The sequence below is a fragment of the Sander vitreus genome, chromosome 14 (assembly GCF_031162955.1).
Source record: "Sander vitreus isolate 19-12246 chromosome 14, sanVit1, whole genome shotgun sequence".
Classification (NCBI taxonomy): domain Eukaryota; kingdom Metazoa; phylum Chordata; class Actinopteri; order Perciformes; family Percidae; genus Sander; species Sander vitreus.
Genome location: NC_135868.1, coordinates 8,831,713 through 9,118,108, shown reverse-complemented (window position 1 = coordinate 9,118,108; position 286,396 = coordinate 8,831,713). Strand labels below are relative to the sequence as shown.

The window sequence follows — 286,396 nt, the reverse complement described above, 5'->3', positions numbered from 1 at the left end:
TGTCAAGTAAAATTGACTGTGCATCAAAAAATAGATACACATAGCAATATTCTAATGTTCCAACTAAAGGTCAATAAACCACAAGAGTCACCATGTACATGGAAGTGATGCTGTCTATGACATTTCAAGAAAATGTTGGTCCCACCCCTTTCACCAGGATTAGCAGACCATATCAACAACAATGGCCCAAACCTTAACTTTAAACCTGCAATGACTGATTCTTTTGTTCACTTGGAGAACACAGCATTGACATTTCACCTTTTAAGTTGATATGCTTAACTAATTAACTCTCTTTTTGGTCTCTACCAACTTGTGAGGGAAATATCTGGCTTCATCACGGGGACAGAAACACAACTTTAAATAAACACTAATGTTGCTCTGTATCTGTCGTGTAAATAAGCAACTGTTTGCCAGCAAGTTTGCCATAAGTTAAAAGGTGATAATATGACGGTGTTGTGCTTACAGCTTGTTTTTCGCTACCCCCAAGTGGCCAAAATAATTCAGTGGAGGATGTCATGTGAGCATGACACTACAGACTGGAGTTTACATCTAGTCTCTTACTAGTAGTCAATGTTTTGTCACCATGAACACTGTCTCTCCCTGACCTTGAACAAGTAGTTTAACTTGCCTAAACCTAACCATACCTTAACCACTCAAAAATGTTCATATCAGCAATTTGGGAAGGCACTTAACTACTACTACGTCATTTAGGTATGAGGGCAAACTGTTGATCATAAAAGCAGTGTATAACAGTTAAGATATAGAAATAGAGACCAAGAAAAGATAGAAATTGTTCATGTTTGAGAGATGGACTGATAAAGTCAAGAAAAGCATGAAATATCTTGACAGGCAGATAAGCAGATACACATGTCCTCAGGTGGGTTCCAAGAAAGACAGACAGAAAGACAAGCAGACAGACAGGCTGACAAGTTGCCTCCTTATTTATCAACAGTGCAGATTCCAATGCAGCTGCCCTCTACCCTCTTTACTGTGATAGAAGGATGAAGAATAAACAAGCAGAAAGCTGTCACCTCCACCACCTGTGTGTCCGTCCATCCACTGACAGGCCAAGGAAGTAAGTGTGTAGGCAGCTCAGTGAAAGAGGACAGGGGTCAGGCAGGCAAGTGTTACTCAGGTGCAGAGGAATGTAATGTATGTGTTTCAGTGGTAAGTCAATGCACAGGTGAGGAGTTTGTCTAGTAGCCAGACAGAGCTTAGAAAGAAAAGACAAGCACTGCTGAGGTGGGGTAAGTTCTTGTAACGATGCAGATCAAAAGACCGAGGTCAGACAAGCAGGCAAGACTCAGGTGGTAAGAAGTGGATTAGCTATTGTGATTCTTTTTTTTTTTACAGTAACAGACAGACAGTCGGCTGTCAGAGGGTATTTCACAGGAAATAAAGTCTTTGTTCAGGTGAAGACAGAGAGAAAGTAGAGTGAGACGGCCTGTGCGGGCTCAGGGACTGCAGTTCGACCGATGAGCACTATGCTGTGAATAGTTCAGAAGACAGACAGGCAGCAAAGCGGAAGGAATGATAAAACACTACAGTCAGACAGACAGACATATAGGTAGTTGTTTAGTCAATACATTGAACAGAACGTTATCTTTTCTTTCTTTCTATCCTCTAAGGCATTGCCTTGCCTTGTTGTTGTTGTTGTTGTTATTGTTGTTGTATGTAGTTGTTTTTGGGCCAATTAAAGAGAATTCCAACTTTTAGTGCTTATGTTTTCCTGTTGTGGTCATAAAGGAGGCAAAATTAGAGATGAGACAGTTTATTCTTCTGTATCTGTAAACAGTGGAAACCCCTTGAGAACGTTTTTTCCAACAAATCACATCTGTTGTTTACAGAGCTCCATTAGTACAATGAAGTAAAAGTTATATTGTAAAAAGTAAAAACAAAAAAAACTAACTGTAGCTATGAATCTTCAAACTTAAGCTGCAAATTTTCACACAACTCCCACAATCTGTCATGGCTTCTGAAAGAATTTCAGCAACTCATCCCCCATGCACTGTATGCTTGTACATTGTGTTTCTAACTGACTGTTACTTTTGTTTCTGATTCATATTTTAAACATATAATATCATGTTCTTCTTTAGGCTAAAGATTTTAGGCCACGTCAGTGCACACTGACTTTGTTTGTGTATATTGATTAAGCCTGTTATGCCAAGCAGTGAAACTATTAGCAGTGGCGTGGCTCAGTGAACTGGTCCATATCCATGCCATAAAATGTCTCATTGTCCTTGTTGCTGACAGTCCTCTTTTTAATTTTTTCTTCTTGCTAGCTAGTTAGCTATTTAGTATAACAGAACTAACGTTACTTTAGCTGTTAGCATTAACGCTAGTAACAGTGGAAAACTAGCTAGCTAACGTTAACTCACGCAACTCTCTTATTGTTTAAAATAAATGATGTTGAAATAACTCTTTTTTTGTTTGTTTAAGATAGTCACACAATTCACTTAACGTTACACATTGTTATTCCACAGTTATGCCCACTTACTGTGTCGCAATGTAATGGCGGTGACCATATCTGTTTAGATTGAAGTACATTGACGTACTGTGCTTTTTAATCAACTTCACCTGGCTTCCCATCCTTTACTCAAAAATGATTACCTCCAGTGAAGAAGCGCAAAATCGCCATACATCTACCAGTCGAGACTAACGTTATGAAAACTGTGTCTGGTAATTTGTTATATCTACTATTTTTAAAGTTATGCAGTGCTGGCTTTCTTTGGACCAACATCACCCTATGGGCCAAAATACACTCAGTTGCCAGTTTATTAGGTAGGCCTACACCTAGCTAAAACTAATGCAGTCAATAATCATCCCTTCATGAAGGTTATGTTCCGTTTTTTTGTGGTGGAATAAGTACTCAGGTCACAAGTAAAATTCCTACGTTTCTACAGTACATAAGCATTAGCATCAAAATATAGCCTACTTAAAGTACCAAAAAGTAAAAGTAGCCTAGTCGTTTTGCAGAAAGGCCCATTTCAGAATAATGTATATTATATTACTGGATAATAATTATTGATCACTTGAATGTTGCAGACGATGGAGCTAATTGTATGTACTGCTGGGTAAGTAACTAATGTTATCAAATAAATGTTGTACAATATTGGCTTCCAAATTCTAGTGAAGTAGAAGTATAAAGTAGCATATAATGGAAATACTCAAGTAAAGTACAAGTACCTCAAAATTGTACTTAAGTACAGTACTTGAATAAATGTACTTAGTTACATTCCACCACTGTTTGCAGAGATGTTTATTCAGCTGTATGATCATCTTTAAGGCTGCAGTTTGTGGTGTTGTTGAATTGTATTGTGCATTTATTTTATTACTGTTTTATTAACCACCAAATGTATTGCGTTATAGAGCAGAAAGCTTTTCAGGTTTATCACAAGAGCCTAATGTGTGTTTTGATTAACTTCAGGTCCCACAGGAACTCTGAATGTATAAATTGACAAAGATAAAGTAAAAAAAAAAAAAAAAAAGATCTGGCATAACTTATTCTTGTTTAGGTGAAACATCTTTTTAATCTTCTCCAGTAAACTATGGACAGAGTAACTTCCAGCATCTGGAGGAAGTTGCTGATATAGCTGGACAGTAATGAGACGACAGGAACGCAGACATTCTGCTGACGCCTGTACAATTCGCAAATCTAATTATTAATAAATTCCCCCACATCCCTCCATATATATCCCCTCTCCTTCTTATTATGGAACTGTATTTAATTCATAATCAGAGGGCATTGAGTCCCCCATGAGGACACCCTTACAACAACTTCCCCAATAAAGGTCAAAGAAAGTTGAAAGGCCATCAGTCACCAAAACTTATTTACTCACAGATGATTTACTTCCTGTGATTGTGATGCAGGCACTACTCCAGGGATATTTGTGAGGTGAAATGGGACAGGGGAAAGGATCGTGACAGCAGGGTCAGGTTGGTTGTTTATTAATAAATAATAAATGGCCTGGTGTCTGAAAGGGACCCTCATATTGGGGTTAATGATATGAGGCATTGTTGGAAAATCTATGTAGTAAGTGCATGCATGAATGTAAGCTTTCTGTGTGGGTTGATTGATTTTTAATTTTTAGGAAATTAGGTGTCACGTATTTGTTATATTGCTGGTCATATTACATGACTTCATATAAACAGGGAGCATTTGGAGATAACAGATGTACACATAGATGCCTGCAGAGTACAACAAAAACTAGTAGAGCTTCCATCTGTCTTTATTAATGTAAGCCAACACAGCCAGTACAGTATATTTACAACGCTATAGATTTGTGATGTAGCTTTCTAGTTATGAATACTTTTTAGGATTAATAGGATTTATAGGATTAATGTTGTCACCAATGGCTGTATAAATGGTTGGTACATGATAAACTAAAGAAAAGTAAGCACAACTTGATAAGTAAGAACAGCTTTTGAGTTGCCAGGTTGTTAAACATCCATTTGGCTGGTGTATATACTCCTCCACCAAAGAAAAATGACAGGAGCCATATGATATAGACAAATTGAGTATATTTTAACGTTGTATTAGGGCATTTTATGCTTTATTTGGGTACTCACAGAGAGGAAAGGGGAGAGAGAGGAGAAGACATGCAACAAAGGGCCCTGGGCTGGAATCAAACCCGCTGCGGTAAGAACTCAACCTTATTAAGCTCTACCCGGCGAGCTACGGGGCCACCCTGTCTGTATTTCTTTAATTCATCAAGAAGCCTCCAATGGACAGTTACAGTTACAACACTTAGCTTGTGGAAAAGAGCCATAGGGCATTCAGACCAAAATCCATTCTTAAGAGATAACATTTTACAATTTATAAAGATTTTTTTTTTGCCACTTTAAACTATAGTAGAAAGTGGTACCCAAAGCAATTTCTTATTATCTTATACATAAAAGGTGCACAATAAAGACTTACTTTGCAATTAGATGGCAGCTTAAAAATACAAGTATGCATCTTCCTCTTTATTTAATCCTCTTACTTTGCCGTTAAGTTCTACTATTTACATACATTTTGTAATTAGTTATGCTACACGTCTGTGTGTGTGTGTGTGTGTGTGTGTGTGTGTGTGTGTGTGTGTGTGTGTGTGTGTGTGTGTGTGTGTGTGTGTGTGTGTGTGTGTGTGAGAGAGAGTATGTGAGTGTGTACATCATATGTATGTGTGCTAGTGGTTTAGTGTACAGGAAAAATAGAAATTGCTGAGAGGGATTGTAACATCACTGGTGACGAGAGGTTATATAGCCTAGTGAGCAGTAGTTTTGAGTAATGGACAGTGAACTGGGTTAGGTCAAAGGTTGCTAGCTGTAGGGAGAGTAACCTCTAACCTGTTCTCTGGTAGATTTGTGGGTTTGCAGAGCAGTAAAAAGCCCACCTCGACAAACCTTTAACATCTACTGCCTTATAGAATTAGAAGTATGATGGATGACTGAGACAGCGCTGAGGTGGTGACTGCCATCTGGGAGTGTGTGATACAGAGGCGAGTGATTGACTGGGATTTAGTGGAAACTGGACTGACTGTGTGGCCTGACAGGGACTGATAGCCTCGCCATCATTATTCTGGGTCACAGCAGGGGCGGTCTGCACTCTGTCTAGTAGGTCAAGAGCAGTATACATGCAAGGGTATAAACCGCTGTTCTGAGTGCATGAGGGACTTTTTATGAACAGTATTTTATCAATTTGTTCATATTTAAAGCAGGAAAACAAATGTACTCTCAGTTTTACGTGAAATCAGAACTCAGGAGCCTCTAGTTAATGATTAATAGAATAAATAAAATGCTTTCTCTTCATCAAATGACAAAATTTGTTAATATTAACTCTTTACGTGAAACTGTCATCTAAAGCTATCAAATTGTAAATAATTTTCCTTCACTTAACTCATAAAATGTAAAAATGAAGAAAGGAGGGGAGATTTTAAAAAAGCCTTGCAATGACTGAGGTATCAAGCGAACAAAATTAACACTTTTTCAACACTGAGTGTACTTTTAAACTCATCTGTCATGTTTTTTTGTTCCCAATAACATAAATGCAGTGGGGTAAGGGACACACTCACTTGGAGGGGCATACTGCAACATTATGATTACAGAAATATTTATAGATGTCTCAGAAATACCATAGATGTTTGATTAAACATATTACCCTAACTTTTGACAATAAATTGCAAAACTACACAATCAAACATTATTTATCCGGGATGCCGGGATGGCTCACCCCATTGAAAGGAAAATGTTTTTTGATGAAGAAATCTGATACACTGTTGTGCAATCAGTTCTTTCTTGCAACAGCATTCCACAAACTCTGAGATATCCTGTTAAAACCCCACCCCTCGAAAAACACAAAGCTGAAATGCAAAAGGTATCATTAACAACTTATCACTGACTGTGCACATCACATCTAAATGAACAAATGACAGATAATGTTATCATTATCACCCTATTAGTGCATTTAAACCAATTCGCAATTAAAACTGCAACTGTTGTACTAAAACTAATTAACCCACCATCAACAATTACATTTTGTGAAAATAATGTACATATGGCTTTTCACCCACAGCAACATTAATTTATAGGTTTTTTTTTTAACAGTCTAAGATGTTAATCCATTTGTAGTAAAGCTCATCATCAACAACATCATAATGTGTGAGTGTGTACTGTACTGTGGCCTCTGCCAGTGTGGGGATAAAGACATTTAATTATTACTTTGTCTCTGTGTTTCATTTTACTCTCTCCCTTTTTGTCCCCCTCTCTCTTTCTTTCAGTCTTTCCTTACTTGTTCTACCTCCATTCCTACTTACAATTTTTCACTTTTTCTCTTTGTCCATCTTTTTTACGCCCCCAATCCGTATAGCCTATAAATCACATGGTGATAGATTGGCCCCACTGGGAATGTCTCAACCCGAGGCTCGGAGCAAGGGTAGCTCACCAGATATGGCTCCTCTTTGTTCTGAAACCACGTCACGGGGGGATATTTACATGAAGAGCGCAGATCCAAGTCATCGTGGCTTAAAAGCAGGGAGGAAAAGGCTATATTTACGGAAACAGTCCAAGGACAATAAAAGGCTACAATAACAGATATTTTCAAGGGACCAAATTGCAGGTTATATTCAGACCTCTGGTGGGACTGAATACTACGATCGTCTCTATTTATATTGCAGTTTTGTGACTTCACAGAGAATGGGCCATCAAGGTAGAGTATGTGTTTGAGTTCAAGAGGCGTAACCTAGAAAGTGAAGCATGTTGCTGATGTGAGGAAGACACACTGGATGAACATCAGCCTGGGGTGTTATTAGCTTTCTGCAGCCTGAATCCTTAATAAGAGGTTTTATACCACAGGCCAGTCTAAGCATTTTGACATCATCCCTATGTTGACAGACCTTTGAGAGTTGACCTTATGAGAGTTCAGTTTAACTCATGTTTCACACAGTAAATTAGACACTTCAATTTCGAATGACCTTCATCCCAACATGCAGCCTCGCCGCATCTCTTCGCCAGCGAGCCACCATGGAAAGCTCGCGAAAAGACACACTGCGAGGGGCTCACACAATCCATCACACCTCGCAAGAAACGCAGAGGTGGCTGTCGCACAAATCTCGTGTTTTTTTCACTGTTAATGTATTTATCTCTGTACAGGAATGCCAAAAGCAACAAGGTCACCCTGCATCATCACAATTTGCCAAAAGCTCCTTCTGTCGTAAATCACTCATCCCAGGATTTTAACCCCAGGCTTCTCTCACGGTAGGATTAAATATTTATGCAACACGGCGAGGGTTCACAGTTATAACAGCAGGAGTGGCATAGTTTAACACAATGCCAGGTGGAGTTATCACTTTATTGTTAATGACTATAGACATTATATTCTCCAGGCTATAGACAGGTGCTACAGACAGGCCACCCCACAGGCATGTAGGGTACAGCCCACTTTTTTGTCTTTGTTAAAGATGTACTCCCTGCTCTTGCTTTAGTGCCCATGTAGCATCCTCACAGCCCACTGATGATATTTGGAAACTCAACTGTGAACTGTGTTGACTTTGAAAACATCCCCAGTTGGAGGCACTATTGAGCACTATACCCAAATCAGTGAGTAATTTTTAATTCATTTTAATTAATTTAACCTACTATGTGTAGAATTTAAAGAGTTGAGTCCCTCCAGTGGTAGTATCAGAAATGCAACACACTGCAACAATTTTAACCAGGTTTATAGGCTATACTGTATGTAGGGGCAATGTTGGTCGGTCAGTAGGTCCACCACTTTGATCATCTATTTGATGGATTGCCATGAAATGCCTACAGAGCGAACCGATCCACAGAGGACGCCATAGCCATAGCACTCCATACTGCACTATCACACCTGGAGCAGCAGGGGAGCTATGTGCGGATGCTCTTTGTGGATTATAGCTCTGCATTCAACACCATCCTCCCTCATAAGCTAGTGGTCAAACTGGGGGACCTGGGGCCTCCACACACCACCTGCATGGGGATAAACAGCTTCCTCTCTGACTGCAGACAGAGGGTTAGAGTGGGCCACCACACATCCACTGCCCTAAGCCTCCGTACCGGCTCTCACCAGGGCTGTGTGCTGAGTCCCTTGCTCTACTCCCTCTACACACACGACTGCTCTCCTGTCCACCACAGCAACACAATGGTGGACACAGTAGTGGGGCTCATCTCCAGGGGGCAGGGCGAGTCTGCCTACAGAGATGAGGTGGAGCGGCTGTCAACAAGGTGCAGGGCCAACAACCTGCTCCTCAACACCTCAACACCTCAAAGACCAAAGAACTCATCATAGACTACAGGAGAAAGAAAACAGAGATCCCATCATTAATCGTCAATGGGGACTGTGTGGAGAGGGTGGCAGACTTCCGCTTCCTGGGAGTCCACATCGAGGAGAGCCTATCCTGGAGCGTGAACACCTCTGAGCTGCTGAAAAAGACCCAGCAGAGACTGTACTTCCTGAGAATACTCAGGAGGAATAACATCACACAAAGACTGCTGGTGTCCTTTTACCGTGCCTCCTTTGAGAGCATACTAACATACTGTATGTGCGTATGGTACACCAGCTGCACAGCAGCACAGAGAAAAGCGCTCCAGAGGGTCATCAACACCACCCAAATGATCGTCGGCTGCCCTCTCCCCACACTGGAAGAACTACACAGTTCCCGTTGTCTCAAAAAAGCCTGGAACATCATAAAGGACACCCACCATCCTGGTCACTCCCAATTTGAACCGTTGCCTTCAGGCAGACGGTACAGATCAATTAGTGCAAGTACAAATAGACTCAAACACAGTTTTTATCCTACTGCAATAACCACCCTTAATGCTGCAAAAAATGTGCAATATGGAAGCTGATGTGGAATAGATCAATGCAATGACAGAAAGCATGTAGATGTACAGTATGTTCATACTGTTTTTATGCAATGACTGTGTGTTAATATTGTTTTTATGCAATGACTGGGTGTGTATGACCATGTGTGTTCATGTATGCTGCTATATGTTTCTATTTATTTATTTTTTTTCAAGTAACATTAGGACTTACATTATATTTTTATAAACTCAATGAATGATGCACTGACTGGAGAGCACTTTAAATTCCGTTGTACCTGTGACAATGACAATAAAGACATATTCTATTCTATTCTAAATCTTGTACAGACATTGGTGGTCCCCAGAGGATGAAACCTACTGACTTCGAAGATTCCATGACTTTGTCTTAAACACCACCAAGAGGTTGACCTTTGTTGCCTTGAGTGACCTGTCTCATAATGAATTCAATTTTGTGATGCCCTGACTTTTCATCTAGCATCATAATATCTAATTATGAAATGCTTTGGTTTATTACTACACACTCATTCTGTGCTAATTAATCACACTAGTAACATAATACATGCTTACAATGACAATACTAACGCTGCTGACGTTGCTGACGTTAGCATTTAGCTAAAGGTCCAGCCTTAGAGAGCTGCTAGCATGGCTGAAAACTCTTAGTCTTGTTTACAAACAACAACATAATAATTCTTTCAGTAAAATGATGATGCTATAATGAGTCTATACGCACATCCAAAATATGCTCTAGTAGCTTTGATGTCAACATTAGAAACATACTGTTTTGTCATCTGAAATCAGAGATGTTATTATTCTGTTTCTGTGTAAAGTGACAAATCAACAAGCAGACCTCTGGCTTACAACAGAAGAAACATCATCATTGCACAAGATGTTTTAAAGAAAAACTGACAGTAAAGTTGGTGGAACTACTGAACAAAAAGCAATGCTCAAAACTATTCTTGACAACATGCATTGGCATTCAGGGCAACTGGGGTTCTTTGATAAATGAAAAGAAAAAAGAAACAAACTCCCTTGCTATGCCTGTAATTGCTTTTCATTATTGAGTGGTCAAAGGCAAGACCTGATTTAGCAACCTGAAGTTTCATTCTCTTTTTCCTTTTTGCCTTCGAAGCCTCCATTAGCTTCGCCAGCTCATGGGAGATGATTCCCTCCAAGAAATCTCTGCACAATAATGTACAATGCACAATGATAAGGAATATGACTTTTTAATAAAATAAAATAAGAAGAAAAGCCTGCCAGGAGACAGGACCAGGAACCTTTTGTGGGCTGCCTGTTGAAGTGTCTTGGTCTGTATTATCCTGTGCAGTTTTTTGGGGTCTGCTCCAGATGGGTAAATAAAGCCTTTTATTGCCTTGATTCCTTCAAAGATAGACTCAGCTGTGTAATATAGAAACCAAGATATTAGGGGATTGGAGACAAATAAGGATAGGAGCAAGGTAAGGAATACAGCTTATGAAAGATCTTTTATTCATCATTATATGCAAAGAATAGCTTATATTTTTTATATATTCTGTTTAATTAAGACATTCATAAGTCTTCCTGTGAAACAATTATGTATTATCAAAACATTAAAAAAATGCATTTCATCTTATGATAAAGGTATATTTTAGTAGTAATAGTGTGTATCCCCTGCAGGCTGTGCTACCACATTAACTCATAACCTGCGGACATGTTGACCTATCTAAACTTGGCCTGGTAATAAGGTTATATCTGACAGCAAACAATTTCCTTTCATTACCTCCATCTGACACTAAATGTTGCCCGTTCACATACAGTAGCCCTGACACGTATCGATTGAGTATTAAAACTGCCATCGGGCTCAGCCTGAAATCAATACACAAATACTTTACCAGCTCTCGGAAAATTCCTTTTCTGTAACATCAAGTCCTCAAGTGGTTTAAATAATTTCTGTCGGCACACACGAATGCTCCCCGAAATTACTTTTGTATTTGTGTCTTATTAGCAGTTATGTGATAATATGGTGATTTATTTCTCAACTTGGCCTTTATACTTTTTCTTCACATTTTCTGACACAGTGCTTTCGTGCAGCAAGTGGAACGACCTGTCATTCACGAGCAAAGTCACTAAAAAGTCAAACTCGTCAGAGATTTTACTACTTTTTTTCCCCCAACCACCTCCACATCTTAGGGTGGGAGTCACTTTCACTACAGTAAATTCACACAGACATGCCAGTCTCTCTACGTTTAATCTATCTATCTATCTATCTATCTATCTATCTATCTATCTATCCATCTACCTATCCATCTATCTATCTATCTATCTATCTATCTATCTATCTATCTATCTATCTATCTGCATCTATCGATCCATCTATCCATCTACCTATCCATCTATCTATCTATCTATCTATCTATCTGATCTGATCTAATCTGATCTGATCTCTCTGTGTCATTGTTTCAGTAGTACTGAAGTAATACTGTTTCCTGAGACAGTGTGAGACAGTGGGGGCAGCAGGTGTAAAGTCAAGGCAATTTTACTTATATAGCCCAAAGTACTGCTGTACGGCATAGGATACCCTGTATCCTTGGACCCTCGGTTTGTATCAGGAAACCCCCCCCCCAAAAAAATGCTTTAGGTAACAGGAAACAAAAAGGAACACAGGAGGGATGCCTCTTCCAGATCATACAGAAAAGTAATAAACACAGTAAAATTACAATATGGAGAAATCAAATGGCAATATTAAGTAGAAAGACTGCAAACATATATGAGGAATATGGATCCGGAAGATTTCAAGCAACTTCGATTTTGCCCCAAAACTGTCGGGACCCTGACTACGCAAGCATTACATGTGATCCTGGGCAGCCTTTGCTTTTCCAGGTTGAAGCTGAAAAGATTTCACTTCACATCTTGTATGAGCATGTGACAAATAAGACTTCTCTTCTTGAACTCATCTGAGAAAAAAGCAAGCACAACTATCAGTTAAGGCAGTAACTTGCAGCTTTAATTACCGCAAAAAGCAGCTGCCCAATAAAAAAAAAAACATGTTTCAGAGGACAGACAGACAGAGAGGAGGGACGTTGCACTGAGACTTATTTATTAGATGACATATTTGTGGACGGCCATATGACACTGCATATGGCTGCATCCCTCTCCTTTATTATAATAGTAGTAGAAACAAGAAACTGTGAGGGTGCTTTATTATTAAGCTTTTAACCTAAAAGCATGTATTCTATGAGATTTGAGCATGTTACAATAAAAATAGACAGAGATGCACAATATGCTCGAAAATTAAATTGAAATTGAAATTGAAAAATAAATTCAGCTGTAGTATTAATTTAAAGAGTTGAAGCAGAAAGATGAGCAATCTCAGAGCAGGAGACACCTGAGACTCCACACCATCCTCAGTCAATTTAGATCACATCAGTGTTCTACCCAGCGAAATTGAAATTATTATTATTTCTTTTTTTTTTTTACTTTTTCCTCAATGTTTTTATCCTTTTGGGTTCTGTTGCAAGAATATATAAAACTTGTTTTACATGTAGCAGACCATGTCATCTGTCGATTCTTGTAAATGCAGAACAAGTCAAATAGAGAGGGTCTTTCAGCAGGATACCAGCAATAATCTGTGTTAAACCTGCTGAGCTGCTGTATTACTGAAGCTCTTGGCAGGTGCAACCACACTGTAGCCTCGCTCAGTCAGTTTAAATAAGCCCTGCGCAGCTATGATCACCGCGAAACTTCAGATAAACACGAATCACACTCAGACATGCCAGAGGAACGCTGAATCTGCTGTCTTGCCGCTGTAATGTCAAAAGAAAACCAATCATGATGCAGATTATTGCAGCACTAGAATCTGTAGCTGTATTGTTTGTAAAAGAACAGCAGGCACATGTGGGAGAAGGAAAGCCATTTGGAGACACAAACACGAGCTAAGCATGACTACAAATGTCATGTAACTGTTAAAATATTGAGGCAGGTTTTAAATGCTTTGTTTAATTCACTCCACCTGGGATTCCTGTAATCTGTTCCATCAGCAGTGGCTGTCCTTTTTAGAGGCCACATAGAAGAGAATACTCAAATTAAAGCAATTCTGCAAATCTGCAATTCAGCAACTTACTGTAACAGGCATGATGTGCTTCTCAGGGTCTTTACTGTTGTGTTTTTTTTCTTCAGGAAAACAGGCAAGGAAAATGGGCACCTGCTACTAGGGACTTGAGGGTTGAGCACTTAAAAACACTTTGCACGTTTATGCGACTGAGTGGACAGACACAGAGGTCTGAAGGTCGACGGCTCTGTGATGCATGACAGAGGAACAGGGTTTTCTGCTAACAGCATCCCGGCGTTGCTTACAGCGAGGTCAGCATTTTACTCACTTCACTGTACACGCTCTCCTCCGCTCTGGATTTCTGCTCCAAGACACATCAAGGTAGTGATGGGCCAGCAGCCTATCTTTACTCACTCACTCACGTGTGTGTGTGTGTGTGTGTGTGTGTGTGTGTGTGTGTGTGTGTGTGTGTGTGTGTGTGTGTGTGTGTGTGTGTGTGTGTGTGTGTGTGCGTGTGTATTGTGTATTAAGTGACAGACCCACATAAAGTACAATTACAATGTAATGTAATACTACAAATGTTTTAACTTTGGGCTCATTATTTGGGGTTTCCAGCCTGCAACTCCACTCCCTTTGATAGCTTTGATAAACCCACCGTGCGCTACTTGCCCAGCACTGAATAGCAGACAGACAAAGGTAGCTACAAGCTGGTAACGTAGCAGAGCATTCAGCTCTCTCTCTCTCCCTTCATTTCCCAACATTTCTCTACTGTCCACATTCTAGAGCCCCATTCCCACTGGACAAAAAAACCCCACTAACACCCACTAATATATGTCTTTTGTCTTTACTGGTAGAGGTTACAATCAGCATTCATTCCCGGGACAAATTACTCTGTAGTAGTCACGGTTATCGGTTATAGGCTGCAGCTCCGATCGGCAATGAAGAAACATGACACGGATGGACATGCTAATTTTCGCCTCTTTTCAGGCACGATGCTATGACTCTCTGTCATCTCATTCTCAGCCACAAATAGACGCCACTGAGTTTGAAAGAGAGAATGAATACGTAACAGATATAACAAATAAGTAACCACCATAACATTTTCACTGGCCTCCATGCGGCTTTCTAGTGTTTACTTAGCCTGTTTTCCGGCACTTTCGTGACATTGAACATGACACAACAGAAAAAAAAACTACAGTACTACTAGCAATGTAAAAGGAGTCTACTGCCTATTTTTAGCTGGTTTTCCAGCGTTTAAAAACCCTGCATATATGCGCTAATTTTGGTGGAAAAAACATATGATAAAGGCAGGGTCGTAGCACAAAATTCTGGGCCCTGTAGAATGGCATTTTCAATGGGCCCCTCCCCGCATCCACAGCTATTCATTCTAGCATCTTTTTGGGCCCTCCTCACATGAGGGCCCTGGATACTCAGTCCCCTTTTTTCCTCCAGTCCGACGCCCCTGTTTAAAGGCATAAAATACCCTCAAAATACTTCAGCTTGCTCTAGTGGCGAAAAAGAATCAAATGGTCAATATGCTCAAATTACAAAAACCTGTAGATAGTTTAATTTTTATTCAGCCAGTTTTTGAGATATCTGCCTCTTGTAATATAATTCAAACCTTTAAAGGGTGCAGAGGGTTGTTGTGTATTAAAATGCTGTCTCCTCTCTCTCTCTCGCTCTCTCAGTAAAGCATCAACCGTTACAGAGGAAGAGACTGAATCAATAAGTGCACTGTTCAGCTGAAAACTCCCAAAGTTAAAAAGTCAAACATCTCCTTCTCCCTTGGGGAGATTTATTTATTGACAGATGACTTGTACCACAAAACTACTTTCAAAAGGATGTTAATGGAGTTTTCAAAGTTGCCTGATCCAGTCCTTCAGCAGCACAACTATTGTCAGCCACTCCTTCATCTTTGGCTTCCTTTTGATCTTTCTCTGCATTGCGACTGTTTAATGAAAAGACTCTGATGTTCCCCGTCTACTATTACAAATACCATGTACTCTCAATTACATGGAATTAGATGCTGGCTTATGTGGTACTTGACATTTGTTCCATACATCTAACTGGTGATAGAAACCAGCCCATCCATCAGCAGACTATTCCCTGCACATTTAAATGATAGAAAGGAATATTAATTACCAACATTATATCATGTTCTATTGTTTCATGTGCCAAATTCTGTTGTGTGTGAAGTAGAGAAGAGGAGGGTGCATTGTGCAGCAGCTCTTGAAGCAGACACCACTGCATCTAATAAAAAGAGAGGCTGGAAATGAAGACAAATTGATCCCCAAACCTTTTTTATCATGTTGGTCTGCTGTCGTGAATCCAAGAGAGACAGGTGTTTCTCAAATGATCCAAGTTACTGTGTGTGTGTGTGTGTGTGTGTGTGTGTGTGTGTGTGTGTGTGTGTGTGTGTGTGTGTGTGTGTGTGTGTGTGTGTGTGTGTGTAATATAATAATATAATCACCACTAACTTCATATCTGCATTGTTTTGTGCCCAGAATCACAAGTACACACCTGGACAGGAGCTGCCACCGCAGCACGTCTGCATTTGGCGAGCAAACTAGACGTTTAGGGAGGACGTGTTTTTTTGAAGCTGACCAAATTGACACCCAGTAGTTTAAAAAGCAGGTGACTTTGGAGAGTGATAAAGAAAAACATACACAATACATGGGTTTATATAGCGAGGTATATAGGTTGTAAGCACATCTCATAAAATCACACGTAAGGGATCGATGAAAGGAATAACACAGAGCAAAAGTTACGGCCAGGTCTAAGTGACAGCAACACTTATATAAATATATAACAGAAATAAACTGTCTGCATCAAAGTTGAAACAGCTCAGTTCCTTTTGCTGGTCTGTCACTGAAAATACCACGAGTGCCCCACAAATACTCAATGAGAAACTGTCAGCTTAGCTTTTCGCTTCTTTTCGCACTCAAACACAGCACAAACTGTTTCTCTCAAACTCAAAAAGTGACCTAAGGTGTAGATAGGTGGGACAACAGCTTGACTATTCACTAAAGAGCCTGTCCATTTACTTTCTAATGTGCCTAAAACAAAACAAGGCGCGAGTTTATACCCATTCGAGCAGCACAGCAGTGCCTTGAGGTAAATGGTTACATCAGCATGCTCACAATGGCAACAATTGCATGTTGATGTTTAGCAAGTATAATGTTTACCATGTTCACCATCTTATTTAGAGTGTTAACATGCTGACATTCGCAAATGAGCACTAAACACAAAGTACAGCTAAGGCTGATGTCATTACTACAATTTATCCTTTTGGGACCATGATGTCTGTACCGAATTTCATGGCACTCCATCCCATAGTTGTCAAGACATTTCACTCTGAAACAAACATTTCAACTTGCTGGTGGCACTAGAGGAAAAGTCAGAGGATCATCAAAGTCATTACGCTGTATCCTCTAGGCACATTGAATATGTGTAGCACATTTCATGGAAATCCATCCAGTGGTTGTCATGAAATGTCACTCTGACCACAAATGTAAACCTCATGGTGGTGCTACAGGAAATGTCAGGGGATCTCCAAAGTTATTAGGATTCATATTCCTGGGACCATGAATATCTGTACAACATTTCACAACAATCCAGGCGACATTACCGACTAAAAAACAAACTTTTGTTGTGCACAAGTAACTTTGACTTTTGAATAACTTTTTCTTTAGTCTTAACCTCTTAGCTGCTTATGAATACTTTATATTGTACTAATGTGGTAATTACTAAGCATTTAGGTTGTCTTCTCAGCAGGGCAATAAAAGGATACTTTAGCAAAGCACAGACTCGCCACAGTGGTGAACTTAACCCAGGTCATCCAGCTGAAGGACATCCAGTCTGCTACGTTACCAGCCACCCATAGCTGTCAGCAACATGAGCAGCACATTGCTCACCAGCACTGTCCTGTGATGTGTTTTAGTTTTTTACAGAATCACATATTATCATATCATATTTAATTGGGGGATGTTATCCTCTTCTACCATTATTGGAAAATATAAAGCTTTAACAAGTGAAATTCCATTGGCTTTCACACATCACACATTAGTACAACCTGTAATTCCACACACTATTTATTACATATGAGTCATACTAAGTGATCAAATCAGCCTCCAAACACAGCCTGTGGCAAGGTGAACAGTAAGGCATCTGAACTTAAAATGGGATTTTCTGTTAGGAGCACAAAAATGGACCCTTTGTCCTCTTCCTGGTCTCCTAATGAATTGGTTTTAGCCTGTTTTGGAGAAAATTATCCTTCCCTCTCCTCCTAATTTTCCAATTTACTGTGTCATTTATTCCTAATTGAGGACCGCACTGGGCTGTATTACTCTCACAAATAGGGTGATATAGTTTATTGAAGGTCTGCTTTATACAGAGAGGCTAGTAAACCAAACATCAATTGTAGACCACACAGAAGATGGGGATTTTTCCCAGAGGCTGGGGAGCATTGCAAAGAGGCTTTAATTATTTTTCAAAGGCAATCCCAGCCATTGCTCCACCGCTCATTTTATGGTCACTTTTCTTTTCTGCCTTTGATGGAGGTAATGAATGGGGTGAGAATTCACGTTATTTTATCCATGCTCTGTCACCCTTCTGGATATTTGCATCTCATATTCATCTAACCAAATAAGAAAAGCTTGTTTTCAACCTGGCCAGGTCTAGCATAGGAATGAATGCACAAAGCTCAGGTTAGTGGCTCCACTATTATATTAATACTTTAGTTTATTAGTACTTCTGCATGCAGGATTTGGTTCGCCCTGTTAGGAAAGTGTAAGTTTGTGCCCTTAAAGGAACACGCCGACTTATTGGGACTTTAGCTTATTCACCGTAACCCCCAGACAGACGCGTAAGCAGGGTAAGCGGTGCTTACGGGCCCGGACCAATCAGGGGCCCGCGTGACTGGAAGATATTGATTGACAGACGGGGCCCCCTATCGCATTTGGCCACTGACCAAGCGAGAGTGAGAACGGGTCAAATTAATTTCCTTGTTTCAGAGACCGTTCTCTTCACGTGTGTGACTCGAACATCTCACATTTACCAACAAAACGTACAACGAAAGACCGTGCAGAACATTTCAGACCGTCCTGCCAACCTGTAAACATTTTAACATCAATGTACGCTGTAACGTTTTTTCACTCTAAAGTCACTGAAAGCTGCTGCTGTTTACATCCTGTCTGATCTCTGCAGCGGGCAGGGCAGCTGATTTCCCCCCGCGACTGACACACACACACACAAACACACAAAATCACACACGGTGGATGCAGGAAAAACCGGAGATGAGACGTACAGGATGACCTAAATTGAGGACAGCTACACTCGTTATTGTAAGTGCAATGCTAAGTTAAAGTCCAATAAGTATTTTATTAAACCGTATGAATGTGTGTCCCAGCCCAGGATAGGAAATTAACTAACAATGTCAAGATCAACAAGCCACTGACACATATGTTCAAATTTGATTCATTCAATAAATTATTACTTTTTGTCTTAAATCCACCAGCCATTTTCATATTATACCAACATTTGCAGTATCCTGAGCCTTTTTGGTAAGGTTACCAGGAAATCTCAGCCCAGAGTAATTAATTAATAGTAATAATTATTATTCTCCCCAAAACAAGTTTCCTTTTTTTTTTTTTTTTTTTTTAAAGAACTATACAAAAGTGTTTTTTTTGAAACTTTCACTGTCTTCTGCAACTTCATTGTAACAAACATACAAAGGACATCGCAACTTTTATCGCAACATCAGGAAAATTGTGCTAAACTCCTTACAACTGACAGTTGAACTGCTTTCAGCCCTTACTGTTAATTCTACTACTCTCAGTACTTACAAATCATCAATAATTAATAAATGAATAGCTCCTCAGCGCCACACCTCAGCTCCTTTTAATGCTTACACTTTAACTTATTTAATTTGCCACAACACCTTTGGGTACAACTTAAATGGTCGCTCCCATACAGTAATTTACATGCAAAGAATTCCTATTTTAATACATTTGAACCCTTTTCTAGTGTTTGCATCTGCAATGTTCAGCATAAACGAGAGCCTTTTCTTTTGGTTGGTTTAACCATGAATACACTCCTATCTGCACCACACTATCTGCACAAACCTGACAATCGCACAAATCAATACCCATAAAGTACTTTCTTGGATCACAGAATAGGTTTAATGTCTCTAACTTCTTTTGGTGCCCACTAGAAACAAATGCTACCACGTCTCTCCTAGACAAATGTCAGAATTTCAGAACCACCAAGGGGCCTCTCAAGCAAAAGTTTGTCTCTGTGCAATCAGCAAATGGCATTAACCTCCTGCCTCTCCTCAGAGTAGCCCGGTATTTTCAGGGCTTAATTTCCGCAGGATTTTTTTTGGCAGCAGATGTTCTTCTCCACCCTGCCCATCATCAGGGGTGCCTAAGCGACAGAGGGGCCGCCCATCAAAATGCCATCAGGACCCTGCTGGCCACCAGACGAACACATGCCCAGAATGCATCATGTGGGGGCCGTTTAGTCCCACTTAACTCTTCCTCCCGTCTGTCACTTCACTTTACCGTCAGCTTGTGTCCCCCCAACTCTCCATCATCATAGACAGAACAGAGCGTTCAGTGACATTTTGTTTGTGGTTTGCACTGACAAACCAACTTAGCAGAAGATGAGTCTTAACCCCTGGCTGGCTCAGTATGAATTGAGTGAGAGACAGTGGCAGACGGAGGTGTGGGCAGGTGAGTAAATCGATTAGTGGGGCACTTGACGGATGGGATTTATAGGAGGCCTCGACGCACCAGAGAATTAATTTTGCTAGGAGAACATGCCTCTGCCAGGTTCATTCGTCTTGGCAGCAAATTTGGCAGTTTACCCAGGTCTGGGGGCTCAATTAACCAACGGCTCTAGCAGTTTGGGGAGGGAACAGCTTTGTCGAGAAATACGCCACATTCATGTGTCAGACACGTGTTTTAATGATAACAGATTTTGGGAATACTAAATGAGATAGAGGGAGGATGAGGTTATGTGGTGAAAGGGTGGGGTTAGGGGCTGAGAGATGGGATTGGTTGGGCTTATTGGTGAATAAGGGGACAAAAGGAGAGGTAGCCTATATAAATAGGTTCATAGAAGATTATTGATGTTTTGGCCACATGAAACAACCTGTCAACAAAAGTGACATTTTTGCCATACAAAGTTTACACTGTCAGCACAATGGGAAGAACAGGAAAACCTCCCGATTTTAGACTGTTCATCCATTATTTCAAAATGGTTACTTTGACTGCTAGATCCTATAAATAACCTAAATTTGCTACTTTTTTTGTGTTGCACATTAATTCGTTACCAAGTGACTCAAGAAAAAAAACTAACAGCGTCTAGCTCCGTTTAAAGGGGTGATAGAATGCAAAACCGATTTTACCTTGTCATAGTTGAATAACGACAGTTTGGTGGGTAAGTAGGACATACATAGAACCTCAAAATCCCATTGACACCGCTTTCCTCTGCAAATCTCACAATTTGAAACTGCCTCTGAAAACGGGCATATCTCAACAAAGCTCATAGTTGACGTCAATGTGGCTGTACCTTATTTGGCTCTGGTCTCTACCTTTGTCACACCCCAACATTTACATAGGCTACACCACTGATCTGAGATCAGGTAGTCTTCTGAATAGGTTGAGCAGATCTCAGAAATTGTATACATTGTTCATCTGCTATTTTATCACTAAATTCACTTCTGAGACTTTTTAATGCGAAAAATCAACTATGTAGAGGTCAAATATGGGCAGTTCTACAAAAATGTATGGCTAAATGCAAATTTTGTCCGACTGTGTGTCGGAATTCAGCGGCCGGTGCTGCCTGGTTTGCTGCCTCGCCGCCCGGCCTGTCCTCCTTCACAGACCCCGGCCCGCTGTAAGCTAGATGGAGCTCCGTCACGGCCGACAGCCCATACCGCCCAAAGCCACCGTTTCTGGGTTACTGGACTACCAAACGCCGCTGCCCTGACAGAGCTCCAGGGCCTGCAGCTCCCTGTCCTCCTTCCCTTCTTCCTGCTAAATGGCCGGTGTGTGTGTGAGTGAGAGCACGGTCAGCGAGCTTGTTACGCCCACAATCTCTTACCACAGGTTCCAGTTAATCTTGCGTTGAGTTATTTAAATAAACGCCTCTTGTCCGCGAGTGAGCTGGATGGAGCTCTACCAATGAGAGCTAGCTTGCCTCCTCCTAACGAGAACTCTGAAATTCACAAAAATGAAATTGAAATTGGACAAAAGTGTTAGCTCAGCTTTGTAAGACCTTAGGGTAGCTGTGATATACATGCCGTGACGAAATTCAAAGTGTAAATATACGATAGTTATGCCATCAGCTGGCAGTCGGCCAGCTCCGCGGAGCCCCGGTAGTCCAGTAACCCAGAAACGGTGTCTTTGTCCTGGGTATTACGGCAGGATGCCGCTTTCACGTCAGACTGTGTGGAGCTCCTGAAGTCCGACAAGTCTTACCAAATTTGCGATTAGCCATACATTTTCATAAAACAGCCCATATTTGAGCTTTATATAATTGATTTCTCTATAATTGATAAAAAAAAGTCTCAGAAGTGAATTTAATAACGAAATAGCAGACAATGTATAACATTGCAGTGTCTGAAATATGAGACCTGCTGTCCTGTCTCCAATGTATGTGTATGTTGTTCGCTCAACCAATCAGCGCACAGCTCATCTAAAGATTCATGAGCATACCATATTTGAAAGAAAAGCTCTTGTTCCAAATAGGGCCATATTCACAGGGTAGTTAAGGGCCCATAGAATAGCACTTAGGCCATTTTCAGCCCAACCAATGTTACATACCCTATTAGGAGACCTTAAGGAACAGTGTGAAATACCCTATATAATCAATCATTCTATCACCCCTTTAAATTAGCTAAATCAATTGCTTTTGCTATTAGATTTTATTTAAATTCAACTGCCAATGATGGTGCCAGCTTCAGTCATTTTGGTCTGTTGACACTTGTGTAGTTGATTAACCAAGTGGGAGATATGTAGATGTCATAAATACAATAATATTGATTAGTGCAGCTTTAAAGACTACTTAACTGAACCATTTCTGCACAAATGTGTTGCTTTAAATCTCTCATTTTCTTTGGACTGATTTAAACCACTGCACAGAATGGACGCTAAAAAGTTGCTTGTGCAAGTGTTGAAGCATTTCTGTACCGTGTCTCCCTTCCGCTATCTCAGGTTCCAGTCGCTCATTCTGAACATCTCAGTGGATGATTTATGTAGAAGTGTTGCTCTGTGACCTCAAAATCCGCCCCATCCATACCACACCTGTCACTGCCTGCGTGCTTACTGAAAACCAAGCCATCCGTGCAAAATGGCAATTTTCCACCCACCTAGAGTATTAAAAAAAAAAAAAAAAAGGGATTCAATCCATTCTGAGGCAAAAGTCTACGATATGTACAGCAGGTGCGCGAGGGCTCAGTGCTCCGCTAACGAGGGAGCTGAACTGCACGCACCGCTGACCACATCTGTCGTTTGTAGGGATGCAGTTTGGTTTTTTACCTCTGCGACACAGTTTGCGCATCGAGAGACAGCAGATGATGAAGCGCTTAAGATGGATACAGATGGAAGGGACCAGGCCCGGTTTCAACTGGGGGCACAGAGTTCCACGCTGTGGCTTGATAGCATATGATGCATGAGAATCCAGCGGGAATAGCAAAGAGTTATGCATGTCTGTGTGGGCCCAAGGTGAGGCCGGTCTGACCCAGTTCACCATCCCAGGTGGAAACCCTAATGAGCTCATCAGGGCTAACGAAGCTTAACAAGCTTCTAATTGGCAGCGTTATGATGGCCCCGCAGGTCAGAGTGCAAGTTTCTGTGCAGCAGCGGTACAGCCTGCCACTTCCTGCCAACAGCACGTCACATGGCCCACTAATGTCCCTCTGTGTAAACAACGGTGTGTACTTTCACAAGAGGAACTTCTTACGTAAGCAATAGCATCAGTTTGTTTAGCTGTAGAGGAAAATTCCACACAAAAGCAGTGGACCAACACTGTAGAGCCACTTTATTTATTAACCCCCTCTGCTACCATAAACTAAAAGCTCAGCAGTGTGGTGCACAACAAGAAAACTGTGATATAGATTTTTTTCGCCCCTGATGTACATCAAAGTATTCAAAACTACAATACAGTAGGCCTACTGTGTTTAAGGTTCTTAAAGTGAATATCAAAGATTGCGAGTGTTAGTTTTCTTGAGCAGCAGCAGAAGAAATAAGCTCTGAAAAAGGGTTTTACTGACATTTCTGGTCTAATGACCACAGATTTTAATACTGAGGACAGGTTACAACTGGAGAAAAAGCAGAATTGTCAGAAGAGGCTGCTCTGACTAAGCCAGACAAGCAAGCTTCTTTTATGAAATGCTGCCACCTACTGGTCACCATGTAAAGGTACAGCTTGAAGATATTTTCCCAAAAGACAAAACCGGTCCTGTATGTTTTACTAACACATAATTATAGCATCATATTAAATAATGACATGGTTGGCTTTCTTGTGATAAAGCTTCTCATCCACACCCTTATCAACCAACACATCCCCATCCCAAATAAACCATATCACACAATTGAAAGCTGTGGTCAGAATCCTTAGTTTTGCAGCTAAAGAGTGATCTATGTACATAGATAAATTGTTGATTCAACAATGACAAAATAAAAAACACAATAAATGTAAGATTAGAGTGTACTTACAAATCAAAGAATGAACAGTAAATCATATTTGCAGAGTACAGACCCATCAATTAACTGGCTTGTAGGACAACGAAAATCCAAACTTTACAAGTCTGACTGGCCGACAGGAATAAAAGACTGGAAAAGCACTAAAATGAAACTGACATTAGGCAGAATTCCCCCAAGGATTGACCCTAATGCTCGAAAAGCATTAGGAAAGAAATTAGTAAGGACTATATTACAAAAGTAAATGAATAAAACAAAAAAAAAAAAAAAGGTAAAATAACCCCCATTTATCTCACCTATAAGTAAAACCACAGAAGAGCACGCAAAGCTTTAAAATATAGATAAAATGTCTTTAAAATAATGTACAAGTCGACAGAAGAGGGTTAGGTCACTCTGATGTTCCACACAGGGTTGTAAGGCGATTCTGTCAAGAAGAAGAAAAGAAAAAAACAATGATGAGAATTAAAGCATATGCAAGAATCTCACACCTACTGCTATATTAATCTAGGAGCAAAACAGCACTTCCAATTCCTCCCCCCGTATACATTCTATTGTATGCATGTTAGCGTATTCATACCACTGCTAATACTGCATATATGCATTCATATCCCTTACTGTGTATTCCACATTCTACTTATTCTATATTTTAGTCTGTCAATTCTGTTCGTTACCCTGACCTTTACTGCTTTTCTGCACTTCTGTTAGATGCTAAACTGCACTTCGTTGTCTTAGTACCTGTACAATGACAATAAAGTTGAATCTAATGTACCTGCAGCAGCCGAATGCTCGTCAGAGCGGTCTCATCCAGTAGAGACAGGTCCACTGAGTCCAACTGACTGGCCAATAACTGAATGCTCTGGATCAACACGTTACAAGACATTGGTTAATTAGCCTGATTTTCCAAAGTCATACAATAAAAAAAAAAAAAACAATGGTCACATCTAAAATAAATACAGGCCTAGCACACAGACGACGGATAAATACTCAAAGTTCCTCAGCAATATTAGTGTAGTGTGGTCATATTTTGCAATATGGACTCAAAAATCAAATGCAAATTAACCGTTCTGTTCGAATAATAATCCGATAATAAAGTGTTCGTAATTTTATCCATGGTTAAAACAATTCTTTACTTAAAATGAATTGCCCTGTAGGATCCAGCTAACTGCGCACTCACCTCTCCGTTGCCAATGGGAACGTTGATGACAATGTCCTCATTTCCTGCTGAAATGGGAGAGCCGTTGACTGAAATGCTATACACCCTCTCTTTGTGGCGGGGAATCCTCACAGCAGGGGTCTTAGGAAGCCTGAGGGAATAAAGCTTTGAATGGTGAGTATTATGAACCCCTCACTCACTGTGTAATGTTTTCGATTTAAAAAGAAGATTAAAGAGAGTAAAAATTGCACTAGTACAGAAACATTTCAAATTAGTGAGATAGCTATGAGAACACGTCCCTGGTGCCTATTTAATGTATAAAATATAAAAGATGCTAAATCTTGCAGATCAAATCAAAAAAAAAAAAAGCAGTGCTTTAAAGATCAACCTGAGATTTTATGCGATTTGGGCATTTTCATCACAATCAGTATAACAATAAAAACCAATAACTGTACAGGAATTACACACACCCTGCTTACCTTGGGTCGAAGCGTGGAGTAATGAGGGGAGTGGGACCCATCATAAAAGAAGAATCCAGCATACTCCTGGCAGGAGTGACCAATGGCTTCCTGGTCGATCTGAATCCAGATAGAGACAGTTTAGTATGACATTATTATGCTACTGAACTTAAGAAAAGGGGTTAAAAAAAAAAAAAAAAAGAGAGAGAGAGAGAAGGTTTACCGTCTGATGGAGTTGTTCTGCTTGCTGATTGTCAGCGCCTTTGCTCTTTTTGATGTAGTTGGCGGTTTCCTTGTTGCTTTGCCCTGAATTAGGAACAAGCAGTTAAACAGACATCCGGTCCATGCATTTATGATTGATTATGCTCTCAAACACTCAGTTGCATTTTCTGACTCTTAAGCATGTTTGAATAAAAATCAGCCATTACCTTCCTTGTTGTGGCCGGGGTCTTTTCATCCTCCGAACTGCAATTGGCTGCACCCTTTTTCTTTGATGCTGTGGGAGACAAAAAAAAATACGGGATAAAATCCACTTAAATTCGTGACTGGGTTGAAATAATTTGTACATACTTATTCCATCCCATCCAAAGCAGACTTGTTGAATTTAAGACTACTTAAAAAAGTAGTTTTAACATACTTTTCTTGACTGATTTCAGAAGGACTGCGTGGTCCTCTGCCACAACACTGTCAACAATAGCAGCTTCCTCTTCTCTCTGTTAACAGATAGACGAGAATAAAGAACTGAATCAATGTTTAATAGCGTACAGAGTGTGCCTGGCCTGCACAAACCAAAGCTATTTCGAAATCTGTGACACTGTGAATTATGATACAAAATAATTGAGAAAGATAAATCACCTCACCTTTGTATTATCCACTTCTGGTGACTTTGGTTTCTCAGCCCCTTGAGTGAGTGAGTGAGTGAGTGATATTTCATTTAAGGATATTTAAAAAGAATAAAACAGTATACATAGCGGTTTCTCATTTTACACAATATATGCAACACCAGTTTTACAAGTAAGTATGTATAACATGTTTATGAGTCAAATTCTAGATCTGCAGTTATTTTTTATGAAACTGGCACAAAACGCTAAAGTGACACAATTGCATCATTTCTTAAAAAAAAACATTCACAGAATTGTGGATTAGACTAATCTGAGAGCGTTTGTCAACTCACTGAAATGTTCCAACCAGACCATTTGACGGACAGCCTTGGGGAGCTTAATTTGTGCCATGTTGTAGCTGTTGTCAACATTTTTCAGCAGCTGGTTGAGCTTCTCTTTCAGTTGACCAACTCTGGTCTTCACTGTGAAAACACAACAAGAGCTTTAGATTACACACTACCCTGCAGTTTATAAAGTAGTTAAATTGACACATTGACAAACTACAACAATAAATGCCCCCTTAGTTAGTTACAAGAAATTGCAGTACAGAAAGGTCCAAGGAAACACTATAGCCATTACAGTTTGTTGACCAGAGAGTATTGCTTTGTTTATTTTTCAACTGTACAATGTTAGGCTCGGTACACATCTTAGTCACAGTTATTTAATAACTAAATGATATTGGTAAATGCATGCATGTATAACGATATCTCATTTAATATTCATCCAATGTCAATATATCAGTGATGCCCTCTAAAATCTTTCAGGCTCTGTAATAGTAGTAGTAGTAGTAGTAATAATAATAATAATAATAATAATAATAATAATAATGGCGATGCGATTAAGGGCCGAGCATAACGCGGTAATTATTATTATTTTTTTGAAAATCGCATTAATCACATACCAGCATTTATTAATTTATTTTACACTTCACTCGGCTTCACGTCGTGCCTAACAGGCTACTATTTTGACCCTTTGCCGCACCGTTACTTATCATCAAGCTGTGATACATCCTGCTGCTGCAGGCTGCAGGCATGATGGAGAAAGACAGCAGCAACACAGTTCTGGATGGCGCTTTTTATTTTCCAAAACTCCCGGACGGCTCGTACACAAGTCGAAAGCCATATGCACATTGTGTAAAGCCGAATTAAAATAGCACCGAAGCACGTCAAGCTTGAGCTACCACCTACGGAGCTAATTAACGTGACTCAGGTCGATGCTACACACTAGCATGCTACCCACTCAGGCAAAGCAGTATTTTGGAGAGTGCTACTTGCCGACCTGTGGATGAAACCAAATCCCAAAAAAATTACTACAGCTATTGCGAAACGGGTGGCAACTAACTGCAGACCTGTCAGCATCGTAGAGGACTCGGGTCTTAAAGACGTACTACGGTTGGCATGTTCTGACCCGTCTCATTACCGTCGAGGGGGACAGTAGTTTTCACAGATACACAGCCTGTACGGCACGGAGAAAGCAGCCCAACTGGAACTGCTGCAAAGTCTCATTCATCTCATCATTAACCGGTGATCACTGGACGTCAGTGAGTAATCAACATTATTTAGGAGTTACTAAACACTATAGTGACTCTAGTAAGGATAGGGATTTTTAGTTTTTTAGTTAAGTACTTGGAGGAATTGTGCAATAATGACAGATTCACACATTTTTCTTTTGTTTACAGTAAATAAATAATAACAAATACAAATCTTAAAGTAAAGTTCATAAAGTAACTTTCCTTGCATTCATTTGATTCCCAATCAAGATACATTGGTAAGAATGGCTTTCCATTGTTAATATGTACTTAAAGACAGTTCTGAAATGCAAAATAATAGAATGTTAATCATGTGATAAAATATGCGATTAATCGCTATTAACTATATAAATTCGGCGATTAATCGCGATTAAAAAATTAATCGTTTGACAGCCCTAATAATAATTCAATATTAAGGGGGCCATTCTGCATAGCAATACCACTGGTATGATCCTAAAGGTGTAACGTTACCCAGCAACATGAAGCAAGCCTGCCTGGGAGTGTTGGTCAAAGTGAATTTCTAAGTCAAACTAAAACAAGCTAACGTTAATCATAACGTTAGCACATTGCACAGGGCACTGCTTTACAAAAGTACCGTGTATACCGACTACAGTTGAAAAATAAGGGACATATATTCACCCTCGCTGTCAAAATCCTCCAGAAAAGCTTCCAGCTTGGCCGTCTTGGGGTTGTTTTTCCGTTGTTTGGTGGTCCTTTTCCTGGGAGCCATGTCTGCATGGATAGGTAGCGGAAACGAAGTAAATTAACCCACGCTTGACAACACGACACAGTAATACCATCAGGTTACATTGTGTAGCTTTAGAATATAATAAAGAATAGAATATAACTTCATCCAGCGTTTTAAAAAGAAACTGGCGACATGCGGCTGGTTGGTAATCGAGCTAACGTTACGGTTACTTGTTCTAGCTAACGTTAGTTAGCAAGACCAGTAACGTTAGCTTGCCTCGCAAGCTCGCTGACTTGCTTACTTACTGACAGTTTCTATCACACGCACAAACACTTAATAAAACACTCTAAATCCTTATTATTTTGTTTACAATAGTGATCCATATTTCGTAAGCAATTAACGTTACTTACCTGATTATGTTTTTCTTCTTCGTCGGACGGACTCTTTACTTTCTCTCTCTCTCTGTGTTCTTCACAAAGCCGTTTTCAAATGTCGGCGCGGGGAGGGGCTAGGCGCAACGTCAGCCAATTAGGACGCGTGTGTGCTTCGCGTCACGAAAAATGTTTCTCGGCCAATCGTAGCCCCAAACGTCAGTGTTTACATCAGAAGGACGGAAATGGGTTCAGGCAACATGGTAGAAATGTGATTTTATTAGCAGTTAACATTACCTCACTTTTAAAGGGTTACAGGAACTGTATTAAAAGAGTCAGTTGCTCCAAAACGGATTAAAATCATTTAAATACAAGGATCCGATTACTGCACACATGCGGTTTTGCTTTTGTGGTCAACTGATGTCTAAAATCAACAACTGAAATGTCCAAACCTGCACTTATTTCACTTCATCAAGCACTGAAGAAAAGCTTCCAGAGTCTTGAAAACAATCAGAAAGTATGGTCGAGTGTGTTAGCCGATTGCAGCCCTCTGATGGTGTCTCTAGGTAACTTGGCGGAGCAGTCGCGAGCGCTTTCCAACGTCCAGATCTCCAACACACCGCTCAGAGACTTTCCTGAGCTGGAGGAACGGCTGCGTTTCAAGCTCCTACAAGCCACGGATACAGTGCTGGGCAAACTCAATGAGAAGGTGTAAGTAGCTGGGTAAACACCGCAACACAAATGAAGACTGTGATGATGATGTACAGAGATCTACACTTTTTGACATATATAGCTGATGTTGTTGCTTAATAATCAGTCGTTTAACAGCAGCCAATCAGGGCCAGCTCTAGAGGGGCCCTGGGCAGATATGACCTATGGGCCTCTACTGACCCCCTGTTTCAAGTGAGCGAAAACGTGTCTGATGCCACTCTTTTTCAGTGATACATGTCTTTTCTGACTGATGTCACTGTTAATTATTGGTATGCTAATGCCATTTTACCGTACTTCACTCATGTTTTACTGACAGGTATCACTTTGTGCCGGCATATACAGATTTTTGCTGTCATGTGCTACCACTGATTATGATATGCCGCTGTTATTTGTGTCTTATAAACGGGTTGTTACTCCTGTTTCACTGGCAGATACAACTTTTCACCGTCATACTGTCATATCACCCTTCACTTTCCATTAAAAAGAGACCATCGCCATGTGCCAGTGATAAGTGGTATCTAACCGTGGAACGAGAACTAAAAGCAGCGACATATAATGATCAGCAGTGGCTTATGCCAGTGGAAAGTTGTATCTGTTAGTAAAACGTGAGTGACATTCCGTTTAGAAGTGCCACAAGCCAGTAGAACGACAGCACATACCACTCTGAATCAGCACCAGCCACTTTTAAATATCTGCACTGCTGCCCGTTCCTCTCCACACTCTCTCTGACCGCTATGTGCAGGTACAGTGCCCATGCATTATTCATAGCAACTTCATTATATTCTGTCCAGAGACCCCAAAAAAAAAAAACAGTACTCTTATGTGTCAAATTTTTGGGTAAATGATTAGACGCATTTATTAAGGAATGATTCACCTTAGCACAATATCAGCTAAAATAATAAAGGGTTTAAAACTAGATTTTGGATTTTGACAAATCTATACTATCTTTTCATCTCTTTTTTCTCTCTCTGTCAGGTCTTCTCTACAGTCGGTCAGAGATTCCATCAGTAACCAGGTTTTTGCAGTCTTCCAGCATTACGAGCAGAACACAGACAGTCTGGATCTGCTCACCGTAACCGAGCGCTCCGCCACCGCCCCGTCTGTCTCTGACATGCTGGAGTGGCTGCAGGATGCCGAGCGTCACTACCGACAACAGTATCCATTCTGTTAAGGTTTGCATTGGGTTTGTGTTATGTTTGGGGGCTTTTTTTTTTCCTCAACTCATGTGTTCAGATTTCTGAGGAGGAAGACTCTGCTGCAGACTCTGAGGGCAGATGATCTTTCCCTTTTAGAATTGGCTCCCAAAAGATGGAAATCCTGGGAGTCTCCCAGTGCAGAAGACCACATCAAAGGTAAAGTGTCTTACATAATGTTGATAACTTCATTGTAACGCTCTGTTCAAATAATAACTTTTATTTTATATATATATATATGATTCTCAATAAACAGTTTAAAACAGTGGTATGTTCTAGTCCACACTCAGTGTTGCCACTATCACATATTGACAAGGTATCTTGTGTTTGTTAGGCTATTTTGTTTTTGGTAAAATGTTTTATGACAATAGATAATTGGCTATGTTTTTATACAAGCAGACCAGAGACCAACTCTCAGCCAAATCTATAATGGCTGTTGTTTCATTAGCTGTCAGTGTTAGTAGTAGGGGCGCTAAAGATTTGTAGGTAAACTAATTACTTCTCTGTCTTCTTTCAGATACACTTTGCAAAGTGTCCTTCTTTATTGAGTCCCAATAAAAAGAGAGAAAAAGCAACATGTATGGAACTTTGACCAGCATTTAAATCTGACTGCATTCATATGAAGAGGCTAGAAGAGATGAGCAAACATACGTAGACGGACACATTTCCTGTGGATTTTAGAGAAAGGACTGGATTTTTATTGTGTCATAGAATAGTCCCTAGACATGTTCTTGGATGGAAAGTGTGTGCATGTACAATACTTTATATGGTAATTGAAGATGAAGAGGCAATTACAACATAGATTTTTTTTGTTTTCACAAAAAAGGACCCTGTGGCGTTATTTCATACTTGATTGACGACATTGTTGTCTGTGATGGTTAAAAATGGCCCAAACCAGACAGTTGTAAGACATAGTGAAGCACGCTTTAACAAACTCTTTTTATTTCACACTTTCGATGTAGGCACACTCAGTCAAGGCTTCGTGTGACAAATCGAGAGGCAATGTCACAGAAAAACTGCTATAGAAATCACTGCAATCTGCACAACACAAGCCACAATTAAAGCCATCATAACAGTCATACTTTTCGCTTTGACAACATAGGCAATGGGCTTCCTTCAGACTACTATAAATCACAATGCAGTAAAAGTCAAACTTCAAACAAACGTGAAAGTACTGAAGACACATTTCACATTACAAAGAGATATACAAAATATAGGTTGAATGTATTACTAAATAAATATATAAACTATGCTGATATACTTCTACTACAATTTATTGTTTACAATTAAAGAATTAAAACTTGAGACAGCAAATTTAGGAAAGAACCCAGAGTTTTCAACAGCATTCCCTTTTAAACTTCCTCCCTCTCCACCTACTGCTGTTCCTTCCTCCTCTTCCTATACATACTCCTTTAATGGTACACTATTACATGTGATAGGTTTTGGAGGATCTGGTGCTAAAGCGGGTGAATTAGCAAAGCTCCGGCCTATATAGCCCCTGCGGTACCTGCCGCTCCTCTCCATGAGGGGACAGGTGCTGCTCAACACAGCTCCACTGATCATGAGAATAACCGCAGACGCCCAGCCCAGATAAATAGCCTGACCCAGCTCTCGTTTGTGCATCACTGGCACGTTGGGGTTATAGAAATCCTGGATGACCGTGTTAGCAGTCCAGGAAATGGGAATCAGCACGCACAGGCCGGTCAGAATGAAGAGAACCCCGCCTGAGAGTGCGATGCCCGCCTTGGCCCGGCGGTCGTCCCCGGCACAGGTGGTGCACTTCATGCCGCAGCAGGACACTGTGCAGGAGAGCCAGCCCATGAAGATGGCCAGACACATGAGGGCGCGGGCCGCCTGGATGTCTGGAGGTAATGCCAGCAGGGAGTCATATGTCTTACACTGCATGTGACCAGTGGTCTGGTAGATGCAGTTCATCCAGATGCCTTCCCACTTGATCTCTGAGGTCAGGATGTTGCTGCCGATGAAGGCCGAGACCTTCCACTGAGGCAAGGCCGTGACAGCGATCGCCATGATCCAGCCAGTCACTGCGCAGGTGAAGCTGATCAGCTGCATGCCAGTGTTCGCCATGATGACAACACTTTTTAGTCCAGTTTATAGGGGATTATAGGGTCCTCTCTTTCTACTACAGTTGCCTCTTATTTTGTTTATCCTTCTTTGTGGTCTTCAAAGTCGACTCCTTTGTTTTACTTGTCCCCTTCCTGTCTGGCTTGGACAAGCTTCCTACGGTCTCTGTCCCAATGCCACTTTGTCAGCAGCCATTTTCTTCTCTTTTTCTTTTCCTCTTCAACATCTGCTCACTGTTCCACTTGTCCTCAATTCCCCGTTACCCAGAAGTAATCACTCTCTTTCTCTCCACAGTCATTCACCTTTTTCCAAAGGATCAGAGGTACTTTCTCCTCCTTTTCATTTCTCAGTTTGATTCAATGCATTATTGAGCAGCTAATAGCTGTGCAGCCACCTGTGGCAGCCCGCAATAGCAGGATCGATCGGACTTTACGGTCCAGGCCTTGTGGATGAAATGGATCCAAGCCAGGTTTTTTTTTTTTTTTTTCTTTGTGGAAATGTTTCTTTGCCTTCAGCTCTGGTTCAAATCCAGGAGGCCAATTGTTGAACTGCAGTGTATTTGAGCATCACACTCCTGGTATGGTGTAGCCTTACCTAGATGGATCAGACTGATGTAACCCAATACTTGAACTCAAGGCCACTGATGCTGCTGTGCATGTATCCTGTCACAGCAAGGTTGAAAAGGGAGATGCTTGATTACACAGAATAAAACTCTGCGTAGCTTTTTACCTCTTAGTCAACAGAAATCCAATATTTGGTCCTCAAGGAATAAATGAAACAAACATCCTGCTGAGATGAAAAATCAGCTGTTTCAGAGTCAATCAAAAGAGGTTATTCCAGCCACTTATTTGAGCAGGTTTTTCCAAGAATCCACATCAAACTTAGGAGACTGGCTTCTAAATCGGTCTCTTATTCAAAAAAAGTACAGGCTTCCAGAGGAAAACAGACAGCAGAGCTCGTCATCAGACACTGCTGCCGGTGCCAGCTGAAGTATCTCCTTGTTGATAATAAACGGCACTGGGGTCCAAGCCCTGAGAAGGCCACTTCAGCTGCTGTTCGGCTTCACCCTTCCCCCAACTGCTTCCTTTGGTAGCAATGTATCCCGAATGGGTCAGTCTGGTCCCAAACAAGGGTATAAATAACAAATCAGGGCCGTATAGTCAGACTTCTGGATAAGTAGAGCATCTGTTCACTCCCTTTCATCTTCAGTACCGCCGTTGACAGTCAAACCTGTGAGTGTAACACTGAACCCCAGGGGTGAAAAAAACAGCGATGCAGGAGGGAGGGAGGGAGAGGGCAAGACAACAAAAGGAAGGAGGGAGGGATGGATGGATGGCCGAGGATGGAGCGCTGTCTGTAGGTGGATCAGTTAACACAAAGACAACATGGCAAACGTGTGGTATTGCTTTGTAGCACACAAACATGTATTTTAAAAGGAGCACAAAATGACCTTTCACTTATCCTTTGTCTGCAATGAAAGAGAGAAAGTGCTTCACAAAAGGGGCCATAGGTTGTTTTTTTTCCTCTCTCTAACGACTGTGGTTGAAATATTTTGAATATTTTTGTGTCATCTGGACAAAGGAAATAACAAAACCCTAAATTCTGACATTTGTCCCAACATTGATTTGTTTAATCTTAATAGTTTTGTGTCATTTCAATTAGATTTAATAACAGACTGAATATAGCAAGTCTATACAGGTGATTTATTAGGGTTATTATTAATATATTAAATAAACCGCTAGAGGTGGGAAAAAAATAGACCCTGGTTTTAACAGCATGATCTGACAGCACCTCTATTCAGAAATGTCCCTTCTACCCAAGACTGCTCTCGTTCCACGTGCATTACACTGAACCTTGGTGTGCCATTGTGCCGATGAATTAAATATCATGGCATTAAGATCTGTGGTTCGGGTTTCCTTTCTTCTGTAGCCCCCGCTCTCCTTGGTAACGGTGGTCATGACAACCATCCGTGACACAGAAAACGGGAGAGTAGAGGGGATGATACACAAAGGGAAGCAGAGGAAGGTGACACATACCAATGATGGCTATCCAGGCTGAATGAATAAACAGACAGATGTAGGTGTGTGCCTATAGCAGGGACATTACACTACAGCTAATGCAGCCTGATATTGAGCATAATAAAGAGAAATACCACCACATGGGGGGGGTAAATGAGGTTTGTTCTTGTTCATTTTACATACAAAAATATTGAAATTATTGGAAATTCCTTGCATTCCCTTGTTCCAGAGAGGTCAGACCAGCTGACTGCATGAGCTCTTTTACCTGAGGCACCAGGAGGGGAGGGGGGGTGCTGCCAACACAACAACCACAGCTTTCTATCCAAAGTCACGGGGAAAAGTGGTACATTTAGTGAGAAATCAGCTCTTAAATGTTTTTCTAAAGGATAACCACGTCAAGACGTGAATTTTAAATCTATTTTTAATATTAAACATTAAGTTACAACCATTTATGGACTAATGCAAGATAAAAATACTATCATTTATTTTATTTATTTTTATCCATTCTGCTTTTTGAATAAGTTTTGCCACCAGCAAGTTTGTTTTGATAAACATCAGTATAAATAGATCAGTAATTAAATTGTTCAAACATGACAGAGCTCTCAATCAAATGCTCATTTTTAGTTGATTGCTCTTTTGTTTTACTGTTTTATGAAAAATTGTTATGCTGTGACGATTTCTTTGTGTTCTTTTAAAAACGTATTTGAACCGCTGCCTACCTTACATTCACTTCGGATATTACAGGGAAAGCAAAATTTCTTCTCACACATTTTCAGCTCGAAACATTGGTGTCTAAGTGGACTGCTGGTAATGATCTAATAAAAAGAAAAATGTATGAGGATAATTTGTGAATACTTGTCCTACTTTTATGTGAATTCAGTGGACTTTGGTTACGGACTGAAAACATTATTTTGCCTGTGTACCTGCTAGGATGTTAAACGGGGCCAAACAAATATAAATTATTTACAGTTCAAGCTGCTACACAAGTTACTAGCTACAGAAATACATATTTTAGCATTTTACATGTCTAGGTAAGGCCCTGAGCTACAGAATATAACATAAGCCCATAGATCCTCAGGCCCATACACTGTTTGAGTGTAAAGAGTAAGAACGAGTTCTTAGCAGTTGTTGAGATGGGCTCACTTAAAAAGGAAGTTCAGCATGACTGCATCTACACTGGTAAACATGGAAAGAAAACACAGGTGTGTAAGAAAACAAGATATCTTCATGCCTCATTCAGCTGTTCTAAGATGGCCATCGAGGTGAGAAAATGGAAAGATCATGTTACCGTTTTAAGTAATTGTGTGATCCCATTTACCATGGTAAAGAATGCCATCTAGTGACAAAATACATGTACATGCACATAGAGACGGTGTTAATTGGTCAACTAGCTCTATAAAAAGGACACATTGCAAGAGCCCCCTTTCATTAGCATGACATGCCATCTGTCATCAATGACGAGAACACACCAGCTATGTTATAGGCATAAAATACCAATTTATTACTTTGCACATTAACACAATAATTCCCTGCAGGCTAAAAAAAAAAAAAAAGTTATTTGAACATGTCACAAAATAGCAATAACAGCGAGTGAATGGCCTTTGCTGTTGGGGCGGAGCTAAAACATGCCCCGCCCTCTCACAACTGGTCACAAAGGGTTCCGTTCATTCACAGAATCGGAGCGTTCCATTCACGGAATTGGAATGTTCCAATTCTATTGCTATTAGACAATCACACACAGACCACTAGCAGAAAAAAAAAAAAAAAAAAAAAAAACAGAGCAGAGCTATAACAAACCCCAAAAAAGGAACCAAAAAAGGGAAAACAAAATAAAATGAAAATACACAATACACAATGTCAAATTACAAATCCTTTAAGATATAACAATATATCAAAGTGAGAGGAATTTCAAAATAATTCATGCTCTCTATCGGGGCACAGAAAGAATTATGATCTTTTTTAAAAAGGTTAAAAAGAGGTAATCCTGCTCCCTTGATGCCATTGGGGACCCCTTCACAAAGAGGAAGTGCATTTGTGAGAGGTCAGCAGAGTTGCCATGGAGACAGGAGAGCCCCTACCAAGAGGCGTGGCCACAGGTACAAACCAGGAACGAGGAGACAAAATGGTAACCTGGCAAAGAGGAGAGGGGTCCGGACTTTAACGGGTCCACGTTTGAAGAAAGTACCTCGTTTGAATTTGAACACGACGCAAAGAGCTGGGCCCCCTCACCTCAGAAAACAGCTTGTACCTCCCAAATTACTGACATTTGTGTAGGAATCTTTAAAATGCATCTTAGAGAGACTGGACAAATATTGCTAGCCTAAAACAGTCCCACTAAATTGATAAACATTTACCCAAAAAGCTTTATATATTTTTTTTTCCTTTCTCATAATAAATATGATTTAAAAAAAGTTTTTTAATTTATTTTTTTTTTTTAAAAAGGACAATACTCTGGCATGCAGGCGAGCAAAGTCTACATTTTGTTACTTTAAAAAGAAAGTTGTCTAAAACCTACATAACTATTCCACCAAATGCACATTCCCACTGATTGATACAAGCAAATAAAAGATAAAAAAAATAAAAGTACAGATACACAATAGCGAGAGACCAACAACCACAATGAGTAGAATTATAGCTTTGTTTTTTTCCCACATTTGAAAACTAGAACTGGGTTAATATTGCTTTGCAATGTCATGTTACCAACAGGACGTGATCATACTTCTGACTGGAGGTTTAATGAGCAAATATAATTAAGGATATTAAAAACATTATATCATTCCCCATTAGAGATGCCAGATGAATATTTAATCCCAGCCCACTTGGCTTGGTAAAACTAGTGCACGTTTTAAAAACAGATCTGCCCCCTTTAAACAAAGAGTAAAACTTATTGCATGCAATGCCTGGACAACACCATCCCAATCCCCCGAACTGGCCCTCCTCGTTTCCTGCTTCTGTTTCTGGCCGATGCCCACGCCCACGCCTTCAACAGGCAGGTGCTCAAACTCATTCATAGTAAACCTGCTGCTTTACGGGTGGTTTATTACAAAAGGGTTTTCACTGAGCTGTCCCCTCCTGATGAGGCGTGCACGTCGACCGTTTCTCCAAATTCTCCTGTCCTACATCTTTATCCGATCGCAAAAAACACAAGGGGGCACCACACTTGTGCAACTGTCAACCACAGCACGTCACGGATGGCACTAGGATTTCCATGGTAACAGTTTGACAAGTGTTTGTACAGGGGGCACAAGGGCAGTGCTTATGCTTATTGTCAATTAATTTAATCCAGTGTTAAAAATGCATAAAAAAAATATGAAACAAACACAGTCAAATAGCAGAGACTTTAAGTTGGGTATACTTCAAATACACAGAGTAATAGAAACCATTTTTTTTTAAGTCTAAAAATTCAACTCATTGCTTATCGCAAACCGTTTTTTTAAACAAATCCCTTAATCTAGGCTCACTCTGATTACAATCCCTGATTGTCTCCATCTATCTGACCAAAACCAACCGATACCAGCTGAGCGATATACACAGCGGCAGATCTGTTTTAACAGCCGGAGTGCTACAAAATACCTCAAACCTGCAGCTAAAATTTCACTCACATCAGAACCTACAGAGGAAGCATGAATTCATCCAACATGGGGCCTACTTCTTCTCACCATTAGCCAGAATACTACAAAACAAATGTCCAACCCAAAGCTCTGCCCCACTAACCTGCAGCTCAACAACTGAAGTCTATTCCTGAAGTCGCACTAGTAACTACAAACCGCTTTGCTGCCGACCATAAAATTTCATCACAATAGTAACAACATTGACAACAACGATAACATCAATGGTAAACTTCTAATTCTAAACAACAGTTTTTTAAGATAACCACAAAACATCTTATATTAAACTTTTACAAATCTGCTTTTTTGATTCGTATGTATAAATGCATAAAGGTAAGAGAGTGCCCTCTGTTGCTTGCCTAGCGTCCCGGGTCAGTGCAATGAATTGGCCAATATTAACAAAGGAGACCTAAAAAATAAAATAAAAAACTATGTTGGTTTCCTGCCCTTAAAACTAATTAAAAAAAAATAAAATAAAATAAAATGTCCAGCAGTGTCATCATATAATCTTTCAGATAATCAGGTCCAAAGAAAAATAAGATCCTGCTTTTCACACAGACAGCAAGCTGATAAAGACCATACCCTGTGTGGAATGCCTTCAGCCATTCAACAGGTCCCAATGCTGAGCCAGTCACAGGCCAGACCACGGTTACCACTGCTACACAGTCAGCCCTAACTTCATTTACTACTTGAAATGGATTAAGTTGCTTTTTTCTGGAATTCAATGATGTTTTGAGTCACAAAGGAGCAGCTGGCTCCTATAGGTGCAAATCTCACCCGTCATGCACTAGCAGGAAGCTAACACACATTCAAAATGTAACTCAAAGCATTTCAATTCATAAGTGACCCAGGACTGCTACACATACCCACACCAGCCTCTATGAGGCCTGTTTAAGTCATATGTCTCAAAGTTGCTCTATAGATGTAAATATATGCTTATATGTACTGTATGTGTGAATATAAAAACACATCTGAGGCATTTACAGCAGTTATCTCCTTGATTTCCCTTTACAATTCAGTGGCCTGCCATGAAACACACATGCACACAAAAACACACACTCATACAGCAGTACATGTATATACAGAGATGCACACACAAACACACTCACACACATACAGACTTGCGTAATCTTCGCTATAAGATGGGAGGAAAATAGTAATGGGCATGGACACCCAAGTCACCTCGCTTGTTAAAGACCATAAAAAGGAGAAAAAGTTAAAACGCACGCTCATAAAAAGGAAAAAAAAAAAAATTATATATATATCTCTATCTCATTCTCCAAAAAGGTCGACTCCCCTCCATCTCTTTTCATATAGAGTTCCCTCCCAACCACCCAATAAACCCAAGACCTTGTGACAGATTTTGCCCGAAGGGGCTTTGAGGTAAAAGTAGATAAGAGTCCTGCTTAGCTGGGAGAGCTAAAGAGCTGTGCTGACACACATTGTGCCAGTCCACTCCCTTGCTCAGTGTATTTTACAAAACACAAGAGTGCAGACATTCAAATAGAAAAAACAAAAACAAACTCAAAAATAATGGCTCAACTTGTAGTATGTGTGTGTGTATGGTTTGTTTTTGTTTTTTCGTTTTTTTCCTTTTGTGCACTGCAAACCCTCAATTCATACCCTCAGGGTTTGCAGTGCTGGATTGCTGGTTTGAGAGGCGGCTCGATTGGAACGCTGGTTGGAGATTGTTCCTTGAAATAAAAACCTGCTGGACATTGAGACGCAGCAGATTCCCCCATCCAAGAGCCGCCTGGGTACAGATTCAGAAATTGTAGAGTGATTGTGAAGAGAAAGAGACAGATTACAAAGAGAGAGAAAGAGATGTGGGAGAGGAAAAGAGAGATCGGCAAATGAAAGATAAAAAGACAGTAGAAGAAGAAAAAGGAATCCGCGGGTGGACCGGCTGACGTGCTCTTTAGCTCAGGCGAAGTACATGGTGTGCTGGGTATCATAGTGGATCTGAACTGCCTTGGCCAACGCCTGGGGGTCCCGCCCGTTACTCTGGCCCGACACATGGCTTCCTTCAGCACTGCAAGATGGAGAAAGACAAGAGTTTACTTTGACTGTCAGGAATGATATATCACTGAAATGCAGGAGATAGAGGGTACAGGGATGAAAACAAGAATCAGGAGCTGTGTATGTTAAGTGGTTCAGTCTGTCTCTGGAAACACATGTGCCTCTACTGGCCTAGCGTTGATTCCGAGTGCTTTCTCTCCCATCTCTCCTACATTGATTATGCAGACATTTTTTTAAACAAATGTGTAAAGGGTTTGCAGAGACAACACAATTTGACAAGATGCTCTGTGCAACATACACATCCAAACTAGAAAACAATTAAAAGAACACTATCCCAAGGTCCATGAGGCTCGGATCGAAAAACATGAGCCATATGGAACCATGTGTGTTTAGGGTGGCCTCACCTGTCATGATCTTTGTCCACCAGGTGATAGCGGGCTCGGAAAGCCACTAGCCTGGCGTAGTAGGCCGGTGCTGGGATGGAGACGGAGCGTGTGCAGCGGACATAGGTGTGGCACAGCTGGTAGGTGAGGAGCTGCAGTTCATCGGCAGTGAAACAGTTGTCATCCCACAGGACGTGGTAGTGGGAGGGACGACTGGTGCCCTGATGGAAGATGGGACATAACGCGTTACATGTCATTAGGTTACTGATAATTGCATCTGATGTCATAAAGTGCACTATATTTATTTGGTGACAAAAAAAACGATCTTTTCATTTTTTTAGTATGAAACCCCCACTGCGGCTCTTCTCAGATACAGTGCGAGAAATGTTTTTATTCACCCTTTTCAGAATAAAACACCAGCTAAATACACAGGAATTCCTTTACGTGTATAAAAGTGAGTGTAGCATCATGCTTGCCAGTAAGTGAGCTAAGACAGAGCAGTTCTCGTGATCAATTGAAGAGCAAGAAGCAAATGCTGAAATACTCACAAACCACTGCAGGTGTCTGTTTGCAGCCACATTTTACATTTGTCTTTTAAATGTACAGGAGATAAGTGTTTTATACTGAAAAGAGTTTGTGTGTAGTGTATCACTTTAAATAAGAGCCAAACCATCTAATGGGCCAAAAAAGCATCCAAATCATACTTTTATTGCCATTAAGCATCATTAACTTGGCAACCACAGAGAAACATTGCTGTACCCTTGAAGACAACTTCCACTGAAATATGGGTTGTAACCATAATTTAGATTTGTGTGTGTAAATGTGCCAAATCCCACACTTTTAAAACTGAAAAAGAGAATTGGAGAACTAGAGGGAGCTGGACGCAATGCACAATTGCATTCTCTTTCTTATAAAATGTAAACATTTAAAATTTACCACACAGCTTTTGAGAAAACCTAGGAAAAGTGTGTGAGCGTGTGTAACCAGGGCTCTAGAGTGCGACCAAAATTTGTAAGGGTGCGACTAAGATTTTTCCTAGGTCGCACCGGTGCGCCTAACGTCCTCGCATCCGCTGCCTCTCCACAAACGAAGCGATGTCGTTTATATCGATATGGTTTAATGTTGCGTTACATGACCCATTCCTTCTGTAAAGCTGTGCCTGCGTTTGGATCTCTCCTCCTTCACTCACACATGGCTCACCTGCAACATGGAGAGACACAGCGCCGCAAGTCCACATGCTGACATTTGTCTACAGTTTTAATTGTTATTAACACAGCTATATATTGTTAAGTATGAGAGGGAAACCTGTATTGGTACCAGTGTTTCCGCTGGTAACTCTGTTATTGCGGCCACCACGGTGAAAAAAAACAGAAGTTACTGAATGCAACTAACTTCAGTTCGTTGAGTAGCCTAATAGCGTGTGAGACGGAGCCTGCTGGACCTGGGCGAGAGATGTGACCCATGGCCAGAATATCATAGGTCATAAAAATGCAGCGCAGTGACGATACAGACATTTCATAGCGTACACAAGACGTGTGTAACGCCGCTGACCCGCCAAAGCGCAGTCGACCCGTGCTGGACCCATTCATAATGAGTCAGCCGTCACTCTGTGAGTAGCATACGCTTCAGTCCATCGCACTCCCCCTCTCTCCCTATGTCTGTCTCTGTTTTTTAAGATTTCAGCCTTTATTTTGATAGGACAGCTGAAGACATGAAAGGGGAGAGAAAGGGGGGAATGACATGCAGCAAAGGGACGTAGGTCGGAGTAGAACCCGGGCGTCATCTCTCTTTTAATCAGTGTGAGAGCTTTCACACACACACACACACACACACACACACACACAGAGAGAGATTTTTTTTTATATATCCTAGGCTATTTATTTCAGATAACTTTCATTTACATGTGTTGCAGCTGTATATTTTCAAACTGGTAAAGGAAACCATGTCTTTGCATTTTATTTGAATCACAATCTGTTTTAATAAAAGAGCTTGTGAAAAGTGGCTTTGACTTAAAACTGAACATTTAGCCCACTTTGCAAAAAAATACAGAGCTATATATTGTGTATCGCCATTCAGCGTTAACGGTGACGCGAGGAAAAATTTGGGTGCACCTAAATTTTGTGTTGGTGCACCTAAATAAAAAGTTAGGCGCGCCAATGCAACCAAGGCAAAAAGTTAGTCTGGAGCCCTGGTAACTCACCTGAATCCCAGCATGGCTGCACAGGTAGAAGTCAAACTCAGATGGGTGTGTGATGGTGCTGTCCACAGTGGTTCCTGCTGGGACATTACCGCTCTTCCCAACCTGCAGGAGGTGAACAATTAGATTATAGTTAAGACTTGCACAATACAGTGTCGTACAATAGAAAAAACAATTAAATACCACACATCATAGTACAGTGAACTCCTACTGACCCTCTCAGCTTTGTCAGAGCAGAAGAGACGAGTGTGGTGACGTTTCTGAACCACAATGTAGGTAATGCCCGGCCTGTAATCCTCCTCCAGACTGATACAGGCCTTCCTGATGGCTATCAGCTCCGGCCACGCCACCTGAAAATACAAACAAAAGACACACACACGGTATCCTATGAGACATGTTGTCTTGATGTAGTACTATTGCATATCATTTTTCTGTGGCATTTGGTCTGTGGCCTAGTCACCATTTTTGGACTGAAGCAGCATATCATCCTTCAGATAAGACTATTTATCCTGAGGGAAATTGCTGTGCAGTGGCAATGCAAAGTGGGAAGAGTGCAAATATAAAGAGTGCAAAATAAAAAGTCTAAGATAACAATAAGGTGCAAATAAAACAAATACATATATTTTTACGGGTTTGTTGTTGAGCCTTGTCAAAGAATTTCAGTCAGTTTTTATTCTCGCTCTCTTATCCATCTATCCATAAGACTCTCTCCTCTCATTCTGAACCACAGCTGCCATTACTGCCAGAAATATGGCACAAATAAAGTTGAGACAAATTTGAAAATAACTGCCAAGCTCTCACCTGTTTCATTTGTCCCTCAGACACACCGCCACGATAATAGATGATTCGTGTGGGCTTGAAGCGTGTGGACTTGTAGAACTGGATAAGCAGCTCTCGCACCATGTTGGTCAAGTCTTGGATTACCTCTTGGCTGAAGAGCTGCTCCTGATGAGACGGAGGAGGGGGAGTAGGGCACTGATTTCCAGAATCAGAATCAGAAATGGTTTTATTTCCAAGTCATTTTGCACATACAAGGAATTTGACTTGATGATGATTTGGTGCATAACAATAAACACAGTGAAAAAGTATAAAGACAAAATATAAAATAAAGTATTGTAAGATAGGATAATAAGGATGTGCGTTAATGTAAGGCATAATGTGGAGTAGATCTGGATAGAGACAGTGGGGGTCCCGGGCGTTGCTGATGAAACCAGCTGCAGTCGAAAAGAGACGTGAGGTTTTGGTCCTGATGGGCTGAAGCCTGCTGCCAGAGGCGAGTGACACAAAGAGTTTGTGTCTGGGGTGGGAGGGGTCAGCCACAATCTTTCCTGCCCACCTCAGGGTCCTGGAGGCTTACAGGTCCTGGAGGGATGGCAGATTGCAGCCAATCACCTTCTCCGCAGAGCGGATGATACGTTGCAGTCTGTCCTTGGCAGTGGCAGCAGCGTACCAGATGGAGATGGAGGAGGTGAAGATGGTGGTGTAGAAGTGCACCATCATTGTCTTTGGTGATGGTATACAGCAGTCCTCCCAGAAGCAGATGTATGACGTCACAGCCTCTGTATACTCATTCAGACAATAGTCCTGAAAACATCCCAGTCTGTACAGTCGAAGCACGCGCTAAAGATTCTACATAGCTTCACTTAGATGTCCTCACAATAGGTTTAGAAAGTTTTATTTCTGCCTGTATGCAGGAACCAGGTGGACCATGACTTGGTCAGATTGACCCAGTGCAGCACAGAGTCCGTATTGATCCACACAGCCATGTCTCCGTAAAGCTCAAAATGGAAAATGAAGAAAAGGGTCAGTTTTTCCCCACCAGTAGGGGAAGTTTGTCCAGTTTGTTGCACAGTGAACACATTTTGAAAAGAAATATCCAAGGTAGCGTGTGCGAAGAAAACAGAATTAACAATAAAAACAAGACAAAACAACACGCCGAGGACACCTTCGACAGTGCCATCTTGGATCTAGTTCAGTCCGTAGGTACTTGGCTTGGGAACCGGAGGGTCGCCGGTTCAAGTCCCTATACAGACCAGGTTTGGAGTGTGGACTGGTAGCTGGAAAATTGCCAGTTAACCACCTGGGCACTGCTGAGGTGCCCTTGAGTAAGGCACTGAACCCCCAACTGCTCAGGGCACCATCCTTGCTCCATACAAAAGGCCTGTGTGAAGCTTCCGTTTGTGCATGTGTGTATTTGGGCCAGTGTGTGTGTGTAAGTAAGTAAGTAAGTAAATAAATAACTAATAAATATAAAAAAGACAAAAAAAAATGGAAACTGAACAATTGAAACTAAGTTTTATATTAATAATTATTAGTAATTTAACACCATTTTAAATTCAGACTGGATCATGCCAAAATGATGCATTCAAACTTGGATACAACAGACTGATTTAAAGGAATTATTCAATTAATGCGAGTAGTTTATAAATAACAATATAATATAAATAATCCAAATGTCATTTTCACTAATAAGTACGCGAAGAATGCTTTTACCTGGGAAATGTCTTGTCTAGACGTCTGGACTCGCACCGTGGCGCAGTATCGGCTGGGGTGGCCGTCCATGCTGCCCACAACCGCCGCGATGGACGGCTTTTTCCCATCACCTGCTGGAGGATGTGTGACATCCGCACCCAGGAAGATGACTGGCTGCTGGAACACAGAGGGCCTGAACCAAGAACAGGACACAAGAGTAACACGTTATTGTTATCTTGGCCTTTTATATTTGTACTTTTCCCACTTTGTTTTACAACTGCTGCACAGCAATTTCTCTCAGGATAAATTCAGTTTTATCTTATCTAACAAAAGAAAAGAAGAGAGACTTTGCGTCACAGGCCAGTACATCATATTTCTTAGTGGTGCGGTTCTCAGTTTAGAAATCAAATGAGGACAGTTAAGTAAGAAAAAAGATCCAAATATCATTAAACAAAGAAAAAACACTGACAAAATATCCCTCAAGATTCTCAGAATGTGAGCACCAGATGAAAATGATTCAGATTACTTCAAATTGAATTGCTCTTTATCACATGATTACCAGGGGACCTGTATTCCAAAAGCATCTGAACAATCTACAACATTCAAAGCCAAAAAGCATTACAGACTCCCATCTGAACTGCAACGAAATAATTACTAAAATCCATGCTGACCTCTGATGAGGCACCAGGACGTTGTTGATGCCTCCCAGCTTGGCGTTGATCTTGAGGCACAGGTTGGAGAGGGTCTGAGGGGACGTCTTCACTACGTTCTTCACCTGCACACACTGAGTTGCCATGCCAAGGAGAGTGTCACCCACCCGCTTTACTTCAGCTGTAGATGAAAATGGAGAGGACCATGATCAATATCACAAAAGGTTTGTTTAAAAACAGACTAAATACCTGTAGAATCAAAACATGTAAAGTTGGATTCCTACATATGAGATCCTCCTTATATCTAAAAAGACTAATTCACTAAAATGCCAAATTATGAATTTCAACTGCTTACCATAGACTGGTGTTTTGCCAGGCAGGATGACCACAATCAGCTGCAGACCTACGTAAGACATCTTGAGGTGTTTGAACATGGGCTCCACACTGTCAGCGCCTTGGGCATATTTACAGAAACATGGCTGGCCTTGAATGGGCATCCCAGCATCCTTAGAGATCTTTCGCAGCTGGTCAGTGAAGCTCCTTTTTGAAAGCATTAAACGCTCATCAGAAATCAGCATTAAAAAGAAGACTACATTGAATAAAATGTAGTGTAGCAGGGAGAAATAGACTATAGACTACTAAATAGACTGGGAATACTAGATCACTAAATGTATGCACGTCCATTGTCACTGCAGGTTGTAACTTAAAACAAAAAGTCTACAGTTTATTTCACACGTCATCAATGTATCATTAAACACAATCTCATAAGGTAACACTAGCAACTTTTTGAGCAACATTTTTAACCATATGACTTTATTTTTTTTTCATGTTATAGACCGAAAATAAACTAGTCGATTAATTGAGAAAATAATCAACAGATTAAAACAGACTATGACAGTAATGGTTAGTTGAAGCCCTAAATCTATCCAATAGTTGTTATCCAATAATTTCCTGGACCAAAGTGGTGGACCGACTGGCCAACAGACATATCCATCGATAGAGCCATGCTATTAGCATGACCTAAAAGAAAACAATGTGTGAAGGCTTTTGCCTTGTTCGGTCACTTTCCCCGGTCCCTTCTCAAGTACATTTCTGGGACATGCCTCACTATAAAGTAGGGATAGACGGATTAACGGCCCTGGCCGATTGTTGGGCCGTTTTTTTGGCAGTTTGCAGATTATCTGTATATGTCTTTTATTTGCCCGATAACAGGTAATTAATTAAAAAGTGAGCTACTTTGGCTCCGCCACAGCTCTGTGTCTGCCCCTCTGCTTCGGTGTCACTCACCACTAAGTCTGACTTAATGCTCCGCCCACAACACTATCTGACTACCTTTTACTGTATATTATGTTGAAAGTTTCAAATTTTTAAATAGTTGCTTAAAGCATTTAAACAACATTCCAAAATCCTAATTTTGACTTAAAGATTTATTTTCACTGTAAAGACATATTGGTTTCAAATATCGGTTTCAATAACTACTAATAATCGCTATCAGTATTAGTATCGGTCGATCCCTACCAAACACACAATAATTGATACCATCACTCACTTGAGCAGGTCCTCTCGACACTGTTTCTGCGGAGCGAAGCAGGCCACAGCCCAGACCTTGATCTCGATGCCCGCGTAGAACTGCTTACCCCTCATGTCCCACACGCCCTGGTTGGGCGTGGCCACGGTTTTATTCTGCGGAGATAGTCCCTACTCTCTTAGTCAACCCCCCGGTTGGATGAGCCAATACAAAATGTACAACAGCCCAACCCACATTTTGAGTTACCTACCATATACAGACATTTACGACATAATGACATATGACAGACAACATACATTGACAGACAAGATAATGCATTAAAAGCCCAACCAGCTGGCATACAGACACTGTACATTGTTAGCTTGACTTGACACAAATCAAAAATAATCTACACACATTGAATGGCTTTAAAATTGTTTTACTGTATAATGATGTTCTGTGTGACATAGTGTATGTACTGTGCAGATTAATACTTAATGCACAGTATACCGACACATATTTAGCAGAGAGAAATGCCCTTTTCTTATTGCACATAAATTTGCTGGTTTTATAGCTTCCCATATCAGGAGTCCTGACATGAACAGCAAACAAGAGTAACGTATCTATTGGAAGACTATTAGGTGAGTGCTCCTACTTCTGAGTGTGGTTGTGAATATAAATTCAAAGGACAGTGGCTTTTAATTAAGTTAACAAGATTTTCCAAAGGCCATTAAAAGCTTTTATTCTCCAAAACAAGTAACTACAGTGAAATACTTTTGAGTGTTTGCCAGGAAAGGTTAAGAGCTTCTCCATCTCATTACAAGATTGTCTCAAAGAAATCTTTAACATGATCAAAGTCACAGGATTTTAAAAATACCTAATAAATGATTACAGCACAGTGCACGTTACACATGACAGACTGCTGCTTCTCAATGAGAAAAGCTTTCAGTCTACATTTAAGGGCATTTCATTGGAAGCCGATTAGACTCAATGTCCCAGCAGGCAAGTGGCCAAGCCTTTCAAAAAGAGTGGTATTACTCGGATAGGATGTTGGGTAAATTAACTAACATATAGTTCAGACAGCCAACAGTGGGATTTAAGCTTGGCAGTGAAACATGAGTTTTTGTTCACTCTCCAAGCAACAATCTGCTGTAATTCTGTGAAGAGCAATTGTAAATTTAGCAGAGAGTAAAAGCTGGCCCATACACTGAATCAATTTTCCCACAGGGATCATTAAAGTTTCATCTTATCTTAGCAGAATCATTGAACACTGCCTCTGAATGGGGTGTTCTATTCCAGCAGCTTTAGTATTTATATTAACCCTTTTCACTTTTTTTAGATAGGAGAAAAAGACAAACATTATTTAAAAGATCATCTTTTAGACATGTTTTACTTTAATGTTGGGTGGCTTTGAGTCGTATCGTCGTCCTGTGGCAGCAGCACATACATTCTTCCCCTTACACACAATCCTTGAATCCCAATTCAGCCTCTCACGCCCAACAACCAGTAAATGTCAGAGTCAAAGGTCTGTATTTCTCATCCAGGTAAAATGCTCCCAGTTATGTCTTCTGTTGACAAGTTGGATGCAAATGCTGATTTGAAATTCAATGGGTAAATCTCAGCGGTCTGCAGTGATTTCCTTAAGTCCTTACTTCCATTCCTTCACTTACAGCACTACAGAATGCAGGTAAAAACCTAAGCCCTCATTTGCATACTTATAAGCTGTGTCAGTATAGGGAAGAGTATTTAAAGAGATGCACTGTTCAGACTGCAGAGATGCACCACAGGATTGTAACATGGGGCAAGTTCCAGGTCTGCATATATTTAAGTTGAATACCGTATTTAGTCACTACCTAAATTAATATACTGTATACAGAGTTGCAAAATCGGAGGAGGCGCTGGTTATGCAGGTGTCTAACTATTCTATATTTCCCCATTTGATATTTCTTTTTTTTTTTCTTTTTTTTTTAAATGACATCCTCAATTTTAAAAATCAACATAGGAACCACAGGACTCTCCTGGATAATGTAACAATCCTATAGTTTTAATGTTATGCCCACAAGCTTTAATGATTACAACTTTCTTTGTAAGAAATCATGTTCTGCCCCTTAGTTTAGAATGGGTAAATACTAATAGACCCATGAGCCTCAGCCGCTGTTGCAATGGAGAAGAAGCCAATCAGAGCCGCAGAAAAAGAAATTATCTAAAATGGAGCGATTGAGTTCATTTAAGGTGCAGAATGTATCATCAGTACAACACAGTAAGCTTAAGCTTTTACTTGCCTTTTGCAGCATACATAAACAGATGTTGCGCACTGTGATTAGAGGTTTACAGAAATGCAAATTGGGAGTCGTAGTTAACTTCTCACCATACGTTCTTATGTGCACAGGCTTGTACCTGCAATTTTTTCTTTTTTAAAGAAACAAGATATTTTCTCCAACACAGTTGTTTATCTTTTGTACGAATGATTCAACTGGGGAAATTTGTCCATCCAAGCTATAGAAGTGATCCAAATGTCAGTCACATCATATTGTCTACAGAGATAATAAAAAGGACTTTTCCTCCTCTCTTTCTCCCACTTTGCAACTCTGCTGTTTGAGCTAATGTTTTCACTTAAAAACGGTATAGCCATTTTTATTTTTTTTTAGAAATATTTCAATATTTATCCATCTCAAATTTGCTTAGAAATCCCATTCATTTAATTATTAAAAATCAGACCGTATCATAAATTCGCTCACCCTTTTGGTGAGTGACTTCTGCAAACCTGGATCTCTCCCCATTGTCCCAGCATTCATTCTGATGCCCCCCGCACCCTTTGTGTTCCCAGTCAGGCGTGCGCCCCCAGAGTGCAGCCCCTGCCCAGTACTCACCCTGCCACAGTCCCGCCCTGTGTCTGTACTCACTCGGCCCCCATACTGCAGCATGGGCGCTGGGAGAACACGCCCTGTCACTTCTGTCATGTCATTGTGTACCACAATGCCAAATTCCTTCAGGTAAGGGTCCGGGCCCCCGACCATGCTGTTACTTTTGACCTGGGAAACGAAGAGAAATTAAATAAAAAATTTAAAAAAAAAGAGAAAAATCAACGAAATGCCAGCTGCCACAGTTGCTTGTCGTCACTGTAAAAAAGGGCTACCTCAGTGTCTCATGAGTTGAAATAAAAAGGTCATCGATTGATTTTCTTACTCCCACCCCGAGAGTGAAACAGCACTCACCAGTCTGCTGATCTCTTCCTGTCTGTCAGGGGCTGAGCGAGCTGTAGCTTTGATCATGGTGGATGTCTGGTTGTCCGTCAGTTTCTTGATACAGCGCTGGCCTGCTACTATGTTACAGACCTACAGAGCAGGAAGAAACATTTGATTAATTAAACAAACTCAATCAAATAAGACGAACAACAGCGGGGAATTAAAAAGGAAGAATGTTACCCCAATGGTATGATTGTCAAACCCTTAACTAAAATAATATTTAAGAATCATAACAGCCTCTTTCTCACCTCCAGGGGAAGGTAGGTGTGCTTCTGTTCCTGCCCTACTTGCAGGCAAGGTAAATGTGGATATTTGAGCTGCAGATTGTACTTCTGCTTGAAATACTGAGCTACTGTGCACTCCATGGCTTGGCCGTTCTCAAGTTGTAAGGGGAACCTGTGAATAAATGGAAAATGTGAGCTAAGTACACATGAGTATGTACACCAAAAACACAAAAGGAAAATATCACAAAAGTTACATTAATTGTATATTTACAAGGCCTTGGTATATTGCACTATACATACAATGTTGCCTTTGCAGACACATGACGGTGAACAAACTGATGAGTGTAGAAAAGGCACTTACGTTTGGTGGCTAGCAGGTCGTCGTGTCACATTGCACACACGGTACTTCCTCTTCATTTGACCACAGTGTGTGACCTCAACCTTCAAGCCTGTTTAAAAACATACAAGAAAGAACGCTTTGAACCATGAAAAGGCATTAACACTTTCCAACCAACTGCAATTTGAAATATTTCGTTATCTCCAAGTTTAGCAGGTTGCAATCACACTTCTGTTCCTCTAATGTCCTTTTCAGGCCATGATGAAGACAGATGCTGACAAGGCAGCCAATGGTGTACATGGTGTTACAGCTCTCTGCAGTTTCCATTAACACATTTGTTACAACTCGGCTTAAAACTAAAGCCAAAAAGGAGAATTTAGATGAGCTTATAAGTATCTGCCGTAGAAAATATGCAATTGAAATTCCACAGTCTAAAGAATCCAAGGTTATTTGGTGGTTCTTTGTCTTCACTGCTGTTATTGTAAAAACACAGACTAGAGCTGCTTGGAATAGCAGTATTTTCTGGCATTCAAAAAGATCTGCGAGTTATGAATAAAAGCTTTATTCAGAAGATCCGTTATGAGTACTTGTGTGAGTCACATGAACATATTTTCTGATTTGAGGAACACAATCCTTTGTCACCCTGAGGTTAAGAACAAGTGTTCAGCATTGGTGTAGGCTACGCTGTGTGTATGTGTGGTGGGTATACAGCATGATTATGTGCCAGGAGCGGGTGTCTTTAGTTTCTTTAGTTCTGACACACTGCATAAAACAATATGCATGTGCCTTGCAGGCCCACACCTATCTGTAATTTCGGTGGGGAATTTGTTACACAGTGAGTCACAGAAGTTGTGTACATAAGAGGTGCACGTCTGTTAACGTTGGCCTTTGTTTTTTTTGAGTGCGTACCTCTTATTTCCTTGGTGAATTTGACACGCTGCGAGTCAGTCAGTGGCTTGGTCTGTTCGTTGATGTTCTGTATATCTAGCACCTCGCACATGAACTCAATCACAGGCTGAGCACGGTAGAAAGCTGTGGCTGACACTGAGGGGTAGAACAGATATACAAATTTAGCAAATCAGTTCCACACATCAATAACTACAAGCATGCTAATTGAATCCATGACGACAGGCAGTATGGTCAAACTGTAAAACTGGGGAGTGGAGAAGACGCAGTAACAAATGGAGCTTTGAAGCACCTTCTTGCAGCCATAATGAATGTCCTGATCTCATCAGCAACAGCTACACATCTTTCTTTAGAATGACTTTGTCTCCTTAATGTAACTGAGCACATACATACTATCTAGTAAGCAAACCATCTCAGTTCAGTTAACACAACAGCACCTGTGTTTATAAAGTATTTTATTTGACAATAAGTCATTCTTAATTTCATAGAGTAGACCGTTAGTGTTTTTGGTCATGGTGTCAAGCGGACATCTCAACTACCCTTTCACTCTTAAGAGATTTAGGAACTGACTTTAGTGCCAAAATTCCTTGTGAAATACTGAGTTTTACAATTTCAACTGACTTAATGGGTGTTCAGACTGATAACAGCCCTGTGTTTAAAAAAAACCCAAGGGGAATGCATTTTTGGGGAAGAGCCAATGGAATACAATCCCTGAAGTTCAATTTGAGTAATATATATGAGTTTAAAAGCTTATCAGATGCCATAACACTGCATGGTTTATAATATTATAGTATGAGGGTGACAACTCCAGAAAGTTATAACCATGTCAATCATGTTTTCTTTCATTGCAAAGTAAGTTCTAAGTTGAAATTATGTGAATTAAAAATCAGGTATATATTCATTATCTCTCCTTTTTGCTTATACCATTACTTGAGTGGAGATCAAGTTTTCTACCCGATTGCCATAATGGCACTAAATGTATCCTTACTATTTGTAAAGCCTACTATGTAGGCATAGAAGGACAAGGTACCTGAAGGTACAAATAAAAGCGCAATGTATTGCTGATTATCAGTGATTCTGTGCACACAAATATATCCAATCTTGCTGGATAGAGCATTAAGACATGAGAACATTATTTATATTATAAATTGTTGGTCAGCTAACACCCACATAAAATATCAGCCTGATACAGAATGCTTTTAAATGAATGTACTAAGTCAACTTTAAATCATAGCTGAAGTCGATCAGCTCAACTCAGGTCTCACCGTCGATGTTGAGCATCATGTTCCACATGGCAGGACGGACAGACTGATGGAAACCAAACCACACCTCCCTTCCTCCACCCAGAGGATGATAGTAGCCCTCCGGAGGGGAGAAAAACGAACGCCCCACAGGAGTATACCTGTGTGCACAAACACAGAGGTCGCATAATGGACCAAATTAATTGACATACTCAAACCACTTCGATAAATGAAATGTCAACAAGATTTTGATTTCTGAATCAGATTAGACAGTGAAAGCACTGGAGGACCATTTCATATTTGCTAGGTTTGCAAATGAACCTACAATGGTATTAAATCTGACAAGTGTTCCTGAAAATGTGCACTTAATGATCTGTGTGCAGTGAATTGATTTCTCCTCATGATGCAGAAGTGTCACAATTTTAGGGTGATGTGATATAGAAATCAAAGTTAATAGAAATACAGTGCCCTGTGGTTCAGTTGTTAGTGATGTGCAACGGAAGCTACTACAATATAATTTGATCAGGAAGACACACAACAGCAGGAAATTAAAGTAATACAGGCAAATAAAAAGATGAAAAGCAATAACTGTGTCAACAGATGTGAAAAAGATGTGGGTGGTGCGTTTGTGAAAAGGCAGAGGTGATGAGCGTCAGTACCTCATGGAAGGCAGATGCCGTGTGATGACATCCAGAGCCTGAACCGAATCTTCGGGGACCTCGTTAAGGTGACCCGACAGGGCTTCCAGCAGCATCTGAAGACTGACCACAGACACCCACTGCAAAGACACCTTGAACGTCTGATCTTTCCCCTCACCAGGCAGGGTCACCTCCAGATCCACCTAATGATGGAGAGAGAGGGGAAGATGAGGGGGAGATGAGCGAAGGGAAATGGATTGAAGAACAGATGACGGGGAGAGATAAAATGCAATAAATACCCAAGTGCAGAGCAACACAGAAAGAATCCTGGGACCGGTTCGTCTTTGACACAACAAAAGACATTAAAACTTTACATTAGCACAGCCGCGCAGAGTCAACAAGAAGTAAAGTACTGGGGGGGAAACGTACTTAGGCCTGATGTAAATTTACTGTACGAGTAGTACTTTAAACAAAAAAGGAGGTTGTATTTTCCTTTTTTACTATGCTGAATTTACCCTAAAACAGCTTAACACTGGGAAAACAGATATTAGTATTGATCTCAGTATTCATGATTAAATGCTATTGTTTGAAGGTAAATTTCTCTTATTCCTAGGGCTAACAGACCAAACGCTGACAACGTGATTTTACATTTAGGAGCAAAAATCACATAATTCTTTTGTCGAACATCAAAAGTTAGTAGTTAGTGTCAGGTTTTCTCTATAAAGCAATGTATTTGAAAATAACTTCAATGGAGGATCAAAACTATTTTAAAAGCCTAACTAGGCTTCAATAAACAAGTAACGTAAGAGCATGAGCATTCAAGAGACTGGTGTTCTATCTTCCATTAGAGGTCCTGGTACATTAGTAATGGGCTCACATTTCTGGTACAGACTTTCCAGATCCAGCTGGCAGCCTTCCACTTACAAACCCACAAACACTCAACCTAATCCACTAAGCCATTTAAATGCCTGCCAACCTCGCGCCTAAAATATGAACAAATCGCTGGGTTGAGGTTATTAAGTGTAAACAATTTCTCCTTTATGAATCCTTTAGAGTAATTGATTGACACACATTTATAGAAGGCACAAATTAACTTGTGCACATGCTCATGACATGAGCGTCAGGTGTTTGAAATACCAACCCTATCTCTCCCAATTGGCAGTGGATGTGCTGTGTACATGTTCCTCTTCCCGTCGTAGCCAGGCTGTCGGTCTCCAAAGATCTGCATCTTGAAGTGCCGCACCATGGTGTCAACCACCTCCCTAGAAGACAGGGACAACAGGATGGTGAGCCAAAAAACCCAGGCATAACAGTAATTTAACATTTCTTATGACAACATAAACATAAAAATGGCCATGCAGATTTTTAATGCAGTAAAACAAAATGCTTCTTTTTCCTTCTTTCCCCATTTGCTAGTATCTAAACTCCTTGACCCCAAGAGACAAGGTTCTCCTTGGGCAGTCTGTGTGTCGTTATAATAGCTAGAGATGCAATTGGCATCTCAAAATTGGCAATATCTAAGACAAAAGCTCTACTAAAATGTGCATTTTCTGCTTAACATTGTTAGCTGGATTTACCTGTTGACCCTCCGAGGCCGTTTCTCAGGCTTGATGTCGATATCATAGTGATAGACATCAATCTTGGGAATCTGCACCTGGAAATGGTTGGCCAGGAGCCGGATGGGTTTCCCCACTGTGCCGAGGCCGGGACGCCGCGGAGGCTGAAACAGAGAGGGAGGGGCGGGCGGGCCTGGATAGAGCAGAGAAAAGAGTTTCTAAGGCTTGACCTATTAGACTTTTGAAGAAAATGCATGGATTCTAAGCTTAAAATAAAGCATGTTTGGCATTTATTTTGAATGTGCAATGGACAAGGTGGCGACAGTGAGAGCGTTTATCTTTGCAATAAATGTCAGATTTTAAAGATGAATGTGTGCAGTGTAACACCAAGCTTGTTGCAAACTCTCATCAGTGACACCTGCTTGAATGCACTGAAATGGCTTCACAGACCCAGAGGCGCACATAAACGGTTTGATTGATCCGTAACTCTGGCCCCTGACCTACATGGGTCAACAAGGGGCTGGCAAAACAATGACCTCCAATTATCCTTCAGCCCGCCCCCAGCTCCACCCAGACACACAGGGCGCCCACCCCGCTTGCCGAAACAAAGACCTAGCTCCTCTCAGACAGACAGCAGCAGGGCCATATGGAGGGGTGCCACGCAGAGTCTGGGATTACCGTTACACACAGTACACACATGCATCTCACTCACGTACACATTACATACAGTATATGCTCATACACAGGTGCATAACACAGGTGTTGTGCCTTTGAGTCTTGTAGCATAAAAAGCTGCAGGCAATGGAGGAAAAATGTCTTGAACGCTTTACTTGTCAGTTAAAAACCGCACATTTATATACTCAAGATCTCAGGCTTCATCTAGCTTCAAGTAAAACTGATAATGAATTACAATCTCTCTCACACATCAACACTTATTTACATTAACATGGACGGAAGGAGGCACTGTGATGCCTGCTGTCAAAATCATACTTGATCTCTTGTCTTGGCCTGCTATGCATCTGTACAAGAATGTCTGCAAAATGCTCAAAGAGGATCTTTGCTCTAAATTAAGTTGGAACAAACGAAAAAGATGGAATACATACTCAATATGCAGAAAAAATAAAAATATATAAACTATTAAAATAACATTGTGTTGGTGGTATTGAAAGAGGTTGGAGAAGGCTGCTTCAAGCTTTTGTTAACCGACAGCTAAGGGACTGCGGGGGTCCTCCTGAACTCCATGCACCCACACGCTCCAGTTAGCAAGTGAAGCGCAAGAGCACGGACAATTGGGACCCTCCCCATCGCTTCCTGAAAACATGCCCTCATCTAGCCTGGGCCCGAAATCAACTCCCCTGCTCCCTACTACCCACTCCTCCTCTTCCTCCTTCACCTCCATCATACAAGCCAAACCATTAGCTTGATCATATTATCATTCAGCTTTTCAACATCATTATTTTGCTTTTGATACAGTCTTGAATAAGAAGCTCTTTGTTGCAGGTCTGTTTTTCTTTGTCACGACGGATTAAAACCATCTGATGATTCACTCTCCTTTGTCCTACTGGCCAGGTTACTGATGGCAACAATAGGCATACCAAGAGCTCTGAGTGTATAATTCGACATTATGTATCACAAGCGCACAAAATCATTTCAAGTGCATTCCTTTGCCTCCATTTTGGTGCGTACTGTTGGTGTCTATGTAAAGCTTTACAAGCAGGAAAATGTGTTTATAACATCCTGTCTTCGGTTGTATGTACATGTGGGGGTGGATAAAAAAATAGAATAAAACGCAGTTCACACAACATTCTCACAATCGCAAACTATGACATCTTTCATGCAAATTTGACCTTTCACAAAGTGAATGCATACTGCTGTACTCAGGGTTTCTGCAGAGACTTTTTAAGACCTTTATAATACCACATACAATGCAATTTAATTATTTTCATTAGATTAATCTGACATGTTTGATTAATCGTTAAGTCTATAAAATGTCAGAAAATATTGAAATTTTTTTTACCAATAGGCCAAATGCCCAAAACATTCCGTTTAAGATATAAAAGTCAAACAGACGCAGCAAATCCTTACACTGGAGAAGCAGAAATCAGAATGTTGTTTGGCATTTTGGCTTAAAAGACTAATTGATTATGAAAGTTTTCTAGAGATGGAGCCAGTATGGACATTATAGCCTGGATTTATTTATTTATTAAGCAGCCCGCAATCAGTAACAAAAACCCACTAACATTACTGCCTACATCAGACAAGAGAAATGACTTGTAAACTACATTTAAGACTTTATCATCATCTAATGCCTTTTGAGGCAGACTTTAAGACCTGCAGATACCCTGTGTGTTGAATTGTATGATATTGTACATGGGTTTCAATTTTTCTCTGCTCACTGGGTGCACGTAAAAAGTACTACAGAAGGGGTTTTACTCTGTGTGAGCAGCGCAGTGAGTTCGAGGTCTTCCTCTTCTACTTTCACCAAAACCAGAGATGTACCTATATATAGCCTCCTCAGCTGCCACACTACTACGTTTAGATATGCGCGCGTCTCACTCTCAACATGAAATGCCCAAACTCATCCTTCCTCACAACCGCAAACCAACAGTTCATGGCTGCATCTACCCACACTGTCATTAGGGCTTTGACTTTTGCCCCAAAATCATATTCGAAGTTCGAAAAGTCAGACCCTGGATTAAACACAAACAGTAGCCTATGCTTTCGACAGGAATTTCGGAGCTTTCACCGTAACCTACGTAAGTGGTCTGATGTTCATACTTGTGCGCTGGTGTGTGCATCGAGCCGGTGTGTGTGTGTGTGTGTGTGTGTGTGTGTGTGTGTTGTGAGATTCGAATATTAAGGGCTGCCTAATATTCGCTCGATTATATCATTATTTATTTATTTTTTTTAAATATTTTAATTATATTCGAATAACGAAGTTCGGAGTCAAAGCCCTAACTGGGGGGGGGAGATGTGCACAGGCAAGCAGACATAACATTTACCAACAGCTTCCAATACAAAAACAATCAGGAGGAACATAACATGTTCACAGAGTGCCACTTAATCAGAAATTCAATTGTAGCTACACATGGTAGAACATTATGTCCATCTAGAAGACAACCTCTGTTAAGTAATTTTTTTCCTTAATACAGTTTGTTCTTTTTCACAAGCATATTTTGATAAAAATGTACATTAATGCAAATTTTGTTTTTTTATTCTTCCTTTTAGCAGACTTGCCATGCATTAAGGCAATCTGAATTGATTTAAATAGGTTTATGATTCATTTTTGTTTAATATAACTTAAATAGAGCTAGATTTCACATAGAGACTCTACAGACTTGTCAAAGTTGGCATTTAGCCTAGTCCTTGATTTAAACAACTCGTCAAGCAAGCTTCCTGCATAATTTTATGCTTCAAGTGAGACAGAGCTGCAGCTATGTCACAGAGGAAGTGAAACGAGCTTTCCCTGGCACAGAAAATGACACATGACTGGAGCCAAACAAGTCGTTCTGCTCCTTATGTAGTTTGAGTGCGTCTTTTAGCTTGGATCCAAAAATTGACCACCAACATCTTCAAGGAGCAACACAACACGGTACAAAGATTATCGCCTCCCTGTCCAACTATTCCAATTTTTCTCTCTAAGCTGATCTAATGTTTAAAAACCATAATATTGTGTGTGGTGGTGTACTCACATTTGATGAGAGGTTTACTACTAGTGCACTGTACAGCCTAATAATGCTATGCGTGTCCTTCCCCGTTAACCACAGTGTGATCAAGCCGAGACACAGCTGGGCTTAAAGGACAATTCCGGCGCAAAACGAACCTAGGGGTTATTAACAGATGTGTACCCACTCTGTACTTCATGCTAATCGAATGTGTTTGTAGCTTGAAAGACACTAGCGCGGACCGCTAATTAGCTTACAACGCTAGTATTCGGGGCACCGGGAAAGTGAAAACAAATCGCTATTTATCCCACTAAAAAGGCTCAAAATATCACCAAACTTCAAGGATAGCATAATGAGGGTCCCTAAATGTTAACCGAAGCATTGAGAACTTTGTAAGTGCACAGACAGTTTATTGAACGAAGAGCTGCGGGAGCTCCGTGAAAGGGCTACGAGAGAGAGAGAGAGCTACCGGTAGTCAATGCCGCAACACAGCCTCGTACTTCAGGAAACTGGTGGTGTACCTGCGGACATTGTGAAGCTATGGCCACCGAACCGGAGTGTCTGTTGCACGGAGTGGGACCTGTTGCGTCGCAACACCTAAGAGACGCAGTGTTTTGTACAGTCTGAAGATTTCCCCTCTCTGATAAACAGGGCTGTACTGTACTTTTTTCCATGTTCCGAAAATAAATTGGAGATGGCGACCCAGACCGGAGGGACCAGATGGACAGTTATCCACTGAGTAAGTACACTAGACAAGTTATGCAGAGTGCGATTATTTCAGATATATTGAGCAAATTGCTTTTGATTTTAGTTTGCATCGCCAGCTGTAAGTCATGACTGGTTTTCAAGACGAGAGTGTCTTTATAATCTCTCTTTTCAATAAACTGTCTGTACGCTTACAAAGTTGTCAATGCTTCGGTTAACATTTAGGGACCCTCATTATGCTACCGTTGAAGTGTGGTGATATTTTGAGCTTTTTTAGTGGTATAAATAGCGATTTGTTTTTACTTTCTCTGTGCTCCGAATACTAGCCTTGTAAGCTAATCAGCGGTCCACGCTAGCGTCTTTCAAGCTACAAACACATTCGATTAGCATGAAAACATGTCCCAGAGAGCGACAGAGTGGGTACACATCTGTTAATAACCCCTAGGTTCGTTTTACGCCGGAATTGTCCTTTAAGCTAAGCATGAGGATGATGGCTTGGCCTGGTGGCGAGTCAGAGACTAACAGCACTAAGCAGGGGGCACGCTGACGCCAACACCTGCAAATCACCTGGATTAAGCTACCAGGCTGGACTGGGGAAGAGGCAGAGGTACTGAGAAAGACCATTCACAAGAAGGACTATCCACCCATCAGTGCAGAGAAGTTTAACTATTCGCTGTTGCTTCAGGAGCAACAGATTTTGACTTTAACTGATGAGTACAGATCAGACCAGAAAGGCAATATTATATTAATATTTACATAAATTTCACCTCTGCAGTCCATGTTCATCTGCCACAACATTTCTTGACTGGCAGTACAGCTGCTGAAATAACATCTATGAGTAATAGCGGATGTTGAGATTATCATCAAACATTCCCACAATTTACTGGGAACTGTCAACTTACTTTACTCCAGACTTCTGCCTTTTTGCACCTGTCTCTATATATTTATGATGTGAAGTCATATTTCAGGACAATCATGAATTCCTCGCTCAAGTTATAACATTTTCAACCTGAGTGGGCTTAGCTTTGCCTTAATTCACACCACCTACAGTGAATTAATGCCCGTCTGCCTCTTTTTACATCTTTCCTGTGACAACTTGTGTCGGCTGCTTTAGTAGTATCTGAACACCACTCTAACAGTTGCACCTAAACAATAAGAACAGATTAAACGAGCTGCTTTATGAAGACACTGCATCACATTATTACACACAACATTTGGGGCGCCCTGCTGAAAGAATTCCAGCCACACTGGCCAGAAAGTGCACGTTTCTGAAGACATCTCCTACAACTGGACCAGAGGTGGTCGACTTTTCAAATTAAAATCTGCAATGTGAACAAAAATGTCTTACGTGGCACATTCTATAAAGGGTTGGGTATAATTGGTAGTTTGTCTATCAACTTTAAAAAGCAATACAGCATCATTATTGTATCACTTTGCTGATTGCAGAATTAAATCTGTGATCTTATTGTGATTTTGTCAAAGTGTATATCACTTAATACAACTGTTGAAAAAGTTAGATGTTCTAAAAAGCCTAACTTGTTTTGCACATAAGACTCTTGTAAAGATGCATTCAGTGTAGGCCAATATGAGTTTAAAAAGGTCCGACACTGGGCACCACAACCGTACTGCTGTATTCAAATTAATTATTATTAATGTAAATAATGGCTGCAATATCACACCTACATCCACACTCTACTTTAATAAAGGTAAACATGTATTAAATAATAGACCTCCTTGATTGGCTGGTGTAAATCCTGGAAGTACCAGTTGAATGTTGTAATGTAGCAGCTGCTGTTATCATAGATAAGACCTTGATGGCTTTCACTGATTATGTGTGGCTCACACACCTGTGGACTCAAACCTTTTTGGACTCGGTTTTGACTCGGTCAAAAGTACAATATTATCCTATCCAAACATCCCCATGCTCACACAGTACCATGCTGTTCAACAAATGTCCTTAACTTATGCATCCAAGTCTGTGTCCTATTGCCACCACCTTTCTTGAGAGCATGTGGTCAATGTGTGTGGACGTGCAGCGATGCAACAAAAATAAACAATTTCTTCACCGTGACAAAATAATGTGATGTGTTTGCTCTGCAAGCTGCACTCAATTACTCATGTATGTAAGGGCGCATTTCACAAACAAAATGAGGAACAGTTTGTCTATTTAGAAATAAATGGAGGTAAACATATTTTGTTAAGAAAATGCTTTGTATCGCTGTGTGTACACGTATGGTCGATTCATCACCGCATGCATCATCTTTAGATCAATGCATCGCTGCAAAATAGGTGCCTTTGTTATCATATAGGAGAATTATATAGAGATGGCCTGCAGATCTGATCGATAAAAGCGCCATCCATCCCTGCTGTGCTCTCAGACGCATGGCGCGTTAACCAATGACAGCCTCATATAAAACCAGTAAATTACGGTACAAAACACAAACGTATGCTCATTTAACGCATTTAACATGCGTTTTATTGGCGTTTTTTTTGTTTTTCACCCTTGGCTGTCATCTTGGTCGGAGAGCAGCCCGAAGAGACGTACAGTTCCTGATGGCGATGGTACAAATGTAGATGGTTTAGCAGGAAAAGATTTGATACAGGTGGGATATTTTGACATATTTCGACGGTATTGTGTGGTCTCCTTGTATGAATTAGGTCATATTATGTGACCAAAGAGAAACACGTCGTGAACAAACAACGTAAACACACGACGCGGAAAGAAGCAAGGAAGGAAGGTCCTGGTTAAATCCCCACTCACACAATGCCAGCCCCGACACGACGAGCAGTGCGTGCTTCAGATAAATAAAACAGCACAGACATTACTGGATAACCGATTTTAAACACAAACCCACCTCGTACAAACACACAACGTGGCTCCCACTCGTTGTAAATAAAGTCACACACATATATACACACACACGGACTGGGCCTCGGTTTGTTTTCCCGTCAGAGCGTCAAGGCCTCGCTGCAGCCCCGGCCCCCAGTGATGCGACGCATAAGCGCACACGCGCCCAACACCCGGATCGCTCTCTCCGCTGCTCGCTTTCTATTTTCTTAAATTTCTTACCGGGTCCGAGCGCTTCCATGGCCGAGGCCTCTCTCTCCGTCTCTGTCCCGGCCTGGCGGCTCCGTACCGACGCTGAAATTGGGGGCGGTATCGCGAAGCTTAAAGTGGCTAATTTAAGAAAAGGGAATATAGATAGATGCGTGGATGACTGCTGCTGACTGAACTGACCCGAGCTACCGCTGCTGGTTCTGAGGATTTGTAAGTGCGCATGCGCCAGTTAGAAGCCTTGGACCCAGCTGTACGCATGCGTAACTTGCTGCATCGCACTGGTAGATCAAACCGATCAAACTTTAATGATCCCAGTCAAAGGTGGGGAGGGTGGTGGGAACTAAGCCGTTGCATTATATAGTATAATGGTAACAGAATACAGTAAAACTAATCTTAATAATAATATAACAATAAAATATAAAATGGTGGGATGTAAATACACACAAGTTACCTAACCAACAAAGCTGAAAGTAAAAAGTATTCAAATTAGGGTTGTAAAGTACATTCACTCAAAAAACACTCAAATACTGTACTTTGGCCCTGTACACAGGTACTTGAACTTGAAGACAGTATCTCCTAACTGTACTGCACTCAAGTAGAGTTGGTAGTTGATTACAATTCATTGTTGGAAAAGTATTCAATGAATTGATTAATTACTGAATTAGGCTACTAATTTAATTAAGTAATTGCTTAATTAAGCAGTAATTCCATTTTATGCTACTTACAAATGAATTATGATGCAATATTATAGATTTGGTTACCTAGCAGTACAACTACCCTACCTTAACTAGCATTAAAGTAATGCTTACACATTCATGGATCGACATCATCCAGTAATACATTATTCTAAATTGGACCATAACGATTCCTTTTACTTTTGGTATCTTCAGTATATTTTGGCGCTAATACTAAAAATTTTGAAACCAGGACTTTTACTTGGAAAAAACTATTTTTATGCATTGACATTGCTGCTCTTACTCAAGTAAAAGATCAGAGTATTTGTTTTTACCATTGAATCAAGTGCTTTACTTTAGTAGTAACACAACAGTGTAAAATACTCCATTACAAGTAAAAGTCCATTTAAAATATTTGTTACAGTACACACTAAGCAAAATGTGCTCAAAGTATAAAAAATAAATAAAAGTACTTATGAGGAAAATTACCCCAGTGTGTGTTGTATTATTGTTTTATTATATAGTTGGTCGAGATTAATTAATTTATTTAACTTTATTCCTGGGTAGATTAATCTATAACAAATACATGTATTACATGCATTAAATGTTCTGTATGTAAAATCTTTAACCACATAGTAAATCTTTAGTGGCCCTGTGCAGATGTAGGCCTACTTTTCATCCTCTACACACTGAACATTAAAAATTCATAACTGTCCTCACCAATAAGTAAGTTCATTAATGGGGCATGCCTGGAACCCCACATAACCATATCCATCAACACAAATTCATATGGGATAATGCACAGGGATAATATGTTATACAACCAGGGAGAGAAATGCACTATTCCTGTGAACTAAACATGTTATTTCATTAGATTTTGCATCATAAAGTGGGGCAAATGCTTAACGTCTTTCTTTCTTTCTTTTCTTTTTGTTTTGTTTTCTACCTTGCTCTATAAAGCGACTTTGAGTCCTTGAAAAGCGCTATACAAATTATATTTATTATTATTATTATTTTATTTTATTTTATTTTTTTTTTTTTCTTCAACAAAGCACCGAATCACCCTTACAATCTTACTGTTTACTTTTGGGCACGTTCAGGTTACCTTACTCTTAACCATTTACATTTATAACACTTAACGTGTTTGCCTGCACGTGCATTGTGTACATTTTCCACCTTGTATTACAACTGCTGCTGCTCGGGGTAAAGTTTTATCCTCACCCTCACTTTTGCAAAAGCCCTCAGCCCACGGATATATTGCCTCAGCCCCGCCCGTCGTCAAATAGGGGCGGATACAAACGTCCCCAATAGACCAATAGGATTGCGAGAACGAGGCGATTGACACCTCAGTGACGAAAAACTGCGGGCCAGCTGTCACAGCGCGCGAAAGATCAAAATTTATATTCAGTGTGTAAGGTTAGGGAACAGGCGGGAGGAAGAGAAACAGCCCGGCTAAACGCTTTCTAAATGTGCTTTAAAAGTCTAAAATAGACTTTGTCACGCAGACATTTGCTTTTCTACGTCTGTTGTTGCTGCTGAGATTCGACAAAGCGTTGTCTCCGCTGGTTTATTTTACAAAAGAGCGGACAAAGATGAGCCTGGTCGTCTCTCAACAAGAGGTGAGGGAATTATTTCCTATATCAGTCCTTATTTTGGATGTCTAGCTAGCTATGTAACGTGAACGTAGGAGCCTGACATGTTTGTCCCTGTTAGTTATGAGTTAAAAGACTGGCAAGATCGAAAAAGAAATTTGCTAATTGCAACTGTAGTTAGCGTTAGCCAGTTAGCTGGCTCGCTAGGTTAGGTTTAGCCAGCTGGGATGGTGGCTGTCGTCTTGGCCTGGTCACATCGATTAAATGCACGTTAGTTAGGCATTTTACTTTGTTAACCACTGTTAAAATCGTATAACGTTATCTTAGCAGCTTGTGTACTAGGGGATTACTCACGGAACTTGTGTTGGAAGTCACTTGTGCCTGTAACGTTATTTCATGTATGGTGCATGTAACATTAGCTAGCTAAGTTAACTAATAAGCGTTAAAGGGAAGCATTGTAGCTAGCTAACGTTACGTGCTCATTGTTTGGCTTATTGCAGGGCGCCACTAAAGAATTTTAACATCCGTTTTGCTGAATTAAGTCACCCCAACGACCTCTGTTTTTTGGTAACGTTGTAAAGAAATTATCTTTCCTAAGTGATGTATTTTGACAAATACAGACCTATGCTCTAACTTTGGCATCCTAGAAAAGTCATGCATGGAGTTGGACAGCTATCAACGATTGTAGTCTTGACACTTTAACCATGCAATTAATACCTAGTACCATTTTGGATTGTATTAAAGTATGGTAACAGTGCACAGAACAGGAATCAGCCCTGAACACTGACATTTGGCAGTGATGTTAGATTAATAAGAATAAGATTATAAGGCTATGTTGCATAGAATCTGGAGCCTCGTCTTTTTTCTCTCTCCAGTAAACAGACATCAGCTCAAACAGACTACGATCCCCCATACTATAGAAAATGCACTTCATGATGGATAAATTCTATTTTGTGTTATTGTACCCAGGAAGAGGGGCTCCTGGCTGTGGCCCAAACAGCAACGGAGAGTGATTCAGACAGCGGGATGGGCTCTCCAGCAGAGGAGATGGTCATAGAGACAGCAAACAAAAGAGAAGAGCTTCCAGGTGAAGTAACACAACAATGTATGATAATCCAGCCTGAGAGAGACGGGGCAGCAGGAACCACTTTGGCTGTTTTAAATGAGGGAAAGGTTTATGTTAATGTCTGTCTAAAATTACATAAACTTGTTACATTTACATTATACAGTTTAGGTATTTAGTGGATACTTAACCACACAGTTTACAGTAAGTGCAGCAGTTAAATATCTTTTTAAGTAGTATCCCATGATCCACAATAACAACCCAAAGACAAATCTGCATGTGCAAATTATCTAAAGGTGTAAAATACAAAAACTAATGCAACTTCAAAAAACAAAGTGCCTCAAGGACTTGACGCACCTACAGATTAAAGATAATAATCCTTGCATGCATTTAAAAAACAAACAAGACTGAGGTTATATCATTTATTGAGTAATACTAGAGCAAATAAAATGACATAAAAGCACAGTACATCAGACAAACAACGGCAACAACATAACCAGTTTTAGATAAGAAACAATTATTTTGGTTTTAGTATCGTTGCATGTGTGCACTGATTGACTCTAAATTGTTATCTGTTTTCAGATTCTGATGACGATGACGACATCACAGTTCACAAAAAGCCACATCGTAATGCCATTAGAGACAGTGAGGAAGAAGAGGCATCTGCGGAGAACAGTGTACACATGGCCGAAGCACTGGTCTTATCTGCTTCCAGCGGAGAGGAGATGGAGACTAGAGAGGCAAAGGAGAAGGATGAGAGGAAAGCAAGAGGGGCGAAGAAGAGCAAGAGAATAAGCCGTGCTCCCATTGACAGCGAAGACAGTGAGCCTGAGCAACAGGGATGTAGAGAAATGGAGGAGCAACGGGAGGAGGTGAGAAAGGACGCGAAATCGATGAAAGAAGGGAAGAAGAGAGAGAAGAGCCAGAGGCATCGGGAGAAAAAGGAGAAGCGTAGCAAAGTGGTGGAAAAACTGAAGAAGAGAGAGAGGTTCTCTGAAATTAATGAGGTTAGTGAAGCTTGGCCTTTTCACTGTGGTGGTTTTTTCTTGTTATGCTGAGACTCTGCTGAGTTTTTGACTCTTCTGTGTCATAAGTTCACTGCACACAAACCTTGTGTTGTATATGAAAACATTTTGCTGTGTGTGTACTCAAATTACAATTAACATGTACACAAAGTACCACATTTTGGAAATAAAATAAAATGTTAAGCTAAGCAGAATTAAGTGATTGTTAAACAATAAGAATCCTTGATGTGGATTATATTGCACGCATATTCCCAGAACACACCTCTCCCTCGGGCTCTGAATGACAGTGGATGCCTGCTGGGTGACACAGACCTGTTCGACACTGGTCTGGACGATGAGGAGGAAGAGGAGTCTCTTGATGCCATCCGAGCTGCTGTCAAGCAAAAGATGAAAAAACAGAAGGTACAAAAAAGATGACTGTTGCAATTGGAATTGTTCATAACGCAGTGTTTATATGTAGAAGGTGTAATCAGGAATTTAAGCCCTTGCTTTTTGTTATCACTATTGAGCTGATTGGTACACATAATACTGATGACACAATTCATGACGTTTTGGTGAAAAGAGTGGCATAACACTATTTTGCAGATTTTGTCTGCACAGGCCTTTGTGTAATTAGTGAAATATTATTGCAGGATCCTCTCCTGGATGACGAAGAGGAAGATGCAGCAGAGAAACCCCAGCGTGTGGTATGCAGTGCCAAAATGCTTGGAATTTATTCTAAATGCTACAAAATTTATACCAAAAAGCGGTTTCATTCTCAACATGTGTGACGTTTTCAGGAGAGGAAAGCCGCACGCGCCAGCAAAGAAGCAATGAAGCAGCTCCACAGCGAGTCTCAGAGGCTGGTCAGAGGTCAGTTTACAAGAAACACTTTAATTGTCTTTTATCCATTGTGGCAATGTGTTAACTGTTTTCTGATAATTACTCGTAATCATAATTTGAAATGTGTGGTTTAGATATAAAAATAGGTGTCTTGTGTCCTCCATGCTACTGAGACTTCATCTTTGACACCTTTTCTTCTGTCTTTGTAGAGTCTACACTAGGCCTGCCCTACCACATCCCTGAGCCGAAGACCATCGACCAGTTCTTTAGGAAGAGAGCCAGGCCAGAGGGGCCTGCCATGGCTTTGTTGAAGTAAAGACAAACATAACATGCATACATCCAGGCAGCTAGCTAAAAGTTTAATTTCACACACCAAGTTCATTTTTAAGTTTTGCATTTATTTTTGTGCGACACACACAAATACAAATCAAACACCAATATCAACATTCAATCAAAAGTTTCAAGCCTTCGGTAATAAACCTACAAATTAATGATAATCTTGTTCTCTTCAGATCCACAAAGTATTCAGCCATGATGTTGGAGACACCGTCAGCGCCTCCTCCACCACCCACCAACCCACCCAACGAGCCTCTGCAGCCGTCCACAGAGCCGGACTCTTCTCCCTCTGAAGATCTGTCATCCACTCAGGTCCAGCCAATACGCCATCCTGCCGCCACCTCGTCCCCGCAGCAGGAGAGCCTCAACCAGGCCAGAGAGGCAACTGCGAGCCTAGATCCCGACCAGGAATCTGGACCGATGCTTTACCTCTCTGAGAGTCTGCAGGAGTCAGTCACAACAGATGAAGCGGTGAGACCTGATTCTGGAGAAGAAAAGTCTCCTGCACATTTAGAACAAAGTCACACTGCAGTAATGTCTGACTCTGACACCCTGCAAAAAGAATCTGTGTCCGGGGCTTTAGTGCAGCCTTTAGCCACTCAGTGTGACTGCGCTGATCCAGTTGCAGCAGAGCCTTCAGCTCAGCAACCCACCAAACCCAAGAAGGACAGATTGGCCAGACTGAAGAAGCTTGGACTGGACCCCCCACCCATCGCTAAACTGTGTCCAGATGACGGGGCTTTTGTTCAGCTCGAGCTCCCGCAGCCCAACCCTGGTTAGTGATGATTCTCTTAGGATTTCAGCCAAGTTGGAAGAATGTGTCGTAAATCAGAATAAACATTTCTACTATTAAATTTAGATCTTATATTCACCCCTGATCTTCAACTAGGTGTGGAGGCCCTGAAGGAACGTTACCTTCGTCACGTCAAGGCACCTGTACGCCCTCAGGGAGAGCGAACAATGCAGCTCGACATCATCCGCAAAGACAGCACCCTGTCCGGCCAGGAAGAGTTGCACACAGAGTCAGTCACTGTCACTGTTAAAGAGGGAGCAGAGAAGCCCGCGGCAACCAAACCAGGTATGGATACACAGTATCTCACAAAAGTGAGTACACCCCTCACATTTTAGTAAATATTTCATTATATCTTTTAATGGGACAACACTGAAGAAATTACACTTTGCTACAATGTAAAGTATTAAGTGTACAGCTTGTATAACAGTGTAAATGTGCTGTCCCCTCAAAATAACTCAACACACAGCCATTAATGTCTAAACCGCTGGCAACAAAAGAAAGTACACCCCTATGTTAAATTCCCATAGAGGCAGGCAGATTTTTATTTTTAAAGGCCAGTTATTTCATGGATCCAGGATACTATGCATCCTGATAAAGTTTCCTTGGCCTTTGGAAATAAAATAGCCCCACATCATCACATACCCTTCACCATACCTAGAGATTGGCATGGGGTACTTTCCATAAAATCATCTTTCAATGCAAATCAAACCAGCTATTAGGCTAACTGAAATAAAACCATGCCAATCTCTAGGTATGGTGAAGGGTATGTGATGATGTGGGGCTATTTTAATCCCAAAGACCAAGGGAACTTTATCAGGATGCATAGTATCCTGGATCCATGAAATAACTGGCCTTTAAAAATAAAAATCTGCCTGCCTCTATGGGAATTTAACATAGGGGTGTACTTACTTATGTTGCCAGCGGTTTAGATATTAATGGCTGTGTTGAGTTATTTTGAGGGGACAGCACATTAACACGGTTATACAAGCTGTACACTTAATACTTAGATATAATGAAATATTTACTAAAATGTGAGGGGTGTACTCACTTTTGTGAGATACTGTACATGTGAAGTGCACATGGAGACCAGGGTTTCTGGAAAATGAGTTAATTTTGACGTGTATTTCAGATTGGGAGACCAAATCGTTGACCTTTTTTTATTTAGCAACATTAACAAACAAAGGAGAAATCAACTTGGCCGTGGTCCAAAGGTGCACACACATATTGACTGACTTGGAGATTTGGTTTGCTTCATGACATGCTTAGCCTCTTCTGTCTCAACTTTTCATAGGAGAGAAGCTGCTGACTCTGAAGCAGCGCCTGCAGCTCGCCATGGCCCAAAGGAGACAGGAAGAGAGGGCACGCAGGGCTGAGCTAAATCGCCTTGACAATGAAGACTGTGGAGAGGAGGAAGAGGAGGAGGAAGATATGACCGATGAGTCGGAGGAAGAAGAGGTAAGAGGATGTTTTGTTTCTTGCTGCTTTGGAACAATCTAATTGATTTATACACATTTGTGCATTTATCCTTTTTGTACTTGCGTCAAGCCTGATCTTCTCTTTTACCAGAATGTAGATGACTTACTGGGAGGTGATTATGGTGAGGAAGAAGAGAAGGAGCATGAAGATGAGGAACTCAGCGTGGCCCAGAGTATCAGGAGTCCTTCTCCTGTGGCACTAAACGGGCCTTCACCGACTCCTGACCTGATAAACGCCGATGGCACGCTCATGCTGTTCCCTGGGAACTCGTGCTCTCGCACCGGGTAAGTGTGTTTCTGGTTGTGTGTCTCTTTATGTTAACTTTTTAACATTGTAAGTGACACTTGAGAATGCTTCTTAAATGAATGTAATGATAAAACTGCCTTTCATCGTTTATATTTCTTGTAGTTTTTATATTTGTATGCACTGTATGTTTACTCTGCGTATACATGCACTGTTCTCATTTTTAGTGATGGTATAAGAAGGTCTGGTCCTTCTGGACAGGACAGCAGCAGCAATAAGATGGGTGAGTAGAGTGAAAGGCCTGTGTTCAGTTGGTCCATAGTTTTTACATCCGAAACAAACTGATGTATAGTTATCATTAGCCATTATTGAGATCAAATGCTTTAAATATAGTGATACAAATGTTGTTGTTTTTTTACACTCCTTGAACGTTTGGCAATAATTTGTACATTTTATCTTTTTCGCTCTTTCTCATCCTTCTCGTCTCCAGAAGAGGACGACTCTCTGTCCCTGATGAAGGACAACAGCCACAACAGCAGCTTTGAGTTAGCAGGATCTATGATAACCTCCTACCAGCCTGTGAATCATCAGCGCTCCGCCGGAAGAAGTATCTCCAACTATTCCATTTTCCGCTCCCCTTCTCCCTGCCACTTCAGGCCCAGCTTCCTCGGCTCTGCCTCCAAGGTAAGAGAAATGGGTTTTCGGTGTGTTTTAATAGTTTGAGCACCAAAATATCATCAGGGGTTTGAATTGTCCCATACCTGCACAGGGTTAAAAAAAAATGTTTTAATTCAGTCAAAAATGATGAGGCACATTGAAAAATCTACAATTTTAGTGTCATTTTACTTTTTTCATAAAAAAACACAGTAAAAATACAATATGTACTCAGACATTTGTGTACAAATGTACAGACTCACTTACACCTGCATATACTGACATTTACATGAATTAAAAGTAAACAAGCTGAAATAATGGGACACTATAAGTTTATACAAAGCCCTCCCCCAAGACCTCAAGGCAAGAAACTTGATTACATTAAATAAAAATGAGGAAAGGCAACTTCAAAAGAGACAAAATATTTTTTCAGCATTTATATATTGTTTCCTTCAAAATTAAATAGTAAATAGTTTTTTGTTTTTTTTTCTTCTTCTCTTCTATCAGAGTTCAGGCAAACTCTCCGAGCGCTCTCTTTGCCTCCCTGTTGAGGATTCCCAAGACTTGTATGCACCTCCATCCCCAGGAGCAGATTCGGGTCCCCTGGGCGAAGCAGCTTCTGGGCCTGGTCTGGGAGGTGACTCCCAGGGTCGCTTCTCCTTGGAGGACGACACCCACTCCCAGTTACTAGATGCAGACGGCTTCCTTAACGTGGGCCCACGGCCCGGTGCACCTCGCTCCCACAAGAGACAGTTGATCCTGGACAGCCTGGATGAAAATGCGATGGATGCCAACATGGGGGAGCTGTTAGGCCTGTGCTCAGGTGGTTTTGGGACAGCGCAGGGCGGCTCAAGCAGGGCTGGAGGCCTCGGAGCAACACAGGAGGATGAGATGCTCGGGTTGTGCTCTGGAGCGTTTCCACCAACACAGGCCGGAGAGGAGCACATGGAAACAGAAGAGAGTAAGGGGAGAGGACAGGATGAAGAATCTGATAATACCATGGATCAGCTGCTGGGGCTCTGTTCAGGGAAATTTCCTAGTCCAGGTAAAGGAGTGTTTTCTGTCACCCTTCTGTACAGTTTTATTTTGTTTTAAATACCGTGAACAAAATCTGTTTTGCAGACAGGTTAAAAACTGGAGACATGTCTGTCACTTATAAACTATTCATTTCTTAATGGTTTAACCAAACAGTAGCTCTTATTGGGAAGGGAAATTAAAACTGATAACTTGTCAATAAGAGCCTGATAAACTATACAGAACCTCAAGGATCTGTAGTTGAGGGAACTGTGAAAATTCCTACTTCCTTCTGTTGGAGTTTTTATCGTTTTGATTTCACATTATTTTCACAAAAATGCAAAACTTTACCAAACCACAAAACCATACTACAGACGATACAGATGTATCACATCAGACATTACGAAAAGTGGAGGCAGTTTTCTGTATGTCCTTCGATTTGGTTTCCCCTCTCTCGAAAAAGTTTGATTTTGAGGTTTGACACTGTTTTGAAATGTTTTCCCTCCAGTTACGCAATATTTAGATTTGTCTCCTCTGCTGCCAATTTTAGGTTCTGCTCGCACGGCTTCGCCAGCACAAGACGGGTACAGTTCAAAGACCTGAAATAATCATAATATTAATAATAATATTGTTGAGGAAAAGTTAATTTTTACAATTCTTTACAAAAGTGTTCTCCTTGTGTCTGTATGAAGTAAAAAGAAGCCAGAGGAGGAAGAGCAGGAGGAAGAGGACTGTGAGTTCCGACTTCTGTCAGATGTGGAAAGTCCCAGTGAACAGGTGAGATTGTCTGTTACTTTTTTAGCTACAGAAGTTTCACTTAGATAACTTGAATGTATGTATTTACCATGCAAATTAATTGTGGCTTTATAGGAGGACAATGATGAAGATGGTGGAGAGGAGGATGCAGATGGAGAGGAGGATGAGGCAGATGCTGATGAAGACAATGACGTAGAAGAGGAGGAGATGCAGGGCGTCTTTGCATCACATAGGGTGAAGAAAAAGAAGAAGAAAATGTAGGTCTAACATAAGAAAAAATACATATGCATACCTAACTAATGTTATATACTTTTCTCTTTTGAGTTTGACATTATAGGAAGATTAATTCTAGCCATTTTCATCAGATAATCCACGCTGTAGTGCATGTGTTAATAGCTTCTTGCATCCTGTTCACAGGCGTTTGGCCGACTATCTGGAGTCGGAGGCTGAGCTGTCCGGCAGTGACTTGGACAGTGACGATGAGGACGGCGACAGAGGGAGTGAATATGAAGAAGAGGAACTTCTTGAGGAGCTTCCCTCTGATGAAGAGCTGCAGGACCAGGTCAACAAGATCCACATGTGAGTACTGTACCAAGTTTAAGCTGCCTAGTACAGAGAGTTTCCTCCACCGACGCTCCAATCATGATGGGAATATTTTGTAGTAATAATGCAAGGTGCATATCTTTTTATCAGAAATGTCGGGGTTTAAACTGAGAGAAGGAAATGTAAAATGTCATTGTTCCTACAGGAAGCAGATAATGGATGATGATAAGCGTCGTCTGAGGCTCTACCAGGAGCGTTACCTCGCTGATGGCGACCTGCATTCTGATGGACCGGGACGAGCGCGCCGCTTCCGTTGGAAGAATATGGGTGAGTTACCGGATGAGGGAATAAACACCCTTAATACCATAAACTGGTGTTTAATTAAGAATTTGATGGGATTTTAGACCGTAGTTGTTAAAAGAAGACAACCCAAGGAGTATGTGTCTGAACACCTGGATTTCTAGCTATTTATTTAAAGGTTTACATATATTTTGCTACATTTTATATCAAATCAGTACAACTTTATTTCATTTCATTTTCATTCCTGCAAGGACAATTGTACTCATCAGCTTGCCTCCCAGATCAACAGAAACACACACAGACACACACCAAGGGGAAAAGAGAAAACACAGTTAATCCAAAATAAAAACAATTAGGTTATAAGCTTACAATTATGTGGAATTGGTTAAAATGGTAAAAACCAGTATGGTTCATACATTATTGAACTTTGAGTTCATTAAATCTTCTGTTTAGATTCTAAAAACTTAACTTAACTGCTCCAGCAAGCCATTTAGAGTTTCTCATTGAATTTTTCCTCCAGATGATGGTTTCAACATGGACAGGACGGGAGCGGAGGGCGAGGAAGAGGAGGAAGATGAGGTGGTGGACCTATCTGAGGTCCAAAGGCGGAAAGAGAGGCTAGAAAGAGAACAGTGGCTCAGAGAACAGGTAGGGTTTGAACATTTGTGTTTGCAAGTATTTGGAGTCCTACGCACATAATTGAGGAGCCATTAATTAAAATACATTTGTAGTATTGACCGATGGCTGTAAACTCAATGCAGTCTTGGAGAGTTTACCCTGCAAACATGCAAAGAAAGGATAAATGTGTGCCTTCAAGAAATATTTGGTTGAGTCATCCCCTTCCTCTGCAACAGGGTGTTATTTTGTCTCCATTCCTCTCTCTGTGTCTCTTCTCACAGTCTGAACAGAAAGCCAAGAAAGGAGAAGATTTGGACGCAGATGATGAGAAGATTGGAGGGGAAGACAGTCAGTTTATGAAGCTGGCCAAGAAACTGACTGCCAAGACTTTGCAGAGAAAAGGTTGGTTTGATACTAGGCCTTACAAGAAGTATCCCATGAGCTTAAAAACACCCTGACATGCCTTTGTCCAATAATAATTGCAGTAATGGTCTGAGCAAACAAATAGATCGAAAAATCACCAGACAGAACATTTCAAAGTTTAGGAGCATTTTCTTTCTGTTGAAAATGGTGTGATTAACAGTTTCCGAAGAGAAATCTTAGTCTCAGTTCCTAACATAGTATATGCTTTTTGACCTACTTAGTGCTGTCAGTTAAAAAGACTGTCAATAACGTCACCTGATGTTGCAACAGAGCTTTAAAGATAAAGCTCTGCCCCACAAACACACACACACACACACACACGCTCTCTGATTGCACCAAAACACTGGCATGTGTCTAGCAATACTCTCATTGCTAAATGGCAAGTTGCGTCAGGTCGTTCATTTCCAGACAGTTGTGGCTCTACAATGGGACATTAGTCAGATGTAAAGGGCATTTTGACTATTTGTACTGCTGTACCAGTCAACTGAAGACAATAAATGTGCTTCTTTTTAAACGCTCTGCTTTGAAATGATAGCACCTTTACATCAGTGTATCCCGACAAACATTTCAGGACTACAAATGAAAGAATGACACCAATAAGACCTGGTAATTTAAATTTGTATGTATATTTGGCAGGTTATATTTAGAATCTTTCACTATCTAACTTTCAAAATTTTCAAACCAGAGTCCTCTGCGGCACCACAAGCAGAAAAGACAACATCAGCTCTCAACCCCTTCCAGAGACCCTCGCAGGTACAGGTACGTCCCTAATTGTTTAAAATGGTTAATCTGGGTTTCATTTGCTTTAATGACTCTTTATTGTTCAGCTTGTTTTATATCATATCTGGTTAACTACTTGTTGGGGATTTGTAGGTGTAAGCATCATTACGATTGCGATTAACGTAAACATTTTGCCAACAAAGTTCGTTATGTATTCCCTGTGATCTGTACGAGGACTGTAAAACTGTAAGACGTGTTTTATTGACTCTTCCAGGTGAGGAGAGGGTCACTACTGAGTCAGCCTCAGTCCGTCCTCCAGAAGCTGGCCTCGATCTCGGAGGGGAATCCTCTGGCTCCCAGAAACAGTAGAGGATTCCTGTTTCAAACTCTGTCTCCTGAGAAGGACAACTCAACCTCAAATGCTCCCAAGGAACAGGTGAGTGAAGAAATGCTGCTAAACAAATGTGTTGAATCCCCATTTGCTCTAAATGGCAATCAACGATTCTACGAAACTATTCAGTCCTGCGGTCACACCTATGATGAGGTTTTGAGCTGAATATACAAAATATCTTTGATACACTAAGGGCAAGGACAAAGTAATATTTCACCCTAAAATGTTGGCATTAGTTTATCAAAGAAAGATTAAGGTAGAACGTAGGGCTGTCAAACGATTCAATTTTCTTAATCGCGATTAATCGTTGAATTTCTATAGTTAATCGCATGTTTTATCACATGATTAAAATTCTATTATTTTGCATTTCAGAACTGTTTTTAAGTACATATTAACAATGGAAAGCAATTCTTACCGGTGTATCTTGATTGGGAATCAAATGAATGCAAAGAAAGTGACTTTATGAACTTGATTTTAAGATTTGTATTTGTTTATTATATATTTAATCTAGTCACACATTTGAATCTAGAGTCAATATTAGGGTTGGGTATTGTTTGGTTTGGATACCGGTGCTAAAGCGGTACTTTTAAAACAGTACCGGTGCCTGAACCGATACTTTTTAAGAAAGTTAAAAAAAGAAGGGTACTAAACAGTTTTTATTTCATTAAAGAATGGCTTGTTTATTGCTAAGGCCATATCGTCAAAATTAAATGTATAATAATAATAATGTAATCACTATAACAATAACTTCTTTCACTAGTAAATAGCTGTTGAATGACAAACAAACAACCACCAGATGGGAAAAGGGCATTTAACAACAACTTTGAATGCACCACCAGGTTGTAAATTACCAGTTTCATTGTCTGTGTTTTTCCGACAACAGCAGCTGCAGATTGTTACATCCCGGTGTTGAATCCTCTACAGTGAAACACAGTCACACTTTACACCATTTAGCGTTAGCTGTCAGCATTGTAACCGTGTTTAATCCAGCTACTAGCTAGCGGGAGGCTAACGTTAGCTGCTGTCGAGTATAGTGTTAACTAGCGTCACGTGCTGCAATGTTTCTGTTTCAGAGCATCAGAGAGAAGTGCAGGCATATCAGTGGCACCGAAATCCGCGTTGCTATTCCTGCAGCAGCAGGATGTGTTACGAGGAAGTATGGCAAAATAGTAGCCTGTTAGGCACGACGCAAAGCCGAGTGAAGTGAAAATAAATGAATAAATGGCGGCATACGATTAAAAAAATATTATGCATTATGCTCGGCCCTTAATCGCATCGCGATTAACGCGTTAATGCTGACAGCCCTAGTAGAATGTATTTATATTCTCTCTATATACAGTACTCAGTGCACAGATTGTGTTCCTTCTGTGTACACAATAGAGAAACAGAAACGGGTACAAAAGATGAATAAGGTAGTATAAGAGAAAACAGATGGCAAGATTCTAGTTGGTCTTATATAACTTGAAATGAGTGGTAGAAAAATGCGTCTTTCTATATAAGAATGTAAATCCTCAATATTCTGCGTCAAATAAGTTGGTAATCTTTATGAAAGATTTAGATTTATAAGCAGAGGGAATTACATATAGGCTATTTGTCGGCTTCTTCAGCCGTGTGTTGCCAATACGCACATATGTTAGAATTATGTTTTGATATTTTTTTATTTTCTCTCACGATCGCTTACCACTGCCAGGGTTTCAACTGAAATAAAAGGCTAAAGCAACGACAGTTCATGGAAAGCAAAAGTGTAATAATGGTCAGATCTTGTGCCTGACTGATGGGGAAGTGACCAGTGTAGTCTAATGTATACTATTGTAGTGGGTGCACTTCAGCCTACTGTATATTGGCCAGAATCTGCCTTTGGGGGAGGAAGGGGCCATATCATAGTGGGGGGGCCTGGGTGTCCTCCCCCAGGAAAGCATCAACGACTTCATTTCCTGCATTCCGATACACTTTAATGCACCAATTTACGGTAAAAATACCTTTATTCAGCCTATAGATGTTAAGAAAAAAGCACGGATGACAATTCAAAATGTATCAAAAATATAATGGAAAGTAGCCTATGTTATGTGTCATTGGACATTTTTAAGTGGGTAGCCTATATAGAAATCCTGGAGCTTACTATCACGTAGACTACACCACTGGAAGTGATATTGATAGGATAAGCGTTGTGATTTACGTAAAACGTCAGTTTTTTTTGCCAGCTTTCCTTCCTGCATTTTGCCTGTAAAACGTGTTTGTGTTCTTCATATTTATATAGAATTATAGTTTGCTCTTCTTGTTTAAAATATGCGGCTCTGGTAGATGTTTGCGATTGGTCGTGGTGCGCAAACACCGCCTCTTTTATGTGAACGACCGCGCTGCTGGATTGGGAAACCCTGAGTTGACTGAACTAGTTGTTAACCAGCGTCGTGACACAGGTTATGCGGGACCGCGGTTGTTAGGGTTAGTGAAGCCGGATAACTGAAAGAAATCCAGGGCATGTTGATCTTGATTCGTAGTACAGGCCTCAGACCGTCCAAAAGTCTGCAACTTCACTTCAGTGACCAATCTAATAACTCAGGGATCTGTTTATGTGCACAGTCCTTCCCAAACATCGTGTTTTCGTGACAATTTTGCTTTAGAAAAACACATTACAAAATCTCCTCTTGTCTCTGTCATTGAGTCATAGTTCACACTGGCAGCTATGCATGGATCCCTAGATTGATGAATGTTTGTTTTTATTAGATAAAAGGGGAAGTAAGCTCATGTAGAGCATGGTCATATATAGAAAAATGGTCGGTCATATTTTCCAGCTGTTTTGAATGAAAAGGATAATTCACTGCACTGGCCTTCACCCAGTTTGATTTACCCAATCCTGTCTGGTTGTGTATCTTTAGCAAGATCTCAGTTTTAAAAATAAGCACAAAAACAAAATACTTCCCAAAGAGCTTGGAGGGAGATTGCTCAGTGTGATATTCATGTGGGTGAATGTATTAATGTCTATTAGATTTATAACACTAGGTGGAGCCAAAGCCCACTGCTCATATTAAATTCTATTAAGTGCAAACACAAAAATCTTTGTGTTTGGCAGGTTTTTCCAAACGTCTTTTATCCCAAGACTCACCATTAACAATATTTTATTTAGTGATATTTTTTTATTAATTTTATTTTTTTTTTAATATTAGTTACAAAATAATTGTATTCATGTGTTCTTTATCTGTGGATGCGTTTGATCCTCAGATGATGAAGAAGAGGGGGCCGGTGGGAACGGTGAAGCCAGCAGCAAAGAGGGTCTGCAGGGAGAACAGACCTGCAGAACAGACTAAAGGCCCCCAGAGGAGCATCTTCAACTTCCTGGACCACTGATGTTGCGATACACTTACTGAATGATAATCATCAGCAGGCTGGGAAGCAAACCAATGAAGGCCAGAATTTACCATCCATAACCAGTATTTTACCAACCTCTTAAGACTTAAATAATGAATGAAGTGGTAAAGTGATGGTTATGTGCTATAGTGGCTGGTGGATGTCCTCTGTATTGCTCATTAAACACAAATACAGACGCTTGTATGTGTTAAGCATGTTTACATTGCCTTAAAGTGGCAAACCAAAGCACACCACTGAGGCATCTTTTGATGTTTCACTTTTTCGTACTCACACTTGCTGTTCATTCATTTGGCTTCTTTGTCAAAATTTTTAATCCGTTCCGCCATCAGAAGCATTCATCTGTCACACCTTACTTGACTTAATTTAGCCTCTCTGAGGGAGGTCCATTTAAAATGTTTTATCATGTAAATAGGATTGATTTGTTTTTTAATGGTTAGGGAGCTTTTGTATGATGATTTAAATGTATTTGTTTTACATTGTAAATAAAAGCGTATTTTAAGACATTGCTGTTAATGCTTATGTCTTCTCTTGTCAGACCCAGCTGTCGGTGTCAATACACTCTGTGGATTGCCTTGAAAATATGGTAAAGATATCCATGGTCTCCATTTCATGAATCCTACAGACTTTGGTGTTCCTCTTGACTTTTCCTCTAGCACCACCATCACATTTGTGGTTTTGAGTGAAATATATATATATATATATATATATATATATATATATATATATATATATATATATATATATATATATATATATATATATATATATATATATATATATGCAACTTTTTGGGTGGATTACAATGAAATGTGGTACAAACATTCATGTTCTCCTCAGGATGAGTTGTAATAACTTTGGCAATCTCAAATTTCCATCAAACACCACCATCAGGTCAAAATTGTAATTTGGTTTATGACTAAATACCTGCAAAATGAATGACTTTTCTATTCGCCTCAGCTGTACTTTGTGTTTAGTGCAAATGTTAGCATAATAACATGCTAGTTCAGCCTCCTAGAGCCAGTAGCATGGTTGTAGACTCTAGGCTGTATTCGAAACCGCCTACTGCAAACTACCTACAAATACAGTATGTACACTGCTTTCGTCGGTAGTATGCAGTATGAAACAGATTTATTTTTCAGTATGTTAGACCAGGCTTAGCCATTTTTTTGGGGGGGGTTTTGAAAAGCAGAAGTAATGACGTTATTGTGGCACTTTGCATTGTTGTCCGATGAATACTGGAGATTTTTGTGAAACGGTACGACATCTGGGTATTTTTGGCATACTGCAGATTTGTTTTATTTTTTGCATACTATATTTTGGCCAAATTAGTGCATACTGCTAATATAGGCAGTTTCCAATACAGAGTTTGTCTTGTTTTTCATTCTCCTTTAATCAAATCCACTGTACATAGTTATTATATACTGTATATAGTTATAGCATAGGCCTCTTGTGGATAAGACCGTGTACTCATCTAATCTTCATTACCTGTACAGACTTAATGTAACATTGAGGTTTGGACAGGCAGGAGAGCGTGTTAAAAAAAAAAAAAAGGGATTCCACATCCAGAAGTCCACACTTCTCTATCTGTCCTTTGCTGTTGAGACTCCTTTGACTCTTTATTTCACTTTCTGCTTTAAATCATAATCGCAGTTTAGAGACTAATGATTTGGTAAGTGGCTAATAATAGGCCGACATTAAAGGGAGGGTCTTCTAACGAGCCCTTTCATGTCTCTCCGTCTCATTAGTAGCCACGGTGATTAGGAGGAGGTCCCGAGGTTAGGAATAGGCGCAGGAGGCCCCATTATACATCATTAGGGGCCAACGCCAGGAGGGTCTGAAATGAACCCCATGTTGGGTCCCGCCTATAGCGAGCTGCTTTACCTGCAGGCAGGCCAGCTTAATCCTGGTGTTGTTGAAGCAGTGATTACATTTTTACCTTTGTCAAAGCAGTGATTACATTTTTACCTTTGTCAAAGTGTTTCTGTCTCCGTTTGAGAGTCCAAAGTCTCAAAACATCACTGGATTTCTGTGAGATTTTAGAGCCAAGAGGCTTTAGGCAAAGCCATAATATGATTTTAGTGTGGAGCTGCCTCGGTCATTATTTCTGAGCCATTACAACGCAATTAATCGAGATAAAGACTTGATTCCAAATCCTCGGGGTCTGTTTGCAGGGTCAAGAAATCGATTGTAATTAGACTGTGCAAGTTGGAGAGTAATTCAGCTTTTTTTATTCCTTTTTCTCTTTCTCTGCATCAACACCATAGTCGCCTTCCAAACTGAATTTCACAACTTTGTTTAACCCCGAGGTCAACGCTGTAAAGCCAAACCCCCCCCCCCCCGAACTCCCAATTCACTCCACACTTGAAAGAGGAGGAAGGTTACATGTTTTGGCACAGAGGCCCGGCTTCTAAATATCTAGAGGACACGGATCTGGCCTTATTCAGATTATGAGGAGGAGAGAGGGCAGAGGGTGGAATAATTGAAGAGAAACATGAGCTGTAGCACCTAAGGGGTGTGTGTGCAGCTTGTGTCATGACGTATGCACTGTATGCTTAAAATAAAAGTATATAATTAGTGTGCAAAGCAAACCCCGCGCTGAATTAGTGGTTCAATTTAGCACGTCTTGGGTGATTTGGATGATATTTAAGAGCGCTGGCTGTGAGCTGAAGGTCCAGCAGGCCTATTCTTACAGTCTCTGTGCATCTCAGCACTGGGGATGTGACAGTGTAGCCTGTGGGTGCTGCTGGCCGCCCTCGGCCACTGTCACAGCCGAGACTGGTGCTGGAGCAGATGTGGAGCTGAGCTGAGGGAAGTGGGTCAGGGTGCTGCAGGCTGTGTACAATTCAAACAAGGTCTTATTATTCACAAGGTAAGTCATGCTCCTTAACTCTTTCCCATGTATATACATATATATACTGTGTGTGTGTGTGTGTGTGTGTGTGTGTGTGTGTGTGTGCACACTAATCTGTCTTCCCCCAAGAGGCCTCACAAATGACCCTCAGTCCTCCAAGTTCAGTCTATCTCGCCTTCTACCAGTGTCCTCTGTAGTTGTCTTTTGTAACTTGGGTTTTTCTTTTTTAGAGAGAGATGGAGTGAGAGATGATTTTGCATGTGACGGGGCCTTGGGCGGACGGGTGTGTTTGATGTATTTTTTATGTGCTTAGGCTACTAGTGAACGATGGGAAGGGAGAGGAAGGGGAGGGAGGGAGGGAGGACGCCTGAAGCTGATGCACTTGAATGGGGATGTTGTTGAAGGAGAATAGGGGGTAGATAGAAGTGTGCGTGCGTGTGTGTGTGTATGTATGTGTGTGTGTGTGTGTGTGTGTGTATGTATGTGTGTGTGTGTGTGTGTGTGTAAAAGAAGGAGGAGGACACAAGGTTTTTTCTGCCGCCAGCGACGACATGTCAGGGGGATTAGAGCAGGGTGGAGGGAGACAGTGAGCACTTGTTAAATCTGTCTGATGTAGCCTCTCTATACCACGCACACACCTCTATAAAACACACTTGCATGTACACAAATACACACAATCAACTGCCATGCCCTTATATCTGAGATTGACAATCACAAAAGCACTCAGTCACCAGTTTGGAGAAATATCACACTACAACAAATCCTGCAGTTCTGCGAGGACTGGAGATATGATGTTGCTTGTCAGTGTTGCATTGTGGGTATCAGTTTTGATGCCTTAAACACACCTGTAATTGTAGATATGTTGTGATAAGATTTTTAAAAATCCATCCCCCGAACACATGTTCAATATATACCAGAAACTGTTGGCATTTGTTTTTGTAATTTGCGTGCGAGTCATTTTCCTCCATTTCCCAGAATGCTGTTCGACGAACACCAGAGGACAGGCATGACCTTGCTTGTTGAGTTCAATAAGAAGGTGGAGAGACATGGCAATAGCCCTGTAAAACCAACAGATGATGATCCTCTACTAAAGCCTTTTACTGTTTCTCCTGTGAGGAAATTTCCCTTGTATGATTTTTAAAAACCCTTTTTACAGACTGACTGTAGACACACGTCCTTCTGTAGGTCTGAACAAACCAATATCTGTGTATTTCTGATGTTACAGAAAGCAAAGAAAGAAAATAGTTTGCAATTGAACTCTGTCTTTAGATGAGCTGGAAATAATCTAAATATCAAAAATGCAGTAGCTGTCTATAACTGTACTCAGAAGTGTGCGTTTAATATTGTTACTTCACTTGGATGTCTGAGCTTCACTGAGCAGCAGAATTATGGACTAAATTTGGCTGAGAATCGGTTGGTTATAAAATGCATACCTATAGTTTTAACAGCGTTTAACTTGGACCTGCTTCACATTCACATATAGTCATTTAGAGACCATTTAAACAAAGACTATGTGTAACCTACTGTATAAATACACACTATAAATTTAGCATTTATTAGCAGTATACAACACACTACTTTAACGCACTATAATGTAGGTATAAGCAGATATAAGTGTTTATTCATATATTTGTCAACTCCATGTGAGCATTTATAAGGATAACACTGTTGTACTTATATACAATATGTATACGAGATATGCATAGGAGAAGTTAATAAGTGTTTGTACATTAAAAAATACTTAAACATGACCTTATATCTGCATACAACTGCTTTATAGTGTGTTTTTAGCCATTGATTAAATGTGTATACTGCTTCTGATTGCTAAATGGGTCAAAGGAAAGTGTTACCCACAAAAAAAAAACCATACTTTTCCACCTAATTTTGTCTCATTTTAATTGCTTTTGGTGTTCTTTGTTGTAACACACAGGCTATTAACACTCTAGGACTCAATGCGTAAGTATTATAAAACTATATAAAGGGCTGAAGTAACTGGAAGAACAGTCACTGTAACCTTGTTATTAGGTTAACAACACCATGCCATCAAGTGGTTGTTGTGATATAGAGGCATGTTGCTGTACAGTCAAACCTACATTAGGCCTACAGTAAAAATAACTTAAGACATCACCATAACATGACGGCCATCTCTGTCCTCACATTGTTTCTATTCATTCTTCATGGTTTCCCTTTTCCTGCAGTCCCAGCCCAGTTTAGGAAGTGCTCACTCAGTCCTGTTTTTCCCAGAACCACAGTGGCAGTGAGAGGATGGGAGGAGGAGGAGGAGGAGAAGGAGGAGGGAGGAAGAGGGAGGAAGAGGAAAACAAACATCACATAGGAGGGTCGGAGGAGGGGGGAACAAATTGGGAGGGCGCAGTGTCCAGCTTCTCCACCGAACAGCAAACCAGCAAAAAGGTAAGAATAAACCACAACCTGGTGCTGATATGTTCACACGGGTCTGTGTCATTTGACTTATGCAAGCGGCAAATAGGAGAGGAGAGCAAGGGTCTGAGGTTATTTTTACCGAGAGGACACAGCACTGATAATGGGGTGAGCGTTACATAACGCCCAATGTAGCCTACATGAAATATTCCTGGGTTTTTCTGCATTTTTATCACGTTGAGAGGAGATACCGAGTCTTTTTTTTTTGTAACCTTACCGGTTCCCTGTAGATGAATTAGGATGTAAAACGGTCGTGTATTTTTAACCTTATACATCACTAAGCCGTAAATATGCAGCCACTGAGCGCCATTGGTCGCCTGTTTTCTGTTTTCCGTCGTCGTCCGTGCAAAAACGGGCATCTTTTTGCACAGATAAGAAACCTCCACCCGGCAGCCGGACCGTTTTGGTATTATTTTTCTCTTTTTTCATCGCATGCTTGTGTTTTCGCATGTATGAAATACAGATAGCCTATATTAATATTATGGCCTAATCCTAAACAGACTACGCATTATTCTAACACATTATAGATTTTTTTTAATTTAAAATTCAGCTCTAGAGCGAGAAATATGTCAATTTTACACGGAGAATCAGCTTTTTCTCCTCACGATCATCAAGCATCAGTTTGTACTTGCATGCTGCACGCGCGCTCCCGACAAAGCCACAGTCGGCTCGATGGTGTTTTAAGCCCCCAACGTCGACTTCAAGGCACCTAACCCCAACCTTAACCTTAACCCTAACCCTAACCATTGCCTAATCCTAGTGCCTTCCATGCGGAGACGTTGGGGGCTTAAAACACCAAACACCCACAGTCGCTGTCCTTCAGCACCACGTGAACGCGCATGCAGAGAAGAGGAGAGGGGTATTGATTGACAGCAGCCTGAAGTCAGGATTAGAGAAATTTCCATTCTGAGGAGACATGTAATTATTTGATGCTAATAGAAATAGAGTGTGCAGACCAGCCTGTAGTTCTAGAAATTATAAACAAGGAGTTTTGTGTGTGTGTGTGTGTGTGTGTGTGTGTGTGTGTGTGTGTGTGTGTGTGTGTGTGAGTGATGCGGTGGTGAATTAGATTTACTTTGACTTTTCATCAGTTTAATTGTTGTTTTGGTTCACCCATGTATATCTAATGTGTTGTTTGTAATGCAGCTCTTTTAGCAGATACTTTACCTTTTTGGTGAACATTTCCTAAAGTGTGCTTTAGCTTTGTAGGCTGCTGATGACGTATTTATGTATCCTCTATGCAGCTGCTGGTTTGCAGAGACTAGGACATTGCTTGGCTGATAATGCAGTTAAAAGCTTGGCTTGTTTTGAGAACTCCAAGATTTAAGTCCAAGATTTAAGAGTTGTGTATGGAACAGCATGGGATTAATAAGATGTGTTTTGTCTGGCAATCAAACTCGTGAGACAAACAACAGTAAAACAGAGCTGCTGTGAAGAGAACACTGTGCATTTGTTGTAGTGTTTCACCACTAAAAACTTCAACACACAAACATAAAATAGGTTAAAAAAACACTCTTTTGATCACTAGATGTCATTTCTTTGCTGGGTAACATTTGTATATACCTGAGTAACTTGGTACAGATACCAAAATGATACTTTACTAACTTCATTTTCAAAAAAAACAGTTTAACATTAAACAGAACAAAACAAACTTTTTGTCGTTTCAGTGAGGCTCAGTCTAGGTCAGTGATGCTTCACCATCAGGACCAACCTCTGAACTCGGCCTATGGAGGCAAGGGAGGCTCCAACAATGGCTCCTCCTCGCTGCGAAACAGGAAGTGTGACAAAGATGGCAACTTCAACTTCCTGCCAGGCAAAGATAATGAGGGCTTCACGGGCAACGGAGGAGGAGACGAGAACCAAAACCAAGTGCGCCCCCGCAACTTGGGCCCGCTGGGTCGCGACCCTCCCAACTCCTCTTCGTCTTCTGGGTATCACCACAACTCAGGGGTCCTGTCACCACGCTCCCGCATGCCCTGCTGGAGCCCCCTGGAGCCCCTGCCCGAAATTGAGAACGGGGATGACGGTTACGGCCGAGTGCCTCCCGATGGAGCGGAGGAAGGTAAGATGCAGGAAGAGGAGAGAAGGGTGATGATAAGCCAGAATGAGGAGAAGCAGAGAGAGAAAAAGGAGCTGCGGAAGAGGAAAAGCGGCTTGGGTTTCAAAGGAACGGAGAAAGAGGAAGACAAGGCGGAGCTGGAAGACAATGATGAATGGGGCGACAGCGACTCTGAGTCTGAGTTCAGCTGCCGGTCTGGTGGCAGCATGTCCTCCCTCAACATGGACAGTGGTGGCGAAGGGATGCTCATGGGAGGCTGGGACCGCATCGGAGTTGGGGAACCAAAATCCAACCACCAGGAAAATGACCCAACCAGAAACGGCAACAGAGAACCAACTGGGAAACACAAAAACTTCAGTCACAAGTCGCTGACAGGAAGCAACCTGGGAAATGTTCTTGAGGAAGGAGCAGAAGAGCAAGACGACAATGATCAGTCTTCAGACTCGGACGGCGAGATACCAGAGCTGATGGATGCGGTGTGGACGCTGCGAGACCGCGAGCGCTTCAAGGCCCAGGAGATGGAGAAGCACCAGGTGCAGCTGACCATGTACCGCCGCCTGGCGCTGATCCGCTGGGTCCGCACCCTGCAGAGCCGCATCCAGGAACAGCAGAACCGCCTGCAGTCCAGCTTTGACGTCATCCTCACACAGAGGAAGGAATTGCTGCGCATGGGCGCCGCTGCTGCCGTGGCCAACGCAGCATCCGCTACTGCTGTCAGCCAGTCATAAAGAGAGAGGGAGAGAGAGAGAGAGGGAGAGAGAGAGAGAGATGGGAGGAACTGAAACAGGAAGTGGTTAAAGACGTTTTTGTTCCATTTGCTTCTATGCTGAAGACATTTCCCCTGGGGGGAAAAAAAAGACAATCCCCCATCATCTTGTCTGACATTTCTAAGCTTCACACTCATGTTGTTGATTGTAATGACAAAAACTGTGTTTTTGTTGATTTTCTTTACTGGTGCCCCTCACAGAGCATCAATAAATGTATCTGACTCATCTTCAGTCAACTGAACACTGAACTTTAACCCCTGTATCTACGTCAAACCAAAATGTTTTCTGGTCAAATACGATGAACACTTTGTTGTGAGATTAATATCAAAAATATTTTGTGTGTGTTTGCTGTTCTTGTTTGTCTTGACCTGTCCGTAGAAAAACACCTGCTGTACCAAAAACGTATTGGAGAATATAATGTAGATTTAACATTGTTAGAGATGATTTATACCCTGAGATCATGCTGTAAATATAGAGAGATAAATTAAGAGAGTAAATTAAAAGAATAAATAAAATGGTCGTATCTGATTTGTTTGTGTTGTCTGTTTGTGTGCACATTCCTAAGACCTGCTCTAATAAAAATGGAGTTTTTGTAATCAGATTTTTAATAGATAAATCTGAGGGGAAAGTCCAAGGAGTTGGCTGATGAAAGCACTTTAAGAGCCCAGAGCTTCATTTCATTCCAGATCAGCATGTTGATTTCAAGGAGCAGTTTTATCAAAGCTCCCTCAGTGCAGATATGACTAAAGAAGGGCATTTGTTTTTTTTTAATCTTATGTAGCTGTACTTGCTGTTCTGGAGCCCCTGGGCAAATGACCTTTCAGCTAACAATTGCCTCTTTGTCAGCTGAACAAAGTTGGTTTGTATCGGCTCATCGCACGGGGTTGGGGAGTGTATGTTCTGCGGGGAGTGTGATAGCCGTGTGAGGCTCAGGCGTCAATCTTTATGGGCATGGCTGCTGCCGCGGGCACTCAGAGATCATCTCACCTCCTTCCATGTGCATGTATGTGTGTGTGTGTGTGTGTTCAGAGAGAGATACCAGCCGCAATGCCACCCTATAATCTCCATCCAGAGCGAGTGGAGGGGACCCCCGGGGAGCCTGTCAGTGTGCGCCCCGGGGCCCTGCAGGTCCTATCCGGCCGCGCTGAACAGACGCTGGTCCGGTTGCGCGCAGGAGAGCCAAACCCCGGGGCAAGTTTGGGATAATCCCCGGCTATGCCTTCTAACTAACTCCGGTTTATGTTTGAAGCTTATCGCCTCTCCTGGACGCAGGCATCGCAGAGAAAGTCTGAGGCGATTTACATAGACCCTATTGATCCCTTGTTCATTGGCTGAAGGTTGGAGGTTTGAGAGGCATCAAAGCGCGAGGATAACATGTTTACACCGGAATAGTGACTTGTAAGCAACGTGCAAGCAGCCACCTCTAAAAAACGACATTAAGGAGGAACAAACAAGCCTTTGATGGTGATTATGTAAACCACCGAGACGTGATTTTAGGGTAGTTAGAGAGGTTATAAATTCATCCAAACAAAGCGCATGAAACACGGAGATAAATGAGCCTAAAAGCTACTTTAACTCACACAGGGATATATCTGATCAGTTTCACCTCAGGAGAAAGTGTCTCAGTGTTTTTAGAGCAGTGGCAGTATTCATTTCAGTAATATCCCCTGGTGGTATGCATATTAACTATGTCCTCCAGTTAGTGAGACTAAAACAACAAAACTAGTCAACAAGAGGTCAGTTCATCTTTCTAAAAAGACACTCTTTATAAACAGTTCATAAGGAGTAATCGTTTTTATTAATGGTTAATAAATCATTTACTAATAGTTTATTTATCAGTTATAATCCATTAATTAGATCGACTTTTAGTTGTGAAAAATCTCTCTTGGCATTATAGGTTATCAATAGCCTAAATACCAAAATAAAATATTTCTAAAAAGTCATCAAACAGCCAAAGAAGTCATCTGTACCTAATCATAGATGTTTACCGCTACAGTACATTGCTAATGTTAGAAGTAGGTACGCTGGTGGCCGGGTTGGGTCAGTGGTAGAGCAGGCGCACATATGCTGAGCAGTTTATGCCTCGATGCAGAGGTCCAGGGTTCGAATCTGACCTGGGACAATTTCCTGCATGTCTTCCCCCTTTCTCACCTAGCTGTCCTGTCAACAATTAAAAGTGGAAAAGCCCAAAAAAATAAAACAAAAAAGGTAAGTAAACTGATGGTTATCCAAATGCTCTTTTGCAGCCCTTTTTCAAAAGGTCAGAGGTCAAATGGTCCCATGAACAGATCTCCCTGATGAACTAAAGCGCTAAAAAGACAAAGAAAGTGTTCACGATAAACACCATGCAGCAAGAGAGATTTCGCACAACCTGGTAAATCAACATTTGGGTAATGGCTTACTGATCTAGCATTATGGTTTATTAATCAACAATAAATCCATTAGTTATGACTAATAAAGGGTACAGAGCTTTGCAACAGAAAGATGACTCCATAATATGTGCATCAATGTGACATAAAAACTGGATGTCTACTTTTCCTCACCCAGAACACGTTCCTCAGTCTCGTTGTGACTCCTGCCGGGACTCCTGCTGCGGGCTCACTGACTGCGCCTGTTTCTTTCTTTGCATACCTTATTCAGTCAGTAATAAAATGGAAGGAAGACAACACATGAAAATGACAGGTATGTTCAATGCAAAACTTCCTGCAGAGCAGAGATGTGCGCATACACCCGGGCCTCGTGGCTCCCCCATGGCGACATGTAGGGGAAGGAGGAGGATCTGTAGTTTTATATTTTGTAAACCACTTCATCTTCTTCACAGTAAAAGCACAAGCTACGTTTTAATGTCTGGCAGTATTTAAATGTTCTTTTCCCCTCCCACTGCAATGTCTTTTTATTCCTAAAAGAAAACAACTAAAACTTTGCCATTGTAGCCTATTTAGATTTTCTAATCCCACTAAAGAAACCATATGATGTTCTAATATTTTTGAGTTTACCAGACATCACCTTGACAGAAACATTTACATGAACTCCTTAAATGCATACAGCTTATGACTAACTGATAAATATGCCAGTATAGACTTAAATACCAACAATTTCAGAAAGAAGTAGTAACCCAATCTATGTATGTAATTTATTGATTGAATTTAGGCTTGGTGATTCAAAAATACACAATATTTCTGCACAGCACTATGACCAATGATAAAATCACAATAGAGAATAGAAGCCTTATTGCTTTTTTCCACTGTCCAAACACACATAACAAAAAACACAACATGAAAACCATCCCTAATTTATTCTTTCTATCACTTCAGTGTACACTTGTGTACACAAAAAAAATACAAATAAATAAAATCATATTCCATGATGGAAAAAGAGCAGGAATTGTTTATTGCATGTCCCTTTAACACCAGAAAACATACATACAGTGAAGGAGTGGCAAAGCTTACATGTTTCTTCAAAATAAAAAGCTGGCTGCTAATGACTGAAATGTGTTTTACCAATCAGTCATGATTTAGAAAAGTAGGGACAGTATAGGGATAATAAACAGTTCTAATGGAGTATTTTAAGATTATTTTATCTGTCTGGGTTAAACTCAGATTTCCTGACTTGTGACCTGACACAGCTGCTGTCAGCAACAGAACAATTTTTCCAAAGATTTCCTGCTGAAAACACAAAAAAAAAAAAAATCATCCTTGAGAAATTCTTTTTTTTCAAACTTCATGGACACGCTCATTTATCTCTGACCCAGAGCACACACAGGAGCTTCTTTGTGAGGATAACGGCAGAGAACAGTGTCCACTAGGGGGAGACACTCCATCACAGACACTCCGGATCATGACCACTGCTTCTGTGTTTTGACACCAGGGGGCAGCAATGTGCACATGGGGGGGGGAAATCATCCAGCAGTGGTGCATTTAACAGGGGGACCACCTGGGATGAATGAAAGGGTTCCAACTGGGATGCAATAGACTGTTTTCCACTACATGTTGAATGATGAAGCAGTTCCTAACCTGAGATCAGGACATGAGAGGGGCCATTAACAGCATGTAGAAATAAAGAAAAACGTATTTTTTTTTCACAAAACTATAGTTTTTCTTTCAGACGTTCCTCAAAATCTTTGCTTTGTTTACTTGAAAACAAATATTGAGATGAACCAAGGAAAAACTCACTTTTGTTTTGTTGAACTGGTCGCAACCTGTAGATATAATAGGCTTTGCAATGACGAGGGGTTGCAAGTGGACATGGCTTTGTTTAAGAAAGAAAGAAAGAAAGAAAGAAAACTCACTTAAAAACATCCGATACATGTCCATGTTGAATAATTTCCCTCCATGTTTACTTGTGTTTAACACGGAAAATTGTCAGAAAGTCTGTAGTCTAATGTGGCTCTACATTGAAAAGTTATCTAAATATCTGTGACATCTTCCAGATATTGTGTGGTTGGCCCTAACCACTTTATCTTATTCTTCCTGACAGTATAACATGTATATATTCTGTATCAGATTGCTCCAGCTCTCATTGATGTTTACACTGAGAGAAATATTCACTATAGCAATATACACATGCTGACATATTTGGCATCGTTGAAAACTTTGGGATGTTGATTAGAATTTGAAATCAAGGTCTATGTGTCTGGGCTATGTTTGGCTGCACACACACCAATTGAACCAACGTTGCGAACTGGTAAACCAACCAAAGTCAGTGGGTTACCATTTTAAATGTCATTTTCACATCCAATTGTACAACTAACAATACAATTGTGACAGTTTTAAGGTAATACCTGATCTTATTGTGTCTAACAACAGAATAACTGCTTATATTGACCCAGTTTGAATGAATAACCCAACATAATGTAAAAAAATAACACTTTCAATGGGTCAAAACAACCCATTAGTACTGGGTTAACATTTAAAAATGTTTCTCTGCGTAGTTTCTTTCCTTTTCTTTATTATCAGCACACACTGATGAAAAAAATAGCAAAACTTAACGTCTAAATTCAGCTCCTCTCTGCCCTGTAATGAAAGCAGCCCTTGATATGTTGTACATTCATGGCTGCATAAAGCTTGAATTCTTCCTTCTGTCAGATTTATCTCCCTGTCTATAGACAGGTTTATCTTTCTGTCCCGCTAAAAGTCCTTTCAGATTAAGATTCCTCAAGACACAATCGGAGGTCTGTGGTCTTGTATTATGATGCCCTTGACATGAAAAAGTTTGGGAACCCCTGCTGAAAGCCTCGGCTTTAGCTGTTGTGAACACAGATATACATATATACCCTATCATGCTCTCTCTCTCTCCCCTTCTTGCCTCAGCCTGATGTAGTGTGACAGTGTGTTCGCCCGCAGCACTCTGCTGGCGTGGAAACAATCAGCTTTGACAGAAAGGGGGTGGTAGTGGGGAGGATAGAGGGAGGTAGAGGAGTAGGGAGGGATGAAGGGAGTGAAGAGGGGTGGAGGGAGGGTGGAGGGGGAGGCTGCGGCCCGAGGCCTGTGTATGATGAACTGGATAGAAAGACCTGTCGTCAGAGGAGAAACAACACAACACATAAAGATAGATAGATAGATAGATAGATAGATAGATAGATAGATAGATAGATAGATAGATAGATAGACAGACAGACAGACAGACAGATAGATAGATAGACAGACAGACAGACAGACAGACAGACAGATAGATAGATAGATAGACAGACAGACAGACAGACAGACAGATAGATAGATAGATAGATAGATAGATAGATAGATAGATAGATAGATAGATAGATAGATAGATAGATAGATAGATAGATAGATAGATAGATAGATATGTTAATAATAAGAGTGGCAGAAGAGAATGAAACACATTTTACATATCAAATCACAGTTGAAAATAACCAAAAATGAATTATAATGTTAAAATATTTCTGAAAATAAGCTTTCTTGAAAGTTGTGTTATTTTGATAAAGGCTGCAGTGCATTTAGCCTACTTCAGCACAAAGAGCTCTACTTTCTTATTAATTAACTATAAAACCCCACAGTTACTTTAATTCAATTTAAAGGCATGAGCATTTTAAGAAATGGACATGTGTGTGTTTTAATGTATAGAAACGTATTTGCTAAAGGTTTTTTGCTCTTTTGTTTATTGTGAACTGAAATGGTGGGTGTTTTAATGTGTAGAAATTTTTTAATGATTTTTGCTCTCTTTTTTATTACTGTTCTTTTTTTTTGTTGGTAAATGTTGTTACTGTGTTGGATTGTTTTCATACAATAATCTCTCCCGAAAAAAGAAATTTCGATTTCAAGAGACTAACTAAAAACACAAAAATGTGTAATAATTCAAAGAGAAAGGAGGAAGTTCCCATATGAATTACACAGGGGAAATGTACCTGTTTAATTATCTTAATGTCTTGTTGTATTCAACTATTAATTATCATTTTGCATTATTTTGCTCATTCCTGCAGAGCCCAATTATTGAATTTAAATAATTAAGAGTCTCATCAACAACAGATTTAGAAAATCTTATTGTTCTTGTCATCCATTGTGCTCTAACGTGGCTTAATTTGAGCCTAAGTTGAAAACCAGGGACAAAAACGAAACATTATCAAAACTTTAATTGACAAAGAAGACAAAAACAGGTCAAATCCTTCTTCAAAATGTGACATTTTATTAACCAAAACACCTAATAATGTGTTGTAACAACCTGTTGACTGAAACCAACCACGTAGCTTTTAAGGCCTTCATGACCCCAGTGTCAGTCACCCACTTGACTCACTTCACTAATTCAGTTAAAGCAATCAGGTCCATTATGAGGACCCCTTTCATAACGCAGCATCTAGTCAATGTTTGATTCCAGGACTTGAAGCTTGTGTGTGTGTGAGGAGGAGGAGGGGTGTGTGTGTGCTGATGGTTCAGCTGCCTCGTCTGCTATAACCAGCTAATAAATATGAAAACAGCAGGTTAAAACTTTTTTATTCGTCCCGTGCCTGAAAGGATTATACCCTTCTATAGAGTCCCGTGAAAAATCTCCCAAACCTCATAATGCCCAATGTTGTCCCATAAAACTGCGTTGAACAAAAGACGGAGAAAGGGGGCTTTTTCACGCATAAGGGGTTTTCTCAAGAGCACATTGAGGGGAGCCACGGCCCGGACCCGCCCATAGATTATCTGGCTGTCAGTGAAAGCGCGGCTGGGAGCGGCAGGTGCGTGTGCCAGGCACGGGGGGTCGCGGGGGCCCCGGTGACCATGCAAAGGGTGGTGAACTATGGAGAATGCAAACGCAGCTGCCAGCAGGAATGTTTGCAGATTGTCACTTCCATTTAACTTGCTTTTCTTTTCTCTCTCCCCCTTTTCCCCCCACCCCCGACCCAGAGATGGAGCCAGTCTCCCCAGATTTCCCTCCCACTACCAAGCCACAGAGATAGGGCTAAACGGTGACACCCTGTCCACAAAAGCGACAAGCGGCGCAGGTCGTCCCCGCCTCAGAGCCGTGAAATCATGGATTAAACTGATAAGAAGCAAGAACGATACAGATCCCACATTTTTTGAGCGAGTCTTATGGCACTAAGTGAATGCCAAGTAACTCATAAGGCAGGGTTAGCGCACTCTTTAACTCACTTTAGTCCCCAGAGGCTTCTTTCATACAGGTTATTGGATTTCGGGTTTTTGAAGCACACATCAACATATGGTGGTCTGTAGATGAAGCTAAAGCTGTTTAATAATGCAACTCATGAATTTATCTCTGCAACTTTGCCAAAATTAATCAAATAACAAAGAATGAAAATTGTATATACGCTTTTGTCATATTGGCCTTTTATGGAAGCATCACCCCTTATCTTAATTTTCATGCATTTAAAATAAAGTGTGCATTATCACCAGAATTAATTTATCAAAGAAGATCATCCCCGTGTTGACCCATGCAGGCTGTGTCTGTGCCTGGAAATGGCCTCTTTGCACCATACCTTGGTCTCTAATCTCTGTCGTCCAAACTGTGTCCCCTTTCCAAACTGTGGCCTAAGGCTATGTGTGGGTCCACAACATAATCCCCTCAAAACTCTGCAGTCCCTGCTATTCCACTGGGGTTTGGTAAAAGTGCGGCACAACGCTGCTTTTTCACACCATCTTCTAGCAAAAAAGGGATTAATGTCGCCACCATTATGAATAATGAGAATGAATAACAAACAGCCGTCTGTTTATCCCACACGATTAAATAAAGGAAAGAGTTTCCTTGTGCTTTTGTTATTGAATGGTTTTTAGGGTGTTTGTGGAGGGGACAGAATGGGATGAAATCAGTGTGTTAAGGTACCATCTGATGCTTTTAGCCAAAGTATTGGCACTGAATGTATCTTCTAATTAATGTCTAAACAGAGAACTAGGGATCTACCGATACTGGTTTTTCAAGGCTGATAATGATTTTTAGTAGTTAATGAAACCGATAACCGATATTTGGAACCGATATGCATATACAGCGAAAAGGAAAATCTTTAAGTCAAAATTAATATTTTAGAATGTTACAAACTCCAACACAAAACTTTGTTTAAATGCTTTAAGCAATTATTTAAAAATTAAAAACTTTCAACATAATACACAGTAAAAGATAGTCAGATAGTGTTGTGAGCAGAACATTAAGTCAGACTCACTGCCAAAGTAGCGCACTTTTAATTACTTAACTTTATCGGTTATCAAGAAAATAAAATGCAGACAGATAATCTGCAAACGGCAAAAAAACGGGCCGATAATCGGTCAATCCCTACAGAGAAATGTTGCTTCTGTATGTTTTTGTATGCAAAGAAGGCAACAAAAGATGAGATTTATACCACAAAAAGAAGAAAAATCATGTGAACATAATGCAAAATGGACACAGCCGTAGCCACCACTTTTCCCCTTTTTGCTTAGTATTTTCCATCACACATTGGCTCAAAACTTAAACCATGGGATAAATGAGCAACATTGCTTTTAGCAGAAATAACTGATGGTCAATGTGATGAAATCCCATAAAACATGAGAAATGAAGAACACTCTTGGACCTAAGTGTCCCATCTACATTTCTTTAAAGTGTCTCCAATGTATCATCACCTTAACATCTTCTCCTTCTTTTTGCTCAGTATTTTCCCAACACACACTGGATCACAGACTCTGTATCCACAGCTGCCAAAACGGAAAATGCAGCTCGGAACGAGGATATGAAAATGAAATATGAAACAGTGGTGTGATAAACTGGTAGATAATCATCTTTTCATTAAACTTTCATCCCCAGTTACTTAAATATTCAAGAGCCCAATTACAGAGCTTGTATCTCTCTCTCTCATTCTCCCTCACTCTGGCTTTTCTTAACAAGAGCAGTCAGGGAGAGAGAGAGAGAGATAGAGAGAGGAGGGTGAGTGGCTTAGGGGGTGAGTGAGAGCATCATTATGGAGCGGTCACACAGGGGGAGAAAGAGATGACCCGTTGTCCTCATCGAGGACAGGGAGCAGCAGGCCTGACGCAAGGCCTGTCCAAATACCGGGATAAGAAAGAAGAGGAAATAGAGATGGAGAGGGACAGACAGGCAGCAGATAGACATGTAGCAGTGTGCAGCCATGCAGGTTGGATGGATGGAGGGATGGTGGGAGACAGAGACAGAAACAGACAAGATGTGTGTGGAAAGATGGGTGCATCCTGATGAGCGCCACAAACAGAGCGCATGACTCTCTCTTGTCTGCCTGTTTCTCTGCATGCGTGTGTGTGTGTGTCAGTGTATTAGCAGTCAGAGCACTGAAGCCCACGGGCGATTCCTGTGTGTGCTTGCGATAAAGGGAAAAAGGGAGGAAGTATAACGGGGGGAAGTGGGGCGTGGAGGGGAGGGGGGTGAGGGGAGGGTGAGAGGAGAGATGAGGAAGTTGGTTGGTTGGGGGGGGGGTGTTTGGTTGTGGTGTATATATGCAGAGAGTGAGAAAGAGAGAGAAAAAAGAAGAGCGAGGAAAGAGCATCCAGCAGAGCAGGGAGCTTCCTCTGTGCTGTCAAAGCCTCTGGATCATGTCCCCATTGGTCTTTCTCTTTCTCTCTCTCACACACACACACACACACACACACATAAACACACACACACACACACACACACACACACACACACACACACACACACATATATACACAAACACACACACACACACACACACACACACACACGTTCCCTCACCCAATTGCTCCCTTCTCCCTCAAACCAACCCCTCTCCTCCCTCCCTCCCTCTCATGAAAAGAGTGTCTTGGCAGGGTAATTAAGAATGGCCTCTAAACACAGGAGAATGGCAAGAATGCTCCAGATGAAAGTAAATGATTAAAATAATTACAGGCTGAGAGCTGACGAGCCGGAGTGTGGGGTGGCCGCCGGACATTTGTCGGTAATTAGATAATTAATCTGAATGCAAATGATGAGCCCTAACGAAGCAGTCAAGCTGAACCAGCGACAACTGCCGTGAGTGAAATGTGGGGAGGGAGGGGGGAGAGGAATAAGCAAGAGGAGAGAGGGTAAAAAAAACACATGAATATGAGTGTAAAATATCCAACCTCCCAAAAATCAGCATGAACAGACCCAAAAGCAAAAGCCAGCACAAGCAGAAGCAGCAGCATTGTAAATCAATAACTGTTTCTGGCAGTGGCAGCTCAAAACACTCTCACTTCACTCTGTTTGTAACTTCAAGTCGTAGTGACAAGCAGATATGAATACCTTGTTAAAAATATACGAAAAGGCAAGCCACCATGTGTTGTGCTCTGCAAAAAGAAAAAAGGTAAATCATGTCTCATCTCCCAGGGAGCTGAAATTCCAAATGAAGAACATGAAATGGCACCTGAGGAAGAAAACAGAGCACGCTTTGCACACCCTAAAATGTGTGAGCAAATTGTGGATTTACTTGCTCGCTGCTACACACTCATTATTCCTCTATGGCTCTCTTCCTCACACTCACAAATACTATCAGCATGTGTACGTGCTCTCAGCAGATGTAAATAACCAACTGCATAGTTTATTCAGAGATGTTTTTTTTCTTCCCTAAGTTGGTATAACAGGTGAAGATATACTTGTCAGCATCCTCTGCAACTACTGTGGATCACTTCTTTAAATTTAAATACAGATCTTCAGGGTTTATTTATTCCACCTAATATTATATAGTTGTGACAGCTGGCAGTTCTGTCTGTATTTTAATTGGGTACTATGAAAAACAACAATTATTATAAAGGCTTGTGCCAATAACTTAAATAAAGAGCATCTGGGAAGTAAACTTCAACACCAGCATATACCAATAAATAAACCAAGTGGCTCCCAAATCTTGCTACAAGACAGCTGTGAATCTTTTAATGGTATCAAGAGAATAAACCCCATAATCTAATCAAGTGATGGTAAATAAAAGAGCAATTATGTTGCTACAAGGGCTTAACATTTTCAGTACTACTGCAGAGATGTATTACATTACATACTTCTTTTCATCTCTTACTTTGTGGAATATCAACATCTTTCAATATTTTTCTACAAAACCTAAAGAAACCAAACATAGTGGTAAAAAGAATACAGTGGCAGTGGTACTTGTGGCAGTTTTTGATAAAACCAAAAGTAGTAGTGCTACAGACACATTATGCTCAGAACCCTCTCTAAAATGTTGAGGTTCAATACCCAGCCCTATAGTTGCTCCTATCCCTTAATAATACATGATTTCATAGAGGAATGGGAAAATGGGTGAGATCATTACTGTTTGGTTTACACTATAACATCTTAAGAAACCAACTAGAAATCATACATTTTGTTCTGTAATGTTGAAAACCTGTGATGACTTTGTTATAGGAACAAAAAATGAAACTACCAAACTTGGACCCACAATACTTCATTCAGTGTATCTAATATAAGGAGAGAATGCTGCACAGTCAGAGGCAGACATGACAGTTGATAACACCCCCTTCCACTCCTTAGTGCAAATTATGCAACACATCCACTTATACCTTTAAGAGACTCTAGAGGAAAACGTTTTACCTGTCCACCTCATTAAATCCAGACAGATCATCCACTCACTCACTCACTCAGTCATCATAATCACTTGAGACAAATGCTGTGCTTAAGAATGTGTTGCTAGTCAGCATGCTTTGCTTGCTTATTAAGGCCCTTTGCAGGTTAACATTATCAGTAACAAGTGCCATTATCCCCCCCAAAATCTCAGCCGTCACAGTCACATTTTATTGCTTTTGGCTGATTATATAAGCAGATTTTTAATGACATTGTCTCTTAACTGGTGTGTCACGCTTTAAGCTTGGACATTACTTGAGATTTTGCTTGAATATTACAAACACAAGAAGTTATTGAGGCCAGATTGAGAAGATAAGACTGTTTTGGGCCCCTTTTTTATGCAAAGGCTGTGTGGAATTGTAAATACTGCAAATTTGTTTTGTGGTTTTATTATTGATGTTACTAAAACTATCACTGAAAATACAACAAAATCTCAAAATGGTTTGGCTTAATAAAAGGATTTCTGTGAAAAAGACAATATGACTAAGAAGAACCAATAAGTACTTAGTCAATTCTGGAGATTTGGTTGAATATTTATTTACATTTACAGGAAGCATTAGCAAAAATTAAAATGGATTTTCTTTTATGTTTAAGAAAAGAGAGCATAAAGTGTACAGTCTAAAAGCAACATTGGTGCTGTCTACAGTCTTATTCTGACCTTGTATACCAATTATATTTGGATGTAGAACATCATTAAAGCGTAGTATCCTGGTTACAGACCTTTGAACTGCTGCCCACAGTTGTTGTTTTTCAGTGATTCAAATATTATGAAGAAATACAAAATCCCAATTCAGTCTATTCAGTTTCTCTCCTGATAGAAAATTGTCCCTTTCTAGCTCTCAGATCCTACCCTGAAAAAAAATGTCTTAAGTTTACAATCTACAGCTTCCACGTGTGATTACAATCCATATTAAACTGTCTGTCTATGTATCATGTGCATAACCAGTTTGGGAATACAAATTAAAACAGTCAAAGCCTATTTAAAAACAAACTTACAAAATGCTGTTTTTTTTTCTCTTCCAAAAAAAGCTGTATGTTTCAATAATAACCAATACAACCATGCACAAAGAACATGCTTTAGGTTTTACTTGTCTACAGGTCATCTTGGCCACATGATGATTTAAACAACACAGGAACAACCGAACATATGAAACTCCAAAAGAAATTCTGAATTTACAATAGAGCAGGAAATATACAAAAAAGTGAATATTTTGAGTATGAGGCACACAGAGGAGTGTTGTCCTCCCAGAGTCAGTGTTTTCCCAGCATGTCAGAGACAAAACATGCTGTAATAGATTTCTTCAGTCTGTCAGTCACATTATTTAAAGTTACTCCACGATCAACTCAAAGTCCTCTGCCTCCTCAAACTCTGCGTTCATCTGGGCAGCCAGTGCGTCCAGCTCTGTGGTTCCTATCTGCTGGACCTTCTTCCTCCTCCTCCTTTTCTCCTTCACCAAGGCCACTCCAGGGATGTTTTGGTCCGGTTTGGCTAAAGTTGAACCACAATCATCCGCCTCAAGCAAAGACGTGAATGAGTTCAAACCAGACAAGGGTCCAGAAACCTCCAGACCTGTCTTGGGTCGCTCGAATCTCCGGACCACCTCGGGGGTCAGCTTCTCAAAGCCGAACATGGTCTCCCGGGAGTCGGGGCTGTTGAAGGACTTCTCACTGAGCCGGCTGTAGGAGCGGCGTACTTTTTGGGACCAGACCGCGTCCTCTGGATCCACTGCCGGCTGTTGGGGATGAGAAGGGGGCGGCGGTGAGGAGGGGAGGATCGGTGAGAGAATAGCGGCCTTCTGCTTTTTCTTGGCCGTGGAGGAGCTCCTACGGTCTGTGACAGGATCAAGGGTGGATACATTCGGCTTCTTTTTTTGGCTGCTTTCCGACGACGACCGTCTCGCTGTGTTCTCCTTGTTGTGCTCCAACGGTGCAACTGTTTTTCTGGGTGCTATTTTTCTCACCGTGATGGAACGTTTAACAGCGACGGAGGCCAGCGCCATGTTGTTGCCAGTTTTAACGTTAGCCTGAGGAGGAGAACTCAACCGCGGTGACCGTCTTCTCTGCCAGCCGTTAGGGTTATTAGGTTCCACCATTATGTTTTGAAGCGTCCCTTCGTTCATACTGACCCCTTTCCTGGTGAAATAACCGATTATCGTTAGATTTACTTTACAATTGGTAGAGTTGTATCGCCACACGAGTGACACAACAACAGCAGCAGCAGCAGTCCGCTCAAATTGCCCGCCCGGCGAAGTTTTCTTCTTCTTTGAGGCGGTTGGCAATCTATTTGGGCATTACCGCCACCAACTGGTATGGAGTGTGAAGACAAATAATAATAATACTGACAAAAAATAAATACATATCTAAACTCTTATATTCTCAATCATATTAATTTGTCTAGGATAACACTTCCTATTCTTGTAGTTCTTTTCTAATAATAAATAAATATGCTGTGGCATGCCTGCCCGAGTCGCGTGGAAAGGACGAAAAACTGTTTTCCGGTGACGACAACAGTCTGCGCCACCTATCTCAAACTTTTGCTGTGTAATCTGTCCAGCCGAGGTTAAGAGACGTCTGCTATCTCAGTGTTATAGGCATATTTCAGCTCATACCTGTTATACAGAATGGAATATTTAATCGGGATACAGGGACCTGATTTTGTCCTCGTCGCCGCTGATAATGTTGCAGCCAGCAGCATTATTCAGATGAAACACGGTATGACAACGCTTTAGCTTAGCGTTAGCCATTCAGCCAGTTGATTTTAGCTAGCTAAACCTGCTAACGGTTTTCACCTTGTTCACACTAAACCAACTTGTGCTACTGATAAGTAATCCTTGAAGCCTTTTAATCGTACAGTATATTGATGTGTAATGTGTAACTTCCCCTATTATCACAATGTGGCCACATATTCTGAATGTAACTTTAGCTGGCAATGCTAAACGTATGTTAGCTAACGTTACGAAAAGTTGAAGTCGCGAATAAATCTTTCCCATTCTGTTTTTGCAGTTTAGATAATTTGTTTTGATAAGTCTAACCGACATACATGTTTATGTAATCATATACATGTAGTACTGCACTGAGTAGAATCGATTTTACGTTTTATAAAGTCGAACTAAAGTTAACAAAAGCTGCCCAAGCAGGCTTTTGACAACGAAAGTGAAAGAGACTAACGTTACCGTGACGCTGCTCACTCTGGCACCTTCATTTTTAGTCTAACGTTAGTAGATTCAGTATTTTGGCATAGATTACTTGTAGCAGATGTAGTAGGTGGGGTTTTTGGATGCAGGGAGAGCCCTTATGTGTATGTTCTTGTTGATGCTACTATGTGTTGTTAAATTGTTTAATTCATTATTAGTTCTGTTTAAATGTTTCTTAACTTTCATGTTTTGCCTGAGGAGCCCCCTGAAATGAGATGGTGCATCTCAAGAGGTTTATTCTGTAATTCAATTCAAGAAATTCTGTTCTTTGCTTTTCAGACTATGACAAGATGTTCAAACTAAGTGAGAAGATTTTGCTGCTGTGTGTTGGAGAAGCGGGAGACACAGCACAGTTTGCAGAGTACATCCAGAAGAATGTTCAGCTCTACAAAATGAGGAACGGTAAGGACCTTTTTAAGATTCCTTCTCCATGGATGTTCCCAGTTTAACTACAAAATGTCTACTCATTGACAATAATGTTATATTGGAAGGCAAACTGTATTTTCTGAAGAAGCACTCACCTAAAACTATGGCTCGGTATCGCTCAAAAACCTTCAGTACTGAGTTCCTGAACGATACTTTTTTCTATACCAATTTTATAAAATCTATTTTGTAACGAAAGTCAGCCAATCACAAGCATTATTAGGTCCTGGTACAAGCATGCTGCATGCTTATTGGTTTACTGACGCTGATGAGATTTACTCCTTAGGTATTGAATGGCGGGGCATTTTCCGATCCTCGATAATATAGAAGCAGTTTGGTCGGTGCCTAAAAGTATTGAAGTTTCGGTACCCAGCCCTACCTAAAAGTTTGTGTCTGATGCCTCCTTGTTTTTTTAGGTTATGAACTCAGTCCATCAGCAGCAGCAAACTTCACACGAAAGAATCTTGCAGACTACCTTCGAAGCAGGGTAACTATCAGGATACACACAAAATACTAATCCTTTTACAACACAATCAACACATCCTACGACAGAATTTAAATGTCATACTTATCAACATTCAGTTGCCTGTTAAATCATTTGAGCTCTAAGCTGTCTTTGTAGATTTATCAAGAGAAATATCCTAGAGTGTGCGTACAGTGAAAACTTCATAGTTGACACACCATAGCTGCTTGTGATACAGTTATATAGAGTTGGAACATAACAGCTCAAACTGAGCAGACAATTCAGATCAGTGTCCTGTCTCTAGACCCTAGCATCCAGCTTGCAGTTAGTTGTTCATGTTAACACAAACTGTTGAGATTTAGCTGTCTTGGTTTGTGTGAGGTTCGTAATTACACTGATATGATCCGTATTAAGCTTTTTTTTGTGTTATGTATTTATTTTAGCTTGCATTACTTGACACATCTATGAGAAATTCCAGTTTTTTTATTTGTGTTAGTTTGGCATGGTTGTTTGAAATCATTTGTTCCTGTGTGCACTGGTCTCAACCTAATGTGATTGTCTTTTAGTCTCAGCCTGTTAAACAGCCATCATTTCCCATAAAGCAGTGGTAGTATCATTTATGTTGTGAGAATTGTGTTCTCATGCCCTGGGAAGATGTTGTCTGTTTTACTGAAGTGTTGGATGAGATATATATATATATATAGTAATTGTTTTAGTTGAGTAACACAATTTCTTGTTTGAAACTCATATCTGCACACTATAACATAAAGAGATGATGTCTTTTTGTGGGTCAACTTTATAAAGTTTGGTCCACTTTGGGCCCTCACAGCAGATAGCCAATACAATTCTAGCATTGTTTCTCTGATTGAGAAAATCAGCTCTTTGTTTACAGTCAGTAGATATGCACATATTTATTTAACAAGAGAATCTCCACGACTGAACAGACTTTTTAACAGAACATATAAATAATCAGTTGCCCAGAATTCCCACTAGCCAAAAAAGGGTTTTCAAGATAGAGGGACACTAATCTTAAAAAAATACCTGGCAGGTGATCGTATGAACCATCTGTCTATCACATACACAATTGTTGTTTTTAACAAACAGTCGCGGCCGCCACACACCTACACCTAAACCTAAACCTAAACCACGCTCGTAACTGGCAGTAGCTCCTCACCAGACGCTGATTGGTTCGGTTAGCCTGTTGTTCAGACACAAACACATTACATGAAGCCTGACTGGGTGGATTTTCGTTTGATATTTGATCCCGCTGCCGTGCAAGGTAAGAGGGAAAGATCACTTATGATTAAACATGTAAACGTAGCCATATTTAATTGAAGTTAACTTTTATACAGCTACTTTGCCAAAACAAACTAAAGGCAACCAGCAAAGTAATGTAACACGCGGTTTTACTGTCATCGTATGCAATTTCTTTTACTATAATGTCAGATATGATGTGTAAAACTTTAAAATTGTCTTTGAAAGTAAGACCACTTACACATTTGTATTCACAGAAAACAACCTGAACGGCCTTGTTTGTGGTTTCACCACAAATGTAAATTCAACTTGCACCATATGCTGCATTTTGTGATGCCATGTATTCTCTGACATGCTCAATTTCTTTAATGCTTCTACTGCACTTTTTCTTCCTTTTTTACCTGTGTGCATAAACACAGCTTTTTAAACCCACTGCAAAGAACACCTGTATCTTTGTATATTTCCCCAGTTAACAAAACAGTAGCTAATGAATCCCCTGTACCAGTGGTCACCCTCTGAATTAAGCATATTCATTGTGGAGTAATGAGTGAACAGACCTATAAATATTTTAATTTCTATTTTAACTTAATTACATTCCTCTGTTAGCATTTGCAATCTCATTTAGGCGTAGGGAACGAATGATAGAATCACAAATTAATTCCCATAAGTTAAAGTAATACTCACTTCAAATGGCAGGGCTGGTAACCATATGTGCTAGGTTTACTCATCCATATCAAACGTGTTCTAATTTCTGCTTGAAATTATTAATTTTTTTGGCTAAAACAGGAAATTAAAAACACCTGAACACAATAGAGGAACCAATTGCTTGCTACCCTTGCTCGTCTTGAAGACGTGACACTGCTGTGATGTAGTGCTACTCCGAAGTTCAAGTGGGAATTAAGTCTCACTTGCAATTACTCTGTTTGTGTCATTATCAGCTTGAGACATCGAAGCTGAACCAGTAGATGCATTTTTGACAGTCAGGTACATTTGTCAGCTTGTTGTGAGCGGTGACGGAGGTTTCTCCCTTAGAGACCTCATGACAACACCTGAGCCTGCATCACCGTCTCCCACCTCAACTGTGCAGTTGCTCTGCGTACATTACAACACTTCAATACCAAAATGTGAGCAATCAAAACTGTCAAAAAAAACACGTGAAGGTTCAGAATCTTTCCTCATTACTTACACAAGCTCGGCTTTCAAACCAGGCAAGTTAACCAGCTAATTTATCTGACTGCATGTTTGTGTGTCGGCTTGTTTATTTATGCTGAACAGGTCTTGAAAAGTGCTGTGCTTTTGAAATAATTGTGTCCTTAAGGCCTTGCGGAGACCTGAGAGCCCCGCAGAAGCAAAATACACTCTTATACCAGGCAGTGCAGTGGAAGGCACACATCAAGAAGTAGATTTAAGTGCATTTATACTACATATTAAAAAAAGCATGGAGGCTCACTGAATAGGTATTTTATCTGTTACAGGAAGACTGTACTTACTCGACACTTTAATGTTAATAGGTGCAGTTATAAAGGTCAGTGGAGTTTCAGTTACACCCCCAATCGCAAGACTGAGTATTAAGCATATTCATTATGTACCAATCATTACGTATCAGTTTGGTGACTTAGTTTAGGGATCAATGTTTTTCTTTTTCTTTTAACAAAGTCAAGTCAATTTTATTTACTGTATTGCCTAAACTCCTCCAAGGTCTTTATAAGCAACACACAAAACCCTTGATGCTTAGAGGACCCCCTCCAACAAACCTTTAACTTGAACAAAGTATGCCAAACAAGTCAATAAGTAAACGCATCTAAGAATCTAACCAACTTTTAAAACTTTGCACTTTTTGATAATCTATTTTTAAACCGTAACAAGGTTTGATACCCACCCCTAGTAACACACGTCTTGCAGACTTTTTGCCCTTGCCATCCCCAAATCTGAGCATCTACAGAATAAGTGCATACCATGTGTGCTTTCAAAAACATTAGGATACATATTCGTAGGGCTGCAGCTATCAATTATTTTTCCATTATCAATCAATTTGACAATAATGTTTTTCCATTTATCAATTGTTTGGTTTATAAAATGATGAAAAGGGGCTATCCTAATTCACCACAACCCAAGATGACGTTCAAAGATATTCAATTTGTCACATAGGACTGGAAAAGCAGCAAATACTCCCATTTGCTTAGAAATCCACTATCAAAATAGTTGCTGGTTAATTTTCTGTTGATTGACTAATCAAATGATTAACAACTTGTTTCAGGTCGACATATTTTACATTAGTTTTACCTTCTAGTACATAGTTCGTGTTCGTGTGCACCATGGCATATGTGGTTTTGGATGTAACGCACTCTGCTCAGGCAGGTCAGCTCTGCTTCTTGTATCCGTGCGTTGTATCTCTTGCACTAATTTGTTAAGAGTAGTGCTGCTGTTGCCTGTCACAATAGCAGAAGGGTGAAAATAATTACAAAAAACAATTAGTGTGACAGAGAAGGCAATGTGGGACACATTGAACAGGGGATAGGGGTAGAGCAGCAGGAGGAGGAGGTGTGGGGGTCCCCGGGGGAAACAACCAGGCCCAGTAGACAACACTCCACAGACTGGAGTGTGAGAATAAGTAGGAGTCAACATACACACAGATACAATATGCATGCACACAGGAGGGACCTATAGGTTCAGGATGGTTTTTATTCTGTCAAGGTTGTACATGTTGTGAAGGATAACATTTATATTCATGTCTTGCTGCGAGTGTATCGTTATCATTATTTTTGTGCCTCACGGTTATGAATTTGGTTTTATGAGTGCAGGATTTACTAATGCTGCGTTCTCAGGAGTGCTCAGAAACTGAAGCAATAGCAGTTTCTCCTCTGCATCCCACACCTTCCTCCAGCTATGCTCTTCTCACATTCATCAACCTCCAGAGTACATGGACATTTGCAAATTATGTTGTATAAACAAGGTTTTTTTTTATGGTGTTTCCCCCCAAGAGCATCTTGAGTACGTAGAATATGTAATGTATGTTGTCCATTTGAATGTGAAACAGGGAAACGGTCTTTAACAAAAATGCAGGGGATCGGATCTGATGTGTTTTTGTGTCCTGTTTGGGTCTGTTTGAAGAAGTATCTTAAACCATTTAGTGCAATTATCACAACTTTAATTTATGGTTTCTTATTTTCATCATCGATCAATCTACGTTATAATTTACATGAATAGATTAATCGTTTGGTCTTCAAAGTGGCAAAAAAAATAGTAAAAAACATAATGCCCATCAGAATTTCACAGAACCCAATGTAAATTCTTTAAAGTTCTTGTTTGTTCAACCAACAACCCCAAACCCTAAAGATATCCAATTAACTGTATCAATGAACTAATGATTTTTTTTTTTTTGACAAATTGGCTTTAAAAAAATGTCTAAAACGATTAATAACTTAATAAATCGGAATTGTTTGAAATTAATTTTCTGTCAATCGAATCGACTAATCGTTTCAGCTCTACACGACTTGCAAAATAATCCTCATTCTACGAAATGTTAAGAACAAAAATGTATTTTACTGAACTTTCTACATCTATCAGCTGTCACTTTAAGGAAAATTATAATGAAAACTAAATTCCACAAAATGATTAAAGATAACAATTGTGAAGTTGTTAAGATCCGCAACTTTTAAAAACGAAACATTTCCAACAACATGCATCATGTACAGCATAGATTAAGCCCATTTGTTGGCTAAAATTAAATTTATTGTAGATGTAGGTAGATGAAAACTACGCCTGTAGTCCAAGACTACTACGCCCAATTCTTGTCTGGGGAACTGGCTGCATATGTTGGAATTTATTTTAATTAATCTGATTAAATCATTGCAGATTAAAGTTTGGCCCAGACAGAAAGGAAAGATAATGATCTGCTTTTGTATATAAATTTTTTCCCTTACCATCCTTGAATCATCTTCTGAACCCCTCCCCCCCCCCAAATTCCCACTGGCACATCCAGACCCTTAGGTTAAAAACCACTGGCTGATAAATTAATCGGTGGTATATTGTTAATTCTGATGGCCTTATTCCTGCAGGATAAATGAGATGAGTCCTTTAGTCTGAAAGATGTCATACCCCAGTGGCTGCAGACCTCCGGGAGGTGTAGTTAGCTAAAGTCAGCAGAGCATGTCGGCGCAGAGTAAGAGAAACCCTGTTCACATACAACTATGTGCTTACCAGCCTGCCGTCCAGAAAAACAACTCCGCTAACCTCTGGAGTCCTGCATTCACTCAAGCTTTAGAGAGGAGACAAAGAAAAAGCGGTAAGCATAATCACCTGAGGCCTCAACTCTGCTGCATGCATATCAGTAATGATACACATGAAATTCACAACAGAGCAAAACAACAACTGCAAAGTTTTAGGGGCATAGAAACGCTGCCTCTGCGCTGCCTCTGTTTGTTTTAGCTTCCTGTCTGATGTACTGTAATATTGGCAAATAATTGCCTACTGAAGATAAATCCAGATTGATATTGAATTGACAGGTGTTGTAGGCTGAGACCTGAGGTTAAATAGATACAGCAAAACACGGGGGAGGCAGATGGTTTATAAATATCACATTTGATTTATTTTTTTCCCAGGGAGATTATGTAGAAGCCTTAATGCCTTGCAGTCATTAGTTTGTGTATATATGTGGATGCAGTATGCTGAAGAAGTAACATTTTTGTCAATCTGTAAAGTTTTAGCAGGTTATTTTTAGATTTTGTCTTTAAGGCCACAGCAACAGTTAGCCTCTGTGCGGTGGTTATCTACAGCTGGCCCCATATGGGTTTGTAAAATATTTTGTAGTACGGGCACACAATGGGTACAAATAATTACTGGTGCCATATTGCACACGGCTCCCCTGCTCCTGCACAGATGAACAATTAATACAGCAGATTGAGGAGAAATGCCAATAAAGAGAACATGCCCTGGGGCAGGGTGCAAAAATAGGGGGGTGGGAAGAAGGAAAGAAGGGAGGTAGTGCTGGAACGTGGAAGAGTAGAGTTGGGGATGAGTTTGTGATGATCTTTAGAGGCCTGACCTTAATTTGTGTCACAACTAAAGCTGTTTTGGCTCTGAATCCTACACTGCAGATGTCTTAAAGGAATAGAGCCACATTTTTGGCGCTTATTTGTTTTCTTGCTGAGAGTTAAATGAGAGGATTGATACAACTCAACTTATGTCTATACACTACTGTATATATGAAGCTCCGCCTGAACCCGCTTAGCACAAAGAATGGGAAGGGGGGGGTAACAAAACCCACCTACTAGCACCTTTTTTAAAGCTCAGTAATTACACTACAGCAACAAGAATGCAACATTAATGTATCTTTTTAGAATGTCAAACTATTCCTTCAAAACCAGGTGCAGCGGGTTTGTGTCTGCTAAAGGCGATGGTAGAAACGCACAGGTGAAGCTTTTGTTTCGTGGAAAAACGGTGGCCCTGTTTGGCTGAGAGCAAGAGTCGCAGTGGGGGGGATAAAACATATGTGTATTGTTTGCATGTGAACGTGGGTGTGAGTTCAGGTGGCTGGGCTAACAAGGTGCCTGGTTCCCTCCGAGGTGACATGGGAAGGTTATTTTGATGCCAAGACCATATTATTGTAACCAGCGAGACAGGTGTCTGGTGGATGGGGGGGGTGATGCCACTGGGGCGTTTGCAGGCTCACGGAGGAGTTAAAACACACACACACCCTCTAAGATATTCATCCTAAGATTCACGCCTGTTTTGTGCATTCTCACAAACACTCTTTCAGGTGTGTGTGTGTGTGTGTGTGTGTGTGTGTGTGTGTGTGTGTGTGTGTGTGTGTGTTCGTGTTCCACAGGGAGCTTAATGATCATCATTGCCCTTGTGGCAAACACAGCGATAACACACAAGTCACATAAGCAGGTTGGCTCAAAGATGAATTGAAATGAGAGGGCCGATGTGCAGATCACAACTCGCCTGGCGTCGTCTGATTCATATTTGCTTCACTGCACGAACCGATAATGCAATGTTATATTTTTCTTGTTGCAGTTGAACCCAAAACTCTGCACTGCTTCTACCTCCGTCAAGAATTTAGGCCAAAACTTGTTTTGAAATCCCCAAAAATTGTCTCGCTTTAAAAGGGATTTTTAAAATGAGGAACAGTAGCTTGCAACAACGAAGAGAGAAAATTAGTGTTTCGGAGGAAGAGAAGGGAGAAGAGGCTGGAAGCGTAAAAGATGTAATTTAAAAAGAGAAGAAGGGGGGGGGAAGGGCAAGAGAAACGACTTTAGAAGTTTTTAATGAGCCCTGGCGCTACTCCAGGGCACAGGGTGAAGGCGGCAGAGAGGGGAGGCGGGAGGGTTGTAAAGAAGGAATGAAGAGGGAGGTAGGGAGCGATGGAGGGAGCAATAGGGGTGCTGACTCCCAGCAGATGTCGTACTGCCTGCCCGTGACACTCTGATTCCCCCTCCTCACACACAAAACACACTCACCTCCTCTGTCCTGTCGCCCTTTCACCTCTCATCGCCCTCCACGCTCCAGCTACACCTCCCCGTTCTCTCTCGCTGTCTCTGCTGTTTATGCTGCGTTAATGTATGCATCACTCCATGTCTCTGCCAAGCTGAAAAGTCATTAATTAAATAATAATTGCAATTGGTTGAGAAAGAAAAGTTGCACTTTTCAAGCGGTAAGATGTCTTGCTCCAGTGACCTGGTTGATAAAACTATTTGGAAGCACAATTAAGTGAGATAAGATTAGAGAGGACATTATACAACTGTTCATGTTGAACAACATTCACAAAGAAAACCTCTCAACCATGCAAACAGTTATAATGTCCTCTTTGCTTCTGGAATAGCTTTATAGGAACACAGAATTCAATAAGTGTGCATCCCTGGCTCACACCTTGTAAAAACCCTTCTTATAGATGTGACTAATATTCCTCCTCTCTCCAGACTCCATATCATGTGAACCTGTTGCTGGCTGGCTACGATGAAACAGACGGGCCCGGTCTCTACTACATGGACTACCTGTCGTCCCTGGCCAAGGCCCCCTTCGCTGCCCATGGCTACGGAGCCTACCTCACTCTCTCCATTCTTGACCGGCACTACAGACCAGGTCAGTGCAGAGAAATGCCTCATGCATGTTTGTTTTTCTGTTTATTGTTCCTGCAAGACTGAATAGACGAGAGAGAAATAAAGAATATGATGCGAGTCTGTAGAGCGTTCAAAGGGTTCTAGAGTTGATTCACACTTTGGTCACAGAACAGACTCATGTCACTGTAAGGGTTCTTGTTAAATTAAATGCTTTCACCTCATGCAAATGACTTGTGTAGGAACAAGACAACAATGTATGTTAATCCCATGGCGGTCTGTAGTACAAATATCCCTGATAAATCTGACAAACTGGCATCAAATGTTTTTAGCAATTAATTAACTTGTCTTGTTATTCTTCCTCACATGGCATGTTCTCCCTTTTTTCCCCAATACCACACTGCAACATCCACTTAATTTCTGTGTTAATAAAAGCAGTCTTTCCTCGTTTTAATCAAATTTATGTCTTCGTCATTCCTATTTTCTCCCATTTCAGCATTCTCATTTTCTTCTGTTTTTTTTGTTTGTTTTTGTTCTAGATCTGACCCGAGATGAGGCAGTGGATCTACTGAAGAAGTGCGTTGAGGAAGTGAGTTCAAGAAGTTTTACTCATTTTGTTTTTTACAATTATGAATAAGAATAATAAGCATCTTGTTTAATAATTTTTTTGTTGTTGTTGTTGCTCAGCAGTGTTCTCTCAGGAACTTACAGTTCACTCTAATTTGGCTCACATGGATTTACTCTTATTACTGTGAATTCACATTAAAAGCGAGCATCCATTCGATCGACACTGACCTTCGTTCAGCTGCAAAGAGCCGAGACGACAGCTGCCGGCCAAACTGTCTTCACCATGCTAAACTGTACTAAACAAAAAGTTTTCACGTAGGCTCCACGGGAAGAATTCTGAATTGTTTTATTTGATTCGCAGATTTTCATGGGAATCTGTAGGAATGTCGTTTTACAGAGAAACCAGCGAGCTCATAGCTACACTGCGAGCCTTGATCAATCGTTAAAGATACCGTTAATAAGTTCACAACATACAGTATAAACAGAGGGAGATTTATGTGATATTATTTTTTTTAACTGTTTGTGGAGATTATGCTTCACTAAGCACGCCAGAGGAAAACAAATAGACTTGCGGGGGGTCCTCTCGGAGTCATTGTGGATTGATGCATTGAATAAAATTGTATTTGTTTCGAGAGTCGGGCAAGTGACGTGCGTCAAAAACACTTTCCATGTGGCTCGGCCTTTAGCCTTAATAGTCAGTATTGCGCTTTTGTAATCCCTCTGCATCTCTTTTCTTTTTCTGCTTTACTTGTTTCTACATCCATTCTGCTCATTTGTGCCTTTATCTTAATATTTTTTGTCTTATTCTCCCTCCTCCAGCTGAACAAGCGCTTCATCATGAACCTTCCCTCCTTTACTGTCCGTTTGATTGACAAGGAGGGCATCCATGACCTGGAGAAGATCACCTCCGGCGCCAAGTGACCGCTCACTGCTTAACTACCAACCCTCACGCCCTTGTTTCTTTCCTGTTTTTTTTTTTTGTACCGCTGACCTCCTTGCTCTTTCTGTTCCAATAAAAAGTGACACACAGTTGAGATACAAGCTCTTTGTCCCTGTGGTGCTTTCTCATTGCTCTCTAGTCTACTCATCTGCACATAGAAAGAGAACAGCCTTCTGGCTGTGTACTTTTGCACTTGTACTCAGTGAGTGTGCATGTGGGTAATGTACACTTCCTCATGCTTGTACACGTGTAATAAAACATGCATGCACATAATGGTGTTACTTAAAAACAGGAAAACTAGTTTTCTCATAGTTTCGTTCCCTGAATGACCAAACTAGATAGAAATATTGGTTATATATGTATTAGTAGTCCAAAAATCATGTTTAATTTAAATGGTGTTTAAGAACTCTTGTATTTATTATTGTATATTACTTTTTAAGCAATAAGAAGCAGAAGAAGCCATACTTTATTGATCTTTCTATGGGAAATTCAGTTCACAAATACAGCTCCCAAGCTGTGATTTACAAATGTACTTCAGTATAAGAGTGAATAGATGCTAGCTACTGTATGTTCAAAACAACATTTTCTCACTTTTTAAACATGGAACCTTGAAGTTAATAACAGCAATGTATCCATGTAGTCAATTTAAATATCTCAAAATATAGCCTGTAAAAATTACCACAGAGTTGTAACATCACTCTTTGACGACAGTGTAAGTAAATGAATAAACAACCTGCACAAAGCTGGCTTCAAATGCAGAACTAATGAATCGTTGCCTAGCAGACAAATCCAGGTTAGTTACAGGGAAAATACTGTGTGTGTGTGTGTGTGTGTGTGTATATATATATATATATATATACACACACACACACACACACTAGATCTTTTTAAGTACTGAATGTGTTAATTTTTTGCACCCTTCTCCTACCGTAGCCGTTAGCCTTTTGCTATGGTTAACAGAAGGCTGAACACTACATTTTCTCTCCATCTCTGAAACGCTTCGCCGATATTGACATGTATTACGATATTTTATTACATTTGTCAGACTCCCTTTTCGATAAGTCCGTCTTCCTTTTTCTGGTGTTGCTTTGCAGTGTAAGCAGTTGTTGCCAATGCTGGAATAGCAACATTTCCTGCAGGATTTTTCACCATTGAATCGGGCTTGCACCATCTGAAGGAACTTGCACGTGCATCTTCATTTGTAGAACAGCCAATAGGAATGTCCTCTATGACCTGTGACGGGCTAGCCTGAAAACAGAGCCAAGAGGAGGTGCTGAAGTCTAGTTTCTCTCAGACCACTTGAATTACAATATCCTGAAAGGTTGTTATGGAATGTTTGCCCAATGACGCCAAAAACACTAACACTGCCTACCCCAGCTTTAATTATTTTTCCTCACATATCAATTGCTCCTACAATTACAGTAGCTCCCACGACAAGACAAACCTAGCCAAGTTAATGTGCGTTTTTAATGAAAGCTGTATCCAATGCTACTTTATTTAACAGGGTATGTGTCAGTAATCAAGCTGTAAACAAAGTATTTTTAAACTTTGTAGGGAGTCGCTCACCATCAGGATGCAATTGTATCAAAAATAAACCAATTCTTAAATGTCTACGTTGCTAAATATTGTCTGATGCACACCTGCTGGATATGAAAATAAAAATAATACAAAAGAAAGCATTGGATTTCTGCACAATGTCAGCACTATGATTATTGAAAATGCAATGTTTTTGTTACATTAAAAAGATTTGTCAGGCATCAAATTCATAATTTAAAACCACATCATCTTGATGCTTGAGTCACAGGCAGCGTTTTTAGTAGATGTGCTGACAGTGTGCAGGAATTCAACGCTTTATTTTAAATGTATTTGGTAATGAAATTGGTTTTGAAAGATCAAGAATGGACCTGTAGGTTTAAAAGATGATCTTTGGGAGAAACACAATCAATGTTAATGATTTGCTAAACAAGTAGCTGCTGAAATAGATGGATTTTGACTGCATACAGGGAGTGTTACAGTAAATGAGCACACTTATATACAGCTGTAAATGGAAAAACCAGGCCAAGTTGGTAACATCACAGCTGAACGTGTGTGTGTGTGTGTGTGTGTGTGTGTGTGTGTGTGTGTGCGTGCGTGCGTGTGTGATTTGATTGTGTCTGTGTGATCGTGTGTGTGAGCGAGACAGCCAGCCCATGTGTACAAGAGTGTGTGTGGCTCTATCATCGTCTCCTCTCTCCACCACAGACAGGTGATTAATAAACATTAAACAATTCCTCCTCTCTCAAACACACCGGAATCTGACGGGAAGAGCAGCATATGTTTGCCTGGAGGCACAGAGAGAGATGGAGAGCGGCCCCGCTGAGTGTCAGATAGAGGCAGAGAATAGGGGGAAAGGGGGTGAGGGGGATGGGGAGGGGGTAGTTAGGTTACAGAGTGGGAGATGAAGGGATGGGGGGGATTTACACAGGAGGGTAATGAGATGGGAGGAGAGAAAGGGAGATATAGGGAGGTAAAAATGAGTGATGTTTGAGAGTGTACGAGCAGACGACACGTGTATGTGTGCAGTCCCTGGAAAGCAGTAATTGTGTTGAGTATCTAATCCTGGTTAAATAAAGTGAAGGACTGTGCAGGGAGGTGAGAGGTGGTTGGTGGGAGAAATATGGAACAGATGGGTTGAGGGGGAACCGGGGTGTGTGTGTGGCTTGTTGGGCGCTGGGGGTCGCACCGCTGCCTCCGCTCTCCCAGGTACTACAGTGTTCAGGGCTGCAGCTGTGACGCCGCTGTCTCCCTAGGCCCCTGCTGGAGCTCTGCATGCATAGAGGGGCCCTGGTTTTTTTTTAATGGCCCCTTGGGGTGCACGCAGAAAATGTATGACATGTAACATTTATAGTATTAAATTAATAGTAGAAGTGATCTATCAAGCTACAAGACTAAGAGTCTACAGCTACGCTAACAGCTCTGTGAGGCTGTACTTAAGCTTTCAGCTAAATGCTAACGTCAGCATGCTAATATGCTCACAATGACAATGCTAACATGTTAAAAATTACCAGGGTTAGGGTTAGGGTTCACCATCTTAGTTTGGTGTGTTAGCATGCTAACATTTGCTATTTGGCACAAAACACAAAGTACAACTGAGAATGATGGGAACGTCATGAGTTCTGCATAAACCATAGTATTGGACAAATCAAAAGTTTGCACAATAATTTTGGTACCAAACTTTAAGGCAATTCATTCAGTAGTTGTTGGGATATTATACTTAAAGATACAAATATCAAGCTCATGGTGGCACTAGAAGGAAAAGCCAGAGAATCACCTAAGTTATTTGGGTACTTCCTCTGGGAAGCAGGAATGTCTGTACAAATTTCTGTCCTAACCAATCTAGAAGATGTTGAGAAATTTCACTGGATAAGTAAAAGCTTTGACCTACTAATGGTGCTAGAAGAAAAGTCAAAAGATCACCAAAGTCAATAGGATTCATCCTCTAGGAAACATGAATGTCTGTTCATCATTTCATAACAATCCATGTTATTGTTGTTGAGATATTTCAGTCTGGACCAAAGTGCTGGACAGAGCTGAGAGAACATTGCCATCCCTGAAAATGAAATGCCAAACATTTACTGGTTTTGGCTGCTTTAATATAATTGTGAATTGAATATCTTTTGGTTTTGGACTGTTGGTCTGATAACACAAGCACACTGAATACACGACATTAGGCTCCTAGAAAGTGTAATGGACATTTCACACTATTTTCTGACATTTTATAGACTAAGCAATTAACAAAACAAATCGACACATCAATCAATAACGAAATTAAGTGTTGGTTGCAGCCCTCGCTATGACCTTCCTGTTGAAGTCACAATAGACTTTGCCTACAGGGATCAATAAAAAATATCATTATTGCGACAAATGGAAAGAGGAAGCATTTACAGTAAGAGCACAATAAAAGCCCATTGTCACCGTTGGATTTAAAGTAAGTTGAAATGGGCAGTTGCATTTAAAAAGGTACCTGAAGGTGCCATTACTTTTTATTGTTCTGATAATCCAGATGAAAACATAAAAGCAAAGTCATGAAACTAAACTGATCAGTTCTTAATTCTTTAATAATATATTACATTTATGCCGTAATACAATAATAATAACAACAGTAATAACATTAATAATAAACATACACAGAAAGTACAAAATGATTTGTGTTTTTAAGTTACCAACATGTAGTACTTCAAAATAAAAGAAACAAAATCTCCTTTAGCTGCCTTTGACTCCTCCTTGTTAGAGACCCCAGAGAACTCAATTTCCCATGACCACCCACTAAGAAGAACTATATATGGAAGCTGTGCTTGTCCAATCAAGTAGAGTTAAAAGTCTCCCAAAGTTCAAGAGGAGCAAAGAGCAGGTTGTTGTCTCGGATATGGCTTTACGACACTTCCCAGATGAGTTCAGTCCAAAACAATGTGTATGTGTGTGTGAGAGAGAGTGACTGATAAAGGCAGGGGTTTCTAAAACACAGATAAAGGTGACATGTTTACCAAAATAAAAAAGGGGGGAAATAAATACAGCCATATGTAGGAACTCATCCTGAAGAGATGTTTTGTAGACGCCATCATGACACAAACCAGCTACTGAGAAGAGAGGTCCATGCGTCATGTTGAGTGAGGTGGTTGTGGACACACATTACAGTACAGATATCATCATGACCCCCGCCTCCTTGATGAGATAGACTGCAGAGGTTTTTCTGGGAGGTAAAAGTCTCAGTTTTTATCCTGAAGGCGAAGGTAAAGAAGCAGAGGGGCACCGGTCTAGTCTTTTCCCCCTCTTTTCTCTTCCTTTCTGCCTCTCATCTCATCCATCCATCCATCCATCAACACATCTTGTCTGTCCTCCCTCTATTTGCGGTGCTTCATCTCCTTGTCGTGGTGGCTCTTCCCTCCACCCTCTCCTTTATCCAGCATTTTGATCGCCTCCATCAAGTAGCTCTGGAAGGCAGAGAGCGCGGCGCAGATGGCGGGAGTACCGAAGCCGTGGGTGAGCAGGCTGAAGTGGGTGAGGCTTCCCTGGACGCCGGGCTCCAGGCAGGGGTTGGGTCGACTGCCACCCAGAGGAGAGCGGTCCTGAGACATCATGTCCACAAACTCCTTACAGATCTCCCTGAGAAGAACAAAGACAAGACATTAGTTTGTCATTTTATAAATCTTGTATGAATGAATGAATTAATCTTTTAGGAGCATTTATTCAGTGTGCAGGTGCCTTGTTTATTGATATAGTTTTTGCCTTTTGGCCATTCCACACCTAGAATATTATTTAAGTTCATACTGTGTACAACATTGTGGCCTTACAAGGTTTTGGAAATCTAATATTTGACATTAAAAGTGAGACTACAAAAAATAGAGTGTTGTGAAGGTGGCTGTGGAGGTGGGCGTGGTCTGCAATCAGCAGCAGTGGAGAGAGGTGGGGGGGATGGATCAGGAGAGCAGCGCCAGGTGAGTTTATTGTCTCAGCTGATCGTTGTACTAATTAAACTCTCCCTCTATATCCAGTAGCGGGCTGGACCTACAGATGTCTGCCAAACACTACAGAAACAGGACTGGACTGTGAGAAATCGTTCTGTTGGTTCTTTGTTAAAACGTGAGCAACGGTCTGTGCGCCTGCCAGTAGCCTGGCTGAGGGAGGAGCGCGGTTGGAAGTTATAAAGTTGTGTTGAAAAGTTTAAGAAGTCAAAAAATAAACACTATTGCCTGTTAATTGTCTGCCTGGGCTGTGATCTGTGCTGAGGGGTAACCCACGGTGGCAGCGAGTCCTGCTAAAGTGGCCAAAATGTAGGTTGGTAAACAAAAACAAATAGCACACTATACCTTTTTTCAGTTGTGTTTTGTTAAAATCAGGTGCTGTTTGTTTATGTAAACCTTTCTCACATTCTTATAAAACAGATTAAGTTTGTAATTCGTAAATGATAAATCATATAACCAAAGCATTTAAATATAGTTCTTTCCCTTGGTGTTTTACAAGAATTAATTCTATCAGCATTTGGCATGAATTTGGTAGCACTAACTGTCCTGAATTACTCTTAAAGAGGCACTCCAGCGATTTAGTGTTGCACTTTTTTTAAGTTGCACGACCCACAAGAGACCAAAGCAGCAGAAGACAAAAACTAGACAAAAACTAGTTTACTCACACTGGTGAGTAAACTAAACTTTTACTCACCAGTGTGGTTCAAGCTCCTAAAATGCTGGATCCTACACTTCCCTTAATGCAGCTTAATAGCATTTTTTGTTAGACCCTCCCTGTCTGGTGAACGCTCACATCTTTCAAACTCCATGCCCTTTGGTTTGTAAAACATTTCTTATTTATTCTCAAAGCCCATGCTGAAATTACTCAAGTGATGTAACTTGATAAAACTCCTAGTAGTACTCCCCATGACCAGCAAATTGACTTTGACATGTAAAACCAGTGGAGTGCTCCTTTAAAATGTGCAGCGGGAGGGATGAGGCACTCACTTGGTGGCGAGCAGCATACTGCGCCGTGTTGGGAGCTGGTCCGGTTCGCTCTGCCTGCACAGATACTCAGCTGTGGCTTTGGCTGGAAACTCTGTCTCACAGACATAACCAAAGTCCCGCGCCAGATGGACGGCCTCACCTGGAGGAGGAGGAAGAGGAGAGTGTGTCTATTAAGACAGAGCCAACTAGTACACAAAGGGATAGTCTTCTGTATTAGTTAGACAAAAAGCAGCTCTACTTCTGTCTATTTAAGAGTCAAATGTCAGTGCTTCAGTTTAGATTTCATATCAGATGATAATCCATATTTATGCTTTTACCTGATACACATTTAAAAGACTGCTGTAACCGCTCGGGTCAGGTCAGGTCAAGAGACAAAAATAGAGACATTTTTCTCACTTTCACTACTCAAACAGTTCACTGCTCTTTGGCTTTGTGAGGCAGCCGCAGCTTTTTCAAATGACACCATCCATGCATGCATCCACCCATGCTATGACTTGTTTATTCATGTCTGCTCATGCGTAGATATTTCTATGTGAATATGTGTCTCTATCTGTCAGGATGTATGCAGGTCACTGTATGTGTGTGTACGAATGTATGTGTGTGTGTGTGTGTGTGTGTGTGTGTGTCCCTACCCTCCACTAGAGATGTTAGGAGAGTGACGTTCGCTGCCTTGCGTCGCCCGGCGGGCAGGTTGAGGCCAATCTTCTCCAGACGCTCTCTCAGACAGCGGCCACCATTCTTTGACTTCGCCCTGAGGGGGGACAGGGAGACAGAGAGAGCAGTTTTTAGGAGATGGTCCTTGTGGTGTGTGTGTGTGTGTGTGTGTGTGTGTGTGTGTGTGTGTGTGTGTGTGCATGCGTGCGTGTGTGTGTGTGTATAAGTTTTGTAGTGGCGTGTTTGTGTGTTCCTGTGTCTATGGCTGTTGCATTTGTGTGTGTGTGCATTTATGTAAGTGAATGTGAAGCTGAAATCTCCCTACAGTATGTTCCCTGTCAACACTGATAGTGTCTTGTATTTTTTGGTGTTTTTAGCGGTTGCTTTACTTCCTTTTGCCTGTTCTCAACCCTTTCTTTAATCTTAAATATCTGACTTTAAGAACATTTCAATATCTATTTATACAGAGATATAATACAATGTACTTATCAATGTAATTATCAAAAGTAAAAGTACTTGTTATGTAGAAAACAGCCTCTGTGAGTGGTATGTTGTTATATTTTTTATTAATGGAATATAAGGTTTCATGTATTAATGTGGAAGTAGCATTTCCCTGTTGTAGCTGGTTGAGGTTGAGGTGGAGCTTATTTTAATTACTTTATATAATGTTGGGTGGTGTATCTGTAACAATGCATTGTATTTTTATAAACTGATCATTTATTTCATATGTAAAATTTTAATGTCCAAAGTAACCAGCTGTCAAATAATTGTAGTGGAGTAAATAAGTGCAAATACCTCACAATGATAGGCAGTGATTTATTATCAGTGGGGTAGCTGTAGCTCTCCTCTGAGGAGGTTTACAATATTTACTACCCTTTAGATCTTTTAATTATCTCCTCTTAAAGTATTTCAGCCAGCAACCCGAAACATAAAGTTGTTGTCTTGCCCCGAGGCGGTGGTTCATTAAACCACATTGCTTCTCTTGTGATTTAGTCCCATGACCCATTTTGGGTCCTCAGCTCTGGCCCTTTAGTTCAGTTAAAGCGCTCTTATTCTGAAAAGCGTACACCATGTTCACATCAAGAGCCCCTGTCGTGTGGTTTAAAGCATTTTGTATAAACTAAAATCTACAGTATACTCACAAATTCAATAAGGAAGCAGTCTGAGTCCTATCCCATATTCAGTTTGTCTTTGTTACATTATTTTTGTTACATTTGTAAAATTCAACAAAAAACAAGATGTTTTGGTAGCTTCTATCTCTGCCCTGCAGTGATGTTCATGCTTCTTGTTTTTTCTCTTTCACTTGACTAAAAATGGATACATATCTTTTTCCTCGAACTCCATCCATAGTCTACCGGAGCCTGAAACCTCCTGAAAGCTTCTTTTCCCCTAGAAGACCAGCACAGCTTTCCTGTTTTGTGCCATAAAGAAGCACCTCTGTGCAGTAAAACAATCCAATTAAAAATGCAACTTAAAGGTCGGTGGAGGCTTCCAAAAACCCTCTTTGATGGTGTTGTTTTTTGATCATTATGGTAAAGTTTGTAATCACTTTTGTTGCAGGTTAGTGAGTCTTTGGATCTGAATCACATCAGGCGCTCGGATTCCAAGTCTAGTTAACCCACTTGCAGATCCACTTGTGACCCTTTTATAGCTGACCAACGTTGAATACCTTGCATATGTCTATAATCTGTGACAGTTAAACCAAGAAAAGATTTTCTCTTCTCACAATGTTGCATTTTAACAATGTTTAGAGGCCTAATGAGGTAGAATTCGCCAGTATAACAGCAAAGATTTGAGAAAAGTCCGACAAGGTTGGGAGTTACTGATTTAAGGCATATTTTTGTCTTTAAGTGTAGGCTTGGAGTTCAAAAACACAACTCTAAAAAGCTATATCACACCCTCTTCATTCCCCATGTTCCTCTCACCTACGCAGGACTCCACCCAGCAGAGAGGCGTTGAGGCACTCAGGCGGAGAGAGGCGTCGCTGCACCTCCCCGACCGTCACCTTGTACTTAGAGGTGGAGCTGAGCAGCGAGAGGCGACCCGGGACCGAACAGAAAACCTCGGCTGGGTTGGACACGGCTCCCATACCGAGACCCTCCTTACCGAGGGACAAGATTGAAAGGGACGACCCGTTCAGCTTGGACGGGATGGGAACTAGGGGAGAAATAAAAGAGGTAGAAAAGAGAAAAAGAAAGTTCAGGCTTATTTGCATGCAAACTTTATATGTTTTAGGCTATTTGCATTATTTGTGTCAAACAAAAATTTGAAAATCAAAGCTACAAAAAGTTTACCGGCAACAAAAACAGGATGCAAAGGGGATCATCAATCTTAACATATGTCTTCTGCAGTGATAATCATTTTGTGTGAATGACAGCATGCTCCTCCTCTCCTGATTAATCAATTCAGTGTAATGTTCTCCCCTGCGTCGACAGCTCTAATTGTGGAGTGCGGCTGGTTGATTCTGTTGTTTAAACTGCAGGTGGTTATATTTTAACTGTGCATTTTCAAATAGCTGTATTTCTCACCTTCAAGATCTCAATTCACACTCACTCTTCTGCACTTTGGTAAACTTTTAAGATGTGTTTTTCTGTATGTCTTGTTTGCGAAGAGGGGCCTCAAAGCCAATCGTCTGAAGACTTTTCCAACCACTTTAGGAGTTTAAGAGTAACGTGGCCTTTTTAAGAAGCATCTCCTTCAATTGTTAGTTGCCCAGAATACCTGTTGCAGCACTGATATTGCAAGGTCTTTCACTTACTAATAATGATTTCTGTTGGCATTGAGACCAAAGTCTATTTGGCTTTTCAACCTTTGTTATGTCATCTTTTAATGTGTTAATTGGTGTTGATGAAATTATCTTTGGAGTCTTAATCTTAAATCCTAAATCCACTGAATCTGCAGTTGTGTGGGCAGAAATCCTCTGAATTGAGAGGATTGAAAGGAAGCAACCCCTTTGTCTGTGTGTGTGTGTGTGTGTGTGTGTGTGTGTGTGTGTGTGTGTGTGTGTGTGTGTGTGCGTACGTGCGTCATACATTTATCTGTAAAAGTGTTGTAAATAAATATGTGTTGTGTGTGTCTACTTCTATACTTATGAGGACCACAATTTCTAGGAAGGATAGAAAGAGCAAATACCTCATTGGTTTATGGGGCTGTTTTTGGACTTCATTTTGGGTTCATAGTCATCCAAATGATTTTTCATTCACCTCTAGTGATCCCTAGCCATGCAGATGCATTTGTTTTTTTGTGCCTAGGTTTTGAGATACTGATGTTTGAAATTTCTGCCTCCACCCCAATACAAAAGAACTGAATGTTGTTAAAAAAAAAAAGATGTATTTCTAAAAGTAATCAGTTTTCATTGGAGAAGCTATTGGCTGAGGAAATAGTACTGATAAAAAAAAACAGTTGTCTAGAGTTAATTGGTAAACAGTATTCGGAAGAATGACTTGCTGTTGCATATTTTGAATGGGATTTTTTTAATGCTGCGAGCACCTCAAAACAAAATCCCATTCACCTCCATTGTAATGTTGTGGAGGCAGAAATCTGGACAACCAAATTAAAAAAAACAAATTAAACCAATCCTATTAGCATGACTGGACACCACAAAAGCTAAGAAAGAGAAACAATATATATTTTAAAAGGATATTTTATGCCTTAATTACTAAGTCGACAGTAGAGAGATAACAGGAATCGAGAGGAGAGAAATGCGGAACGACATGCAACAAAGTCCCCCCCCCGGAAACATGTTTTTTCTTGTAATTTGGGAAAAACGGCCCTTTAAGGTGAGCTAGGAAATGAATTAAGCCAATAAAGGTGTTTATAAGAATGAGCACATGTACCTACATTTTAAACAATGTCAATATTCTTATTTGTACTCTCTCTCTCTCTCTCTCTCTCTCTCTCTCTCTCTCTCTGTAGTCTCTTCAATCCTGATGGCTCTGCAATTTTCCTTTCTCTCTCTCCTTTAAAAAAAACAAATCTGGATAACTGTACAGTGAAACATCGGATCTCCCCTCGCACTCTGTGGGCGGAGGGTGGCCTCTTTAGGACGCCCTGCTGTGCAATGCAGACTGAAAGAATCTCTTAAAATCCTCTCATTCACAAGCAGCTGATCAGCCGGCCGGTGAGGCCACAGAGCAGCAGAGTCTCCTCTAAAAGCTCTCTCTCTTTCTCCTTTGTCATCTCTCTGCCCCTCCCTCTCTTTCTCTTATCATCTTTGACTCTTTCTGCTTTGCCTCCCACTCTTTATCTCCTTCCTATTTCCGTGTCTTTTTTTCCTATATTCTGTCTCATTCTCTTCTCCCTGTTGGATTGTCTTATTCATGAGGGCTTTAGGTTTGCTCTGCTATCTGCTATACTGTAAGTGCTCGCTGGTGAGAGTCTCGCTGTGGTAATTGATCAATTCTAAGCGTTTGGCAAACAAGTGGAATCACTGTCACTTTATTAAATGACTGCTGGTTTTGCAGTTTGAATCGAGCTAGAAATTTACAGTATGTGCCTCCTCTTCCTCAGGGACGTGATTTGGAGAATTGTAAGGTCAGTAAGGGGTTTGGATATTTAGAATTAGGACGCCTAAATGTATTCAAAATGTGAATGGATAATGTTCAAAATGCACATTTGTTCTTCATTTAAAAGGAAATTCTCTAAAATAAGCAAAAGCACATTAAATGTTATGCTGTCAGTCAGTTTATAACACACTAGGTGTCATCTTTAGCATGGTTTCAGAGCAAACGTTCACTTTTTTTTTTGCTGCAGCACTACAAACCCAAACAGGCCCATCTATCATATCAGGCAAGGTTTTCACAGAAACACACTCCACCAGCAACAAATCCAACTTGAATTTTCTAATCGTGCCCCTGTGTCTCCTGCAACTCAGAGTCGGTAATATTAGAGTGATCATACTCTGCAAATTTCCCCACAACTCCTCTTTTATCATGTTCCCCTCCCTTTTCTTCTTTGCCCCACTTCTCCTCACCTCATCATTCTAATCCCTCTCTCTCTCTCTCTCTCTCTCTCTCTCTCTCTCTCCCTCCCTCTCTCTCTCCCTCTCCCGCTCTCTCTCTCATATGACCATGAACAGTTCATTAAGAATGTGTGCCTTTGGGGTGAAGTCTGCAGCTGAGTATTAGAGGACTTCTTGACTTCAAATGAAATAGCAAAACAGAATTATTTATAGTGTGTGTGTGTGTGTGTGTGTGTGTGAGACAGCGATAGAGAGAGAGAGAGACTGGTGTTGGAGTGCCCCTAAACACAAAACCCCCTTCAGCATGTATAGCACAATTATATAGGTGCACACTTAGACACAAATGCACCACACACGTGCATGCACGCACACACACACACACACACACACACACACACACACACACACACACACACACACACACACACACACACACACACACACACACACACACACACACACACACACACACACACACACACACACACACACACACAAACCTCTCCCACCTCTTACCTTTTTTAATGACAGAGTGGTCGAGGATGCCCAGGGCTGATCCTTCCTCCATTCCCTGTGTCAGACAGACAGACAGTCACTATCATTTATCCACCGGCCTCAGAGCCAAAACACACATTTATATACACACTAAAATACAAGCTCACACACACAGCTTTTCTCTCTCAGGCCAAAGCAAGATGGACGGTCCAACGTTAGGTTTTCCCTCGCAGCAGATATGAACTAAACTATCTATATCCAAGTAAATCATAAAATCTGTTACTCTTATTGGATTTAGTTTCTTTGTGCAGATGGAAAGCAGGAAAGATGGTAAATGGAAGTTATGACTGATGATTTAACATTTTAAACAGTTTATTCATACTACACAGCTTGCCATTTAATATTTAAAATTTGTAGAATCATATAAATGTATATTTTTATGTTATTTATGAGTTTATTGGTTGGTTCATAAATCATACATTTAGACAAGAAAAGTTGCCTCTTATAATTTTTCAATGCCACAAATCTACTTATTTTCTAAAAATACAATTAAAGAAATACCGTCATTATTTAGACTTTTTCAAATAACTACAGAGCAGTTTACTTATATTTTTTTTTTTGTGCGTAGAAATGTAATAATTTCCAATATGTGAACATAATTTTTTTTTTTATATTTCTTTCACTATGCCTAGGTAAAAGTCATATGCGAAAAAAGAAAATATGCTTTAATATTAATCAGAAACAGCCACCGTAGTTCACCGATTCAAAAAATAAATTAAAGCATTTTCAGATGATTTGATCTTTTCATTCTCTGAGGATGAAATTGTCTTGCTGTGCGATTCTGGGATGTTTCCTTTGTGGTGTATTTATAAGAGGATTCAAACGCGAAGGATATAATCCATTAATCAAATAAAGGTCCTTGTCAAGTGGGAGCGTTTAACAGTAACATGCCCGGGTTGACTCCTTGCCTGGCGCTCCTCTCAAACGTTTCTTTTCTATTAATGACCGTGCACATCAATTGGTCTCGGTGTGTTTTTCTGCGAGGAGGCAACAAACAGCGTCTGCAGCTGCACCTGCTGCAGGGAAGCTGACTGCTCAATAAACCATAGAAACTATTCTTCTCCCAAAAAACCTGCAGAAAGCAAAAGGCTGCAGAATCAATTTGTCTTTGTGCGAAACATCGGATACTGCATGAATGTCCTGACCAATAATAAGACGGTCAAATGCCACCAAAAAAACCCGTATTTTTATAGAGCTAAAATCTTAAAACCTCAGAAAAATAGGAATTATTTTCATTTATTCAACACAACTCATACTACTTCCTCCTATTGTAAACCCATATATAGAGTAGGATCCAATTCATTAAGCTCAACTTAAATGTTAGATGAAACACGTCTCTGGCTCATAAACTCTTAAAAAAAACGTATTCAACAGGCCATCTAAAATTCACACCTGACAAAATGGAGGATCGTTATCTAATATAGTTTTATTCATTCATATATGAACGAATTTTGAAGAGAAAATAAAACATTTCTAATATTGCTGCAGAAATTTCAGGGCTGACATCTCACTTCAACAGTACAGTTTGTTTAAGAGATGCACAACTGTTTTCCTTCTTTTTTTGGATATCAGACACCAAAACTGCTAATGTGATTTTTTATTTATTTTTTTTTTAATGGGAAATTCAGATAAAATAAGATAAAGTTCTGCAGGAGTTAAAAAAAATATAAATAACAGGTTAAACATTCAAAATGAATGAAAATGATTAATAATATGTAGCAGTCGTTAATTAAATGTGTTTACTTAAAAATCTATTTGATTAACGTGAGCTATATTCATCATGTTTGTGTCGTTTGAAGAAAATGGAAGATAAATTGCCTTAAGGGCCTCTTGCAAACAAACACGTCTTTTTAAGTATGGGATACATTTTTGCACTTATTTTCTATGATATTGGGTTAACATAATGGCATTGGAATAGAGAAACATAAAGAGTCAAATAAGCTCAGAGGAGATTTTGTTGATAAGAGTTCATGTTTTTGCGCACTGATTGGATACCAAGTGACTTTTACGCACGGTCTTCCTAGAGCGCTGCGCCAACGCCAACGCAACTAAAGGATGGAAAGCCAAAATAAATACATAAATAAAGTCACCTGAATGTCGTCCAGGCCGTGATGTCCCAGTTGCATCCCGAGAGGACCGTCCCCGAGAGCGGCAGCACCTTCTCCGAGACCGTGCAGCAGCCGAGGGACAGCTGCATACTCCCGCCGGGGGTCGAGGCTCAGAGCCCGGTGCGACTGTGAAAGGAGTCCCCCATCGTCGGAGCGCGACCTCTGCGAGTGCCATGCCACTTGCTGATGCTGATGGATGGAGTTGATGGAGGTGTAGGGGTCTGACAGGTGGGAATATGAGTCCTGGCTTTGGGAGTATGGCAGGGAGGACTGGGGATAGGGGGGAGGGAAGTACGGAGGCTGGAAGTCAGAGGCCGGAGTGTGGCAGAGCGGGGGAGCCGAGGAGTAAGCGGCCTGGTTCAGGGAGGACAGCTGGGAGAGGCGCCCGCTCGGCGAAGAGCCGCTTAGTCCGTCTGCGCGGTCCTGCAGAAAATGTAAAAGTTTGCTTCATATCAGGAGCTCAAAGGCTTCATCAAACTGTTCTCCCAAAGGTGCAACACGGCACTGACTATTTCATCAAATGTTAGATTTCAATAGTTATAAGCTCCGGGAAATATAGTAATTATTTAAAACAATAAAGCACAAATCGCAAACTAAAAATATATAAAGACGAGTTTAATATAACACAAAACAACAATAACACATAAATAAAATTATTTCCATTTTTAATTAGATGGTTGGAAATAGCAGCAGCGCTTGAAGTGATGTGCACTGGCAGAAGACGCCTTTGGCATTGCTCCTGAACAGTGTCAGAAAGGTCACGGCCACCAAGAAGCTGCACAAAGGACAGGTAATGCACAACAACAACACCACGTTGCTCCGGGAGGGGGGTTACATCTGTAAATAATCTGTCATCTTGTCAACAAAACCACATTGACTCCACAAGTGAAAATGAAAGAGGTTCATTCAGGCTGACAAGGCGTAGAAAACTAAATGTGATCTTAATGTGACTTTACAAGTTTATTCCCTCACGTAACAGCATGCATGTGTAAAAATATGTAGTCCACTAGCCTACATTTCTGCTCGAACGCATCCTGGTAAAATTGGATTTTTTAAAGCTGGGTCACCCAGATCAATGCTGTTGTTGTGGAACAATGTCCATTATCTGCCAGGCAGAGAGGCCCGCTGCCAGGTTAAAGCACATACATATATATATATATATATATATATATATATATATATATATATATATATATATATATATATATATATATTTGTCATCACCCACACCGTGCAGGGTTCTGTGTCCATCATTTTAGTCTAACAAAGTTAATATTTAAGGTTGTACAACGCAACAACACTCCTCCAGACAGATGGACTACTACTCTGTCTCGGCATGTCACAGTTTGTGCAGCGAGTGGACACTTCACTGTCAGCCGGTCTCACTTGCTGTGACACTGTGCAGACAAAGACCATCTCCGCGGACAGATGCGCGGCGCCGCAACACTAAACTCAGTGTCAAAAAGGCTCATTGGAAAGTATGGACACTTGACCCTTATGATTCCACTGGAGAGCAAAGAACACATTTAAAAAAAAGTGTATTCAATTGTCAGCCAAAAAAAAAATCAGTATCTTAAGCCTATACTGTGCAAGCTGACAGTTGATGTCACACGTTTAAAAATGCAACACATTGATAAATCATAAAGTATTTCTTTATACCTAATTTACCCGAAATTAGCTGTTATTAATGATAGCACATGGTGCGCATATTTCAGACTCAGTCTACTGACACTCGGAATAGAATATCAACTCTTTCTTAAATTGAGTTATTAATGAACAGACACCAGCAGTCCAAATACCGTAAAAACCACGAGTATCTATTAAACTCACCATAGCCGAATAGGTGTGGATTAACATCTGGACCTCTCTGAATACACCCAAATTTAAAATTCAAAAGGATGCGCAGGCTTCCAACGACTGAAAGATGTCACCAAATGTTCCGGTATGTACTCCAGGCTGTTTTTAACGGTCCATTAAATTCAAAGGTGTTATTTACTTTTCCTTCTCTCTGTTTGACGGAGGTCTTTACGCGCAGATGAAAAGCTACTGTCAGATACACACGCGCACAACACACACAGAGTCCTACAGACTCTCCATGAGCGCACTACTTATAGGTTTTGCGCGCACCCGGCAGAATGATGGGAGGGGTCGACAGGGTCTCTTTCTCTTAAAGAGATATATTCATTCAATTACCCTCCGTTAATTCAAACACACACACACACACACACACACACACACACACACACTGTACTTTTACATTTACTGATTGTTTGGTTTAAAAATGGCACTGAATCATATTCTGGACTTTGCGCACCCAGAAAGACTATACAATATCAGTGTTTCCTCTGTGTTTATTCAAGAAGTATCTCAACAAAAATCATTTAAAACAAGAAAATCATATTCTCAATTTTTTTACGTCTAGGTTAAGATTACAGTCGCTTTTACACACAGATATCCAGCTCCCTCTAGTTAGAAGTTTTGGATTTTTATCAGCTTTACACTTCAAATAAAACAAATTTCTCATCTTCTTTTAAAAACAAGCCAACAGGCCCACCATGTGCAGCATTTCACGCAATGAGGATAGACTTCTAAATTACAGAACTAAAGCTGCTAAAAGATACAAATGTACCAATGAAAAAAACCCTCTTTTACCTGCAGAACGTCAGTCTTGGTTCGGGATTTCCAGAGCATGGTGGTGCCGGGGGCTATCAGTCTGGTTGTCAAGCTGCAGCTGAGGGGTTAATGTGACGCGGTGGATGGAGAGGAGACGGGCTGAAGGTACAGAGAGGAGTGAGTTAGTTTGAGAGATGATGCAGGAGTTTGTATGGATGGGTGTTGGGGAGGGGGGTAAAAGGAAGAAAAGGGCGGGAGGTGACAGGAGTCGCAGAGGGGGTAAATAAAAACTTTTCACGGTTTGTGCATGGACTATTATAGGATCAGGGATGAAATGGTGAAGATGGCGATAATCACAAGGCAGTGAATCACCGATATTAACAAAAACGTGATTTTCGTCTTGTGAAACACCATGCAGGACTTCACATTTTGTTGTAAATGTATGTCAACATAAAAATAAATATTCTAAACTGAGAAAATATATTTATCCAAATAGCTGCAAAACAATACATATGAACTTACATTTAATATTTTATTGAGATGAGTCACTTTTTCTACAACGTTTTTAACGAAATCACTGTTAATAACAGAATACACACATACTTTTTTATTACTTTATCATGCTTTCTCCAACATTTCACTGCATAAAAAACTACTACTAAAAAACAAACTAGTTGTTTTCCTAAATCTGAATCAGGAAGCAGAATTGGAGGGGGGGGGGGGGGGGGGAGAGGGACTTAAACAAGAAAAAAACACTCGAAAGTTATACATTCACAGCTCCCTCTACAAATGTACAGCGGTGGAGTGTGTCCAGAACCTCAAGCCACATTATATCCAAACAAGTCTCAGTGCGCCATCTTGTGGCAGTTCATAGAAAAGAGGACTCTTGGATTAACTACAGGAACACTTATCCACCTTAACAGGGGCCTGCTGTGACATCATGGTTTGTTAGATTTGATCACCTTTATCATATGCATTTCATTTATACAAAACTGGGTAAAGTAACTGGGTAAAAACTTCAGGCCAGAGTAGCAGTCTTGTTATTTGATACCTGGACTCGACTTGAGACTTAAAAACCAAAACATCTCAAGCTTTGACATGATAAAATCCCGGAACAATAAAAACTAGAAGGGTACTCTGCATGCATTCCTTGCATTGCTACACAGCTTAAAGGATTTGGCCTATGACAACAGTGTGTCTTTTAATACTTTTTGACTTCCCTATCCTGTCTGTGGCTTCCAGCCCCAGAGTCAATTTTTTCCTACTGTGGATGTAAAAAAACTCAACCCAATGAGCTCTGCTTCAGGTGGAAGTGTTCAACTAGTTGGTGGCAAGTAACACAAGCAAAAAGTGGCTCTGGTAGGTTTTCTAACAAAATAGCTTTTTATTAAAGACGTTAGCATTTCACAATTGACATGTAAGAAACCGTGTCTTTTCAGAGCACAGCTGTCTAAACATTTGCATTACATTACACAAAAAATATGTTCATAATTTTGAGTGCCGTTGTTTCAATGCAAGCTCATTTGCAAAGATCACAAGACCAGCAGCATCTGGGGCCTTTCATCTTTTCCTTACAATAAAGTATGGGGCAACAGGTAACACATTGTATAATGTCAGATTGGTACAAGTAATAAACACACGTTTAGCTTCAGTAACAGCCCTCCTTTATTACTTCATTTTTAAAAATACTCCATTAAAAGAGCATATTGTCGGCAGCAGTTTGGTTTCACTTCACTCCCACTGACTTCTTCAGGTTCCTCATACAGATCAAAGCTCCTTTATCATTTTTCATCATGTCTCCAATCTCCACTTTACAGACCGGGCACTGGTCTGCCATGGCGCACAGAGCTTCCTCTAGCGCCTCCTGTGTGTGCTTGTCAGGTAGTGCGCTACACTGACTCAGCATGGTAAGTGTGTGTTTGAGCCAACCTTCCTCTCTGACCAGGGTGGTGATCCAGGGCTGGGCGCGAGCGCAACCTCCCAGAGCCTGCAGACACAACCTCCAGAGCTCCGCAGCCTCGTCCCAACTCTCCTCCCAGCTGAGGCTCACCTTAACTGGACCGGGGCTGGCGCTAGAGTCCAGGGCGCTGCGGAGGAACCGGAGAGCTGTGGAAAAGAGCCGCCTCTGGCCGGCTTCAACTGAGCCTGGAAAATAAAAAAACTATACGTCTTTCCAATGCTTCCAATAACCGACATGTTGTGGTTGTTTTTAAATTAAAAATGTGATAAAATAGAAAAATAATAATTTTAGCACTACAAGGGACCCATTTCACAATACAGAGAGTCAACAGACTGATTGATTAATGCAGGTTTAAAGAGAGAGACTCAGTCAACATCAGTTGATGTTTACAGCCCCAATCTGCATTTTGTGTACAGCAGCATTTCTATCCAACATAGAGCCCACATGATCCACATTCCTATAGGCCTTTTTCAAAGCAGTTAAAAGGAAATGCACAAGGGTAACAAATAACATTAGTAATGGCTGCATTAGAATTAGGTTTGCCAGTTCCACAGCCCTGGTATAGGCCTTTTTTACAGAAGACATTTCGACATGTCACAGGAGGAATAACAGGTGTAAATAATTAAATTAATAATGGCTGAATTCCATTTAGCTGCTTCTATTTCAAAGTCCGGGTGCTGTGAATAGTAGCTCACTGGCTCACTGCCACTGGGCTTACTGGGGCATTTGAAGAGAACAGAGCCATTGTTAATGTTACTGCTAACGCCTGCGATGTCATAATGTCTGCTGTGAAAATGGCTTCTTTACAAGCACATTGAATAAAAATACAAATACAAGCACTAAAACAAAATTGCAGGTTTGCTGTAGTGCACTGTGGAATTACTATAGAATTTAAACACAGACATACAAACTGTACGGAGGGTATTGTTGCATGTAATTAATCACTGGACAAGAGTTAACGTTGAACACAACTGGAAAACAAATTGGTACAAAGTGTGTGATTAACCAAAAGAAAACTATTTTACCTGAAGGGGCGGATTTAAGTCTGCCAATCATCAGCGCCAACGTGCAGTAATTTGCCGCTAGGACAAGCAGGCGAGGTTTATGCACCAAAACTGGAAGTGCTTCACTCAGAAGGGCCTCCAGCTTTCTGAAACATGGGTCCTTCCTAAACAAAAAAATAAAAGTTAAAATGTATAACTTCATAAACTGTTGAACTGTGATATCGCAGTACTGATGGATGGAAATGAAACAACAGATCAATATTTAGCTTCAGATGAGTATTTCATTTTGTAAACCAGCTACCTGACTCTCTCTGGCTCTGTGACGGTGAAGTTGAGGAGGGCTGAGCAGGCTGTCTCCATGCTGGGATCCCTGGCCGATGCCACCCCACTTTTCCTCTTGGGGGAAGTCCAGCACTGTGACAGAAAGTCCACCAGCAGGGCCGGGGTGTCGAGGGTGAGCAGCACCTTCCTGGGACCTTCCTCTGCTGACAGATGGCACAGAGCTGGAAGAAGATACCTGAAGAGGATGTAAGGGAAGAGGAGAAAGTACTGTCAGATAACTGCAGAATCTATGGAATAAAGTATAAAATTATAGGATTGATACACTTACCTCAGAGCTTCTTTGCCCGTCCACGCCCCCCTCTCCTCTCTGTCGGACATCTCGGCCATCCAGTCAGAGAGGCCCTGCATCGGGCTCTCACCCTGCAGGTGGCTTCGGGAGTAGCCGATCAAGAACGGCAGCAGTCCAGTCACTTCCTGCTTCAGACAGGAAGTCTCCTCGGCCAGCCAGGAGCACAGAGAGCGGAATGTGGCGAAAACAAAAGGGTCACCATAACGACTTGGATCCACCTACGAGAACAGGAAGAGGTTTCAAAATATAAGAATACAAGTAAGAATTTTATATAAATAAAGATTTATAGATCCTCCTCTCTCTCCTTGACTGTATGATAGAAAAGTATTTTACCATACCAAATTCATGAAATGTTTTACTCTTGCTACTCTTTCAAAACCTTCCTAGTCTGCCAAAATATTTCATTCCTACATTCTTTTCCCCTGGCAGTGCACCAAGGAAAAAAGAAACCAACAAATGTTTCTTTTAATTGCTTTCCTAATGTTACATTCTCTAACAATAGCAAACATAATAAAATATAACATTTGGTAGGACTGAAAAGAACAATATGAATCCCATCATAGCACTACCTATTAAAAGGTGCTGTAGGTAGGATTGGGAAGATCCAGGATTTAGCCAACATTTCTTAACAACAACAACTTCTCAGTCCCTCCCCCCTTTCCACTAAAGCCCAAAACGGTCTCCTAAGCCCCTCCCCCCACAAGGGAGAATGAATGTGTGTACATGAGCAGTGATTGACACGCAGTTAGACAGCACCCCCTGGCCCTGATTGGTTCATCTAAACAGGGAGCTGTGGATTTTTGCAAATCGCACTACAGGCTGTAGGTGGTGCCAGAGGAGCCAGATTTTTTTTTTTTTTAAACTACCTGCTTCATGTAGTTCTACTCGAACATAGGGTCAGTTTCAGCAAATATTACAGAAAGTTAGTTTTATAAGTCTTAACTACTGCATCTTTAATGAGCAAAAATCCTGCTTGTTTGTAAGTAGAGCTGCAACTAACAATTACTTTCATTATCAATTAATCTGCCGATTATTCCCTCAATTAATTGTTTGGTCTATAAAACATCAGAAAACAGAGAAAAATGTCCATCCCAATGTCCTTGAGTCCAAGGCCATGTCATCAAATGTCATGTTTTTTCAACAAAAACAGCAAATCCTCACATTTGAGAAGCTGTGACTAGGGAATGGTTGGCATTTTTATTTAGAAAATGACTTAACACATGAATGACCTTTTAAACTGATCAATTGACTGCTTGATTAATCTAAAAGTAGCTTGTTGCGTATAAAATATGATATAATGGACAAAGAACAGAGTGCCACTAACAGAAGCTTAAATGTCATCCTCTCACCTGCTGCAGGTGGTACATTAAAGCAGAGAAGGCCTCCTCCAACACCCCGAGGACCTGCCTGGTCTGCTGCAGACTGATTGAAGGGATGGAGCTCTGAGGAGGTGCAGTGGCCTGTGCCACTCCCAGACAGCAGGCCTGCTCTATGGCAGCCTCCATGATTCGATAACAGCCTGGGAATAAGATGTTATAAGAAGGGTTTTAGTAACAAAGGAGGTTAATTGCATTTAATCAAAATCTTACCTACATGGTTTCACAACAGTTTTATAAGCTATTCAATAACTTGGTTCAGGAAGCAGCGTGGAGTAGGAATAAACAAACTAACTAACAAACTTTTTGGTGGTTTGCAAGTAGCAGAATTGTTCAGAATAGGCAGAGGTATGATTAGTTTTACAATTACAATCAATTTACTATTTCAAATAAGCACATTACCTGTGAGCGTGTGCTGCAGCTCTGGGCTCAGTTCGTTACCAGGTGGTTCCTCCAAACCCATTCTGACCTCTACACAGGCCCGGTTCACTAGTAAGCAGCAGAACTTTGGCGGTCCCACCAGCTCCCATCCATGCAAATCCAGCAGACAAGCACTGAGGACCAGGATCGGCCCGATCTGTCTCGGTGTCAACTTAGCCTGCAACATGGGTCTCAATACCCCCCATACACGTGCTACGACTCCCTTCAGTTCCTCACTCTCAACTGCCACTCCTACTGGGGGGAGAAACTGCACCAACTGGGCACACATGTCCAGCTTGGTCTGGTCTGTGGCTTGGCAGAAGTCTTTGGAGAGCCTGACCAGTAAAGTGAGGAGTTCTGCAGGGTGTTTACTCCACACTTTGTCCTTCGTTTTACCTGAGAGGAGGCAACCAAGCAAGGCAAGCCCCCTCTCGTGGCTGAAAGTCTGGTTTTGTTCCACTGCCTGGCACAGAGCAGGAATGGCACCCCTGCTCAGCAGCTGGTCGGCACCTCTGGGTAAGGCACACACAGCTGTAAGAACCTGGTAGCAGTCAGCAGCCATGGCCTCGTCCATCTTGGAAGAGGGGGAGGTTTCTTGAGATGTTGTCGATACTCTGTTTGCTTCACTGCCGTCATCACCCTTTGCTTCCTCTCCTGCTGATTTTACCACATTTGTGGGATCACTTTCTGCGTTTGAACTCTCTGTTGATTGGACTTTACAATCTGGACTCTGCCCTCTCTCTCCATCTTGGTTCTGTTCCTGGTTTTCCTGTTTCTGCCGGTTCACAGGACCGTTTGCTAAAATGCCCAGCAGGAATGGGATGGTGGTGAGGAGCTGGGGATGGCAGGCCATGTCTGGGTCTGTGCTCAGGGCAGCCAACAGAGCCGTGCCCAATGAAAGGAGTTCCTGTGGGGGTAAGCCGGAGTTGTCGCTGCCTCTGACCGCTGTCACCAAAAGTCGAGCTGGGAGGTTTAGACCAATGGCCTCAAAGATGCGCCTCAAGGTGGGTTTGTCTAGCTGACTTGCCGGGCACAAGCGAGTTATCTAAAGACAGAGAGGGGAAAACAACAGAAAACACACACCTGTCAGTGCTAAGGTGTGATACTTGGTCTACATATCCCTATATATACACAGTACACTCCTATATTACACAACAGTAAAATTAATGCAGCATCTCTACTATAAATTCTACCTCTGTGAAAGTTGTAATGTTCCGTTTTTGTTGAAACTGGTTTAGAGAGGTGGTGATTCAACTTAATGGGCATTTACAAGGTGTAATTTGTACTGTTGTTGAATTATATTGCATTATACTGAGAGGTGTTTCTTATATTTAGCCCATTTATATCAATAAGGTTAACTAAATACTTGAATGTGTTATTATGAGGTTATTAGTGGAATATTGCAGTTCATGTAAATGTAGTCACTGCTTCTGGTTAGAGCTGCAACAACATGATTAATCATTTAGCTAGCCTATAAAATCACACACCCCAAGTTATTCAATATCAAGTGATATAAAATAGAGAAAAGCTATATCCCCATATTTTGAGAAGCAAGAAACAGATAATGTTTGGCTTTTTGCGATAAGTGACCCATCCACCTGGCCATCTACTATTACATTAATCAACTCCTTTGTGCACAATTTGGTTAAATTAAACCTAACAGAGCCATTAACAAACTACCAGTCCACGCCTTTTTTTTCTTTAGTGCCTTTATGCACTTTTCTGCTTTTAACCTCTCCTTTCACTGTTTTTTATGGATTCCGAAATTAAACTATTACTATATTAAACTAATATGTTTCTAGATGCAAGTAATCGTGTATTAGTTTTACATGCAAACAGTTGGTATACTAACAACATGAATGCTAAGGATCAGTGTGTCCATTAATCACGCGTAGACAGACACTTACCAGCAGAAGAGAAGCCAATGTGTGACTGTCATTTTGAGCCTGCCTGAGTGCATGAAGACATCTCTCCAACACCTCTCTCTGTGCATCAGTCAAACCACCTCCTGCATCCCTCTCTGAGCCTTCTCCGCCTTCTCCTCCTCCCTGCTCCTCTTTTACAGGAGGCTGGCTGCTCACGACAGGTGTAACGTCGGCACTGTCAGCCATTACGACCTTAGTAACTGCGTAACCAAGAAAGGAATAAACAAGTAAGCAAAGTCATTGAAATTCAACCTGAACATCAAGTCATGATTAGCTCCACATCGTTGAGGGCAACGAGAGCAGCCTGATTTAATGATTTTTAGTTGGTTAGCTGAGTCATTCTAAGTAACAGTTGGCAACAATTCGACAGTTAAAATTTGAATTAGTAAACGTTTATAAAATAACTTACTTTGTCGACAGCTCTATCACGCGCGGTAACAGCTCTCGAGCACTTCGCGGAAGTAAAAAGTCAAAATAAAGCTGCAAGAAACCAATGAAAACGCTCCAAGAATGTCAAGGAACCAATCACAAGAGGGATAGTTGGAAGGTGGAGACGCCATTTTGGTCCGTGTTGTTAACGTCGGAGCAGCGAAGCCACGTTCTTTTATAAGGTCACAGAAGACATTTGTATCTTTTTTTTTTCTAGCATTAAATATAACACAATAAATTACTAAAGCTTAGCAGGTTAAGTGTTTATGTTGAGCTGAATGTGTTTGCCAATGCCATTGACAGCTGGTCGGCAGGTGCCGCACGGCGGAAGTAACGTTAGTTGAATTAACGTCAACGGTTTTTAAATGCAGCACAGGCAAATGTAGTACCAGAGTAGATGTCCGTGTAATATAATTTGTAGAATGTTTTTATTTACTACATATTCCTTCCCAGAAATATCGTTAATTTGAACCATTGTGCTTCTATCTGCCGCAAAATCTCCCAATGGTTGGGTCACTTAGTACTTTATTTTGGAAATCCAGCCACCGGAGATATTATTTATTGCTTAACTGTGGTTACACATCAGCTGTACGTTACATGCGAGAGGAATACTGACCAAATTAACTGTACAGAGGACAACAACAACGACGAAACATCACAGCGACCGAAGTGAATGCTATTTTACTTGTAACTGTAAGTCATTGTACACTATTCTGTCTTTTAATGGTGTCGTGCCAATTATCACTGAAAACGCTCAGGAAGATCTGTGATCCTGCACGGTGTGTAGCTAGTGAAAGAGAGATGCCAGCAGCTCAAGGTGCCTTAAACAGAGGCGATCCCGGGATTATACAGGTGAAATACCTGTCTCAGTGCTTGCACGTCTGTAACGTTATGTCTTGTAAGAACGTAACGAAGATCAGTTAACGTTAATAAATACGAAGTGTCATATTGACTCAAGCGTCCATCGTTTGTAATGGTGTGATAGTGCAGTGGACTGCGCAATAATACTTACTTACTGGCCTCTATAGCTACAGCCTGCAGGCTGTAGCTATAGAGGCCTTTATTAAATTATCTGACAGCTTGAGACATTTTTGATTTGAGTAAACCCTGACTGTTGCTTTCAGGTTGGTAAAATACATAATTCACCAGCCCACCATTTTGGATGAAGTCTCAGAGATATTATCTCAGCAGTGGGTTTGATCATGCATTTCGTTTGACTGAAAGCCTTTCATTCATGCAGTCAATCATACACGTATTTGCACTTTAATCAGTCAGTTAATCCCTATTCTGCAAGAACCAATCGTTTTTATGCTTAACTAACAATTATTTTCATGATTGATTTTTCTTTGTTATAAGTTATAAATCCCGACACAGGACACCAGAGCTAGTTTTACATTTTTAATATGAAAATGGTAGACATTCAGGTCTTTTGTCTTTGTGAGGCATACAAGCAAATGTTTGGTAGATGGCGTTTATATTGATCTGTAAATCCATTTGTTTTCAGTTCAGTTAAGTCTTTATTTTCCTGCCTGGGGAATTTGACTTGTAGCATCATGAAAAACAAACTCATCCATCAGTAAACAGAATGAAAACGATCAGTAAGAAATAGTGACGTCCTATAGCAGTAAAAGCAATAAGTGACAGCAATAACGGAAAGGATTGGAGAAAACCAAGAAGTAAGAACAACTTAAAAGTTAAGAAAAGGCATAAAAATGTGAATGTCTATTGCCAACAGTGCATACTGTTTATGATATTCCTGCAAAACAAAAAAAATACATAGAATCAGAAAAAGCGACTAAAATGAATACGATTATGATGCAAAAACTATGTAAGTACAAGGAGAACATTTTTTTATGAGAAGTTAGAGACTAGTAGCGTGTGTTTTTACACAGTCCAAGGTTTTACTCAGTTGTAAGTGGCCTTATTGTGTAATCAATCTTTTTTAACCTCCTATAATATGCCTATACACAGGGGTTTATGGGATGTATGTGTCACTTGCATAGCATCCATTTAAATATTATCCTAGGATTAGAATAGTTGTTGCTGTAAGGATGTTTTCTGTAGTTGTCACAGCAAAATGTGAGGGTTATTATTCGGTTGATTCATTTCAAAGACTGTGCCTGGGACAAAACTAATAACTTAATTTTCCTTCCCTGTAGCAGCTAGAAGAAACTGTGTGTGGGCCTTGGTACCATTACAGAGAAAGCACCACCAACCTGTCTGCCTAGAAGCTAATACAGAGCTTACAAGTGTGCTATTGACTGCTGCAACAGAGAGAGAGGAATAGAGAGAGAGAGAGAGAGAGAGAGAAAAACTTGTCCTCTCCGGATATAAGGGGGTTTTTGGTCACAGAGATCATTGTTTTGCAGAAGCTTCTCAAGGGAAAAGTAGGTATTGAAATGTCGCTAATGGCTGAGCTGTTATCAGCCAAGGTGACTGAGTGTAGTAGTGCACTACTGGTGTGGCACACACTCAAAGTCACCACCAGCCATTAGGCATTTGAGCAGTAAGAAGGCAAATCTACAATGTTGTAGATTGAGGAGGAAAAAACGTGACTGGATCCCCCACATTTTTTGTCTGGATTATTTTTACCTGGAGATTTTTTCTTTACTCTGATTTGGTGGCTGATTTGGAGAGAAAACCAAGCGCAGGAGGACTAATGACTGTTTGTGGATTTGGGATTTACTGAGCTGGTGATTATAGCACAGAAGGAAGCTGCTGGGGCTCAAGCGTTCATGTGCAGGAATGCAGATTCACATATGGATGCAGACCATACAGGTTTGTGTCAGCAGTTCATGTTGTGTGAGTGTGTGTCTGTGTGAGAGCTTGTGATCTTTGCCTGGTGATCACAACTTTGTTTTGGTTTTAAAACAGCATCTTTGTAAAGTGTATTACAGCAACATTAAACATATAGCACAGTTGTAACAGACGTGTTTATCATCTTAGACAACAATGTCTGCTATCATGAAATAACAATCTTAACTAGTTATATGCTATCTTGAAATCTTTACAAAGTAATAACTCTGAAAAAGAGTATCACTATCCGCATGTCTTTAAAAATGGTCAAAAAGGAATAACAGCATATTGCCAACCATATGGTTATATAGTGTCTAGCTAACATCTACAAACTGTCTGCACAGCAGATGCTTGTGAAAGCTGCTTGATTCATTGCTCTATTGCCCCATAATAGTTTTGTGGTGAGACGTTGGGGTGGAAGAGGCTTGCTCACATCTTGAACACAGTGTCCCAGGATTTGTACTGTTCACCCCCCCCTTTTTTTGCCCATTCTGCTGAAAGAACTTGCAAAAAAGTGCAGTATGGCTCTTTTACTCATTCAAACTCCATGCATTCCTCATCAAATCAGAAGTCAGACTTCCTGAAGTTTTACTTTACTTAAAAGAATTTACTTTCGTACCCCAAGACAAAAGATTCCTATAAGCAATACATATTGTTTAACCATTCTCATGAAAGCAGTACAACAATCTGCATCTTGCTCCTTTTTTTGTGACTCATTCAGCAAGTTAATTATTCGTCAGCATGAATTTATTGTCATCACTAATTACTTTGGAATGAGAAACTTCCTCATCACACTTCCTGTAGGAAAGGACATTAAGCGTTAGGAAGTTACCTCAGACGCCTGGACGGCCTCTGACTGTGTCTTGAACATAGTTTAACATATCAAACATTTTGTACAGTGTTGTAACATTGGATGAATTAACTTTTTATATTGTATACTTGTGTCCCTAAGAACTTAGGAGAGGGGTAGAAATGTTAATTTGTTTGTATACAGCAATCCTCCAAAGTGTAGTATTCCCAGATTTTAACCACTACTCATTTTAACGTTTGTTATGAACATACAGGCTGGGTAATAGGTTGCAATACTAGAAGACATGACAGACAGATTGCATTTTTTTTTTATATTGTTGCATAATGTGTTGAGATATGCATTCAGCTAATTAAGAAGGACTAAACACCTGTCATAGAAGTATGTAATATATTCTTACCTTTTTTATTTCCTTCATCAATTTCGTGTTGCTTTAACTGATAGTGAAAATGAGGGCGCTCACAGGATGGTGAGTCATGTTATACCGCTACCACTAAACTGAATTATCTTTTTTTTTCCTTCTTCCTCTGTTTTTGATGATATAGTGTTTCTCATTACCATCTTTTAATGTTCAGATCCAATATGGTACATACATGTGTAATGGCAAAAATTACATTTAAGCATGATTCTCTATATTATTCGTATAATTTATTTTTGTGTTTCTTTCACAATGCTGGAAGGGAGTTTATCTCATTCCCACATGTAGATTGCATACACAAAGTCTGGAGACGAATGCGTACAGGCCTTGTTTGAACCGATAAAGGTACAAGGTCACAGTAAACTATCTTTCTGTGAAGATCCAGTGTTCCCTTGCTAGTTCGAGATGTACGGGGTATGTGATCCCAGGGTGAAAGTAGGGCAAGAGGGAAGAGATGCAGTGGCTCCAATGTGTCTATTATGATTTAGATTGTCTCTTGTGTCCAGATATGGCTGTAAGAAAATGCAAAGTCATGTTTAGACCTGAACATGTGTGGCTATCACTCCCATTTCCTTGTTGTGTATATAAGCTCAGTGTTTCTGTTCACTCATTGAAGACACTTTTTCACACGGGGCTGCTGTGCCTTTTGTGAAATCGTGTTACTCCTATATTTGCAAATATATTTAATAAAATACAAAAACCTAACTTGGTTTAGTCCTCGACTGTCCTTATTTTGTTTCACCTTCCTATTTTAAAACATCTACACCTGCTGCCCCGAAATACTTCCACCACACATGTTTTTGTAAAGGGAAGTTAATTTAAGTAGCATTACTAGTCTTTGCTCTCTCTTTAGAATATCTCCAGTTGAGGCGTTTGAATTTTATTTGCATAAACATTTGTTATCAAGTTGATGTGTTATAGGTTGTTTAAATTATTTTGTGTTCAATGGATTCAATTCTACAAAAAGGCCTATTTGTTCACATGTTTGTTCATATCCATATGAATGATATTGAAGGATCCACATGTTAAATGTTTTTCTCTTTTTCTTGCACTCTGTAGTGTATTGTGTGAGCAGCTGAGTCTTTGAAGGCCCCAGAGACTGCCATGTTGGATCTCTTCCTCAGAGTGCTGGTGTTGACCTGCCTTCACCCATCACCTCACAGCACTTGGCTGCCAACCTAACTCCTCGCTCCCTCTCTCTTCCTGCATCTCTTTCTTCCACTGCCCGGCTCTGAGAAATAGGTAAATATGGCGTGTTTGCAGGTTGCTGTTTTTGTTTAGTAGGTATGCTTGATTACATTTGTGCAGGTATTTAAATAAACCATCTGTACATTCAGTTGGTTAGTTGGATTGACAGATGTTATTTCTATAAGGGGGGGGCGAGCCAGACCAGACTGTAATGGTTGATGAAATGAAAAATAACCTTCAAGCTACATTTCTTCTTGTGCAGTGTCGGTATGACAGTGAAGGCTTTTTTAACTAATGTTCTCAGTATACCTTTAGTACTTTTATATTTAGGGCGGCATGGTGGCTCAGTGGATAGCACTGTGGCCTCACAGCAAGAAGGTTCTGGGTTTGAATCCCTTTCTGTGTGGAGTTTGCATGTTCTCCCCATGTCTGTGTGAGTTTCCTCCAGGTGCTCTGGTTACCCCCACCATCAAAAACGTGTAGATTAGGTTCTCCAGTCAGTGCCCTCGATCAAGGCACTGGCTCAGATCTGGAGTTGGTCTCATTGCTCCCGTGAGGGATGGGTTAAAATGTGAGAATGAATTTTGCTACATGTATGTGTATGTGACAGTAAAGTACCCTTACCTTACTTTCTTCTAAAATTATATGAGGTATTAATGAATACATTTAATAACAATTTGTCAGGATCCCAGCATGGGTTCTTGTACACCGTGCAAGGTTAAAGGAATAGTTCAACAGCATTGTAAATACATCTATATGCTTTGTTGCTGAGAGTTAGATAAGAAGATTGACACCACTCATGTTTATATGGTAAATATAAGGTTACAGCCAGCAGCCAGTTAGTTTAGCGTAGCTCAAAGACTGGAAACAGTGGGAAACAACTATTCCTTTTAATGTTTTGTTATTTAGATATTTCACTTTGCTCATTTAGTGGCCCACGTCTGTTGTAGTGGTAATATTAAAGCACACTAACATAGTTATATTTCCTTTTTCTAGGTCCTTGTGGAAAATGTCCTGTGCACACCACAAGCTGCTCACCTGGAGCTTACCTCACCTCCTCCTACCGCTGACCTACCTCTTGGTCTTGGCTTCTCCCACAGGTAAAACAAACCATCACCCTGAACTCAACAGGAAAAACCACCTGTGTTGACACAGTAATGATAAGAAAAACTTGCATCTGTGCCTCATCTCGGCAATGATCTGCACAGTCACACACCTCTGATTACTCAGGGTGGGTCCTTCTTAGAATCTTATTATGATACTTGGATGGTTTTAGGTTGTTAGTTGGTGTTTACTATCCTTGTAATCGGAGGTAGAGAGGTAGAGGACTGTTGGCACCCCTACTGTGTGTGAATGTGTGCCTTCTTTCTGATGCCACTCCACTCAGTGGGTTACAATGTGGAACAGGACAATAGGGGCTCTGTGAGTGAAAATTCTGTGTGTTTGTGTGTGTGTGTGTTGAGGGGTGGGGGACAGAAGAAGAGTGGACAAGGGGTGGGATGACTAAACTGAGGCCAAAGGGTCCTTTCTCAAACAAACTATAGTGCTTTTGTGTGTTTTTGTGTGTGGCAAGACCTTTGTTTTTCAAAACTTGAGTTGCACTAATGTCCCATAACGTCAACCTTAGCCTTCTTGTTGCCATGGTAGCAATAGTTACGGGTACAGCACTGTCTGAGCCCCAACAACTGTTACTGTACGGCCTCGCCATCAGCAGGATAAGCTCTCAACTGACTTACCTTGCACTCAGCTCAATCTTATCCTAAAATATCTAAAAATAGTGTTGCTACCGGTGTTTACAGAACACCAGTGTCAAAAAAAAACAACATTTCCTATTGCCCATTTTTCACATTAAAAGCATTCAACTGCTGAAACACAGGGTTGTTTTGATTGTGAGGCAGTCAAAGGAAACTCTGTGTATTCATCACTGACGTAAGCGCTGACAGCAATCACTCATCCAAAATGCATCTAGAATTGAAGACATTAACTAGCCTGATGCATGTAAACATAAAATGAGCTTCAGATTTTCCTGATGCACTGTAAAGCAAGGGATTATACATAATGTTCATTAAGTCTAGTAGAACTTGTGCTGTATTCATTTACAGCATATTTCCAAATGTAGTGGACAAAAGGGGCTACTAATAAATGACACAATTGATCATTACTTGTTTGTATATCTGCATACAAACTATGGATTTTATCTGCTTCCGTGTTATGTGTCGACCATTTAGAACTGCAAGACAAAAATAAAACGGCGTTAAGTTCTTTTTCTTCGCAACTGCAGTTTTCTTAATTCACAGAGTGACTCAGCAGTTTTCCTTTTTCCTGGACTGTTATTCAGCTAGTTTGGCTTCTGTGTCGGTGTGAACATTAATTTAATTAGTGGTGAAACATAACCTCCCATTTCTCCCTGTATGTGTAGTAGTAGTATTTTCTTAAATTTGTTCTAGGGAAAGGTCCTGAGAAAAGTCTACGTCAGACTCATGACGTCTTCTTAAACCGCAGAATTTTTTAAATCACTAATTATTGGATGGGATGGTATATTAGGTAAGGTAAATTATTTAATTTAAAAGACCATACTGCTTTGTAAAATAATGAAAATAGTTATTACAAAGATCATAAATGATATCAATGTTATTGTAATTTAAATCCTATAATATTGTTACAATGTAGAAGTGAAGAAAATGAAATAACCAATTATTTAGCACACACATGTCAGCACTCAAATTTGCATAAGAGTGCTGTTGAGGGTGCGTAGATTTTGTTATCACCTAAGAACAAATCCCAAATAACAAAACCTGAATGAATGATATGAGTCTAATATGGTCTGGCTCAGAGGGTGGTGTTTGTGCATTCTGCATACTGTGCTTGGGGTTTTAATCAGTCACTTGTTTTGTCAGGGAAAAGCCTCACTTCCTCTCTTTGCTGCTGACTTGGCTGACTGCTCAAATTGCGGCTGCGTGTCGGCTTTTCTGAGAAATGTTCAGTCACAGCCTAATCTGTGAAAAGTCTCACTGTGGGTTTCACTTTGCCCCTTTGCCTTCGACAATGCCAAGAGTACCCAACAATGCCCTGATTGATATAAACAAGTGGAAATCTTGAAAAGCCTGAGAAGCGCTGCCCGGTGGCGGATCCATGATGTCGCCTTTGGCAGATCCTTTTGATCAAACTACACGCTACACAAACCCCTTTGTAAAATTTCTCTGCCAGGAAACCAGTTAATAACCTTCACCTGTTATCCTCCCTTTCACCCCTATTTCATTAACAAACTTCCATCCTTTTCTTTTAACTATGGCCATGTTGCAAAAGGTAAATCATATCTCCCATTGGATTGGAGTTTTTAATATCAGTACATCTCATCATTGCTTTCTCCTTCTTTCTGTCCCCATCCAGGTGTGTCAGCAAATCTCTGCCGGGTGACCGGGGGGGTACTGGGGATTCACTGGAGCAGCATCGTCAGCATGGGTTGGCACTCTCTGGCAAAAGGGAGAGGCGGGGCAACATGTTGGGAGTCTTGCTGCTTGATTCCCAGCTGCAAGGCCGTGTGGAGCCTCGGCGGGCAATGTGTGCTTCTCAGCTGCTCGCAGAATAGGGGCTGCCCCATCACCACCCTGCCCCAGCCCCACCAGGAGTCCCTCGGCCTCCTTCAGCTGCTCTCAAAGGTATAGCGAGCAGCTGAAACAACACCTAGACTTATTTAATGACCACATTTTTATTGATTAGGTTTTTTTCTAGATGGTTCTGTCATTGATTATGTTAACAGTTAAAAAAAATATTAAGCTTAAAAACTGCGTTTTTGCTATTTGGAAGATTCATTATCTATTCAGAAGTTTTGAGCAGAACGTGACCATATTGTCTCACAATCCAAGCTAGGGATGCACATGATTGATACTTATGGACCTTTTTCACAGCAGACATTTTGACGCGTCATAGTAGGAAAAGCACAGCTGAAAATGATAACCTTAACGATGGCTCTGTTCCATCAAGTGTCCCAGTAAGCTATTTCAGTGAGTCAGCATGCTCAATACCAGGGCCTCTCCTAAGTGGAATGCAGCCATCATTACTGGTTTTAATACACCTGTGCTTTTCCTACTATGCCATGTCAACATGTCTGCCGTGAAAAAGGTCTATTAACCTGGATCGTGTACCGGGCAGATTCAACAGATCCACATAAATAAATACAGTTTCTGCTTTTAGTTACCTTCATTAAGTCATAATATGTTGCCAACTCCGTTTAAAAAAAATCTTACATAAAAAGAATGCCAATGAGTTCTATGCAATGAGATACACAGAATTTTTATTTGGTTAAAAAGAGAGCACTGGATCGTGTGTGTGTGTGTGTGTGTGCATGCGCGTCTGCGCGATATTTTTCTAAAGTATTTTTCTTTTCTGTAACTTTACTTTAAGAGTCCTGTCGTCACAGCAAGACATAGAAGAACTCGTCAGGTACAGCATGCAGTAAGCCACACACCACACATAGGACAGCTTACCAGCACGGTAAGTTCACAGAAAGTTGGTTATTTTGATCTTTGCATTGTTTGCCTGTAGCAGATGCTGTTAGCAAGTCTTACATTAAAAGAATGCCAATGAGTTCTATGCAATGAGATACACAGAATTTTAATTTGGGTACATAGAGAGCACTGGATCAGGAATTGGTATGGGGAGATACCGTGTGTGTGTGTGTGTGTGTGTGTGCGCGCATGTGCATGTGCATGTGCGTGTGCGTATCAGATGCTGTTAGCAAGCCTTCTGTACCAGCACTGAAATAAGTCGGCCTCATTCAAAACTACAATCTTTAACTGTTCTTGCAGGAAAGTCCCAAACCAGAAACAGCTCGCCAAACTACAACAGTACACAGCACCAACAAACTTCTTCAAACAGCCCAAAAGAACCTTAGCCAGAGTGCAGACATTGCTCCTGTTCCATCACAGCAGAACTCAACGGACACCGCTAATACCGTTAAGTCTTCCAATAGCAGTGATGTCAGCACACCCACAGCCACAGCTGCAACTGCTACCATCACAACTCCAACACAGACTGGTAAGGAAGCTAATGTTTGCTGCAGTTGGTGTCAGCGATCACCTATTTTCAGCTCGTTCATGTGTCTTATCTTCATTTATTAATTATGAACTACTAAAAAATGTAGCAGCACTGTGGTTTTGCAGGCTTCACGCTACTTTCAGGTCCTTTCTTTACTAAGATTGGTTAAATACATCCTTGTCCTTTTTAAGTTAGCATTTTTCTGTCACACACCCACAATTTGCAACAGATCCTTTACTGTGCAGTCTTTGTTTTTGCTGGAGCTGATGTTTGAGAAAATGAAGGTGTACCTTGTCCACATATTGTATGGCAGACTGCTCAGATGTTGTTTTTCACAAAGAAAGGAACATGTGCTTTGGGTGTGAAGCCAAATAAGTAAGCAATAGGAATGTGCTGAGATATGCTGGGCTTCTACAAACAGGAATAACTCGTATGATCCGTTTGTCCTCCCTGAGAGACAATACCGCCATTTAACTGGTATTCATTCAAAAATGGCAACAGACAAAGCATTATTATTGCTGATAAAATAGTTTTAGCTCTTTTAACTAACAATATTGTTACTAGAGCAAACAATAGCTCAGATGAGCTAAACACGGGAGTTGTACGATGGTCAGTTGCACAGCAAGAGCCCGTGATTCTGAAGGGAAGTCTCTCACATTCATAGTTTGATTGAAAAGGGAAACCAATTTACACATCATGATCAGTTTACTAGTTGTGTTGAGGAGTACTCAACCTGTGAGAACAGTTTTATAACATTTCCTGTGGCTCTGAAGTGAGTTTTGTCAAGTCTGAGAAAATAACCCTGATGATATCATTAGGGTTATTTTTTTATTTTCATCAGTTTGGGCTTGGAGACTAGAGCATTTTTAACAGGAAAGCCTGTGTTACGAATTGGGCTGTGCAATGGGTGACCTACTGTTGGTGTTTACCGAAGGAGGGTCTAGTGAATAGAAACTATTGAGTTGCATTATGTGAAATGTCAGATCAAGGATTCTTTGGAGCTTGATCCATACTATGGACTACAATTTAGGATATTTCAACGTCTGCTGCATCATTTTTTGTTTTGTAGATGCACAACAGTTAAATGGAATATACCACATAAGGATGTGCTGAAGGACTCTATTATATCTTACTGTAAATACATGTGCACATAATTGCTTTTTTTAATAATTTCCCCTACCTGTCTAACAAGGTAGAATATGATATTCAAATGCATTTGTGTAAATTTGGTAACTAAGAGCAACGCAGGAAAATAATGTGGTCTCTGTCCCACTTGTACATCAATTTTTTTTATTTATTCACCCAATAGATGTGTTGAATACTCCACTTTCAGACCAGTTCCTGTCTTTTGGTTGCCATGCTGTACTTTTGGACTCATCTCTGATCCTCTGTTGTTTTCCACGACAGTGAGGGAGCTGGTGGTGTCTGCAGGAGTGAGTGTGGAGGTCACGTTGCCCCGCAACGAGGTCGAGCTCAACGCCTTCGTGGTCCCAACGCCCCCACCAGGTAAAACTAGGGAAATATTACATAAACTGTTAAAATGTATTACCTGGAAACGTGTTACACACTGTTATTAAATCATGTCATTTCTGCAGTTTTCTGCAGAATTGTCATTAATATGTAACCAACTGTTATTACACATGGAGGTCGAGTTTCTAATGCGTTTTCAGTGTATAAATGGTACAGAGTTATTAAAGCCTTCCTTCTGGAAATATCTGGAAAATTAATTTTTACTTGAATGTATTCTCATTGCAGACTGTCATTTAGCATGTTGTGATATTTTTTGGTGTTCAGTAATAGGCTAATGAAGCACAACCTGCTTGACAGTTGCATTCCTGAGTCACCATCAGCATACTGTTCGTCACACTGAATACTTGCCAGAGAATTTCAAATCAAGACTGGAAGAAGATTATACAGTTACCAAAAGGGAATACACGTCATAATTTTGTTAATCTCTTGATCCCTCCTCATTATCCTCTAACGATCCCAAAATCTCTCATCTGGAAATGATCCTTATCTGATAGATTTGAATTAAATGCATCAGCAGGTTTGTTTAATTTTGCTACTTCTTTACAGAGACAACCTATGCATTTGACTGGCATCTGATAACTCATCCCAAAGATTACAGTGGGCAGATGGAAGGCCAGCACAGCACGACACTTAAACTCAGCAAGGTACAGATCCCAGCCCTCATATTCATGTAAAAATAAAACATGCAGCTGGAGCTCTATTGAATGTATAAACAGACAATTCCAGTAGTGTGTAAAGGACACAGATGGTCTCAAAAAGATAATTTCCTCATTCTGCTTGCTTGACTTTCTCTCTCTCTCTCTCTCTCTCTCTCTCTCTCTCTCTCTCTCTCTCAGCTGACTGTGGGCCTGTATGAGTTTGAGGTGACGGTGCTTGGGGAGGGGGCACATGGAGAAGGTTACGTCAATGTCACAGTCAAACCAGGTGAGTCCACAGTTTTGCCTCATGTTGACTAAATAAACTTGGATGTTATTGCTGCAAGAGAAGCTGCTTTCCTGCCACACAGTTGTATTTGTGACTTTTGCCAAGGTAGCCACTGACTTGTGCATACTGCCTCAGTCACAACCAGCTGATGCACAGCTCCAGTAAGTGAGCTAATTTCTTGTTTTCCACCTGATAGAGCCGCGGGTAAACAAGCATCCCGTTGCCGTAGTTTCCCCAAAGTTCCAAGAGATCTCCTTGCCAACCAGCTCTACCGTCATAGACGGCAGCCGTGAGTGTCCCACATGACGCACACACATACACAAACATATTCAACATCAGCTAAAGAGAGAGACCTTGTACATAAAATATGTTACCTTTTCCTCTCATGCTATTGAATGTATTTTATTGCCCATTTTCCCCTGTTCCCCTCCTTCCTTCCTTCCTTCCTCCTCCTTACAGAGAGCACAGATGATGACAAGGTGGTGGCGTGGCACTGGGAAGAGGTTAAAGGTCCCCTGAGGGAGGAGAAGGTCTCTGCCAACACCCCCGTCCTCACCCTCACCAACCTGGTGCCTGGGAACTACACATTCAGGTAAAGATGGTCTACAACCATGACATTGTTTTAATTTTGAGAGGTCCCAATGTTTCATATGTATTTTTAGATAAATATGTTGCAAACATCCTAATCAAGAATTTACAAAGAGAAATAAATAGAAATAATAACAAAATAAAAATACAATAACCTGTTAAAGCCTGTTTTCTCCTATGTCTGTCATAAGTATAACAGTAAAAGCAGATGAATGGCGGGCTTAAAGTTACTAAAATTCTTACTACATGTAAATCAAACATATGTTTTTTTGGGTCTGAGGTGAAATTATTTTGAGTTTGCCATAAAAATGATGTATTTAACCTGATAAAAAAAAAAAAAAAAAACTTTCTCAGTTTGACAGTGACAGACTCAGATGGAGCCACAAACTCAACACAGGCCACCCTCACAGTCAACAAAGCCAAGGACTATCGGCCTGTGGCCAACGCCGGCCCTAACCAGGTCTGAAGTATTTTCTATCGTTCTATCTGTTCTTTATTGCACCAAACCACAGTCTTTGTAATTGTTTGAAAGCGTGGTAGTTTACTTAAACTTTAAAACTTAAAAACCAAACCAGTGCACTCCTGGTAAACACTAGCTGGTCTTTTGTTTAACTTCATCCAGGTCATCCAGTTGCCACGCAACTCCATCACTCTGTACGGCAACCAAAGCACCGACGACCACGATTCCCTGTCCTATGAGTGGTCACTCAGCCCTGAGAGCAAAGACAAGGTGGTGGAGATGCAGGTGAGGACTATACATATAATACATTGTCATGTTTCAGTTTATTTTTCCCTGGCTAAGAGAATCATGGTTAACATTGGCATCCTTTTGCTCATTTTTAGGGCGTACGGACGCCGATCTTGCAGCTGTCTGCTATGCAAGAGGGAGACTACACCTTCCAGCTGACTGTGACAGACTCAGCTGGCCAACAGGAAACCGCCCAGGTCACCGTCATTGTGCAGCCAGGTAAACAGTTGGAGGGCAAAAAATTTCTGTTTATGCCACCTCAGCACTTTTGAATCGCGTCTTCAGTAAAAAGTTGAGAGGAATATTTAGTTAATCAGCTGCTGAGGGCATTAATTACAGTTCCTTACAACTGTCACTCTTTTCTCGCTTTTTTGATAGTCATTAACATTAGTTTGTTAAGCCTGTTTGTTCAGCTGTGTGCACTTATGCCGACAGACTAGAATTAAACCCTTATCTCGACATTTCAAGTCCTCCTCCACTGTATTCAATATGCCCTGTGTCTTGTTCCACAGGATATATGCAAATATATACATGAAGTGTGAAGAGTATACTGAGCAGCAGTACATAATGTAGCTGTATTTATACTTGGCCTATATGTGTGAAGCTGTTGTCACTACTTCAGCTGCTTTTAGGAAATTCTATTTACTAACCCTTTAATAGCATATTGACTCAGTTAATGGGAGGTGTAGGTGGGTGCACATGCACATTCAACCTGATAAGCACTTTGTGTAAACTGTAGAATGCAAACACGCACTGGCATGATGGCCTGGTAGAGTTTGAACAGGAGCTGCTATGTGAACATAATCCACCTGAAGACCAGACTATGTCAACCATTTGAGAACCAGTGAGCAATGAGATCTGAAAATGAGGGCAGTGTGTTGTTAGTCAGAATCTGTAATTTGAGGTATTTCAGAGCAGCACTGCTGTTCTTTGATAATACACTTTGACCGTTCTGTATCAGGTTGTCCTTTTTATATTATAGTGGGGGGGTTTCTGAACTTGTTCTTTCCTTCTCAGTCTTTCATTTTTTCAATAAATCACAATCACTTTTCTTTCTCGCCTCTGATTTAAATATTGGTATATCTGTCAAACTATTCATTTTTCAGACTCTGATTTGGATAAAAGCTGGAGAAATGATTCAAATTGACCCAATTTAAGTGCAGTATTTCATAGTTTGAAAGGGCTTTAATGCTGCACTATTGATTCCATTTTGATGATAGTTGAAGGATGATGTGCTTTTTTACTTTGCATTGGTTGTGAAAGAAATGTTTCATGTGGTTTTCACTGAAGCTCAGAGGACCCGACACCAGACACTTTTGACAGCCATTAGCACACTTTATTTTCAATTTTCATGTAGGTTGTAAAATTGAGATGTATTTTTAGTTTACTCACCCTTGTGTCACTCTCACTCTCCATCCTCCAGAAAACAATAAGCCACCAGTAGCAGATGCAGGACCGGAGAAAGAACTGACGCTGCCTGTTGATCGAACCACTCTGGATGGCAGTAAGAGCAGTGATGACCAGAAGATAGCCACTTACCACTGGAAACAAACTAAGTGAGTCAGACATCTGTGCAGGTAGTTTGTATTGGCGGCAGGCTCCAAGGTAATGCAATAACTGAAACATAGTTAGATATAAGCTTCATTGCAAATACAGTATAATACAGTTTTATTCAAATGTACAAAATAAATTGGTTTAAAAGCAAACTCTGTTACAACATATTTTTCAGTGTCATCAAGGTTCATCTATCCCTCTACAGTAAATTATCTTTCACACTCTCTCTTTCGGCCCGTCTGTCCCTCCACCAGGGGTCCTGATGGTGTAAAGATTGAAAATGCAGAAGGTGCCGTTGCCACGGTGACAGGTCTTGAGGTTGGCACGTACGAATTTACGCTGACTGTAACTGATGATAGGAAGCTGCAGAGTAGCGACACTGTTACAGTCATCGTCAGAGAAGGTTAGGAGGGGTGTGTGTGTGTGTGTGTGTGTGTGTGTGTGTGTGAGAGAGTGATTTACATTATTCATGTTGTTATCCCATCATTGTGTTAAATTCTAAATTTAGTGTCATGTTTTTCCACCAGAACTGGACCAGCCTCCTGTGGCTCATGTTGTGTCGAGTCCACCCATCACTCTGCCTGTCAGAACCTGCACGCTAGATGGATCTCACTCCACTGATGACAAAGGTGGAGTCAGCTACCTGTGGACGAGAGATGATAGCAGCCCTGCTGCTGGGGTGAGACTGGCCTTTGACTGAATAATACAAATGATTGTTGTATGCTCTGATGTTGTTAATAATAATTTATGGTGGACAGAATATAAAACTATAAAAACTGTGAACAACATCAGACACCCACTATATTAGAAAATAACAAAAACCTAATAAAGATTTTACCATAGACTGTAAAAGATTTTAACACTTCTTTGTTTGTTCCAATAGGATGTACTGAACAGCTCTGACCACCAGGCGGTGCTGTTTCTGGGAAACCTGGTGGAGGGGAAGTACGGCTTCATCCTGACTGTAACTGACAGTAAGGGACAGACCAGCACTGACAGAGGCACAGTGGAGGTCAAACCAGGTGAATTAAATAGACTCTTTATTACTCTCTCTATATTATTGTGTTTGCTCTATCCCCATGCCACATACTGAACATTTTGTCCGGGTCATTGAAGCCTATTTTCAGGAAAAGTAGGTACATCAAAAGTTAAATTACTGCATTTGTATCATGTAACACCTCCTGAGAGTTATTGGATTTTAATTTTGCCTTCAAACAAGTCTTTGCATGCAAATAGTTTGCACACAGCAAGAGACTCAACAACCAACAGCAGAAGGTTGAGCAGGTCAGTGTGCAGCATACGGTGCACAGACACAAACACAGCCAGAAACTAATCTATCACTTTGTGCTCTGGCCTCTTTCCCAGATTGCAGAGTGTCAGATGGGTTCTGTCTCATGTTTGTCTTCTTGTTATTTTTTCTTTCCCATTACACCTCATCTCTTACTCCTCTCTACTCTCCCACCCCCTGTCCATGTCTCTTCAGTGCTTTATTCTCCTTTCTCACCTTTTTTTTAAACTCTCTGTTTATCAGACATATGGAAGCGTGACCTGGTGGAGTTGGTGCTGGAGGTCTCTGTATCCCAGGTCTCCCACCGTCAGCGTGACATGCTGCTGCGCCAGGTTGGGGTTTTACTGGGCGTGCTCGACAGTGACATCATTGTGCGTGAGATCAGTGCGTTTAATGAGCACAGGTGAGTCGTTCCGCACCTTTTTTGACCTTTTGAGTGTCTGAAATCCTTTTGAATTTGTACTTTTACATGTACTTGTATGTCTGAATGTTTTCTCATATTTTCATTAAGCTCACATTCTTTTATTATAACCTCAACTTGACTTTTCAAGCGTAAACCTGGTAATGAAACATAACCATGTAGAATGAGGTTTTCTTGATTTGGCTAAATGGTGACTATGACTATATAAGTAAGCATTCTTCTAAGTAAATAAGCAACTTCTTCCTCCCTCCTCAGTACTCGTTTGGTCTTCCTGGTGTCAGGCGGTCCAGGGCGCCCTCCTCTGTCAGGCCGCAGCGTTGCACTTAGCCTACGCAACAAACTGCGCAAACAGAAAAATGACTTTCTCATCTACAAGGCCCGACGAGTGGATACAGTCAGTAAGTACCTGACAAATATATTTTGTAGTCATACATTTATTTGTAGACTTTATTTGCCACATTATTTTGACTTGCCACAGGCAGGTCACATCAACAGAGCTGCTTTGACCTCTTGACCTCTCTAACCTAAGATAATGGTCAGATAATGACTGGGAATAGGGTTAGGCTCATAGGTTAAATCGCTAAGATTTTTGAGCTGTCGCTACAAGTTATATCTTATCCGTCTTGACACTTTGTCTCTTGACTCTGTGGTGAAACTTGCATGCACCAATTGTAGCTTTATGTTCTATTATATGCATGTGGTATGTTGTTGCGCCTTAGTTCTCTGTCTGTTTTCTGTAAAATCATTGTTTAATAATCATAATAATACATTGGATTTATATAGCACTTTTCAAAGTCCTCAAAGACACTTAACATAGTAGAATACAAATGAACCAAGCAGTACACATTTTAATAAAGACAATAAAAATAAGATTGCAAGCTAGATTAAAAACATGGGGTGGGGTGGGTAACTAGGGAAGACAGGTGTGAAGAGGTGGGTTTTGAGGGCCTTTTTGAATGCTGACCGTAGCCGTTTTCCGACCAAGTAGTTACAGGAACATAGTTATAGGAAAAGTCCACTTCTAAACAGATCTACTAACTACTCTCCCCCAAAACCTTTTTTTTCCATTTGCATTTGCACTGGCCAAGTGGCCATAGGGACTGGTAGGAGGGGTAAGGGAGTGATGTAAGCACGGCAACGGTCTATAGCATTAAAATCAGAAAACAAATACACAAAAAAAAAGTATGAACTAAATACTAAATCTAATGAATGTAGCATATTTGTCTCCCGAAGAGAAACGGCTATCTCTCTCTCCCCCGCCTCTGCCTGCTGCGCTGTGGATGTGACTGTGTGACTGTGTGACTGTGTGACTTTGTGACTGTGTGACGGCGAGTTTTGTCAACGCTTTTAACTCCAAAAAGACAGTTAACCACAGGTTCCCGTTAATCTTATGATGGACATGTGTTGTGATATTTAAACAAACAAACCGTTATGGCGAAATAAAAGCCTCTTATTTACGGGACCGGTCTGAGAGACCTCCAGCTTACAGCGGGGTCTCTGAGCATAACTGGCCGAGCGACGGCAGGCGCCTGCTGGCTGTCGCCTCACTTCATGGAGCTTCTCAACTCCGAAAACTTTGAAGCAAATTGTGAATTCGGCATCAGTTTTCGCAATACTGCCTATATTCGAAATCTAAACAGTTAATTTCTCGCCTACAACGTTGTCATAAGTGAAATTAGTGATGAATAAGATGGCGAAAATCGTTAAAATTGTCCCATTGTTGGTCTGTCTGTACCGGAAACCCGACCCTCGTTGACCTAGGTTCATATGCTGAAAAGAGAGAAGACCCTGCCCTGAAGTAGGAGCTGAAAGAGTTACAGGAACTGCGGCCAGAGGGACTTAAAAATCCCCAAATTGGTCCAGTCGGAACACGAGAAAAAAAGGGTTCTAGGAATTTTATGTTCTATGTACTGCAAAAATCCCTCCGGTCAGAAACGGCTAGTGTGGTTTGATGTGGTTAGGGAATTTCAGAGAGAGAGAGAGAGGAGGGGGGGGTCAGATTTGTTCAAAGCTCTGGTTTCACTCTGCCTCTGTCCTTCCTCAGTCTGCCAGCTGAACTGCTCCAGTCATGGCGATTGTGACTCATACACACGGCGTTGTGTCTGCCACCCTTTCTGGATGGAGAACTTCATCAGAGCTCAGCTTGGAGATGCAGAGAGCAACTGTGGTGAGATAAGATGAATTTTAATTGAATATTTTAGTTGATTAGTCCATCAAATGTAATGTGGCAATTTGTTTTTTTTCAAACACCACAAAAGACCTCAAATGGCTTTAATCTTCTCACATGTTCATGTCCTACATATTTTATTACAAAGTAATGACATTCTTTTCTTTGTGTCTAATATTACTTATTATTATAATAATACAAATATTTTGTTTTCAGAGTGGAGTGTACTCTATGTGACTATAGCGTCATTTATGATTGTGGTTGCTATAGCAACAGTTGTCTGGGGAATGGTGTGTTGCTGCAAAAGGTGAGCACAATTTTTTTCAAATATTGTTATGATTTTTACTTAATGTCTTTGGACACATACAGTATATGCATAATGCTCATTCTTTATGTATCTTCCCCACATCTTTACCTACCAACTCATGATATTTGGTGTTTTTTTTGTTTATTTCCTGAAAGGCGTAAGAGCAAAGTGCGTAGAAGCAAAAGCAGGTATAAAATGCTAGAAGCTGATGAGCAAGACAGTCTGGAGCTACAACCACCCAGAGCTGGTAAGACACACATACATATACACCATCGCCACCTCCATTGTAGTTCACTGTTGAATGTTAGCAGCTGTGAATCCCAGGTCAAATCTCAAAAATGTAAACTGAAATTCACAGAAATCATACAGATCAGTAAGTCACACACAGTTTACTGCTCATACTGACATTGAGTGATGCTTTACGTTTAAAGGATGCTAAAAGCTGGTCTGTATTTTAGATAAAAATGAAACTACCTGTTTAAATAAAGGACTAAATAAATAATTCTGCTTGGTTCAAGTTTGACACAGCATCATTTTAACATCCTACCGTTTTTTTTCTGTTCCCCCCCCCCACCTGGCTCCTACCAGCCCGCATTAAGCCGGTGCCCGCTCCTACCTCCTCAGCCCTCATGCACTCGGACTCTGACCTGGACAGTGATGAAGGGCAGGGCGGGGTCCCGTGGACAGAGCAGGAGCGCGGGCATCTCCTGCGGCCCCAGAACGGCTCCCTAAGGAACGGGCAGGGGCCGGGAAGGGGCAGAAAGCAAAGAGAAGAGCTGCTATAGCAAGAGAGGAGGGGGGAGCTCACTGCTGCCCTCACACACACACACACACACACACACACACACACACACCTCCGCCAGCTGTCACACCCTCTCTGTTCCTCACTTCCTGTTTCTCTTTTTTTGTTCTTCAACACCGAAACCTAAAGGAAGGGAAAGAGAGAAAAAACATGCTGGAAACATGTCCCACTGTCACAGAAAGAAACACCACTGTACTGATATTTCCCTGCTCCCACACTGAGCCACTATGGAGGGAAAACAAGCTACCATTTCGCTGAGAAATAAGGGGTGAGCACTGTTTTCAATGGTGTAAAAATATAACATAGACCCCTATTATTTAACACAGAGACAAAGAATGTACTGTTACCCCTCTTACTGTTGGCACATGAAGTAGCCTAAGTAATACTTGACTTTCTGGATAAAAAAACTCAATGACAAACCAGCCACTTGACATGCTCACACCTCGCCTCTTGTAGACACGCATGTACGCACACAAAGACGTCGTATTCACACAGTTCCAGGTCGACCTGATGCTACCAAACTGCCATGTAAAAACCAATGGTTAACTCTGCTCTGAAGATTTTCGTTAGTGAGTCCACAGTTGAGATGGTGACTCGTTGGAAAGAAAAACACAACCAAAACAAGAATTAACAACAGCAATGGACTCTCCTCCAAATAAAAAAAAAAAATGTGCATGAAGAGTTCTGGTACAATTTGATACTGGAATGATCGCCTGCATGTTTGTATGTAGGGTGTATGTTTGGATTTTTTTCTGGCTGCTGTGTTTCCTCAGAGCCGTTTGTATGTTTTTATTTCTGTTATTAACTTGTGAAAGAGTCACATTCTAAAGGTTTCTCTGGAAGAAGTCGCTGGGACAGTGGAATACACAACGTTAACGAGTTTGGTTGACTGAGACAATAACGAAGAGAAGTTGACAACACAAAAAATGGGGCCGCTTCCTCCCTCACCTCAATATTCATTAACTTAAAGTCTGCTTGAACCATGAAGACCACTTAGGTTTTAAGTGTATATATACACTTTTTTTTTTTTAATACAAACAACCTACAGGCTGTGATTACCGGTAGATGTCGATGCACTTTGATTTCTTGTCTGTCAGCTTTGGTTTCATTTAGTCTCTTGTTGGTTGAAAAGGGAGATCTTTAAAGGTTAAAGTTGGAATGGTTCAGCCATAAAAAAACAGACTTGACTGCATTCAAAATGTATACAGTTTTTAATTCCTTTGACTTTAAAAATGAAAGGATATAGCAAATGTGAATGCAGCTCATGTCCAGAAGCACCTCAGTAATTGTAACATACCTGTAGGCCTGAAATGAAAAGGGTGGTGTAAGTTAAATGTGTGGCAAATTGGGACACTTTTTAATCCTTTGAGTTAATTTTGAAGTTTCTGTGCAGTTTTAGGAAGCAATTATAATCTGTTTAGCCCCTATTAGGGTGAGCATATTAATCCCGGCTTTCCTTTTGACAAATATGCAATTAGTTCAATTTATGGATTATTAAAATTACTCAAGAAACCCAAGGAAATCTGCATGACAAAATTAGACATAACAGGCATCACTGAACTTCCATTAGGGACGAAAGTAAGTTGTGTCAAGAATGACCTGAAACTGTTAAAAACAAATGTCTTCCCACAAATAAGATAAGAGAAGGAGGTTAATCTAAAGGGATGTTTTGCCATAAATGCAACAGGAACAGGACAAAAAGGAAGGCCGTAAGAACACAGAAGATCTTTCCATCTATTTCTTCTGTGAATCAGTGGTAGTGATGGCTGTTTCTGCACGAGTGAAAACTTTAACCAAATGACTTTGACCACGCATGTGAAACTGGCCTGTAAATTCATATTGCATATTGAGTCACTCTCTTTTTTTTCTTTCTGTTGAATGTTAAAAGGGGTATGCCATTGATTCACTTCAACTTGTTCTCTGTGTGAAATAAGCAATCATTTAAAAAAAATTGCAAAAGAAATGTCTATTTTGTACAGCTTATGCTAATGTGGCTTCTGCTGCACTAGTTTGGTCTTGAAGCACCTGGTGCACATCAGGCCAGGGCGGAGATATTTAAAAATTGGATTTCATTCAGATTTGCTGAATTTATCTATTCTTCTTTTGCCATCTTGTGTGAGGTGAACTAAAATCTAAGTGCACCAAAGTGCCAACTCTGTGAAATGTCATTTGAAAATAATGACATATTCTTACCATGTTTTTTTTTGCACATTATAGGTAATGGCTTTCGGAGTAATTGCCAAGATGTTACATTAATTCACTCTCATTTCAAGGATCATTTTACACCTATTTGACAATACAAAATTCAGCATTTCTTGTTAAACATAATACATTTTCCAGTCACTTTTGAGATTTATAGAAGAAAGGAAATTGACCTTGGCGCTGACAGAGTCCACTGTGAAGGCTGACGGAGAAACTTTTAAATGAAGGGAGTTTAATTTAAGATAACATTTTAGTAAAGGATTACCCACTTCTTTCCTTCTGTGTGACCTGATCTGATGGATTGTCTGTAAATTAAAATAAATGTTTCAGTTTGTTCCTGAGTTTTCAGACAGATGTGTGCTTTTTTTCTTGCCATTTCTCCGATGAAAGCCTCTGTTTAAAGAGTATTCACTTCTATCCTGTAGTTCACCACAAATGGTTTTCCCCATTTTTTCCTATTTTCCATTTTAAGATTCAAGATTTGTTTGTTTGTCCCAAGGGAGATTTGTCTTGGATAAAAAGCTTCCACATAAAAATACATATAATACAATACGTACATGGACAGACAGAAGACATAAGTACATACAATACAGTGTGTAGCACAAGTGCAAAGTCAGAGGGTCCTTTCTATCCCTCTCAGCATACATGGGCCAAAGAAAATAGAATGTGACAGAAAGATTAAAATGTGTGTATATTTTGCTGTGAATTTCATGTTTTAGGACTTCACCAAAGGCTTTTGTAATGTTTGATATAGCCTAGTCAAGAACAGTAGATAGAGTATTTCTTTCAATGTTGATATAAATTATGACTTGTCACCTGGACTGTATAGGATGATGCTTTGTTTGTTATTGCACCTCAATGCTTGTGCACCATCTTCAATATGTCATGCCAAATGCATCATTCTTGTACTGTAAGGGCATTATTTTTTATTGTATTATATTTTAAAGGTAGTGTACTATACAACCAAACACCCACCTTACATGGATGCACATTACACACTGACTATTAACCCACTAACTGATACCATCCACTTACCCTGATATGAGCTATCATCATATTCACACATCTCCCTCTTACTTTATTTTCTCTGTGACATTTATAAGCCCATTAACCTTGATGGTTTTCCTTTGCTGCTCCATAAACACAATTTGTGAGATGATGGTATTCTTAACAATTGATGGTGGAAGAATGCCGCAATAGTTACAGTGGGGAGAACAAGTAATTGATACCCTGCTGATTTTGCAGGTTTTCCCACTTACAAAGCATGTAGAAGTCTGTAATTTTTAACATAGGTACACTTCAACTGTGAGAGACAGAATCTAAAACAAAAATCCAGAAAATCACATTGTCCATCCATCCATCCATCTTCGTCCGCTTATCCGGGGTCGGGTCGCGGGGGTAGCAGCTCCAGCAGGGGACCCCAAACTTCCCTTTCCTGAGCCACATTAACCAGCTCCGACTGGGGGATCCCGAGGCATTCCCAGGCCAGATTGGAGATATAATCCCTCCACCTAGTCCTGGGTCTTCCCCGGGGCCTCCTCCCAGCTGGACGTGCCTGGAACACCTCCCTAGGGAGGCGCCCAGGGGGCATCCTTACCAGATGCCCGAACCACCTCAACTGGCTCCTTTCGACGTGAAAAATCCAGAAAATCACATTGTATGATTTTTAAATAATTAATTTGCATTTTATTGCATGGCATAAGTATTTGATCACCTACCAACCAGTAAGAATTCCGGCTCTCACAGACCTGTTAGTTTTTCTTTAAGAAGCCCTCCTGTTCTCCACTCATTACCTGTATTAACTGCACCTGCTTGAACTCGTTACCTGTATAAAAGACACCTGTCCACACACTCAATCAAACAGACTCCAACCTCTCCACAATGGCCAAGACCAGAGAGCTGTGTAAGGGCATCAGGGATAAAATTGTAGACCTGCACAAGGCTGGGATGGGCTACAGGACAACAGGCAAGCAGCTTGGTAAGAAGGCAACAACTGTTGGCGCAATTATTAGAAAATGGAAGAAGTTCAAGATGACGGTCAATCTCCCTCGGTCTGGGGCTGCATGCAAGATCTCAACTCGTGGGGCATCAATGATCATGAGGAAGGTGAGGGATCAGCCCAGAACTACACAGCAGGACCTGGTCAATGACCTGAAGAGAGCTGGGACCGCAGTCTCAAAGAAAACCATTAGTAACACACTACGCCGTCATGGATTAAAATCCTGCAGCGCACGCAAGGTTCCCCTGCTCAAGCCAGCGCATGTCCAGGTCCATCTGAAGTTTGCCAATGACCATCTGGATGATCCAGAGGAGGAATGGGAGAAGGTCATGTGGTCTGATGAGACAAAAATAGAGCTTGCCGTGTTTGGAGGAAGAAGAAGGATGAGTACAACCCCAAGAACACCATCCCAACCGTGAAGCATGGAGGTGGAAACATCATTCTTTGGGGATGCTTTTCTGCAAAGGGGACAGGACGTATTGAGGGGAGGATGGATGGGGCCATGTATCGCGAGATCTTGGCCAACAACCACCTTCCCTCAGTATGAGCATTGAAGATGGGTCATGGCTGGGTCTTCCAGCATGACAACGACCCGAAACACACAGCCAGGGCAACTAAGGAGTGGCTCCGTAAGAAGCATCTCAAGGTCCTGGAGTGACCTAGCCAGTCTCCAGACCTGAACCCAATAGAAAATCTTTGGAGGGAGCTGAAAGTCCGTATTGCCCAGCGATAGCGCCGAAACCTGAAGGATCTGGAGGTCTGTATAGAGGGTTTTCACCGACGTCACGTTCTGGGTGGTAACCTAGATACGCGGCCATATTGGAGGCACTCGGTGTAAACAACTAAATGGAGTAATGGAGTATTGTGCACTTTGGATACTTTAATACTTTACTTAATTTAAAGTATGACTCGGTGATTCTTCCTTCAGTTGCATATCCCGATATAGTCAACTTCATGGTTTTCTCGCCGAGCCCATACACAGCGGAAGACCTTAAATCCTACAAATGTTTGGAGGCTTATAACCAGATGGTGTGTGGATGGGTGAGCACAGCCCGCCCCGGTGGCTGAAACTGAGAAATTGCACCGTTTCAAAAATGAGTGGAATAATTACATCTGGCATGACCAGATCTTTTATAAATATTTTAAATAACATAAAACAACCAAATGGTGGTAGGTAATACATCTGATTTCATATACTGCTTTATTAAAAAAAATATTTTTTCAGGGCTCTGCCTCTCACCTAAGACCATTGTCGATGCATATGCAGGACGCAAAAAACGAAAATTACTGTTGCACTAGTCTGGACATCTTGCCGTGCCAACGTTGCAATAAAGGTTGCCTAAATGCCATGTAGCCTATATAAATTTGCTGTCAGCTTACGAAACGCACAATCAATTATGATTGTGCGTTTTGCGTAGATTTGGACTATTATAGCCTATGTTTTATTCCACTTTGTTTAAACGGCGAAGTGGCCACGTTCACCTGTTTAGAGCTGGCTGGAGAATGTAACGCTCGTATCGGCCTTGCTGGATACACCGTGACCCTTTTTGTGGATCTACTGATCGCTGTGGATTACTTTTTTTCCGTGTTATTGGATTACGGCAAAATACAGATCTTTTTTCTTAACGTGTCTTAACGTTTTATGGTGTGATTGCGCTTCGTTTCTGCATTTGGAGAGGCGTCTCAACAGACTGTAGGTCGAACACTGATTGCTCACTGTTACATTTTAGTTGAATTTAAGTGTCGGGGCATTCTGCCACCCGTCTGTCTATTGTGTTCCAAGACAGCCGTGCCGTGATTGGATTTCATAAGGGCGGACTGTTAAATTGTTACAATGTAATTTAAAATCTGCTTTAAAAATAAACATATATGTTTTGTCCATATGTGCTCGTGCTGTGTTCCCCAAGTGGTAGGCCAGGTCTCAGCTGCTACAATGCGTTTTTTTTTTTTGCCCCCCCTGGCTGGAATGTCAAACTCCGCCTATGCGAACAAGACAGATGGGAGCGATGAATACACATATGCATCCTTTGCTGTCTATGGGGAATTCTCCGAATGAAGGACTCAGTCCTTGGTGGAATTCGGAGGATCCTCGACATTGGAACAGTCCTTTGATGGACGTTGATGACGTAGCATCCTCGGAATTCTGGCTTCGAAGGATCCTTCCTTGACATTGAGAAACACCTAAAGTTTTCCCTCGTAGATCCTGGTTGAGCTTTGCCAACCACAAGCGCCTCCTTTCCTCTGATAACTTCTGGCATTCCTCTCCCTGGTTTTTAATAACTTTTGGAAGTCGATAATATTCCAAATGTTTTTCTCGGTGTGACCTATTGGTACAACCTAAAACACAGCAATAATTAATCATTTTCCTTAACGCCATTCGGGATCTACTTCAGTGCCTGTGCTTTGTTGTGATGCGGAGTACCTCCAACATGGCGACTTCGGGTCTGATGACGCGCCGTGAAAACCCTCTATGGAGGAGTGGGCCAAAATCCCTGCTGCAGTGTGTGCAAACCTGGTCAAGAACTACAGGAAACGTAGGATCTCTGTAATTGCAAACAAAGGTTTCTGTACCAAATATTAAGTTCTACTTTTCTGATGTATCAAATACTTATGTCATGCAATAAAATGCAAATTAATTACTTAAAAATCATACGATGTGATTTTTCTGGATTTATGTTTTAGATTCCGTCACTCACAGTTGAAGAGTAGCCTACCTATGATACAAATTACAGACTTCTACATGCTTTGTAAGTGGGAAAACCTGCAAAATCGGCAGTGTATCAAATACTTGTTCTCTCCACTGTATGTGATTTCACGTCATGATTACAGCAGATCGAAGCAGCGGATGGTGATGATAGCACAAGTAACATAAGAAAATGTAAAATTTAGTAAGTCATTTTACTTTTTCGTTGCTTACAGCATATGAAACAGTTAAAGTAGGGCTGTAACAATTAGTCAATTAACCGATTACTCGAACAACAGAAAACTAATTGTCAACAATTTTGATAGTTGGTAAATCGTCATTTTTTAAAGGAACACTGTTTTGTCCTCAAAACGGCCCTGGTAAATAGTGATGGGCACTTTTTTTCTGACATTTTACAGAATAAACGATTAATAGTTGAATAAAGTGACAGTTTACTCAATAATAATAACAATTCAGTGCAGAATAAATTAATTTTAAGCATGGAAAGCACCATTAATATTGTTATGTGCATATTTTCTGAATGTATGACTGTCTTTGAACAGTGCATTCATGGGAAAAAAGACTGCAACTCCAGTTTACTGAGTGTAGTCATAATGCATCCTCACACCAGAGGCCAGGACAGCTCAGAAAACATGTTGAAACTCGACAGAGCACAAGAAACGTGTACCACTGAGATGATCAGTAATTATGCAAACTGCACGTCTGCAGATGGATACAGTATAGGCCTACAATATGTGATATTTTTTTTAAGGAAAATGAATGCCATAATGACACAGCTCTGCTTCATAGCCTTCTTCGGATATATCATGAGAGGAAGGAAAGCAGTTGTTTCTTTCGCGTTTTTTCCGTTATATTGCTGCCCCCACACTCCTTATATGGGAAAGGAATTAGTTGCGCGAACAAGGGCGGAAACGCTGCGCGGTGACAGCTGGGTAAATTCACGGACATACAGGAAGAAAGAAAGACGAAGTCTGTCTGCCCTGCAAGCCTGTACACTCCCACGGTGACATTAAGGACCAAATCACTGCTTGACCAGTTTAGCAGGTAAGCAGAATGCAGTTGTGGCGATTTTGTTGCACATGTAACGGTTTGCTATAGCGTAAAAAATTAAGCGAACTAGACAACAGCGCGTCGCCGCTTCCTTCGTACCGCTGCATCGAATCATTCAGAAATTATTTATTAAAATCGGTGTGATGCTAACACACCCGGCTAGCCGAGGTTGCTATATGCTGTTAGCCGCAAATCTGATGGTTGTCCGCTAACTGATATATATATGAAATTGTTTTCAACCTTTCGTTAACTTCTTCTTTCTGTGTTAAGTGACGTCGGTTCGCTGAAATGTGGTAACTTCTTTTTTTCTGCAGAGGCAACGTTAGCTTACACAAGGAGGGGGTGTGTGAAAAAAATCCAGGAAATGCCGAAACAAGACAGCACACACTCCACAACAGGGAGGGGAAAAAAAACAGACCCCAATTAGGCTAACACGTACAACTGTAACTAGCTTAACTTAATATCTTGATGAGTTTGTCAAACAGAAACCGTTTGTCAGAAGCCATGTTAGCCAGCTCTCTCGTCTCATTGTCGATGAGGGTGTTTTGACACATTTTGTAAGCCCCGCAAACTGAATCCTCATTGATAAAGCAATCGTCTACTAGAAGTAAGTGATTTTTGGGAAACCTATGTTAACTCCGTTCAAACTCAAGGTTTCAAAATGCCTAATCCCCCTCCTCCTATTTAATCGATGATTGAATTGTAGGTAATTGTTTGTCGGTTAGGGTAAACTTGACGGGACATAGAATTCCGCACTACACCCACCGGCTCTGCTAGCTAGCTAGCTAGCTTTAGCCGAGCTAGCATCCTTGGCCGTCTGATTGAAACCCCAGTGATCGCATTAACATCAGCGGCTTTGAACTTGATTTGTTGGAGCCCTGAGCCCACCGAAGTAGGACTGGTTAGGACGTTTAGAGACGATGTGTGTTTTTGTTTTATGCCATGCAAATAAACAAAAAAGGCTACACACACTCACTTCTTTAGGTCTGGCACACAGGCAGAGAAACCTTCACATGGACCTAACCTACTTCACTGCCCCTGCATGCTGATGATGCTTTATGCAGAACATTTGTGCCCTATATGTCCACAAAAGTAGGTCTATGAATATAATTGGCAGGGTTTCACATATTGGAGGAAAACCAGCACGAGCTATACTATAGAATAAGTAATGTAAATGCATCTTTCTATTAGTCTCTTGATTGAAACGACGTTGTTCAAAAGGCAACAAAAAGTGTATATATAGTTTAAAATATTGTAGTATTATTGTATTGTAGCTTCATTTTTTTTTTAAAGGCTCAGTACTTTCCTACAACAGCTGGGCATGTGGATACACAGACAGTACTGGATAGTAGCATCAATCCATTGTTGGTTTTGGCCTTTTTATGAGATTTGTGGACAAGAAGAAAAATATAGAGTATCACCTGGCTTATCCTTGTAACTATAATGGTCCAAGCTTATGCATATGTAAATCATTTTCTTAAATTCTTAGTTAAAAAGGCTGCCATAGACTCTTGTTCCTCCACCTCTGAAGTTGTGGTTAAGCCCCAGTTATGCATTTTTATAGTGCTTAAATCTAAGGAAAATCTTAAGAAAGGCATGATTCCCTGTATTGAGTCATTTCTATATCTGCCCTCTCTCATCCCTGGAAAGTTCTTTCCTTGACAGTGGAGTTTCCTTGGTGGTCAGCAACACTTTGCTTCAACTTATGTGGTCACTTTATTTTAGTGCACTTTAGGAAATGTTTTCCAGCATCTAAACTGATGTAGCAGAACCGGAAGAAGTTTGTTAGTGTCATTATAAACAGTTTGTCATCAGTAAAAAAAAAAAAAAAAGAAAAAAAAAGAAATCCTCCACTCCCTTCCTGCATTGCTGGTGAGTCATCTCTCAGCTGGGACCAGGAAGTGAAACAGTTGAACCTTGATATCTGCAGGTATATTGTAAAAGCTGCTGTGGCCCTGAATATTTAGGCATTTAGGTCAAGGGTAGTTAGGGTTAGAAATGAATTTACAACTTGTTTGAATGAGTGAGACAGAAAAAGGGAAATTGAAGCATTTTGAAATGTGACTGGCACATCTGCTGTAAGAGTAGTACTCTGTTGGCTATCGTAAGTGATTTGTTTTTAAATGTGACAAGGAACCGCTACCTTTTACTGCTGTAGCAATCTTTTGGGTGATGGTAATACAATGCTGTTTTTCTACAAGAACTTTCCCTAACATACAGTTTAATAAATTAGCAAAAATTTGATTCAAATCTGGAGCTATCTAATCCTACAATCTCAAAGCTCCTTTTCCTACTTTATGATAACCAGGAAAGTACCTTCAAATGTGCCTCTACCTTCATCTATCACAGCCAAAAATGTTCTCTCAGTCATTAGATCTTTTAAGATATAGTTCAGTCCGTGTGTCGTGTAAGTGACACTGTAACAGCTGCTTTAAGTTGTGTGGACTCATTAGTGAGAGTGGTCTGTGTGCCTCTATTCACCGTCAGCCAGGTGTAAGTACCTGAGACTGGAGGCAGTCACACAGGTGAAGGCAGTGTCTGGTTACAGTCGTCTTATGTAATGTTAGCTTTTTCATTAGGTGTGTGTGCGCTAGACTTGGATTAAAGTTGGTTAATCGTGTATTTAAAGGGGTAAGTTAGGATAATCAGTTTGCATGTTGGCACCAAGCGGCAACCTCCGGTGCTGAAAAATGAAGCCAATGCGGAAGTGCCAAAAACTTCAGTTTATCGAGGGGCCACAGGAAGCTGGCTACAAAAGGCAGTCAATCCCCATAAACCCCCATGTTAAAATGCCCAACCTTACATCAGAATAAAACCTGTGTACAGCCTGGTATGAAAATAGCCTATGGGTGATGTCACAGAGACTACGTCCATATTTTATACAGTCTGTGGTTGGCAACACATGCACTACTGTTTTATTTATCATACAGTGGTGTGAAAAAAGTGTTTGCCCCCCTTCCTCATTTCCTGTTCCTTTGCATGTTTGTCACACTTAAGTGTTTGAACATCAAACCAATTTAAACAATAGTCAAGGACAACACAAGTAAACACAAAATGCAATTTGTAAATGAAGGTGTTAATTATTAAAGGTGAAAAAAAATCCAAACCATCATGGCCCTGTGTGAAAAAAGTGATTGCCCCCTAAACCTAATAACTGGTTGGGCCACCCTTAGCAGCAACAACTGCAACCAAGCGTTTGCGATAACGTGCAATGAGGCTTTTACAGCGTCCTGGAGGAATTTTGGCCCACTCATCTTTGCAGAATTGTCCTAATTCAGTTACATTAGAGGGTTTTTCGAGCATGAACGGCCTTTTTAAGGTCATACCACAACATCTCAATAGGATTCAGGTCAGGACTTTGGCTAGGCCACTCCAAAGTCTTCATTTAGTTTTTCTTCAGCCATTCGGTGGTGGACTTGCTGGTGTGTTTAGGATCATTGTCCTGCTGCAGAACCCAAGTTCGTTTCAGCTTGAGTACACGAACAGATGGTCGGACATTCTCCTTCAGGATCTCTTGGTAGACAGCAGAATTCATAGTTCCTTTTATCACGGCAAGTCTTCCAGGTCCTGAAGCAGCAAAACAGCCCCAGACCATCACACTACCACCACCATATTTTACAGTTGGTATAATGTTCTTTTTATGAAATGCAGTGTTCCTTCTACGCCAGATATACTTGGACACACACCTTCCAAAGAGTTCCACTTTTTGTCTCATCGGTCCACAGAATGTTGTCCCAAAAGTCTTGGGGATCATCAAGATGTGTTCTGGAGAAATTGAGACAAGCTTTGATGTTCTTTTTGCTCAGCAGTGGTTTTCTCCTTGGAACTCTGCCATGCAGGCCATTTTTGCCCAGTCTTTTCCTGATGGTGGAGGCATGAGCGCTGACCTTAACTGAGGCAAGTGAGGCCTGCAGTTCTTTGGGACGTTGTTGTGGGGTCTTTTGTGACCTCTTGGATGAGTCGTCGCTGCGCTCTTGGGGTAATTTTGGGGCGGCCGGCCACTCCTGGGAAGGTTCACCACTGTTCCATGTCTTCGCCATTTGTGGATAATGGCTCTCACTGTGGTTCGCTGGATTCCCAAAGCTTTGGAAATGGCTTTATAACCCTTTCAGACTGATAGATCTCAATTACTTTCTTTCTCAATTGTTCCTGAATTTCTTTGGGTCTCGGCATGATGTGTAGCTTTTAAGGATCTTCTGGTGGACCTTACTGTGTCAAGCAGCTCCTATTTAAGTGATGCCTTGATTGTGAACAGGTGTGGCAATAATCAGGCCTGGGTGTGGCTAGAGAAATTGAACTCAGGTGTGGACAACCACAGTTATAGTATGTTTTTAACAAGGGGGGCAATCACTTTTTCACACAGGGCCATGATGGTTTGGATTTTTTTTCTCCTTTAATAATAAACACCTTCATTTACAAATTGCATTTTGTGTTTACTTGTGTTGTCCTTGACTTTTGTTTAAATTGGTTTGATGTTCGAAACACTTAAGTGTGACAAACATGCAAAGGAACAGGAAATGAGGAAGGGGGCAAACACTTTTTCACACCACTGTAAGTGCCATCTTTTTTGCTCTGTAAGTGCTTCCTTAGTTTAAACTTTAGCTGCTTGTGAAACATACAAGCATCTGTAAATGACATAGCTTGGATAACAGGGCAGGTTTTCACTCTGCAGAGTGTCAGCAGTGACTTGTAGTGTACAATCTACATACCTTTACTCAGCAAGTTCTGACCTGCTTCCCAACACACCCATTTTTCTTCATTTTTCATTACTCAAGTAGAATTCAGTGACTCTAACTACGGGCCAAAAAAGGGCAAATTTTAAATTTTTTGGGTCTATTCAAATTTTGGAGGACTTGGTGTGTGCGGACCAGGTAATGTAGGATAATGACTTTCACTATAAACTGGTGTGCAATGTAAGATCCCTGTTTTAGATTGATGACCAAATACTTCACCATGTTTCTCTTAAACATGTTGCCTTTTATATGGGACAGCCTGGCATCTGACTGCAGGACACAATCAACCAAAGGGAAAAAAAAAAAAACTTGCCCAGGATCCAGAGCACTGCTGTTTTTCCTACCAAACGAGCTGATTTTTAATTGCAGTAATTGCCTTTACCTTGTGTCCCAGGAGTAATTCAGTCCCCAATTAGAAGACTGCTAGAACAGAAAGTACCACTGTGTCTAAATGATTAATTACTGGGACAACAACGAAGAGCTTTTTGAAGTGAAGAAGCTTGTGGATTTGCAGATAACAATGTTATCAAAAAAAAAAAAAAAGGGATTTGACCTTTGGCTGCTGTAAGGTGTGACCAGGAACCAGTAAAGCTTGTAGCTCATGCTTACTCCATTGTTTGCACCTTCCTTAATGGATTTCTCAATCTCACAGGTATGGCTGAGTTGGCGAGTCTGGTGCAGCGGCTGGAGGTGGCGGTCGGTCGCCTGGAGTCCATGTCAGGCCCTGGAGGCAGTGGTGGAAATTCTGCTGGGGGAGGTAAATGATCAAGTATCATTATTATACTGTAGATGAATTACATTTATCATAAATAAGATGTCTGGTGGACATGTCTCTGAGTAAGATAGTCTACTTGAAGTATGCATTAATCAGATAAATCAAGTATTTACATGTATTTACAAAGCTGATCCTAAAGAGAGCTTTTGGGCTGGGCCTTTTCTTTCACAATGGTTAGTTAAGAATTCATATGAACCTGTCCATGCAAATCTTGCATTAGTGCTGCTGCCACAGCCATTCAATACAAACAAACGAACAAAGATAACAAGTCCCTTAGCCCCTGACCTCCTATCTTGCTTTAAAGTGTAATGAGTTAGCATCTTCTTTTTTTCAACACTGTAACGATAAAAATATTTTACTATCCTTCCTCATCGAGCGGTTACACAGGACCATTGCTACCGCTGCGCAGAAATAATTTAGTTTGGATGTCAACATTCATTTGCTGGGAACTGTAAACTCCACTTATCTCCTGTGTTGACTTGTTGTTGTTTTTTTTTTTTACAATATCATGGTCTTTTAAAATGTTTAAAAGCATTTTTATGTCATGATTTTGTTCTCTGTAGCTGTATCGGCGTACGTCGAGGCCTTTGATGTGATTGTCAGCGGTCCCGTGGCTCAGTACTTATCTCTTAGCCAGAAGATCGGGGGCGATGTCCAGAAACATGTAAGTTACAGTTAAGATGCAAAATAATAGAAAAATGTGGCAGTCAGTTCTGTCATTTATTCACATCAAGTCATCTCACTTGACACACCACCAAAATGATCTGTTAAGTCTGTGTTTTTATATATTAACTACAAATTACACTTTTTTTTTTTTTAATGGTATAATTTTTTTTTTAACAAAACTTGTGCATGTTTGTCATTCGTTTGTTTTGTTAGACATGTAATTGTCAATACAAACTGTCTGTTTCCATTTCTGTTCAGATATTTTAAACTAACTTTCCTCTCTCTTCCCTTTCAGGCAGACATGATGAAGCAGGCATTCTCCAGTCAGAGAATACTCCTCATAACAGCCTCTTCCTCCCAGAAGCCCTCTGATGTGAGTTAAACACACTTCGTAATTGCTCGGTTCCTTAATTGTCTCAGTTAACTAAACGACATTGATTCCTCAATTTTAGGAAGTTGAATAATTCATTATGCTAGCCTCTTTTCTTTATCCCTGCAGCGCCTTCACTCTTTCACAGCCAGGTAGCTTTTACTTTGCATTGCGTCATTACTTAATAATAGTGGGGTTCTTGGTGTTTTTTTCAGTTAAAGTGGAGATCATGGCAACCAGATCAGCGGAGATGGCTTTGCTCAGAGTTTTTGCAGTCCCCTCGTTGTATCACCCATTTTTAACTAGCTGGCTTTGCACTTCAACTATAAATCCAGATTTGGTCAGAGACATGCCATGCTGAAAATTTGAAAGGAAAATGACTTTGTAATTGAACTTTTTTTTTTTTTTGTAACAAGATTTCTTAAGTTTACACAAAAAGTCACCTGATTGAAGAAAGAAGGGTTTCCTGAATCTAAAACTTGAGCCTGCTAAAAATCTATCATGAGTGACATATTTTAAGTCCTGTTGTAAAACTTTTTGTCGTCTTCCTTTTCAGGCAGTTTTGACGACTCTCCTGCAGCCGGTGTCCAAAGCGATCCAGCAGGTGCAGACGTTCCGCGAGCAGAACCGCAGCTCGCCGCATTTCAACCACCTTTCTGCCGTGAGCGAGAGCGTGCCCGCTCTCGGATGGATCGCCATGGTGAGACTGGGGATGGGAGTGGTTAACGGGCAGAAAGGGAAGCTTTTTGGGACTTTTGTTTGTGTGTAACAGAGAGTTACTGTGTGTGGGTGTGGGTGGGGGTGGGTGTGTGTGTGTGTTGGGGGCAGATAAATGAGTGTATAATGGCCGGAAACAAGCCACTCTTTGATTCTGTCATCACTGTTTGCTGAGCGACAGTTTGTTGGCTGACACAGAAACAGAGCTTCACTGTTAGAGTTTAGATGATTAACTCTTTGTTTGCTGTTGTTTTGTTCTTATGACTAATGCATCCGGTTTATAAATACACATAATAAGATGCATTCATTCTTTCTACGCATACTCCAAAATATCTTGAAGATCTCCTCATATTTGGCGTGTGAATATATACTTTCTTACTTATACTGTAGTATGCAAATTTAAAGGAAAACTTCTACATTTTGGGACATACAAGTATCCACTTTCTTGCTGAAAATAAGATGAGAAGCTCGATAGCACTCACTTTTATACGCTAAATGTAAAGATGGAGCCAACAGCTGGTTAGCTTAGCTTAAAGACTGCAAACGGGGAAACAACTAGCCTGGCTGCCTCCAACGAGACTTTAATTTAATATTCAGTTTAGACACAAATGCATTTGTGTTTACATTTTTCTTTGCGTCCCAGGCTCCAAAGCCATGCCCCTACGTTAAAGAGATGCAGGATGCTGCCATGTTCTACACCAACCGTGTGCTCAAGGAATTCAAGGAAAAGTAAGTAAAGCTGCATTATTCTGCAGTAAAGCTGTCCACACACTAATTTGAGATGTAACGCAACAATCTAGTGGGCTTCCTTTTTTTTTATGCATCATTTGTTTTTAAAATATTGTAATGTCTAATAACTAAAAGGGTCAGATAAGCTTTGATATGCAACAAAGCAGCTTGCTCAACCCATCTGTCTTACATCTTTCCTTCCTCCAGGCTCTTTTTTTTTTTTAAAGTTCACTTTTACTGAGTCAGCGCTGCCACACGACATGCTGACGCATGCTACTGCCAGACTTCCTGTATTTAGACCAAAGCTTTTGTGTTTTGTGAGCAGAGTAACAGTCACGTTAGAAGGTAGAAGTTAATGAGACTAAAATCACCCTTTTTATGCTGATCAGTTGCACAGAAACCGCTTTTAATCAAATGTGTCGGTGAGTGACTCTGCAGAGTTGAATGCTGTATAAAAAATACTAGGCATGGGATCAAAACAGTTGCTGTTCAAGTAGTAGAGATCTGGGCTTGGTGGCTAATGTGGATTTAAAACGTAGTAGTAAATGTCTGGTTTTGTTTCGGTTCTACGTCTCAAACATTGTCTGTTTTCCTGTGAGACCCAGAGACCAGCAAGAACGACAAATTGCTGGAGGGGGTAAAAAGCTAAGATTTAAATGCCTGTTTTAATCTCTTCTCACAGGGACCAGACACATGTGGACTGGGTGAAGGCCTACCTCTCCATCTGGGCTGAGCTGCAAAACTACATCAAAGAGCACCACACCACCGGGCTGACCTGGAGCAAGAGTGTGAGTCCCATAACAATAACACTTCCTCTAAAGAGCCAACATACAAATAAAAAAAGTACTATAAATAAGACCATATTTATCAAGCGACTTACTCCCACTTACATTAAAGTGTTAGAGTAACATTTTAAAAGCAGCTCTCAAGAGCTCAAATGAATAATCATATGTCTATTCTTGGCAGGAAGAGCCAATTGGAGATGAGGACTTAATCTGAGCCTACATCTGCCAGATAGTTCATTTTTTTTTTAAACTTTCTTACATTTTACTCTGTTCCTCAACTAGCAATTAGAATGTGAAACGTATGACAATCTCATATTTGCAATATACCATGTTTATACATTTTGAAGAAATGAAAACAAAACTGAAGCTAGTAGACGAGCTACATCAGAGAAATTAGTGATTAAGTGATTGCAAACAACAAGAATAAAGCTGGCTTTTGGCAGTTAACAGCATACCTAATTTTCTGTCAATCTCAGGGTGCCGTTGCTTCGGCCTCTGCAGCTCCCCCCAGTGCTCCTGCTGGTGGATGTCCTCCCCCACCTCCCCCTGGACCACCTCCTCCCGCCATGGACTTGAGCGGATCCTCTGGTGGCGGTGGCGATTCTGGTGCTGACAATCGTAACGCGTTGTTCGCGGCCATCAACAAGGGATCGAACATCACCAGCGGTAGGGGACCGTTCTCAGTGACCTGCATCAGAGGAGCTGAGCCAGAGACATGGTATGCTGTAGGACTTACTAACGTTTCCCTCTTTCCTTGACCTCTCCAGGCCTGAAGCATGTGAGCGACGACCAGAAGACCCACAAGAATCCTAACCTGAGGGGTACGGCTCCAGTGCGTTCCGGACCAAAACCTTTCGCCTCATCCAATCCCCGACCTGCTGCGTCGGCCACCCCGACCCGCAAGCTGCCCCCTGTGTTTGAGCTGGATGGGAAGAAGTGGAAAGTGGTAAGTTGATGGTTAATTCTCGCTAATCGATTACCTAGAACGTTACAAATTACAGCCTATCCAACTTATTTTAACTTGTAGTTTGTTATCCCTGTAAAAGGAAAGACACTGAAAGGAGGAGTGGACCAGATTTACAAGGGTAGACATGTTTTTGTGGCTTTTGACTGGAATACTTTTTATTTATTTTTATTTTTTTTTAGTAACTCTGTGTCATATTGTCATCAACTCTTCATCTTTATTTTCTTCACTCTTTTTTTCTTTTCTCTTCTTGCCCTCTGCAGGAGAACCAAGAGGGAGCGCAGAACCTGGTGATCGACCGCACTGAGCTGAAACAAGTGGTTTATGCTTACAAATGCAACAAGAGCACCCTGCAGATCAAGGGCAAAATCAACTCCATCACTATAGGTAAGGACAAAACTGTTAGATGTTTAGAAGTAGCTAAACTTACTGGTCAGAATCTTCTAAGCCAGAAGTTTTAAATAAATGGCTTAGAAATCATAAATAAAAACAGACTCAACTTGAACCTTCAGAACTTGGCTGAGAATCATCACATTTTTAAGTTTTCTTCAGTATCAAAGTAATCCAGTCATATTTGTCTTCAAGTTGCAGCCTACAGCTTATCCTCCAAAACCTATACCTTTTGACAAAAAGTCAGACAATAAGTGCAGTTGATTTGGATTAAATAAATACAATATTTAAGAGTTATACAGAATATGTTTTTGAAATACATCTTTCTGGTTAGAAAGCCATCACATGGAAAGACTACATTTTATTTCACTGACAATTATTGTAAACTGTATGGAGAAATTGACTTAAGATTTATTTTAAGACTATGATATAATTAAATATTGGAAAATAATTGACAGTTAATTTGTTTAAACAATTGCATCTGTCTTTAATTGGCCTTGTTTATGTACAAGTATTGTGTTGCCCATTTCAACCCGCTCATTTAACTAGAAAATACCCCAAATTATAACAAACAAAACGGTAATACAATGTCAAAAAGGCCAGTGTGATGGAACAGGTAGTATTTATCTTTAAAGGTCATCTCTTGACAGTTAACAAGGCATGCGTACCTCTGACCTCTAAATATGTGTTTGTTTCTCTCCATCAGATGGCTGTAATAAAATGGGTCTGGTGTTTGATGATGTCGTGGGCATCGTAGAGATTATCAACTGTAAGGATGCCAAGATTCAGGTGTGTAAACAAACATGCCATGTAAAACAAAATGCTGTTTTAAAGAGACTATAACAGACCCAAGGCTGATGCCTCTATAGCAAGTAAGCTATATAAATTGTATGCTTGCTTTGAGGCAATCGACAGCCAACAAGCAAAACCAGCTGAAGCAGAGTTTAATGGATGGGTGGGTGCACCTCTCACACCCATCCCCCTTTCTAAGCATGACCTCAGGAGGGTGTTACGACCCTATCATGCAGAGAGTTACCATTGATGTTAGAATAACTGAAGGAAGGGTGGGAGGCGCTTGTTATAAAATGATCAGTACAATTTATTAATAATACAAAAGAAAATGTGCAGCAATGCTCCACAGCCACTGAAAACCGAAACAAAAAGCAAACTCGCCACGGTCAGGCAGAGGCCGATCTACAATGAGACAAGAACAACAATGTTAGTAAATGAAAAGGCAAAAACTAAATTACAAACAAAACCCAAGCACAAGATAAACACCGTCCTTTTTAGGAAAAAGGAGTAAAACTTACCAACACATGCTCTGGTAAGCACGACCTGCTGCCAGCCAGCAAAACAAAGGTATGGGAGAACAGGGAGGAAACGGCTGAAATAGAATAAGACAGATATGAAATACGAGTTACAGTGCAGTGACGCAAAGCTCAAGGACCACCTCAATGTGCATGTGGATCCTTGACTTCCGGACAGGCAGACCCCAGGTTGTGAGGGTGGGCGGACACACACCTCCTCCACCCTCCTCCTCAACACCGGAGCACCCCAATGTTGTGTTTGGAGTCCCCAGCTGTACTTCCTGTACACACACGACTGTGTAGCCACTTCCGACTCCAACACCACCATCAAGTTTGCTGACAACACAGCTGTGGTGGGCCTGATTTCGGGTATCCTCTTAAACACTGAGGAATTTCTACTCCTGTATCATTGTGTGTGTCCTGACCTCACTTCCTGGTATGAAAACGGCACTGAACAGGACTGCAAGGCCCTGCAGAGAGTGATTCATTAGGGCTGAACACACAATAGGTGGCTGTGACCTACTCTGCCTAAAGAATATTTACACCAGGCTTTACGAGAATAAGGCTAAGAGAATCATCAAAGATCCAAACCACCCGGGTGACAGCCGTATCTCCCTGTTGAGATCGGGTAGAAGGAAGCGGATATGCCAGGCCAGCACAGAGTCTTAGGAGGAGCTTCTACCCTCAGGCCAATAGGATCCTAAATGAGGACACTGCCTGAGACTGCCCCCACCCCCACATTCTGCTTTATGTTGAATCAAGCTGATGGGATTACATTTCCCTGGAATTGTACCTCTCTCAGCAGACTGCAGTGCAATGTTGATATTTGGATGCTGGCCACTGGCTTTGTTGCATTTTATATCGCACAATGATTTGTGCTGTCCTGTCACTCTTGAGTTTGAGTTTTTTTTTTATTTTGCTGTACATTGATGCATTTTTCATAAATGCCCTGCTTATATATATATATAGTCATGTAGTTACACACAGCAAGCTTAGTAGTTTGCTTAGTTTTAGGCCACAGAGCAGCGCCACTGTTATTAGATACAGTCCTTTTGCTCAAAGACTTCTTGATAGTAGTTCAGTGCAGATAAATGAAGATACAGCAGAAATAAATCCAACTTTTCTTAGCAACATGCCGTTAATCAGCAGCTATTACATGTATTTTGTTGACTTTTTGTATCCAGGTCCTGGGTAAGGTCCCCACTATCTCCATCAACAAGACGGACGGTTGCCATGTCTACCTGAGTAAAGACTCTCTGAGCTGCGAGATTGTCAGCGCCAAAAGTTCAGAGATGAACATCCTGGTACCCAACAAAGACGGAGAGTTTGTGAGTATCTTTTCAGGAGGGAAATTGGAAAATTTGGATGGTGGTGATCTTTTTCTTTTCTTTTTTTTTGTCAACAAATCCCACAAAGACCAAAACCAACAATGAATTGATAGACTAACAATAATTGTTTTTGTTTCCTAATGTAGCTTATTCCTCTGTGCCACTGAGCTCCATTGTTGTCCAAAAACTGTTAAAAACAGGGGGTGGGGGGATGATCACATGATAATGCACAACTGAGTGACAAAAATGCCTTGCTCCTGTTTGACCAACATTTGCTGAAAACTACAGTGTCTAGTTGTTTTAGGAAATTAGCGTTTTCTTCTAAACTGAGTCTATATATTTGTGGCCTGTTATTAAAGATGTATGTCTTGAGTGGGAACGAAAAGGGTTTGGGGCTGAGGGCCACAAACAGGATAGGGAATTCCAAAAGTATTGGAATACGTTGTTGGTTTTGTTCTTTTCATGAGTTTTGTTAACATTAAGAAAAACGTAGAATCTTTCCAGCTATATACTTTTTTTTTATGTAGCACAAGAATATAAAATAGTAATTTAAACATGACTTTTCTCTCATCTCAGACGGAGATGCCTGTTCCTGAGCAGTTCAAGACCATCTGGGACGGAAACAAGCTCATTACCACAGCAACAGAGATCGCCGGATAGGCAGCAGCATGTGAAATGGCGGCCCCTCCTCGACACCATCCCCACCCCATTTTCTTTTGTGTGCGAATGCCTTCCTGACTGATCAACCAACCCACCAGCTAACTCTCACACTGTAGACTGAGATTTGGACCTCATGTGTTATATCTTCCTTCCTTGTCAGCCAATCACAGCTTAAGCTGTCCCTTCCATCAGCCAATGAGAGGACTGCTCGCTTTTATCTGGAGCAAAATCCTCCAGCCAATCAGCAGGGAGCGGCTTGTCATTCAAATTGGTTTTCTCTGTAAGCCAGTGAGCACTTTTCAAAAAACCATGAGTTTTGCCAACAGCTGGGATGCTCTGTATGATATTTTGTATCTATCTGGATAATGCTAAGCAAAATTTAACATGTCAAATTTTAACTTGTTTTGTTCCATTATATGCAATTCACTAGTGAAGCACTAGTTAAACAAAGACGATAATGGCATCCGTATCACCTCAGCCGATGTTGATTATAATATTAACATTCATAGTGGATAATATAAAAAATAAAAGTCAGCACTCTCAAGAGCACAAATAGGATTAAAAACAATTTGTGTGCACACATCATGAAGCTCCCCATTTTAGATGATGTTGGAACAATTAAATTAGGAAAATTATCATTCCATGTGCTTTTCCTTAAACCCCACACATAGGACATTCCCGAGTAAGAAACATTCCATATAAAGGAGACATGTAAGAAAAAGAGCACAGAGATGTTATGAAGTGGAAGAAGAGACTGAAGGGTATAATCATTGTTAAATGCTCCACCTCAGTCTCTTGATTACAAATATCTGCTGTAATCATCTGTACAGATATTAATTACTTAATAGTCTTAAAATATTAGCCTGACCATTGGCATCTCTCCACTCGCTCATGTCTGCACTCTTTGGTTATCGTCAGCTCTTGAAGTTTTAAAGCTCTTGGCTGAATTTCCTTTATATTGTCTCCTTTTTACCTCCTTTATTTCTTTGGGTCCAAAAATCTGAATTCTGCTCATTAGTACTGGAGACATCATTAAAACATGTTGCAATAAAATGTCTGTCTGTCTTTATTGGATTAAACATGTATTCTGTACAGAGGCAGTTAAATGATGTACATTAGGCTTAGAATTTATTTAAAAAAAGAATTTGACCTCAGAACAACTGTTAGTTATGCAGTAGTAAACTTAAAACACAGATGCTAAAATTAACATCACAAAATATCAACATGCTACAAGTGATCAGTGCAAAAGTAATTAATTATGTGCTTTCTGCAACCCCTGCTCAGGTTATTAAGCGTTTTACTTAACTTCTAGTTGTCTGATATTATATTTACTCTGAGATGACTGACTGGAAGTGTTTCAGTGTAAATAAGGCAGAAGGTTTGCATTGAACCACTCTCTGGTGAACTGCAGGTGGTCTCCCTTGGTTGCCAGAAAAGCCAGCTTTCCAGCTTTGTCCATCGCTGCCAGGCCCAGACGATCCTGCACGTGGACACAAAATTCAGTTTCACATACTCAGAAGCTTAACTGTCTAAAGGCAGTCGTTGGTAGGATATATACTACACGGTGTCTGAAAGATTGAGTTATCTTTTTAACGTTTAGCGTGAGAGTAAGGATGACATGTACAACCAGTTTGGCAACTTAAAGGTGCAATATGTAATATACTGTATTAAATCCAAAAATTACCAAAATATGTCATCAGATTTTAAGGAAACATGCTAAGTTTAAACACTATCTTTTCTGGCAACAATGCTAATGCCAGTATTTTCTCCTTTGAATTTCCGTTCTGTGACCGAATGTCTGTCTGTGTATTGGCCTGTGTGTTGGTATCAACTGCCCATTTTGACAGCCCAGCCAGGTTGCCAGATACACCTGTAAAAACGCAAACCCAGCGAGCTACAGCCATGGAAGCAGCAAACAAACGAACGGGATCAACTGGAAATTACGCAGGATTTCACTCTTTTCGGCCAGATGTCCATTACCTTACCCATTCTTTGTGTTGGAATTTCTCCACTCCGGTGGATTTCTGAGGACTATGGTTAACTGCTCCTCAGGTCTCTGCAGGGTAAATCCAGACAGCTAGCTAGACTATCTGTCCAATCTGAGTTTTCTGTTGCACGACTAAAACAACTTTTGAATGTACACGTGTTCCATCAAAACAAGTTCCTTCCCGAGGCTATTTTGCAGCGGCGCCGGATGCTTAGCGATCCATGACGATTGTGATTGGTTTAAAGAAATGCCAATAAACCAGAACACATTTTTCTCCCATCCCGAGCTATGTGTGGACTAGCCAGACCCTCCTCAGCAGCACTGTGGAGTAAGGTCAGGCAAAGGAGACTAGATTATACCCGACCTAAAACACCTCAGTGTTTCTAAACCGTTGCATTACCAGAGACGTAACAAAACCCAGGTAAATATTGGAGATGTATTTGAAAGATGGAGACAGCTTAGAGCCCAAAAGGACGCCGAGTTGGCTAATTTCCTCCTGAACAGGTAAGCATTAAGCTTCAGGCTAACTTATCACACGGATCATTTCAACATTTGTGTACTCACATTGAATTATATAGAGTACCCGAGTTGGTTACTCGCAAAAACAATTGAGACACAGCCAGTAAAGTGATCCCGACTGGTCCTGGCTAACGCTGCCATGCTAACTGCTAACGGAAGGACCAGACAATCGGGCCGTGGCTGTTTACAACCACCTTGACAGACCTAAACCGCAAGTTTGACTTCCTCATAATGGAAACATTTAACTTTGGCAAATAAAGCTAATGTACTTGCACTTACTAATTGTTGTCTGGAGTTTGAACCTTCAGGGTTGAAAGCACTTAATTGTAAGTTGCTTTGGATAAAAGTGTCAGCTAAATGACATGTAATGTAATGCAAATCAAATGTGTAGCCTGTTCAGCAACTGTAACCGACCGACGGTGAGTAATTTTAAGCCAAGAAAGTGTGTCTGTCAGTCAGGTAATGTTAGAGAGGACCGTGAGTTTGCAGTGTGTTAAGCGATTGTTACCGACATTTTAAGCCAAGAAAGTGTGTCTGTCAGTCGGGTGGAGGAGAGGGCGGCAATGTTGTTGTGTTTTTAGTGGTTCTTGCCGTAATTTTAAACGGAGAAAGTGTGTCTGTCAGTCGGGTAGAGAGGACGAAGAGGTAGTGGTGTTTTAATGGACATATAATAGTATAATAGTTTTTTTAGGCGTGAAAGGACCTCCAAACCAACACAATTTAAGACCATTTTCTATCTAAATCCAAGACAATTTCTAAACTCCAGTGATTTAGTATTGAGTTTTCATAAAGTTGGACGAAGAAACAAAACGCATTAGAGGTCGCGATGTCCTGACTTATGTCCCTGGTATTAACCAAGCTCCAAAGACGCTGGATCCCATAATGCTAGTATCAAGGTCATTTTCTCAGACTTCAGAAAGCCTACAGTTCCATTTAGGGACCTTGTCTACGGACTCTACAATAAAGACACAAAATACCAGAGCCACAAGAGACATTATACAACAGTTTTTACAAGCTGCTCCCGTGAAGAGAAAACTGAACCTTGTGTAAAATAGGTGGTTGCTAAGACTGATGGGAGCTGTACACTGATAAAAAATAACAGTTTTATCTTGTTCAAATATGACAGCCGGCAAAGTAGAAGGTACCCATTTTACTTATAGTAATAAACGTTGGTTCCAGACCTCTGAGTCACACCGTTCAGTAATTCAAATACAATTAATGAATGGATAAAGAGAAAAGAATATGGACAGAAAGCCCTGGTATCATGTTTCAGATTTTCAGGTTAAACCAACAATCCTCACACTATCAATTGTATTTCCTCATGAGACAATAAACACAGTTACCTCTTTGTAAAGAACGCTCTCCTGTAGAGTTTCAGTCTCTTTGGCCTGGCCCATTTTCAGGAAGCCGAACCACTACAGCAAAAATCAGGACAAGACGGTTTGTGATGCGGCTTTATTATATTCAATGAAAAAGATATATATTCTATAGAGTGTGTGTTCGTTACCTCTGTATCAACAGGATCAACTACAGTGTCCTGCAGGAACTTCACCATGACGAACTTCTCCAGCAACTGAAGATTCTTCTTATACGTCTCATTTACAGCCTTTAAAGCAAACAATAATTAGACAATACAAAACATATTGAGAAAGCAGATTAATCAACTGGATCCAAACTATAATACAAATATGTGAATGAGCAGAAACCTTTAGCGTTTGTTCATCTTATAAAGCTATATGTAGGCTGTCTATATATAAAAATATATACAAAACTTAAGGCATAGTACACAAAAAACTATTTTAATTTTGACCAATAATTACATTGTTGTTTGGTAACAATACAGTTACTATTGATTAATAAATTCTGATTAAATTCTTAATGAATGAGTCACTCAAAGTAATTTTTCACAACCTGGCAACCCAAAAATTGTTATTAATGGCTTAGAACTGATCTGTGAAACACTACTTTTTTAAACATTAAATATCTATCAGCTCTTTCTAAAGGGTAACTTATCATGTGAGATACAGTTAAAAGCCAGTAAGTGGACCTTAACATGCACTTATTTTGTCAAACTACTTTTTTCAAGAACAGACTTATTATTTTACCACAATAACAAAAGCTTTCCCACTGGTCTCCCAATGTCTGAACTAATTACATTTTGCATCAATGCAAGCTTTGAATTTGCTCTCAAATCCCAGGTCTGGTCTACAGCTGCATACTGACCCTCTCCTGATTGATGTCGGCCAGGAAGAGGCTGTGCTTCTTGTACAGGTCGTCATTAAAGGGGTCGTGCCAGTACTGGGCCTGCACCAGGCTGATAACCACAAACACAATGCCCAGTCAGTGCTACGGAACAACAGTCTGTACAGTGGTGACGATAGCCACACAATATCAGGGCTGCTAAACACATTAGCATCACTGAGAGATAAACAATCATTAAACAACTTACTGTTTTTGAACCAGGTCGGTGTAAGCTCCGTTGTTCAGAGCTTTGCGTATCATGTCACAGATGTGGGAGCTCTCTCCGGGACACCTGGGCAGCCCGTACACTCCTAAGGATTGAAAAACATACAGTATCTTGTATCTTCAAAACAGTTTGTGATAATGATAATATTCACACAAATTCCACCTGCTGAGGAAGATCATAAAAAATCTAATTTACCAGTATCTAAAAGAGGAAACACATTTGGTCAGAGCTGCAAACACAAAAAGCAGTACAATAAAGTAATTTGAAAACTATCAACAACAGCATTACCAACAGATGAGAGCATCTGCTGCGGAACATAATACAAATCAGAACTGACTCTAGAGAAACTGTGGGATATTACAGGTATTATAGTAATAGCAAGAATATGTATGATGATGACCATCTTTAGTCAAAATGTCAAAGAGCAAACAGCATGCATGTTGTTTTTCAATCCTTCAGTGCAGGTTATTAATACCCAGCACCTGGAAAGAATTTAAATAATGAGCCATTATTGACAACAAATCCCATGAAAAGACCTGAACCATCTATGCAATCTTTCAATATTTTACGGCAATACTTTTTTCTTTCCTACTGCAGATGTAAATCTTTAGTGGTCACAAATATCAAGTTTAATTTAAAAAAGAAAGGGCAAAATAATGTTCCTAAACAGCTGTGCATGTTACTCAAACAAGAGTAAAAAAAACTGCATTTGTAAGGGACTATTTTCAGATGCTGATTAATAAACATGCTCTAGTGAGTTTTAACGGCAGCAGGAAGACGTATGTGGGATTAAAAATAAACTACAGCGCCTATGTTCATAGTAATGAAGGAACATGTCATCCAGTGCAACAGTGTGGCTCAATGATGAGTTTGTAATAGTTTCGGCAAAATAAAGCCTTATGGCACAGAGGAATAAGATATAGCAGGCTTGGATGCAAAGAAAATACTTGTTGGTCAATCAATTCATTGTTGGTTTTGGTCTTATTAACGATAAGTAAAATATAGAATAACACCAGCCTTATCCTTTAAGGATGTGCATGTGCTTCTTAGAGACTGTCTAATATACTGAAGTATAATAACAATAGTTTGGGGATTTTAGTATTACAAACTGAATCTAGAATTATACATTTATTAACTCTATTAGTATAGAAACATATGAAACAGAAAGGGATTTTAGTGCCGCTTTGCCAAGGGAAGTGAGCTGAACTTGTGTTTTGGGTTTTCATAACCATGTTACCTTGGTGCTGGCCCCCGACGGAAATCAGTGTTTTCATTGGTGGAGAGGGACAGCGCTGAGCCACAGCTCTCCTGTGGAAAAAAGGAACCAGGCGGAATCAATGCAAGCTTCCTCATCCATGTCAGGAGACAAATATTTTTTTAACAAACAACATGCTCAAACAGAGGCTGCAACCTCAGAACGAAGGTCAGGGTTGAAATCACACTATTCTCAAAGATATTTGTATTTTAAGTATTTCATTCACTCCAGGAGAATCGGGCAAGAAGGGAAACTACACAAACAGAATTTGTCCAATTTCTACCACATTCACATAAAAAAAAAAGCATTCAGTGTCCAGAACAATAGTTACATACAGAAACTGTCCCCCCTGGGAGAAGCCCATAGCATTGTATCCTCCCTTCAACTTTGGGTCCTGAGCCAGCTGACTGCAAACCATGGACACCTGCTCATTTACATCCATGAAAAACCCATTTTCTGTGTCCTGCAGGAGGAGAAACATGAAAAGTTTAAAGCATGACAGGCAGATTAAAAAGAAGAAAACGAGCACCGTCCAAGAGGAGAAGAGCAGAGAGCTAAAGTCACGGTGTTAGGATGGATCAAAGCAGAGTCATGCTGGTTTGCTATGAATATTAAGACTGAAAAATGACAGTGAGGTTGTAAAACAGCTACTTTTCTGATGTAACTTGTGCCACTAGCACTGCAAATTTTACAGAATAGGAATCCTAACACATCATGTGGATGTATCAATCACACCTGCTGTATGCCCGTTTGGTTCACATGTATTTTGTTTTGAGGAAAAGAGGACCTGTTTTTCTATTGAAGGCAGAGAATTAATTGATGTACCATGACACAAATTAAATAAAGTCTCAGTAAAATATAACTGATATTTTTTGGTAAAGTTTAGAGTTACTGAACTTAAAATAGCTACCTTTTTTTTGCAAAAGAAACATTAAGATATATAAATATAAATTAGAGCTCTGTCATTTTACATTACAAAATAAATGTGCAGAACAGAAAAATAACAGAAAAAGTCAAAAGAAGAGTGCTATTAAAATAAATGATTGTAATAATAATACTTTTTGGGATATAAGGTGGAATATTTATTTATTCTCAAAATGATCACTGTGTTGATGAAGCTGCGTCTGCATTTATGTGTTAAAAAACATAATAAAAACATCAATGAAAATAAAAAAAGAGTGCAGATTGTATTTTCTCTAGCAACGTAATAATTTTGGAATCAACACACAACTAGAGACTAAGTTAACAGTTTCCAGTTTTTAGTGTGGAATTACCTGAATGACGTTCTTTCCAATCATCAGCGAGAGCACGTAAATGCCAGAGATCTCCTCCTCAATCATCTTCTTTATCGCCCCCATACTGAGCGGGTTACAACAGCTGTCGCCTGGTGGACACGTAAACATACTTTATTATCATTTAAACTATTTAGCTAAACCTCTCAGTTTACAATGATAATAGTCTATGTTAAACCAAAAAGTATTGTCTGTGTAGCCAAAGCCTGATATATCTTATTCATCTCTGCCAAAAAGCTCCAATGGTGTCCAAAAATACACTAAAAATATAAAATGAGCCGCACTGTTGCACTGGATGACATGTTCTTTCATTACCATGAACGTGGGAAACCATTGTTTAATTTGAGTCCAACATACGTATATATCGTTTCACTATAGTCACGAGAGCAACTAAGTATTACTCTACCGCTAAAACTAGTCCCTGAAAAACACAATATTTATTACTGTTTGAGTAATGCTTAAATTGAGTAATTGTTTGTTTTTGTCTTTTCACTGGATTTATTGACAGTTAAAAACATTTATAGAGCAAAGCTTATCGTCTCCTTTTATCAAAGCATTACTTGCATAAACACTGGCTCTTTTTCAGAAATATTCTGCCTTACTTAACATCAGTTAAATATATAAAACAGACAGCTGATCGGTGCAAATCACAATCTACTGCTGTTAAAACATGGAGAGGCTTCAGTGGAGCCACAACAGCTTATGTAACTTCACCTCAGAGACACCTGAGCCATTGTTGTTAAAGGAGAAGAGAACATGTTTTTTTTTTTTTGTATTTCCCCAACCAGCATGCAATTAAAATGAGCAACTTTCCAGTTAGACGTGTAACTCTGAGGCTGCATACACACCACACCTCTCTAACATTACAGGTCTGGTAAGGTTTGTGTGTCAGCATAAATGTCCAAGTTAATAAGAAGTGGTGGGTTTATTTTTCTTGCTTTCACTTTCACCAAACTGTATTAACATTGGTGGATGCGTAATGTCTTATCATGATCTCCCACAGTATACCTTTCCCTTTCTGTTCTGAAATGAGGACGAGAAACAGATCACAACCTTATACAGTCTATGATCACAACATTATAAGTCTTTGAAACAAGATAAGGGGTTTTCTTTCTTCAGTTTCTTATCTCCTTATCTCATCTTTAGTAGAGATTCAAAACTTTTCAAGTATACTAAATATGTTAGTCTGAATTTTGTATTTGTACAGTATTTCACTCCATTTAAACATCATGTAGCTTAAATAAAGAGCTGGAAGAAGCTGATATATATAATATATACTGTAAGTGAAACGGTCAGACACAGTTGATGAGATCTTTTTTTCAACCTTAAAGCTACGTAACAGGAAATACAAAGGGGAGGCCATATGAAGAGTTAAATAAATAATACTAGGTACAAATTATTCCTCAAAATCTTCAATTAGACAACTCAATAAATTGTTTCATCCTTTCAGTACAAGAATGGACAGCACAGTGACTCACCCATCCCATGCCACAGCACCAGTGGAACGGTCTCATTGTTGGCATCATAAACTGGGCTGCCAGCAACCAGTAGCACTGGACCAGCCAGCAGGAAACACAGGAGGACTGCTGTCATCCTGGACCCTGAAACAAACACATAAAGGGTGTGCATTTTGTTTTGAAAAATACATAATTATCTTTTCCCTTCTTCACTTTTTACTATTGCATTAAGACATAACTCTGCAAGACAACCAGAGCAGTGACAAATGAACTTAACCCCATACCTGCTTTTAATAACTGGCTTATGAGCTTATGATAAAACATGTAATAAAATCCAATGTCACATTCCTCTATTGTTCAATGTAAACATTAATAAAGATCGTTATGATTAAAATATCCTTTTTAATCTCTCCTTCCATCTCAGCACAGACCTATGTGTAACTTATCTCTGCAATATTATTTTTTGCTGTTTTTAGTTGAATGCTTCATACTTTTCATTGATCATTCACTTTTTAAAAGATGGTTTGTTGTTTAGCTGTTATATATGGCATTATTGTCAAACTTCTCACTTATTTTTTCTGTTTTTGTCTTAATTATATACATAAATATAAAGTTTAATGGAAAAATACAGTAGTAGGTGCTGCTGCTGTTACATCTAACAGTCTTGTGAAAAACAGAAACTAAGCTGACTGCATTTCCTGCTATCTACAACGCTTTCAATTTATTATAACTGCACAGAGACTCTCAGATATATCAGGAAAACAACAAGACAGTGAGCTAGAAATAGTACCAAGATAATGAGGAAGGTTAAAATCAACATAACATATAGTCTAAATGTTCCAAAACAGCATAAATGTCTATGGTCCAAACACATCACTCACCGTTTATGTTCTTCCTGCTTCTGTTGTTGGACTGTTTGTCAAGTGACTATGTTTAGAGCGAACAGCCAATCAGATTCAAGGGACGTGGCTAACACTGAAGGGAGCGGAAATGTCTTGTGACTAGCTTCTTTTGTTTTCAGTAATCCTGTCAGATTAGTTTGAATTAATCAAATCTGTGACGATATTATGGTTGTTTAAACTCTTGGTAAATTATCTTAAACCCCGTGTGGATACGTGAAGGTCTGAAGTGGCATTTTAACATATAAACACCGCGCTTACAGCTGCAGTTCTAGCTAATTAGCTCGCCATGCTAGCTCGTTGTGACTATCAACACAAATCCCTGTACGGATTATTTAGCCAATTAAATAAATAGAGAGCGAGAGAGCGAGAGAGCGAGAGAGCAGGCCGCCGGGGTAGTTAAGTACAGGATGTCTATGTATGAGGAACCCTCGTTAACGGGAAGTTACGATGTTGTGGGGTCGTTTCCCAAAAGTTTTGGCTACGGGGTGGAAGAGCCAGACATGGATGAGGAGACCTCCACATCTGCGGACAAACCGAGGATACTGCTGATGGGACTGAGGCGGAGTGGCAAGTCATCTATTCAGAAGGTAATTTACCTAAACCGTCTCTGCCTACACACACCACCACCACAAAGTTTTTCTTCTTTTAGTTTTAACTGCAGCTTGCATCCTTAATATTGCACCACTGCCATCTTCTGGTGTTTGGTAACTCCTCCAATGTTAGATTTTCCTCATCGGTCCTGTTCTCATTAGGCAGCTGACCAAGCATCTTCTGCTTTGTCCACTTTCACCACACTCCAGTATGTTATTTACTCCTGCTCCTGTTATCCTTAATAGTTTCACTTCTTCCAACATGTCCTTTCTCTCTGTTACATACAGTATTTCCTGCAACACAATGATCACAAAAAACAGTTGGATGCTTCCCTATAATGTGATGTGTGCTGTTTAGGTTGCTGTGTCCAGTTAAGTTACTTGCTCCTACTCCTTTTTGGATTGAGTGTAAATGTCTCCCTTTTATTGCATTATCCCAACACAGTTGCCAATGTTGAGTACTTTTCTCCAATACGCCTTTCCCTTCTGATTTTGATCATTTAATATTGACTTCACCACCCCAAAGTTGTCTTAAAACACACTAATTTATTACAAGACTGGGAAATACAGTGCCAAGAAGTAGTAATTAAACCCTTTGGAGTTCCCTTCGTTTTTGCATAATTTAGTTTAGAAAATGTGGTGTAATATTCTTCAAAGTCACAATTATGGAAAAGCTACATCTGCCTGAAATAGTAACATAAAAACAATTGCATGTTTTGGTGTATTTATTGAATGATATGCTTGATCATTGAAAGTCAGATTAGAAAAAGAAGGTAAACCCTTGGTTTTAATAACTAGCACAACCTTACAGAGGACCTCAACCAAATGTTTCCTACTCTGAAAGCACATGTGAATGAGGCATGGTTCACATGAGCTTGTGAAGAGATGAGTGTCAATAACCAATATTTTTCATGTGTTTTGTACAGAACAAGGCATAACTAATCACTAACTACAATTTCAACTCATTGATGGGAAGCTCTGACTTGTAGTAGCCTTTTAAAGGTTATTTGTGAGGGGGTTCACATACTATTTTCTATTTGGATTTTTAATATTGAAGTTACTTAATAACTATGCCAATTCAGAAAACAATGTTATTAGTTTACACAGAATGTCTTTGTCTATTAGAGTGACAAAATTGTATGGATGAATTATGCATACATGTATAATCATATTTAAATTAGTAAATATAAATAAAACACATATTAATGTTTATGTAAAAAAGAAAAAAAAAAAAGACGACTTGAATATATGACTATCAGATTTTTTTAAACTCTCAAATGCAACATCTGTATCGGCCTAAAAAAGTCTTATAGTGGGGGGAACTTACGGGAGCGGCGAGCTGGCCGACATGTTTTCTTTGAGCTGCTATTGTGACATATGACAGATTTTGTGACAGATTCTCTGGAAAATTGGTTGAGAAATAGTCTGTACAATATACGACACTCTCTCTCCTTTTTAACATTTATTCAGATAAGGAAAAACTCCCTTCAAAGACATCCTTTAACAGGAAAGAAATGGGAGAAACTTCGGTAAACAAAGGATGGACAGACATGAAATTGGTGTTATACAGAGTAGACAGAAGTAGCAGTAGATTAATAGAGACAGAATGACAATATGAAGTTAATAGAGTACAAAATATAATATAAAGGGTAATAATAAGTTACAATGTTTTAGGCAAAATGTAGACTAAGAGAATGTGAAGACTGTGAATCAGAGAAGACATTGAAAGGAACAACAGTGGACAGAGACAATAAACCTTCTCCACCTCTGACCAGGTTGTATTCCACAAGATGTCACCCAATGAGACGCTGTTCCTCGAGAGCACCAACAAAATCTACAAGGACGACATCTCCAGCACCTCCTTTGTCAACTTCCAGATCTGGGACTTTCCTGGCCAGGTGGACTTCTTCGACCCCACATTTGACAGCGAGATGATCTTCAAGGGAACAGGCGCGTTAATCTTTGTCATCGATGCTCAGGTAGGATGACATTAGTTTAAACTGAAGAAGAACATTGTGGGGTTTTAAAGGCTTCCTGTGTGAGATGAATGAACACGTCACTTTTTCCTGTTGTTAGGATGACTACGTCGAGGCTCTCGGGCGGTTACATCTCACCGTATCCAAGGCCTACAAAGTGAATCCAGACATCAACTTTGAGGTGTTCATCCATAAAGTAGACGGTCTGTCAGATGACCACAAAATAGAAACGCAAAGGGACATTCATCAGAGGGCCAACGATGATCTGGCAGATGCCAGCCTGGAGAAGCTTCACCTCAGGTGAGTGTTTGACACGTCTGCACAGGTTAGATATTTTAGCTGCAAGACTTATCACCAAACTCTGCCGTTTCCCTTTCTTATGTGTGAATAGGCAACTGTTTGCAAACATGTTCGCAGTAACAACTTTCTAAGTTTATATGTCGATGTTGTTTTTTTAGCTTGTCCTGCTTCCCTCAAGTGGTCAAAGAAATTGTTAATGCGGCTTTAAAATTAACCCCATAATTGTATAACTCATACATCTAACAAATTGAGCTATTCCTGGAGTTGTTTATTCTATCTTTTTGTAGGATGTTTATTGGTAAGGTCAGACACTGAGTTTTTAATTCAATCACTGTGTAGTCTGTATCCACGACGTTCCGCTTCCGGGATTGTTCAGGTGCCGCTGGAAATTCCACCGGCTGTCTTTCATTTCGGCCGGGTGTCCGTTACCTTCCGCTTTCTTTGTGTTGGCATTCTAAACTCCGGTGGATTCATGAGGACTATGGTTAACTGCCCCTCAGATATCTGCAGGGTAAATCCAGACAGCTAGCTAGACTAACTGTCCAACCTGAGTTTTCTGTTGCAGGACTAAAACAACTTTTGAACGTACGCGTTCCTTCCTGAGGCTATTTTGCAGAGGCGCCGTTGCTCCATGTGGTGCATGGTGGCGCCCAAGACGATTGTGATAGGTTTAAAGAAAGCCAAAAAACCAGAGCACGTTTCTCTCCCATCGCAGAATACTGTGTGGACTAGCCAGACCCTCCTCCGCAGCGCTGTGGAGGAAGGTCTGGCAATACGAGGGATATTTATTACTGTTTGAGTAATGTTTAAATTGAGTAATTGTTTGTTTTTGTCTTTTCATTGGATTTATTGACAGTTAAGAAAATGTATAGAGCAACGCCAGCCTTATCGTCTCCTTTTATCAAAGCATTACTTGCATAAACACTAGCTCTCTTTTTTTTCTAATGGAACAGTTAGATTGGTTTATTATTTCGTCCTTACAGTGAGAAGACATCATTAGTAATGTACTGTTCAAGCCGAGACTTGTTTGCTGACACTGTATTTTTGCAGTGTCTTTACTTTCCTCTACTTTCCTTCCCCAGCTTCTACCTAACCAGTATCTACGACCACTCCATATTTGAGGCCTTCAGTAAAGTCGTCCAGAAGCTCATTCCTCAGTTACCAACGTTGGAGAATCTTTTGAACATTTTCATATCTGTACGTTCACTTTTGTTACATTTAATTGTGTGTCCTATTTGTACCGTCTCTCATTAACATCCTTCATGTTTTACAGCATTCTGGGATCGAGAAAGCCTTCCTGTTTGATGTTGTTAGCAAGATTTACATCGCCACAGACAGCTCTCCTGTGGACATGCAGTCCTATGAACTCTGCTGTGATATGATCGATGTTGTCATTGATGTCTCCTGCATTTACGGGTGAGGAGAATTACATTTATTCTTAGTGTTGGCAATAAACGTATCCTTTAGTTTAAATGTTTAAAGGTGACTTTCTTTCATTCTCCTTCTTGACAGGCTAATAGAGGATGGCAGTGGCTCTGCCTATGACAAGGAGTCTTTGGCTATCATCAAGCTCAACAACACTACAGTGCTTTATTTGAAAGAGGTCACAAAGTTCCTCGCTCTCGTCTGCATCCTCAGAGAAGAGAGCTTTGAGAGGAAAGGTGATTAGTTTTAGATTTTATAAACAGTTAAATTGGCATTAGACAGTGGTTTTATTATACAGGACGTCCTAAATGTGAGATGGAAGTGTGAAGCTGCCAACTTAAAAGTGTCAGAAAGACAGCGCGTGTACAGTGTTGTAGTATAAGAATCCAATCACACAACTATTTTCTTCAGAACTTTTAAAATGAAATGCTTTAAAGGATTCATTTGTTCTCTTTGCAGGTTTGATAGAGTACAACTTTCATTGTTTTCGAAAAGCCATCCACGAAGTGTTTGAAGTTGGCACCTCGCCTCAAGACGTCAGCTCGTCCAGCAGAAACAACCTCACAGGCTTAAAGTACGCGGCCCTGAACGGAACTGCTGTTTAAAGCGCAGAGGATGTGTGTAATTCTTTGCTTTACCTGAAATTCAGCAAGGCCGCACAATGTGGGGGAATGATACGAAAGCACACGTCTCCTGTCTAACACACGTTGCCTTACTGTATGACTGTGAAGTTAGAGAAGCTGAGCTGCAGCTGATGAACTAAACAGTGGGTCCTTCTTTCTGCACATTGTCAGCTATGTTTACCTTCTTGGCCAGTTACTTCTGTGTGTTCTGCAACATAAAAATACTCCTGAAAGAGACGTCTGATCCAGTTTAAGCACTTGTTGTCAAAAAGCTCCATTGACTCAAGCTCCAGCTGTATTTCCACTAACTAAACTACATCAGGGACACTCAACTTGCTTTGCTCGGGGGCCACTTTTGCAAAATGATAGGACGCCAGGGGCCAGTTAATAACAAGCATTAATACCAAACCCGTAACTGATTATTAACTTAACTTATTACCTAATTAACTTGGGGGCGCCCGGATAGCTCAGTTGGTAGAGCGGGCGCCCATATATAGAGGTTTACTCGTTGACGGAGGTTTACTCTGGGCCCGGGTTTGACTTTGACCTGCGGCCCTTTGCTGCCTGTCATGCCCCCCCTCTCTCCCCTTTCATGTCTTCAGCTGTCCTGTCAAAAAAAGGCCTACAAATGCCCAAAAAATAATCTTAAAAACTAATTAACTTGCCTGTATGACAGATAAATCAGATATTTTCCTGCATTTAATAGTTGCAACTGCATTTTAGTTGTAAATGCTGTGGTTACATTTGAAAGATTTTAAACAACATTAAACCTACTTGGACCTCTTTCATCATGCAATCACTCAAATGTTGGAATGATTCATGAACATAAACTGCTCCTTTTAGGGACATAATGAATAGCATATTTAAGCTTTTATATGCACTATGGCACCTTATTTACATTCAAAGTACAAAATAAAAAAACCTATCTAGCACACTCTCTGGCCTGTGGCATAAGTTGAGTATCGCTGCTTTACAGTATAAACATCTTTCATGTTCCCTGATCATTTTACTTTGAAATATTGAGTGCTGTAAATGGATGTAATCCCCAGTATGAAAAACAGAAAGCACAGTGTTTGTTCCACTGTGTTTTCTGTTGATAATGACTCATGCGACCAGCGACCGGTGCTCTGCTCAGGATCCCCACAGACCAGTGCTGTGCCAGTTACACCATTAGAGCCTTGGTTTGATTAACAGCATGTTGGTCTTATGGAGTCTGGAAATAACAGATGATGCTTTTCACTCGGACAAACCCGCCCCGTCTACCGACAGTCGACTTTTTGTAGCTTGTGATGGAACGTTATGGCCAAATTTACTCCACAGAGATTCACTTTGTAGCGGTTTGTTTTTGCTTTTCGGTGCGAGCATTGAATAATATTTCAGAGATTTGTTTTTTTATTATTGTACATAATTCTTTAATAAAATTTGTTTCATATTTTGCTGAGTCAAACTCAACTATCTTTGAGATGGAAGCTCACTTCTACCATATTACATAATTATAATAATAGTTTTTCCTCCATAATTAGTATCTCACAGTTTTAAGAAAGTTATTATAATCATGAGTGATATGTCATCATTTTGAGAGATTTTGTATATTTATGATATACTTAATCATATTTGTAAATATGATATACTTGATCATAAATATGATATACTTGATCATAAATATGAAATTTGATGTAAGTTAAATATCTGCTTTTTATTATTTATTACAGTTTTATATATCTCAATTATGATGTGATATAATATATTTCTATATTTATTATTAATAAATTATTAAGTATTAAGTATGAGGTACAAAGTTAGTTAAAAATCCATCACCTAGTGGTTTCTTTTATCACAATTATATGAACCAATCTGATAATTATAAAGGTTTTTCATAAATATGAGTATCTGAAACATTACTAATAACTATAATATAAGTTTCTAATAATTTTAGGTTAAGAATCCACCACCTAACTTTTTCATTATGAAATTCTTTCTCATATCTCATTGAGAAACAATAACTAACTACTTGATAACAATATTAATAAATATCCACCATCTAAATTTTTACATTATGAAGTGTTTTTCCTCTCCTATTATTTTTATAATATCCATAATCTATGAGCAGCTATCATCATTTTGAGATTGTAAATCCAAATATTGAGGCTTTACCTAATCATAATTATTGTCTTATAATTATGACAAAACAATAATAAAAAATGTAAGTGATGATTTTTTTCCCCCCTAGTGGCAGTGTGGGCTTTCATGGTATGGACAGAGACAAAAAAATATTCACCCCACATATTCTGTTAAAGATTGTGATAATAAACGTTATTTTTTAAACAATGTGCATTCACCCACAGTTGAACTGTTGTAACTAACATGTTTAAACAGCAGGTGGCAGCATAAATACATGTAAATATTTGACATTTCAGGATAATGTAGAAGATTTGACCCTCACTCGTGCTTGAGCAATAATTCAAACAAGTTAATCATTTTAACAAATCCTCCACCATGAACTCTGAGATCTGACAGCCCATCAACAGGTCCTGCAAATAAGCTTAGAAATGCCACACGCACGAATGGAAAGCCTTCATCACTTCATACACACATGTAGTGTACATCCTGACTTAATAAGTAGTGGCAGGATGGAGCCTCAGTTGAAGCCTCTAATCGTCCCCAGACCTCCAGCTCACCACTGTGGAAAATGGAGGTCAATGAGTGGGGAAATTATATCTTGATTTCTCTTTTCCCAAGACCCTGCAGTTTGCTCTTGACCGCAGAAAATGTCATCTAGCCAAGAAGAAACATTAGATTTGAGAGTGAAAGACAATACAGAAAGCGTGGAGGGTATAAAGCTGCAGCACAGCATCCTCATCATGTGTGATGGATGGAAACTGTGCAGAGAAATGAAGCCATATAATAAAAATGTATTTTAACCCACTGTTTAGCCTTTATAAGCAGTATATAAATACATTATTTCTAACTACTACACATTACAATATAGCTGAAAGCAGACATATTTTTAAGAATATGAAATGTATGTATTTATTTAAAATATGCAATGCTGTAAATATCAGCAACACACCTTGTGTATTAATTATGGACAATTAAAGTCCCAAATGACTTTCATTTTGATATCATGTGAGATTAAAATGCATAGAGCACATTAAATAGCTCCTAGATTATTATAGGGATTTCTAAGATAATAAAGTGGTGGGGTTTAAAGCTGCAGCGTGGAAGCCAAAAGTCTTCTATGTATTTAAAATATTAAATGACATCTAGAAAACACAATGAGTCTACCTTTTTTCAGGTTGAACTCCACACAAGGTGACAGAAAGACAGAGGTAGTGGAAAGACAGACAGAGGAGGAAAGGGGCGGTGTTTGAGGGAATGGTTTGGTTTTTACGCACCAGATGCTCCAGTCAGTGGAAACCCGTCAGTTTGCAGCTCGCAGGAGTTTCACGGAGGATTTGTCATCTTATCTGTCATTTCATACACCAGAGCAGCACGAGCGCACATACTGCTCAGATCCTGCAGAGACTCCTGTGATCATCTCCAGAGGCTGCTGGTGCGCGAAGAGAGGTACGTTTACATTTATACGATTTATAGGTAGGCTACTACTCATAGCTTTGTAATGTGAAACAGTAGATGATAAGTGAATTTAAAGTGCGTTAAGGTGAGTTCGCATAGGTTAATCTCCCGTTGATGTCTGACCCGTGCACACATCCTCACCTGTCAAAACGGTGCATTCATTTTGAATATATTTTCCACATTTTTACTGGTTTTAACACACGGAGGATTTAAAATGAACGGCACCACTCTCTAATGAGGGTTCCTTTTTAAAAGGTGTAAATAATGAAAAAAAAAAAAAAATACTAAACCTTTATAGATCAGTTCAATGCAATTACTGAGATTAACTTTGGTTTTGAAAACTCCCTTTCAGAATCAGAATCAGAAATACTTTAATAATCCCAGGGAGAAATTACTTTTGTTACCACTCCAGGTATACAAACAACATATTTTTCTTTGACTGGTTACTTATTATTAGAAAGTGCTGCAGAGACTCAGTGTAATAGGCATAACACGTTTATAACTGCAGACTTGATTACTTATTAAAAACTAAGAATCTCAAGCATTTATTATAGGCTAATATTACCAGCATGTATAACTCATTACCAAATCGAAAGGATAAACACCTGCCAGTGGGTTTTCACAACCTGGCAACCCAAAATTGGACTTATAATTGATCTACAAAGCTACAGCAAAATATGTATTAACAATAAAAAACAGTATAATAGTGTCTTATTAGAAAGTGGTTTGCTTTATTGAAAGTATGCAAAACTTGCAGATTTCCAAGCCAAATATTTGACCCCCGCACTTCCAGGATGGACCAGAAAGGATGTTCTTTCTTTAGAGTGAGGAAATAGTGGCTGTTATTGGGGGTTGGGGGCCTGAGCGGGGGCCAAAGTGAGTAACTGATACTGTGAATAAGTGCTGCAGCTCCCGGTTTTTTAAAGTAGAATTCATGAGAAAAAGAACAAGGAGACCTTTGAGGAAACAATCACTTGCTTTAATGTTTTGTTAAAGGGCTCTGACGCACAAAATAGGAAGGCTTCAGATCTTGATAATGAAAGCTTAATATGTCATACAATCATTGTTTTTTTTGGAAGCATGTTAACAAGGCATTCAGTCGTGTTGAGTTAGAGTGATGTCATGTCTCTTTCAGATTACAAATTTTCTTCTGGAGACTCAGCACCCCCTACACCTCCTCCTCTAGCTACGCTCATAGTTTCCATCACCGCACACCATCCCCATACATACCACCATCATGTTCCAATCCATTTGGGTGAAATTAATACATTCATTCAAAACAATGCAGCTCTGGTTTAATGTAAATGTTTTTTTTTGTGTGTGTGTGTGTGTGTGTGTGTGTGTGTGTGTGTGGGGGGTTTGGGGGGACTTTTGTCTTTTTTTAGAAAACAGAGGGCGGAAGAAAAATGCTTTTCTTGTTTGCTTTTTTTCTTCTTCTTCTTCTCAAACCACAAGACTTTGCCACGTTTGGACCACACTCACATTCTTCCAAGATTCTTGCGTTGGGCGAAGGTTGCGCCTGCATGTGTCCAATCACTGGAGACGAGCCAGACACAAAATAAAACTAAAAAAAGTTCAAATGAGAGGATTATTTTGGGATTGTCAGAGCCACTGACGGTCATAAATATCAGACAGAGTCCCATTGTGAGTCAGTCTTACTCACACGGCTGTCTTTTCCATTTGCCATTTCTGCAGCACAGCCTGGGATAAGTTTTATAGTTGTAGTTTGATGTTTTGAGAAATGCATTGATTTTCTTGCTGAGAGGGAGAAGAGAATATTGATACCACTCTAATGTCTGTACAATCAATATGAGGCTACAGTAAGCAGTCATGCAGTCATCAGGTTAGCTTAGCTTAGCATAAAGACTGTAAACAGGGGGAAACATCTAGCCTGGCTCTAGTCTATATCCACAACGTTCCACAATTCCGGGATTGCTCCGGTGCTCTGGAAATTCCGCCGGATGTCCTTCTTTTTCGGCTGGATGTCCGCTACCTTCCGCTTTCTTTGTGTTGGAACTATGGTTAACTGCTCCTCAGGTCTCTGCAGGGTAACTTGAGACAGCTAGCTAGATATGTTGCATCTGAGTTTTCTGTTGCGCGACTTAAACAACTTTTGAACGTACACACGTTCCACCAAAACAAGTTCTTTCCTGAGGCTATTTGCAGTGGCATCAGGGCTCCGTTCTGTACTTAGCGCCGCCCAAGACAAGGATTGGTTTAAAGACATGCCAATAAACCAGAGCACGTTTCAGCGCTGTGGAGGAAGGAAGGTCTGGCAATGCGAGACTAGCCTGGCTCTGTCCAAAGGCAGCACCAATAAAGCTCACTATACAACATGTTAAATCTTCTTTTTTTAAATAAGTTCAAAAACTGAAGTGTAAAAAGACAGTTTGCGGTTTCAGGGGGTCTATGTGACGAACTTTTTCTTGGCCGGAAAGATTTCCAAGAAATAGAGCATGAAACGAAGCTGGAGCCAGCAGGCGATTAGCTTAGCATAAAGACTAAAAGCAAGGGGAAATGTACAGCCAGAGTCCAAAAATGCAGTTACCATAAACCCTAAATATGTCTGTATTTTATGCAGGTGTAAAAAGTCTAAAACCAACCCTCTGCCTTGCTGTATACAAATAAACCCAGCAGGCCCGAATTGGCTAATCAGGAGCACCAGGAGAATTCCGGGGCAGGTCTGGTTTTTTGGTCGCGAGGGGCGATGTTTGTTCAGTCATGGCACTGGTTTGAAATCATAGTTGAATATCATGGATGCTGTCCCTAGGCTGTTTGCAATCGCAGCCCACTCTTTGTATTTATTTATTCTATGTATAGAAAACGCAAAAACTGCGCTGAAAAGTCGACAATTTAAAAAGGAAAGCTCTAGAAAGGGACGTGGTCAAATGTGCTAAACTGAGCAACATTTTCATTGAAGCCAGCGAGATTGAAACGCCAAATGAAGACGATGAGATGGGTAAGATAGTTAGGAGCACTGACTGTAAAATTATGGTTAGGAGAAGTGCAAGATGTTAGCGGTTGTACAAAACGTAAGACAACGTTGCCTGAAAACCAACATTTGTGTTTATGAATCAAACTTTTTCTTGTAGCTCTACAGCAGCAGCCACTAGCTAGTCCAGTTTGATAACACTGACAATGAAGAGACAGTACCAAGCACCGGCCATGCGCCCAGAACTCCAGAGTGAGCAGGTAGGACTGCTCATTGAGTGAATATTATAAGAACCAGAATTAAATAAAAATTTTATTAAGAGTATGGGGTAGATCTGCTCTATAGAAGAAAATGCCCTGAAATAATCAATGATGCCAGATGATTCGGCATTACATTAATGAAACTGACTTGATTTTATTAGCACACTTTGTAATAAGCTGCTGTCAGTGTGGAAGGCACATCTAAGCTGTTGTACCACAGTGTGTGAACATAATCAGACTAGTTACAATATAACCACTTTATATGCCCAAATGTTACTATTGATCCATTATGCCTTTTATCATTGAAATAAGGATAGTAAATATACAAAGCCCAGGACTGAAAGGGAATAGAAAGTTATATGAAACATTATTCAAAGTGCAGTACATTTGATTTCATTCTTTATTTCTTTTTATTTTATATTGTGATTTATTCTTTTGTTTAATTTCAAGGTTTGGATATTTGTGAACACTTATTTGCAAAGAAAAACAGAATTCTGATATTATTGAACATTACATTGTGTTCTAAAGAATAATAGTGTTTTCTAATAAATCTACATTGGGAAACAACACTTACTGTATTTGCACTGAATTGGAAATTATAATTCACAAAAATACACTGAAATACAAGGCTGTAGAGAACAGTGCCCTATTGCAGACTTATATACTAAGCTTTTAATTACATTATTTTAATATAGTAAGTCGTAATTAAAGTAAAGTGGGCCGGCATGAAACTCCAGGGCTGAAAATGAGTCCCACTTCGGCCCTGGAGCAGGCCCAGTCTCTCAGAAAACAGACATCTGTTACCATTGACACCCAGGACCTGACCTGTCCAAAGCCAGCTGGCAGCTGATGGGAAAATTTACTTGCGTATTTGTTTTGGATGGTAGTTGTCGGTATTTTTAAAATCGGTCACTGTTCGCCTGCAAGTATAATCCAAGTGAAACAACTACACTGCCAAAAGTAACTTCACTAAAGTACTTTATTTTAAGAGACTTCATGACCACACTTGATTACTATCTTTAATCTGCCTTTCTGCTTTTATTCGTTCGTCATTCACAGAAACATTTAGACGTTTCACACATATTTTTAACCACACTCAGCTCTGGGTAATGCCAGCTTAATAGTCGGTCCATCACTTTGGTCCTAGTCTCGCATCTCCACAGCGCCGTGGAGTAAGGTCTGGCTACACCTCAGATACATTCTGGGATAGGACAAAAAAGGCTCTGGGTTGTTTGCATTTCTTTAAACCAATCACAATCGTCTTGGGCAGCACTAAGTTCTGGACGCATGCAGCAACGGTGGCTCTGCAAAATGTCCTCAGAATGAACCTTGTTTTGGTGAAACCTTTGGACCCCGCAAAAGTAAAACGCCACATAAAATATTAAATGAAGTTAATTGTTTACACGATACAGTAACGTGAGCAATTTCAATTAGCTGGATGCATGGTTAAACGTAATTTGTTCTTACCATTGTGTCGCCGTGTGTACTTCATCCACAGCAATCCTGCCAATCGGTCCCAAACAATGCAGTTAGTTAGTAAAAGCCGTACAATTACAATCATTCTTTAAAAGAACCAAGCAGACCTGCCTTATTGCACGATTCAAATATTCTTCAAAAACCAATTTTCAGCATATAGCTTGCTAGCTCGAATGTTGTTGTTGTTTCCCGTAGTGAATGGATTTTGCGAACGGCAACACACATCCAGGAGATCGTCCTGCGTGTGAGCCACGCTCAGGATGTCAGGCTTTATCCTGAAAATGTACTTCCATTGATCCAGACTAAGACTGAAATATCTCAACAACTATTGAATGAATTGATATGCAATTTTGTAAACACATTTGTGTTCCCAAGAGGATGAATCTTAATGATCCTGGACTGTCTTCCTCTCGCTCCACTTACAGGTCAAAATGTGTCCAATAGTTTGGTTTATGACCAAATACCTGCCAAACTAATGACATTCCCATCAGCCTCAGCTGTTCATTGTGTTTTGTGTTAATTACGAAATTTAAACACAATAAGCATGCTTGCATTGGCATAGTGAGCATGCTAGCATGCTGATGTCAGGATTTAGCTCAATGTACAGAGCTGTTAGCATGGATGTTGACTCTTAGTGTTCCAATTAATCAATTACAGTTAATTGTCAGCTGAACAAGCAACAATGGGGATTTCGACTTCAGGCAAGCATACAATTCAACAAATATGTAATAAACTCTGACTCTAAGTTTTTTTACGTTTAATTTTTTTGTTGAATTGAAAAAATGGTTTCCATTTAAAAAAAAGAATAATTAATGAATATGTACGTGAGCTTAGATAGTTTTGTTTTCTGTTTTTTGGCCCGAATGTCTACCCAAATTACATGTTTCTTTCCAAAGAAAGTATTAGGAAATTATAGCGCTATAGGGTTTTCTTATTTTGTATGTCAGTATCATCTCACGGCCTCTGGTGGGATTCCTAACCCCCAGAGTTGGGAACTGTTGTGTCAGGTCACTGTGATTTGCACGGTGGTGACTTGTTTACATGTCTGGCTGAGATCTTGTTTGTCAGGTCTGTTGACAGCAGCTGAAGTGAAACTGCAGCTGGAGACTCACAAGACAAAACCAGACACATAGTCCGTCCCAAAAGGTGCTTCACTCCCTGATGTTATAGGCTAAATGTTACAGGTTATGTGTCATTAATATCCAGTGATACTGATCATATTATAAAATAAATAAATAAAGCTGCCTATTATGGTTTTCGTGAAAGAACAGATTATTTTGAAAAAATTACTAAGTTAAAGTAAATGAAGCTGAAAGCTTCTCAAGAACCTCACAAGAAAATTCTGCTGTTTTTCACATTCAAATAACCAGAATAATTGATCAGATCTGCCAACACTGTATCTTAGTGTTCAATGAGCAATTCACCCTGATAAAGTTTTATCACAGACAACAAAATGCACATTGGTGTTCATGTTGATTTGTGTGGGGAAATTACTAATTTAACCTTATAAGGAGGCACTTTTTATGTTCAAGTAAACAAAAATTTATGTTACACATCTGCCAAATCAGTATCTCAGAATATCGTCATTGTTTAAAACAGCAAGAAGAACCAATTCATCGTGATGAGAACTTTAATCAGCAAGAAGAACATGTACAATGTGTGTTCATGTTGATTTGTGTGCGTGCAGCTGAAATTAGCCTTGTGATCTGCAGGAAGCAGCACCACATTGAGTGTCTTTGTACTGGGGATGAAAGGGAGCGCAGTCATCTGACAGCCATAAGAGACCAGCCTTGTTTTTTATTTCTTCTACTTTCTGTAACAGTTTATAGCTCAACCATGAGGGTGTCAAATTCCCTCCAATGCTGCGGGGCTTCACTCTGTTGTTGGCAATTTCTACACAGTATTGTGCCGCTGTCAATATTCTCATTCACCTGCTCAAATCCAGGTTATGCAACCCAGGGAGTCGCACAATATGAGGACTGTTCTGAGCTTCAGAGGCCGTTAAAGTACCCTAATCCATTTCAGGGGGAATAAACCGTAAAAGTGGGATGGTAATTAAAAGCCAACTTTGTTACACGCTTTCCTGTTTTAACTCAATGCACACACACTTTGGGTTATTGAATGAGTGTTACAGCAAAAGAGAAAGCAGTGATTGTGAGTTAAGTCTACAGTCACTCTAGCAGCCCTGTAAGGCTGTGCTTATCGTTACAAGCAAACAAATCGGAAAAACATCAGCCTCAGAGTGATATTACCATATCAGAGATAGTGAGGATTTTTGACAATGCGATGATATCTCTCAAAAGAACTACAGAAGATTCAACAAACCATTGGCAACATGCCTGCAAAGCTGCAGTTACATCACAATAAAAAAAACAATAATAACACTAATAAAATTACTATTACTAATAACGATTTTAGCATAAGGCTGCAACAGAACAAAAAGTTTAGAAAGTAAAGGGGTGTGAATACTTTCACTGTATGACCAAATACCTTCAAAACTGACCAATAAGTGTGCGTTCAATAATATATGAAAAATGTCTCTTAAACAGATCAGGATCGGGATCAGGAACAGGTCAGGATGTACAGGGAATGCAATCCCTCCAAAAAAGGCACTGAGGCTGTTTTATAATGCATGAATTAGTATTTTGTGGCTCGGACAGATTTAACACTTACCTACATATTTTGTTCCACTAGATTTTATTACGTGTGACTGTGGTTTTCATCATGGAATCTGGTTTATAAAGCTCAGACATGAAGTCTAAATTCCTCTACGGGGGAAAATAAACATTAACACCTAGACGCAGCAGCTCAGTTTCTGGCTCCGGTCGTAAGAAACTGTCCAGGTCGTTGGGGAGTAAAACAACAGCAGCGAACCATGAAGGGACATGAGAGAGGAAGCCTGATCCTGGGAGACAGTTCCCATTTGGCTGCCACTACAAAGTGCTCAGAGCCAAGTGACTCCTGTAAATCTTTTACTTGGACAGACAGTGTATCAGTAAATGTGTCCACTCATCAAGGTGAAATGTAAGCTTAAATAGTTTCAGCAGCCGTGCTACCAGAAAGAGAGTACTTAGACAGGATGGATGAGTGTTTGGTTTAATGTCTCGTGTTGCGGAGGAGAACAGGGGCGACAAGTATTCTTGGGTGTGTTTCAAGAGGACACCTGTGGACTAAAGTGCACAGCTCCTAAACAAGGCGCAGACTACATGTGAGTCAGTGTTTCAGACTGTTCATGTCAGACAGTCTGTATGGTGTGAAGATGAACAGGTTCTTTCATTTGCAGTCAGTTGTGACCTTTAACAAGATGCATGAAAGCAAATAATGGGTAACAATATTTTAAATCTATCTGACTTGATGTGGTCTCAATTACCCTCATTAAAATTTCTCAAATTTTAATTTGGATCTAAAAATTCAAGTCAAGTCAAAATATCTGGTTGCTCAAAATGGCTAGTATTGTTACTTCGGGAACATGTTTAATTCATGAAAGGAGTAGTTTGACATTTTGAAAGTATGTCTATATGCTTTGTTGCTAAGAGTTAGACAATACGATTAAAACCACTCTCATGTTTGAAGCTGAGGCAGGAGGTGATTAGCTTAGCTTAGCATAAAGACTAGAAACATAGGGAAACAACTAGCCTGGCTCTGTCCAATCCACCTACCAGCACCTCCTAAACTCACTAATTTTAAATATCTAGTTTGTTTAATCTATTCACAAACAGAAATGTAGAAACAATGTGTCTGTTTGTGTATTGATTAAACAAACAAGGTATACCAACTTACATATAAACAACAACAAAAATGCTTTAGGCTTTAGGCATTTTTCTAGACTTTGGGCAGAGCTTTCAGTCTGTATGCTAAGCTAAGCTAATGCTGCACCCTCCTTGATGCTCAGTCTCTCACTCGGCTGTTTCTACAGTATGAGTCTCACCATATTTTATAGCTGACTATAAAGTTATAATGGACTGTCCTATATGAACAGGAACCATAAAATATTGGTTTCAACAATGATGGATTGTTAATTAGACTCTGCTTTGTCCCTATTGGATGCCCGAAGGAGAATTCGATGACAGACAACAGCTGGAGACCACAGAATGTGTTCGCAGATGTTGTGGCTCAGGAAGAGAAACATAAAGCTCAAAACTGGGAAAACTATGTCCGGAAGGAAAACCATTGTTCTATCACTGCATTCATCGTAGACATGGATGGACGAGAATAGAAACCCGAACCTCTTTAGACATTTTAGGAGGGAAGTTGGGCTGTTGAATTTCCCCATCCAGACAGCAATCTGACAGAAAACAGACATAGGATGTGATGTTTTCTCTCAGTTTGGTCATCCTCCTTGTTTTGTTGACCCAGCTTGATGCCCTGTAAGAGGAAGCAGTGCTGTTATCTGCAGGGAGGGATGCACGAGGGATGTCCTCAGTGTTGTGCTAACATGGCATTGGGAGACAAAGTCTCCAAACGAGCTGTGGAGAAGAGGGAGTTTCTGCTTCTGGCATCAGCTTTAGAACATGACCAAGAGCAGACTGTGTTTATCTTTTTTATTTATTTATCTGAAATTGCTACATCAAGGGTTATTAGAAATACGTTTGATAGCAGTCAGACATGAGCAGACCAGATGCAAATACTTTGAGGATACAGAGTATAAAGCGCAGTACCTGTAAATGTGTGGAGCGGGAAACCTTAATCATGACTGACGTTTAATTCTTACCAGCTTAAAACAAAACCACAAAAATTGTGTTTCTGAGAAAACAAGTGGCCTTCATTAGTTTGTACCGAGCTCTGGCTCTCATCGTTTAGACAAAGCTGGTGACGTCCAGACGGAGGGGGTTGGGGGGGGGGTCTTGGCTCATTCCTCGATCCCTCAGGGAGATTTCAAAGCCACACGGTTTCTTGACTGCACTTTGTTGAACCGACCAGCCCCTTTCTGACATAAAAACATGTCAAAGCCACTCTGTGACCAAAATAAATTATAAACAATTACGGTTTTCAAGTGAACTATTAAGTGTCTGGCTTTGTAAATGTGCCACAAGTTGTGATCCAGAGCATGAACATATACCCAAACTCTAGAGAACGCTCCTTATCCATAAGCTTCATCTACACTGTATGTATACATATCTGAGCCATTCCTGCCCTGTCTTAACTGTTCCACAGGAGGGTTTTTCCCTTTGCTGCTGCAGAACATGGGGTCAATACCTTGCTAATGCCTCAGTGTGTTCAGTAATAATGGTAGGATGATGTTATTGTCAGTGTGCCCAGCCTTATTTCCACCTTACTTTCCTCTGCTCCACGAGCTCTCAATCAACTCATTTATTTAAATTAAGTAAGGAGGCTTCTTCTCAAGGTAAACTGAGCAGAATGAGCGTGACTAGAGTCTCTCAAAATCTGACGAAAATCTTTTAAACTGACCTTTGTCGATCTGAAATGAAGACAGATTCAGCAACTGCATGGCTATTTTAGTACAATATGAGATCGTATTCTGAACAAGCCGCCATGACGGACTGTCTTTGAATTTCCAGAGAAACCAGACCCACATGACACGTTCGTCCAATCAGCTGCCGGTTTTCATTTTTGGGCGACAATACAGATTAGCGCCGTCTGCTGTTATGGAGACGTATTACGTCTCGTCGCTTTGGTGTTGGACTGATCAGTCTCGGGAAGACTGATCAGTCCAACTGCCTTTTCTGCCAAGGGTCGGCCGTCTGGTCTGTGTGTCTGGGCCTTTAAGATGCATCATCTTGTTTTTAATAGGCTCCAGACAAGTCATTACATTTTACCAGCTGTTTTTTTTTTACATCCAGGTTAAGACTTTAAAACGTTTGACAGTTTTTTAGAAGTCTAGGTTTCAACCGCATTACAATGACTATATTTCAGTGTGAAGCAGGGTGTAACTATACAATATAGTCGCTATAAACAAACTATTAATTTAACTTAACATACATACATCAACATATTTTGACCTACAACTTGTGATAAAACCATGCTTGCTGAGTACATTGTCATTTTGGAACCTGTTGTTTTGTCATTCTTATTTTTTGCTTGCTGACGCGTGGCTTTCAATTAAACTCCTGACGGGCCAAAACATCTTCAGCAAAAACAACAAAAAGCATCTCCTCCGTTGAGTCACATTTATCCTAAATCTGTATCAAAGCATATCTGTTAAAAAAAAGAAAAGAGGTTAATTATAAATATTCAAATGCTCTTCTCATACATTTTAGATGCTACTTTTCGTTTTCTTACTTTTATTTAGTGGCATGCACTCAGGCAGGAAAGAACATATAAAGCTCCATAATCTTTGAGATTGAGATCTGTTACACAACAACCCCAATAAAAGATTTTTATGAAAAAAACTGAAGTCCAGGTAAAAGTTGAATCCAATCAAATGTTAATTAGGAAATACTGTTGAAATCAAAAAGTGTGCTGGGAGAAGTTGTATTTGATTGTAGTAAAGAATCAAACCACTTGTTCTTTGAAACAAAAGGACGCATTCTTATTGCGATACAATTAAGAGGTAAAGTGATTGGGGTGAAATGTTGAGGGGACTTTGGGAGAAGCCCTAGTAATCATCATTATGAAATGTTCACAGCTGTCACAGAATACAGTATGCTACATTGTCAAGATCATAATAATTAGTTTTGCTAATAAAACATCATAATGGCATTACAAGGAATAAACGAGGAGATTCCCCTTTTAACACAGGCCAAAAAAAGAAGAAAAAGCCCTCGAGAGAGCCTTTGAAATAGAGTACGGAGTTTCATTTCAGCTCCCAACAATTAACATTGTTTAGTTGTTCTGTCTCTCAATGCCAAACTGCCACAGGGGGTTTGTACAAAAATGAGGGGGAGGGAGAGGCAGACATTGTATTAGTGAGTTATGATGAAACAGGAGAAGCGGTTATATCAAACAGGACTGATTTATAATTAATCAACACAAGTTAAAGTGTTCATTCAGCTACTGCTTGCAGGAAATGATTTCTGGATGTAGAAAACTTTGAACAATATTTAACTTCTAACAGCATCATGATGTCTCATGATGCTGAAACTGTGATCCAAACTTTGATCCATAATTTCATACATTTAGACTATCACAATATATTTTTTTATTGATTTAATTTCCTGTACAACCCTGTTCCTTTAGTGTGTTTTTAGTTGCAGTATCTAGGATCTTTTTTACCCGTTGTACAAAGCGTCTTTGGGCACTCTATAGCACTTTAAAATGTTAATTCTTTTACTAACATTTTTTGTCTCTCCTGTTGGTCTTAAGTTCCAAGCTGTATAACCAAACACTGTCTGCCTCCCGTTTCTCTACTTTCTCTCTCTGTGTTACTAATCTCACTTGTCTTTCTCCTCCTTTCTGTGCTTCTCGCTGATAGTGAATGCTGTGTCTGTGAATTCTCTCAGCCAGAAGAAAGACATCATGAGTGACCGGTTCAACTGCAAAAACTGTAACGAGTCCCTGTGCGGACGCAAATACATCCAGGTGGAGGACAACCCTCACTGCATCCCCTGTTACGACCGCCTGTACGCCAACACCTGCCAGGAATGTAAAGAAATCATCGGCCATAATGCCAAGGTAAGCTCTACTTGTACAGAGGTGGAAAGTATCTAAGTACATTTACTCAATCTTAAAGTATTTGTACTTTTTTGCTTCTACTTTATACTTGTACTCTATACATTTCAGAGAGAAATGTTGTACTTTTTACACTACTTCTATTTGAAAGCTATGGTTACCGTACAGATTAAGACTTTACATGCAAAAGATGAGAAGCTTTTATAAATTTGAGTTGCAAATAAAAAATGTCTTCCTTGTCGATTAATCTGATATTCATTTTCTTAATTAATCAATGAATCATTTGGTTTATTAAACCTCTAAAATAGTGAAAAATGCCTATTAAAGTTTCCCAGAGTCCATGGTGACATGTTCAAAATTCTTATTTTGTCTGACCAACAGTCCAAAACCTAAAGATATTCAGTTTATAATGATTAAAGACAATACAGCAACAGCAAATCATAAGCTGAAAACAGACAAGAGTTGGCATTTCATTGAAATATTACAATTAATCAACTATCAAAATAGTTGCAAGTAATCAATCAAAAAGTAATTGTTTCAGCTCTATCATAAATATGATGTATTGCTTTACATACAACTACCCAAGAGTATATAAAAGAGTTCAAATTAACTAAACCAGATACAACATTAAAATGCTGCTTACTGTACATGAAGAGTATTTTTTACATTGTAGTATTGTTACTTTTACTTAATGATCTGAGTACTTCTTCCACCACTGAAATTGTACATGTCTGACTGCATTATGATCAATTTTCTAACTGCTTTAACAAACCAGCTGTTGTTAAAACATATCTCTCCTTCCCAAGAACACCAAACTCTCTATAATCCCCTTTAAATTCCATAAAGCCTTAGTTCGTGAATATTAAAAATAGAAACACCCACAGACGCCATGAGGCCATCAGTGTCCTGTGAATTACGGACTCCCTATGAGGGACTGGCAGTAAATTATGCTCCTGCTTGCTTTGGCTGTCCCTCCTCTGCAAAAGACATAACAACATTCATCCTTTATGCTACTCTGTCCCTCTGCTTTAGTTGTTTCTTTTACTGTGAAACTCCATGCCTCAAAAACAAGTTTTTCACCCACTGTTCAATGGGGCCATTTATCACAGAGCTCGCCTGAACTGCAGATGAACTGGAACCCAAGCAGCTGTTAACAGAAAAAAAAGTGGGTTATTCAGATTTTTTAAAGAAAATAATGGTGAAGAAAGGGGAATGTACAAAAACTTCTCCCTTCTGTTAACTCCTCTTGTGTTTGGAGGACAGTGGGGTGTCGTGGAAAGAAGGAAACTTTAGGGGTTTGGACTCCCACGTCGGCAAACGTCCAAAATACAAGGAACTGTAGAGGAGGAGTCCTGTGGTCGACTCTGACCTCTGACCTCCAAGCAGATGGGGGGCAGCAAATAGAGAATCTCCCTGTGAGGAACAATAACATATCAAGTGTTTTATTAACTTAGAGTTTACGGTAAATATCTTAAATTCCCATATAATTTACTGTTAAATGATAAAGCTGGTGTTCTTTATCAACAAATCCTATAAGAAGACCAAGAATGCATTATAATATCAATATCTGACTTCCCTGCTCTGTCTGTGCCGCTTAGTTCCTACTGAAGACATAAACCTTGAAATAGAAATAAGTCATCATGAGCTATACTTTCATTTTTTTATGCTAAGGGATGCCCTCGAACAGCTGGGCACTGTCATTTTTGGGGGGGATTATTTTCGGGTGCCGATTAACACACATTTGGTGAGAATTTTCGGTAGCAGTATGGTGTAGGTGGGATTTCCTCAAAATAAACTACAGTGTCCATTTGCTAACATTAGCCACCATTAACTACTGGTCATACCAGTACAACTAATGCAGTAATGGAAAAACCTCTGAGTGTATTTGATTGAGCAAGAATGTGTTTTACCACTTATGAATTCAACTTTTTTTTTAAGCCTTTTATTTATAACCTTTGACATTTTAAGTTTTTATTATAAGGCCATTTTAAGCCTGTCTGGTTTTACTGGTTGCTCAGCGCTCAGTTTGACTCTCTTCTTCCTCTAGGAGCTCTTCTATGAGAACAGACATTACCACGCGGACTGTTTCCGCTGTTTCCACTGCGACCGCTCTCTGGCAGACGAGCCCTTCACCAGCCAGGAGGATGCCCTGGTGTGCAGCGACTGCTACTGCAACGAGTATTCCTCCAAGTGTGTGTCCTGCGACAAGATAGTAATGCCAGGTAGTGATGATAAAGACTGGTCGTATGTTCCTCCAACACCAAGTTCACAAACCTACTTACTCAAATTCCTTGAGTAATCGCTTAAAAAGTCAGAAAGTTCACACCCAGTCTTGACAGGGAAAAAGAGGCTAATGAGTTTTTGTTATCCAGGGTGTGACAGCTTAGCTGTGACAGCATGATTGTTTCATGCTCTGCTGAAAATATCTCCCAGCAGGGTTTTTCAGCTCCGGTGTGACGACACGAATGCAGCGGTGGTGTCGGATGACTGAAAATTACCCGGGCCTGTGGGTAGTGTGGGATAGCATAACTCACCAGTTCTTTTCTGAACTCAGCAGTAATTTTCTTCAATTTCTGCTCAGCCTCGAATGCCTTTAAAAGCTGCCGCCCCCCCCCCCCCTATTTTCTTAAAAGTGCAGCCAAGTTCAAGTTCCAAACACCGTCATGCCTTCGGGCTGCAGTTTAGGTCCCAAAAGTCATAAAACAAGGCCAGTGATTAAAGTTAACTCAGAGGCATGACTGGCTCCTAACTTTTATAAACATCTGCAGTGAAGCATGTGTTTCTTATGGGAGTGGACAAACAGACCATATGAAATGGTTAAAACTGTAAAATAAATAAAAAGCAGTGTTAAGACGCCAGCTAGATCATTGCTTTGTCACAGCTTGCCAGATTGTTTTGATGCAAGATAAGCCGAAGTAATTGTACAGTGCAGGAGAGCTGTGTAAGAACAGGTTTAGCCGTCACAATGAATCATCTCTTTTTGTCTTCACTGTGTAGATGCTATCAGATTTCATTCCAGCTCAAAGTTGAGCAGAGATCAAAGGAATGCAAGTGACACCCGGGTTTACAAATGTCGGGGACGATATCAGTAAACATTCACAAACGTCTCAGTTTAAATCCTCATCTGCTCCTTTTCTTTTACCCCTGACAGGATCAAGGCTGTTGGAGTACAGCGGCTCCACGTGGCACGAGGACTGTTTTATGTGTCACGGCTGTGAGAAGCCGATCGGTGCCGAGGCCTTCATCCCAGACAACAACAACTACTACTGTGTGCCGTGCTACGAGGGCAGGGTTGCTCCTCAGTGCAGCCACTGCAAAAAGGTGAACCAGGATCTTGATTGATCTGTCGAGAACTTTTCCAATTCATTGTTTAAGATAAGATAAGATAAACCTTTATTGATTCATAGCGAGGAAATTCAGTTGTTGCAACAGAACAAGGACAGAAATGAATACAGATATGTATAGAAAGTAACAGAAATAAATAATAAGAGGTAGGCTACATACACGTGAATAAGAAAAGAATAGAAATAGAAACTATACAACAGAATTTGGAGACAAAATGTTAAAGTGACAGTGGTGTAATTCAGTTCATTCAGTTTGTGAGCTCTTTTACAATATGAAAAATGTACCACAATACATCAGGGTATGCCTTAAAGGTTTTATACTGACTAATATAAAATTAATATTTTAAAAAATGAAGCATGTTGTTTTAAACATCCAGGTGTCAGATTGTAGGATAAACACTGGGTAAAATATACAAACACCTGAGTAGTGAGCATGAGCAGTTATAAGAATACCACCGACAGAGACATCACAGCAGTAACAACTTTGTAGCACAATGCTGCCATGTATCACAAAAAGAAGTTTCTTTTTTAAAATGGTCACATTTTACTGATACAGTTTGTGTTTGTGTCCTGCAGGCTCTGACTAAAGGTGGGGTGACCTACAAGGACGAGGTGTGGCACAAAGAGTGTTTTCTCTGCGCGGGCTGCAAAGCTCCGCTGGCTGGCCAACCCTTCACCTCGCAGGGGGAAAGTCCGTACTGCGTCAAGTGTTTCAGCAGCCTGTATGCCAAAAAGTGTGCCGGCTGCAACACGGCCATCACAGGTCAGTGGAGAGTACAGGACCACCGAGTTGTTGTTGTCTGTTGGTTAACACAACAGGTTCAATTCTGTGTGGGGTTGTCTCCCATGTTCTCCTTGTGATTACAGCTGTCTGCTGCAGCCAAAAACGACACTATGAGAGCAGCGAGGGTGAACCAGAGCTATAAAATTGCAGGCCGGGCAGCTAAACAATGAGCTGAAACTCACTTTAAAGCTCTAAAGATGCTTTAAGGACACTGTGTGTAGACAAGCATCCTGAAAACAAACCACAGAACTGAACCAGATTTCACCAGGATTGTCTAATACTACTATAATAAATAAAACATAAAAACTCTTCACATGATGGCTTTAAGTGAACACAGAGGAATAAGAACATTTAAAACAAGACAATATAGGTTCAACAGGTCCAATATCTTTATCTCACCTCAAGTATTTACAAACATGCCAGAGTTAAAATGAGAATGTTAGATTAGATGCTTTTAACCACAGCTATGAACTACAATACCAGCAGTTTGACAGAACTGGCAGTGCTTTCTTAATGTTTCTGCCAACTGCTGATGTTATTTTGAATTTATTTATGTTGTTTCCGCAATGCCGCTAAGGCTGTTATTAAATGTTCCACCACTAGTAAAACATTCCTTCATTAGTTGCTCATGTGTTGTATTTGTGTCTCTCAGGGTTTGGAGATGGGAAGTACGTTTCTTTCGAGGACCGGCAGTGGCACCAGCCGTGCTTTAAGTGTTCACGTTGCTCCGTGTCGCTGGTCGGCTCCGGCTTCTTCCCCGACCGCGACAAGATTCTGTGTACAGACTGCAACAACGATGACTGACCGCCACTAACCACCCCTGCAGCCAATATCAAACACTGCTGACACTAGCAGAAAGAAACTTCTAAACCTCAGCCTTTCACATGAACACTGCAATATTACTAATTCACTCACAGTGTAAAGCTGATAGCTCAATATCAAAACTCTCGTCAACCTTTAGCACGTTGAAATGTTTCTATAAATTAAAAAGTGTCCTAGATGTATTTGTTTTTTCTTTATTGTATGTATTGCACATCAAAGACTAAAACCTAAATGTAAACCTTGTTTAACACTTTTTTTTTCATGACTGCTAGACGGAACCAAAATTTGAATGTTATGACCAACGCTTGGCAAACATATTTATTCTTTTTATAGAAAGTTACAATTTATAAAACTGCCTTTTTTCTTCTCCCACTACTTGCTCTATGTAAATTGTTTGTTGAAAATGAATTGTTGTAAAACATATATTTTCTTTTCTTTTCAGCTTAAAAAAATCTTTACTGGCGTACAAGCAATAATACTAATAAATGTCATATAACAGAAGGGTGGTGTATGAATTATTTAATTGATGTATTTGTCTATATGAACATTCACATGCACAATACATCTCATAATGTACAGTAGGTGTCAGTTAGTCTACAGCATTGGTTCCCTGCTGCACACAGGTGTGCCTATTTTTTGTATTTACAATACACTCAGAAATTGAAAGAAATTGTGCAAAACTAGTCTAAAATTATGCCTCAAAGGTTGCTCTTTGTACACAAGAGCGTTTATAGTCTCATTGAGAACCAATTATCAAGCCACAAAAAAATCTTAATTTCTCTTGTGAGGTGTATCAAGGAGCTGAACCTAAATATTCATTTTGCTGATACTTTGAAAACTTTATATCATCTTAAACTGTCTAAAGAGAAAGATGACTAAAAACCAAGGAGAAGGTCAGAAACCCTGACCCCGTTTTCCCAAAGATGGTTTTCTGTGGGTCGTCCCATGCAGACTTTCTCTTACTATTACTTACATAATAAATATTTACAGTTCAGAACCTCTGCTGAACTGCTGTGTTTGTGTTTATACCGAGGCTCTGCAAGGCTAGTGTCCATTTCGGGAGGAGGGAACAGCTGACAAGAAGATGTAGTTTAGTACAGGCTGGTTGAAAAGTTCCATTAATGTGATTTTGGCCTATATGTTACTTTTGTTTCTATAGTCTTAATGCTAACTGAAATACCTTGTACATGCTCTTTCTAGCCTTTAAAGTGTCCAGAAATATTTTATTATAATAAATAAAGATGCATTCTTTTGGGAAGCAGCACAAATATTTTAATATGAAAAATATATTGAGTCTTAAAGTTCATTTGTGACCTTGAAAACAGTTTGGTAAAATAAAATTAAAAGTCCAGTTAAGTCAAGAAAGTTCCACAACTCCAGAAAAAGCTATTAAGTTGACTTTGGGTTAAGATGATTTAAAATTATATTTCAAAATTTAAATAAAATACATAATGTTATCAATAAGAACATGATATGAATAAATATATGGATTTGAACTGTTTAGTCAGCCCTGACAGGTGCTAATGTAAAAATATGGCCGCCTCTTCTCACTCCAGACGCCTGGTATTCCCTCATAAACTGAGAAATGTAGCTGTCAAGAAGTGATATACATTCCTGTTACTTCATGCTTTTGATCATCATTCATGACTCAGTGTAAAAGTGTTGACTTGCTGCAACAAACATGCTCTTTATATCCCATTAAAATCCTATCACAAGATCAACTCCAGATGAAAAATAAAAGCGCCATATGGTGCTGTTATTTGTTTGAGCTTTTCCCATGACTCTTCCTGAAATATGTTTGACCTTGTTTGCGAGGATCTAGGAGAACATGTCTTGTTTGTTCCCAGGAGGAGGAGGCAAAGGAGGAAGGATTGGGTTGAAGCTCCTCAGTGAATATAAAAGATTTCACGTCATCCCGCTCAGTGGCTGGGGATTCAAACTCAGCTGGATCCTGCTGGCGGAGGCTGTTAAAGTAATTAGACATTACTCTGACTGACTGACCACAGAAGAAGGAAAGGGGGGCTACGCCTTGCTCGAGACCCTGCAGCTTCAACTGTATTTCTTCTGCATATTTCTTAAAGCCTTCAGATGACTGTATGCGTGTAGTATCAACAGGAATTCCCCCCTATACATCCTCTGTTTCTGTGGGTTTTGCCCTGTTGTAACTTTTGAATGATGATGGCCAGTGGCCTTAAAATACCCAAACACATTTGTCATCTACCCCTTGTGGTTTCTAGCCAGGTTCTTTTTTTTTTTATGTCCCTGGTTCCATCTCTCTTTCTGCCACTATACCAATATAAAGTGGAAGTGGATTTTATTTGTGCTGCTTACAGCATTCACAACTAAAAAGCATCTATTTTAGAAACTGTGTTACTTTGTTTAATCCACTGATCTGTCTGACAACAGTTTACATGGGGACTATTTCTTTGGTTGAACATAGCTCCAATGAAAACTGTTTACAGGGATGTCCGTGGTTTATCATCTATATTTGTTTTTACTTGTTTTTTTTCCCCTTTAGCCTCACAAAGAAAAATTGCAATTTGGATAAAGTCCTCTACAATGCTATATGCCATTTTATGTTTTAAGAATCTTTGAGTTTATAAGATATAAACACAACTCAAGGGTTTTAATCACTCTGACTGACCTTTAACATTGAAGCTGCAACAACACCACAAGATATGATAAACAACACAAGCAGATTAGACAATTCCAGTAAAGGGTCAGCAGGGTTGAAATGTTGCTTGCAATTATTCACTTTCTGACTTTCTGTTGAAGGTATCATTATTTAAAGCTGTTGTTTTTTTCACAGTGGGGCAGACACTTGACTGAACACATGCACACACAACACACACAGAAATCATTAATTACGAGTAGGGAGCTTACCAAGAGACACCCAAAATCGAAATTATTTTGTGTGTAGCCGGGTGGTGAATTTGATGTAACCCCCATCACATTTATTTCTGGTTACCTACTACATGGATATTGTGTTCTTGTATGTCATTTAAATGTTCTATACATAAAAGAAATGTGCATATGTTTAATTTATGTTTATTTGCTGGCAGAAGGTCATTTTTGAGTTCGTTATTTACTAGGTGGCGATGTCACGCGCCAAGTAGTTGCGTGTTGCCTCTTGGTCGCTCTGTTTTTCATACAGGCCGATCATGGAAGCAACTCGGTGGAGAATGCCGGAGTTGGCTACATCGTGTGTGAAATAGGTAAATATTGCAATAACTGGTTAAAACATATATAAAAGGTTAAAGTTATATCTGTGTCCATCTTGTAACTGGATGACATGTTGTAGATGAGATTGACTTTGGATGGGTGTGTCGATGGATTCATGTGTCGCGGCCGACGCCAGTGTTTCCATGTGTTAGCAACGTATTGTTAGCTTGCATAAAGCCTCACCTATGCTATCGTATGTGGTTATTGGTAAAATACAACAACTGTTTATGTACTTTTTTTTAAAATTGTATTTAGACATCAGAGTGACAAGTGTGTGAAGTTTTGTGTGTGAAAGTTGAAGTTTTTTTGGAGTCTGTATTATGTGGAATGTTTCTAAGTCAAACTGTAGCTCAATTTAAGAATCAGCCTGAATTTATTCAGATATTATATGAAGGTATATTTATATTTTTGTAATTTAGTTTTCTATATCAGTGTCCTAAACCTGTATGTTTTGGATGTTTTTGTTGTTTTAATTCTTTTGTTTGGCCTTCTGTCAAATTGCAACAAATTATTAAAGGTGCCGCAGGTAGGATTGCGAAGATCCAGCCCTCCCCCCTTTCCGCTAAAGCCCAAAACGGTCTCCTAAGCCCCTCCCCCCACGCGGAAGAATGAATGCGTGTGCATGAGCAGTGATTGGCACGCAGTTAGACACCCCCCCTGGCCCTGATTGGTTCATCTGAACAGGGAGCTGTGGATTTTTGCAAATTGCACTGCAGGCTGTAGGTGGTGCCAGAGGAGCCAGATTTTTTTTTTTTTAAACTACCTGCTTCATGTAGTTCTACTCGAACATAGGGTCAGTTTCAGCAAATATGACAGAAAGTTAGTTTTATAAGGCTTACCTACTGCACATTTAATATTACCAAAATAAACAAACACCAAAGACGTTATTGTATCCTGTGTGAGTCTCAGCAGGCTACATGTTGCTATGTCAAGAGTGAAGATTAATTTAAACTTTAGACTACAATTCCTACTTTTCTAATTTGTTGTAAATTGTTAATTTGGACTCAAATGTATATTAAAGGCCATACAGCTGAGTCATTTCAGTTTAACTGCAGGAATCCTGTTTGGCTTCCAACAGCTCAATTAAAGTGTTGCCTTGGTCAATTCTTTCCAGATAATTTCTGAAGTGACAGGAAATGAAACAAAGATTTGTTGTTTAAGTGGTGAAACACACATTGTACATTCATGCCTCATTACTCACACACCCCAAGGTTAAATGTGTGGAATGTATTCTGGTGTGAGTGTGTGAGTTTCCAGCCAGATTACATTACGTAGTTGGCAACGTTAAATGTGACTTGTGAGTGAGTCACTGGCTGACATGTAAGCCTGGTCTCAATCACAGCCTCTGCAGTGTATGTGTTGGATGTCTGAAGGAGACATGGGAGGAGACGAGGAAATAATACCGCTGGTAGAAAAATGTGTCTCCAAACCTCATTAGTTATGAATCATGAACCCAGGTAAAGAAGTGAAGGCCCCAGTGAAACCTACTTGTGGGGAAAAGCATTAACATCTGTCTGTTAGAGTAATAGGTAAGTGCAAAGGGTAAAATAAAGTATAAACAATCTACAGCCATGCTCAGACAATAAAAAGAAGTTTGACCTGACGATGTTAATGGATCAACAACGTTTTTATAATTGATCCCGAGGGGATTTGATTAATGAATGTCTGAATCAAATTTCATAACAACCCATCCAATAGTTGTTGAGATATTTTACAAAAAATAATTAGGCTAAATATAAACCTCATGATGACGCTAGATTTCGAAATATATTTATTTATAGATTTATTATTTTTCCTATGTATTTTACAAAGTCTGTTCCCACGAGTCTATTACCGTAATTGCATTGCTACCCTCTCCCTCGGTTGTGCGGCTTCCAGTGCATTTCATAAATTAGAGCTTTCATCCAATCAGATTTCCCCTCTGTGCTGTCTCCCGGTGAAAAATCCACTCTGAGGCCTTCAGAATTTCGAGAGAATCTATCTGCTGTTTAAGCAAAAGGGACAGTGTTGTTGATTGTCATATTCTTTAGCTAATCAAATTTCGAGTTTGCCCTGTTGGGCATATTCTTTGATAGGCCAGAGCCTTCTACTAGCCAACTACGTCGGCATTTTTCGGACCGGTGGCTGAGAAGCAAAACTAGCTAGCATCACATAACCGTAGCAGTAACGTTAGTTCAAGTTGGTTTTGAGTTTTAGATGTAAAGTTAATGAAAGAAAGGTGGATGTACTTTTTCTTCAAATGATGAGCAGCTTTTAGTAAGTTTGATGGATTTTTCTGTATTTTAGTAAAATGATTTTACTAGCTATTACTGCTTGCTTTAGATAGTTACTGCTGGTGTTAGAGAGTTGAGCAGTGTCAGTGGCCGCTGTGCCCTTGTGTGTGCGTGGTGGCATGTGTGTTGTTGAGCCCCAGCAGCTTGGCTGGAATTTGTGGGGAAGCCTGTTGATCGCTGATTGTGTTATTTGTGTTTTTGATTGCTTTGTGGTCATCGTATGAGTAAATGTGACCGGTTGTTGTGGGTTTGTTTTTGTTTCTTTGGTAATTACATTAATCTTGACTATCTATGATGCAGCATACTGCGTAAAAGTGATTGCTTCAGTCACTGTGTATTCATAGTGTATTGAAACTCTCTAGGTGTTGAGCCTTGTGTTAAACCCCTTTATTCCACACGATAATGTCCTAGTGTCATGGTGAGGTTATTCAAAGGTGGTTTAATTGCTGTAGGATAGTACTGAAGGCCCAGGTGTAAAATACACGGTGATCCCCGCCACCGGGTCAGAGGATTACCCAGTTTATGGGATCACCAAATTCATTGGATTCATCCTCTGGGGATCACGAATGTCCATGCAAAAACAAAAAAAGCTGCAATAGGCTACATACAATATATGTTGCAATATGCCTAAGAAACCGTCATAACGCCAAATGCCTGCTAGAGCAGTAAAAAATGTGTGTCATTCATACCAGATGAAATGTGACTCTGGGATGCAGCCTGAAACCAAGGAGTGCATTCCAGGGATGGACCCTTCCCAGTCAGCCTCTCCATCATATGTGTTTGTCAGCAACTCTAGTTCCTCTCTATTCCCCCCACCCCCGTAACAATGTGTTAGTCACTGCAAGATTCAAGGGAGCTTTTAAATGCATGTTTTTAATCCAGAGATCCAAAACGGAAGGATAGAGCAATGGCTCACTAAAACAGCCTTATCGGAATAGTTTCACATTTTATGAAATATGCTTATTTGCTTTCTTCCTGAGAGTAGATGAGAATATTGATACCACTCTCATCTGTTACATATGAAACTAGAGCCAGCAAGCAGTTAGCTTATCTTAGCATGTAACACAAGGGGAAAACAGCATGCCAGACTTTATCCTAACTTTGTCCACCAAGCAGCACCTCTTAAAGGTGCTGTAGGTAGGATTGTGAAGATCCAGGACTTATGCCGCGTTCTATTTACCTTGGAAGTCGGAAGCCGGAGCTGGGAATGATGTCATACCCGAGTTGATTTTCATTGTTTTCATTAGCTCTAGTCCGGTTAGCTATTGTTAGCAATACCAGTTGATAACAACGCATTACACCGTTTTTTTGTGCATGCAAACAGTGTAACAACATGTCCACAGATAGAAGTTGAACATGCTTGTGTGAACGACTGATTTAGTGACACAAATAAGATAGAAGTGCTTATAACTTTATGTTACTGCAGCTTTCACAACTGTTGATACAGGGGGCAACCATGTTGGATTTTGAACTCGGGCTACTGTGAGGTTGTCCGAGTTCCGAGCTCGGAAATCTGAGGTCAGGGGGCGTGTTTACGACTTTGACCTCGGAAAATCCGAGTTCCGAGGTAAATAGAACGCGGCATTAGCCAAAAAATTTGAATATCAACAACTTCTCAGTCCCTCCCCCCCTTTCTGCTAAAGCCTAAAACGGTCTCCTAAGCCCCTCCCCCCACAAGGGAGAATGAATGCGTGCATGAGCAGTGATTGACACGCAGATAGACATCTCCCCTGGCCCTGATTGGTGCATCTAAACAGGGAGCATCTAAAACTGAGTTTTATAAGGCTTACCTACTTTAAGCTCACACATTTGTGTATTTTATACACAGAATGTGAGTTTTGGTTTTACAGGGGTTATTAGCTGGAATATTTCTTGGTACCTATTCCTCTTTGGAGAGAACTATGGTAGGCTAGCTGTTTCCAGTCTTAACTTGCTGCCTCTAGCTTTATATGCCATTGACAGATATGAGAATGGTATTGTTCTTTTTAACTAGTGGCATAAAGCAAAAGAGAATTTCCCAAAATGTATGAAGATATTGCTAAAAGTAAATAGTAAATGCATATTTGACTTTGGATGGATGGATGTCCTTACCATTTCCCTTTTTATATTTAAATTCCCTCCCATTGATGATATGAGTGGGAGAATTTTATATAAAGTTGCATCAGTTGCTATTACAATGAAATCAAAAGATCAGAAGTCTCACACAGGGACAGTACATCTTGTTTTGTTCTCATTTGGTTTGCTTATACTTTATACTACTAAAAAATGATATAACCATATTTTACCTCACCAACAGTAGTCCTAATTTTATACATTTATCTGTTTTTAATGTTTCATGCATTTGTCTTTTCGTTCCTTTTTTGCTTTTGAGAAGAACATTGTGTAACATATTTTTGTTATGTGTAACATTTTGCTATTATCAATATTATATTGTCGATGCTCAATGATAGTGTAACACTTATATTTCATTTTTTGTGTGATATTGTCAGAAGTGTGCTACCCACATACATTTAATATTAAAGCTCATTGTGTAGGATTTGTACAAACAATCTTGACCGCAGCTAAATGCCCAATCTAAACAAGTGGATAAATATGACTATGTAAAGTATCAAACTCTGTGTGTGCATGTCATTTACAGTATATTCAAGCATGTGTTTTGGCGCTGCCTAGTGATAAATTGGGATACTGCATGCTGACCTCGTAGATTAAAAACATTAAAAGCAGCAACTTTCACAAACATTTGTTGACCAAATAGTATAAAAGAAACAACTTAAAGTGCTTAAATCATCTACTTGTTAAAAGAGCATTATATATTCAAGTTTACCACTGAGAAAACCCAGGAAACACTGTGTAAATGACACGGTGCTGTCATCAGCTTGTGCTCTGAGGCGCCTGTTTATTTTAGTAACTATTTTCATAAAACAAACTGTCAGAAAAGAATTTGCTGGCTATTCTGTATATGAGTTAGGTAAACACTGATCATATTTGGACTCTTAAAAACTATTTCATAATATAACTTTATGGAGGCGTGGGAACAACATCCAACAATTGGACAATTTCACAAAGTTTCACATGCATGCATCTGCCAGTGATTTACACAAGAAACAATACAGGCTGATTATTGCAGCCAGCAGTGACCTATCAGCTACTTTACAACATCCAATAATCCTAACTGCTGTGATGAGTGACCCAAAGCACTTTTAAGAAACAACCAAAACATATTCACGTATTTTATTTTATCCAAAACTGTGTAAACCATGTAATAAAAGAATCCGGGGTATTCAGGGGTTATACGATTATGTGACACTAAGAGAAAAAAGCATAACCTTCTTACAATGGGAAATTAACTACATAATAAATACAATTTTTTTTTTTAACACTATACAAAATGGTGTGTTACTGGAGGTGGGCCTCATCAGGCCTGAAGTAACATGCAACACCATATTTCTACATACTTGGTAGGTCAAAACCTTAACCATGACCAAAGGTAGGTGGCAGGGGGGGGGAATGTTTCAAGCAATACATACAGTACAGGCTGAAATATGACAACCGAGAGAAAAAAAAAAAAAAGGCATACAAAGTTCATAAAGTCCAAAAAATCTTATGTTTCTCTACAGGTATCCTCCGCATGTGTGTCCAGGTGTTCCAGTGGTCTTTGTTAAGTTGAATAGTCCTGCAGGAGGACCGAGGACAAAGAATAAGAACAATTATTAGAAGGTAAAGACAGCAATCACAAGCTGCAACGATACGTCGAGTCATCCATTGCTAGAAAATGAAATCAGCAACTATTTTAATTATTAAATAATATTTTGAGCCATTTTTGTTTAGCAAAAATGCTAAATATTTGTGTGAGGATTCAATGCTTTTATTTGTAATACATGATAGTAAACAATATCTTTGGGTTTTGGACTGTGGGAAATTATTATGACCATCTTCATTATTTTCTGCTAGTTTGTAGACAGAACGATTAATTGAGAAAATAAGTAAATATGTTATGACTAAATATGTTTAGGTCACTAATGTAAGTAATTGTTACTTTCAGCCCAAATAACAGTTTTATTAGATGAATAAAACAAAAATAACTCAACTTACAGCTCTGGGTTTCTTGTTAACCTTCATGTCAAATCTGCAACAAAACCAAAGAAAGGCAACATTAGATACTAATAAGATCATAAAACTGGTTTTGATGGGAATTATGGTGAGGAGCAGTACCACTACTGTATCATGAAGCCCACAACAAGTACACTAAATGGCCATGTGTTTGTTCTTGTTTGTGCACAAATCTGAAGCCAGCCCAACATCTGACAACTCCAGCAATGTTTTATTTAATTGCCGGAGTTGGGGAAGCACACTTGAAATGAATCGTGGGTCAGAAAGATATGAAAATACCCCAGTAACAAGCAAGCAAATCTAACCAGAGATCAGAGTGCTGGATGCTGATATGCATTCAAATGATAAAGTGTTGGACATGCAGTATGACTGAATAACTAGCAGGCTTGAACTCAAAGTCTAGGTCAACAGAAGCAGACAGAGAGCAAGGGAAACGGTGGAAGAGTTGAGGATGGGGTTCACAGCAGGCATGATGTAAATACCACAGGAGCAGGAAGTAAAATTCAGACTTACTCAAAGTCATAATCAAACATGGCAGAAGGACTGGGGGGCAGCATTAGGGGAAGGAAGAGAGCAGCAACTGTTAGTTCACCAACCTGAGTCTAAAGCCCTACGTCTACATAATACTGCAGTCCGGACTTTACAGAGTGAGAGAACCACTCCGTCACAGTGCGTTAGGTGGAGCACCTGCTGTGTTACTATGTGGTTAGAACAGTGAACCTCGATCAGGAAAAACATGTTGACATTAAATAGGTGGTTAACACAAACAGCCACATTAAATATCGCAACTATAAACAATCTACACAACAAACCAGTCAGAACAATGTGTTCACTCAATCCAACGACAGTGGCTCTTATAATAACAAAACTGAACTTACCAATAAACAATCAGTGTGTCTACATGCTCTTAAGTCGGTGTGTCAGATCCCACAAAATATGAGAGGTTCCCAAAAAGATTTAAAAAAGCTATGAGGTGCATGTAAACATACTGATCAGCTATTAATAGACTCAGCTTCTTAATCAAGAAATCCTGAAATTGGATGTTGACTACAATCAGCACAGTCGGAAGGAAAAAGAAGCAGAGATTAAACAGCTGACACAATGCATCTTCATTATGTACCTGTGTCTGTTTTTGTTCTTCCTTTTCTTGTGGCTCCCGTGATGGCTGCCTGAGGAGGAGGAGGAGGCAGCTTTCTGAGGCTTTAGGTCCTGCAGCGTCGAGTCCACATCTTCTGTGTCCTCCTGGCTAGGCTCGTTCTCTTGGTTCTGGAGATCTGGAGAGGCGTCGCTTTCCGTGCCGCTACCTGCCTCACCTGGCGAGAGCCAAAACCCAAACGACAGCACAAACTCGGTGTCAGCAAGTACTTACTAAAGACTGACGGAGAAAAATTTCCAACACGGCTTGGCTTGAGAAAGTAAAAAAAATAAAAAAACAATTAAAAACACTCACGTTTTTCATTCATGTGATCAGGTATCCCACCGAGTGCACATACTGCCTATAAATCAAAACAGAGAGTGCAGCTGCATTAGTAGTTGTCATGGTGCAAATGAGAAACTAATACATTGTGTGAAAAAGTACAGTGAGAGAGGGACTTACTGCAACTGATGTTACAGATGACTTGCTGAATAAACGCTCTGCTTCCTTGAATTTCCTATTCCTTCTATCAGTCTTACTATTGGAGTTCCTGGTAAAATTAAAGAAATATGGTTAGGTAAGTAGCTCATGATCAAGTGGAATGACACAAAGTTACCACCATGCATCTGCTCATTAATTCCATGACACTTCAACAGCGTTGAACCATTTTCTAGTCCGTTTTCATCTTATAGCAAAGCTTAAGAGGAAAAAAAGTCAGGTTTTCAGTAAACACGTGCCTTGTGCTGGTTAATTTTGAGTTGATTGTGGCTCTTGTGATAGCTGTAAAATTACCTGCCTGCAAATGAATGTTTCCCTTATTGTCTTCTCTTCTATACACAGCCTGAGAGTAATGTGTGATACTTACTTTTGGTTGGTGAGGTATCGGTCCCATCCCCTGATGATGTTACCATACATCTGGGTGTCTTCTAGGTAGCTGCCTTCAAATGCATATATTTGTCTTTCCAAGTTTACCAGTGTCTCCTATGGTTTAAAAAAAGAAAAGAAAAAAAAAAGACAGTCACTTACATACATTGTGAGAAATGTGTAGATACTGTGCACAGATGATCAGAGCATGTAGTTGAGTTGTATCCCAAGGAATAATGAGGAAATTAGGGGTGCAGGAATTCACATTACTGAGCCTGGGTGAGAAGACACAGGGGCAGCCTACTGTTAGTGAGTCCACTGAGTCCAGGAAAAGTTATTTTATCTGCTTTTATATATTTAACTGTTTTAACTGCTCTTCAATGTTTAATTTCTTATACTGCACTGTAACTTCTTTTTTCCCCCCCATATTTTATGTTTTTTATTTTTTTAATCTGTTTTCATGTAAATCTGTTTTTAATTTTTTAATCTGTTTTCATGTAAAGCACTTTGAATTGCCCTGTTGCTGAAATGTGCTATACAAATAAAGCTGCCTTGCCTTGCCTTAGTGTTCTTAAGGGACACAGGTTTTTTGTGTGGATATGATGGATAAGGATTTTATAGTACTAGGTTATACAGTATGGAGGATATAAAGTAAGATTAAGGGAATTAGATTATAAATCTATTGTCTGATCAACACTCCTGAGCAGAAGGTGGCGTTAATGCACCAATGAGCTGCATGAAGAAGAAGAACATAACGCGAGAACTCTGCCAACCGGGAGGCGGCTAAATTGTAGCTTATGCTAGCTAGCTAGTTAGCATATTCGCTGCAGCAATGCCTGTCTGTGAGCGCAAAAAGGGCAATATTTTTTTAAAATAAAATGTAGTCGAGAAGCTAGCAATACTTGAGTGTTTTAATTAAACATTGCCAAAAGAGTCGACGTCAGATAGCTGGAGTAATGATGATGCTGCGCTCTCTATAATATTGTCTTAACAGCAGCTAAGCTAGCTAGCCAGGTTAGCAGGAGCTACTAGCTTTACTAAAGTGAACCATGGATGTCTTAAGAGTGAACTGCCAAGAGATAGCCACCGTTAGCAACTGCTATCATTAGCCTAGCATTTAGCCAGGCCTTGGCTAGCAAACGATGAGATTAAAGTTAGTTAGCTGTATTTCTACATAGTACAACACAACCAATGCCGATATCATCTTTGACAAAATTGTGGTAACGTGGACTCACAGCGAGTTCTTGTTTCCTCTTCACCAGTTCGGCGAGCTCCCGGCGGGTGTCCGGGATCTGTGGTGGAGTCGCCTTCGCATGCATCGCCATGATGGATGGAGCTATCTGCTAGAAACAAAACAGAGGCGGGTTGGTATAGCTAAAGCGCCTGATGGACGGCGATGTTACCGAGAGATGGCGCTAAAGGACCACAACAGGACGTCAGATCGAACCACCGCTCTGTTTTTACGTCACCATAGCAATACATCCATGCGCCATAGCGACACGATCTGTGTGGAGTTTTAATATGGCTTCAGATTTACTGACTTTCTACGTGTTAACCAACTGAACCATGGGCAACATGTACCGAGGACTGAATAAAAGTGAGTCTATGTGAAAACCTTATATCATTTTTTAGCTAATAACTATAATATTGTTATTATCATTTTTGATTTGAAAGCAGATAGGATTCCGGCTTACACCGTTTCAACTGCAATACCAACACAATACCAAAGAGTGGTGATAACAAATAAAGAAAAGAAAGGTTTTTCATCTCAAGCTAGGAGATTCCCTTCACAAGTCTGTCTGGTAGGGACTCTCCGAACTATTACTATAAAGTATCAGCTAAAAAAAAAAGTTCAATATAAACGTAATAATGTGTTTTGTTTCAGAATGAAAATCCAGGACCAGGCAGCTATGGCTTTATTTCCAGTGCTGAAGTCAAAAGTCCTTCCTTCTCGAAGAAAGGCACCACAGGCTTTGTTGCATCCAAGGTCAGGTCCCCTAAATCAAGTAGCCTACACTGATTTCAGGTGCATGCTGAGCAGGGCCGTCACAGCCAGGATCATAGGATTATACAGATTATATGAGGTCATGTTAAAAAAGGCATACTTATTTGAACTCTTATCTCATATTTTATTTAATCTGTTATTCATTTCAAGTGTTTAACTAATTTGACGTAAATGTCTGTAAATGTTTTCCAACATGACTACCAAATTCCCACACAAAGTAAAGATAACATGAAAACAGTGGTATATTATGGCCCTTTTATATTCATGAATACACTTGTATTGCAATGTAAAAACACAAGCAGGAGCATTATTTGTCATATCATCCTCTCCAACAGACTGCCAGGGCTTCTACTAACCCACAGAGAGGCATCCCAGGTCCAAATGCATACAACCTGCAGAGCTCCTTCATAGACAAGAATAACTTCAACATTGGCGTCTCCAGGGTGTTCAGGTTGCCTGTGGCTGTGCAGCTGGATTGCCCAAAGCACAAAACTCCAGCCCCAAATCAATATGATGTATGTATGTGAATTATGCAAGTTGCTTTTAAAGACTTTGTTGTGCATCTTGTAGTTAATGTTTAGCTGTTTGTGTCTTCTGCATGGACAGGTCAGTTGTGGTAGTAGAGAAAGCTTCTCCACAGTTGTTGGTACATCACCTTTCCTGTCAAAAACTGGACGCGACGCTTTTTACCTTAACAAAAATGGACCATCACCATGTAATTACCTCTTTTTCCTCTAACTTCTGCATGCATCATCTCATCCATTTTTTTTCTTCTTAATTGTATGCATCTTAGTTTTACATCTTACACCATACATTTGTTAAAGGCCACTATGAGGTGACCAGCCACTTAGTCCAGCACGGCTCCAAGGCAGTCTTGTCCCCCTTCAAATCAAAAACCCAGAGAATCCCTCCTCTGGTGGACAACCATGTACCAGGCCCAGGAGCCTACAGTCCCCATCAGACCCCTGCACCGGTGAAGAGGACCGTCATGCCGTGAGTAAACGCACAATATTTATCGCTTTGGTTACGTGTCTAAATTTTAGTCTAAAAATGTAAATTCTATTAACTGTGTTTCAAGGAGGGGATATTATTTGGCAATATCAGCGCCTCCTTTGATTGTCCCTAAGGGCCCTCCCTTGCCAGGCCCTGGGCAGTATGACATAGGGGATTATACCGGCCTGTCTAAGCATCCCATGCCCACTGCTGCGTTTGCATCCAGAACTGAAAGAATACTCCAAAACCCACGAGCGGACATGAGGCCAGGTCCAGGTAATTCCTAAAAAAACAAATCCAACATACTTTTTTTTTATTTTTAAATACATGCATTTTACAGGACATTTTGGTTGTTGGTATGTATGTAATATATTTTCTTGTTTCTGTTCACAACTAAACAAAACAGGTGATGTGATGACCTTTTGGTTCCATAAAACAAAAATGAACAATAAACACAAGGTTATCTCTCAAGAGAGAGGGTTTCTTTTAGACTAATCATTTTATACACAAATACACAATTATATATATGTTATATATGCTAAGATACTGACTTCTGCAGTGAGGTGGTTGTGGTGTGAAATGCCATAATTTTCAAGCACTAATTTGCTCGTTATATTCAAATGCTAATTTGTACATCTTTAAATAAATACATTGGGATAGGTTTGCATTACATTTGCATCCCTACTCTGGGAGCTATTGAAATTGAGTGTGGGAACGTAGGAAACCTGCTGACTTAAGAATATGTAAATGAGGCAGGGTAAGAAAAAGTAGGTGCACATCAAAATTGAATGACATTTCACCATAAAGTAACCCCTAGAAGCTGCCAGGATTCTTCAGTCTCCCTTCTGCTTATCTACATCAATAGTCTCATTCCTTCTGAGCAAAATTAGCTAGGCTGTAATTAGTCTTTGTTGTTATAGGCTATCAAACAAGCATGCACACATAAAGTATTGTTGCGTTTATAAAGTTAGGGAGGAGGCTGGAAAAGTGTTTGCCTTTGTATGTGTATTGGTTATGATGCTCTTGTAAATAATTTACATTCAAGGGTCTTGATCCTTGACACCTATTAAGTCAGAAAGGTTGGCGAGGGTTCACTGAGGTAAAGTTTTGTTGTACTTTAACATGTTTTATTTATCAGTTAAGATGATGTGCTAAGCCCACATTTGCTGTCTGTTACACCACATAGCCGTGGTTATCCTAAAAAAGAAAATGTGCAATACATTCATATTTGAAGCCAATAAGTGACCCAGAGAAGTAGATTAACACAAGTAGCACAAAAAGCATTTTTTTGTTACCTGGAGCTGAATGTTTAAATTCTTCCCATACACACCAAGCTGTGACTTATTTAAAGAGGGAATGCCCCTCCTGGACTTTTGGGATTTCATATACAATTCTTTTTCTGTGGGTGTAGCTCAGGTTGATCATTTGCCTGACATTACTTTCTCTGGCTATAGGATAAAGACATGCATGTAGTCTTGATTTGATTATTTCAGTTGTGTCAAAAGTTTGCAAGTGTGAAAGCATTAAGTTCAACCTCCTTTCCTTTTTTCCAGGTTTCTATGATCCACAAATTTTGCCTAAACAATCCTTCTTTTACAACGACTCCAGAGTCTGGCTTCCTGTATGAAGCTTTCAAGGAAACCGGCACTGCAGATATGAACATTTTTTACATACATGAACTGTGATTATCCATATAAAAATGCTTCTATGCAAGGTATGTGGTCTCTGTTTTAAATATACATGGTTTCCTGTATCTCTGATTTTTTTTTAGATCAGTATTTGGTTGAGAGAAAAAAAGCTGAATGTTACATTTTTACAACAATGTACTCTCTATTTCTAAGTTTAAATAGGCCAATGAGATGTAAGAGGTATTTTGGAACATGAACCTTACTGTATTTATCCATAGTTGTGGTGATGGAAGGGGATGCCAAAACACTTGAGCCATATGTTTTAGCCTCACCTTGATTTCCTGATGCTCTAATCTAGAGATGATATAGATAAAATGTTAGTGCAGTCCCCGACAGCTGCTGGTCCAGTCAGTGGTACGCTACAGTAACAGCTGAGAGCTTGAGAAGACAGCACTGTGCCAACTGCTAGAGGGCGGACAGAGGGGTGGAGTGTGACTGTATGTGAGCAATGTGACTGACTGGATATGAGGCAGGGCTAGTGTTTAACCCAAAAGACAAATGGACACATCAGTCATCAGCCTTTATCAGACGTTTTCTTATTGTGGGAACAGTGGCTATATCACTTTTCTGAAGTTTGACATTTTGGGAAATATGCTTGTTTGCTTCCTGGCATATACTTGATTGATACCGCTCTCATATTTAAAGCAGCTATAATTCATAATTTCATCATAACAATGTATCAGATGACAAAAGGGGCCGCACACTGTGATGAACCTGCAGAGAATTATCACCTGAATCTGCAGCTCCCCTCGGCTTTTGGGTGCTTTATAGTGAGTTTCAGCTCATTTAGCTGTCATTTAGACACCTTCACTATTTTGGTTCACTGTCCCTGCTATCAATAGCCACTTTCCGACCAAGTAGTTACAGGAACATAGTTATAGGAAAAGTCCACTTCTAAACAGATCTACTAACTACTCTCCCCCAAAACCTTTTTTTTCCATTTGCATTCGCACTGGCCAAGTGGCTATAGGGACTGGTAGGAGGGGTAAGGGAGTGATGCAAGCACAGCAACGGTCTTTATAGCGTTAAAATCAGAACACAAATACACCAAAAAAGTATGAACTAAATTCTAAATCTAATGTATATAGCATATTTGTCATAATTTAAACAAGTCTCCCTAAGAGAAATCGGTATCTCTTCTCTCCCCTGCTTCTGCCTGCTGCACTGTGTGTGTGTGTGTGTGTGTGTGTGTGTGTGTGTGTGTGTGTGTGTGTGTGTGTGTGTGTGTGTGTGAGAGAGTGTGTGTATGAGAGACGGCCGGCCAGCTGCAGGAGTTTGACTCTTGTGGAGTTTAACGCCGAAAAGACAGTTAACCACAGGTTCCCGTTAATCTTATGATGGACATGTGTTGTGATATTTAAACAAACAAACCGTTATGGTGAAATAAAAGCCTCCTATTTACGGGACCGGTCTGAGAGACCTCCAGCTTACAGTGACCTCCGAAAACTTTGAAGCAAATTGTCAATTCGGCATCAATTTTCGCAAGACTGCCTATATTCGAAATCTAAACAGTTAATTTCTCGCCTACAACGTTGTCATAAGTGAAATTAGTGATGAATAAGATGGCGAAAATTGTTAAAATTGTCCCATTGTTGGTCTGTCTGTACCGGAAACCCGACCCTCGTTGACCTAGGTTCATATGCTGAAAAGGAAAAAGAGAGAAGACCCTGCCCTGAAGTAGGAGCTGAAAGAGTTATAGGAACTGTGGCCAGAGGGACTTAAAAATCCCCAAATTGGTCCAGTCGGAACACGAGAAAAAAAGGGTTCTAGGAATGTTATGTTCTAGGTACTGCAAAAATCCCTCCGGTCAGAAAGCAGCTATAGCGTTGTTTTCTTTTTTTTGTCTCATCGGCGGTTAGTCTATATCGACGACGTTTCATTTCCGGAGTTGTTCCTCATTTCGGCCGGATGTCCGTCACCTTCCACTTTCTTTGTGTTGGCATTTTTAACTCTGGTCGATTTCTGAGGACTATGGTTAACTGCTCCTCAGATCTCTGCAGGGTAAATCCAGACCGCTAGCTAGACTATCTGTCCAATCTGAGTTTTCTGTTGCATGACTATAACAACTTTTGAACGTACATGTTCCACCAAAACAAGTTTCTCCCTGAGGCTATTTTGCAGCGGCACTGGGGCTCCGTCCGGCGCTTAGCACCGTCCATGACGATTGTGATTGGTTTAAAGAAATGCCAATAAACCACAACACGTGTGTGGACTAGCCAGACCCCCCTCCGCAGCGCTGTGGAGGAAGGTCTGGCAATGCAAGACAAGCGACTAGTTGGTGAACATAGTGCTGCATTTAGTAGCTAAAGAGTGAGATATTTCCCTCTGGAGCCAAAAAGACCAAAAACAGAGCTAAAAGAGAGGGAATGTTGAACTTGCATGCATCAGATAGCCAGAAACACGACTCCAAATGTTTATATGTAACTGCTGTATGTGTAAATAAGCAACAGGTTTGCTATATCAACTTAAAGGTGATGGTATGTCAATGTTGTAATATGACCCACTGCATCCAAATGGCCAAAAAAAAATGTATTGCAGGTTTAAAGATAAAGCTATCGCCAGCAGCCGGTAAGCTTAGCTAAGCTAAGCGTAAAGACTGGAAACAAAGGGAAACAGTTAGCTTAGCTCTGTACAACAGTAACAAAACCTGCCTACCAACACCACCTCGGCAACTGCAAAACACTTTTGTATGGCTTAAACAAACAAGATAAACCGTGTTAATTAGCAAGTTTTAGAGGTGTTATGTGTTTTTTGTTACCTGTAGACAGAGCCGGGCTAGCTGTTTCCAGTCGTTATGCTAAGCTAAGCTAACCACCTGCTAGCTATAGCTTCATGTTTGCCAAAGCGATATTAACGTCTACGTTAACGTTCTCATCTACTGTAACTCTCTGTCAGAAAGCAAATAAGCGTATTTCCCAAAATGTCAAACTTTTGAGACAAGTTTCAAACATTGTTGTGGCATTTGTTTTTCATCAGATGCAGCTGTTGACATGGAAATTAATAGCATAGAGAAATATCGACTGGAAATTACAGAATAGAACAACAACACAGTGCCAAAGAGTTGATATTTATAGCGCTAGCTTTTTTTTCCATCTGCAAAGACAGAGGATGCTATCCAGTTTAAACCACAGTGTCATCTGCTCGCAAGGAAATCAGTTGGACATTTTTCCCCCAGCTCTGCTCTCGATAACCACACCAACTGCAGACATGCTTGACTCCCACACTATAGCAGCTGTAGTTATATTCAGACTCTGACTTCAGCAGTGTGCTCTCCAAATATGTGTACTCGCCCTGTAAAACCAAACCATTGTGCACTTGTTTTTTTTTTTTTCACAATGAAAAGAGCATTTTATAACTCTCTTTTGCAGACAGAAATGTGCTCTCCCTCCTGGTGAAACACACAGGGAGGATCCAGACAAATGTTTTAAGTGTAACTGCAGGCTTTTTAGATCAGTGGTTGCCTTTGTGGCAGTGTGTGGGAGGGGCAATTAACTATATGCCTCCATGGGTTTATGGGAGGCTCTCTGAACCTCCCCATGTCTTAGTCAAGTGCAGGCGAGTATGGACATGCACTCCCTCAAAGGAAGTCTCATTGAGAAAACTCTTTGTTGTAGGAAACATCGATACATGCAGATTAAATCAGTTGCTCATCAATTTGAGCTGATTAAAAATCATATTCATATGTTTTAGTGCTCTAACCAGGTATATGGAGTTGTATTTGGCTCTAACTGATAGCAATAATAGTCTGAGGGATCCAGTAAAAGTAATTTGTCTTGCTTAAGTGATGCTGCCTGCATCAAAGTGAAGAGCTAAATATGTCAACTTATGTCTGTCGCTTGACAGTACGTCAGGCACACTTTGTTCTGCTGTCATTTTATGAGTCTGACATAAAACGCTTAAAAAAACATGCTGTATTTATGGAATCCTTGAGAATCCGAAATAATATGAGAAAAACACGGTCAAGCGTTTTTCCTATCATATTTGTCCATCATATTTTAGCCATGCTAGTTGCAATTGGATGGCAATGTGGGTCAGTCGGTCAGTCCACTGCCAGATTGAAAAAAACTCACAGATAAATTGCCATGAAACCCTGTACAGACATCCATGCTCCCTTTAGGATGAACACTTTGACATTTCTTGCTTTTATTGACATTTTTCGAAAAAAAAAAAAAACTATTAGACGAAAACTATGTTGACGGATTGAAATTTGGTGCAGTTATTCATGGTGCTGAGAAGATGGGTATTAATGACGTTGGTGAACCCTTCATTTTATTGATCCAACACCATCATAAGGTGACTAGTCATTTATTTATTTTGAGGTTAGCCTTGAAAATAACAACATCCCACCCCCTCTCCTTTCTATATCACACGACTTATAGTATAGAAAGACAACACAAGTGGGATCAGTGTGTCATCAAGCACCTCTCAACCTGTCTGAAATCTGATTGTACTAGTAGGGGCATGAAAATGCAGCAACAAATAGTCCAGTGTGTCTACTGTTTGTAGCCTATAATGTACGTGCGTAGGTTCTCATGCAGATGAACAAGATATGTGAGGTTTACTGAGCGCTGCTTGCCTTTCCTCTACCACAGTATTGCATTTCCAAATCCCATTACTGCATCAACAAATCATTTTTTTTACCAGAGACTCCAGACTCAACAACAGAGCCAATCGCTGCCTCACAGGCACCAACAGTTCAGATCTAAGTCCATTAGCCCTGATGGAGCTGCTTCTCTTCCCTTTTCATGTGTCGCAGGGCTGCCAGTGGATTGATTAGCAATGTTTCAGCGGAGCTATTATCTGCTCAGCCATACATCAGCTAAAGTTATTTTTAGAAGGATAGTTTTTGATCATGGGAAGTGTTTTAACTGGCCAACTTTGTATTCAGGCTAAACTATAAGGAAAAGGAAAGACGTCTCTAGCATTAGCCGCAGAAACCGAAGTGTCCTGAGGTCTATGAAGTCCTTAGTGTCTTCACCAAGCTAAGTGGGTCATGCATATTTTATCTCTCTGGTAAAGCTCACATAAATGTGGCTTTTTAGCATTAGCAGTAGCTCTAACATCATGTTGTATCCTGCTCTAAAAAGTCTTAAAATGAGCATTTAGGGAATTGTCATTATGCTTTTTAACATATATTTGTACACAGTTCCATCCTTCATGTCCTGCAGATTAAAGAAAAAAACGATGGTGAAACCCAGATGACCTCATTTATAATTAATCAGAATTTTATATTCAAATTATCCACAGAAGAAGAAGGAAACGCAATGGGTGTGATTCTGGTCAGACTATTTATAAAAATATGACACTCCTTAACCCTGCAGAAGTCACCTTTATCTTCATCTATGAGAGAATATGTCACATTAAAAAATAACCATCACTTTGATATGATAATATTGATCACTGATGCAAAAGAGTTATAATATATGTCCAAGTTATCCAATAATTGTCTTATTTAGACGTTGCTGAAATCAGCCACTGTATTTCAATAAAAAAAAAAAAAACATAAAACAATGTTTAATGCTGCCATGGTGTCATATACATTTAATGGATTTCCTCAAGATTTATTTATTTATTCATCCTCGTGCTGCTGTCTTTTTTTTTTTTTTTTTTCACATAAGACTGGGTTGCAGATTTCCTCCCGGAAGACTGAAAAAGCAGTGGCAGAAAGGTCGTGTCAATTGTTAATCCACTTTTTATCGTCAATTTTATGAGGAGCATACAGGCAGATAATACCTGTTAGTTATACATTGAAAACATCATTTCAGTATACAGTGTGGAACATGTGCTTATAGCATATCCCTAAAGAAATCATGCTTTGCCTACAATAGGCTACATATCATTGTTTGTCCATTCATTAGTAGGTTTATAGAGCCATTGGAAGGCTACTTTGTTTTATTTTTGTTTATTGGTATTCCAGTATTATTCCAGTGATAGCCTATTTCTGTTTTGTATGTGCTAATTAAGGCATATTGCAAATTACTATTACAATATTAAGTATGTTCCTAATGGAGCTCTTGTCCATGAAGTGAATAATGCCTTTGGCTGTTACAAACCGTTAATTAACTTATGATTAATTGTTGTAATTACACATACAGTCCGATGTATACGCTGTTATGACAACTCGCCTAGCTACAGGCAGCAGGGCTGTTTTCAGCTGCTGGAAATCATCTGATGGTTCAAACCATTCACGGGGTCCAAGAGGACACGTTTGTTCTATTATTGCGGCTGAACCCGATGAAAGAGGCCTTACGGCGAATACAATGTTTTGTTTCACGTTTTTAATCGTCTTCGATCGATCATTTGGTCTCGTGTTTAATGTGTGAATTAGTTTCTACCCTTGCTAAACAGTTGGTACAGTCCAGTTGTCCGGCATGCGGTTTTCAACTGCGATCGGTGGCGTCAAACTAGCACGAGGAAGGAAATGACTACAAACGGAAATTAAGTAATGTTGCCTTCAGAATAAAATATGGTTCTTTTAAAATGGAGCCAAGGATGTTTGTGATACCTGAAAGTAAAACATATTTTTAACGCAATTGTTGTATACTTGCCTATGAATGATAATTTCAACAAAATAGCGGTATGCATTTCAATTATAATAATGTTACATTGGGACTGTTCCACTTTGCTGTGAAAAAACTTCTGCGACAATAGCTGTTTTTTGAGAATCAGAATCAGAAAGGGTTTAATTGCCATGTACGTTTTTTAACACATACAAGGAATTCGTTTTGGTGTTGTTGGTGCACGTCACACATTCTTTAGATGGAATATTAGAGAATGTGTGACGTGCACCAACAACACCAAAACAAATTCCTTTTTTGAGCATGATTATAAAAAAGTTTGTATTATGTACCCCGTCTTGTCTGTTTAGTGTTGTACATCATTGTTTGTCTACTTGTGACATGCCAAAGAACTGCAGACCAAAATTGGCTTCAAGCATTTGTCTTTGACAAGTAGTCTACGATACCATGCTGCTGCAAAATAGGCCAATTTGTTGTCAGACCTTCTGATCAAAGTCTCAGACAATCAATAATCAGTCTCAGAACCATTTTTGAGTATCCTCAGTGTTTATTTATTTACTACAGCCTCTTGTTGAAATGTATTGTTGATCTCAATTTTGTTTTGTCATGGCATAAGGGTATGTTGAATGTTATGCCATGCCACTTATTGTTTGTGAAAATTCCAAAAAATGCTATATTTATATTTGTTTTTTTATTAGTACTAAAAAGTGGCAACCTACAGTAATTCTCGACCAGAGAAACAATTCTTAAAAAAGGTAAATCAAGGTCCACTTACTAGCTTTTTTCTGGAGCTTTCACCTGCATGTCGTGGGCCTCTCAGTGGATGGTTTTCGTAGTTGTCATGGAGATAGCTCATTTTTCAAGGTCTAGTGAATCACCAAATTAACTTAGCAAGCTCCATCTACGTAGGAAAACCACAAGATGCAATTGAAAGCTCTGGAAACCCCTAGTTTATGGAACTTGAGTTTTGCTTTTGTCAAAATACTTGGCTTTAGAGTGCGTTTCCTTTTATTCTGAAAGTTCTGACCGGAGGTTTTCCTATTCTTTGTAACTTGACTCCGGTCCTGCGGCTCACAGGACTCCCTAAATCTTTTTATTCCCACACTGTAGATTTTCCACTGAAGAGCCACTTGATTGAACTGAGTGTCTAAAACAAAACACTGACGACAGTTTATCATAATTCAACATTTCAGTCATTCCCAGTTGTTTTCAGTCGGATCCAGTTTTTATTTCCACATAATTTTTTGGTCACTTTTTCTTCTATTCCGGTTGGATTTACAAAGGGCGTGTTAGGGGCGATCTGTACCGGGAGTTTCATCTCCTGTACTTGTGCGACTCTGAGGAATGACAGCAACTGGGAATCGATCCGCCTGAATGGAAACAATGGAATATACAGAGCTTGGAAATAATTTCGAGGAGAAGCTGACACTAACAGACAAATGTGAGTATAACAGCCTACAGTCAACATACATAAAAAATAGGTCATGAATAACGTTACTGTAGAATTAAAGAGGGTGGGGGTTCTGATTATAGCCTAAATGTTATTTATTTCCTTAATCTTTTTATCCTACCACTTATAATTAAAGTGTGTCGGCATTTTTCAGTGTATCAGCCTTACTGGGCAGTGAACATTTTAGATTCAACAGCTGCAGCAATGCAACACATTAGATTCCTCCCACATAAAATCTTAAAAGATGGGATGTTTGTCCGTCCTGGCAACCCTGCTGTAATTCCCCCACACTCCAACAGCGGCCTGTCTGCATCTCTAACAGAAATGCTGCACTGAGCAGTGGTCTCCATTACCAAACACGTCAATGGTGCACAGAGGGGGAAATGGGGAAAATGGACATATACAATCAGGCAAGCTGGTGCAGCTGGAGACACAATAACACAATATTAGTGAGATACTAAACAGATCCATGTAGGAAAACTCTAAATTTTATCTCCGTCAGTGTCTTGCTCAAGAGCACTTGAGCAGCGCAGCTACTAGCTGATGCAGAGCTTCAACATCTGCATCTCCAACTGGTGGTTTCTCACACTGCCCAGCCTCTTTGTAGATGGTCCAGTAAAGATTTAATTTCAGTGAAACCCTTATAGATAAACAGCAATATTAGTGAGTCTTATAGATTATTGTATTACTCTTGTAGATTACTGTAGGCCTACATACTAGGTTTTAATAATGTAAATATTCCATGAAATGGGCCAACAAAACCCTAAACATTATTTCAAAAGCTTGGAAGAGAAGGCTATATGGACCATTTAATTAGGCTAGTAATCACTCAGTAAATGTAAATGTTTTGTCTGTGATTTATGTTTTTCTTTTCGTAAACAACGAAGGTCTGAAGTGGTTTGAGTTCTTTATTTCTGGTCTGATTTTCTCTCTGGATTTGGCTTATATAATTTTGTGTGGTGCCTTGTAAGCATCACACGCTTATAAAAAAACACCTCCATCACACATCTCCCCTTGACCTGTGTACTGGTAGAAGGTGACTTTCTGTGCATTGGCAGCCCTCCCCCCATTTCCAGCTGATGTGGAGAGCTTTGGATAGAGGGAGTAACGTCTGCCGCAGCTTTTTATCACAGCAAAGGCAGGCTGTCATGGTGCTGGCTCGCTGCATGTGTGGGTGTCTGTATGTTCAAGAAGAAGAATAGGAACTATATATCCGACAGATACTGGAATTTTGAGGACAATGATGATATTAATATTTGGGAGTTCATAACCATAGGCCATTGTAATAGTTTTGTTTAAACATAAACACATAATATTAACAAACAATCTTGATACAGATCCCTTAGATTTGTTTTTTCTTTTAAATTGTTACTCAGGAACGAACACGGCGAGACATTTATAATTGAAAAATGAACTTGTCAGCGCTCTGATGGTCAAAATATGTAATGGTGACGCTGTTTGACATTTCTGCAGTGCAATTTCTTGTTTCTTATCCGCTGATATAGACTGATACTCTGCAATAGTCTGGATGATATATCGTTCTAGCTCTAACAGAAATCCCTTAACATGAGGATAAGCCTGCAAATTACATACCCAAAATAAAATGGCTCCTGTTCTTGACTTCTTTTGGTTAAACTCCTTATTGTGATCTCTTCTGAAAGTAAACCTTTTGGAGTTTACAATAAAAAAGTTAGAATTAGTCTCAAGTGATACTGAGTGAAGGCACTAACAGGGTATTGTAAGGGTTCTCCTCTTTTTCTTTCAGTTTTTTATGCACTCATGTTAAAAAAATATACCTATTGCTTCATTGGTATTTTACTTAAAATGGTTTACACGGGTCGAGTTGTGATGCTTTAAGTGCTTTTAAATGTTTAGTTTGTCAACTTTGAGAAAGACTTTAACTGAATGTTGTTTGTTCAGTGGTTAAGAGGAGGGAGATATGTATGTTTTTGAGGCATGGTCGTCAACTCTGAAGCCGTCTTTTGATGCTTAATTATAATCTTTGCTGTAAAAAGTGTATTTATTGAAATACTCAACAAGCTTGAATTGTTCTTGAGCAAATTCATCCATCAATAAGGGAAAAAGAAAGCATGTTTTGGTTGCAGGCCTTCCAGTCAGAGCTGCAGCACACAGCAGGGTTGATCTACGTGACGTTATCAGGAATGCTAGACGCCGAAAAAGGCAGTGGTGTAAGATAAACAGAAACATTCTTTCTCTCTGACTCCTTTTTGAGAGCTGTGAGTCTCATTGTTGTTAAAAGAAAGATAGAAAGACAAGCCAACACGATTTTTTTTTTTTTTCAGCCTAGTTTGCTTGCAGGGCTGTGAGAGGGGATCATAATCCCATTTCAGTAAAGTGATTTATTCAGGTCTGTGGTTGGCAGACCTTTGGTTTAGCCCTTATGCATGGAGACCATCCACATCACTAACACACACATACACAAATACACATTCACCCCTCCTGACCTCATATATCTCCTGTCATCCCTCACAGCCCCTGAAACCAGTCAACCAGCATTACGCCACTTAATCAGAGTCTGTTTTTCTGTCTTCTGGTGTTACTCAGTGTCCATGCCACAGAGCAGAATAGGGTTTTTTTTCTTAGAGGAAACACAGCTAGCGGCTTCCTTTCTTACTAACTTTGGAGTCAAACCAAGACATGACATGTTCAAAGACACTCTGTCTGGCTCACAATAGGAGTGGCTCCGGCTTTTTGTGTGGTGCAGACAGAAAACCTCTGCGCTTGTTTGTAAAGGAGTTTACGTTAACGTTATCTTTGTCACTGACTGCAAGGCTGGAAAAGCTACAGAGTCTCAGTGTGAAGTTAAATGCTCCTCTGTGGAAGTAATCATGAGATGTGGACTCCCTTTGGCCCTGAGTGCTTTCCAGTCATGCTGACGTTATGTTCTTGGCACGCATTCAACATCCCAGCCAGGCTGGAAATGTAGATTTAGGCCTAGAAACCTTCCTGCCACCGGCTTTTAATTTGCCACTATCATCAGTCATCCCCCACAATTAAACTCAGAAAAGAAGTAACCTTGGCGTATGTTTACATCCACTAAATTGAGTTGAATAGAGCTGCAACTAACGATTATTTTCATGATCAATTAATCTGCAGATTATTTTCTCAATTGATTTCTATATTGTTTTGTATGTAAAATGTCAGAGACTAGGGGACATAGCAAAGATATACACTTTACAATAATATTCAAGCAGCAAATCCTAACATTTAAGAATCTTGAACCAGAGAGTGTTTGTCATTTTTGCTTGACAAATGATTGTATCGCTTGACCGTTCAGTCGGCTAACTTTAAATACCGTTTATCTTATACAACCTGCTACTAGCAACAATCGTCCTTTGTTTTTGCTTTTCAAAATCACTGGCCTGAGGCTAGAAATGAGATTTCTGCTTTTGTCTACTTCTTTTTAAAATCAAGAACCCATTGTTTAATATATTTTTTAAGAATTTCAATAGTAAATCTGCCACTTCATCTTTGTGAACTGCATCTGTGCAGCCTGAGAATGGAAAGCTAAAGGAGGGATTAGCAAACAATCAATTAATCATCAAAATAATTTTATCTTGATTAATCGACTAATTGTTACACTTGAGGATTGTTTAATCCTAACTCCCGAACTAGCACCAAGTTTTTAATGCTGTTTCTGTTTGCATCTGAGGGAAAACTAAACGGAAGACAAAGCTCCTCTCAGCTTCTGCAGTCCAGCAGGGCTCAAGTTCTCACAGCTCGGCTAACTGTGTCTTGTTTGCGTCCTGGGGGCTTGAATGCTTGTGCATGGGGGTGGGAGGCTTGGGTGTGGAAAGGATCGGCTATAGAAGGACTCTGAGAAACTGGACGGGGAGTCGAGGTTTAGGCAGGGTTGTTGTGGTTTGAGTGGATCCTTGAAGAAGGGAGGAGGAGGAGACCAGAGTGCTCACTCTGCCCTAACTCCACGTCAGCGCTCCCTGTGACCAGATGCTATAAATCACAGCCATGGCGCTAACCGCTTGCACAGGAAAGGAGAGGAAATGCTCCATTCTGCTGCAAAGCATGAAGAAGGATATAGCACCCTGAGCGCTTATGCACAGATTAGTCATGTTTCCCTTCGTATCCGGTTTTCAAAAAAAGCAGAATTCATGAATGGGATGTTGATATTAATTCTGTTTGTAGCATAATCCTGTTAGGGAACGGTGTGAGGCAGAGTTTAGTCATAAAAGGCACTGTCATATCATATTTTATAGATTAGAGTCATTGTAGCAACACCTACACACGTGTGACTATTTTAGAGCTGATGTGGAGGCAGTAATAAGAGAAATCAGAGGCACATCAAGTGCAGATCTCTTGTGTACAAATACTCCGAATGGTTCACAGTTAATCCAAAATTACCCAGTTTTCAATCATGATATTTTTGTCGTCCACTTCCTAAATATCACTTTCGTACTCTTAGTGCTTATGCTGACTGCATATATCTACCGGTTTCTTTCTCTGTTTATAACCGTTGCTGTTAAATCACTGTTGTGTGATGTTGATAAGAAGACGTGTGGACTTGAGTCATCAATCTGATGACTTTAGACTTGATTTAACTAAATCAAAAAAAGACTTGCAACTTGACTTTGACTTTAAAACCAAACCCTAAGATTAACTAGAAGGGAACTCGCAGAGTGCAGACCTCCACCAAGGCCATGCCCTATCTGGCATTGTTAAAGGTCCCATGACATGCTGCTTTTTGGATGCTTTTATATAGGCCTTAGTGGGCCCCTAATACTGTATCTGAAGTCTCTTTTATATAGACCTTAGTGGTCCCCTGATACTGTATCTGAAGTCTCTTTTATATAGGCCTTAGTGGTCCCCTGATACTGTATCTGAAGTCTCTTTTATATAGACCTTAGTTTCCCCCTAATACTGTATCTGAAGTCTCTTTCCCGAAATTCAGCCTTGGTGCAGAATTACAGCCACTAGAGCCAGTCCCACAATGAGCTTTACTTAGGATGTGCCATTTCTGTGTCTGTAGCTTTAAATGCTATTGAGGAGGAGAAAGGGGGGGGGCAGGGTGGAGGGTGGGGGTGTGGCCTTGACCAACTGCCACTTTGCTCGTTTGAAAGCCATGATGTCTCTCTCTCATGGGCGGGCTAAATTCTCTGGGTGGGCAAAGCAGAGAAAGGGGGGGTAACCTTTCCCCTTATGACATCATAAAGGGAAGATTCCAGATCGGCCCATCTGAGCTTTCATTTTCTCAAAGGCAGAGCAGGATACCCTGAGCTCGGTTTACACCTATCGCCATTTCTGTGTTTTTTATAAAGATAATTATTTGGGGGCTTTTCCCTTTATTGTATAGTGACAGTGGATATACAGTAAAGGGGGAGAGAGATGGGGATGACACGCAGCAAAGGCAGAAGGGCGGATTCGAACTCGCGCCGCTGCAGGACTCAGCCAACATGGGGCAAACGCTCTCACTGGGTGAGCCAGAGGCCGGCCCACCCATTGCCATTTCTAGCCACTGGTGGACCATAGGCAGGCTGGGGGAACTCATATTGATGTTAAAAAACCTCATAAAGTGACATTTTCATCCCATGGGACCTTTAACTAATTTAATCTATTTTTAATTACATTTTAATTTTGATTGGCAAGATTTTGATTCAAATCTGGAAGTACTGAAAGAAAGAATAATTAATCAAGATTAAAGCAGAAATAATCAGCAACTATTTTAGTAATTACATTTTAGTCAGTTTTTTCAAGCAAAAATGCCAAATATTTCCTGTATCCAGCTTCTGCATTATGAAGATTTGCTGCTTTTCTTTGTCTCATGTGTTAGTAACCTGAATATATTTAGGTCTTGGACTGCTGACTGGATAAAACTGTAGTACTTTGACGACGTCACATTGGATTCTGATTAAGTGTGATGGACATCTTTCTCTATTCTGAAATTTTACCGACCAAACTATAATTTGCAGACTAATTGATGATGAAAATAATTGCTAGTTGCACTACTTTTCGATCGGTACCAAAAGAGCACTGAGGTCTGATATCCAGCCGTAGTTACTGGGAACAGTCACATGAATTTGGCCATTAAACCCGGTGCTGCACTTGAATGTATCTTAAATGTTCCAGATGAAGAGTCACTTTGATGTATTACACAGCGTACTACAGCATTGCTTCTGTCCTCAGGGCCTTTCCAGCTAACCCAGAGGCACTTCCCTCCTGCTCTCCTTTTTTATTCTGCTGTTCACTCAGATTTTCTTTCTGTGGGTGTTGAACTGTTCAATTAAAGTTTAATTGATTGATATTAATGCATTCATCTTAAGTGTTAAATAGGAGCTTTCTGCTGTGCTTGCTCCAAGGAGACTCCATAAGCTCAAATGTCTTTCTTCAAAGGAGATGATACATGAAAATGTTGAGTATTACTTTAGGAACCATTCCCTATGATAGCAAAATTGTGGTATAGTCATTCAGCTGTATCCGTGTGGTTCCTGTCCTGTACTTGTCCCCCATTACCCATGCTGCCTTGCAGTATGTACTGGATGTTTTTGTTGATGTGTCACTCCAACCTCAGGGGATTCACTTACAGATGTACTCCCCCTTCCTCCTGCTGTGTTTGTGTGTGCAAGCGGGCATATGTGTGTGTGTGTGTGTGTGTGTGTGTGTGTGTGTGTGTGTGTGTGTGTGTGTGTGTGTGTGTGTGTGTGTGTGGAGATAACAGCACTGATGTAGCTACATCTCAGTCACAGGACCCACAGGCTCTAATATTAGAGCTCAGATGATGGCTGGTGCATGCTACTAACAGTCTGTATGACTGCAGCCTCATTTTAATCTGGAAGACAGGACAACAAAACTCATAATAATAAAACATATTTATGTGATCAGTCATTTTGACTTCAAACAGATCTGGCAATGGTGCATAGTCCCCACACCTTGCAAAGAGAATCTTTTGGTTGTGTGTGTAAGGATACGGCGTTATGTCAGACAGGGCTCCAGACTAACTTTTTGCCTTGGTTGCACTGGTGTGCCTAATTTCAACACAAAATGTAGGTGCACCCAAATTTTTCCTCGCGTCACCGTTAACGCTGAATGGGGATACACGATATATAGCTCTGTATTTTTTTACAAAGTGGGCTAAATGTTCAGTTTTAAGTCAAAGCCACTTTTCACAAGCTCTTTTATTAAAACAGATTGTGATTCAAATAAAATGCAAAGACATGGTTTCCTTTACCAGTTTGAAAATATACAGCTGCAACACATGTAAATGAAAGTTATCTGAAATAAATAGCCTAGGATATATATTATAATCTGCTGACTCATTATGAATGGGTCCAGCACGGGTCGAATGCGCTTTGGCGGGTCAGCGGCGTTACACACGTCTTGTGTACGCTATGAAATGTCTGTATCGTCACTGCGCTGCATTTTTATGACCTATGATATTCTGGCCATGGGTCACATCTCTCGCCCAGGTCCAGCAGGCTCCGTCTCACACGCTATTAGGCTACTCAACGAACTGAAGTTAGTTGCATTCAATAACTTCTAATGTTTTTTTCGCCGTGGCGGCCGCAATAACAGAGAGTTACCAGCGGAAACACTGGTACCAATACAGGTTTCCCTCTCATACTTAACAATATACAGCTGTGTTAATAACAATTAAAACTGTAGACAATGTCAAGACATGTCAGCATGTGGACCGGCGGCGCTGTGTCTCTCCATGTTGCAGGTGAGCGTGAATGGGGGCGGGGCTGCGCAGAGGAGAGATCCAAACACAGAAGGAATGGGTCATGTAACGCAACATTAAACCATATCGATATAAACGACATCGCTTCGTTCGTGGAGAGGCAGCGGATGCGAGGACGTTAGGTGCACCGGTGCGACCTAGGAAAAATCTTAGTCGCACCCTTACAAATTTTGGTCGCACTCTAGAGCCCTGTTTTCTTTTCAAACCCCTCCATTTGTTTTTCTGCTCTCCACATGGCTATTTTTGAACAGCATATGAGCAGCGTTAAACCAGTTCAAAATGCAGCGTCTCCTGCTGCACCAGTCAATTGATTACCTACGCAGTCTTTCCTTCAATGACACCACTCGGCTTCTTCCATTACCCACACACGAGTTGCCATGACCTAGCAGCTCCAATACTATGTTGCAGCTCTCTGAAGACCAGGCTGCAGCAAGATGCTGGTAAAATTTTGCTGTAGCTGGTCAGGTTTTCTCCTAGTTGAGCAGACACATCCTCTTGGTTGCCAGATTGGATGTGTGCATGTTGATTTTTTCCCCCAAAACGATTGTTCTTGAAGCAAAACACTACAGAGTTGATGCTGCAGCACCCTCTTCCTGTTGATTTAATTGAACGGAGGTATTTAATCCTCATGGCATTTAGGAATGAAATAATTGATTAATTCAAGTCAAGTCAAGCTGTCGATACTGGATGTAAAAAGTCAAAACACTAAGACTAATAATTGTAACAATTTATCACAACATACAGAAAATTAAAATACCATCCATCCATCCATCTTCGTCCGTTTATCCGGTATCGGGTTGCGGGTCGCAGGGGTAGCACCTCCAGCAGGGGACCCCAAACTTCCCTTTCCCAGGCCACATTAACCAGCTCCGACTGGGGGATCCGAGGCATTCTCAGGCCAGGTGGGCGATATAATCCCTCCACCTAGTCCTGGGTCTCCCCCGAGGCCTCCTCCCAGCTGGACGTGCCTGGAACACCTCCCTAGGGAGGCGCCCAGGGGGCATCCTTACCAGATGCCCGAACCACCTCAACTGGCTCCTTTCGACGAGAAGGAGCAGCGGCTCTACTCCGAGCTCCTCACGGATAACTGTGCTTCTCACCCTATCTCTAAGGGAGACGCCAGCTACCCTCCTGAGGAAACCCATTTCGGCTGCTTGTACCCTGGATCTTGTTCTTTCGGTCATGACCCAGCCTTCATGACCATAGGTGAGGGTAGGAACGAAAACTGACCGGTAGATTGAGAGCTTTGCCTTCTGGCTCAGCTCTCTTTTCGTCACAACGGTGCGATAAATTATACAAATTAAAATACTTTTTATTTTATTTTATTAAATAACTATTAAATAATTGAATAATGACATTCAAAAGAATTAGTTTTTTTCACGTTCAAAATATCGTGCAAAAAATTTAAAAAAAATTAAACACATGGAATTAATTTGGTTCATATCGCCCAACTCTAGCCTCAAGGTACATGCCAGTTTTTCCATTAAGAAGATTTTTTTTTTTTTACGATTCCCACAGTCATCCTGTGTCAGGATATCTATACTTTTCATAATAGCTTTTGAACTTAGTGAAATTAGTTAAACTACAAAGATAAAGAAAAAAACGTCAGGTCAAATGGAGATGGAGCACAATACCTTTTTTGTTGTTAATGTATTCATTTTTTCCAGCTGTCTCAGAGTCATTTGTTGACCTGCTGTGATGCAGCACTGAAACCAGACCTCAGCTGAGATTAAACTTAGTCCGTCATCAAACCTCACCACGCTGCCAGGTCAACAGTAGTCAGCCAGTCAGATACAGTAATGCCCTACTTTTTGAGTCCCAAACAAGTGGTTATGTGTAGTGGGGCAGCTGTGTTCTATATACACTTGATTAGGAGTCTTTGTCTTCTTGGCGAGGTCTCTAGAGAAATAGTTGGTTAAATAAAGGAATAGAAAAGACTAGATGTAATTAGGAGTATGGTTCTTTGTAAAAACACAAAAAAAGATTCTCTGACTCTTGCACTCTGATGCAGTATGTGCTGGGTGTCTGAAGAAGGCTGCGGTAATGAGAGAAATAAACAGAACAGACATGCATCAGCTGCAGTGAGTCTATTTTTTACTGCAGATCTCTGTTTGCATTTTGTTTCTGTCTTTTGTTCCACTTAACTTCTCTGTTTTATGTAACTGAGTGTTTCTCTGATAATATCTCTTTACTTTTATTTAGGCAAATCACTTAGTGACTTCTTTTTTTCAGTGGTGCTGTACAAGGCTGAAATGCTGACACGAGTTTTGCCAATAATCACAACATTTCAATACCTTGATACCTTGTTATTTTTAATTAAAAAAAAGAAGCCAAAATTCACAAATGTTAAATGTTCTCTCAACACAGGCAGCTGCACAACAACTTTGCCTTAAACCTGCACCCCCAGGGCTAACTTTATCTCTTTTCCGTCTCTTTGTCATTTAGAAGCCAAACTTCTGTTTGTTACCCTACAACCTTAAATAGTGTGTGTGAATGACTGAGTATGTCTGTAGCTGCTTTATTGTTATTGCCTCCTTCTGTGTGCCTTTAACGCAAAGACTTTGTGGTAACTTGTTGCTTATTTACATCATGTGTCTTGCTTGGTGTTGCTATGTCGTAAAGATGATGACCTAATGATGAGATCATGACTGGAGGAAGTGGAGCTCCTTGACTACAGCCTCAGTCACAACAAACCCCGCCAGAGCTATTTTCTCCCCGACTGGAAGAAAAGCTTTTTTTCAGCAGTACCTCGTCATTTAAAAATGGTTCAGAAATGTTCCCTTTCTCGCTGCATAACCTTCAACCTTATTTTTTTAGTATCAACCCTGAGCTGGTGAATAGAGAAGCAGGAAAAAGTGAATAATAGATTATCCATATATGATTTATGCTTGTCCCTGTTGTATCTTTGTGACTGGGTAACCCACTTCTTTGTGTTTAAAAGCATCTGGAGATCTCCATTCTGACTAAATCTATTTTAGCTCTCATGTTCAGACCCATACACCCTTCATATTACTTGTAACTCTTAATAGCTTATCCTGTATGAAGAGACGGGAGGGGTTAAGATAACAAGAGAATGGTCCTTCACTATTCCTTCCTTCTATTATTATACAGCATCTTGTGTCAGGATCACTCCAATTTTTGGTTGTTCGGAGAGACAGACCACCCAAATTACAGAAAAGGGCATGTTTTCTCATTTACCTTATCTAACCATGAAGATTTTCAAATCTACTTTGGACCATCTACTGGTGAGGATGTTTTTGCCTGGGGCCTGTTAGCCTTAGCCTCCATCTTTTAGCATCATATCAGGCAAGTATGTGCATATTTAAGACAGTTTTACAGGATTCCTATTTTTTTTAAAAGCCAATTGGAAACATTAAAAAGTCTGCTGGAGACAGACATCTTTTCAACTTTTAGCATGAGCATTAGCATATGCTAGCTAGCAGCAGCTGATAAAAACCGTAATATTTTCATATAAGGGGGACCATTTGTATCTGGAGGCAGGGATGGATTTTGCACATAAAACGTCTTTTATTACTTTGTTGTTGACTTTTCTGTCTAGAAAAGATAGACCATTTATTGAAACACTGCTGGAGAAAGATATATTAAATTGATCCAAATCTGTCTCATCTCTAAGTAGGGTGATGATCCCATGAGGTATAGCTCTGGTTACAATATCAAATTCTTTTCTTGGAGGATGGAAATTAAATTTATGGGTGAAGTCGTCATAAGTTAAAATTTGATTTGAGTAATTTAATAATTGGGATACCAGTAGAATATCATGTTTAAACCAGTTTTCTATAAAGAGAGTCTTGTTTCTATATATGATGTTCATGTTGTTCCAGATAAAACATTTGTGAGGGGAGAAATTGTGTTTGTATAGAAGAGACCAACAACTTAGTTGTCAGCTAGAAATGAGAAGCTCACATTTTGTATGAAAACAAAGACTCCATTTAAAAAAAAAGGGAAACCTTGACAGGCGTAGCCACAGTAGCTAACAGTGGCGTGACTTAGCGAACAATCAACTATGTTGACTTCTAGCCAGACTCCAAAGAGAAAACGCTGCATTGTTCATAACAGCTGACGCAGTGTCCATAATTGAAACCTAGCTTTAAAATGAAGGATTCTCTTCTATTATCAGTACAAATCATAGACAGTATATAAGAATGGACCAACAGATCCCGTTGCTCTGGACGGAGACCAGTGAAGGCCATTAGAAGCACTTTTCCGGTGAGCGCTGAGCGTTACTGCGCAGCCTCCAACTGAGAGAGACGACGTAAATGTGACGTGAGCAACGTGTCTGAAACTTGTAAGTCTTCTGGTAGCTGTGCCAAGAGAAATCTCAATCATTCCCAATCTTACAGAGACGGAGAGCGTAGGTATATGTAAGGAGATAACATGGACACAGGCTAATTATTGCTAACTAAAATGCTGGTTAACATTAGTAATTCAATGTAAACAGCTAATGTGAGACAAAACTGCCTGCAAGCTTCTCCTGTACTATACGGTAATTCCTCTACTATGCGACAGTAAGTCGCACCATAACGTGAGATATAAGGTAATGGAGCCTTTTATACATTGTCGTGTTTCTTTAGAAATAAACAATGGACAAATAAAGTCTTTAAACGCTTCAGATGTAAAGTTATTCGCTGTCAAAGTGACGTCAAAATGAATGGCAGTCAATGGGATGCTAACGTTGGGTGATAACGTTGGGTGCTTTGTAGCATCAAAATGGCGCAATAGGAGGTTCGAGCTCTGAAGCGAAGCTTACCTCCTTGGTACAAATAAGCCCCATTTCTTCTTCTGTGACAGTGATTAGTAGCTGTGCATGTGGTTGTTGCATGTTGCTGCGACCTGGAACTCATTACAAACACAGCTGTTGGTTCTGGTGACCTCTCACAGCGTAACGGGACTATCTGAGGGGTTCAAAGGCTTGTGAAGCATTTGTTTTGTGAGGCCTGAGGTTTTCCTGTGACTTCAGAGGCAGTTGTGGGGTTGCCATTTTATTTGTTGGCTTTTTTATCTCATGCATGGTTGAATTAGGACTCAGTGACCTTTTGGGTTACTCTTTTGGGTGCTATTGTTGTTTGTCATGAGATGGAGTTAGGGAAGTGGATTTTCCGTTTGTTACAACAGATACCATTTTCCTGCTGTAAAGGTATAAATCGGTGTAAAATGAATATTTACTTGTATTATTTTTTTTGTGAACATTTCACACACGCTCCCTGGTTATAGCTCTCCACACTCCAAACCGGAGGCGTGTGTTTTGGCAGTTGTTTCTCTCAGCACCACCAATGTTCTTCCTCTGCTTTTCCCTGGGGTGTGGATTCTTGTTCCCCAAGAGCATTTCCGATTTTTTTTATATCCACAGACAGGAGGTGGTGGAGACGTGCATCAAGGCCACATTTGCTCTTTAACAATGTGTACGCAATCAGATACTGTAAATCCTGCAGACGGTTGTGAAATTAACAAATTGTCAGATTAATCTGAGTTTGTGCATTTTGTGGAAGTGAAATCAATCTGATATTGTCCTGTTTCTTTGACTTCATATACAGTATTCAATCTTTTTTGGGATGAATTTAATCCCTTGAGCACATGCAGACCATGTAGACACATACAGTACAAAAGACACACATTTGCTGTATAAACACATGCAAGGGGAATGTGGATGCCAGGGATTCCTGAGGTTGGCCTGACCCAGATCCAACATGTCCCACTCATGCGCACACACACACACACACACACACACACACACACACACATATACATATACATATATATATATATATATATATATATATATATATATATATATATATATATATACATATACACACACACACACACACACACACACACACACGCACACACGCACGCGTCACATACTACATACTGGCTCTCTCATGCACATAACTCCAAACAATAGAGTCTGACCTTCTTCACACAACTGCTCCCCTCCACCTTTAAAATTAAGACGGATTAAAAAGATGCTTTACTTTTAATATTTTTCATATTCACTGTACCTACAATCAGAACAAAATCATAGTAGCCTTTTAATATAGTATAGTTTAAAATTCACTATTTTATTACAGCATTGAACTAATTTCTCCAGAATATACAAATGCATCCCAAACTAGGCACATGTAAGCAGTTTGATGTCATTTAATTTCTCAATCCCATGTTAGGATTGAAGTGAGCAACTTTGAATACATTCTTTACAATATACACTCAGTTGCCAGTTTATTATGTACACCTATATTAGTTAAAACTAATGCAGTCTAATACAACAGTTCATGAATGTTATGTAATTTAGTCTGCCTCATTGATATAAATGGGGTAGACTACAAAATCGAAACATTGGAGCTTTCAGAAAAAGTCGAAAACTGGCAATAGGCCTTTTTAACAGAAGACATTTTGACATGTCACATAAAATAAATGATGGCTGAATTCAATTTAGGTTGTGGATCCTTGCGGCCATGTAGACGCAGAAACCATGAATTACTGGGACACTTTTAATAGAAAAGAGCCATTGTTAAGATCAAGTCATTAGTATTTTTGGGAGATTCTTTATTCAAAAGTTGACAGTAGAGAGGTGACAAAGGGGGAAAGAGGGGGAATGACATGCTGGAAATGAACCAGGAACATCGAAATCACAGTATATGGCATGCGTCTCAATCACTAGGCCACGATGCCCCTTAAAGATGCATTTCTTTACTTTCCGAATAAGCTGTTTCATCTATAACTGAGCTAAATTAGGCTTATTTTGACCACCCAAAATACTCTAAAACTGTGTGCAAAGGCATTAAAAAAATGCAGCCACGCGTTTGTTCAAGCCCATAGTAAGAAAAACTTAAATAAATGAGAAGATCTACTGGAAAATGTGACCCACCTCATATTTCTGGGACCATTTTATTGTTGATGTTTTTTTGTTTTCATGTTTTTTTCCATGTCGCTTCTTTCTGTCAGTCCCTCTACATCCATACAACCCACAGCTGTCACACTGTTCTCGGGAGCCTTTTAAAAAGAAATTCTGGGAAATGCAGTGCACTAGAACTAGAGGTATAAGTATCCATACTCCCTCATCTGTCCGAGGGAAACCCTAGTTAGAGTATAGTATTAAGGTTAACACATTTTTCCTGACCATCACTGGTAAATTTCAGTCAAGTTTGGAAGGTTACCAACTCTCATTTGGATGTCCTTCTCTGTTTTATTCTATTATTGGTTAAAACCGTTTATATGCCAGACGGATTTGGATTTTACCATACAATGTGGCCCACACACAAACAATATTAAGTTTTCCTGACCTGGCTGTGCAGTAAAGCTGGTGTACCACATGCTGCAGTTTGTGATCACTGTGCTGTCCCAAGGTGCCTCGAAAGAAGCCAGTCCCTTTTATGGCTGACATGGTGCTTATCGCTATTTATAAACCCAGAGTCTGTCACAGTGGCACAGAAACCTGAGATGGCTGTGGCGGGACGAGGAGCTCTGAGGGAGGGGGAGTGATGAGTGAACATCATGCTGAATTTGTGTTTCTGTGTTAAATGGAGCCTGTCACATGAATGGCTGATCATGTGCGATAAGATGACTTGACGATGAACATGTATTCTGCAAGGCTGTATGGACGGTCATTGTTGTTGCAGAGACACAATTGTAAAAGGGTATTATTATTAAGGCTGCATGTTTTAATTAAGGTATTATTCCATTTTATGATATTAGTTTTCACAAATAATAGGCTACAGTAGTTGTTAGTATATTGGAAGCAATTGTAACATTTTTAAATTGAATTTCACCTATAATGAGCAATTTCTTTTAAACAACTGTGTCAACAAACATGGAAGAAGTTAATATTCATGAATTTTGTAGCTGATAGTATTATTATTATTGGTCTTACTTGTTTTTTGGGGGTAGTCATCCTCTAACTTTTGGTAATACAGTTCCCTAATGCTTTGGGGCCTGTAAACAGGTAGTCTAAAGTTGCCATGGATTCAGTGAGCTAACAGTACATGCTGCAACCACTTGAGCTACGTTGTTTAGCTTGTTTTTCTTTACATTTTGTCTAAATGGCACCCTCAGAACCCTAAGGCATCGTCCACGACGATGAACAGCACCTCTGATTAATATTTAGATAATTTGACAACGGTTTAATGTAGCTACTTACCGACTTTTCCTGCTAAAAGCTAAGGAGTTAGCCATCACGGGGGTGTCTTTGTAGCCTTTACAGAAGGTTTTCTATCCAGCCTTGAACTAGTGCCTCTTTTCGGAGTTGTTCAGCAATAAATCCAAACTCTTATATCCTAGATTTATCCACTTGATGTCCATCATTTATCACGTTTTCGGTCATTTCTGCCGCTAGCTTTCAGTGCTACCGTCTACCATAAATCTCCCATAATGCTTTGTAAGATTGTGTTGACGTCTTTCAACCAATGGGAAGGCAGGTCCGTCATACAAAGACTATATGGAGTGGAAAAGTTAGATCACTCCAGCTAATCTGAGCGAGAACAAAGACTATATAGTGGAAAGATAGATCACTCCAGTCTATTACCGTTCTATAGAGAAGAATGTTTTGAGATTTGACATACATTTGGGCCTTTTTTGAAGGAATGTAAATAGTTTGTCCTTTTACATGAGTTATAATATTCATTATGTTTATTTTTGCACTGCGTGACTCCAAATATATAGGAGAACTGTTTTAGAACATTGCTGTGTGTGTGATTTCATCAAATATGACATTATTATTTTGATTATTGGTATAAGTGAATGTCATGAGGGCAAAAGCGACTGGACTTTTTTTGAAAAAATTTATATATTTTGTCAACTGTATAAGTTATAAGGTTTATTTCTTCACAGTGTGACTCCTAATACATATGGGAACTGATTTAGACAGGAGATTGGCTTAGCTTTTATTGATCTGTGTGTGATATCGATACATATCTGTGAGATTCATGTTCCGTTTCATTTATTTATATATTAAGGTCATACAACCTTTTTTTTACATTCAAGTGACCTCACTGCAGCACAAATATTCTAATAGCCCAGTTTTTCCTGAAAAAAAATTATGTTCATGAAATTGACTGTAGACAACAGGGTTGATGTTTTACAAGCTTTTTTAGAAAATAAAACCAGACGGACAATGAACTGTAAAAATGACCTTCTGGATACAGACAACTATCACTGAATTACTTTGATACTGAAGAAAACTTCAAAATGCGATGATTCTCAGGCAAGTTCTGGAGTTGTAAGGGGCATTTCTTTCTGCGATTTCTAAGTGGATGGATTTTGGGATAATAATATCCTTGGAAATCTATAGTATATGTGTATCATGTCTTTGTGTTCATATTTAACTGAGTTATGTCTCTGAGATGGAGTGTGATACACTCAGGTGCTTCACTGCTAAACTACAGTTAGCTTACTTGGTCTGGTATGGCCAGGCATGTATGGTGGCTAATGTTAGCCAACTTTAGACAAACAACGTTACTGCTGAGTAACTAGCATTACTGAGTCAGTTCATTCACTTAATGAGTCTTTCTTTATGACTCACTCCACGTGTGCTATTATTAAACCACAGTGGAGTAAATGTACTGTATATCAGCATTTCGTAATTGCCATTTCAACACACGGTTCACGGAGCGCAACGCAAAGTTACCTAATTGCCTCCGTGAGCCAGACCAAGTAACTGTAGCGTTAGAAATAAAGCCCCTGAGTGTATTGAATTGAGCAAGGCTGTGTTCTATTGCTCATGAATTCAAAGGTTTATAGTGTAGTATGTGTACTGTGTTTTAACACAACTCATGCTATCACTCCTCTCAACAGTACCATTTAGGTTGCAAGAAAACACAACAGCCATGTAACTAAGAGTCGACTCTGCCACATAAACTAGAGTCATAGAGAGATCTCATCCTTTGTTCTGTAGTATTTTCTGTGCATATTATTGCAGTGGTACCTGGTTTATACGCACATTAGACATCGGAGGTATCTGGCGATAATCCACACCAGTCGAGATCCAGTACAATAAATCTTATTTCATATGTTTTCATAAGCAATGACAACCCAAAGGGTGAACCATATGACATGGACAATAGTACTTGGAAGATGCAGTATGCAAGAGCTAAAAAGAGAGTCAGTCTTTGTGTGTATGGTGTTTTTCTGACAGTGTTATGGTGGCAGTGTTATCACCACCACTTGTCAATGTGTTTTTTTTTTTATATGTTTGACTTGTTTTCCAATCTTTTAGCTATAAACTACCTTTTTCCCAAGAATATTTTAAATTCTAGAAATTCAAGTGATCTTAGTCATCCTAATCGTCTCTCACTGTGTCAGCCATATAAGGCTGGTAAACTGATCAAATTCAAAAAGTCAGCCACACGTGGTGAACAAGTAATCTTCTCAAGTGAGGAGGAGCGCTGAAATCCTCTTTTTGCCAAATCCTATTCCTTTTTCAACATCAGGTAGAAGCAGTGTCATCCTGTTTGAACATGATCCTGCATCCTTTTTCTTACTTTCTTATCTCAACACACATGGGGCTCTAATTCACATCCTATCAATCCTTCATTAGTATTCTGTTGTGCATCCTGTGCATTTAAGATCTGTGTTGACGTACAGTGGGGGTAGCTGGAGAGGAGCCCAGTGTTAATCTGTGATTTATGTGGTTCGGTGAACGTTTGGACGGGCCCAGAGAGAGCGTCACGCTCCCTCTGCCCATTGTTGGTTGACTGGAGTGGAGAGCTGGCATGGAGCCTGCAGCCTCTCACCTTCCTACCTCACTATCTCTGAGCTCAGTCTCATTAATTTCTCCAGATCTGGACCTAGCTGTTACCGTCTTTATCTTTCCTCCTTTTTTGGCTTTTCAAATCCTACGCTTTCTCATTCCTCCTCTGTCATTATAAAAACAGCCTCCTGCACCATTTTTCCACCCTCTCATTGTCTTCCAGCAATCCTTTCTCTATACATCTCTTGTCTCACTCTCCACATGTCCTTGTAGAAGTGAACAAATTGTCCCTTCTTCTTCCTGCTCCAGTACCCCCCAACCATGCGTCATTGCAGCTTTGATCAGTTTGTCACCGACTTCTCCAGTGTGATAGCCAGAGAGGGGTAAAGGGAGGGAGGGAGTCGTACAAGCAGCAGCCGAACTCAGTGACGATATCAGCAGGAGTGTAAAACAAAGTCGGAGCAGGGATTAAAACAGGATGTGTTTTGTGGCTTTTTTTGTTGCCTTTTTGTTGTCTTCCATAAGGGTCAGGGGTCAGGAAGGCTAGCCTCATGACCGGATCTGTGTGGAGCCATCAATGGTGCTCATGTTAGGAAGCTTTCATACAGATGCCTAGGGGCCTTCATGTTACTTAAAGCATGATATTGAATGTAGAGCTGCAAGTACCGGTTATTTTGATTATCGATTAATCTGTAGGTTCAAAGGGTACTTTACCAACTTTACATGTCAATGCAGAATACCACACAGCCGTTTTGACTATTCTTTTTTTAATTAACCTCCCACCTTTATGGAAGTGTAATAATCACTCACATACTCGTTAAACGGTTTAGCCTATAAAAATGTCCATTAAAATGTCCCAGAACCTAAGCAACATCTTCAAATTTGCTTGTTTTGTCCGACCAACAGTCCAAACCCCAAAATATATTCAACTTACAGTAATTTAAAACTTGGAAAAGCAACAAATTGTCACTTCAGAATCTGAAACCAGCAAATGTTTGGCATTTTACTTTAGAAAATGACTTTAATAACTACTTAATTATGAAACTATCTTGATTCATTTTTAGTTTTAGCAACCATGAGCATTTTGTGCCCCACAGTGCAGTCAGGGAATTTATAAATAAGTTTAGGTGGCTCTTTGGGGATAATTAAGTCAAATATCATTAGTTATTCCCAAGATAATCACTATGTAAGCATTATTTTTCTTTAGGGAAGCAAGCTGAAATACTAAACACAACAACCTTTAATGTTTTCTTCCACCCCTACAGGAAAAATCAATGTGTATCTTAGCCACTCCGTCTTTTTTTTAATACTGTAAATGTGTTGCTTCAGCTACACTCCTTAAAAGATAACGGAGATTTATTCCCCCCCTTGTGTCTCACCTACTGCTGGTATGTTTAACGCTGCTGACAGGAGGCCTTTTCTCTGTGGGACTAAAAACCTTCAGTGACGGAGGGGGAAGTGCAGCGTCTTGCTGCGGATCGACTGATGTGTGTGAATTGCGTATGAAAGAGATGTTAATGATTTCAAATTAGGTGAGAGTGTTGTGTTAATGAAGTCGCAAAGGGATTTCCAGTCTTATAGTGAAAGTGTGTCAGCAATGGATGTAGAGAGAAAGTCTCTCGCATTTATTGGAAGCGTCATCTTGGAGACTTTGATGCATTACAACGTCACATGATAGACAAAAAGCATCAATGACAGCGCACAAAATCAATGTTCGGTTACACTATACTTGAAGGTATCTACATAAGAGTGACATGACACTGTCATGAACGTGTCATAAACATTATAAACAAGTCATAAACGTTTATGACATAACGCTTCAGTTATTAAGTGTAATTCGAGGTAGGGTTAGGGTTTATGTGTCATGACTGTGTCATGACTGTGTCATGACAGTGTCATGTCACTCTTATGTAGATACCTTCAAGTAAAGTGTTATCCAATGATCTATGTATGTTTCAGGATGATTTAATGTTGTGACATATCAGATAATTAAACACATCACACTACACATCTGTGGTATGTTTTTATTAATCAGTTAAGTTTGTCTTTTTCCATCCTCCAGCTCTTCCTCTGCAGACAGAGTCCCAGTCCATCCAGAATGAGGACAAATCTTTGGGGAAGGACATCTTGACTTCATACGACTCAGCCATCACAGACCTCTCTCCTAAAACAGACTCCAGCCCCATAACAGAGACCCTCACCAAGACAGATGTCTCCTCCAAGACAGATGTGAGGCCAACCACACCGGGCAGCGGCAGCAGCCCTCAGCCCAAGAAAGGTAGAGTTATCTATGTTTTTGTGGTTTAATATTTGTTATATACGCACAAGAGTCACTTTTGGTTTAGCTACCTGCAGTACTTTAAACCATCACATTTATTGGATTTAGGCAGTGAAACATCAGCCTGCACTCTCTGAAGATTTCGCATAAGGTTTTTGAGCCTAGCTGCAGGGATTTGCTCCAATTCAGCCACCAGAGCATGAGTAATGTCCACCACTGATGATTTTGGGCGATAAGGCGTGGCTCGTTCCAGTTAATCCCAAAGGTGTTGGACTGGGTTGAGGTCAGGTCACTGTGTGCAGGCCAGTCAAGTTCTTTGAAAAACATTTCTTCATTGGCTTTGTGCAAATATTCATTGTCATGTTGAAACAGCAAAGAGCACAGCCCAAACTGTTAGCACAAAGTTGAAAGCAGACTACTGTCTAACATATCATTGTATTCTGTAACATTAAACTCCACAGGGTAGTCCACGTACTTTTGGACAGATAAATTCTATTCCTTATTCTTATTAAAAATTAAACAAAGCAGTTAGTTCAGTGTGTGTGTATAGAATTCTGATTAGATTTTAGCATTTTTCTAGTGGTAGTAGAAGTAGCAATATCAGACTGTGAAAATACTTCATTAAGTTATGCATTAAAAATATTACTTAAGTATGTAAGCATTATCATTAAAATGTAATTAGAAAGTATCAAAAGTAAAAGTACTCATAATGGTGAAAAATGACCCCCTGTGAGTGTTACTATTATATTAATGTAGTATTATCACTGCTGATGCATTCATGTCTTGTTGTAGCTGGTCAAGGTAGAGCTGATTAGAACAATTGTATATACACTGTTGGGTAGTTTAATATATTTTAAGTACAAAACTTTATAAATTCATCATGTGTTTTGTTTGCAAAATCTTAGTCTGCATTGTTAAGCTCAGCTGTCAGATGAATTGTAGTGGAGTATAAGTATAAAGTACTCAAGAAAGTACAAGTACAAGGAAATCACAGCAGTAGTTTTGTTGATATATGCTTCTTTTTTTGCCATGTATAAGCAATAATTATAATACACAGAAGGAGCGCTGTACTGTGCAGTACTGGCACTTGTGTGCTTCATTTGTGGGCAGGTAGCGCAGATAGGATGCTGGGTTTCAGGTATAAAAAAAGGTAATTAAGGCAGAGCGAAGCAGCAGGGCGATAATGCCAGACACAATGCAAGGTCATAGTTGTTGTGCTGGCAAATATACAATAGCTACAATTACTGTGTTTTGTTGAAATTGGAAGCAGAAAGAAAGTGCTGACATTTTCATCCTTAGTTCTGTTACATACTGGTTAATTTACTACCCTTTTTCACAGTACTAGTTGTTTAATTGCTGATGAAGTGTAAAATATAGAGTCAGCGTTTTCTCCGACTGCTGCTGTCCATGTGTCTGTGTCAGGCTGTGGGCTCATTTATTTTCTTCTTCATCAAAACCTTCACATAAAACACTGCAGTGCCTCCCACATTCTCGGAAATAAAGTACAGGACGTTACAAGTAAAAGGGACACTTGTTAATTAAAGTGGGGTATTTTCTATCCTTCATGTTACATTTCTGACCTTGCTTCAAAGGCAAAATCTACCCATCACACACGTGAAACCTAAAAGCATTCAAGCATGAGTTTCACATACTTGTTGTCCTAATGGAAGTTTCAATGTATATTGAGTCATTCCCCCCAGACAGATGGTAGTGGCTGAGAGCCAAATCGTCATTTTCTATGGGGGGAGACGGGATGTATAGTGTGGAGGAAGACTGATGGTGGAGGTGGAGGGGGGACGGACTGATGCATTAAGTGACGTGTCAGTAGGGATGAAACCTCCAGGATGATGAGATTTATTTTTCTCTGCACTTCATAGCTTCTACATATTAGCCAGACTGAAGTGTGCAGCCGTGAAGGAAACTCTGAAAGGTGGGGAGGAAATTTAGGTTGCCATGGAGAGGGGGCTAAAGTGCTGCTGGGCCATCTGTGATTGGTTGAGAATGCGTGGCATACATACTGAATAACACGGATGAGAACCACAAAAGGAGACGGGCACCCCAGGGGTCCTGGTTTTTCCAAATGTGTGCACGGCTCTTCAGTCTTGGCTTTTCACAGCCAGTTTGACAAATCCTCATGTTACACCACTGCGTCTTCTTAAAGTGTATCAGGATTCATGCTGATTATCACTGCAGATGAGAATGGCTCAAAGGCAGATGTGCATCACAGTTACAGTTGAAGAGTTTTAACATTGCCAGTGAACAAAGAGGTGGAGCTGCATTGACCTTGAAACTGAATCAATGAGGAAAACATGCAGATCTGAATTAAACTTCCTCGAGCATTTTTACTTCTATGATAAGTCTTAAGGTTTTATGCATGTATCTGTAACATGTTAAAGGCCAGTGGCTCACTTCAGCCAAATGCCAAAAAACAAAACAAAAATTCTGTGTGAAATCTATCCATACAAATCAATTTGGTTTGTAATTTCCAGGTTAAATTTCTACCCCAATCAGTAGAAGTCTGTAAAATCTTGGTGGTGGTGCTCAACAACATGTTTTTCCAGAAACAGTGTCCCTGTTGCTCGGGACAATCCACAGAACATGCTGTCAGATGTTTTCAACTGGACCACTTCTCTGTTACAAAGCAGTTCCACTTAAAACTGTTTGCACTATTGTGTGTTAATCAAAGTAACGGGGACATTGTTTCAGTAATGATGCATTTCTGTTGAACTTTTAAATACATTTTCAATGCTGTGCCCACCACAAATTTGTAGCCCAGGCGTTCTTCTCCAGCTACTTCCGAGGGATTTCTAGAGATTCCCGGCCAGATGGGACATGTAATCCCCCTTAGCGTGTTGCCTGGGGTCTCTTCTCAGTTTGAGTTGTTCCTGGAAAACCTCTAGAGGCAGGCGTCTAGAACGCATCCTAATCAGATACTTGAACCACCTCCACTGACTCACTTTGATGCAAATAAATAGAGGTTCTGCTGCAAGCTCCTTCTGGATGTCTGAAGCAGTTCTCCTCAGCTCTACTCCACATTTTATTGTCTTTGAGCTACCTGATCAGCACCAAACAGCAGACACAGTTAGCTACTAGCTGGTGAACATACAGTAGTGGTACATTTTGCAGCTAAAGAGACAGATAGTTCTCTTAGGAGTTGGTGGAGACCAAAAACAGAGCTAAAAGACAGTGAATATTGGACTCAAATTCATCCGGTGGACACAAACACAACTCCAAATGAATGATAATGTTGCTCCTTAACTGCTGGATGTGTAAATGAGCAGAGTTTGCCACATAAACTTGCAGCTTGTTTGCTCTGCCCCTAAGTGGGCCAAAAAAATCAGTTATTGCCGATAAGATTTAACTGAACGTTTTATATTTTCTTTTCCCCTGCAGATTCGATGAGCTCAGAGCAACGACAGAAACTTGCCAAGGAGCGGAGGGAGGAAAGAGCCAAATATATCGGTAAGAAATGATAAAACAATCAAATATTTTTAGTTTTTTTTAATTTTGAACAAATTGGATTTTCTTTTTTCTTTTTTAAACTGTTGATGCATGTAGCGAGAATTTGTTGTAACCAACTTGAAGCATGCACATCTTCTATTCTTAATGTAGTATTAACTTTCCTCTGTCACTCTGCTCTGACGTTACTGACGGTTATTGTCGTCTCTTATTGTTTCTCCTTGCGTGGCTTTCAGAACAGCAAACTCAGCTGCAAGGTAAGGGGCTTCACTAAAACCCTCAGGGTCCGCATCCGTCATGCCATTTGGAAATAATCAAACTTGTGATGTGAATCCCAGGCGTGCCCTTTCTTCTTCTCTCCATGAATCGATTATGTTTTTGATTTTGATTTTCTATCATCAAAGTTTTGAACCCTGTGAACCCTCTTCAGTTTCACTTTTGATGTAAATGTCTCCGCTCATGTTTTGTTTAAATTTTACTTTATGTTCTTCTGCATTCCCACACCTATAATCATGGTTTTACTTTGTGGCTGCAGAATAAAACTTTCCTCTCCTATGAAAATGATGTGCTAGTCCAAAGACATATCTAGTTTTCAAACACAGGGCTTCTCCCTGTGGATGAAGGCAGTCAATCAGAGCAGAGCCTGGTGGGCGTTTCCTTGCAGAGATGTCCCATGAAGTCCATGGTGTGATTACCATAAACTGGGTCCAGGCCTCTCAGACAGATTAGATTTAATTACTACTTTCATTAGCATCAATAATGTGGTCATGCCGCAGATCAGTTAAAGGGGAATTCTGCTGCCTTTTTATCTATAATATCTGAGGTTTACTCTGCTTCAGTTGGTCTGAGATAAGTTTAGTTTCCTGCAGTCTGCTTCTGTCTGTAATTACATGGTACAACATTGAGGCTTATTTAATGTGGGGCATGCAATTTGTATGCAACAGTATGCACATAAATGGCATGTAGGTCACAACACACAATGTTTACTTTTCATGAATCCCTTAAAGAACATATATATTTAAACATATTGTGCAGAATGAGCACAGTGAGCACTGTTATGTAACTTTGCAACTTTGCAATGAATGTTTTGTGCAAACTGCAAAAATGAGCTTAAGGCATTAAACTGACATATTTTTCAATCCTGCTGCACGGAAGTCAGACATAATTGGATTTCTTTCAGGAATTGGATTTGTGGAGGAGTGAAGAAAGCGTTCTCATTGTCGATGAGGCTCAGACTTGTGCGCCTCATTAGTGAAGATGAGCTGTGGAATACTGAACTAAACACAAACCACGTCTTTGCCTCACAACACGGCTACATCCTTGCAGAGCTAAATCCACTAAAAAGTATTTCTAATGCTGTCTAACTCCCAGCAATATGAAGTAATATTGAAACATGTCATGCCATTACTTTGTTTGGATCCAGCATGTAACCCACGCTCATCATCCATTGTTTAAACTCTCCACCATGCTGAAAATATGTTGTGTAAACAGGCTTACATGCAAGTGATAAGAAAGATGAAAATCTGTACTGTACTGTAAGAGAGAGAGAGAGGGAGGGTGAGAGAGACAGCTGCTGTCCAGCATACAGTACAGAAGGTTTAATTTAGAAGGATTGCTGTTTAATTGTTCCGCCAAGAAATGAGCCACAGCAGCGTATGTGCAAAGAGAAGCAGGCGTCTGCTGGAGGGGGCTGTAAAACACAGCGGGAAACTGCTGCTTATTTACTGTTATCAGGATTATAGTGTAATAAAACAGTGTCTTCCATCTGCTTCACCCATTCTGTTTGAGTATCATGAGTTTTAGTGATTAAACACTGTTGATGTGAAGAATTGACTTTGGGACATCCTACGTAAAAAGAAGCTTCTTTAAATCACTGTTGAATTACTGTACTATATTTCAAATACATTAGCTTTGATTTATCTTTGTATTGTCCCTTTTAATAACCTTAATGTTTTATCAATGTTAGCGGCGTGGCTCTAGTGATGGTAATGTCTTTCTGTTGATCGCTCCATCACTGACGGACATATTTTGACAACTATTTAATGGATTGCTATGACATTTGGTTCAGATATCCATGGTCTCCAGAGGTGATTTTAGTAATTCTCTGACTTTTCTCTACTGCCAGTTTACTTTTTTTTACTGTTTACGTTTTCACGTATCTAGTAAAATATCTCCACATCTACCAGATGGATTTGCACAAAATTCTGTACATTCATGGTATCCAGAGGATGAATCCTGTTGACTACCATGAGGTTTTTGGGTTTGAGTAAAATGTCTTGACAGCTATTGGATGCATTGCCATACAATTTGGTATTGTCATTCATGTCCCATCAGGATGAATTGGAATAACTTTGGTGATCCCCTAATTTGCTTCTAGTGCCATCTTCAGATCAAAATGTGTTCAATACTTTGGTTTATGACCAAATACCTGCAAAATTAACAACATTCCAATCATTATATTTTATGCTAATTGGCAAATGTCAGCATGCTAACATGTCAAGCTAAAGTGATGAACACTGTAAATATCACCTCCTGAACGTCAGGATGCTAACTTTGTCATTGTGACCATGAGTATGTAAGAATTGTGTATAATCATTTCGATAATGTTATCATCATTGTAGGGAAAGAAATAAGCTGGACTTTGCTTACACAACACTATTCAAATAACCACAAAATTTAAAGAAAGAACTCAGACAAATGTGATCCTCAGCAACCTAACTTTCTCATGTCATTTTTATAACTTGCTCTCTCTCTCCTCGGCTTTTCTGTGTAAATGTTAACCCCTCTCCCTGTGGTCACCCTGCAGCGGCGAAGAAGGCCCAGTGGTTGGAGAAGGAGGAGAAGGCCCGGCGTCTGAGAGAGAGCCAGCTGGAAGATCGCAGGAGGAAGCTGGAGGAACAAAGGCTGAAGACTGAGAAACGCAGAGCTCTGCTGGAGGAGAAACAGAGACAGAAACTAGAAAAGAACAAGGTGAGAAAATACTTGAACTCAGGTTGTAGTAGCTCAGAAGAGATGGAAGTGTGCGCCTGCTCTCCAAAATATTTAGTGTTAATTGAAGTCAGGGTGGAAAAGTCAACACTTTACCAGTGTTTATGCAAGCTTAATGCTTAGTACAGTTTTTGACCTCTGGAAAATTGCCTGTTTGACAGGAATTTAGCCCTATCTTGAATATCAGTGCCAAGTATTGGCAGCATACAGTTTTCCAGTGGTCATAAGTGTAGACTTTTCATTGACTGTAATTTGAGTTGAGAGTTATTGATCACAGCAGTGGTTCCCAAACCTTTTGGCTTCTTTTTGACCTAAAAGTTGAGAGTTACAGGCTAGCGCTTTCCTCTGCTTTAAGTCTTTATGCTAGGCTGAGCTAATCACCTCCAGTTGTACATCCAGACTGATACCCCCATATAACCACATTACACTTTATATACATATTGAATAGACAAAATATAACATGTTAAATCATCAATTAATGCTAAGCTAAGCTAACCGGCTGCTGGCTGTAGCTTCACATTTACAGTGCTCTTCACAAGTAAGCAAATTAGCATATTTCCCAAAACGTCGAACTATTCCTTTAAACTGAATTGTTCTGAGTGTGAGTATGTGACTCACTGACTGTGTGGTCCCTCCAGGAGAGATATGAGGCAGCTATCAAGAGGTCGACCAAGAAGACGTGGGCCGAGATCCGCCAGCAGAGGTGGTCCTGGGCGGGCGGACTCAACCAGACCTCCCGCAGAGAGAGTGAGTTTCAAAATGAACCACACGGACACTCAAACACAATGAGAGGAATATGTATCACATCCTCACTGTAACTCGAGCCTTCATGTTGAGCAACGTTGCACAGACTGTGAATCACTGGTCCAACTGATGCAATTCTAGGAAATAACTTCTAAAGGGTTTGCTGTCATAAGGGCGGGGTGCCAGAGGCAAATGACCTACTCAGTAATGTAAACCTTTTTTAATTCCTTAGTGTTTTTTAGGCAAAAGTCGGTTTTGAGTACAGATATAAACGTTATCACAGAGGCAGAGAGATGACCAACAAGGTAGCTATCATGAACATGTTTCATTAGATTAGGAGTGCGAACTGTGTTTTTTAGGGAGCTGTGAGCTTATTCCCCTTTTCAGACCGTCAAACATGTGACTGGCTGCCTCTTTTATTTTAACCCGTGACACTGAGGTCAAGACAAGTTTCTCTCCTTCAAAGTGTGAAATATCCTGAATGTGTGTGAGAGTGTGTGTGTCTCTGATAATTTCTTGCAGCAGAAAAAAAGCAAAAGGCAGTAGTTACTCTAAATGTGATTTCTAACTATACCACACCCTTCCCACGCTTTCCTCAAAGTTCCTCCCCAATTCCCTTCAAGTCTGAATTCAGATTCTCCTAAATGTTATTGAGAGAACCTCAGAGAATGGTGAGTCCCAGATCCAGACCGAGGGGAGTCGGCAGCCCCCCACCTCTTATCAGTCCTCAGCTGGGGCCGCCTGCACTCCGGCCGCCTTGTGAACAGTTGTTGTCTGTTGCGTTCTCTCCGGTGCAGGCAGATGCTCGGCCTCCACAGTCAACTTGCCGAGACAGGTGGACCCTGTCATTAACAACAGGCTGTCCAAGTCCTCTGCCACGCTCTGGAACTCCCCCAACAGAAGTAAGGACGACCCGACGTCAATGTCCACCAGGCTTCCTCTCCCTTTCCTATTCATCCCCCTCCACCTTCCCCACTCCTCCTACCCTAATCTGTTTTTTTGGTTTTCTTCTTTTATTATTATAACTGTCGTCTCTGGCGGCCTGCCTGCCTGCCTGCCTGTGCTTGGTGACTGGTCATTTACCACCTACTCCCTCCTCTTGTCACGCTCTCGGTCTCGTATGCATCGTGGTTTTTGATTTCAGTTGGTGGTATTCATTGATTTGAGCCTTTTTTATGCATTTTGATCAGCCTCCCTTTCACCTCGACATCACTGAGCCATATTTTGTGATATATGTTTTGTTTTATAGGTTTATAAGTTCACATCTTGTCTCGACACCATCTTTATTGGTTGTCCCCTCCACTTTACTGTCGGTGGTTTGGTGTGGTGGTGGTATTGGTGGTGGATATTATATAGTGTGACTGTTGCAAATGAAAATAGAGCAACTAAATGCACATGTATTGTATCATACTTTTGTGTTATGTGTTATTTTATGTAGATATATAGCCTGTTTCCATAGAGATTAAGCCTCTCTTGCGTGGTTAGTTATTTACACCAATGTATTGCTGCCAGCAAGACAAAAACACTTTTGCTCAGTTTCTCTTTATAATGTGACGAGTTTTGTCATTATTACTTAAATTATTCTACCTTTACAAGAACCTTTATGTTGTTAAATCATGAACTTTCCTAAATTACACTAAAGCAACATATAGTTACAACAAGAATCCTAACAGTAAGTTGGCATGTTGCTATAACAAACAAGTCAAAGTGTGTATAGCCATTGTAACGGCTAATTAGACACAGCGGTGCTTTGAGCTTACTGCTAACATCAGCATGCTAATATGCTCACTATAACAATGCTAACTTGCTGACGTTAGGTAGGTTTAATGTTTACATGCTAGCGTGTGAGTTTGGTAACATTAGCCGAGACTAACACCAGTCACTGTGGTCACAGGCCACAATTACAGGATAATGTGATGCATTTTATTACTCATGAATTCATCATTTCATTTTAAGAGGATAATTGTGTTATTTCTTCTTTAAAGAATTCAACAAGTTATCCAATATTTGTCGTTGAGATAGTTCAGTCTGAACCAAAGTTGGAAGCCATGTTGCTGAAAGCGTGTCTAAAAACTTTTTTTGACAGAAGGGTTTCGTTATATGTCAAAATGAAGTGATATGTTGTCATAACAAGAAAAGTGTCTAGTAAGACCAGAATAATTTGGTATGTACTAAGAACAAGGAAAATATTTCAAAACAACGTAAAAAAAAAAAATCTTGTTATAACACTAAAAGGACCTCGTTATAACAAGAATCTGAGCAGATGTTTTTTTGTCGTGATAGCAGTAACACGCTGCTGTAATAACATAAATATATAGATTGACTTGTTATATCAAACCCATTTCATCAGACTCCTGAGTTGTACATAAGCAGCACTGTCTTCATCCCAGATTCGTTACGCCTCATAACATGTTTCATTAAAGATCCTATCACCCACAGTGCAATCAGCAGTTCAGCTCTCGACTCCCCCGTCGCCACAATAGAGATCCCGATTTTTTGCTTGATAATCACTAATAAAACAGATGCTCCAATACTGCGGGATAATTTCGGAGCTGAATCATATTAGAGTCGATATCAGAGCTCATGGTTCTGGCCTTTGGAAGACGCTCTGCAGTCTGCAACAGTGTACCAGTCATAGTGTGTCGGAGGGAAGGGGGTGAGGTTTATAGATCCAGGCATCAATCTACCTCCAGGTGAACAGTCGACCACCAGGCAGCTCAGCTCAGCACAGCCTCCTCTTGCCGCATTGGAGAAAGAAGAGGAGGAGGAAAAAACCACTGTTGCCTAGCAACGGGAGGTAGTCGGGTTATCAGTTAGTCATAAAACATGTAAAAATGATCCGTCCAACGTACAGCAGAGATGACTGTTATATAAGAAAAGCCAGCCTATGATACAAGGAGTGTTTTTTAGTGTTAATGTAAAACGCGTGGAAACAACATGACTTGTGTCGTTCTTGGCAGCGCTGTTGTGATTGCACTATTATCGTGTATGTGTTTGTAGGTGTCATGCATACCAGCAGAGTGATACACTACAATAGAGCAATGAGAAGAAGCAGTACACATGGTCCAGTTGTCACTAAAAATACATCTTTGCACAGCATGGTGTCAGTTTTTGTTATGAAAAACAGGAAAACTGGACTGTAGCTGTCGCAATCCATGAGATCTCATGTTGAGACGGTGCATTCTGTGTCCATCTGTATGTTGTTGTCTCCTGTGTAGTCACATGTTTTCTATTGTATCTTACTATTTCAGAGGAACAGGGCAGGACAGTAAGAGAGATAAAACCTACATGATGTTTTATGTTTAGTGAGATGCCTCAAAAGGCTCAAACATAACACTTACTAATGATTGATACTCTCTGTAAAGAGTCTCTAAAGCTGAGCTCTCAGTCTGCATCATGCATCATCTCTTTCGCTCTCTATTACCATTATGGGGTTTTCTAGTATTTGTAAAAAAAAAATAAAAATAAAAAAAAAATCATACACAGGCATCTATAGTTTCTAACAAGACTGATTTGAATCAAAGATGGTTCCGACCTCTGACTAAAAGCAACTTTATTCTCTGACATTAAGTTTGCTTTACTCATGAGAGAATGATTTATTGGTGTGTGTGTGTGTGTGTGTGTGTGTGTGTGTGTGTGTGTGTGTGCGTGTGTGTTTCCACCCATCATTACAATGCATTTGATTATATCCTGCTGTTGTTGGACCTATACATGCTGAATTTACATCACTTGACACTCAATAACAGTTAGATACATACTGTATAAAACCAGAATGGTGTGTTATGCTAATGCTGAACGGCACTGCATTGGGTTTGATTGAAGTTGAGTTTATGTGATTTTTAAGTGGCAAGTAATGAAAATTAACTCGGGTTTGCTCCTCTGTATGTTGTTATCTAATGTCTGGTACTGTGTGGCTAAAGTTCAGTCATTCATCCTGTACGATTTCTCTGTATCTTTGAGTCTGAGAGTGTCTGATTAGCACATTAATGCAGTGTAAAACTCCACTCCGCATCAGATGTTTAGTGTGTGTGTGTGTGTGTGTGTGTGTGTGTAAGGAAAGATGTGCAACAGTCATAAATGATTTCTCCTTCTGCAGTGTGCGTGTGTTCACCTGTTCGACAGTATGCAGGATAAATGAGGGTGTTTTTGTGGTGAGTACCTGTGAGCAGCTGTGACAGTAACCCGACACTGACAGCTCCTTCTTGTGTCAGCCCGCAGCCTGCGTCTGAGCCCGTGGGAGAGCCGGATTGTGGAGCGGCTCATGACGCCGACTCTGTCCTTCTTGGCCCGCAGTCGCAGCGCCGCCACCCTCCTCAACAACAGCGACTCTCGTGAGTGTGAGACCCCATCTGGATATTTCTACTCAATGTACCCATCCTCCTCTTTTCTGCACATCACTGCAGTGTGCATGGAGGGAGGAATAATACTCTGTTTAGTCACCTTAAGATCCCTTTTTAGGACGTTTTATAGGAGGAAAAGAGTTTTTTTTACCAAAAACATTCAGTACTAAATAACATATTTCATTAATCTTCTTTCTTTGTTTCAGTCTTTATTTTTCCCCCTCTCTATCCTGCTATTTCTTTTTAGATAATTTTTTGGGCAACTTTGAAGTCCTTGAACTGTTCAGAAAAATTGTAAATAGACCTTGTGGTGAGATTGTTTTCACAGCAATAATTATTTTCCTTATCTAATCTCTCAACCCAAAAATATTACTTTTACAGTGACATAAACCAGAGAAAACTGCAAAATCCCACATTAGAAAAGCTGAAGCCAACAAAGATTTGTCATTTTTACTTCATAAATAACTTGTCTCAGTCTTTATGTTTCCACCCCTCTTACCCTTTATCTCTATGTATCTGTCTTTATTCATCTTTTATATATAAAACCCTGTGGGGATGTTTGGTTTGATTGAAGATAAGGCTGTAATTTATGATTATCTACAATTGTGGTTAATCTGTCAATTATTTGTTGGATGAATCAATGAATTGTTTAGTCTAAAAAATGTCAAAACACCACAGTTTCTCAAATCCCAAGATAATGTTTTTTTTTTTTTTGTCAAAACAGACTAAATAAAAATAATAATCAATTTACAGTTATATTTAAAAAAGCAAAATCTCACATTTGAGACACTGGAACCAGCTAATATTGGGTATTTTTTCTTTATAGATGATTAATCGATTATCAGAATAGTTGTCTTATTGATTCCTGAGGGGAAATGGGGTCTTTGCTGCTTTAAGGAATAAAGCTATAAAAGGCACTAATGAATAACAATAAAAAAGAGGATTAAACTTTATACATGAAATCAATAACATTCTATCAAAAAAAAATAATTGACCTCCTCCTCAGCTATCATTACTGAATCTGTCAGCTAGATTGAATCATTGTCTCGCAGCATGTTGTTTCCTCATTGAGAGGCTTTTTATTATCACTCTGCATGGTGTGTGTGTGTGTGTTGGGCCCCTGACAATCGGCCCTGCTGCCGCTCTGTGCATGTTCATGTGTTACTCAGACTCTCATCACTGCTCCCGTTCAGCCTCCGCCAGCCCGCTGAACGCCTGCTCCCATCACCACCCGCACCAGAACACCGCCGAGCGCTGGAGGGTCTCCTCCGCCAGCACGCCGGACATCACCCAGCGCCAACGCCGGCGAAACTCCACACCGGTAGGCACACATGATGACCCATCATACTAATGAAATACTTTCTGGTGATTCATCAAACCTGTTAAACGAGAATGGAAACCTAGATTTGGACTTTAAAACTAACACTAATCAATGCTTTATATAAACCAATGTGTAATATGAATGTAATGTGGAAGGTTTCGCTTGTAGTGACAAATCCAGAGAAAATTATCACCCGACTCAGTTTCTGAGTGCCGTTCCTCTTAGCTCTACGTAACATTTTAGCATCTTTCAGTTCTTTGTTTTGGTTTTACGCAACTTTACTGTTTTGGTTCAGTCTCACTGCTCTTGTGGCAGCTGTTGGAAAAGCTCTTAAAACCCATTGTACACATCCTGCTCAGCACCAAACAGCAGACAAACAGTGTTAGCGACTAGCTGGTGAACATAGTGGAGCATTTAGCAGCTAAAGAGACAGATATCTCCATCCAGAAGTGGTGGAGACCAAAAACAGAGATAAAAGAGAGTGAATACAGTAACATGTTCAATCATTAACTTTAGACGATAATATGTAATATATCTTGTGTTTACAGCTTGTTGTGCTGATCTCAAGTGGTAAAAAGTATTTTTACAGAACCCTAATTTCACTTTTTTTATTGTTATCAAATAGCATATGCAATGGAAATAAACAGATCAAAAACAACCTGGTATGACAATGTTATGTATACTGGTAATAATGTGGAGCATGAAACATTGTCATTTGACAATACGGACATTTAACAAAAGGCCTTTATCTGCATTATATATCAGCCTCAGCCTGAGGTAATAACTTAATAATTTATGACATGTATTTCTTCAAGGTGGACAAAAAGAAGAAAGAGAAGAAAGACAAGGAGAGGGAGAATGAAAAAGAGAAGAACGCTCTCACAAAAGTGCAGAAGAAGAGACAGACGACATCACCCACCACCACGACCCAGAGATCCAGGCCAGAGACCAGGTATCACACAAACTACCTTGTTCCATCTCTTTAGATCAAACCTTTCCCATATTTTATCCAGAACAAATGTTAAATTAATTATATTTTGAGTTAAAGCAGTAGAGAGACTGAGAAAGAGAGAGAGAGAGAGAGAGAGAGAGAGAGAGAGGGAGCCAATGTGCTTTACCCTCTGAGCAGGGTAATGTCTGACAGATGGTCCAAGGGGCTATAATCTAACTATTTAAATGGACTCTTCTGGACACCGTTCAGTCAGAAGCAGAGGGCCAGTCTGCCAGCAGCAGGTCTGTTTGTGTCAGACAGAAAGGTTTTTTTTTCCTGACTGATGCATAAGGGGGGAGATGTCTCCCTGCCTCCTCTCCTCTCAGGTTACCCCCCCCCCTTCAGCCAAAGAATCACTCATATCTTTGACATGACCCAGTTATGCAGTGTACTGGGAACCTCATTACCTTTTCCTACACGGCTGTGAAACCTCATCTCCTAAGCCACCAACTCTCTCTTTGACCCTCCATCTCCTCTCTTCTCATCAGCACCCCGAAGCCCAGAAACAGACCTCCGTCACCCGCCGCTCCCAAAAGTCGGCCCCTGTCCCCTCTAGTGCCGGCGGCCTCCAAGACCCCCATGGGCAAGAAGACACCTCCTCCTGGCACCAAGCCTCGACCCAAACGAGCACAGACGCCCGCCAGGGTGCAGACCCAGACGGTCACTGCAGTTGCTGTGGAAACAGGCCACGAACCCCAGCAGCCCAACGCTCCAGAGGAGAAAAAGGGTGAGTGTGGTTGCCATGGAGACGATAGCTGAACTTCAAGGTGACCTAAAGGTGACCGTGTTAAAAATAAGGGTGATTACTGCAGAGTGCCTGTGACAGATTCTAACCAGCTCTCTCTCTAATCTACGACAGCTAGTCACGTGTACTGAGTCTGACTGGTTTCTAACTGGAGTGATGTTGCACACTGTCAAACCACAATTACGCTGGTTAAATGTTGTGCGACAAGCACCAGGCTGTTGTAAAATAACCACAGATTAAACTTTTCGTCTTAGTGATTAAATACTTGAAGGGATACAGTTCACAGTTCCATGAAAAATCGTTTTTTCAATCAATTAAACCTTCTCTCTCCACTATAAACTCCCTCAGGACCATCTGTTTTTACCAGTCCTCCCCCGATATTTTTATCCTAAACACCGGATAACCGGGGGTCACCTTCTTTTTAATTAAGTTACAATAGACCTGTTTTTACAAAAGACATGTTGTCATAGTAGGAAAAGCACAGATGTATGTAATAACTAAGGGGAGGTCCTGGTATTGTGCATGCTGGCCCACTGGAATAGCGTACTGGAACACTTAATGTCCAGAAAAGTTAATTAAATTTAAAAAGAGCCATCGTCTGCTCTTGGCAGGACATTTGAGCTGCTGTAATTATATTTGACACTGTAATACGTTTCCTCTGAGGAAAACTTTCCCAAACTGTGATTAGAGCCTGTATTTTTTATTATTTAAAAAAAAGAAAAAGAAAATTCAATGTTGAATCATAGCTATATAATAAATACTTTCTTATTATTATTATTTTTTATCATCCGGCAATCTCTAGTGATTTTTCCTCATCTTATTCTTTAGATGTTTTTAATAATCATGTTATTGGTAAACCAGATGTTTGCTTCCGTACTATTGTGTTTTTAGAAACATAAGCACCACCTGTCCTCTCTTTGTCTTCTCTCTAACAGACTCCAGCAATGTTCCTGCCATCGTGGTGTCCTCTGCACCGCTTACACCTCCTTCCCTCAGCCCAGCAGTTGTATCAGCGGCCTCTCCAGCTGCTCCAAGCGTAGTGCCGGCTGCCTCAGCTGCTTCTCCTGCTGCACCATCCACCAGTAATCCTGCTCCTTCTGCTGCACCCGCTGCCACCGCCGCCGCTGCCTCCACCACCCCGGCTGCACCAGCCAGCCGGCCGTCAGCAGGCACCAACAACCCAGAGGAGGCTGCTCGTGTCCTGGCAGAGAAACGCAGACAAGCCCGGGAGCAGCGGGAGAGAGAGGAGCAGGAGCGTCTGGAGCAGGAACACAGGAACAGGTCAGACTTAATGTCAATACAAATATCAGTCTGGTGTTGATGTCATGTCAACATTACACCTTGTTATTCATCATTTAAAGCTTTAGTGCGTAACTTTTTGATATTAATAAACGTCAGTTGCATTCAAGCCATTGCCAAATGAGTTGCTACAAAGCTAATTAAGACTACCAGCTCTACACAACTCTCTCTGTATTTCTCAGTATGGCTACGTTCAGAAGATTGTTTTGTCCAGTGACTTTCCCGCACAGAAGCTCGAGTGAAGATAATTACCTCTTCTGAAGAGTCCATCATGTTTTTTAAAATGTTCCGTGTCCTCCTTGGCTACAGGCAACTGTGTGGAGGAATTGTATCATGTGGACGCGCCAACAGTTTTACTTAGAATTCCTCATGGGGGCTACAGACACCTCACACTATAGCTTTAATGTAATTTAATATCTATAACAGTGTGATAATATGTTGATGCATTTCTGACTGTGAAGGGTATGAAGTTAAATGGCGTCTTTACTGACAAGAGACAGAACATTCAAATTACAGAGTTTTGACAAAATAACAGGAAGACCTTACAACATGATGTACAGTACTGCAATAAAAAACACCTTCTAAACTTGCATTGTAAGGTTAGTAGTTACCTTGCGAAAATATTAATTCATTTATTTTTTCTGACAAAAAAAAAGACATTTTGGTTTAGCTTTATTTCCTTAATTTCTAATAATTTCTATGTCATTTGGCAATAATTGCAAGAAAAATAGGAACTTCAAAACAAACACAATTGCTCCATTTAGACCCAAATAAATGAAAAAATAAACAAATAAAATGAGTAATCATAATTCATTATTTACTGAAAACTTTGTTATTGCTATTAATCATTTACGCTACCTGAAGACAAATTTCATGTTTTTCCATGTTCAGCTGTCCCGCTGCTAGAACACTGTAGGAATGAATTGTTGTTGAGTTAATTATTTGCAATTGTACCTATACCTTTAGTACTGATATCATTTTTGTAATTATGACCAAATCACCTTCCCAGGAAACTTTCTACAAAATGATTTGGAAATTTTCAGTGAAGGTTTTGAATATCTGAATTGTTTCTTTTTCAAAAGTTCTCCTTCATTTAACAGAAAGACGTGTGGTGTTTTCATCAGTTTAGTGGCCTCTGGCTGCTACCATATGTGTCACAACATGGGATGAGTGTAAGCTTGTTGTGTACAGTTTTAGCCTCAGGTAGTGAAGAATGACTTGTGAGAAATGTATGAGAACTGACTGTTCTTTTTAGGTTAATAGCCCCACCAACTGCTGATGTATGTGCAGATATATTATAGAAGTATGTTGTATGTAACACGGATACGTCTTTCCAGGATCCTCCGGGAGGAGGCGATGGTCCGGGATGCAGAGGAGAGGAAGCGTAGAGAGGAGGAGGCTCGATTCATGGCTGAGCAGCAGCGTCTGAGGGACGAAGCCCAGCGAGCTCAAGAGGAGAAGGAGGCACAGGAGGAGAACGAGAAGCTGCAGAGACAGGTCAGTGTGTGACCAGAACACATGCGTGTGATCTGTAACTTTTTAGTCTGTAAGGCAGCTTAGTTTTGATTCAGATGGTTTCATGATGTTGGTGAAATCATACCTTAAAATCTATTTTCCCCACTGCCAATGCCTAGTGTTGTTCTTCATGTTATTCTTTTTTGTTGTTGTCTTTTTCCTATTTCTTCTTGAAATTTATTTCATGTCACAGTTTTTTTGTTTAATAACATGAAAAAACATGCTACTGTGCCTTTGTGTTATAAAATGAGGGCATGCTACCATGTTTTCATTGTTCAGATATGACAAATATGTATTTTTCTTTATAATATTTGTGTATGTTTTTCTTGTGTTGGACCCCAGGAAGAATAGTCTTCACTACGGTGATGACTAATGGGGATAAATAAATATAATATGGGGATAATAAACAATAAACAATAGCGTTAATTAAACCCTCAACCCAAGCTAACCAGGCCCAACACTTCATCAGTGAGACATGCGATCATTTCTCAACTGTGAATACTGTATGCACTGAAAACCCTCTAATTTTCCATTACCAACATGAATCCCTTTGATCCCCACATGCAGTAAGCTTATTTACCATCTGGGCAGATTAATGCATGCGAGGATGCCTTAGCTGTTGGGGGGTTTGATACTGTACGTGAGCCCAAACATCTGACTCACCCCCTGACTGACTGTCTGGCATCTGGGCAGATTATAGGAGTCCAGAATATGTGCTGCTGTCACGGACGATGCGTGAGCCCTGTTAGTCAGAGGTCCCTTGTCTGCCCGGGCAGATGCCAGCTGGTGACCTCCATAATGGGGATGAGCAGAGGCTGAGGGAGCCATTGTGATCGGGGAGATAGTGACTGGCCTGTGTTGCCTCTGTTTCGCACACTTGGCTCTGCAGTGGGCTGATAGTCGGATAAGCAGCGTCAGTGTATGCCGTGCCTCAAGCACTTAGCTACGCTCGACTCCCCTTTTCCCCTTCAATCGGACCATTGTTCCACGCTGACAGCTCGAGACTAGAATGGCCGCATATTTTTTACAGCTCAAGTGTCACACTTGAAAACTGAAAATGTGTGTGACTGTTTCAGATTTGTGTCTACAAAATTAAAACTAATTGCTGCAGTAAAAGTCACTGCACTGTGGTGAAATGGGATTTATGCACACATCATCATTTCTGTTTTCATTGCTTACTTCATCACATTTTTTTGGTTGGTACTGAATCTAAATACCCAGTGAAGCATGTAATGGAATTACTCAGATAATATCAACTCTGGTCTGAAGGCTGCCGAACAGACTGAGCATGTGCTGCCCCCTGGTGGTCAAGAGTTGTCCTCCATTGCAGTACATTCGCTTACAATGTGAACATCAGTGATGGAAGAAGTTTTCAGATCCTTTACTTAAGTAGCAACACCACACTGTGAACACTCCACTACCAGTACACGTCATGCATTTAAGTATTATCAGCAAACAATGAAGTCTGGTTTCTTCAACCAGACAAAAAAAAAGTTGTTTACTTACACTTATTTAGGCATTCATTTATATTATATAGATAGATAGTCTTTGTGGCCATTTATACGTCTAACGAAAAAGAAATGTATTTTTGACGAAATGTCTGTTTTATTTATGATCTATCTCCATAATGTATATTTAGTTTAATTGATGCTCTATTTACATCTCTAACCACAAACCAGAGAAATAGACTAAAGACTAAAATGCAGTTTTAATGCAGTTCTAGCTGCATGTGTGACTTTTCTATTAGCCATTAGATGGTTTGTTTTAACTGAAATTGTTACTTTTGTCAGCTTCATAGGAATGTTTTTGTTTTCTGTTTTCAGAGGGAGGAAGCTGATGCCAAAGCGCGCGAGGAGGCCGAGCGTCAGCGCCTCGAGAGGGAGAAACACTTCCAGAAAGAAGAGCAGGAGCGGCTGGAGAGGAAAAAGGTGAGGAGAAACAGAGCAAAAGAACTTCACAGTCAAGTTCACACTCGAGTTCAACCCACTACTTCCTCCATTTAAAGAAACATCTAACTAAGTGATCTCTCTGTTTGATCTGCACAGCGCCTCGAGGAGATCATGAAGAGGACTCGGAAAAGTGACGCCGGAGAAAAGGTTTGTGTGATTCCTTTTTAAACAAAGGAAACTAAACTTCCTCTTGACTTTTTATAACAGATGCCTTTTTGTTCTCTATCATCACAGAAGGATGTTAAAGCTTCTCCACAGGTCAACGGCAAGCACACAGAGCTCAGTAAGGGTGAGTGTCACAGTTGCTATGTCATATATACGTTCTGAAATAAACTAATAATATACAAACTCATTATTGTTATTATTTCTGCAGCAGCTGGAAACCTGCAGAGTCCCGATGCAGCAGTCGTCAGCCCATCAACTGTGTCCAGTCCTATTGTAAACGGTGTCCAGCCCGCCGCTCACCAGAACGGCGTCTCGGCCAACGGAGAGGCGGCTGACTTTGAGGAGATCATCCAGTTGAACAAGAGCGGTAACCCGACGCAGACTCAGAGCGGCCTGGTCAGCGAGCCAATCCTGGCATTCGAGGGCGGAGAGCCCTTCTTGATGAAAACAGGCCCTATGAAGCCTCAGCATGTCGCAGGTACAGTGTAGAGACACCAGATGAGACTGTGATCATACAGCAGAGAATACACAGTAAACAGTGTATTGGGCTTAGTTCATGCTTAATGACTGTTTGGACGATACGTGTTTTAAATTTCTCTGGAATCAATTAATCATGATGTCAATAAAACCCTCTTACCATCCAATCTTAAAGTTCAATCCTACATCAGTGTTCTGATTTTTTGTTGTTGAAAATTTTGTTTCCTTAAATTAATTAAATTCCTTAAAATAAAGAAAAATATTTTTAGAATAATAATATCATAATTGTTTCATTTGAATGAGTTTTACAGGCCTAAACAGAAAAAGGCATTCAGTATTCCACAAGAAATAAATGCAGAAATTAGAGAAAAGTCTACAAAAATGATGTTATCATTTGAATCATCTTGTGACCCCTCATATTTATATTAGGGACCACTTTAAGGGTCCTGACCCCAAAGTTGGGAATCACTGTCATAATAAGTCAAACATGTCACCCTTTCAACTAAATGTGTATTTTGGTTGTTTTCTTTATAGTCTAAAAGAAGACATGTTATTGGCATAATAGCCCAAAATCTCAAAATTGACCATTGCATGAAAAAACAATGTTTTTGCCTGCCATGTCTGGCCTTAAACTTGTCATCATTAACTTCCCTCTGTTGTTCTTTCCCTGCAGAGGTCCTGTAAGTCCTCACACATCTCCATGGAGACGCGCCTTATGTCTCTGCTTGAGCTACGAGATTCATGCCACACCACAGCGGCTTCTAAAAAATCGTGTGCCAAACAAACTATGAACTGCGCTGAATTCACATTTCACAGTATCTGCCACAAGAGGACAAAGAGGAGCTTCTCATCTGAAATATAAAAACATGCAACATCAAGTATTCTCTGTCTTCACCGTGTGTTCTGGTGCAGCATCTGTCAAAGTTTATTGAAATGTCACATGCAGATTTTACGGTGCACCTTAAAGATGGCTGACTGTGTAACGAATTTTAGAAAATACAATTTTAGAAAATACAATATAAGACCCTGGAAATACATAATATTTGACAATGGTTGTTATTATTACCGTTGTTACGATATTGTTATTGTTATTGTTATCTTAAGTTGAACAGTGTGTGTGTGTGTGTGTGTGTGTGTGTGTTTGTGTGTATGTGTGTTTGTTTGTTGTTTTTGTCTTGAATTACTGAGTTATTTAACATGGGGAGCATTGTAAGGACCGGCCACAGACAGTGTATGTAAATGTATAATGAGCCCGGCTGCCTAGGCCTCCTGTTACAGGGGATCTGTGAAATAAAGCTTTACAAAAGGGACTCCTTGTCTGTCTATCTGCATTTATGTTTTTATTATTAGAAAACATTAGATATCCACTCCACCTGCAGAGATCTGGAAGCAACTAATGCTGTAAATTAATGTTAGAATACAGATTTCTTTGTCAGATTTTGAAATAAAGCTGCACAATTAAAGTATATTAACATACTGCATGAACGTTGTTGCATCACAAAGAAATGAGACAGTGGTACATTTTACAAGTACAATTTTTAGGTGCTTGAGTATTTATATTCTCTGCTACTATACTTTTACTCTACATGTCAGAGGGAAATACTTGTACTTTTTATTCCACTAGGTTTATTTGACAGCTTTAGTTTCTAGTGGCTAGTTAACATTTGACATAAAACACGTTTGATAAACTAATATAAATTACAACATAGTTAAAGATTAAACCAGTGTTTCCCAACATTCTTGGCTTGGTCTGTTTGTGGCTTATTGTCACATTTCAGATGTCTATGAGTTGTTAACAGTTTCACCAAATAGATTTTTACCCTCTAAACTTTACATTAAGAGGCCCAGAGAGGTGAACTTATTCAATATTGCCCAAAAAGCAAAGATTAGTGAAAAATCCCTAACAGGTCTACCAAGTTTTGTAGCAAAACGTTGTTTGTTTTTCTTTCTGAACCTGTTAATCATCTCATGACCTGTCAGATTTAAGTTGTGACCCATCGGAGGGGCCCGACCCAGTCTGGAAAGCACTGGACTTCACTATCTGACTGTATGTAAAGTAGGTGAAAGTAGCTCCAGCAGCTACAGCAGTAAAATGCTGCTTACATCACGATTGCATTCATAAATCCGTATTAACAATCGATTATGTGATATACAGTAGTATGCCAGTATGTAATTTTTCTGCAGAACAAGTACTTTTACTGTTGATACTTTTGTTACATTTTGTTAATGACACTTGTATACTTTTAGTAATATTTGAAATGCAGGAATTTTATTTGTAATAGAGTATTTTTACGTTGTTGTATCACTTTTACTTCAGTAAAGGATCTGAATACTTCTTCCAGCACTGAAATCAGACTAGTTCTACATTTTTGAAGAAACCAAATGGCTGCTGATGGTTTCATCCTTGAAAATTGCAACTTTTAGTCAGTAGTCAGTAAATTTTAAATCAGTATTTTTTTAAAGTAGATTTTTTTTACACAGTAATCTTATGCTGGCATGGAATTTATTTTGCAGTTTTATTGTACTGTAGTTGCAAATTAAATGTAACTTTCTTGCTAGTTAAATTTAGCCCACAAGCCAGAGTAATAAATATAGTCATATAGTGTCATGTTTGTGTTATAGTGTGTTTTTTTATTTATCTTCTCTCAGGTATCATCTTGTTTGACTTTAAGGAAAAACAAACAAGAGAGTGAACATACTGTATCCCCGAGTGCAGCTCCAGAGCTCACTGTCCATTAGCTGCATTACAGAGTAACATGTTCAGAGAGACCAGAAGGTGGCAGGGCAATTAACCAATGATGATCATGATTTCAATACAATTTTGCATACATTTTTGCATCTGTAAACACTACTACCAGATATTTTTACAACCATTGTGGTGCATTATGAGTGGTTATGATGGTGGAATATTTACATATATGTATTTACAAATGTTTTTTATTTGACCAAATGTATGCGAGGACATGGACATCTGAAACATCATCAGTTACTTCAGGGAATATATATTAGAAGATAAAAATAAAATCATGGGAATTGTAAGACATATTTAAAAAAGAAAGATAAACCAAGCAGCTGAGGTAGAGATAGCTTGACTTTTATCACAAGTAAGGATCAAGCTTCAAAAACACTGGATCCTACATTTCCCAAAACACAATTCCATCTCTTCCTTAAACATGCCTCTCTATTTTCTTAGATTTGACAAAACTCAGAAGACTTTATACAACTGTTTTCATAGGATGGTAATCTAATTCAAAAATGCAATAGAAAGTTCTTAAACAAAAGTTGATTTGAAAACAACTACATTTCATTCTTTTTTTTGACAGTCGACAGTGCAGAGAGACAGGAAACACATTCAAGTGTCTCTGGGAAAATTAGATTTTATGTATGAAAGAATAAAAAAAAGGTTAGATTTTAACAGGGTGCTTCTGTTTTCAGTTACAGTGTTTGCTTGGCTGTGGCTTTATGCCACACGGAGCAGAGAACTGACCAGAGACAGCTCTGAGGTGAAGTCCAGCCAAAGGATCAAAGGTGTGTGCATGAGATTTGCTGTCCACTTGCTATAATGCACTCTAGCAATCAAATATTAGAAGCCTTGTGGTCGCTCTAGTTTTCCCTTCAGCTCCAGGTAACGTAGTCCTCAGACAGGACTCTCATTGCTGCAGCAGCCAGTCAGTTTGGGTCACAGTGCATCTGCCACAGGGTCGCTAGCATATCGAATGTCTCACAAAATACACTGGAGCTTGTTTCAATGTGACCACGCTGCCATTTGGCACAGAGATGTGATTCTGGACAGAAACCCGCAGGGGAGGACATGTTGTCTGTATCTGTTTGCTTTTGGTTTGGATGGTGAGTTTGTAATTAGAAAGCCTACTTACCAAACAATGCAGCGCTGCATACAAACAGTCCACGCTGTGAATATTCTATTATGTTTACATTGCTTTCAGTGGATGTTTACATGGTAACATTACTCCAGTTTCACCTGCATGAGACAGGTGCAATGCAGCAGTATTTTTAACTCATTGATGGCGATGTCTGTCGGTCTGTCTACCATTTTGGTCCAGACTGAGTATCTCAACAACTATTGGATGGATTTTCATATAATTAAGTACACACATTTATGTTTCCCAGAGGATGAATCCTACTGTCTTTGGTGATCTTCTGACTTTTTATCTAGTGCCACCATGGGGTTCACATTTTTGTTTTCTAGTGACATGTCTTAAGAACTATTGGATGGATTGCCTTAAAATCTTGGTGCAGAGATTCATGGTTCCCAGAGGATCAATCCTACAGACTTTATTTTATCCTCTGACCTTACCTTTAGCTCCACCAGCAGGTCAAACCTTTTACTTATCTAGTAACATTTCTCAAAATCTTTGACAGACATTCATGGTTCCCAGCTCATGTATCATGAGGCTGACATTTGTGATTTTGAGTGCGATGTGACAACAACT

General features: G+C 40.2%; 18 protein-coding genes across 39 annotated transcripts; 10 read left to right on the top strand and 8 right to left on the bottom strand.

Moving 5' to 3' along the window:
- Window positions 1-23,369: 23,369 nt before the first annotated feature.
- On the bottom strand, window positions 23,370-29,278 carry cdca8 (cell division cycle associated 8). Its single transcript, XM_078267471.1, has 11 exons — window positions 29,167-29,278; window positions 28,708-28,800; window positions 26,834-26,962; window positions 26,520-26,560; window positions 26,297-26,372; window positions 26,088-26,155; window positions 25,883-25,965; window positions 25,681-25,779; window positions 25,223-25,352; window positions 24,818-24,904; window positions 23,370-24,472 (listed from the first exon to the last, which is right to left on the bottom strand). Exons 2-11 carry the CDS (start codon window positions 28,796-28,798, stop codon window positions 24,437-24,439), a joined length of 840 nt encoding a protein of 279 aa, XP_078123597.1. The 5' UTR covers window positions 28,799-28,800; window positions 29,167-29,278; the 3' UTR covers window positions 23,370-24,436.
- A 79-nt stretch (window positions 29,279-29,357) lies between these two features.
- Window positions 29,358-32,289, top strand: airim (AFG2 interacting ribosome maturation factor). Its single transcript, XM_078267473.1, has 4 exons — window positions 29,358-29,838; window positions 30,814-30,993; window positions 31,072-31,190; window positions 31,549-32,289. The coding sequence occupies exons 1-4, from the start codon at window positions 29,570-29,572 to the stop codon at window positions 31,587-31,589; spliced, it is 609 nt and encodes a 202-aa protein (XP_078123599.1). The 5' UTR covers window positions 29,358-29,569; the 3' UTR covers window positions 31,590-32,289.
- A 99-nt stretch (window positions 32,290-32,388) lies between these two features.
- Window positions 32,389-36,037, bottom strand: cldn35 (claudin 35). The gene has a single exon (XM_078267472.1). The coding sequence runs from the start codon at window positions 33,117-33,119 to the stop codon at window positions 32,430-32,432; it is 690 nt and encodes a 229-aa protein (XP_078123598.1). The 5' UTR covers window positions 33,120-36,037; the 3' UTR covers window positions 32,389-32,429.
- Window positions 36,038-37,496: 1,459 nt separating this feature from the next.
- Window positions 37,497-63,751, bottom strand: ago4 (argonaute RISC component 4). Of its 4 annotated transcripts, none has more exons than XM_078266966.1 (19): window positions 63,558-63,751; window positions 56,139-56,310; window positions 55,703-55,823; window positions 54,583-54,764; window positions 53,948-54,084; window positions 52,686-52,820; window positions 51,801-51,888; window positions 51,464-51,611; window positions 51,186-51,305; window positions 50,841-51,002; window positions 48,013-48,161; window positions 46,819-47,003; window positions 46,485-46,644; window positions 45,835-46,006; window positions 44,143-44,316; window positions 43,557-43,691; window positions 43,345-43,446; window positions 41,166-41,365; window positions 37,497-40,774 (listed from the first exon to the last, which is right to left on the bottom strand). In XM_078266966.1, the coding sequence occupies exons 1-19, from the start codon at window positions 63,574-63,576 to the stop codon at window positions 40,666-40,668; spliced, it is 2,670 nt and encodes an 889-aa protein (XP_078123092.1). In that variant the 5' UTR covers window positions 63,577-63,751; the 3' UTR covers window positions 37,497-40,665. The 4 variants fall into 4 exon arrangements, with proteins under 4 accessions (XP_078123092.1, XP_078123094.1, XP_078123093.1 ...); XM_078266968.1 differs by having other exon boundaries at window positions 44,143-44,286; XM_078266967.1 differs by having other exon boundaries at window positions 48,013-48,146.
- Window positions 63,752-65,615: 1,864 nt separating this feature from the next.
- On the top strand, window positions 65,616-80,855 carry clspn (claspin). 2 transcript variants are annotated; one of them, XM_078267915.1, is made up of 24 exons: window positions 65,616-65,838; window positions 66,781-66,898; window positions 67,457-67,881; window positions 68,155-68,301; window positions 68,532-68,585; window positions 68,679-68,751; window positions 68,931-69,033; window positions 69,234-69,832; window positions 69,947-70,135; window positions 71,142-71,305; window positions 71,417-71,610; window positions 71,797-71,852; window positions 72,060-72,253; window positions 72,731-73,268; window positions 73,788-73,821; window positions 73,930-74,014; window positions 74,108-74,250; window positions 74,411-74,572; window positions 74,742-74,863; window positions 75,357-75,484; window positions 75,736-75,856; window positions 76,563-76,630; window positions 76,872-77,033; window positions 80,208-80,855. In XM_078267915.1, the coding sequence occupies exons 1-24, from the start codon at window positions 65,812-65,814 to the stop codon at window positions 80,331-80,333; spliced, it is 4,032 nt and encodes a 1,343-aa protein (XP_078124041.1). In that variant the 5' UTR covers window positions 65,616-65,811; the 3' UTR covers window positions 80,334-80,855. The 2 variants fall into 2 exon arrangements, with proteins under 2 accessions (XP_078124041.1, XP_078124040.1); XM_078267914.1 differs by having other exon boundaries at window positions 76,563-76,636.
- A 4,671-nt stretch (window positions 80,856-85,526) lies between these two features.
- c19h1orf216 (chromosome 19 C1orf216 homolog) lies at window positions 85,527-88,455 on the top strand. Of its 3 annotated transcripts, none has more exons than XM_078267507.1 (2): window positions 85,527-85,617; window positions 87,312-88,455. In XM_078267507.1, exon 2 carries the CDS (start codon window positions 87,334-87,336, stop codon window positions 88,429-88,431), a length of 1,098 nt encoding a protein of 365 aa, XP_078123633.1. In that variant the 5' UTR covers window positions 85,527-85,617; window positions 87,312-87,333; the 3' UTR covers window positions 88,432-88,455. The 3 variants fall into 3 exon arrangements, with proteins under 3 accessions (XP_078123633.1, XP_078123632.1, XP_078123631.1); XM_078267506.1 differs by lacking the exon at window positions 85,527-85,617 and adding an exon at window positions 85,630-85,752; XM_078267505.1 differs by lacking the exon at window positions 85,527-85,617 and adding an exon at window positions 85,774-86,050.
- Window positions 88,456-100,982: 12,527 nt separating this feature from the next.
- cdca5 (cell division cycle associated 5) lies at window positions 100,983-102,882 on the bottom strand. Its single transcript, XM_078267533.1, has one exon. The coding sequence runs from the start codon at window positions 102,588-102,590 to the stop codon at window positions 101,799-101,801; it is 792 nt and encodes a 263-aa protein (XP_078123659.1). The 5' UTR covers window positions 102,591-102,882; the 3' UTR covers window positions 100,983-101,798.
- An 82-nt stretch (window positions 102,883-102,964) lies between these two features.
- On the top strand, window positions 102,965-114,470 carry psmb2 (proteasome 20S subunit beta 2). Its single transcript, XM_078267535.1, has 6 exons — window positions 102,965-103,182; window positions 103,944-104,066; window positions 104,504-104,574; window positions 112,725-112,887; window positions 113,402-113,451; window positions 114,249-114,470. The coding sequence occupies exons 1-6, from the start codon at window positions 103,092-103,094 to the stop codon at window positions 114,348-114,350; spliced, it is 600 nt and encodes a 199-aa protein (XP_078123661.1). The 5' UTR covers window positions 102,965-103,091; the 3' UTR covers window positions 114,351-114,470.
- Window positions 114,471-118,448: 3,978 nt separating this feature from the next.
- Window positions 118,449-132,154, bottom strand: tfap2e (transcription factor AP-2 epsilon). Its single transcript, XM_078267857.1, has 7 exons — window positions 131,787-132,154; window positions 129,117-129,557; window positions 126,988-127,042; window positions 123,437-123,668; window positions 121,490-121,608; window positions 120,858-120,996; window positions 118,449-119,511 (listed from the first exon to the last, which is right to left on the bottom strand). The coding sequence occupies exons 1-7, from the start codon at window positions 131,823-131,825 to the stop codon at window positions 119,250-119,252; spliced, it is 1,287 nt and encodes a 428-aa protein (XP_078123983.1). The 5' UTR covers window positions 131,826-132,154; the 3' UTR covers window positions 118,449-119,249.
- Window positions 132,155-133,107: 953 nt separating this feature from the next.
- Window positions 133,108-139,249, bottom strand: ncdn (neurochondrin). The gene is made up of 7 exons (XM_078267856.1): window positions 139,046-139,249; window positions 137,121-138,183; window positions 136,692-136,861; window positions 135,322-135,560; window positions 135,013-135,228; window positions 134,733-134,875; window positions 133,108-133,892 (listed from the first exon to the last, which is right to left on the bottom strand). The coding sequence occupies exons 1-7, from the start codon at window positions 139,247-139,249 to the stop codon at window positions 133,474-133,476; spliced, it is 2,454 nt and encodes an 817-aa protein (XP_078123982.1). The 3' UTR covers window positions 133,108-133,473.
- kiaa0319l (KIAA0319-like ortholog) lies at window positions 139,195-162,611 on the top strand. Of its 5 annotated transcripts, none has more exons than XM_078267854.1 (25): window positions 139,631-140,185; window positions 141,655-142,270; window positions 144,574-144,756; window positions 145,699-145,802; window positions 148,093-148,361; window positions 149,107-149,196; window positions 149,511-149,739; window positions 151,147-151,245; window positions 151,816-151,913; window positions 152,106-152,193; window positions 152,390-152,482; window positions 152,653-152,785; window positions 153,136-153,241; window positions 153,404-153,526; window positions 153,625-153,748; window positions 154,953-155,085; window positions 155,338-155,486; window positions 155,611-155,762; window positions 155,967-156,105; window positions 156,615-156,774; window positions 157,048-157,190; window positions 158,837-158,959; window positions 159,176-159,266; window positions 159,422-159,513; window positions 159,855-162,611. In XM_078267854.1, exons 4-25 carry the CDS (start codon window positions 145,712-145,714, stop codon window positions 160,049-160,051), a joined length of 2,922 nt encoding a protein of 973 aa, XP_078123980.1. In that variant the 5' UTR covers window positions 139,631-140,185; window positions 141,655-142,270; window positions 144,574-144,756; window positions 145,699-145,711; the 3' UTR covers window positions 160,052-162,611. The 5 variants fall into 5 exon arrangements, with proteins under 5 accessions (XP_078123981.1, XP_078123980.1, XP_078123978.1 ...); XM_078267852.1 differs by having other exon boundaries at window positions 141,652-142,270; XM_078267853.1 differs by lacking the exon at window positions 141,655-142,270 and having other exon boundaries at window positions 139,672-139,690; window positions 140,079-140,185.
- A 5,291-nt stretch (window positions 162,612-167,902) lies between these two features.
- Window positions 167,903-182,500, top strand: cap1 (CAP, adenylate cyclase-associated protein 1 (yeast)). Of its 2 annotated transcripts, none has more exons than XM_078267367.1 (13): window positions 167,903-168,017; window positions 173,409-173,513; window positions 174,095-174,195; window positions 174,493-174,570; window positions 175,124-175,267; window positions 175,928-176,013; window positions 176,696-176,801; window positions 177,275-177,464; window positions 177,566-177,744; window positions 178,026-178,149; window positions 178,859-178,941; window positions 180,644-180,787; window positions 181,364-182,500. In XM_078267367.1, the coding sequence occupies exons 2-13, from the start codon at window positions 173,411-173,413 to the stop codon at window positions 181,445-181,447; spliced, it is 1,422 nt and encodes a 473-aa protein (XP_078123493.1). In that variant the 5' UTR covers window positions 167,903-168,017; window positions 173,409-173,410; the 3' UTR covers window positions 181,448-182,500. The 2 variants fall into 2 exon arrangements, with proteins under 2 accessions (XP_078123493.1, XP_078123494.1); XM_078267368.1 differs by lacking the exon at window positions 167,903-168,017 and adding an exon at window positions 168,465-168,630.
- ppt1 (palmitoyl-protein thioesterase 1 (ceroid-lipofuscinosis, neuronal 1, infantile)) lies at window positions 182,498-191,392 on the bottom strand. Its single transcript, XM_078267371.1, has 10 exons — window positions 191,306-191,392; window positions 190,446-190,568; window positions 188,950-189,059; window positions 188,011-188,138; window positions 187,658-187,728; window positions 186,403-186,505; window positions 186,177-186,267; window positions 185,461-185,559; window positions 185,297-185,368; window positions 182,498-182,927 (listed from the first exon to the last, which is right to left on the bottom strand). Exons 2-10 carry the CDS (start codon window positions 190,558-190,560, stop codon window positions 182,805-182,807), a joined length of 912 nt encoding a protein of 303 aa, XP_078123497.1. The 5' UTR covers window positions 190,561-190,568; window positions 191,306-191,392; the 3' UTR covers window positions 182,498-182,804.
- Window positions 191,393-191,718: 326 nt separating this feature from the next.
- Window positions 191,719-197,672, top strand: rragcb (Ras-related GTP binding Cb). Its single transcript, XM_078267370.1, has 7 exons — window positions 191,719-191,913; window positions 193,692-193,895; window positions 193,993-194,192; window positions 195,275-195,389; window positions 195,466-195,608; window positions 195,705-195,853; window positions 196,077-197,672. The coding sequence occupies exons 1-7, from the start codon at window positions 191,734-191,736 to the stop codon at window positions 196,220-196,222; spliced, it is 1,137 nt and encodes a 378-aa protein (XP_078123496.1). The 5' UTR covers window positions 191,719-191,733; the 3' UTR covers window positions 196,223-197,672.
- A 1,951-nt stretch (window positions 197,673-199,623) lies between these two features.
- fhl3b (four and a half LIM domains 3b) lies at window positions 199,624-217,504 on the top strand. 3 transcript variants are annotated; one of them, XM_078267822.1, is made up of 7 exons: window positions 199,736-199,807; window positions 202,909-203,008; window positions 211,857-212,056; window positions 214,101-214,275; window positions 215,205-215,374; window positions 215,974-216,160; window positions 216,834-217,504. In XM_078267822.1, the coding sequence occupies exons 3-7, from the start codon at window positions 211,901-211,903 to the stop codon at window positions 216,983-216,985; spliced, it is 840 nt and encodes a 279-aa protein (XP_078123948.1). In that variant the 5' UTR covers window positions 199,736-199,807; window positions 202,909-203,008; window positions 211,857-211,900; the 3' UTR covers window positions 216,986-217,504. The 3 variants fall into 3 exon arrangements, with proteins under 3 accessions (XP_078123946.1, XP_078123947.1, XP_078123948.1); XM_078267820.1 differs by lacking the exon at window positions 202,909-203,008 and having other exon boundaries at window positions 199,624-199,807; XM_078267821.1 differs by lacking the exon at window positions 202,909-203,008 and having other exon boundaries at window positions 199,722-199,807; window positions 211,885-212,056.
- An 8,211-nt stretch (window positions 217,505-225,715) lies between these two features.
- meaf6 (MYST/Esa1-associated factor 6) lies at window positions 225,716-229,932 on the bottom strand. 2 transcript variants are annotated; one of them, XM_078267950.1, is made up of 8 exons: window positions 229,843-229,932; window positions 228,609-228,724; window positions 228,206-228,293; window positions 228,059-228,104; window positions 227,729-227,921; window positions 227,122-227,151; window positions 226,591-226,624; window positions 225,716-226,171 (listed from the first exon to the last, which is right to left on the bottom strand). In XM_078267950.1, the coding sequence occupies exons 1-8, from the start codon at window positions 229,930-229,932 to the stop codon at window positions 226,157-226,159; spliced, it is 612 nt and encodes a 203-aa protein (XP_078124076.1). In that variant the 3' UTR covers window positions 225,716-226,156. The 2 variants fall into 2 exon arrangements, with proteins under 2 accessions (XP_078124076.1, XP_078124077.1); XM_078267951.1 differs by lacking the exon at window positions 227,122-227,151.
- A 115-nt stretch (window positions 229,933-230,047) lies between these two features.
- Window positions 230,048-238,779, top strand: stpg1 (sperm-tail PG-rich repeat containing 1). Of its 2 annotated transcripts, none has more exons than XM_078267949.1 (8): window positions 230,048-230,204; window positions 230,285-230,409; window positions 230,493-230,594; window positions 230,948-231,127; window positions 231,219-231,327; window positions 231,437-231,605; window positions 231,691-231,881; window positions 233,159-238,779. In XM_078267949.1, the coding sequence occupies exons 1-8, from the start codon at window positions 230,174-230,176 to the stop codon at window positions 233,230-233,232; spliced, it is 981 nt and encodes a 326-aa protein (XP_078124075.1). In that variant the 5' UTR covers window positions 230,048-230,173; the 3' UTR covers window positions 233,233-238,779. The 2 variants fall into 2 exon arrangements, with proteins under 2 accessions (XP_078124075.1, XP_078124074.1); XM_078267948.1 differs by having other exon boundaries at window positions 230,282-230,409.
- A 2,089-nt stretch (window positions 238,780-240,868) lies between these two features.
- LOC144528871 (uncharacterized) lies at window positions 240,869-283,255 on the top strand. Of its 7 annotated transcripts, none has more exons than XM_078267728.1 (17): window positions 240,869-241,252; window positions 261,737-261,952; window positions 265,346-265,414; window positions 268,218-268,381; window positions 269,038-269,146; window positions 269,941-270,045; window positions 273,355-273,474; window positions 274,677-274,804; window positions 275,620-275,756; window positions 276,284-276,522; window positions 277,476-277,821; window positions 279,177-279,336; window positions 281,178-281,282; window positions 281,400-281,450; window positions 281,538-281,592; window positions 281,677-281,946; window positions 282,619-283,255. In XM_078267728.1, exons 1-17 carry the CDS (start codon window positions 241,186-241,188, stop codon window positions 282,627-282,629), a joined length of 2,352 nt encoding a protein of 783 aa, XP_078123854.1. In that variant the 5' UTR covers window positions 240,869-241,185; the 3' UTR covers window positions 282,630-283,255. The 7 variants fall into 7 exon arrangements, with proteins under 7 accessions (XP_078123854.1, XP_078123852.1, XP_078123850.1 ...); XM_078267726.1 differs by having other exon boundaries at window positions 274,653-274,804; window positions 281,680-281,946; XM_078267724.1 differs by having other exon boundaries at window positions 274,653-274,804.
- The last annotated feature ends 3,141 nt before the right edge of the window (window positions 283,256-286,396 follow it).

Coding starts and splice junctions, on each gene's coding strand:
- cap1 (XM_078267367.1), top strand. CDS start 173,411: ATGGCTGAGTTGGCGAGTCTGGTGCAGCGGCTGGAGGTGGCGGTCGGT. Junction 174,196..174,492: donor GGGGCGATGTCCAGAAACAT/GTAAGTTACAGT, acceptor CTTCCCTTTCAG/GCAGACATGATGAAGCAGGC. Junction 176,802..177,274: donor GGCTGACCTGGAGCAAGAGT/GTGAGTCCCATA, acceptor TGTCAATCTCAG/GGTGCCGTTGCTTCGGCCTC.
- fhl3b (XM_078267820.1), top strand. CDS start 199,639: ATGCTCCAGTCAGTGGAAACCCGTCAGTTTGCAGCTCGCAGGAGTTTC. Junction 214,276..215,204: donor CGACAAGATAGTAATGCCAG/GTAGTGATGATA, acceptor TACCCCTGACAG/GATCAAGGCTGTTGGAGTAC. Junction 215,375..215,973: donor AGTGCAGCCACTGCAAAAAG/GTGAACCAGGAT, acceptor TGTGTCCTGCAG/GCTCTGACTAAAGGTGGGGT.
- meaf6 (XM_078267950.1), bottom strand. CDS start 229,932: ATGGCGATGCATGCGAAGGCGACTCCACCACAGATCCCGGACACCCGC. Junction 228,294..228,608: donor CGATACCTCACCAACCAAAA/GTAAGTATCACA, acceptor TAATTTTACCAG/GAACTCCAATAGTAAGACTG. Junction 226,625..227,121: donor ATGTTTGATTATGACTTTGA/GTAAGTCTGAAT, acceptor GTTTTGTTGCAG/ATTTGACATGAAGGTTAACA.
- ago4 (XM_078266966.1), bottom strand. Junction 55,824..56,138: donor CGGCCTCGGAGGGTCAACAG/GTAAATCCAGCT, acceptor CCTGTCTTCTAG/GGAGGTGGTTGACACCATGG. Junction 51,612..51,800: donor CGACCTGCTAGCCACCAAAC/GTAAGTGCCTTT, acceptor ATTTATTCACAG/GTTCCCCTTACAACTTGAGA.
- LOC144528871 (XM_078267724.1), top strand. CDS start 241,186: ATGGAAACAATGGAATATACAGAGCTTGGAAATAATTTCGAGGAGAAG. Junction 273,475..274,652: donor CCTCAACAACAGCGACTCTC/GTGAGTGTGAGA, acceptor TGTGTTACTCAG/ACTCTCATCACTGCTCCCGT. Junction 277,822..279,176: donor GAGCAGGAACACAGGAACAG/GTCAGACTTAAT, acceptor ACGTCTTTCCAG/GATCCTCCGGGAGGAGGCGA.
- cldn35 (XM_078267472.1), bottom strand. CDS start 33,119: ATGGCGAACACTGGCATGCAGCTGATCAGCTTCACCTGCGCAGTGACT.
- stpg1 (XM_078267948.1), top strand. CDS start 230,174: ATGGGCAACATGTACCGAGGACTGAATAAAA. Junction 230,205..230,281: donor GTACCGAGGACTGAATAAAA/GTGAGTCTATGT, acceptor TTGATTTGAAAG/CAGATAGGATTCCGGCTTAC. Junction 231,328..231,436: donor CAAAAATGGACCATCACCAT/GTAATTACCTCT, acceptor CATTTGTTAAAG/GCCACTATGAGGTGACCAGC.
- c19h1orf216 (XM_078267505.1), top strand. CDS start 85,935: ATGCAGCCACTGAGCGCCATTGGTCGCCTGTTTTCTGTTTTCCGTCGT. Junction 86,051..87,311: donor CCGGCAGCCGGACCGTTTTG/GTATTATTTTTC, acceptor TTGTCGTTTCAG/TGAGGCTCAGTCTAGGTCAG.
- airim (XM_078267473.1), top strand. CDS start 29,570: ATGTCCAAACCTGCACTTATTTCACTTCATCAAGCACTGAAGAAAAGC. Junction 29,839..30,813: donor GGCAAACTCAATGAGAAGGT/GTAAGTAGCTGG, acceptor TCTCTCTGTCAG/GTCTTCTCTACAGTCGGTCA. Junction 31,191..31,548: donor TGCAGAAGACCACATCAAAG/GTAAAGTGTCTT, acceptor GTCTTCTTTCAG/ATACACTTTGCAAAGTGTCC.
- ncdn (XM_078267856.1), bottom strand. CDS start 139,249: ATGGCTGACAGTGCCGACGTTACACCTGTCGTGAGCAGCCAGCCTCCT. Junction 138,184..139,045: donor CATTGGCTTCTCTTCTGCTG/GTAAGTGTCTGT, acceptor CTCTGTCTTTAG/ATAACTCGCTTGTGCCCGGC. Junction 135,561..136,691: donor TAATGTACCACCTGCAGCAG/GTGAGAGGATGA, acceptor CTGTTCTCGTAG/GTGGATCCAAGTCGTTATGG.
- kiaa0319l (XM_078267855.1), top strand. CDS start 145,712: ATGTCCTGTGCACACCACAAGCTGCTCACCTGGAGCTTACCTCACCTC. Junction 158,960..159,175: donor AGATGCAGAGAGCAACTGTG/GTGAGATAAGAT, acceptor TTTTGTTTTCAG/AGTGGAGTGTACTCTATGTG. Junction 159,267..159,421: donor ATGGTGTGTTGCTGCAAAAG/GTGAGCACAATT, acceptor ATTTCCTGAAAG/GCGTAAGAGCAAAGTGCGTA.
- rragcb (XM_078267370.1), top strand. CDS start 191,734: ATGTCTATGTATGAGGAACCCTCGTTAACGGGAAGTTACGATGTTGTG. Junction 191,914..193,691: donor GCAAGTCATCTATTCAGAAG/GTAATTTACCTA, acceptor ACCTCTGACCAG/GTTGTATTCCACAAGATGTC. Junction 195,609..195,704: donor GATGTCTCCTGCATTTACGG/GTGAGGAGAATT, acceptor CCTTCTTGACAG/GCTAATAGAGGATGGCAGTG.
- ppt1 (XM_078267371.1), bottom strand. CDS start 190,560: ATGACAGCAGTCCTCCTGTGTTTCCTGCTGGCTGGTCCAGTGCTACTG. Junction 189,060..190,445: donor GGTGCTGTGGCATGGGATGG/GTGAGTCACTGT, acceptor CGTGTCCACCAG/GCGACAGCTGTTGTAACCCG. Junction 182,928..185,296: donor AGAGCGTTCTTTACAAAGAG/GTAACTGTGTTT, acceptor GTCCACGTGCAG/GATCGTCTGGGCCTGGCAGC.
- cdca5 (XM_078267533.1), bottom strand. CDS start 102,590: ATGAACGAAGGGACGCTTCAAAACATAATGGTGGAACCTAATAACCCT.
- clspn (XM_078267914.1), top strand. CDS start 65,812: ATGAGCCTGGTCGTCTCTCAACAAGAG. Junction 71,853..72,059: donor CAGCAGCAGCAATAAGATGG/GTGAGTAGAGTG, acceptor TCTCGTCTCCAG/AAGAGGACGACTCTCTGTCC. Junction 75,485..75,735: donor AACAGTGGCTCAGAGAACAG/GTAGGGTTTGAA, acceptor CTCTTCTCACAG/TCTGAACAGAAAGCCAAGAA.
- cdca8 (XM_078267471.1), bottom strand. CDS start 28,798: ATGGCTCCCAGGAAAAGGACCACCAAACAACGGAAAAACAACCCCAAG. Junction 26,561..26,833: donor GGTCTGGTTGGAACATTTCA/GTGAGTTGACAA, acceptor CACTCACTCAAG/GGGCTGAGAAACCAAAGTCA. Junction 25,353..25,680: donor ACTCCACGCTTCGACCCAAG/GTAAGCAGGGTG, acceptor TTATTCCCTCAG/GCTTCCTAAGACCCCTGCTG.
- tfap2e (XM_078267857.1), bottom strand. CDS start 131,825: ATGCTCTGGAAATCCCGAACCAAGACTGACGTTCTGCAG. Junction 127,043..129,116: donor ACGGCCTGGACGACATTCAG/GTGACTTTATTT, acceptor TGTCTGACACAG/GGAATGGAGGAAGGATCAGC. Junction 123,669..126,987: donor CCACTCTGTCATTAAAAAAG/GTAAGAGGTGGG, acceptor TTTCTCCCCTAG/TTCCCATCCCGTCCAAGCTG.
- psmb2 (XM_078267535.1), top strand. CDS start 103,092: ATGGAATATTTAATCGGGATACAGGGACCTGATTTTGTCCTCGTCGCC. Junction 103,183..103,943: donor CATTATTCAGATGAAACACG/GTATGACAACGC, acceptor TTTGCTTTTCAG/ACTATGACAAGATGTTCAAA. Junction 112,888..113,401: donor TGACCGGCACTACAGACCAG/GTCAGTGCAGAG, acceptor TTTTTGTTCTAG/ATCTGACCCGAGATGAGGCA.